Source organism: Lynx rufus, unplaced genomic scaffold (assembly GCF_022079265.1).
Source record: "Lynx rufus isolate CCGP_SWC_20201006 ecotype Redwood Valley unplaced genomic scaffold, mLynRuf1.p SCAF_1, whole genome shotgun sequence".
NCBI classification, from domain to species: Eukaryota; Metazoa; Chordata; class Mammalia; order Carnivora; family Felidae; genus Lynx; species Lynx rufus.
Window position 1 is genome coordinate 92975013 of NW_025814823.1, and position 288358 is coordinate 93263370.

The 288358-nt window shown below is 41.1% G+C and overlaps 1 protein-coding gene across 1 annotated transcript; it reads left to right on the forward strand.

Annotated features, from left to right (window-relative positions):
* Positions 1–46599: 46599 nt before the first annotated feature.
* On the forward strand, positions 46600–204599 carry KCNN2 (potassium calcium-activated channel subfamily N member 2). The gene is made up of 9 exons (XM_047092603.1): positions 46600–46621; positions 47484–48781; positions 49427–49522; positions 92810–93228; positions 167665–167806; positions 180529–180639; positions 195109–195236; positions 201525–201594; positions 204312–204599. Exons 1-9 carry the CDS (start codon positions 46600–46602, stop codon positions 204597–204599), a joined length of 2574 nt encoding a protein of 857 aa, XP_046948559.1.
* Positions 204600–288358: the final 83759 nt, after the last annotated feature.

Here is a 288358-nt window from a genome sequence, read left to right on the forward strand (position 1 = left end):
GAATCCAAACCTCACAATGGATTACTTCCTTGTATTATCTACTCCTATGCAAAGAAAGATCTTTCCACGTTGGAAATAGAAGCAGCATGGCTTTCTCAGCCCCCTGGTGTGTGGGACCATTGAGATGCTAATTTATAGGACCGGGAGCTGCCCCAGCTCTTTCTCTCTGCTTCTTGGCATGAATTTCTGGCATGATCCCTTCTCTTCCTGCTGCTGGCTCTTTGAACAGGCTGTCCAGGCATTTTAAATTTGGCAACCAGTGCCGTGAATTGCTTCTTCTTAAAATAATTCAAATCATTTGATTTGGCTTGCCACTAAGCCTTTCCCCCCTCGATCCATTCTGTAGAAATAGAAGAGGGAAATGTGAATGTCCTCATGGACCCAGCCTAGTTCCATCTTCTGTTCAAGTACAAACCCCCATATGGTCAAGAACACAAGTGTTGCCCTTTCCCAGAACAGCTGACCCTGCCCAAAATTCTTAGCACTAATGCCTGAGGCCTTCTAAGGATCGAATGGAACCCCTGGAGAATTTATATTGGCGGAGGTATGTAAGCTGTCCTCCTGTAAATTCCTGTAGGGGTTAAGCCCTAATGATTGAGGAAGATCTAAAATGGAAAAATCAGCTCTAACTGGAGAGGGTTGCACTTGACAGAATTTCCTAGCAACCTCCCAGTTTTCAAGGCAATGTTTATGTGGTGCTTTTTGCAGTGATGCCTTTGTTATTGCTATGTAACATGGCTCATTTTCTCAGTAACCTATGTAGCTCAAGGAAGATCTATGGTAAAGACTGAAAAACCCAATTGTCAGTAATTGCAAAGTACCTGGTTAATTACATTTTGAGCTGGAAACATGCTTTTTTGGATCTGCTGTACTGCTATTGTATTTATAAGCTCCCCTGCCTCTCGGAAATTTTATTTTGATCTCTGTAACAAAGAAGATATTAGTATGAGTTGCTATTACACATTTTCTTGGTTTTTGTTCAGTTGGCTTCCACTTACATTGCTCCTGAACCTGTTAGCTTCGTTATTTGAACATTTATTCTGAAATAGAAGGGAATTTTCAATTTCCTTCTGCTGGGACACTGACTGTTGTCGATGCCTTCAAATTCAAGTGGACCTTTGCATTCACAAGGGGATCTTCCCAAGGTCTTCAAGAACCCTCAATTGATTGATTTCAAGGTACATTTGGTTTCCCCTCTCCATGGAACAACAGAAGAATTTTTTAAAATGTTTATTTATTTGTTGTTGAGAGAGAGTGTGCTCGAGAGTCGGGGAGGGGCAGAAAGCTAGGGAAAGAGAGAATCCCAAGCAGCCTGTGTGTCTGTGCTGTCAGCACAGAACCTGACATGGGGCTCGATCTCACAAACTGTTGACATCATGATCTGAGCCAAAATCAAGAGTTGAACACTTATCCAACTGTACCATCCTGGCGCCCCAGAAGTAGAAGATTGTTTTTAAAAAAAATTTTTTAATGTTTATTTATCTTTGAGAGAGAGAGAGAGAGACAGAGCACTAGTAGGGTAGGAGCAGAGAGGGAGGGAGACAGAATCTGAAGCAGGCTCCAGGCTCTGAGCTGTCAGCACAGAGCCCGATGTGGGGCTCAAACCCACAGACCTTGAGATCATGACCCAAGCTGAAGTCAGATGTTAACTGACTGAGCCACCCAGGCGCCCCACTAGAAGATCCTTAATGTTACTTTTCAGACCCTTAACAGTTCTAGATATATAAGCTTACGTCTTTTGTCTGCCTGTAGCTATTAACGACAGCTACTAAAATAAGCCCAACCCTTTACTACCCGATCATCTTTTGCTAGGAACCTAAATTAGCAAAAACTGTTACTGTGATAAGATATTCAGATGTGTGGACAAAGATGAAAGTGAAGAAGAAATATATTGCATGGCAGTTTAAAGCATATCACGGCAGCTCGTGAAGGTGACCCAAAGTTCTAGGGTGTAGCTGTCAGGTATCAGAGGAGATGACCTACCCTCAGATTTGTTTAGACTCACAGCTTCTTCCCTTTGGATATGCACATTTGCAAAAGGCATCTTCCTTTAATATATGTGCATTTCCTGTCTTCAACTCTGGAGATAGGTTTTTGCAGTTAAGTGGCCCTTCCCCTGTTAATTTCACACCATGGAACATTTACAAAAACGCTTCCTAAAATTTACACATGGAAATGGTCATTCCAGGCATTTTACTCGTTGCTTCATAGAAATATTTGTTTGGGCCATCTGCCAGTATGGCTGTTCAGTGAAAGGGTTTGTTTATTTATTTTTTCATAACTACGTGTTTAATTTTGATGAACATTTTATTTCTAATTTGATAAACTGCTTTTGCACAGGGTGTAAGCACTTGCTAAAATGGTTTCCTGGATCATTTTTCTGTTTCTACAGTATTTATGTAGTTGGCCCTGGTGTGTAGATCAGAGCCACCTTCTGATGCAATTTTTTTTTTTTTTTTAAATTTTTTTTTTTCAACGTTTATTTATTTTTGGGACAGAGAGAGACAGAGCATGAACGGGGGAGGGGCAGAGAAAGAGGGAGACACAGAATCGGAAACAGGCTCCAGGCTCCGAGCCATCAGCCCAGAGCCTGACGCGGGGCTCGAACTCACGGACCGCGAGATCGTGACCTGGCTGAAGTCGGACGCTTAACCGACTGCGCCACCCAGGCGCCCCTTCTGATGCAATTTTTAAAATGAATATTCTTTAGGGGCACCTGGGTGGCTCAATCGGTTGAGCCTCTACCTCTGTATTTCGGCTCAGGTCATGATCTCCTGGTTTGTGGGATCGAGCCCCATGTCCAGCTCTGCGCTGACAGCTCGGAGCCTGCTTGGGATTGTCTCTCTCTCCTTCTCTCTCTGCCCCTCCCCCACAATGTTCACGCTGTAAGTAAGTAAGTAAGTAAATAAATAAATAAACTAACTTTAAAAAATATGAATATTCTTTATTGTTGGGGTAGTTTTACATTCATAGGAAAATTGAGCCGAAAGCGCAGAGTTCCTATGTTTGCCCCTCCCCCTGCACATAGCTTTCCTATTAATTCCGTGCTTTGGAGTGGTATATTTGTGACCATTGATGAGCCAGTATTGATACATTATTATTATTAACTGCAGCCCATAGTTTACATTAGGGTCAACTTTTGGGTTGTCCAGTTCTATGGCTTTTGCCAAATACTTACTGGCATATACTCTCCATTACAGTATCATAGAGACTATGTTCACTGTTGGAAAAATGCCTTGGGCTCCCCCTACTCATTCCTCTCCCTTCTGCCTCCCTCTCTCCTGGCAGCTCCTGGCAACCCCTGAATTTCTTACCACCTCTATACACCGGGTTGCCTTTTCTAATATAGCTGTTCCCTCTTCAAAACTTGTTTTAAAAAAAATTCTGGCCAAGAACTATGCTTTGGACTTGGATTATTTTCTGTTCATTTCCTCGCTGAACCAGCAGAAGATTTTCTTTTCAACAAGAATATGAATGGTACCACCCAAACGTTACTGCCAAGGTAGCAGAAGTGTAGGACAAAAATTGCCAGCCAGCGGTATAGGTAGGAAAAGGCCCGCTCCCTTGCTAAATGACTCCCTCTTGCATATGGAGCTTTGGAGCCTAAGAGTTAAATGTAGCAAAATGGTAAGTTGCTACGTGGCTTGGGTCTTTGGGTACTCTAGAGAGCCCTCCAAACCATGAGGGTTAGGTCCCCAAGTGCCAAAGATCCATTCCTCTAGGGGTTAAGCCCTAATGATCCAGGAAGATCTAAAATGGAAAAATCTGCTCTAACTAGAGAGGATTGCACTTGACAGAATTTCCTAGCAGGATTGAGCACGTCCCTGAGGTTCTCTAGCAAGACCCCATGGGTTTGATTGCTGCCCTGCGTACCCACAGCCTAGCTTGATTCATAGACCATGAAATCACTGGAATTAGAAGGTATAAGTGACCCCAGTGTAGGAATCATAGAATGGGAGCCAACAGGAATCAGAGTCCTCTTATCCATGCTTCATGGCTTCCAAATGTCTCTACCCCATGAAGACATGAACACCTGAACACCTGGTCTCCTCTCTTTGTTGTGGGTCACATTCCCATAAATGGTTTGTTATAACTGGTGATGCCAATTAATTCAAACAACACTCACTGGTTGCAGGCACCTAATAAAATAATTCCAGCGCTTTGGGTATCTGGTCAAATGGGGTGCCAACACTTATTTTACAAAGCTATTAAAAGGCAAGTTTACCGGGGAGCCTGGGTGGCTCCGCGGGTTAAACATCTTACTTCAGCTTAGGTCATGATCTCATGGTTCGTGGGTTTGAACCCCCGTACTGGGTTTTGGGCTGTCAGTGCAGAGCCTGCTTTGGATCCTCTGTCTCCTCCTCTCTCTGCCCCTCCCCTGCTTGCACTCCTGCTCTCTCTCTCAAAAATATATAAACATTGAAAAAAAATGGCAAGTTTACTGTGTGCCATGGAACATAATTAAACAGTTTAAGGGGCGCCTGGGTGTCTCAGTTGGTTAAGCATTTGATTTTAGCTCAGGTCATGATCTCACGGTTGCTGAGTTCGAGCCCCGTGTCAGGCTCTGTGCTGACTGCTTGGAGTCTGCTTGGGATTCTGTGTCTCCCTCTCTCTGCCCCTCCCCCACTCAAGCTCTGTCTCTCTCAAAAATAAACAGCTTTATGCTATACAACCCAGCTGAGGCAGACTCTCTTTCTTTCTTTCTTTCACATCTCTCACTTCTATTTTACATCTCTCACTCTGTCTTAAAAAAAAGGGACTGTTTTCAGTATTTAGGATTCATACTATTTCATTGCTCTTTTCAGTGCTTAGATGGTTTAAAAATGAAATACTTTACTATATTTTCATCTTTCATGAAATAAGCAGCGTTGATTAAAAACAGACTGCAACGGTTGTCAGCTCCCATTACTGCAAATTCAGACTATTCATATTTCTTTATTTTATTGGATTTGGGCTAATTAAATATTTTGATTGTCGAAAGGATGTTTCTCGAAATAAAGCAACCCTGTTAACGCCCTTTGTAAGGTTATATCTAGAAAGATGTAACAGAAACATGTAAAGAACCCTTAAGAGGTCTCTGGGTCCTTGAACAGAGGAGCTTTTCTGTGGAATGATTGTACTGGAATATTCCATTCGTGGAAGCAAAGGTTATCCATGATGCATAGATACATAGAGTAGGGAAGCTGGCAGAGACCAGGTATTATCCTGAGGGTGAGATTTGAAGGGAGACCAGAAAACTATCCAGCCTAGGTCTTATATTAACCAGGGATCTCCAATTGAGAGACTGTCTCCCATAAGTTTATGCATGCAACATTGAGAAACATTGATAGCACTAAGGGATATTCACACATCTTCTATAATTTATCATTTTTGTAACCGATTTTAGCATTTCTTCATCTATCAGGAGCCCCCCAGATGGAAGCAGCCAGGGGGGTTTTTGATTTATAGGAGGTACGGTTATGGTACCTTACAGAACTTTCAGATCTGTATTATTATAAATCCTTTTTTAGCAATAAGCTTCTTTTTAGCCTGTGACATCTGTGCAGAGTCCCAACCTAGAAGACAGAACCAGAACTGCTTTTTGGAGTGAGAGGTCACCTCAGCCCTGTTCTGGCATCTAAGACACCTCTGGGGGCAGGGGGCAGGGGTGGGGGGAAGCACCTGGGTGGCTCAGTCGGTTAAGCTGCTGACTCTTGATTTCGGCTTGGGTCATGGTCTGGTAGTTCATGAGTTTAAGCCCCATATCTGTCTCTATGCTGCCAACTAGGAGCCTGCTTGGGATTCTCTCTCCCCCCCCTCTCTCTGCCCCTTCCCTGTTCATGCGTGCTCTAAATAAACAAATAAATAAAATGGGGCACCTGGATGGCTCAGTCGGTTAAGCGTCTGACTTCTGCTTGGGTCACGATCTTGCGGTTCGTGAGTTCGGGTCCTGTATTTAGGCCCAGAGCCTGCCTGTATTCTGTGTCTCCCTCGCTCTCTGCCCCTCCCCCACTCACACTCTGTCTCTCTCTCTCTCTCTCAAAAATAAACATTAAAAAAATTAAAAAAAATAAACTAACTTAAATTAAAAACAAAAACATGTGTATAAATATTTAATACATCTGGCTTTCTAGCCCAGCCACTTAAAACATGCTCCCATAAAGTTGTTACAGTATTAAGGCTCATGTATGCAATTTACAAATATGTATATATTCACACGTGAGGATCATGGTCGTATCTGAGATGCGATACACACATGCACGAAAGGAAGGTGAGGAAAGGAATGGTTTGGGGTGCTCTTTGAATCACTGCAGTTACTTTGTAAATGTTTATGGAATAAATTCCAGATTCTGGGCTTAGGCTAAAGCCCTCTGAGAGCAGCAAATGCCTTCCAGAAGGGGCTTTTCAGAAGGGCTGCATCCCTGCAACGTCTTCCCAGACGGTTTTGGGTTTTGTTTTGTTTTCTTTCTGGCCCTTGGTTCATGCCTTCATCTGTCTTCCTAGTGAACCCTAGCTGACCCTTTGCTGCCACCATAACTTTCTGCCTTTGAGACATAGCCCATTCATTGAGATCTTGTAGACATAGAAAGAAAATAGAGGCTTGTCTGGACTGCAGACATTTAGAAGGTTATCGATCTCATTTTTTTTTTCTGGGAAGCCAGCTGTGTAATGTCTCAAACCCAGCTCAGAGGAATACACTTTTTGCAAAGCTTACATCACCTGGCCTTCAGACTCCCTCTGGGAATCATTTCTCCATTGACTCTCCATTAAGCAACCCTCTTCCAAGGTGATTTTGACTTTGGAAACCCCAGCTCTTTAATCAAAAGACCCCCAAATGGCTCAGGACAGTTCTATTGAGTGTGGTTTAACCTGAGTTTGCAACAATAGCAAAACACATCCATCTTCCCTTAGATGGTGATTGTTGGACTCGAACCTGTGTTGGCCTGAGATTAACCTGCTTCTGACTTTGCTTCTTTTTCAGATCTTACTTTCATGTCTGACACCATCCCCTCCCCAGTTTTGGCTTTAGGGGTACTGTGGTAGTGTTGCTGGCTCTGAAGAGTCCTGCCCCTCTGTGAGATAGGTGCTACAGCTAGTCTTAGAGGGAGCAGGAATTTTGGAGATCGATCTAATGGTTAATTCCCGGCTGCAGAAACGAACTAGTGACTCTGGGAGATAAAGCGCCATACAGAGTCAGGAGGCTATTGGTGGTATCAGTCAGTACAGGGTTAAAGGGAAGCAGCAGGAAGCAGATTCTATGTCGGGGAGTCAGGGAATGCCAATAGAAATGAAAGTGGCTTACACATTCGCTGTTACTTGCAATTCCATAATAATGCCATATTGAGCAAGATGGACTTGATGGGTTGCCAGGGAACTGCCCATGATGGGTGGTGTGCCTACTGGTCTGCGCAGTGGCTCAAATGTGACCATGAAATGGGTTGAGAGGCACTGAGGGGACAAGAGGAAAGGCACCAGAAGGAGCAGAGCTAATGGGCAGAGGAAGCCGCTGACCAACAGTACACCTGGCTCTTGGCTGTAGTGTATCAGTACTCTAAACAGGTGTGTACCCCCTATGCTTTTAGTTCCACCACTGCATGGCTGCCTCAGGCAACCAAACAACGCAACCCCGAGGTCTACTGTGCACCTGACAATGTCCTGCTTGTTACCTGTCTGCCCTTAGTTGGACTACATTTCTGCTTTCTGGCAGTGCTTATTAGTTTAGTTTCTTTCTTGACTAGGCAGGATAAAGCTGTGTTTTGAGGAAAAGTCAATGGAGTTTAAAGACAGGCACTTGAAGTGCCCGATCTATGGTCTATAACTCATTCTGGAATATTTGAAGTCTCTTGCCAAATTCTTATTAGCACCCATTATTTTTTTCTTTGATGGTATCTTCTAGTATCTTTCTTTGCTAGTAAAATCTGAAGGATGGCTGCTCACGTAGGTAGTATAAGAGTATTTTGTTTAATGTATGGATTTATAATTCCAGATCTAAAAGAATTGAGACTTCAAATAATATATAAACTGTAGCTGTAGTATGTATCCTATATTATCATGCCATTATATGTAATTATATACTTATAACAATTATAATGCTCTATTGTATGAGAACATATAATTATATATGATAATTCATATGCATAAGTTATTATATATAAATTGCTATTCCACATTACTGTTCACTAGTTGACAGGCACTTGAATTACATTATTTCTGTAATCTTAAATTTGCTCAGGATTCACTGACTGAATTTCTATGCTGTGGGTATAAATTATAACTGCATTGAAATTCTCTTCTTTCCTAACCCCTCCTCCATACTCCCTGCTGTCTGCTGCTTGGGAAGGTTCATTTCCTGTGAATGTGTGTTATTTCATTGTTTTGGTTGTGTTCCTTTCCACCATTTTCACTCAACAATTTAAGTGGTGGAGCTGAAAGAGACCTTGGAGAACCATGATTTCACTGTGGGTAAACTGAGGCTCAAAGATACTAAGTGAGGCATCAGGGATGCCATACTACACTTTGATCACTCTAGGGTTCTTTCTGATGTCCCCCACCATATCCAGACCTCAGTGCAAAATACTGAAACTCTGGGGACGTATTCAGAAATGCTTAATGCGTCGCAATGGGCAACTTGCCAAGAATGGGGAAAATAAAGTCTCTCAAGGGTGCCCTTCATAAGCAAGGCTATGTTCTAGGTGGGAATGGAGAGAAGTCTGCTGGCCTCTTCTGTGGTCAGTCTCCTACCATGTTATCCTCAGTAGGATGGGGCTTCCAGCCCATCTCCATTGGGGCATCCACCCTGAGCTCCCTTGCAGGCAGGTTTCCTACAGGGGCAAGGCATTTCCCTGAAGAGCCCTGCAAAGGGAAAGAAAGCAGACGCTATTCAAATGCACCTACTAGAAGTTCAAACCCAGCCTTTCTATCATCATTTGGCTATTTGTATGAACATAGTGGAAATTCATAGTGGAAATGAATGCTCTCATATATAGCAACGTAGAATACAGCGTGAAGTTCAGAGAGATAAAAAGGGGTCCTTTAATACCCATAAATATATTTAAAGCTGAGGTGAGTGGCTGGGTAGGAAGTCATTGTTTTATATGAAAATATCCACTCTTTTGCCATGATTTTGTTATATTCCTTGTTCATGATAAATAAATCTTTATGCATTGAGGAAAAAGTCTGACTTACATTGCATCCAGGTTAAGCAAAATGTAGTAGAACACAATTATTTATTGCTCCTACATCAAACTGTATAAAATATTTTTATAGTGTTTTTACTAGTGTTCCATTATCATACTAAAATACCGCCATTTTTTTTCATTTTTTTTTTAAAGAAGTTTAAACCAAAGAGACTTTGCGCCATCCCGTCTTCTGTCTCATTCTGTGTTTTTTATGTGCTAACCATGGCACATATAATGAGCTTGTAGAAATTCTCTGTCTTTGTCCTGGTTATTAGTCCAAGGAAAGAATCAAATGTAGCCTTTGACACAGAGCTCCAGGAAAGACTTCACTCATTTTCCATCTAGCTCGGGTCTCTCCTTAAAGCAGCTGTGGAGAAAATATTCAATAGTGATACCTCCTTGTCTTCTTAAATGGAAGTTTTAACAAAAGTAAAAGCTGATCCCCATTTTCTCCACCCCTCCCCTAATATGAATGAATAATCATTAAAGAGGAAAAGATTCAAGGGTAATCAACTAATGTATTGAATGGGCGGACTCCCTCGGGTGAGATCAGGTACAAGCTTTATGTTCAGATCACTTCTTTTAAATACTCTCTGTCCTTCTTTAATCTGAGTAATTATCTCAGGCAGCCCTCAGATCTTTTCTGGGTACTTGAGAGTATTAGATCAGTGAAGGTTAAAACAAAACAAAACACCTCAGTCCAATTTAAGTAGGAACTTATAAAGCATTCATCCAATTCCTAACTTCTTCCTCACCAGATCTGTCCCAGCTGGTGATGCCATAGCCAGGGCAGGGAGTGGGATGGGGGAGGGGATGATCTGTTCCTCTCAATGCTTGATGCATCTCTTTCCTTAATCATTCAAGAAAAAGCATAAGGTGGGGGATAGTGACAGGTAAAGGAGTAGAGGTTGTCTTGTCTTTCTTCTGCTTCTCTCTTTTCCTTCCTCCCTTCCTTCCTTCTTCCCTTCCTCCCTTCTTTCCTTCCTTCCTTCTTCTCTCCCTTCCTTCCTTCCTCCCTCCCTTCCTCCCTCCTTCCCTCCCTCCCTCCTTCCCTTCCTTCCTCCCTCCTCCCTCCCTCCCTTCTTTCCTTCCTTCCTTCTTCTCTTCCTTCCTCCCTCCCTCCCTCCCTCTCTTCCTTCCTTCCTCCCTCCCTCCCTCCCTCCCCACTTCCTTCCTTCCTTCCTTCCTTCCTTCCTTCCTTCCTTCCTTCCTTCCTTCCTTCCTTCCTTCCCTGATGCTCTTTCACTTATATTACCTGTCAAATATTCTGTATCATGGCGAGCATTGAAATGCTAGCTTTTTCATGAGGTTCACTAGAGTAGAAACCCTCTTCACAAGGTCCCCCACATTGTACAACACATCCCTGATGGGGTGAGATAATCTCTAGTTGGACATTTTAGGATCCTTCCCCAGCTCCTGCCCCAGTTAGTGTGTCTCTGTGTTCCCCACATCTGTGCAGAGAGGTCCTTTCAAAAGGCTTTGAGCCCAGTTGCCTTCTTGAGCATTGAGTTGATTTATGGGAAACTCTGCTTTTCCAAACTCTAGAAGTACAATTTGCCCCAATTGTTGTCCTCTCTCCTCATTTTATATTGAGGGTAGTTCCAAACATGTTCCCACCTTCGTCTTCTACAGAAGAGGAGTCTTGTGTCCATATATGCTTTCAAACTCCAAGACCCCTGAGCTCTGCCAAGAACTATGTTATGCTCTTTCTTCTCTGGTAGCAGCATGGGGTAGGCCTACCTGTTTCTACAGCTCAGGAATTATGGGGCAGGGTGCTGATGATGAGCTAGAAGTCTCCTCTTCTGGAAGACAACCCTGTTTTGTTTGTTTGTTTGTTTTTTAACCAGTAGCTTTCTTGGCCTTCCTCATTTGATCTGGTGGCAGAGAATTGGAAACCCAGGGAAGAAAGGTAAATGCCACAATGTTCTTGTCAACTATGAAAGATCCTTCAGGAAGTTTTCTCTCTGTCATGGATCTCTTGCCTTCTCTTGCATCAGCTTGTAGGTGTGAGGGGCACTGGACATTTTACAGGGGTTTGTAGACCTGTATCTATTTTTTTTTCAGAATATGGTAGAAATGATTTTCCAGTTTCCTCAGTTAGAAGCTTTAAATGAAATTCTAAGAGAACTCAAAATCCCATTCTGTATCCTGTTGCAATAAAACTTACAATTAAGTTGCAAATAACATGAAAACTTAATAGTTAGAATTTCCCATTTCTTGGCTGTATTTCAAAATGAATTTGTAGAACCCACTGTAGTAAGAGTTATTTAACCAAAAAATGGAAGAATGTTCATGTGTGAAGGGACCTTAAGATTTTTCTGGTCCAATCCTTTCACTCCTCAGTCCACATAACTGAAATCCAGAGGTGTTCATTAGCTTAATTGGAGACAGATAATGTGTTAATAGGTTAATAATTTGTTTAAGTCTTAGAAGAGTTTTTTTTTAATTTTCACATTTATTTATTTTTTGAGAGACAGAGAGAGACAGAGCATGAGTAGGGGATGAGCAGAGAGACGGGGAGACACAGAATCTGAAGAAGGATCCAGGCTCTGAGCTGTCAGTGCAGAGCCCGACATGGGATTGAACTCATGAACCATGAGATCATGACCTGAGCCCAACTCCAGATGCTTAAGTGACTGAGCCACTGAGGTGCCCCAAATCTTAGAAGAGTTTTTAATGATCTTTCAACTAAAACCTGAGATTTTTTTCTTAATGTAATCTCTAAATTCTACTTGGAATCTGAATTTTCAGAACTTGATGGAGACTTAACTCCCATGTAGACATAATCCATTTATTTTAAAAGTAAAAATGCTAATTACAGCTCAAGGGTTATGAACCAAGCATTTTGATTCTCTTTGCTTTCTTCATTGAACTTGGGGATTTATTGCATGTGTGTGTTTGTACACACACACACACATACACACACACACACACACACACAAATTTGGTTACAGAGCAGGAAAGGAGCAGAATATTTTTATAGATGTTGGAGGCCTCAGTTAAGCATGTAAGAGAGTTTGAGAGATTGGTTTTAAGAGAACCTTTGTGATGTCTTGCAAGCCTTCCTTTGTTATGTCTTTGATATATTAACTACACTTGACATTTTGATGGCAGTGTGTTTGGACACAACAAAATTACTATGCTTTTTTTAAAAGTGAGCTTCTGCTCAGTCTGGACAATGAGGAGCCCAGCTTACATTAGGGTTACCTAATTATACAGCTACAGTCAACAGTATATCATCTCATTAGGAATCTGCAAAGCATCATGGTCAAGAGCATAGACTCTGGAGTCACACTTTCTGGGTTTGTTTGTTTTTAATGTTTATTCATTTTTGAGAGAGAGAGAAAAAAATGCAAGCAGGAGAGGGACAGAGAGAAAGGGAGACACAGAATCAGAAGCAGGCTCCAGGCTCTGAGCTGTCAGTACAGAGTCTGACGCAGGGCTTAAACTCACAAACCGTGAGATCATGACCTGAGCCAAAGTCCGACGCTTAACCGACTGAGCCAACCAGTCACCCCCACTTTCTGAGTTTAAACCTGGATTTGTTACTAACCAGTTGCAAAACTTTGACAGAGTTACCTGAAGTCTATGTGGCAGAGTTTTTCTTACCTTTAAATTAAAAATAATAGAAATAGTCATCTCATTTTGCTGCCATCATAAGTTACAAATAGTGCATCTGCATTGAGTTGGTATTTAAAGGTCAAGCGCTTCAAGGTTAAATCCTTAATAACAGTAACCGAAGTTAACTTGTAAACAAAATATTTTTTTTTTACTTACAGCATAAATTGGATTAATTTAGTAAACAATTTCACATTCACTGTATGCCGTATTCTTCTTGTCTAGATAGCAGGACAGAAAACACGTTGAACATAGGAAATACATATCACAATGTAAACATATCAAAAGATGTAATTATGTCATCATTGAGATCTGAAAGCACAGTGGATTCTATAAAGCCCTATAAAATCTAAAGTATTGACATCATTGTCCTATGCCTAATCTTGCTAGAATCCATATTAACACGTTAAAAAGTAGACACGGAGTAGAAATAAAAACACAGTGCGTGAAAATGATCATTAACTTGACCATATTTTTGTCATCTACACTAAAAAATAACTTTTGTTATGACCCATTCTTCACACGCTGTGTACCAAATCCTATAAAATTCAAAGTAAGTGATAATGCAGTAGGCATTAATGTACCCCAAAATAATGTCCCCCAGTTGTCTATGCCCTAATCCTTGGAACATGGGACTATGTTACATGATGTGGAAAAAGGGTCTTTGTAAATCTGAGTAAGGTCAAGAACCTTGAGATGTAGAGGTTTTCTGGGATTGCCCAGGTGGACCTAACCTCATCAAGTAAGTACTTAACAAAGTAAAGAGCCTTGTCAGAATCGGGTTCAAAGCAGACGTTACCATGTAAGAAAGGTAGAAAGATGTAGTGCCGATGAATGAAGAAAACTGGAGGAAGAGGGCCAGAGTCGAGGAATATTGGTGGCCCCTAGGAGCTGGAAAAGGCAAGGAAATTGCTTTTCTCCTGAAGCTTCTAGAAAGGAACATAGCCTTAGTTTTTAGCTTGTTTAAATCCATGTTGGACTTCTCACCTGTGGAACAAAACTATAAGATAATAGCTTTGTTTTAAACTGCTAAATCGGTCTCCATATGTTATAGCTGCAATAAGAGCTAATACAGATTTTGGTACCAGAACATGGGATGCAGCTGTGGGACACGTGAAATGTGGAGGTGGCTTTGGAATTGGGCAGTGGGCAGAAGCTGGAAGAATTTGGAGGAGCATGATAAAAAAAAAATACGAGATTGTCTGGAACAGGCTGTTTGTAGAAAAATGGGTATTGATGACTCACCTAGTGGAGGCTCTGAAATAAGTCAGAAACATGGTAGAAAAACCATGAATTGTCTTAAAGAATACCTAAATCTTTGTGAAGACTGTTCTATAGAAATATAGGTGTCAGAGGCATCACAGGTGAGAGCTTAGAAGGAAATGAGAGCTGTGACTGGAAACTGAAGAACAGGGGCACCTGGGTGGCTCAATTGGTTGAGCATCCAGCTCTTGGATTCACCTCAGGTCATGATCTCACAGTCATGAGAGCATGGACTTTATTCTGTACCAATGGGAGCTTCTCAACAGGGCATTTCATGGCCAGTTCCACCTGTGGCCATGTTAAAGGGTGGGTGCGTCTAGAAAACTGTGCTTCTCCACAATTTCTCTAAAAGCCAAGCCTTGCCACAACATGGTTAGAATTCCCTTTCTAACCTCTGGTCACTGTTCAGTTTACTCCCTATGTCTGGTTGCTTTCACAGCCTTGTGGCCATGCTAGGCATCCCAAGAAAGGATTTTATGAAGGAGGTCCTATTTTAAAATTCTGGGTTTTCAATCTATTGTATATTCCAAGTTATGGGTCCTGTTCTTGCATTTCTGTTTGGCAAGTTGCCCCATGGCAGCCATTTCTTTCTGGGACATACCAGATTCTGTTTTGTTAGCAGCAATGGACTCTGACTTGGAAGATGAGAAAAGATGCTGTTTATAAACTAAAGAACATTCTGCAGAAGGGAAGTGTTCTCCCTCCTCCACCTAGTGTCTCCTACTGACTATTGTTCAAGAAGCAGCCAGATTAAAGGGGCCAAGAGCAAATCACAGCGCCCATGTGTACATACACACACACACACACACAGACACACACACACACACACGGACAGGAGATGGAGTGGGATCAAAGCAGGAAAGAATTGAAAACAATGTGTTTCCTGTCAATAACAAGTCACATATTCCTGGAGCCCAAATGAAAATAAATACTGGTTCTGATACTATGCAAAGTAGATATGCAATGCCAGCACTCTGCCCTCTAAGACAAATTGTGAATTGTCAATTGAAACAAAGTCTTAGTGGGTATTAAAGTGTCATTGGTTAAGTTTCTCATCTGCCTCCCTTGAAATAGATATTTGCAAGGTGGTCTTATTTCAGACTGGTATATTTGGGAGCAGAATCCCACAGCACCCAGAACCAAGCTGTCCTTCTGGAATGTCCTTCGCTACACAGTGGGATTCCAGTAAACATTTTGGTGCAGTGCTTTTTGATCTGTTAACACAGTTGCCATAATTATATCACTTCAAAGCACAGACCGAAATCACAAGGCTTTCCTGAAAAAAGCAATTAATTCTCTCTGAGTTGATTTCAACTACATTGTAAGAGCTGAAGCAGAACTTGCGAAAATAAATAAGTGAACAAACAAAATAGTGGAGGGTAGAGAAGCTTAGAATTATGTAAATGACTGAAAACTGTATCAAACTAAATTTGTGGAATCAAAGGGGCAATCTTCTGATAGTGGCAGTGGGTTGGCCATCATTATCATTGAAAACATCTTGGGCGCCTGGGTGGCTCAGTCAGTTGAGCACCTGACTCTTAATTTCAGCTCACAGTTCATGAGTTGGAGCCTTGCATCAGGCTCTGTGCTGACAGTGCGGAGCCTGCTTGGGATTCTTTCTCTCTCTCCCTCTCTCTCTGTTCCTCTCCTGCTTGTGCTCACGCTCTCTCAAAATAATCAAGTAAACTTTAGAAAGTGTCTCAATCTGTGCTCTTTCTGTGCTATGCCTTCTTTTGGACCAAAGATGAGGCAGAGCTTGGCAGTCACAAAGTCATGTTTATTATTCAGTCCCAAAAGAAGTGTTCAGCTTGTCTAATTTTATAAATCAAAGAGGTATATGAAAATACAATAAGTGGTAAGTTGTTGGTACCCCTCTAATTTTAATTTCCTTCTAAAACTACTACTACCTCAACCAGCCAATCCTTTTTTTTTTAATTTTTTAATGTTTATTTGAGAGAGAGAGAGAGAGAGAGAGAGAGAGAGAGAGAGACAGCCAGCATGAGTAGGGAAGAGAGAGAGACACACACAGAATCCGAAGCAGGCTCCAGGCTCTGAGCTGTCAGCCCAGAGCCCTATGCGAGGCTCGAGCTCACCAACTCTGGGATCATGACCTCAGCCGAAGTCAGATGCTTAACCGACTGAGCCACCCAGGCACCCCTGAATCAGCCAGTCCTTTAAAATGACATCTGATTTTACTTCTACCAGAAAACCTATGGATATCACTAACTAAAGAGGCAAACAAATAGCCTTTTATGTAGATGTGGGTCTGAAGACTGGGCGCATACATGAGTGTCATGTACTTCGAGGCTTATCCTGGTTGCTGGCAGAGCACTTAGATCACTTTATTCTATGTCACCATCAATGTAATATCAGTCAACTTGTGAATAGCTTCTGTTTTTCTTTGTCTTGGTTTGTTTTGGGGGCGTCTCTAACCACAGTTTCAATCATGTGGTATGCTCTTATTATAGTGTATAACTGCAGGATGTGCCAGCTCTGGTTGAATCATTCATAAGACCCTATCCTGGGTCACGCTAGGTGGATCCCTTAACAGACATGTTATCACTTGGCATATTCCAGAGTCTGACACTAATTCTCCAGCAGCCACAATACCATGGGTTAAGAAATAGACTTGACTGAGGATAAGAGAACCTGACGGAGCCATGAAGTAGCAAGAGAAAAAGAACCTTCACCCTTTCCCTACCCTCCAACCCCTGCCAGTTCTCTGCCATCTTCCCATCTTCCCAGGATGCTTTGCTGAGATCGTTCATGTTCCTGGCCTTCCCAGTGTTTATTCTCTCATTTTGGTGCATGTGAATGTGACTTTGGCAGTGGGTGATGCCAAGTGGTCTGTGTGAATGACAGCAGTTTACAGGTGTGGTCTAGGGAGCCAGCTGCCTGGTGCCTGCAGAAGGGAAGGGTTCTCCCTTTCCAAGGAAGGCCCAAAGGGGGGCCCAAAGGAAGCTCTATTCCCCCTTTTCAGTAAAGAAGTCACAGTTCCTCTAAGAAATGGAACTTTGGAAGAGCACTTCCTATAGGGAGGACCCTCCTACCCCCAACTCATCCTAGCTAAGTCACCATAAGCAAAGTCACATGGGGACCAGGGCTCCCTTTTAGACACTTCTGATCATTGCTTCTCTCACTGCCAGCCTTGGATGGCAAATACCACAAGACATTCATCATTAGTTTCTTTAGGTGGCCGAAAAGGTAACTTTCTGCCTCATACCATCCTTGATTATATTCCCTTAGCCCTACCCCGAATTCATGCCTGTCCTCCTCATTCCTTACTTAGAACCTTCTGGTAGCCTCACAACCAATCTTTGTGCCTGTGTTTCCTTTCCTGTATTACCAGCTAAATGTTCTTTCTGTAGCCTACACTTCTCTTAGGATCCTCCTCTCTGGATGCTAATAATATCCAGCCCCGAATGTCTTAGGCACACCATAGCCATCTCCTAATGCAGAATGCCCAGCCCCCTGCCCAGTCTAGCTCCCCAAGGACTCTTGAATCTTCTGAAGGTCTGTTCCCTTGGCACCTGCCTGCTGCCACTTCTCTGCTGGGCATGGTGGCGCCCTGATGCTGCTCTGTCCTCTTTTCTCCTCCCCCTCTGCTGGGCATAGTCTCTCTCTGCATGCAGCACCCCTGAGCCCCCTTGTGAGCACCACCATCTGCAGTGGTTTGTAACAGAAAAGGGAAGACTGGCTCTGTCTCCCGTAGACCTTGTTCTCTCACAGGGAGCCCAATGTGTTACCAAGTATGTCGGAACAGCCCGTTCAGTTACTATGTACAGCTCATTCTCCTATTTGGAACTTGACCTTTATCTAGCTGCCTGCGATAGAAGGGAGTTCTAGTATGAGCTACGGTGCTGAGGCTGAGTTTCAGATTCTTCCATTTTCTCACCTAAGGAGCGGCCATGTGTCAGTCTTACTGTGCCCAGAGAAGGCACTTCATGGGATGAGCTCTGTCCCAACGTGCTCTTTACTAACCCTGCACCCCACTCCCCATTGTAAACATGCACACATGCATACACGCTTCTAATGGAAACACTCCACACACTTTCCATGTATGTCCCCAGACTAGTTTTGAACTCCCAGCAATGCCCATGCTTAACTTAGGTATTTACCACATTTCAGAAAGTTGGCTTGCACGACCTTCATTCTTCAAAGACTCTCAATTATATACAACATGACAGAGTTCTCAGAGTGGCCCCAGTGATCCTGTGCAAAGCTCTTTCTCTCTCTCTCTCTTTTTTTTTTTGCCTCATTTCCTCCCACCCTGAAGCACCTGCCCTCTAGATAACAATCTCATGGGTAACTTTCTCAGCAGAATATGATTCTTAACAACGCCCAGCCTCTACAAAGTCAGTCCCCTTTCTTGGAGCAGACTGTCCTCAATCTGTCTGTTTGACAAATGCTCACTCAGTCATAGAGGTGCAGTTCAAAACTCACTTCTCCGTGAAGTGTTCTTTGATGACTGTGGTTGCTTTTTCCGGTGCCTCTTGTGGGCGCTCGCCCACACTGGAGGACTTGCTATTTGTGCTGTTCATTACCTGTGAGCAGGATCGTTCTCCCACACCGGACCGTCCTTCCATGCCTGATGGGATGATCTTGACTTACTGAATTTTATATCTCAGTGGAGGGCAGAGAAAAGTAGCAGGTACCCAGTGTTTATTAAATGAGGGCAGAGCGTGAAAGAACAACACGATACCCACATCTGCATTTACAAAGCAGACCCACCTTATCCTTGTGAATTAACTTTGCATGGAGTATTCTCCTTCTCTAGTGGATTGTTGGCTCTCTTTCTATTACTGCTTAAAGAGCTGCAAAGTCAACAGGTGGGAGGAGCTTGGGAGGAAGACAATGGAAATGAAAAACGAACAAAGGAGCATTAGGGAGGGGAAAAAAGATCTAGAAGAGCTCACAGTTTGGAGACACAGAAAGAGAATAGTGAATGGGCTGGAAATGGAAAATGGGGCTGAGGGGCACAGGATGATTGTTGGGTGATGGAAGCTGAACTGGTCTACAAAATTCTGTTCTGCCCTCTCAGCCCGAACCAGGTAGTATGACATGGGGAGAGGCTCTCTAGCAGTGAATCAGCCACTTGAAGGCCATGAAGACTTTTTGGTATTTTATTAATATTAACAAGACATTAGGAAACAAAGAAGCTTCATTAATCTGAATCCCACTAATGTAGAATTTGTGGCATTTTAAGGGGCTGTGATAAAATGTAGCTTTATGCTCTATACAGAATTGACTATGCAAATTTATGGTATAAATAATTAATCTACTTAAGAAAATCAACTGCTCTTGAGTACCCTCAAGGACTTTAGAGGCACTGATTACATAAAAACAATGATTAATTCTCTTCTTCAACAGTGAGCAAGTATGTTCTCTATAAACATCTATCAGACTACAGTTGGTTCATGTATTTTAAATGACAAATGTGTCTGTAACAGGACTGCATTCCTTGAAAGGTATTCAAAATTTTCTATAAACGTAGAATGGTCTTCTACTCAGAGAACACGTATTGGTGGGTTTGGCCTATTCACTGTTGAACCCTTGTTGGATTCAAAGTCTCGTTCTGTCAGCTGGGGCGGTAAGAGAACCAAATTCAGATCTATACACAGGTTGCTGAGAATATAGTTGGGAGTTTTAATGTATGCAAAAATATCTACATGACAAAAGCTGAAAACCTAAAAAGTTCCACCAGGGAGAGGTATGTATGAGCTCTTTGGGAGTTTACAGGGGGCAAAGATTTCTTTTTTATTTCATTTCATTTCATTTGCTTATTCTTGTAATTCTAGGGTTTTGAATTTCAGAGACCATGCTGATTGAAAGTATAGGCTATTCTGGGGGGCACCTGGATGGCTCAGTCCGTTGTGCCTCTGACTCTTGATTTAGGCTCAGGTTATCCCAGGGTCATGGGATCAAGCCCTACATTGGGCTCTGTGCTGAGTGTGAAGCCTGCTTAGGATTCTCTGTCTTCTCTCTCTCTCTCTCTCTCTCCCTCCCTCCCTCTCTCCCTCCCTCCCTCTCTCCCTGTCTCTCTCCCCCTGCCTTCCTCTGCCCTTCTCCTCCACTTGTGCATGCACTTTCTCTCTCTAAAATAAAAAAAGTATAAGCTATTCTGGATCCTCAAGAAGCTATTCTGGATCCTGGAGCAGGGTTGAGTAGAAGATACAGAATATGTGACAGAGATATACTAATTATACTTAGTGCAGAAGAGGATGACCTGTCTTAACTAGGTGTCCCCATCTCCTCAGCAGTGAGATAGATAGATAGGAGTTTAATTGACAGAGGCGAGGGGCACCTGGGGGCTCAGTCAGTTGAGTGTCCGACTTCAGCTCAGGTCATGATCCCTCAGCTGGTGAGTTCAAGCCCCACATCGGGCCCTGTGCTGACAACTCAGAGTGTTGAGCCTGCTTTGGATTCTCTCTCTCTCTCTCTCTCTCTCTCTCTCTCTCTCTATCTGCCCACCCCCGCTCTGTCTCTGTCTCTGTCTCTCTCTCAAACTAAATAAACATTAAAAAAAAAAGGAGAAAAAAAGCCTCCTCTACTCTCCCCAGCCCCTCCAAGGACCAAGAGCCAAGTGAAAGGAAATACCATAGAAGATTTCAGAAAAAAATAGTCCTTGGTAAGGCTAAATGGTAGGGAAACGAGTAGAACTGTGTGTGATTCGACAAAACTGGAGAGAGATCCTGACATGGCTTAATTGTCATGATGAGGAGTGTGCCCTTGGTTTTGGCTTGTCACTCCACCAGATCTGAGGAGGATAAGATCTGAGGTGGACCTAGGCTCCTGCCCAGCTGCCCCATAGTAACAGAACTGTCTGTACCCAGCAAGCTGTGAGCACATTTATTACCACACTTGCTGAAGTAACCACCCACACACCTACCGTTGGCTTTAGGGGTAGGGGCATTTGTTGAAAACCACGGAGGGGAACCTCTTAGCTTCTCACCTGCTTTCACAGATTGAAGTAAACATTCACAGAATCCCAAGAACCATTGTTTTCTGTGTGTCCCTCAGCTTGTCCAGATATTCCTCCTTTTGGCCTGCTTTCACGGGTATATAAATGTGGACTGGGAGGGGAGCACTCTTTTTTTTTAATTTTTTAAAAATGTTTTCATTTTTCAGAGAGAGCGAGAGAGGGAGAGAGAGAGCATGAGCTGGGGAGAGGCAGAGAGAGAGTGAGACACAGAATCTGAAGCAGACTCCAGGCTCTGAGTTGTCAGCACAGAGCTTGAGGCGGGGCTCAAACCTGTGAATCGCGAGATCATGACCTGAGCCAAAGTCGGATGCTTAACTGACTGAGCCACCCAGGCACCCCATGAGAGGGGAGCACTCTTAATGTCAGAGTCACTGAATGCCTCTGGTGGGGGGGGGAAATCCATTTCTCCTTGCCCACATTTATATGCCCCCTGACCTCACCTAATGATAGTACTCGCCTTGTTAACCTTAGTGGGTGCTCTTACCCGTAAACACTCGTGTTTATTTGGCAACGCATGGCGATCGTGCCCTGTCAGAAAGAAGAAATGCTTCTTTCCATGCATGAGGATACAGAGAGAAACCCTGATAAAGAAGGGGAACAACCATCTATTTTAAATAGAGTGAAGAGAAGGAAGGGGGGATGGGATGTGAGGAAAAAGCATGGTGGGGACACTTAGCAAACCATTCACCAAATGCAAATTGGAAGATGGATGGAACAAGTGACAAAGCTAAAAGGGGTGAAAAAATGGATGCGTGGAACACCGCAGAAGTTTCTTTACCCTTCTACCTGCTTACGCCCTATGTTCTGCATTTTATTCCTGCCTGCTTTCTCTCATTATTTATCCTGAGGGTTGTCAACCAATCCTTCTTTTTCAGAATGTCTCTTCTCGAAGTTGACAACACAGAGGTTCTTTGCTCTCTTGGGCAGTCCATTCTGTTTGAGCAAAGTCTATTGGATTTGTGCTGGGTGTCATGGGGGCTGAGTGTCATAGGTGCTGGCTTCCTACATTTTCCAGGCAAGTGACTTGGTAAACAGAGTCATCAACTGTATTTCTGTAGATGACATTTATTATTTTTGTTGGGAGATTTCAGTAACAGAAAGCCTTTTGGAGAGATTGTCAGCTGCCTTTGAAACACCTCCATTTTACAGATGTGCTATAGTTTTGTGGATTTATTGTGCCTAGGAATTGTGGAGCCATACAGCCATGTATTAGATGTATTTATTGTTATAGTCCTTTAGTGCCCACCAGATGCTGGGTAATGTGGGTATGTATAAAGGCAAGTCCTTCCTTTATACACTGTCCTGAAGCTTGGAGTCTAGAGCATTTTTTGTGCCATTTTTTAAAATTTTATTTCATTTTTTAAGATTTTATTTTACCTTTTATTTTCTTAATTAAGTTTTTATTTTGAGAAAGAGAGAGAGAGTGCATGCACAATAGTGGGGGAGGGGCAGAGAGAAGGACAGACAGAATCCCAAGCAGGCTCCGTGGTGTCAGTGGAGACCCCAGTGAGGGGCTTGAACCCACAAACCGTGAGATCGTGACCTGAGACAAGATCAAGATTTGGAGGCTTAATCGACTGTGCCACTCAGGTGCCCCTATTTTTTTTTAAGTTTATGTATTTATTTTGAGAGAGAGAGAGAGTGAGTGCAAGTGAGGGGAAGAGAGAGAAGGAGAGAGAATCCCAGGCAGGCTCCGTGCTGTCAGCGCAGAGCCTGATGCAGGACTCAATCCCATGAATCTTGAGATCATGACCTGAGCTGAATCAAGAGTGGGACACTTAACCGACTGAGCCACCCAAGCTCCCCTAAGATTTTATTTTTAAGTAATCCCTACACCCAATATGGGGCTTGAGCTCACAACCCTGAGATCAAGAATCATGTGCCCTACCAACTGAGACAGCCAGGAGACCCTGTTGTGCCATTTTAATTTTATGAGGTGGTTGACTATGATGGAGCTAGTTAAGTTTGGGACAAAAGCCAGCAGGATAATTTATTTATCTACTCATCTGAGTTTTGTTCTTTCTGCTGTAGCAATGATGAGAGTTATTTTTCTTTTCACCATGCTAAGAAGCTCTCACTTACCAGTCTCGTGCCTGCCCTTCCATAAGCCATGTGGATGTGAATGTTCATCACATTGGGGTGCCATAAGCATTGTGTTGCATCAACTAATCTCAGTTGCAAACATAAAAGTGAGAAACTCGTCTCTATTTGTAGAATGCATCCATCAGACCCCACCCAGCACCACTGCTTCCCCAGGCTCAGGGAAACAGAATCTCTTCTCCAAATGTGGGAACAGTTTTTCTTTTGAATTCCCTTTAGTACAAGCTGCCTTCAATTTTCTTGTACTCTCCAAAGAGCCTGTAGGAGGAATAATCCCCTGGGTGTTTTGCAGCCTCTGGTTTTGGCTCTGTTAATTGAAACCATTCGTAAACACCTTAAACTTTGGAAACTAGACTTAGAACACAGGCTTCTTAATTTCTGTAGTAGAAACAACAAAATATAAATATCTCATTACAGTATCTTGACACAAAAACAAAGAGGAAAGTGGTACAAAAGAAGAAGAAAGGTTTTATATAAATTATATAAGGAACTATATGCAAAAACTATAAAGCTATATCAATAAGCAACTGTATATAAATACTGAACAGTGAATATTAATAGGCTACACCTCCATGCAATTACATGGATAAATCTTAAAACTGTAATAAAGGCAGGGGCACCTGGATGGCACAGTTGGTTAAGCATCCAGCTCTTGATTTCAGGTTGGGTCATGATCTCATAGTTGGTGGGGTCAAGCCCGGCGTCAGGCTCTGTGCTCTCTCTCTCTCCTGCCTCTACCCAGGATATGGTCAAACCCACCCAGATATGGTCAATTCATTTAGAACAAAGGAGCCAAGAGTATACAGTGAGGATAGGACAGGGTCTTTAATAAATGGTGTTGGGAAAATTGGGCAGCCACATGTAACACAATGAAACTGGATCAGTGTCTTACACCATACTCAAAAATTAACTCAAAACAGATTAAACACTTGAATATAAAACCTGAAACCATAAAAAACTCCTAGAAGAAAACCTAGGCATCACGTTAGCTTAGGTCTCCTTGACATAGTTCTTGGTGATGAATTTTTGAATCTGATACCAAAGGTGAAAGTAAAAAAGCAAAAATAAATATGTAGGACTACATTGAACTAAAAAGCTTCTGCAAAGCAGAGGAAACCACCAACAAATTGAAAAGGCAACCTCCTGAATGAGAGAAAGTAATTGCAAATCATATATCTGATAAGAGACCAATATCCCAAATAGACAACTCATACAACACAATAGCAAAAGAGTCAAAGAATCCACTTTAAAAATGGGCAGATTAGAATAGATATTTTTTCTAGAGATGGGCAACAGACACATGACAGTTGCTCAACATCACACATCATCTGGGAAATGCAAATCAAAACCATGATGAGATACCACCTCACACCTGGCAGAATGGCTAGTATCAAAAAGACAATACATAACAAATGCTGGTGAGGATGTGGAGGATAGGGAACTCTCGTGCACTGTCGGTGGCAGTGTAAATTGGTGCAGCCACTACGAGAAACATATGGAGGTTCAAATATTAAAAATAGAACTACCCTATGATCCAGCAATTCCACTTTAGGGTATTTATCCAAAGGAAACAAAAACACGAATTTGAAGAGATATCTGCACCTGCATGTTCATTATAGCATTATTTACAATAGCCAAGATGTGAAAACAACCTAAGTGTCCATCAGTGGATGAATGGATGAAGAAAGCGTGGTGTGTGTGTGTGTGTGTGTGTGCGTGTGCGTACATTGTTGCCATTTGCAACAACATGAATGGATCTAGAGAGTATAATGCTAAGTGAAATACAAAAGACAAATACCATATGATTTCATTCATATGTGGAATTTGAGAAACAAAACAAATGAGCAAAGAAAAAGAGACAAACTGGAAAAAAAAAACCAGATTCTTAACTCTAGAGAACACACTGAACGTTACCAGAGGGGGGAAGGATGGGGGGGGATGGGTTAAATAGGTGATGGAGATTAAGGAGGGTACTTGTTGTGATGAGCACTGTGTGATGTATGGCAGTGTTGAGTCGTTACATTGTACACCTGAAACTAATATAACACTGTTGTTAACTATACTTGAATTTAAAAAAAAAAACATAAAAATTAAAAACCCTCAAATGATGAAAATGATTAAGAGTTGGCCTTCGAAAACATTCTAAAGTAACTGTTTGATATTGTTTAAGGCTGAAGGGTGGTGATAATTGCCTTTAAGAATAAGAATGATCCATTCACCAAACTTTGCAAATGCTTAGTGAAAGCAAATGTGTTTAAAGCACTCACATATAAGAAATAGCCATGAAACAGGGAAGAACATCTTGGGAGCTGTTAGAATATCTGACTGTAGTTATCTGTGAGAAGAGCATAGGTAATCATTATAAATGTATGTATGTATATGTATGTATGATCTGTTCAGGAAAGCAGAAAAGTGAAATGATATCTAGGTTCTTTTAAGAGCCATATTATGAATTCTTACTCTATAAAGGAATTGAATAATGGATCTGAAATGCCAACACCAATTCCTGTAACATAAAGAGTACTCAAATAATACTAGTCATCTTGTCACCAGCTCTAGATATTAATTCATTCATCCCAAAATTTATGTGTATCCGCTATCCTAGGTACTAGGGATGAATCACTGAACAAGACATTATACCATCACTCCTTACATCCTGTTGAAGGGGACATCTTGAAAAAAGTAAACATGGGAATAAAATACTTATAATTTGTTAGTTGTGGAGAAACCAAATAAGGGACAGAAGCACAAAGTGTGTGAGAAGGGAGTGCAGATAACTGCTTCAGAAAGATCTTTGATTCATTTAAAAATGATATGAACTGGGAGTGCCTGAGTGGCTCAGTAGGTTAAGTGTCTGACTTTGGCTCAGGTCACTATCTCGTGGTTAATGAGTTCGAGTCCCATGTCAGGCTCTCTGCTATCAACGCTGAGCCTGCTTTGGATCCTTCTCTTTTTCTACCCTTCCCCCACTCTCTCTGTCTCAAAAATAAATAAAACATTTTTTTAAAATGATATGAACTGATTTTTTGGAGTTTTGTAAAAACCCCTTGCCTTCTGTATAATGAAGAGGTCTGAGAAGGGTAGGAGTGGAAGTGAGAAGGCTAATGAATGAGATGTTCTAAATGACCACCAGAACCACGATGGAGAGATCAGAGATATGTTCTGGAGGCAGTATTTCCAGGACCTGCTGAAATTTGGACATGAAGGAGAGAGTTGAGGGAAAGAGATTTACACCATGGGCAACTGGGTGCCACAAACAGAACCAGGAAATTAAGAGGTGGATAAAATCTATAAGGGATGTGAGATGAGTAACTGAGTCTTAGAAGCTGCTGGGTTTGAGGTGCCTAGAACACTTGCTAGTTGTGATATCACAGTAGATACGTGATTTAGAGAAGAGACCACTTGCGGGTAGTAATAACGGAACTTGGAGTTACTTATGGAAAAACATGTTGACACCTGAAAAACTGAATATAGTCTATTTAAGGACCAAGACTACACAGAGTTAATCTTTCCTGGAAATGATCAGGAAACATTTCTTATCTTGCATGCTCTTTGGCTGTATAGCTGGTGTCTCCTTTGTAGGAATATAAAAAGTTTGGAACGATAGCCAGAACTCACCTTACCACCATAACAAGGCTAGCTGAGTTGCTCTTGGAGAATGACCATAGTCAGTAGGGTTTTCATCCTGGAAAAAGAAAAAAAACTGCTTTTGGCTTGTGTTGAATTTTAACATGCAGAGCCCAGCATGAATTCATAACTTGAGTCCAATTTGATTTCTTTATGGGACAAATAAGCTTACATATTAAAAGTTTCCTTTGACATTTGGCTTGCCTTGAGTCATTAGAAAAATTAACGACATCTCCAAGTCTGAATTGTACCTTGGATAAAGCCAGTCACTGGGAAATAAAAGATTAGATGTGTTGAGTTTGTACCAGCTAACGAGACTAGATATGTTTTCCTCTGTCTCAGAGGCTTTCAAGTCATTTCCTTGAGCAAAATCAACCAGATATGCACTTTGAGTATCTTTTGCAGCACTTTTTATGAGTGGGGTTTTTTTTAAGGTCCATTAAGCCAACATAGTCATTTCACATCTGTATTTTAATTTTTTTCTTTACTTTTTATTTTTCATGCACAATTTGATAGGTGAACACAAATTATCCAAATGCTATTTCCACCTGAAACCATAATACCAACAACTGGTTGGAGTGAAAAGGACTTCCATGAATTAGTAATAAGCCCAGGGAGGTGATGATAAAGTGAATCCAAGCTGCCACTGATCCCTTCTAAATATGAATATTTATCTAGGGACAAGGAAACACAGTATTCTTGTTGTACATGTAAAAGAGTTTGAATATTTCAGGTCATGTCTAATTGGTGTTCTCAAGGTCCTTTGACACCTTAAGTACTAAATATGGGCCATTCTCATGACATTCCCAAATGGTAGGTACTGCTCTCACTTTACAGATTAAAATATTGAAATTTGGGAAGGATTAAGTAATCTGCCAAGAAAATGGATGGAGCAGGATTTTAAATCCACGTCTTCCTTCCTCTAAAGCTCTTTTTTTTTTTTTTTTTTTTTTTTTACTTCTCCACATCACCGTAATAATGAGGTTAGGTGCCTGAACCAGCCCATAGAATTTGATATAACCATGGGGAGAATGAAGAATGGGGCTACAGTTAGAGTTTTGGAAAAACCCAGTAGTTGTTGTGGGTTTTGGATTTCCTGGAAGTTTCCTGGCCCCAGCCCCTATTGGGGGTCCCAGCAGCCTGAGACAGCACCCCCTCTGGGTATGAAGGTAAGGGGGGGAGGTGTCTAGTATGATGAGAGGCACCTGTTGATTTCTGTTGTACCCTTTCATAGAAGTCACTGAAGAATTTATTCCAGGGGTGCCTGGGTGGCTCAGTCGGTTAAGCATCTGACTTCAGCTCAGGTCATGATCTCGCGGTTTGTGAGTTCGAGCCCTGCGTCGGGCTCTGTGCTGACAGCTCAGAGCCTGGGGCCTGCTTTGGATTCTGTGTCTCCCTCTCTCTTTGCCTCTCCCATGCTCATGCTCTGTCTCTCTCTGTCTCTCAATAACAAATAAATGTTAAAATAAAAAAAAGGGGGTGCCTGGGTGGCTCAGTCAGTTAAGCGGCCGACTTCGGCTCAGGTCATGATCTCGCGGTCAGTGAGTTCAAGCCCCACGTCAGGCTCTGTGCTGACAGCTCAGAGACTGGAGCCTGTTTCAGATTCTGTGTCTCCCTCTCTCTGACCCTCCCCCGTTCATGCTCTGTCTCTCTCTGTCTCAAAAATAAATAAACGTTAAAAAAAATTAAATCTAGTATTTAAAAAAAAGAAAGAATTTATTCCAGAAAAATGGGGGAGAAAACCCCAAAAGAAGAAAACATGAGTTCCAGGACCCATGAAGGATCTTGTTGGCCTTGGGCCATTCGGGAACTCGAGGACTTAGGGGTCAGTCCTTGGTGGGAGCCCCTGGTGTTGCTTGACCTATTCAGAGGGGGACAACCCCAGTGGTGTTTCTTTTTTTCTGCCAAACTCAGGGAAGGAGAATCATCACAAAGTTTCCCTAAGCGACAAGACTTAGTGTGGGTTTCTCATGGCCACCAAGACAGTGAACTTGCAGAGGTCTTGCCACCCCCAGAAGTCTTGCTGAGGTCTTGCCCTCTCAGAAAACCTGTGACTTGGGCTCCCTTCCCAGGTGTCATTTCTGGTTGGCCCCCGGTCACATCATGCAGTTTCAGCTCCTCATGGTCCTGGCCCCAAGTTGCAAATTGGTGGTGTCAGATGAACTCTGAGCAGTAGACATGCCTCACCCAGGACTTTGTATTTAAAAAAAAATTTTTTAAGCTTCAAATATTTAAAAATTGGGAGGGTTAACATAAAATGTTGGATTCATACTTATCTTAAAAAAGCAGGGGGATGCCTGGGTGGCTTGGTCGGTTGAGCGTCTGACTCTTGACTTCGGCTCAGGTCATGATCCCAGGGTTGTGGGATGGAGCCCTGCATCGGGCTCTGTGCTGAGCATGGAACTTGCTTGAGATTCTGTCTCTCTCTCCCTCTGTCCCTCTCCCTGTCTCATGCACGCCATCTCTCTCAAATAAAAATAAATAAAAACAAAAACAAAAAAAGACAGTAAATCTGGGAATATTGGTCCTGTAGACCTTGATGGCAATAGCTAGCTTGAAGCGAATTGGGTCAGCTTCCTTCGTGTGGGGCAGATGTGCTTCCCAGTGACCACACCTACCTATTGCCTGCCAATGACAGCCCTATTGTCCCGCCCAAAGGGATTTACCCCTGTATTTAAGGCTGGGCTCCTGTAAGTATCTGAGGTTACAGCCTCTACCCATACCTTCAAACCACAAAGCCCAGTTTACTAGCCTCCCCCTGCTGGGTAAGGAAAGTCTCAGTTTGGGATCCAAAGTCCTAGATTCCTCTTGAAAAGGTTGAGGGAGGAGGGAGAACAGCACACAAGTTAATTTTTCACTAATCCTGCCACGTACAATGGAAAACGCTTTGCTTAGAGAAGATGGCGTGTGTGTCTCTGGATACATGACTCAGTCAGGATTTGAATTCAGGACTTGCTACCGCCACATCCAAATATTTTCCATGACACAGTGAACGTGAGCATTATGAAATAAAGCAGAAGTTAACATTTTTCCCCCAAAAGAGATTTTCTTGGTTCTGTCTCTACTTCACCTAAGAGAAATTCAAATGATCGCTTGCCCAAAGATTGAGCAGATTGTCATTGCTTAATTGTGTTCTATTTAGGTTTTTCTAACTTCCCACTTGCAAACCAAATTATAATGTATTGTACAAATATTTTCATTATTTGTAGCCAATTGATTATATGCCAGATGATTGGATTCTGAAGACTGCTGATTTATATATATATACATATATATATATACATATATATGTATACTTATTGTACACACGTATATATGTATGTATATATATATGCCGATATGTTTATATAATATCTAGTTAATATATATTATCTACATCATACATACACATGCACATTTCCCTTGGTTGATGTTTCTTTCCCAAGCAAGTGTCTCCCGTTAAAATGATCAATAGCCTGAGTATGATAAAATGTCTATAAAAAATATAGCATTAGCCAGAGATTTTACTCATAAAAAACTAATGACCAAGGTTTATAGACTTTTCTGCTGTTAGGTTTGGTTTTACTGCCAAATTGTAGAAGTTTTAAAGAACTTTTAGTATATTCAATTTTATTTGATAATGACACAAATCTGCTATTTGTTAAAATAAGGCACAAACAACAACTGAAAAGTTCATACTGTTAAGAAATATATATCCCCAGAATTGTACTTTTCCAGTCCTTTTCATCATGTCATGAAACAGCATATTGAAATGTCTCCTTAGGCAAGGTGCTGTGAGGACGGTCATAAAAAGCAAGTTAAATAGATAGATTCCCTCAGAGCTTACATTTTAAAGGCATTCGTAAATTGATAGAGATGTACAGAATATTAAGAATTGTATTGTCAGGGTGCCTGGTTGGATCAGTTGGTTAAGCATCCGACTTCAGCACAGGTCATGATCTCACGGTTTGTGAGTTTGAGACCCATGTCGGCTTCTGTGCTGACAGCTCAGGGCCTGCTTCGGATCATCTGTCTCCCTCTCTCTCTCTGTCCCCTCCCCTGCTCTCTCTTCTCTCAAAAATAAATAAATAAACAAAAAGAATAAAAAAGAATTAGAGAAGTGTCTAATATCATGTAAGTCATGCTGTATATGTAAGGAGGTGGGTGTGGCAATCATCATATTCATGTACAACATGAAAGATTCCTTCCAGAAAGATTCCTTCTCAGCTAGTATTCACACAACCTATGGGACCTAAACCTTGGTTCTCTATGGTAGAGCCTTAACAAACTCTCAACTACAGTGAGTTCTTGGAAAGCTAGAATTATTTGTGGAAAACCGACATTCTAAGATAAGGTTACAGCGGTAAGATTTTTACACTAGTAATTTTGGAGGTAATTCTTGTAAAATGAATTACATGCTTTCTTGTTTCATTACCTAGATTATAATGTACATAATTTAAAGGTTTCTTGATTACTCAGGCTTATCATCTGTGACAATTGATTTTGTGTGTCAGTTTTCAGGATGGTTGGCCAAACATAATTCTGCCAGAGTGTTTGTGGATGAAATTAACATTTGAATTGGTGGTCTGAATAAAGCAGACTGTCCTCCCTAATGTGTGTGGGCCTCATCCAATCAGGTGAAGGCCTGACTATAACAAAAAGGCTGAGTTAGAGTGAACTTCTGCCAGACTTCCTTGCACTGGTACATCAGTTTCTTCCTGCCTCTGGATGCAAACTGAAATACTAACTCATCTTGGGTCTCAAACCTCCTGGCTCTACAAGTCACACCATCAGCCCTCCTGCGTCTCCAGCTTGCTGACTAATGACCTTGGGACTTCTCAGCCTCCATTTATGGAGGAACTGAGCCAGTTCCTTATAATGAAGTGTTGTATGTGTGTGTGTGTGCACACGTGTGTGCGTGTATAGTCTCATTTATTTTATTTCTCAGGAGAACCCCAACTAATACACCATCCAGACACATGTTAGCATCATTTTGAATTCAGGGGTGACACTAGGGATTATTCAAGTATGAAAGACCACTTACCACATACTGTGTTCTTTAAGTTCTCATGTTGCACAAGTCTTAATGTATGTTGCTTTGTTTATAAATTCACCATTAGTTAGTTTTTCAAGCAATCAGTTGTCATTTCCTCCTTGCTGTTTTCAACTGATCAGACTCCATAAATCTTTTGTTATTCTTATTTTGAGATTTTGACATGTGGGGGGGGAGGGGTGGTCAGGAAATCAAACAATCAGGATTCCTGGAAGTCTGAAGGCTTGCTTATGAATAACCAGCCCAGGCTTTTTGACATTGAGTTTTGGCCCTTGAGGGCTGTAGTTTGTTCTTAGTCTTTAGCTAAATTCTGGAAAGATGGATTGCTTGGTTAAGAGGGTGCTATATAGCTGAGTTCTGCTATGTATTTGGTTTTTGGGATATAATAATTAATATTGCCCCAGTTCTAAAAATACTAAAGCATAAATGTGCATAAGGAGAAATGAATAAAAAAGAAGCTTGAGGTGTGAATACATCTTTCAACTGGGACTCAAATCCATAAGACAGGTAGAATTTGGAGGAAATGTCAGGTGCATCTGAGACCCTTGAATTTTCCATAGAAGCGATAGGGCTTCATGGTCTTTTATACTGGGGTCAGTTGGTGCTATGGGCTGAATGTTTGCATCCTCTCAAAATTCATATGTTGAAGACCTAATCCCCAATGGGATGGTATTTGGAGAGGTGGGGGCTATTTGGAGAAAAAAGAGAAAATGAGAGTGGAGCCCTCATGATTCATGCACTCATTGGAAAACAATGAGAGGATTTCTCTCTTTGCCATGTGAATATATCACACGATAGTGTGTGCAAACCAGGTAGCTATCTCTCACCAGGAACCATTTCAGCCAGCACCTTGACTTCAGCCTTCCCAAGTCTCCAGAAGTGTGAGAGATAAATGCTGTCTTTGTTGCAGAAGCCAGTCAGTCTATGGCACTGGTTATAGAAGCCTGAGCTGACTAAGACAAGTGGGGAAGGGGAAAAGGAACATAGCAAGGAAATCAGAGTGGGAAGGAGAATGCTCATCTCTCCACAGTGGAGGGACGTAAGACAAAGACTACACTATCTTGGCTACTTGGGGGCAAAGATGCGTGGTATGTATAGGGAGCGGGGAGAGGTGGGGAGTGGCTCCCTCACGGAGATACCAGTGAATCACTATGGTACGTAGAGTATCTGTACCCACCTGCTTCCTATATAAGGTACGTTGAGAAGCTGTCCAATCCCTCTGATATCCCTCCCGAGTTATTCATTTAATACATTGACAAGTAAAAAAAAAAACAAAAAACAAAAAACACACACACACTGTGAATCTTGGATGTTTATGTAGCCTCTAGGTGTTTCTCTTTTCCTAAAGCAGCAACTTTTCATTTATGAATTTAATTCAACATTAATTCAACAAACACCGATGGGACACTTCCCATGTGCCAGATGCTGTGGCCACAGAGAAGCGTTTGTCTAGTGGGGTTGGGGAATCACCGGTTACAGTGCTGGAAAGTACAGAAGTGGTGTCCGCTCTCTGTGAGAGATCAGGAGAGGGCTCAAGTACACTCACATGCCTAGGTGTTTTGTTTCTTCCTCTTTACTCTATTTTCGAAAATGTGTTTACTGTGTAAGCCTCACCCACCAGGCAACTGAACCTAAAAGCCGCCCTTTCTTCTTACAGCCACATCACTTCACAGCACTGACCACAACCATCCTGATGATCGCCTTCCTGTGAATTTATATAAACAGGAGCATATGACTTTTTATATGTGAGATCATACTTACCAATTGTTTTGTTACTTGGTTTTGTTTAATAGTTAAGTGTTGGTGATCGCTCCAGTTTTCTAGACAGAAGTCTTTTTCGTTCTTTTAAAAAACATGGGAGGGTACTTTTGGGGGGGGCATTTTCCCCAATATATCACACTACAAGGAGCATCATTGTAAATATATCTTTGTACATATGTGCAATGTTTTTATTCACTTATTTTTATTTACTTATTTATTTTTTAAAGTCTATCCATTATTTTGAGAGAGAGAGCATGAGTGGGGGAGGGACAGAGAGAGGGAGAGAGAGAATCCCAAATGGGCTTTGCACTGACAGCACAGAGCCCAAGGTGGGGTTCGATGCAGGGCTCAATCTCATGAACCGTGAGACCATGACCTGAGCTGAAACCAAGAATTGGACGCTTAACCAACTGAGCCACCCAGACGCCCCAATGCTAATGTTTTTCGAGTAGATACCTGTTGGTGGACAGTTGTGTATTTGACATTTTGGTCGGTATTAGCAAACAGGTTTTCAAATAGGCTTTACCAATTTGTACTCCTGTCTGTTGGTGTATGAGCAAACTGGTTTCTTGCATTTCTTTGATTATTTAGGAGGTTTTCTTTCTTTCTTTGAAAATTGTATTTCATCTTCTCAGAGTTGCTTGTTCATACCCTTTTATTATTTCTCCATCGGTTTGTTTTTTTCATTTTCTGTTACCAATTTCTTAGACCTTAAAAAAAAATTTTTTTTATTCTTTATTTTTGAGAGAGAGAGCATGAGGCAGAGTGTGAGTGGGGGAGGAACAAAGAGAGAAGGAGACACAGAATCTGAACCAGGCTCCAGGCTCCGAGCTGACAGCACAGAGCCCGACATGGGGCTCAAACTCAGAAACCGCGAGATCATAACCTGAGCCAAAGTCGGACGCTTAACCGACTGAACTACCAAAGGCACCCCGTCCCTCTTAGACCTTTTTTAAAACAAAAACATATTCTTGATTTTAATCCTCCGTGTGTTAAATATGATACTTGTCTTTTTGGTTTTGGCCCCTTTGGATGTTTGCTAATGCTGTAACGTCAAATCAGTTGTCTTTTCCTTTATGGCTGCTGGGTTTAGTCAATTGCTTAGGGAAACTTTACCTTGAGATTATAAAACCATATCTCCTTTATATTTTTCTCTATTTCTGTAGTTTTGTTTCTTACATTTAGTGAGTTGTGTTTTTTAAGGATTAGTCAGTCCAGCTACATGAAGAAGGCTTAGAAAGTCTTCCTAAACATTCCTTTGAAGCAATTCTCCTAGTTTTAAAAAAGTTGAATGAGAAAGAAACAAGTTCCTTGTCCTTTGAGTTTCTCGGGGACATAATCTGTGTTGCATGTGTTGCTATCTTCGTTGTGAACTAGGCCTTCCTCTTCTTGCCCATTTCATGTTTTAGTCTGTTGATAATTGGGGTCTGCCCAGTCATCAGAAAGTCTCCATCCTTCCCTTTTTCCCTTGAACTCTCCTGTGGACTGTGATACCAAGGTCTTCCTTCAACCCGGGACGGGAGGATGAAGGTTGCTTCCTAGGAAAATCCAGAGACTCCTCTTAGGAACAAAAATGGAGAAAGAGAATGGAATAAGAAAAGAAAAGCAGAGAAGAGATCATAGGGCCTCCTAAGGACCATAATCCTAAGACCTATAAATATACGATACTTTCTCTGGTGCTTGTTAAAGAAAGTGACAAAAATGAAATGAAAGGGGGGTACCTGGCTGGCTCAGTGGGAAGAGCATGCAACTCTAAATCTCGGGGTCGTGAGTTTGAGCCCCACATTGGGTGTAGCGATTACTAAAAAAATAAATAAATAAACTTAAAAAATATTTTAGAAACAGAGGTGAAAAGCCCTTCCTTACCCCGTCTTACATAACTGCCCTGCCCTCTGATGAAGTAGCACTCCATCAATTATTCTAACACCTGTAAGTAAGCCTAATTTTAAGACTCCTTTTTCTCTCTTGTCCTCCAGAGCCCTGATCTTGGGATAAGCAACATACTAAAATCTAGAACAGGAAATGTAAGCCTCCTTTATCTTGGAACTCTGCTTATTAATAACCTCGAAAAACCTTTTTGATTAATCGCATTTCAACAGTTTGGCCCATTTCACGTAATTTATCTTCGAGAACAAAGTGTTCTGTTTCCTACATCTCTTTCCCATTGTCTCTGGGACCACTAAAAAAGTTTTTTCCTCCTAGCAAAGTATTGAATCAATGGAAGCAACACCCTGGCTTTCATTTTGGCCAAAAAGACACGAACAAGAAGCTCCATGAACAAATTAGTTTTTCCCGGAGACAGGGAAGCGGTGGGGAATTTTAATTCCTGTGATGTAATACCCACCCCCGAGAGCCTCCGCAGACAGCCCTGCACGAGGCAGCTTTGCACTGTTGTCTCGGCTTTCATAAGAAAGCCCCTGGTCTGTCTTTTGAAGTGAGCGCTGAAGTGAGTCTCGTCCCCGGTGCTCCAGTCACTTGTCAATATCAAATGAGACCCCTGCCACTCCGCGGTGCCTGCCTCGTGCCATGTCTTCTTGACTGCTGAGTCCTTTAAGATGTATGCTTCAAACAGCCGAACCCCATGCTGCAGGCTGCGTGTGGCTTGCACTTTGGCTGCCAGCCCTCAAGACTTCCACAACTGTCGCTGACAGCCTCTTAAAAAAGGCTTCCGTCTCACCGTATTTTAAACGTGTGTTGGAGCTGCTGGAGGGTGAGACAGGGAAGACATCACACGGGGGATGTTAATTAATGGCCCCAAGTAACCACTCAGTGCCGTCTTCAGAGAATGCTTTCATTCTCTTGCCTTCATTGGTTACGGTCATTGGAGGACAGTGATTTTTTTTTTTTAATTGTAGCTTTCATACAAAATATACCTGTTCTGTTACTTATGTCAATACGAGAAATTTACATTTCCATAATTAAAAGTGCAACAGCTCCTGCTTCTGTTGAAATTCTTAGGATATTCATTGGACCACGAGTCTCTTAGGATTTATAACTATCCAGGTAGAGTCTCCCAAGAAAAGAGCCTTGAATCCTCAAATGCCTTAAAATGCATAGGTTAATAGTCACTTGTGCTGCCTAGGAAAACTGACTCCTGCCCTTCTTTGATCTGAGAGGTCAATTGTTGGTTCACTAGTAGTCATTTTAAGTTGATTTTTTCATTTCAGTGATATATTTCCTTTTACTTGCATATTCAGTATTGTTTGGGGATTTCATGTGTCATATTTTTTATGAGAGAGCATGAATGGGCAAGGGGCAGAGGGAGGGGGGGGAAGAGAGAGAGAGAGAGAGAGAGAGAGAGAGAGAGAGAGAGAGTCTTAAGCAGGCTCTTGGCCCAGCACAGAGCCCAAGGTGGGGTGAGTCTCAAGATTTGTGATTCAAGATCATGACCTGAGCTGAAATCGAGAGTTAGATGCTTAAACCAACTGAGCCACCCAGGTGCCCCTTTTCTCATCATCTCAACTTTCTTGAGATACAATTCATATACCGTATAATTCACCCCCTTAAAGTGTACAAATCAATGATATCTCGTGTATTCATGGAGTTAAGTGACCATCATCATAATCAAATGTTTAAATATTTTTGTCACACCAAAAATAAACACTGTGCACACTCTCCATTTACTGCCCAAGATAATCACTGTATAACTTTTTGTTGATAGCTTGATCCTATTCTGGACATTTCCTATAGATGGAGTCATACAAGTGGTCTTTTGTGACTGGCTTTCCTTCACATGTCTTCAAGGTTCCTTCACGTTGTAGCATGCGTCAAAACTTCATTTCTTTTTACCAATAAATAATATTCCATTGTAAGAGTATACCACATTTTATTTACACACGTGGGGGTTGATGGGCATTTGAATTCTTTCTAGTCCTAGGCTATTATTATGAACAATGCTTCTATAAACATTCATGGGCAAGTTTTTTTCTTAATTTTTTTTGGCATTTATTTATTTTTGAGAGAGAATGAGACAGAGGATGAAGAGGAGAGGGAGACACAGAATCTGAAGCAGGCTCCAGGCTCCGAGCTGTCAGCACAGAGTCCGGCGCGGGTCTCGAACTCATGCTTAACCACTCAGGCACCCCTACAAGTGATTTTTTTATGTTAATCTAGTATCCAAAAATCTCCTGAGCTTGTTTGTTAGTTCTGATAATATTTTAGTGGATTCCTTAAGATTTCCTATGTAAAAAATCATGTCATCTGTGAATATAATTTTACTTCTTCCTTTCCATCTGGATGCCTTTTATTTCTTCTTCTTGCCTAATTGCACTGGCCAGAACTTCCAGTACAATATTAATAGAAGCAGAAAGAACAGATATTGTCTCATTTCTGATTTTAGGAAGCACTTAGCCTTTCAACAGTAAATATGATATTAGCAGTGAATTTTTCATTGATGTCTTTTGTTGCATTGAGAAAATATCCTTCTATTTCTAGTTTGCTGCCTGTGTTCATTATGAAAGTGTTTTGAATTTTGTCAAATGTTTTTCTGTGTCTGTCAAGGTGATTATATAGTTTTTGCCCTTTATTCTATTGACATGTTGTATTACACTAATTGATTCTTTTTAAAGTTTTTATTTAAATTCCAGTTAGTTAACATACATCGTAATATTAGATTCAAGTGTACAATACAGTGATTTGACACCTACAACACCCAGTGCTCATTACAACATGTACAGCCAGTGCACATGTTGTTTTGTTAACTGTTGGTTTGTTAACTGACCTTATCTTTAGGGGAAACCCCACTTGGTCATAGTATATAATAATTTTTATATGTTGCCATATGCGATTTGATTATATTTTGTTGAGGATTTTTGCATCTATAATCATAAATAATATCAGTCTGTCATTTTCTTGTGATGTCCTCAAATTCAGTGATTTTTGGTTTCTGCCCACTCAGGTGTACTCCTGAGCTTCTATAGTGAATTCTTTATTTTGGTTATCACACTTTTCAACTCCAGAATTTCCATTTGTTTTTTTTTAGTAATTTCTGTCTCTATATCAGTATTCTCTGTTTGATGAGTCATTCCCATCATACTTCTCTTTAAACTTTCTCTAGGTGTGGTTTAGAGCTGGGTACATGAACCAAACCAGGTCAACAGATGTGTCAGGAGATGTGTCAATGGATGTGTTTGGCAGGTGGGGGACAGAAGATGATCTGCTTTCTTCTGAATGATGGGGGTGTGGGTATGAAGTCTAGAACTGCCACAGCTATTTTCCCCACCTCAAGGTAAAACATTCTGGGGATTAAGCCAGTGTCTATGAAGGAGGTCAATGATAGGAAATAGCTGAGGAAAGTTGCTGGAACCCTGATGAAGTCTTTTTTTTTTTTTAAAGATTTTATTTACTTATTTATTTTGAGAGAGAGATGGGGAGAGAGAAAGAATCCCAAGTGGGGGCTCTGCACTGTTGGCACAGAGCCTGATGTGGGTCTCTATCCCATGGACTGTGAGATCATGACCTAAACCAAAGTCCAATGCCTAACCAGCTGAGCCACCCAGGTGTCCCAACCCTGACAATGTCTTACTCTCTGAATCAAAAGCATTAAAGTCTTCCCTAGTTAAGACATGTTCAGTTATGTAAGGCTAGAAATACCCCTTGTTAAGAGGACTGGTGAATGAAAGTATCCAGTAGTTTTAAGTAATTAAAATACTTTTTTAATGTTTGTTTATTTTTGAGAGAGGGAGAGAGATAGTGCAAGCTGGGGAGGGGCAGAGACAGAGGGAGACAGAGGATCTGAAGCAGGCTCTGTGTTGACAGCAGAGAGCCCGATGTGGGGCTCGAACTCATGAACTGTGAGATCATGACCTGAGCCAAAGTTGGGTGCTTAACCGACTGAGCCATCTAGGCACCCCACTAATTAAAACGTTTTTGAGAAGGAGTCCTCCTAAGCAGTGAGAGAGAAACACTGTCCCATAGTGAGTTTTGTCATTGTATTTGTCTAACTAATGTCTGTTGTGGCTTTTCCTGATACATTGCTTCATGTGTATCATTTTGGATCATATGGATAATTTTCATGCACTAATAATTGAAACAGGAGAGAAAAAGTGCTACTGAATCTACAGCCATAAAATACAACAGCAACATGGAATGCAACTCATTTTTAAGAAAAACATGGTATATTAGTTGATGAATATGCAAATCTTGAAGATTTGGCATGTACAGTATTCGGTTGCCAATGACCTTGTTATGCTTAATTCAACTTAGAACAACTGTTCTTTCCCTTCCTGTGAGTGGGCACCAACTCTCTCCTTGCCCTAAGACAATTTCTTGGGGGAATGGGCATTTACAAACAGTTCCAGAGGGGGAGACAACAGTATAAAGACCAGCAAAGGGAGATACATAGATTTCCTGAGCCTGTTTAGCAAAAGGCAGAAAAGCAAAAGGAAAACATCGAGCGTTTGATGAGTACATGGGAATGGCATTAACAGGAAAAGAGAAAAAAAGAACTAATGCATTGTATGCACTAATCCGGTAAAGAGGAGAATATAATGATGGGGAAATACATTGGATTTCAGAGAGAAAATAAACCTTCCAGAATTTTTGTAGCCTCATTATGGTTTTTTTTTAATGTTTATTTGTTTTGAGAGAGAGAGGGAGGGAGGGAGGGGCAAGAGAGAGAGGGAGAAAGAGAATCCCAAGCGGACATTATGCTGTCAGCACTGAGCCTGATGCGGGGCTTGATCCCAGAACCCAGCCGTGAGATCATGACCTGAGTGGAAATCAAGAGTTGGATGCTTGACTGAGCCACCCAGGTGCCCTGAGCCTCATTATTTTTTTAGCACTAAGCAACCGTAGAATTTTTGGGATTACCAAGTGGGAGCTTTGACCTCGGTACTTAGGGATGGTTTTCCATGTCTTCGATCCATTTTTGCTGACTCTTTACCCCAACTGTGAGACACGTTGGTTTCTCTCTTCTTGTGGCACACAGCTTGGTTTCCTTTTTCTGGTTGTTACCAAACTGGTAGGTTCTTTCCCTACTCAGTACCTTTGGCCAAATAGTCAAAGAAGCAAACAGTATCAAAGGCAAGCAGGTAATTTACCCAGTGGGAGAAGGGAGAAGGGGAGCTCATGCTCCAAGGGCACAGAGAGGCAGAGGGGGCATAAGTTGGGCTGGTGGGGGGCCAGGATGTTTGATGGCAGCCAGATTCCCAGAAAGGGGTGGAGATTTCCAGGAACTTAGGCCATGGCCCTTTCTCTTTCTTATTCAGTCAGGGGTTTCCTCTCATGGTGCCCCTAAGGAGGAGACCTTAGTTTGTTAATGTAGTGTAGTGAAGGAATAATGTGAATTTGGTCCGCATTGTCTGCCATATTGGGTCTGTCTGGTTTGATCTGGTTTCTGGTGGTCTGTTGTGATCTGGCATCAAGCTCATCTGGGTAGGAGCACCTGTAGAGAAGGTACTAGAAAAAAATAGCCTTTAAATTTTATTTTATTTATTTTTAATTTTTGAGAGACAGAGAGAGAGCATGAGCAGGGGAGGGGCAGAGAGAGAGGATGACACAGAATCTGAAGCAGGCTCCAGGCTCTCAGCTGTCAGCACACAGCCTGGTGTGGGGCTTGAACTCATGAACCGTGATATCATGACCTGATATGTCAGGCACTTAAACGACAGAGCCACCCAGGCACACCAAAATACAGCTTTTAGACAAATTCTCTGCTAGGCTCTTTGAGACTCTTCTGGTGACATGGCTCTCCCCACTCTTTGGCATAAAGGAAGAAGCAGTGAGAAGACAAATGGCTACAGACAAGTTCCTCCAAGCCAGGGAGGGAGTCTGAGTCTCCCTTATTACAGAAAAAGGCAAAATGGGCTTGGTGTGCTTTTCATTGCCCTACAGCTTCTACTATGGGTCAGGAATGGTGGACCTGCCATCAAACTAGGCAGAAAACTGTGTGTGATTGGACCAGAATCTCTATATTTTTTAAAGTTTTTCATGAGGCACCTTGGACCTGCTTGCGTACAGCACTGCCATCTTATCCACACGTGTGTTAGATCCACAGAAATTATCCTGTTGAGCAGATGAAGTCGACAGGAGGACAATAGTCAAAAATCGCAGAATCCCAATCACACCAGTGAGGAAATGTCCATGAGGCCATCCAAAGGCGGTGAATGGTAGTGATAAGCCACTACTGTCCATTCCTGGACAACTAGTAGTGGAGTACAAGCCCGTATAAGTAGGTAGAGTCAGCAGGCCATCCCCAGCTGTGGACGAAATGCTAGAAGAATGTGAAACAGACTCAGCAGACAGACTCACAAGGCTGTGTTTGAGGTCTGGACACTCCTCGGCTACTCATTAGCTGTGTGACTTGAGGTAGCCCAGGCACCGCATCACCTGAATTACCCTTTTCTATAAAATGGAAATGATAATGAAACCTTTCCCCTTTCCTACCTTCCCTAAGGGTTCTCATGATACAGAAGTAAGATAACATAGAAGCAACTGCTTTCTGCACTAGAATGTGCTGGGACACCTGGCTGGTTCAGTCTGTTGAGCATCTGACTCTTGGTTTTGGCTTGGGTCAGGGTCTTGTGGTTAGTGGGTTTGAGCCCCACGTCGGGCTCTGTGCTGGCAGTGCATTGGCGCTTCCTTACTCTCTCTCTCTCTTTCTGTAAATAAATAAATAAATGAATAAATAAATAAATAAATAAATAAATATTTTAATACATATATACGTATATACGTATATATGTATATATATACGTATATATGTATATACATATATGTGTGTGTGTGTGTGTGTGTGTATATATATATATATATATATATATATATATATATATAAATTAGAATGATTTAAACTGGATTTAAACTAGGATTGCTGCCCTTGAAGGGTTTGTTTGGTTTGTTTTTAATGACTTTCTAGATTTGGATGTGTGTTTCTAGCTGCCAAGGGATATTTGTTTATGAAATTGCAAGCTATCTTAAAAAGACTTATCCTAGTCAATAATTTTAGCCTGGTGTTCACCTATTTAATTATGTAACAGGGTTCACTTCTAGCAAAACTAGTATATGTTCTTCTTCTTTTTTTTTTTTGACTGGCACTCCTGAGACTTTGGCAGATTGGCCAATTAGCAAGACAGAGATGATAGTAGAAAAAATTTGGAAAGTTAATGAAGTTAATGAATAGTCCCCAACATGGTAATCAGCCCCTGAATAATGGCACTATGGCTAAAAATTAACAAGACTGTCACCAATAAGCTCATTCAGGTCTAGACACTTTCTGATCATGATGCAGAAGTATAAAGAATGCTTATAATGATTATTCTAATGTTTTCTTCAAATGTGGTTTATTTCTTAGGAGGTAGGATAATCTGTGGTTTAAAAATGACTGCTCTTGGGGTGCCTGGATGGCTCAGTCGGTTAAAGCATTGACTTCGGCGCAGGTCGTGATCACACAGTTTGTGGGTTCGAGCACTGCATCAGGCTCTGTGCTGACAGCTCAGAGCCTGGAACCTGCTTCGGATTCTGTGTCTTCCTCTCTCTCTCTCTCTGCCCCTCTCCGGCTTGTGCTCTGTCTCTCTCTCTCTCAAAAATACATAAATGTTAAAAAAATTTTTTTAATATAAAAATAAAAATAACTGTCCTTATGGCCTCTTAATTGTTCTGTTTTGGCAAATGTGGACTTGTTATTGTGCTAAGAAAATAACTCTGGTATTACCGTGATTCCCCACTTAGATTTACCACTAAGCAGACTAAGTTCAGACAGGCTGTGTCTTTTTGCAACCTCTTTGTTTGGCACCAACCAAATGATTTTCTCATGTGGGCAAAGGAAAAAGAAAATCTCAGAAAAACATTTATTTTGTAGGTCAAAGTTTCCCTCAGACTGTGGGTACCAGATGCCCTGGGTGCCTGCCTCAACTGCTCTGATGGCCTTTGGAAATAGACCAGAAGTATCCAAATTCAGGGAGTCTTGCTTTTGAAGGCACAATGAAGGGGGAGGGCACAAATAATTCCTGTGAAAAAGAGAATTATCAGCAATGGCATATGCAAACCTGCCACTTTTTCCAAGCCCCCCCCCTCCCCGCAACGTGGTCTGGGAAAACCCTTCTTCTAAGACACCTAGTAAGTGTATGTGGGCGGGTGTGGGGGGTGTTATGTGTCTGTGCATGTTCACAAGCTTGGGAACATGTTCACAAATACGGGAACAAGCATGTTCACAAATACGGGAACACAGTTCTAGTCTATTCCAAAAAAACAGGTAATTTTCAAAAAATGGTACTGGAAATCAAGGAAGGCATCTAATTGGTTAGATTTGAAATGCATTTTGTGGATGAGTATGACCTCTGGTGTTAAACTAGAGAAATTCCAGCACTTCTATATCTTCATGGCAGAAAGAGAAGCAAATGTAATTTTCCAAAAGCTTATCCTTCAGGAGTTATGGGGCTTGTTTTGCGACCTTTATTTCCAACTTTCTTCATTGCTTCCCTCTCTTTCCCTCCTGGGTCTTAGAAATATAAATGAGCATCTATTACATGCACAGCACCATCCCTGTGGAAGGACATTGTCTTTGTTGCTCTGTTTGACTTTGTTTCATGTTTCTCTATAATCCTTTATAGGAAAAAAAGGCAAAATTATGATAGACAGTTTTTAAAGGTGTACATCTATATTTAAGACTCATTTGTTAATTTTATAAAGAAGAGAACAATGATGGAAACAGGAACTTCTTAAATGTGTCACAAACCAATAAAGATGCCCCAAACCAGCAGGTTATGAGGACACCGACAAAAAAAATGAAACAAGAGGCTGTTGGGGGCATCTTGAGGTTTTTCATCATCGTACTGAGAGAGGATTGTTGTACTCTCCACACACAGTAATTTATTAGCAAGGTGACTTTTTTTGGGTGTGTGTGAGCAGGTGATTCCTTAAAACAGAAAGATGATATACCTCTGATTGACTTCTCTCTCCCCAGTCACGGCGAGTTCCATGTTATGATTTCATGAGCTTTAAAAAAAAAACAAAACAAAAAACAAAACAAAACAAAACAAAAAACCAGCTGGGTGGAAGCACTATCAATCTGAGTTTTGGTATTCCGGCAATTCCTTACACTGTGGGTCAGATCTCCATTTCTTTCTTACTGTATGCATTCTGTCCTCCCCCTGAGCATCCTTTGTGAACGATGGGAATTCCGTACGTCATTGCCATAAATCTTAGTCAATGCTCTTTGTTTCTCTATGATTCATGGTACTGCACCTAATCTCTAACCAAGGCATAGAGATATACATGGCAAACGACATGATATTTTGTCCCTGTTGTTTTGTGTATGGAACCTCGCTTCGAAGCCTTGAACTTGCTATTTGAGAAAGTCAGTGTGATACATAGAACACAGCCATTCCTTATGGTGTTTTACACCATATACCTTACAACCTTATACCTAATTTGCAGCTGGCAACAATTGTGATATTTGGGGAGGCAACTATGTCCTCTTTTTTCTAAATTTATGAAAGGTTAAGCAAAGTAGTGATTTACCGTGGTAACCCTTCCTTGAAGAATTTAATTTGTAAAGAAGAATCAAACTTTTCTCTTTTTTAAAATGTTTATTTTGAAAGAGAGCATGCACATGGGGGAGGGTCAGAGAGAATCCCAAGCAGGCTCTGTGCTGTCAGTGCAGGGCCCAATGAGGCACTCCATCTCACCAACCCTGAGATCATGACCTGAGCTGAAATGGAGTCTGCTGCTTAACTGACTGAGCCACCCAGGCATCCCCTGCATTCGATTCAGCTACACAGAGCAACTGGAAGAAGCCTATAGAATGGGTTATAAAGTGAAAAGGAATGTATGATTGATTTTGTGCTTGAGTTGAATTTTGTTTCACCCCAGCAGGTGAATCACTTTTGATTTGGAAGGCTTCATTGTCATTTGAAATTCAGGTCATTAGAACTGTTTGCAATGGTCATGCTCACCATGAAATTCATGCACTATCTACTCAGCCACCCCAGCGATTCGATGACTTTCAGAATTCTAAACATGTTTTATTGAATTGCCAAAAATCATGGGAGATGATAAAAACAAAATGCTGTCTCCACTTTTTAGCTATTCAAATTCTACGCTTGACCAAGGCTATTGAAAACTGTCCATTGTGACAGTACTCAGTGTCTGAAGTTGAGGTCTATGGGCCTAAAAGCAACCCTGTCCTTTTCTTCTTGTGGATCTGTTTACTTGCACGTACAAAACATTAAAATTGTTTAACCCGTGTCCAAAGGATATCCTAAAATGAATTATTCACTCCATGGCATTGAAAACGCGCACACACACTGTGAGGACAAGGTACCTGGTAAGCAACTTCAGGGCAGATGCCGAGTAGAATATCAAGAAATTGGATCCAGCTGAAAATTCCAATTACCTAATGAGGGTTATCTGCTTACACTCCAATTTCTTGGACTAATTCATTATAATATTGATCATAAAAATCACGCTTTAAAATTACGATTTAAAACGGAAACAAATATTCAGCTGGCTAGTGTCTGCCATTTCCTTCCTCGGGGAGAAGGGGATTTCAATTTACAAAGAAAAACGAACTAGAAGGGCTTAAGACGGAACAGTCACAGCCCTCGAAAAGGGTCCCCTACTGCTTTGTGTTGGTATATCCCCTAAGAGAAGAGCACATTGCAGGAAATTGGTGAGACACAAAATGCCATTTTCATGGATTTATTAGAAAGTAAATAATTATACCCGACTCCGGCCAAACTCCAGCACTGTCCCCGGAGTGGACATTCAGCCGGAGTTGTCGTTATTAATAATTTCCCAGCCAGGCTGTAACTACCGGTGCGAATCAGCCCGCTCCAGGCCCCTCTCCCACCCGCCGCCGCAGTCAGGGCTCCGCCAAGGAGATGCTCGGTGTGTGCGCATCAGTGACACCCGCCTTTGCTTTGTCTGTGCTTTGCAGGTGGGGAGGAGGAAGAGGAACAGAAGAGGCGCTGGCGGCCGGCGGCCGCTGAGCAGCCCCCGTACCCTCGAGCAAGCCGCCTCTCCACCGCCGCAGAAGCCAACGGACCTACCCATTGGGGAAGCCAGAGCGCCAGAGCGCCAGAGCACGGGGACCCGGCGGCCGGGGGCGCCAGCCCCTCATGTTCCGCGGAAGGCGCAAATGTGAGCGGGCGGTAGCTGGGAAAGCCCTCCGCCCCCGCCAGGGGGACCCGGGAAGCCCGCGCGGGCTCCTCCCGCGGACGGTGGGGATCCCCTCCTCCGGCCCCGCCCCCATCCTCCCCCGGCCCCGAGTGCCAAGGCGGTTAACCCTCCCAGCGCCGCAGCGCACTCGGGCCGGAGCGCCGCTCAGCCAATCCCGACTCCTGGGCCCCGGAGCCGAGCGGCGGGGGAATGATCGCGGCGCGGGGCTCGCTCGGAACTCGCAGCGGCCAAACCTGGGCTCAGGCTCCGGGGTTCTCCCTAAGCCCTGCTGCACTGGCGTAGCCAGTCGCCTAACTTTTTCTCTCCTAAGCGGGTGCCCCCGCAGTTATTTGGCGGGCAGCCCGCTGCCCACTCTCCGCGGGACGACTGGGGAGAGGTGGGCGTGAGGCGAGGGGGCTGCTGTTCTGCAGCCCAGCGAGGCGTGCACGCGGGCGGACGAGTGGCAGGGGTTCCGCACTGTCCCCGCGCCTGACCCTCTGCTGGGGTGGCCCAACGTGCTGCAGTGCCCGGCGCAGGTGATCTAGACTGCGCGTCCGGCACCAGCTGGGGGGGGGGGGGCGGCGGCGAGGGAGGGAAGGAAGGAGGGAGGCAGGGACACCCCTTTCTTCTCTCTTTTCCCTGCAGCCTGGCCGCACTGCCTGGGGCTCCCCAGCCGGGTCCTGTTCCCAGGCGCTCCCAAACGGCAGGTGCCCCCCCCCCTCACTCTGCCCTGGCCTGCGCACCCCAGGGTTCTCATCCTGCAGATTCCCTCCTCCCCATCTCTCTTTCACACACGCGCTCCCCTAAGCCGCGCGCGCCGCAAACTCAGTCTCGGTCCCTGCAGGTGATGTCATGCCCATTGTTTTGGTGCGCCCGACCAATCGGACTCTCCGCCTGGATTCTACCGGAGCCGGCATGGGCCCTTCCTCGCACCAGCAGCAGGAGTCCCCGCTCCCGACCATAACGCATTGCGCAGGGTGCACCACCGCCTGGTCTCCCTGCAGCTTTAACAGCCCTGACATGGAAACCCCATTGCAGTTCCAGCGCGGCTTCTTCTCAGAGCAGCCGCCGCCGCCGCGCTCCTCACACCTGCATTGCCAGCAGCAGCAACAGAGCCAGGACAAGCCGTGCCCGCCCTTCGCGTCCCTCCCGCACCCTCAGCACCACCCGCACCTCGCGCACCAGCAGCCGGGCAGCGGCGGCAGCAGCCCATGCCTCCGGTGCAACAGCTGCGCCTCCTCCGGTGCCCCGGCGGCGGGGGCGGGGGCGGGGGATAACCTGTCCCTGCTGCTCCGCACCTCCTCGCCCGGCGGCGCCTTCCGGACCCGCACCTCCTCGCCGCTGTCGGGCTCGTCGTGCTGCTGCTGCTGCTCGTCGCGCCGGGGCAGCCAGCTCAATGTGAGCGAGCTGACGCCGTCCAGCCATGCCAGTGCGCTCCGGCAGCAGTACACGCAGCAGCCGGCATCCGCCTCCCAGTACCACCAGTGCCACAGCCTGCAGCCCGCCGCCAGCCCCACGGGCAGCCTCGGCAGCCTGGGCTCCGGGCCCCCGCTCTCGCACCACCACCACCACCCGCACCCGGCGCACCACCAGCACCACCAGCCCCAGGCGCGCCGTGAGAGCAACCCCTTCACCGAAATAGCCATGAGCAGCTGCAGGTACAACGGGGGCGTCATGCGGCCGCTCAGCAACTTGAGCGCGTCCCGCCGGAACCTGCACGAAATGGACTCGGAGGCGCAGCCCTTACAGCCCCCCGCGCCCGTCGGAGGAGGTGGCTGCGCGTCCTCCCCGTCTGCAGCCGCCGCCGCCGCCGCCGCCGCTTCGTCCTCAGCCCCGGAGATCGTGGTGTCTAAGCCGGAGCACAACAACTCCAATAACCTGGCGCTCTACGGAGCCGGTGGCGGTGGCAGCGGCAGCGCTGGAGGCGGCGGTGGCGGTGGCGGCGGCGGCAGCGGGCATGGCAGCAGCAGTGGCACCAAATCCAGCAAAAAGAAGAACCAGAATATCGGCTACAAGCTGGGCCACCGGCGCGCCCTGTTCGAGAAGCGCAAGCGGCTCAGCGACTACGCGCTCATCTTCGGCATGTTCGGCATCGTGGTCATGGTCATCGAGACCGAGCTGTCGTGGGGCGCCTACGACAAGGTAGGCTCTGGAATCCACCTCCCCACCCCCCCCCCGCCCCAGCCTTCCGGGGCCGCGGGCCGGACGCTGGGTGGTTGGGGTAAGCACTGGTGGGAACTCTCTGCCGGCGGGTCCCGAGCCTCCTCTGGACGGTCGGAGGTGCCCGCCGGGACGGTGAGCACGGCTCGGACGCACCCCTGATCCTCCAGGCAACTCTAGGAGAGGAAGCCTTTCTGTGCGCAGCCAAAGTTCTAGAGGCAGCGAGTGCCCAGCTCATTTGGGCACATTAAATAAGTAGCTCCAGGAGTCAGTGGGGGAAAGCCTGCTCTATTCTTTTACGTGTGCTCGGGATTTCAGAGGCCCCTTTCAACCCAAAGCGCTTAAACTCAGCAATAACTCGCTCTCGGTTTCCAGAGCCGGGATCTGCGCTTGAGTCTGGGATGGCGCGGATGCGCTGCCTGGCCATCCGCCTGCCCTGTTCTCCTCTCCCTTCCCTTTGAGGCCAAGTGATCTGACAGATCACAGAGCCAAAACAGGTACTCCCCTCATCCCCATCCTCCTCCTGGGAGTTCGATTCCACTTGCTGGGGACTGACTGACCCCCACCCCCGGAAGGTGGTCAAAAGTACTTGTGTCTTAAAAGTGCTTCTGTCTGACTGTGTTGCAGGCGTCACTGTATTCCTTAGCTCTGAAATGCCTTATCAGTCTCTCCACAATCATCCTGCTCGGGCTGATCATCGTGTACCACGCCAGGGAAATACAGGTAACTTGGGCTCTGCTATTTATGAATGACCCAGAGCGCTGCCGCCTGCTTGGACAAGCAAGGCAGCTTTTTCCAAGCCCTTGTGTCCTTGCTTGAGGTTACAGAAGACACACGCTGTAGTCTTGCGTTAGCACCTGACCTGTTCTTTCAAGAAGTTCAAAACAAAACAACACAGCATGTTAACATGCAGTCGCTTCTGGGTTCTACCCTTTAAACCTTTAAGATTTCCCCTTCTATTCTTCAGGTAGATACAGTTCTGTAAATCAGTCACTGCATTTGCTTTCCTTAAGGCCAGTTAGGCGCTAGCCTTAATCGGTAGGGTAAATAAATGTGTATTCTTGATTGGTACACCCACTCCCAGTGGGTGCGTCATTACAGAACACAGGGTCCATCTCTGTACAGTATTTTTTATAACGTAGACATTAGAGAAGAAATGTCTCTTAGAAGAAAATAAGCGCATGTTATTCCTAGCTAATATATGTAAATAAGACACGAGAAAAACTCAAACTCTTTCCATATCCCCAAACATTAAAGAAAAAAAAAATCTGTTCTAAGGTTAGCATACAAATTCTGTATATGTGGTAGTTGGGTCGATTTTTAGCTACAATCATTACATTGCCTACTTTTTTTTTAAAATATCATTTAAGGGCAAAGGCCACTGCCCTTGTGAGCAGCCTTGTTAGGAAATGTTCTGTTTAAATGCAGCCAGGAACTCTATTGTTAGATTTGGCCATTACTAACAATTTCACAATCCTCATAAAAAATTCGTGGGTCATCTTTGAGTTGTTTACTTGGCTGTAGCCTTCTGTCAGAGGAATGGGAAGGTTTGTGAAGTAAAATAACTAGAGTTTTCAAAAATTAAGCAGGATTTTCTAGTTTGGAATTTACACTGATACGTATTTTCTGATTTTTTTTTTTTTTTTTTGTGGGGGGAGCAGTTGTTGAGTATTTTTTGGAACTATTAAACCCTCACATTTAGGATACTTTCCTTTGTAGTTGCCTTTAAATTTAAAACATCATATGGAACTTGCCATTTGAATGATTGAGCGTTAATTATAAGTTAAATCAGTTTTAGGTTAGTAATTAGCAAGCACATACCAAACATGGAAGAAACCAATTTTAACTATCATGCAAACAAAATAAAGACACCCCTGGCCCTAAAGGGGCCTGGAGAATTCCTTCATCCTACTTTAACATTTGCAGAAACTTGGGACAGTGCCACTTTGAAGGGATAAAGTTAGTGAATCAAGAGTGAGAATATTCAAAGGTAAGTCATAAAACTGTACTGGCCGAACAAGGCGAACGCACATTGGAACACTTTAATAATATGCAGAGGGTCGTTTTAATTCAGTGCTTGTAATCGGGGGCTTCTGAGATTCTTTCGGACATTTTTCTTTTTGAAGAAAAGTGAGATCATGACCTGAGCTGAAATCGAGAAGTCAGACGCTTCACGGACAGAGCCACCCAGGCGCCCCTCTTTCGAGAACATTTTTTAGCGATACTAAAATATGACTTGACACATAATGAGCATAGCTTCTTGTTTTGACTTTAAGAATAGACACTTGGAGCTGGGAGGAACAAAATAGGACTGAATGGTCCTTTGACTCAGTTTACTGATGAGGAATCTGAAATCGTAAGGGGTGAGTAGATTGCCAGATTGCCCAGCAACACAGGGCAGAGTGTGACCAGACCTCCAGCGTCTAGTCCAGATAGCTTCTTTGTCCATGTTTTCTCTCTAAAAGTTTGGAATATGGGTAGGTTCAATGTATTAAAATCTTCTCAGGTATTTTTTAAAAAATCAAGTAACTGAAAACAAAACTTGGGGACTAGAGTGGTTTTACTTCATTCGTCCTGGAAAGAGAGCTTGCTGGTGTGTTTAGTAAGCATTGGCTTTCTCACCATTGGGCTTTCCTTCTGAAAAGCACACAGCTACATGAGCATTCTCTAGGGAGACATTGGATGATATCAAGAGCAAAGTGTCTTCTGCCTGAAAACACTGACTTTTTCAGAATCATCGGGAGGCTTTTGTAAATAACTTAAAGGATTTTGCGAGGAGTGGCCACATGTTAATTATGTGTTGTTAACAATTTTTTTTGATACCATATTAGCACTCTTGAGCCTTCTAGAAACTAATAAAAATACAAGGAATCATATTTTTAAAGATTTTTCACGCTTGGAATTCCATTCACTGGCTCACTTTGAGGACTATTTCCGTTTCATAAATGCACAGATCTATTGATTAGAAGATGTATGGCATGGGTGACAAAATTGAGGACATGAGTTGTTCCTCTAAAACTTGTAAGCACAGTGAACTTCTCTACTGTTCAGGCGATGTAAATATCACAGGAGTTAGATTTTTTAAATTGGGTTTATTTTATATGATATATAGTTTCTGTTAAAGCAGCCACACTGAAGAGAATTTAAAGATAGATGCTCGGGTAATATCATTTGGTTGTTTTGGGTGTCGCTTTTACACTCAGCATTTTATCTGAGGGCGTTTCTTCCTCATGCTGAAGCTGCAAATTCTTATCTGAGTTGCTTTTAAAAATGTATAAATTGGGGAAAGGACTAAATAGACTAAATACACTTGAGGACCCTGAGGTGGAAGTCAAGAGCCAAAAAAACACGTACTAATTTATTGAGATAATAGAGTCAGTGGTATCACCAAAGTAGTTCACTCTGAAGCCCAGTGGAACTAAGTAAGTGCACAGGTTTGTGCATATATGTATGGAAAATGAAGAATTGTTCTTTCTTTCTCTTTCTTTCTTTCTTTCTTTCTTTCTACTTATTGATGTCACTGCTATAGGTGTATTTCTTTCATAAGTTTTTTTTTAATCTTTTTTTCAACGTTTTTTATTTATTTTGGGGACAGAGAGAGACAGAGCGTGAACGGGGGAGGGGCAGAGAGAGAGGGAGACACAGAATCGGAAACAGGCTCCAGGCTCTGAGCCATCAGCCCAGAGCCCGACGCGGGGCTCGAACTCACTGACCGCGAGATCGTGACCTGGCTGAAGTCGGACGCTTAACCGACTGCGCCACCCAGGCGCCCCACATAAGTTTTAAGCAAGTAGGAGTTTTTCAGTTTACTGTTAACAGTTCCAAACATACTGAGTTGCTCTGAGTGAAAGAATTCAGCACAGGGGTTATGTTGCTGATCAGAGCATGTCTTTGGATGTAGCATGTGGTCTTAAAAGACAGGTTTTTCCTTTTCCCATTTAGCATACCAGCATGATGATTGGATGGTGAGAGCTAGCTAGTGTGGGTTTCTGGTACATGGTATGATTTCTCACTGCATTCAGGCAAAGCGTGATAGCCAGAGTTCTGGCTCTCTGTCCACCGGAATTGCTTAACGAAGCTTGGGGAGGCCCTGACATTTCCATGGAGAACCTTGGAAAGTAAGTCAGTGTGACCTTTTATAAAATGTTTATACACACTCTGGCAAAATAAGATGGTTCAGGTGAGTCATGGTCGGAAGTGCCTGAATTAAAATAGTGTGATGAGGAGGCTTTGAAAGAACAGAGCTCAGTGCATTGCAGCTATGGTGTCGTTTTCAGTACCACAGACAGCTCAGTGCACCCAGCCTTAGTTTGTCCTTGCCACTAATTACTTGAATACCCCTCCCCAACCAAAAACGAAATCACTGTGTGTATGTATGTGTGTGTCAGAATGCTTCCATAAAATCAAATTTAGTGGGAGCAGTTTTGCAGCTGAGTAGATATTAGACTTTTTTTTTTCCAGTAGACATTTGGCTTTACTTTCTATATATCCATTGGTAAAGCCAAGGCAGCAACAACAAAAATAAACCCTGACCCCGAGAATGAATGATGAATAAATAAACAAACTTCAGTAAATGCCTATGTATCACAGTCTTCTTTTTTTTTTTCCAATGTGAATTTATTTATTTTGAGATGGGGCTCTGTGCTGTCAGCACAGAGTCCAGTGTGGGGCTCGATCTCATGACCATGAGATCATGACCTGAGCTAAAATCAAGAGTCGGATGCTTAACCAACTGAGCCACCCAGGAGCCCCCACAGTCTTCTGAAAAAGGAAAAACACTGTAGGGACTGCTTTTATATGATTCGGAAAGGTTACTCTTCTTAAGTCTCAGGTCATATAATAGGAAGAACAGAGGTATGATGTCTTGTGACTTTCCTTTTTGCCTCCTCTCCTTCTCCATGGGATTGGGGGCATGTCTTTGATGGAATAAATACCCAGTCAAGTTCAAATACCCTTTAAGATCTTCAACATCGGAAAATTGGAATGTAGATTCCACTTCATCTTTGCAACTTCAGTATCCTTGAATTTCTTGTGTGGAAGCAATTCTAGATGAAATAGTTGCTTGGTATTTTTGAGAGAGACAAACACAAGATTCTAAATTGGGAAAGAAAGCCCCGTGGACCTCCATCTTTCTGGGTCTCATGGAATTTGGAAGCACCGCAGGTACATACTTGAAAGTTGAAAACATTTTTGTTTGATTCTTGTCTCAGTAACAGTATAATTACATAAGTAGCATTAGAGGAAACACTCATAGTTCTTTTGGTATCTTTTGCAGTGGGATAACTAACTCTTTCTCTTTCAAGTTCACTTTTCAGTGATGGATGACTTAGACCTAAAACTGGAAGAACAGAAATTAAACATTCTTTCTACTTATGCATCTAGGCCACCCAAAGGAAGAAGGAGTGAGTGAGGGCAGGAGCCTTGATCATGTCTGAAGGCTGTGGCTGGAGAGGCATGGCCAAACACCCATTTAGCAGACTCTGCCTTGCCTTGGGGAGCCTGGGGAGAATGCTCCCTTACCCCTTCCTACAAAGAGAAGGTAGATGCTTCTAGACCATGCAGAAAATATGGCATAGAGTTACCATTCTTACTCATAAAATAATAATACATGTAGTAATAAAACAGTACAGGAGAATTTAAAATAAATGAGATAGTCACATTTCATATACTCTCAGACCTATTCTTGAGGGGTGACCACTTTTAAGTTTCTCATATACTCTTCCAGAATTCTTACAAATGACTCTTTACATGTGTTGAGGTACAGACAACCCTTGCTTTTATTCCTTAATATCTGTTGGAGGTTTTTCCTCATAGAGGCCTGTCTCGTTCTCTTTTAGCACCGGAATATTATCCCATTTTATGGCTGTACCATGGTTCACTAATAGGCATTTTGAGTTTTCTAGGTTCTTGCTATTATAAGCAATACCACAAATGAATGTTCTTTTGCATACTGACTTTAATCTACTAATTAGAGTATGTGCATGTGGTAAATATCCAGGAGTCCGATTGCTGAATCAAAGGGAGTTTGTGTTGTAAATTTTTTTTAAGTTTATTTATTTTGAGAGAAACAGGGACAGCATGAGACGGGGGAGGGACAGAACGAGAGGGCAAATCCTAAGCAGGCTCCACACTGTCAGTGCAGATCCCAACGCGGGGCTTCAACTCACGAAACTGTGAGATCATGGGCTGAGTGGAAACTCTGTTCAAGTGTCGGTTGGGTCGCTTAGCTTAGCCCACTGAGCCACCCAGGTGCCCCAAGGGCATTTGTGTTTTAAATGGAAAGGCATTACCCACCAGCCCTTCCAAAAGAGTTTATACATTCACTTCTTCCCCACACATTATTCCTCCACAGCGTCATTAACCCTGGAGATTACAAAAAGGAATTTTAAATATCTTTGGCTGTTTGAAGTTCAAAAAGTTCATTTGCCTGAGAACAGATTTTTTTTTTTTTTGAGAAAAATTTAAGGGCAAAGCTTATGGCCTCCAAAGCTTATTTGCAACATTGTGTGATATCTGGTGGTACCTTATCTGATCTGCTGACAAATAATCACGGGTAAAGATGCTGCCACCAGGGGCGACTGACTATTTGTCACACGTTTTAATGTTTTTACTTAAAACATTTAGAGATGAAGGAAGCTGAAAAAGTAGAAGAAGGAGGGCTTGTGCGTGGGTCCTGAGGTCTCTGCTCTTGTCAACAAGGTAGATGAGGATTGCGGTAGGACTCCAGAAGATAGAGAGGTGGGGAACTCGCCTGAATTGCTTTGTCCTGTGGCGGACAGCTCTGTGGCTGATACCTGCATTGCCAGTAGCTTCTACATCAGTTGTAATGGGACTCTCCGACCCTTTGACTTCGTGTATACGCTGTAGTAACGAAATCACTCAGGACTAATTTTCTCTGCCTGCCTCTGTAAAGATCTCTGCATTATTAATGGGTGTGACGCTAAATAAAGCGATCCTGGTGTGTTTACAGAGCAGCGTCACAAATGAATGGAGAGTGCAGCTTTAGGTTTACCGCAAGAGGGTTTCCTTGATCTGCCAGCTTGTTTCTGGGCCACGTGTTTGTAGAGCTTGGAAAGAAGGGCACCGTGGGTTGTCCTCGTCCCCAACCACATCTGGCAGGCTGCGCAGAGGGAGGCCGCACTGATTTCACTTCAGGAAGTCACTGCTGGGCAGGATATCAAGTGGTTTTGCGGGGCCACTTTAGGAAAAATTTCTGCTCCAGAAAAAATAATAGGCTGTCTGCTACTTTGGGAGTGTATTTTTAACCTGAAACTCCTTACAAATTCTGTTTGTAAAACCAGAATCTGCATGGAAGGGATTATCTGGCCCAGTATCCCACCCTGCATGGGAAATCCCTTTCTGTCATCATAGATGAGAGTGGTAACCCACCTTTCTGCTTGAACCCTTTTCCTGTGAACCGCAGTTTGTGCCTACAAGGCTGGCTGTTCCAGATGGCTGTTAGTTTTAGGAAGATTTTCTTTACATCGAGGTCAAGTCTGGTTTTATTCCTTTCTTGCTTCACATTGTAAAAGTTTTTGAGCCTTGCACATAGGATGGAGAATAAGGACATTCCAAGGACACAGGGTTCGGGAAAGAGGGAAATATTAAGAAACAAAATCCTTGGAAGTCATGATCAGTGCCAGGAAGGGGATAGAAAGGGCCGAGGTAGAACATAATAGGAGGTGTGGGGGGGTGGTACACAGCAGACAGGGTAATCAGGGGAGCATTCTCTAAGGATTTGACTTTGAAACTGAGGCATGAAAGAAAAGAAGTCGTCAGCAGTTGGCAGAGTGTGTGGGAACAGTTTGTGCTAAGGCCTCGTGACCAGAAGGAGTTTCCTGCACTTAAAAAATGAGAGCAAACCAGTGTGGCCCAAGAGGGTGGAGAATGGTACTGGGTGTGGAGTGACAGGGATGTAGGATTGTGATATTGAAAGGTCATGAGGCCTTGATAATGATTTGGAGATTCTTTTTTCTTTCCTTTTTTTTTGCAAAGTGCATGGCCTCGAAGTCATTAAAGAGTTGGGGCACCTGGGTGGCTCAGTCGGTTACGCATCTGACCCTAGACCTTAGCTCAGTTCATGATCTCACGGTTTGTGAGTTTGAACCCCATGTGGGGCTCTGCACTGACAGTGCAGAGCCCGCTTGAGATTCTCTCCCTCTCTCTGTCCCTTCCCCGCTCATGCACATAAATAAATAAATAAATAAACTTAAAAATATTTGAAGAGGAGGTGGCAGACTAAGCTTTAAGGAAAAAAAAAAAAAAACAAAACAGAACATTTAAAGCACGGGAGAGTCATGACCCAACATGTTTAAACAGACCTTTTGCTGATGTTCTGAGCAGACTGGTCTGGAGATGATCAGGAGGTTCTTGGGAAGCCATGTCATAATGAGAGATGTTGAGGAGTAGTCTGACTTGAGACCCATGTTGAAGGTGGAGTGGACTTCCTAGCACCGTATTGGATGTGACAGGTTAGGGCAAGGGATGTCGCAGGGACAGATCCAAGGTTTCTGGTCGGAGCAACTGAGCCTATGGTGCTAGGAGGGGAAGACACACATTTAAAAAAAATTTTTTTTAGGGGCGCCTGGGTGGCGCAGTAGGTTAAGCGTCCGACTTCAGCCAGGTCACGATCTCGCGGTGCGTGAGTTCGAGCCCCGCGTCAGGCTCTGGGCTGATGGCTCAGAACCTGGAGCCTGTTTCCGATTCTGTGTCTCCCTCTCTCTCTGCCCCTCCCCCGTTCATGCTCTGTCTCTCTCTGTCCCAAAAATAAATAAAAACGTTGAAAAAAAAAATTAAAAAAAAAATTTTTTTTTAAATGCTTATTTATTTTTGAGAGAGAGATAGAGTCAAGCAGGGGAGGGGTAGAGAGAGGGAGGCACAGAATCCGAAGCAGGCTCCGGGCTCTGAGCCATCAGCACAGAGCCCTATGCAGAGCTCGAACTCACGAACCACGAGATCGTGACCTGGCCCCAAGTCGGACGCTTAACCGACTGAGCCACCCAGGTGCCCTGGGGAAGACACACATTGAAGGGTAAAGATGCAGAGGCAGGAGTTTGTATTAGCAGAGAACATTTGAAATGCTTCTGATTATACAGGGTTCTGAGGAAAAGTCTGTAGTGGAACTTTAAATGGGTGTGGTCAGCGTAGAGACTTTTTTTTTTTAGAGAAAGAGGGAGAGAAAGAGCGTGAGCTGGGGAAAGGGACAGAGAGACAGGGAGAGAGAGAATTCTACGCTGAGAGCATGGAGCCCAACACGGGGCTCGATCCCAAAACCTGAGGTAATGACCTGAGCTGAAATCCAGAGTCAGACGCTCAACCGACTGAGCCCCCTTGACACCCCAGTGTAGAGACTTTTTAAAGCCACGGGGATTGGTGAAGTCATTGAGCAAGAATAAAGATGAGGAAGTCAAGAGTTGATCAGCATCTGACATCTATAGGTTGTGTGAAGGAGGAACAGAAAAAAAGAGGTGAGGTGAAGTGTCCCAGACGAGCAGATGGCAGTCTTGTAAGGAGGGGCGCGGTGCTATGTATCGGATGCTGTGGAGTCTGTTACAGTGGGGTAGAGAAGTACCTTTTGGATGTGGCAAATTTGAAGGTCATTGCTGACCTTGACGCTCAGTTTCAGCGGAGTGGTAGAGACAAAAGACGACAGACTGCAGTTTCCAGTTTAGCAGAATAAATGGATGCCCCCCCCCCACCTTCGTAGAATCACAGAGCAAACATTGGTTAGTTCCCCTTAAATGCCCTCCTCATTAAATAGTCCCAGTTTCTTTGAATGTTCCTGATCAGACTTACAATGTCCCTGATCATATTCTTCTGTACTTGCCCTCTGTTGCTGAATTCCCTTTCCAAATAAGAAAGTTAGAAATGTACTCAGCACTTTCAGATGGGATTGTTAACATCCTTTGTCAAAGATGCCACATGGTACCGACTGTTGTTGGTCTAAAATGGTCATTGCTCACACAAACCTTGCCAAGTAACACTTGTAAAATTGTTCTTGAACTGAATGTATGGCTCTATATTTATTGACACTCTTCTGTAGCATCTTGGTTTCAGACCTGTGTTTCAGCCTGTCAGAATCATGTGAATCATAATTCCAGTGTTTACTTATTTAGGTTCAGAAAATGCTGGCTATAGAGTTGCTCTGTTGGTGAGACCCAAATGTGTGCTCAATTCTGTTCTAGAAACATGGTCAGTATTAGTGGTTCTCCCCCGACACCCGCCCCCGATTTGCACGCCTGCCATTGACACATTTAACTCTTCCTCGGGGCTTCTCGCTAGCCGGGAGTTTGAAAAAATGTACCCTGGGAACCTGGGCTCAAGGCATGAGTTCATCAGCCACAGCCAGAGCTCGGACATAGGACCTTTTGTGTTGTTAGACATCTGCTCATTCGTGATATTTGGTACAGCCTTAAAAGTAATAGCAACTCTGTGAACCCTGACTATCAGCCAGCCCACATTTCTCTACAAGAATGTCACCAGGGCTAGCAGATCCCTCACTGAATCCACGTATTCCTTGGGGACTGCAGTCTCATGATCTCCAAGTCTAGTGACAGTTAAGTTGACGCACTTACTATTTTAAACTTTGTAATAATGTAGGCTTCATGACCAAATGCCTTTCCTCTTAAAAGTTTCTTTTTCCTTTCCAGATTATAAAATTAATAACTCTTCGTATTAGAAAATTGGCAAACAGAAGCCATAAGAAACAATGTTTGTGTAGTCTCACCACCTAGAGATAATGATTATTTGTGTTATAATGTATTTATGCAAAGTGGATGGATACGGTATTTGCTTTGTATCTGTATAAAGAAACTTGGATTTCTTTTCATGTAATTTTCTATTGATTTCCCCATGCCATTAAACATTCTTAATAGATCCAATTTTTTCCCCCATCATATGGCTGTAATCAGTTTAATCCTTTTCCTTATTTTGGATACTGAAAAAATAGAAAGAACCTATATAAGATCATTTTTTTAAAGGTTTTATTTTTAAGTCCTCTCTAAACCCAACGTGGGGCTCGAACTCACAACCCTGAGATCAAGAGTCGACTACACCGGCTGGGCACCCCTGAAATCATTTTTATAATGGTGAACATCCCTGATGATTTCTTGGGGAAAAATTGCCAAGAGAGAAGTTCCTGAGGTCAAGGATATCATTTAAGACAATTGACAGTTTTTCAGATTGTCCTCCCCCAAATTTATATCCTTCCTTTCATTTTTGAAGCGCTTACAAACCACTGTGTTAAGTAACCAATGAAGTTGTTTTCTGGAGTGTCTCTGTCACATTTAGCGGTTAGTATCTTCAGTACTGTGCTACTTCGTGAGTCTGGAAATTTGCTTCTCTGTAGTTGGCTGTGTCTTCCTATTTGCCCATGGCTTCTAAATATCAGCTAACCAGGTTTGTAAAAGGGTATCCCTGTGTAACAATTAAAGTTGATATAGAAATAGTGTGTGAGCCGGCATTGGAAGATAACTTTGTCCCCAAATGTTCCCAGTCTTTTTTATTGTAGGAAGCTATAGAAATCCTAATTTCTGAAATTTTTCTCTGCAAACTTTCCTGCTGAGCGGAGCAATCAGACTCTCCTTTGGGTTGTTTACTGTTTTCCTGCAGCATGCCTCGTGGCTTTGTGTATTGCCTCTGGAGCCATTCTGTCTGGGCTCATACCCAGCTCTGCCACTAATTGGCTGTGTGACCTTGGACAAGTTACTTACTCTCTCTGTACTTGAGTTTCCCTGTCTGTAAAAAGAGAAATACAGAGTATGTCTCTCATCGGGTGGTTATGAAGATTACGTGAGTTTATATATACATTATGGCACTTAGTTAATATAAAATATATATATACATATACACACACACATATATATATACACACATACATATATATATATGTATATATATGAAGGAATTGGAAGCCCAGCTTCTCTGGGCTTTGGGAAACAGTGATGAATTTTTCTTTCTTTCTTTCTTTCTTTCTTTCTTTCTTTCTTTCTTTCTTTCTCTCTCTCTCTCTCTCTCTCTCTCTCTCTCTCCCTCTCTCTCTCTCTCTCTCTCTCTTTCTCTCTTTTTCTTTCTTTCGCAAGTCTTATGAGTGGGGAGCAGAAAAAAAAAGGTGGGCATTTGGACAGTGTTCATTGGTTTAACAATCTAGAGTGTGTGTGTGTGTCTGTTCTTTTTTTTTTTTTTTTTTTTTTTTTTTTTTAATAAAAGCTTTGATATCTACTGAGGACAGCCAGTATTTTTTTTTTTTTTTTTTTTTTGAACCGAGATACTTCACATTCTCCCTTTGGGCATGTTGGCTACCTGAGAAGGTAAGTGCTCATTTTCACTGTTAGGTTTCAGGTCTGTAAACGAGTGTGAAAGTACTCTAATGTTATGGCCAACAGTTTTTACCAAAATAGCCATCCCCACCCCTCCCTGCCCCCAAAACCTGCCATACATGTGGCTTCATGCTGGAAGTAAGGCTTTGTGAGCTAAGTGTATGCAGGTCATAGCTGATGGCATCTCCTCATCATTAATGAGGACCCTGGTGACTTAAAAGAGTTAAATGAGGTGCTTTGAAAAGTAAGCAAAGGGAATAATTTGGATAATGGAAAATTCTGGTGTTAAATCCCTACTGAAAGGATAGGGGTAGTAAACAGCCAAAGGCATACGTGTAAAAGACATAATTGACAGCATTTCTGTGGGCATTCATCGTAGGGCTACGGGATATGTAAATCAAAAGCACTTTTTCTTTCCTGCCCTGGATTTGTCTCTGGCAAGAGTTTTGTTTAGTACGTCACAGTGCTTGGAGAACAGTGGTCTGAAGGAATGGAGAATTTTTGTGCGTAAATATGACAAGTAACATCTCTCAAAGTATTCTTGGTACACTGATTGGATTGACTTTTTCTCAGGGAGCTTGTGTCTTCTCTTCTGTTTCATGTCAAATAATCATTAGTTGAGTCTGTTTGATGCCAGTCTCTCTTTTTGAATGATGTGTTGTTGATGGGTGAGTTTTTGGACTTTGCTTTTTGAATCTGTAAAACACGTTAGGATTCAGACATCATAAACATTGAACCGAACTATTGTAGACAGGTTTTAACAGTCGGTATCTACAGGACTAATTTGTCCTTTGCTTTCTTGAGTATTTGGAGCATATTGGCCCAATAATGCATTTAGCCATAGTGGTTTTTATTTTTAATTTTTTTATGTTTCTTTATCTGTTTTGAGAGAGACAGAGACAGCGTGAGCGGGGAAGGGACAGACAGAGAGGGAGAGAGAGAATCCCAAGCAGGTTCTGTGCTGCCAGCGCAGAGCCAGATGTGGGTCTAGAACTCATGGAACTGTGGGATCATGACCCTAGCTGAAACCAAGAGTCGGGTGCTCAGCCGACTGAGCCTCCCAGGTACCCTATCCATAGTAGTTTTACTCAGTAGGTGTTAAGAAGGAGTTGTTTCCAAGTCATCTGACTACTGAGATTTGGTTATGTAGCTTTTATTGTATTGTCACTGAGGTAGTCTTCTTTCTTTCTGGAAGCTTCCAAGGAAATTCTATGTAATAGTTGTATATTAGTTTTGACACAAACATACTGAATTTTGCAGAGGAAGTGAAAGACACTTACCATGGTTTTGACCTTGGATCATGGTTTTCTGAGAATAGAGTCTACTGTCATGAGTGTTTAAAAAAACACATGGGTACTAATTCTTACAGTGCTGAACTTTTTGCTAGGTGGCTAAAGGAAATTGTGTCTTAGTATTGGATTTATTCTTAAGATTATGTGTTATTTAAAATATTGAAAAATAATAATTAGGCTGAATGTTTATTGAGGCTGCATGCATATAATGTGACATAGAAGTGATGGCCATGGGGTTTATAATAGTCACCTCATGCTTTTCAAAGGCACATCTTGTACTTCTAGGCATATACCCAAGCAAAGCTTTTGACTGAAAACTTTGTGTGGATTTAGCTATGAAATTTTAAGGCTATAAGTTTTGGCTTTTAGAAACTCGCCATTGGTCAATTTTCATATTGGTAAATCTTCCCATACTCGGGAAAAAAGTTGTTATATCAAAGAGCATGGATTGCTGTCTGTCTTGAAGTGAGAATGGCTTAAGATGTATTTATGTAGTTAAGTATGCTGTTAGTTGAAAGCTTTAGCTCACTGCTTAAACCTGTGGCTGATGTTGCAAACTTTGATGCTGTTGAAAAATACTTTGAATAGAATCTCTACTGCTTTCTCATTAGAATTTCAGTCCAGAACCTTACTGTTTGTTCACATTTACCAATATCAAAAAGGATACTTCATGAAAGTGCCCTTGGCCAGACTTCCAAAAATTAAGCAGTAGTGATACAAAGCGAAATCTCTAATATGCTTTTTTGGGGGGTTGGGGGGAAGCCATAACATTTGCATTTAGGGATGAAAACTATTTTTAAAAAATTTTCTTGGGGCATGTAGGTGGCTCAGTCAGTTGAGCATCCAGCTGTTGGTTTCGGCCCACTTTATCATCTCAGGGTTCGTGGGTTCAAGCCCCACATCTGGCTTTGGGCTGGTAATGCAGAGCCTGCTTGGGATTCTCTCTCTCCCTCTCCCTCTCCCTCTGTCCCTCCCTAGCTTGTGCTATCTCTGTCTCTCTCAAAATAAATAAATAAAACTTAAAAAAAATTTTCTTGATTTGGAACTCACTGATTGGCTCTAGTAGGTTTCTTATATCACTTCAGAAAGATTCTACCTCCTGTATTTTTTGTTTTCTTCAGCATATCTATTTTACACAATCTCTTTCATCTCCTGTGACAACCACACCTATTTTTTCAGTTGTTGCGCTCTGGCCGTGTTCTGCTTCGCATCTCGGATGTGTCCCCTGGGTGTCCCTTGCATTGGGGGGTGAGGATCCAGCCCGCTCACTGTCATGTTCACGGGCTTGCTTAGTCTGGTACCTTGTACACACAGATTGCTTCCCTGGCAGCTATTTTAAACTGATGTATCCAAGTCCTTTTCATGGCAGCATTATGTACCTGGCCACAGGGGGAAAGCAGATGTGCGTGTAGGATTTAGTCCCTCAAGCCTGTGTCAGAACATCCCAGGTGGGGACCGCACAGCACTGTCAGTGGCAAACATTTATCCTGCTGCAAAAAGGTCTTCTCGGCACCATCGGACGGGAGCACACATGGCCACAGGGAGATGCTCCCTGTGATGGAGGGTGGGTTGAAGGCTCATTTTCAAGACCTGAATTAGGACGCATTGCCACATGGGAACACATTCCACAATTGCAAAGGAAGAGAGTCATCGGGGAGGCTGGTGGGGTGGAGGTGCTGAGCTCAGGCACCCCTGTGATGCTTGCTTTCGCTGCATTCCCAGGCTGCATGTGAACTTTGGTTCATTTGCTCTCAGATCCTTTCTCCTCTCTCGGTGTAGTGGTGACGTGTACATTGTCAGTGGGGTCAGAGCAGTTCATGCTCTTTTTACCCGTTTTTATTCTTCTTAACCACACTGGAGGGCATTCCACAGAAGGGCTACAGTCTCTTCCTCCTTCCCAAGAAGAAGAGCAGGGTGTTAAAATCATCTCATTGACTTTGTTTCAGTTTTTCCTGTTGGATCTTTTCTGCTGAGAAGCAGCCTTCCCTCCCCAGCAGTCTCCGAGGCCCCAGCTGGATGTGTTTACATTATCCATTCCTCTCAGCTCCCCTAGCCTTGTTACCATGTGGGAATATTCTGGGGGAACACACGCTGCGTTTTGAGATTTCCAGGCACGGCAGGATTCCCTAACCAACTCTGATCCTAAGGGACAGAGTTGCGGATACAGGCTGATCTCTGATACCCTTGGGGGCTTGACTGCCGTGGGAGGCATGACATAGAGACATCCTTAATATATAGGCTTACAAACATGAACATTTTCTAGTCATAGTGGGATGGGACCTTCTCTGGCAGTTGTATTTGCGTTGCCTGTGAAAACGTTGTGAAAAGTAGAAGAGCTGTTGCCTGTAGGGGAAGATGCTATTTGGTGGGGCCTATTGCTGTCCAGTGGGGTTCGGTTATGACGCAAAGATGCGCCCCCCCCAGAGGATAGGAGAGGAAGAGCTGTTGGCGGACACCTGTCTAAGCAGCCACAGGTGCTGCTGGGAAGCAGCCCACTGAGCCTTTAAGAACCCTGCCTCTGCATCCAAACAGATTGGAATCAGAACTTGGCCTCACCCTGCATGGCCATGAAAAGAAAAAGGGACCCCTCTCAGCCTTAGTTTCTGTGTCTGTAAAATGGACATATAATTACACCCCTCTCATTAGGTTGTTTTGAGAATTTAGTAAGACAGTGTTTATGAAGAACCTAAGCGTGACACCAACACATTGTAAACGGCCATTCGGTGAACGTTCCTGGGCGATGGCTCAGTCAGTCGAGCCATCTGACTCTAGATTTCAGCTCAGGGCATGAACCCAGAGTTGTGGGATTGAGCCCTGTTTCAGGCTCCAGCATGGAGCCTACTTGGGATTCATTCTCTCTCTCTCTCTCTCTCTCTCTCTCTCTCTCTCTCTCCCCCCCCGCCCCTCTGCCCCTCTCCCCTGCTTTTGCAATCTTTCTCAAATAAAAGAAAGAATGAAAGAAAGAAAGAAGGAAAATACAAAGCCATAGCAGGGGAACAGGACCTAGAGTCTAGGTGGATCTCACAGTGGAGATGGAGAAAGGCAATAATATATTTCAAGGCAGCTGAACCTAGTTCTGGTAAGGGAGAATGTGGGCAGAGAAGGCAAATACTTGATTCATTAGGACAAGGGCTTGACAAACAATAGCCCATGGGCCAAAGATGGCCTCCTGGGCAATTCCAGCCTGGCTGCTTTTATCAACAAAGTTTTATTGGAACACAGCCATGCCCATTTGTTTACAAATTGGATACGGCGGTTTTTGGGAAACCAGCAGAGTTGAGTAGTTGCACCAGAGACCGTATGACCTGCAAAGTCAAAAAATGGTTACTCTGGTCTTTTACAGAAAGTTTGCCAACCCTTGAGTTGGAGAATGGGATGGTCCACAAAGCAGGAGGCTGTATGCGCCGAAGCGTTTCTTCTGCCTTTACATCACAAGCTTTTTTAGCTTTTAGCAAAGCTTTTAGCAAAGTTTGGCTCCGATTTTAGGCTTATTATTCAGGTAGACCTGCTCACCACCAGGGAAGGTCTTCTGCTGTGACTCAAGACATCAGGCTCCCTGTAGGATTGTGCACTAGTGGGATCGAGGTGAAATGGTGTGTTGGAATTAGAATTCCGTCCTCCATGTGAGGACAGTGTCTGCAGTAGGAACGAATGACGTCTGCTGGGAGTCTAAGCAGGGCCCTCAGGATCTTTCCTGGACAAGGCCAGTAAGGAGGGGATGCTCCCGTCTGCACCCTGGTGCCCCATAACAGAGTCTCCGGACAGCTGGGCTGGGGGTGGTTTCAGGCTCCTGACTCCTCGGGTGTGGCTGGCCTCCGTCAAGGAAGGGAAGCTCATTGGTTTGCTCTTTTGAAGCAAGTGTTTTGTGGCTGACTGTTCTCCAACTCCCTATTTTACCATAAAAAATCACCCAGCAAGTTGGGATGCAGTACATACAGAGTGTTGGTTTTTCTCTTTAGGTCTGTCTTTCTGGGAATTTTCTTGAGGCCTGGAGTGTGGAATCGATTGATTTGCTTATTTCCCTTCCCCCATGCTTAAAGTTCTATTTCCTGTAGATAATCTCCCCCCTCAGCTGCATGCTGGACCCCTCCCCTGGGAATCCTACAGGCCTTTCCCATTCCCTCAGGCCTCCTCCTCCTTGTCTCCCTCCCTGTGCTTTCCCAGCAAAGGACTCCCCTGGCCTCCTAGGGCTCCAGGGACGGGCCTGGCTCTTTACTCCCCACCCCTTCCCACACCCCCCACACCTCCTCGCTATCCATTGGAATCCCAGGATCCTAAAGATGTTTCCTGCTTAGTGCCTTTTGTATTACCACCTCTGCTGTCTGATAACTTTCTTAAATGCCTTAGTTCTGTGTTTCCTGAAATTCAACTTTTCCCCAGTTCTCCTACAATCTCTACTATATCTACATTTAATTACGATTTTATATTTTATTATTTATATTATATACTATGTTTTATATTATGTTGTGGTACTATAACATGCATTGTGTTAACATATAATATATAATTACATATATGTATATAACATGTATTTGCTTATAAAATATATATTTATATATTACACTGCAATGATATATATATAATAGCACAATACAGTACAATATACAATGTATATAGTACAATGTATATTATTAACCTTCTAATTAAAATATAATACAATAATTATAAATTATGCATTATAATATACAATGTATTTGAACATTTATATAAATATGATTTCTGTAAAATATATTAAAATAATAAATAGTATTAAGTTAGATCATATATTATATCATGTTACATTATTCCTGTTTTAATGTTTATAGTATTTTATTCATCTACTATATTCAGTTTTTTTCTTTAAATCAATTCCCTTCTTGGGGCACCTGGGTGGCTCAGTCCGTGGAGCGTCCAGCTTTGGCTCAGGTCATGATCTCACAGTTCATGAGTTTGAGCCCCACCTTGGGCTCTATGCTGTCATTGTAGAGCCTGCTTCATATCTTCTGTTCCACTTTCTTTCTGCCCTGCCCCTGCTCATTCTCTCTCTCTGTCTCTCTTTCAAAAATAAACAAACATTAAAAAAGTTTAAATCAGTTCCTTTCTTTTACCTTCATCTTAATAATATCCATGAAATTACGGATTGTAGTATAATATTGCATATGTGCTCTAATATACAATACATTAAAACTGTAGACTGACAATATAAGCCTAGAATCATCTCAGAGGAACACATAATGCCCCTTTTGGGAATTTCTACCTTGGTTTTCATCCTTATTATTATTATTTTTTAAATGTTTATTTTTGAGAGAGAAACAGAGAGAATGGGGGAGGGGCAGAGAAAGAGGGAGAGAGAATCCCAAGCAGGTGCTGTCAGCACAGAGCCTGGTGGAGGGCTGGATCTCAGGAACTCATGACCTAAGTGAGCCACCCAGGTGCCCCCCAAATGGAAGGTTTTTTAAAGGTAGGAGGTGGAAGGAAGGAGGAAGGAAGGACAAAGGAAAGAAGGAAGGAAAGAAGGAAGGAAGAAGGAAGGAAGGAAGGAAGGAAGGAAGGAAGGAAGGAAAGAAGGAAGGAAGGAACTAATTAGACAGGAATGCATTGCTTTAGGCAAGGTCTCCCTCCTAAGGGGATTGGAAGGGGTCTGTCAAGGGGTTATCTCTTAATGTTAACCAGGAAATTCCAGTTTGGCTGGTTGAAGCATGGGGGAGGGGGGTGTTGAAACTGCAGTTAGGTTAGGTAGGAAGTCTTGGTTTGCTGACATGGGCCTTAACATAGGTGATACCATTTATAAAAAAAATGTTTTTAATGTTTATTTTTGAAGGAGAGAGAGACTGAGCGCAAGCGGGGGGAGGGGCAAAGAGAGAGGGAGACACAGAATCCGAAGCAAGCTCCAGGCTCTGAGCTGTCAGCACAGATCCCAATGTGGGGCTCGAACTCATGAACCATGAGATCCTGACCTGAGCCGAAGTCGGATGCTTAACCAACTGAGCCACCCAGGTGCCCCTAAGTGATACCATTTTGGGCCCAAGTTTTCTTTGTAACTGTTCATACACCTTACTGTGTTCTCCATGACAGTAAACCGGAGTAGTCACCTAACCAGTCCCTGTGTCTTCATCTTTGAAGTGGGGACAGCCATAGCTACTTCTGCTTCTGAGTCCCCTGAAGGATAATTGACCATGTGTGCAAAATAAACCGTCTTGGAGGACAGTAGGACCATTGAATCCTAACAGTAGTTTAATAAACACGCCTTATCTTAGCATAAGCTGTTTCTACTCAGTTGTATTTTTCTGTCAACATTTCTATACCACTAAAATAATTTAGCTTTCACTGTTTGTAATTGAGCTTGACTGTGACTTAAAAACTAGATGTTAAAGTGAGTAAAAGTATCGTTAGATCTGTTGAGCCAGTCAGGGACCTTGGGGACAAGCCCCTGTGTGCCTGGGGACAACTCCCTGCTGGCTGGTGTCACTTTCCTTGCAGAGGGGAGGGCAGACCCAAGGAAGAGTCTGCAAACTTAGACCCATTCAAACTGGTCTAGGAGGATCTGACCTTCCACTGGCTTTCCCCCCTCATTTTCATGCTAAAAAACATGTCCAGAGGTGAGACTTAACATGGTCCTGAAACCTAGGAGGGAGGAAGGCCCTTGGGCTGCCCACTTTCCTGCAATTCCCCATGCCCATACACTTAGCCATCATTCAGTTTCCGCCTCAGCCCCTTTGGAATGTTCCCTGGCCATCATTGGGGAGCCGGTCTAACACCCTGATCTGGACTATGTCTCCCTTCAGCTGCACCCGTTGCCTTAATCACGCTTTGCCTGTGTCTTTAAATTTTGGGTGCCGCCTCATTTCTACAGTTGTTGGGTCCAAGGACCCAGTGCAGTTACAGCACCCTTGGTTGAAGATGTAGCTGTGCATTTGTTTCTATTCTTTGTACCTCTATCAAAAGAGGCACATTTTGTAGATATGGCTGAAAGAATGTGAAAATGAATCTATCGATTTACGGCAGTGCTCTGCTTATGAAGCCCTGAGCATTTTAGGAGCGGGTTGGGAGTCAGGAGGCTCTAATAGGTGATAGGGTAGTTTCCAGTACTTGTGTTTGACAGCAGAGCCCCTCTCTTCGAGTCTCTCTGCTCTCACTATGATGGTCCTTCCTGATCCTCACAAAATACCCTGGGACTTTTTCAGGTCATCTCAAACACCCTCTTCTCTGGGAAGCCTCCTCTGATTATTTCAGACACTCTAGTCTCTTCCTTTCCTGAGTCACGTTTGCATTTACGGTCATTTTGTCTGTATAATTGAGTGTCGAAGCCTCCTTGAGTTGTTTTCTCTGCCTGTGCCGGGCCTCTCAAGGGTATTTCTGTATTGTTTTGCCCCCAGGCTGCATCACAGTCTGTGCTGTTGTATGCATGCTACGTTCTATTGTTCTTCTGGAATGGAACCAAGGTATGAGCCAGGCAGGACCTAGTCCTGTCCGTGTTTTCTTCATGACGGTGCCAGGACAGTGCTGGGCAAAGGGAGGAAGTAGGGATAATGCCAACACAAAATGAACACACCTTTTCGGAGCCCAAGTTAAGACAGGTGCTCTGGATACACAACCTTCATAAAGAAAGAGAGCGTTGGGGCAAAGGAACATTTGGTGTAGGCTTGTATACATTTTTTTACATAAAAAGTTACACATCATTAGACAAAGGACATTTCAGAAAGTTGCAGACCTCCTAAGTCCCTAGTGTATGCAGGGCTGTGTATGACTTTAATCTTAAGGAAACAAGGGCAGTTTCTTCCTTTTTCTTATCTTTTGTGTTCAGATCGTTCCTTTTTGGCTATTATTTTAATGAAGCAGATGTACAGTGAGTGTGTGCTCGGGACAGAAACAGAGCCCATGCTTTGAGGTATTGCTGAGTCATTTTTGACCTTGGTAAATGTTTAAGTACAGCTTTCCCTGGGAGCCCAGGAGCAGGCCCCACAGATGTGAAAAGCTGAAAATCTCTTTTATCGATAGCGATCTGTTGATTGCACAGATGCTTCTTTAACCTGGGATAATACGAGAATGTTCATGGGTCTGGAGCATTGTCCTTGCAAGAGAATACAGACTATCGTCCTGTTACTAGGTGAGCCCTGAAGTTGATGTTCTCTTGTGTATATAACTTTTCCCATGTTTTAGTCATGATTTGGAACGAGGCTTTGGAAATGGTTTGGACAGTGGAATGGCATGGAAGGCCATGGAATATGTTTTCCCTTATTAAAAACCTGCTCTAGGGGCACCTGGGTGGCTCAGTCGGTTGAGCATCGGACTTCAGCTCAGGTCATGATCTCATGGTTCCTGAGCTCAAGCCCCGAACTAGGCTCTGTGCTGACAGCTCTGAGCCTGCTTCAGATTCTGTGTCTCCCTTTCTCCCAGCTCATTCTCTCTGTCTCTGTCTCTGTCTCTCTCTCAAAAATAAATAAACGCTAAAAAAAATTTAAAAAAACCAAAAACCCTGCAGTAAAGTCCTTGTTTCCCATGGCTTTTATAAATGGGTTTTCCCAGCTTTTCAGTCACTAGGTGACTGTCTCTGGCATCCATAGTATTTCCAAGTTGGCTGTCCCCTCTGGTCCTTTCTGTGAGAGAGCCATTTGGGAGGGTTAGTAAATGAGGTCGATTGTCTGTGGCGCATATTTGCCAGCCTGAACTCCAGTTCTAATTGTCCGACGCATAGGTGTCCACATAAGACTATTGCCACCTGTGGGGAAACTAATAGATCTAAGGTCTCGCATTCATTCTCGAGTTGGTGTTTGCATTCGGTGGGTTCATATGAGCACACTGGCAGGACCCACATAACTGCTTTCAGGCACGTGACATGGATGCCTCTTTTTCTGCATGTGAGAGACAGAAAGCCAACAGCGAGAAGGCTCCTGGGAGACCATTCCTCTCCCTTTCTCTCAGGAGTTCGGAGTTCTCTTGCCTAACTAACAAGCTGTCCGCTTTTTCAGCCTTCTGCCATAAAACAAGTGGATGGATGGCACTTGCTGTCAGGACAATGGTCACACGTGCATCTCTGGAAATCAGCTGCTCGTGTTCAGACCTTCTGCCTGGGCTGTTTGTGTTTAGGGTCACGCCCTTGGCTTATGAGTTGTTTGAGTGAGTTTTCTGTGCACGCGTGAGCCTTCTTAGGTATCGTAGCTGAGGTTCACAGGAATGAATCAGTGTCTCAGCGGAGTGTTTTCCAGTTTTCCCTGGTGTGAAACTACAGTAGCCAATCTGTGACAGCCAGTGGAAGACTGGTGTCTTTGGGTTTTGCACAATTATCGGAAGGGCCTGGGTAGATTTTCTCAGTAGAGTGTCCTGTTCTTGAATTAGAGCCTCTGGGCTACAGTGAAGTCTGTATGTGTCTGTCAACCCTCAGTTTGGTGATTATCTCATATAGTGTTTGGGGATTATCTCAAAAATTAGATGTGGCAACAAAGGAAATGATGAGATGAAGTGATATTCCCGAGGGAATGTGCTGAAGCTTGACTGCCTGAGGATAAATGTGGCCTTGGAAGGGAAGGTGAGGCAAAGGGAGGATAACAGAAGACTTAATAAGGACCATTAGTGCTTTTGGGTGGGTGGGGATAGGGACCGAAGACCACTGCCATGAGTAATTGTTCAGCAGTGTAAAAGAGAAGTCAGGGTTTGTTAGCTACGTGCTTTATGGCTATTCTTTGGAAAGATAAAATAACTAATATGTATCAAAATAAGCAATGTGTGTCATGTACTCCCTGTGAACACTGGTGCTGAGTATACCTCTATGCATTGTCTCATTTCATCTAGATTGTAATTCTTTTTTTTTTAAATGTCTTTTTATTTTTGAGAGAGAGAGAGAGAGAGAGAGACAGAATGTGAGTGGGGGAGGGGCATAGAAGGAGACAGAATCCGAAGCAGGCTCCAGGCTCTGAGCTGTCAGCACAGAGCCCGACACGGGGCTCGAACCCTCAAAGTGGTGAGATCATGACCTGAGCCGAAGTCAGACACTTAACCGACCGAGCCACCCAGGTGCCCCAAGATCGTAACTCTTACTTGGTTAGTGAGTAGCAAAACTGAGACTCGCATTCAGATCTATAACTTCAAATTTTCTTTTCTTTTGCAACACAGCCTTTACTGCCAGATATGGTTTCATCTGGAATATACGGGTAAAGTACCATCTCCCATGTCAGTTATCACCATAACAGAAAGTAAGCGCTTGCAAACTTAGGATGTCCAAACCTGTGGCTTCCCTTAATATAAGTGAGGGAGGTCATTTCTTCTGAATTTTACATTATCAGTTCGCCAGAGTCGATTCAAGGAGACTGTGGTAGAGTAATTTTGATGCATAATTAATTGTTCCATAAAATAGGTCTTATTTAGTCTTTTTCATCTGTCTCTCAATGGTTGTTTAGAAAGATCCACAGAGATGGGATTGAAGCCAATACTCAATTATCCATGAAGGTGAGGTAGAGAATCGCTGATGACTGTAACAAAATCCGGATGGTATCTGAGCCTGTGCTGCTCTCTGGGATTCCCATCTTAACCCCCTAATTCAGGCTGGACAACTTCTTCACATATTTCCCTAGTGGAGCCACATCTCAACCAAACCTCATGGCGTAGTGGAAAGTCCCGGGAAACATTCTTGGGAAGGAGCCCTGTGTTATTCTAGTTGGATGTGGTAAATAGGTTTCTTCTCACACACCAACTCCCATCAGTTGGTGGTCACCATCTGTAGCATGGCACTGAGAATGGTTCTTTAGCCCGCAGAAGGGCTGGACTGGTCGGGACCTTGACTGATTATTCCTATCTGCCATGAGTATAGGACAGGGAAGTGAGCGGCTGCCGGGGTGACCCAAATTTCTGTCATCTTAAGTATATCATTTATGTTTCCTTCTCTGTGCAAGTAGAGTCTGAAACCTTGCATGAAGCATTTTCTCCGTTTCAAAAATAATCATTAAGGAAACTGTCTTAATTATGTTGTTTCGTTTTAGGAAGTTTGCTTGGATGAGTGTGGAATGAATGTGATGTGGTGAAATGCTCTACCTCCTAACAGGTTTGCAGATCAGTTGACCATTTGCTGTTGTTAAAATCAAGGAGTCTGAAGGTGTAAGAGACTGTGAAGCCACTGGTCTTCCTTATCTCTTCTGCCTGGTTGGCTGTGTGTCTGTATGTGCCTCCTTCCTTCTTTTCCTTCTTCCCCTTCTTTTTTCCTTCCTTTCCTTTCTGCCCTCCCTTTTTCCCCCTCTCTCTGCCTTTCTCTCTTCCCATACAACATGAAATACATGTGAGACCCTGGTCACTAAAACTTTAATTTTTTCTTTTACTGTTCCAGATTTTTTATTTTTTAAAATTAAAAAAAATCTTTATTTGTTTTTGAGAGACAGAGTGTGAACAGGGGAGGAACAGAGAGAAAGGGAGTCAGTGCGTGAGCCAGGGAGGGGCAGAGAGAGAGGGAGACACAAAATCCAAAGTGGGCTTCAGGCTCTGAGCCGTCAGTTCAGAGCCCGACGTGGGGCTTGAACTCATGAACTGTGAGATCATGACCCGAGCCGAAGCTGGACGCTGAACCGACTGAGCCACCAGGCGCCCCTACTGTTTCATATTTGAAACTTACAAAAATGTATTTATCTTGATTTAACTGTCCGTTAAATCACGAGGATCACGTTCAGTGCCTATAGTGAGTGCTAGGGGAACAGAGCCAAGTTGCTTCTTGGGGCCTAGAAGGTTCTTTGTGATCTCTTTTTTCCCACACCTTGAGCCTCATTATTTACTAGCAGCACCCCCTCCTCGCCCTGTACACTCACATACACACACACTCAGACACACAACACTCACTTCCACACACACCCAACACACACACACACACACACACACACACACACACACACACCATTGGTACCACCCTAAACTGTCGGGAGAGCCAAAACCTGGCCATTCTTTCAGTGTTCTGTGTCTCTGTATGTGCTGCACCTGTTATCTGAAATATATTACTTCCATCTGCCTTTGGACCCCATTCAGGTTTCCCTCTCTGGGAAGCTTTTCCTGACTTAGTTGTCCTTCTCCTTTGTAATTAGCATCTGGTAATATACTAGTACTAATCCAATCCTGTTACAAGTCATGATGATGATGCCCTGGGTAATATTCACTCAGCCCTTTCTGTGTGCCAAGGACGGTGCTAGGGGCCATCCTTGGATATCTCGTAATCGTGTAATAACGTAGTGAAGTATTATCTTAGTGAGGAGACTGAAGCAGGCAGAAGTGACTGGCCTAAGAGAACAATTGCTTGAGTGTTGTGGAGGCTTTTCAACACAGTTTAAACTGTGGATTTGCAGAGTTTGCTCTCCTGCATTGTGAGCTCCTGGACATTGTGGACTTATTTCGTTGATTTTGTGTATCCACTGCAGGAGAGGGGGTAGAGGCTCAATGTTTGTCCCATTGAATTTGAAATCTTATTTCTTTTTTAATGTTTATTTCTTTTTGGGAGAAAGACACAGTATGAAGAGGGGTGGGGCAGAGTGAGAGAGAGACAGAGAGAGAGAGAGAGAGAGAGAGAGAGAGAGAGAAAGGAAGACACAGAATCTGAAGCAGGCTCCAGGCTCCGAGCTGTCAGCACAGAGCCTGATGTGGGACTTGAACCCAAAAACTGAGATCATGACCTGAGCTGATGTTGGACACCCAACCCACTGAGCCACCCAGGTGCCCCTGCAGTCTTATTTCTAATAGGCTAAGCAGTCTTTCTATTTACCTCTCCAAGTTTTTTGTTTTGGTTTTATTTTTTTGAAAATTTTGTAATGTTTATTTATTTTTGAGACAGAAACAGAGCATCAATGGGGGAGGGGCAGAAAGAGGGAGACACAGAATCTGAAGCAGACTCTAGGATCTCTGAGCTGTCAGCACAGAGCCCCACATGGGGCTTGAACCCATGAACTGTGAGATCATGACCTGTACCGAAGTCGGATGCTTAACTGAGCCATCCAGGTGCCCCTACCTCTCCAAATTTTAGAATGTAGGAACATACAGTAAACTGGTTTTCTCTTTCTTTGTTTTTCCTCAGATTTTTGTGTATCCTCTGCCAGTGTAATTAATGATCACGTATCATCAGTATCACTTTCTGGCAGTAGCCTCCGTTTTGAATTTAACATGTTCGAAAGACACAGGGAACTTTAAAATTCATGCCATCTGAAAGATGAGTGAAATTTCTTTCTCTCATTCTTTTTTTTTAAAGTTTATTCTGAGGGAGAGAGAGAGAGAGAGAGAGAGAGAGAGAGCAAGTGAGGAAGGGGCAGAGAGAGAGAGAAAGAGAGAGAGGGAGAGAAAGAGAGAGAGGGAGAGAAAGAGAGAATCCCAAGCAGGCTCTGCACCACGAGTGCAGAGCCTGATGTGGGGCTTGAACTCATGAGCAGTGAGATCATGACCTGAGCAGAAGTTGGACACTTAACCAACTGAGCCACCCAGGGTGCCCCTCTTTCTCTCATTCTTAATCTCTGTGTCCTTAGTATAAAAACCTAAGGAATTTAAGAGACAGGTGGTGTCATATGTAAGATAAAGAGCAAATAAATCCCTTCTGCCTCTCAGAACTTTTTTTCTTTATTTTAGAGAAAGCGAGCAAGTGGGTGGGGTAGAAGGGCAGAGAGAGAAGGAGAGAGAAAATCTAAGCAGGCTCCACGCTCAGCACGGAGCCTGACATGGGGCTCAATTTTATGGCCCTGGGATCATGACCTGAGCTGAACTCAAGAGTCGGATGCTTAACCGACTGAGCCACCCAGGCACCCCTCTCAGAATGATTTTGCCGCAGGTAGCTTCCACTGTCAGATTACAACCACTCATTTATCAGCAAGGTTGGTGGTTCTTCTTTCTGATGGAGAACCTTCCTTGAGAAGTAGTCTGTGGAGTTTTCCTTTATACCTTCCTTATTTTCTCCATCCTATCTTTAGGATGTAGCACATCTCTGTCAGGCCAGTTGGTGATCCTGGAATCCAAGCATGACTACATATATGTCATTTCCCATCGTGTTAGGGCAGAAAAATGGACCACCCACGGGCGCTGGAGAAAACCAGACTTCATCGTGGCCGGGAGATTGCTTCTGTAACGAAGCAGTTAAGAAAGATGATTTGTCGGGTTTAAATTCAGAGAATACAAATTGATACACTGTATTAAAAATCACCAGTATCAGCCCTGCCTGATTGGTCTTAACTGTGCAGGTGTTCCGAGCTGGGAGTCACAATTTGGACTTAATTACAGTTAATTACAGGCATGGCTAGTTGTAACAGACTTGCCACTTAATGTTTATTTTGTCCCTTGTTCTTAAAACCAGGAAAGTAACTATTAATATAACACCACATGGCAGCCACTGAATAGTAAAGTAGAATGTTTTAAAAAAAAGGAAGTTTTAGGGAATTAAACACTAAGCTACAGTGTAGTGCACTTGTGCTTAACCTTGACTGTCATCAGGCCGGGTTTAACGTGCTTTGTAACGCTCCATTGGAACTAACTTTGAGGGCTTGGCTTAGAAACACTTAAAAACAAACAAAAAAAAGCACAACACTAAAAAAATTGTTCCCTGGGGTTTGTACTTAGACTTTGGGCTCTTGTTTCATGAGTTTCTGGGATTTTTTTTTTTTTTTTAGTTTATTTTTGAGAGAGAGAGAGAAACAGAGCGTGAGTGGGGGAGGGGCAGAGAGAGAGGGAGACACAGAATCCGAAGCAGGCTCTGGGCTCTGAACTGTCAGCACAGAGCCTGAGGTGGGGCTCGAACTTACTGGACGGCAAGATTATGACCTGAGCCAGCTTAACCCACTGGGCCACCCAGGTGCCCCTTTGGGATGTTTGTTCTCAGTTGCCCAGACTGCGAGCTCTTGAGCTTGAAGAATCTTTCTGGAGACTTTCCTCCTTCACATCTCCCCTGGCTTCAGTTCCAGCACAACCTTTTGTTGTACCAGAGAAGGGAAAGAAGAAAAGCCAGAGCCCCCCTTCTCCCCTTACCCACCCACCCCCCGCCCCCCACTGCCAGGAAGGAGTCTCAGATGAGCTTCCCTGACATTTCAGAACCTTTCCTTTCCAGAGGGCTCCCTCGCTCTTTACCTCTCAGCCATAGGGTTTTTTGTTGTTGTTGTTTGTTTGTTTGTTTGTTTCCCCCTCCAGATTATATTTCTCGTAGGTGAAAACTCACATCACAGCCAAAGGTGAACTTTTGTTCCAAGTCACATTTTCCTCCTCCTGGCCTGGCCGTAGCGGCACCTGCCATTCAGAATGGTACATGCAGCCTTCCAGCTCATGGTTTTCTATGTTTGCTAAATGTTAACGTCTTTATAATCCATGTATAGTATTTGTAATTCCGTACATTTCACAGAGATGCTGTGCTGTGCCTATCATTTCGCAGCTGGCTTTCCTCTTTCACTCAACATTATACTTTGGGTGTATAGGCTAGTTTACTTACATTAATTATAGCAATGGATATTTTGGTACCTGTTTCTGACATTTATTTTGACTTCATAATGTTTTCTCACTGCTTCTATCTTTCTTCTTTCTTTATGTTGGGTGATGTGAGGATTTTTTAAAAATTCTTTTTTTTCCCCTCTAACAGCTTAGATGTTACACAATTTGTTTTCTCTCTTTTAGTGGTTATTTTATAATTTTTAGCAAATATGTATATTTAATGATGTCTGAAGTTAGTGAGAATTCCTTTCTTCTTGCACTCAATGTAACAACCCTTAGAAACCTTCCTTCTAATCCCCCTACCCTGTCTATCTATGTTATTAATATTTTTTTAATTTAATGTTTATTTTTTTTAATGTTTATTTTTGAGAGAGAGTGAAAGAGACCGTGAGTGGGGTAGGGACAGAGAGAGAGAGGGAGGAGAGGGATCTGAAGCGGGCTCTGTGCTGACAACAGAGCGCTGTTTGTGGGGCTCAGACTCAAAGTGTGTGATCATGACCTGAGCCGAAGTCAGATGCTCAACTGACTAAGCCACCCAGGTGCCCCCTTAAAATTGTTTTATGACTGGCTAAGTGATGAGCCACAGTGTCCTTACTGTGGGCACAGGTTCTAACATGGATTGCTTGGGCCCATCTCTTGGCCCCATACTTTAAAACCATACAGCGCTGGCTCATTCTCTAACTCCTGAGCCTCACTTAACCCATTCTTAAAATGGGGATGATGATAATAGCATCTACCTTCTTGGGTGGTTATGTGTTTTATTATTTTTTTTTAATTTTTAAATGTTTGTTTATTTTTGAGAAAGAGAGACAGAGACAGAGATAGAGACAGAGCGTGAGCAGGGGAGGGGCAGAGAGGGAGACACAGAATCCGAAGCAGCCTGCAGGCTCTGAGCTATTAGCACAGAGCCTGACACAGGTCTGGAACCCACGGACAGTGAGATCATGACCTGAGCTGAAGTGAGATGCTCAACTAACAGCCACCCAGGTACCCCATTGGGTGGTCATGTGTTTTAAATGAATGAATACACATAACAGGTTAGAGCAGTGCCTGGCCCTATTACATATGGTGAGTTGACCATACTTTCACACAGCTTTCATGTTTTCATCTCAAGTACTGTGGACAGTTTGAGGCTGGGTACTACCAAAGTTAGAAGAAAGTGTCCTGGCTGAAGACTGTTAAGTTGGAGAAAGCCTAAACTTGGAAGCGGTCGATTTCTGTTACCACAGGGCACTGAATGTAACATGAAGGTTTATTTAAGTGTTTGCTTCTGCCAGAGAAGCGGGAGGTTCAAACAGCTGCTGTCGTCCAGGATCGTCAGAGAGTGAAGATGTGACATTTTAGAAATCATAATGTCAATTAGTGGGTAGGCGCTTATTTGGTTTATAAATATTTGATTTGCACCCAACCTTTCAGTTCAGCCGGCAGCCCCCATCAAATGATGTGAGTGCTGGGAGACATGAACTTGAGCTAACAGGTTTTCTTGGTAATTCATGATGTGACTGTGGCCAAGTTCTTTCAATTGTCTCTGCTTTAATTGGACTGTTATAACGGCAAATGATATAATAAAAGCAACTGGCTTTTAGCTAGCGTTTTAAGTGCTTAAAATAACTAAGGAGATGATAACACATTATAGCCAGTAGCAATAATTACTATAATGCTTCATATAAAAATATGCGGTTTTTATCAGTTCAGGTTAAATTTTTTGAATTAACTGGGTTGACTCGTATTGAGTTATTTCACAGCTTTAGGACTTGCCATGTTTATTTTATTTGCTTAGGATTTATTCCCTATCAACCTCCCAAATGATTTGAGGATGCTTTTCAGCATGTATAGACAGTTCATGTAAGCGTGTTGAGAAGTTAGTAGAGAAGTGACCAATGAAGAATTTTATTTCAGTTTCTCATTTCCTCTCATCTGGATTTTTATCCTTTCCAGTAGCTACGACCAGTGATGTCAGTGTGTCTGTCCATCTCTTCTCATTTCACCTTTCGTGCACTCATTCAGGGGAGTCTGGGTGGCTCAGTCGGTTGAACCTCTGATTCTTGATTTCAGCTCAGGTCATGATCTCACAGTTCGTGGGTTGGAGTCCTGCATGGGGCTCTGTGCACAGTGCGGAACCTGTTAGGGATTTTCTCTCTTTCTCTCTGTCTGTCTGTCTCTGTCTCTGCCCCTCCAGCACCCCCCCCAAATAAATAAATAAATGTAAAAAAATAAAAGAGGACATTCATTCATTGGAGGCCAACTGTGGACACAGAAACTGAAATTAATCGTCATCTAAGAAACTAACATCTGTTGAGCACTGTCTTACACTGAGAGAGAGATACACTCTGATTAGACCCTCCTTAAATGATAAAACTGAGGCTTAGAAAGTTTGAATAATTTTCCCGAGGTCACAGAACTAGTCACAGGTGGAAAGTCCAGCAGAACTTAAATCTGTCAGAATCTAGATCCTAGAGCCCAGGCTCCTCAGCCATTCGCCTCAGTGCTTTCTGTGACATCACTGTGCAGAGAACCTAGGTGGGAAAAAAATAATTCTCCTCTCTTTCTGGAGAAGTTCACAAGTAATTTTGAGAGTCAACTGACATAAATTGCAAGGCCATGTGAGAACAGTTTCCTGGCAATACATCAACATACGTAAAATGCCTAAGTGGGTCCGCAGAGGGTGTGAGCCTGGTTGAGAGAAGGCAGGTGAAAGGGGGTTAAGATTTTAAAGAAGTTTTAAAAGCAGCAGGGTATAGATGTCGGATAACCATCCCTGGACCTCAGTGTTCAGTTCTAGAATTTTAGTCTGTAGATAGCTATTGTCTAAGAAGTGGAGAATGTCCGAAACACCTAATTTGAGCAAATGGTAAGAATTCTTTCAAAAATAGGTATGATTGGAAGTTTTTGGAACTCTTTTTCAACACTGACTTTGCTTTAATATCCTTCCTTACAAAGTCCCTTCCTCCTCCTCCTTGATTAATTTTCCCATTTTTATATCACAAGTTGACATTGAATTCATGTGCTTTTGCCCTCTTGAGGGCTCATGCAATACTATTACTTATTCACGGGGTCACTTTTACTAGGGTGAGCCGAGTGGCTCTTGCCTCATTAATAACCATACAAGGTAGATGTTATTTTAAATTTCTGTAGTTGAACAGACCTAGGCTGGGAGAGATTAAGTATCTTGTGCAGGACCATTTAGCTAGTAAGTGGTCAAGCCAGAAATGAAATCCAAGCTTCTCTGACTCCAAATTGTGTGTGCATTTCCTATGAGTCACACTACGCGATATTCTGAGCAGTTGGTTGATATTTAAAAGGCATGAACCAAAGCCACCCACCCGAAAGTAACTGCACCACTCAAGAGTTACTGTGCCTTAAATTCCAATACTTGAGATGCATCCCCTTTGAATTGTTTAGCTGCGCTCTCCCCGAAGTGTTTCAGTTAATGATCATTCTTTATCTTTTATAGACCTTCACACAGCACTTTAATGTGGATTAAATTAAACGTGGGCATACTTTTGCCTGTTCAAATGGGAGAAAACCCAGCTAACACAAACCGGGTGAGCGATGGCTGGCTCAGTGGCATAAGATGTCGGGGCTGGTATTACTGTGATTCTTTTTTTTTTTTTTTTTTAATGTTTATTTTTGAGAGAGAGCATGAGCAGGGGAGGGGCAGAGAGACAGGGAGACACAGGATCCTAGGCAGGCTCCAGGCCCCATGCTGGCAGCACAGAGCCCAGCACGGGGCTCAAACTCATGAACCGTGAGATCATGACCTGACCCGAAGTCAGATGCTCAACCGACTGAGCCACCCAGGTGCTCCAGTATTACTTTGATTCTTTTGGCCTTTTTCCTCAAGGTCACAAGATAGCTGCTGCAGACCTAGGGCATCCGTTCTTATTTAGGCTTAGAGGGAGGGAAGGAAGAGAGCAACGCCAGCCAGGTGTTATTTCTATCCAGAAAAGCAAAGCCTACCCAATGAGTCTTCCAGCAAACTTTGGCTTCTGACTTCCGGTGAGAGCTGCCTCACATGGCTGTACATACCTGCAAAAGAGTCTGGGGACGTGGGTATTTCTGTAATGGAGATGGGCAGGGTAGAAGAGGGATGAGAATGACACCGGGTCAGCCAGTCGACAGTGTTGCCCGCAACATACAATCTACGTTCATTTTATCCTCCAAACTATTTTCAGAGGCAGCAAAGAACATTATCTCCGTGTGACACATGATGGAAATAAGGTCCGTGAGGTTTGAATGACTTGCCAAGGTCAAAGGACAAGTTAGAGTATCTGGAATCTGAGCCTGGGTTTCCTGCATTCCAGGCAAGTTCTTTCTCTTCTACGCTCTTCGCCCAGGGAGGAGTGAGCAGTTCAGTGATTAAGACTTTGCTGCGTTGGTTCTGAAATCCTCCTCCCCGGAGGCAGAAATCTCTCTGTGCAGGAGGTTCCAAAAGCCAGGGAAAGGCTACGGGCTTGGGGTGAGGGAATGACAAGTACCAGTGCTGCTTGTTTCTTCCCAGTTTTGCTCGGGACTGGACATTGGACATGAATGCTGAACATAGCTTTTCTGTGTCTGCCTCCCACCGGTTCTGGGCTGAGGGTCTTGTAGGAAATTTCAGTGAGGCCATTGAAAAGACTGGTCTCTTTTCCCCTGTTTGTCCTTTGACCTAGTCTGGGACAGGAGGTTGCGGTCTAACTTCTGTGTTGATGGAGTCTCTCTTGGCCACGCTTTGATGAAGAAAAAGCCTCATTATTTGGCTTGCGTCTCTGGTGGCTTTTTCACCCGCCTTTATACAAAAGCTGGTTTCTAAGGAAGGGGCCTCTTTTTTGGATGAAGACATTTCCGTGTATTTTCTTCAGGGCCATTATCCTGCAAATATCCGAGTGCTGAACTTGGAAGGTCACAGTCCTGAGTTTTACGAAGGGTCCAGGCGACCCCAGCGGAAGGGAGGGGTGGGTACCACGTCCTGTTCCATGATGTAGCCTCTCCTGACCCCTCCTCTTCTGTGGCCCTTTCCACAGGCACTGTAACCATTCAGTTGCATTTCTCTTCCTCAGCTAACGCCGAGAGGGTTTTTAATCTTTGTATCCACAGAGTTTGACAAATAGAAGCATTCAATAACTGAATGAGGAAAAAAAAAATCTTGGCTTTCTTGAATATTTGGTTTAAAGGTTAACCAAGAAAGCTGACTTATTTTTGTTCACACTGCTGAAAACAGTTATGTAATGTAATGGTTCAAGGTTTCACCTTAGCAAGCAGAGCATTTTGTTTATTTTTATTTATTTTATTTTATTATTTTGTGTGTGTGTGTGAGAATAGATATAAATTGGATTCAGTGTGCTTGGTTCTGTAGGTCGTGGTGGTGACTGTCAGTTGCTACCTTCTAGTTTTGCACTTTTTCACATGTAGACTATTAGGATGTTTTCGAATGTCTGATGACCTCCTTTGTTCTCATTTTTCCTTCCTCTCATGTGCCACTCATTATCCTTTATTTTTATCAATTAACTTACATTTATTTATTCACATGGTTTTGAAATAGCTAAGTAAATGATGGTGCCATTAGAAGTCTCCTTTACATTTCTAATCCCCAGCTACTCAGTTTACCTCCCCTAAGCCATACTTAGCATTCTTTCTAGAATATTCTTTCAGAGATATTGTGTGCACATACAAAACTACACAAGTAGTAGCATGTAGTTGTGTAATTTTTTAAACTCAGTTACTTCCAGGGGCGCCTGGGTGGCTCAGTCGGGTGAGTGTCCGACTTCAACTCAGGTCATGATCGCACATTCATGGGTTCAAGCCCCACATCAGGCTCTGTGCTGACAGCTCAGAGCCTGGAGCCTGCTTCGGATTCTGTGTCTCCCTCTCTCTCTGCCCCTCCCCTACTGGCCTACAGTGTCTCTCTCTCTGTCTCTCTCTCTCAGAATAAATAAACATAATAATAAAAAAAATTTAACTCAGTTACTGCCTCCATCATTTTCTTCAATTGTATATAAAAATTTTCCTCATCTTGTTTTTTTTAATGTTTATTTTTGAGAGAGGACACACACAAGTCGGGGAGGGGCAGAGAGAAAAAGAGGCAGAGAATCCAAAGCAGGCTCTGTGCTGACAGCAGAGGGCCCGATGTGGGACTCAAACCCACGAACTATGAGATCATGAGCTGAGCAGAAGCCAGATGCTTACCCGACTAAGCCACTCAGGCTCCCCCTCATCTTGTTTTAATGTCATACTGTTCCATCTTGTGGAAGTCCCTAATGTGGTTACCTCCTCCCTTATTAGTGGATATTTAGATCAGTTCTAGTCTTTTGCTAATATGCTGGCAATGCCGTATTAAATGATCCTATATCTTCACCGATCACATGTGCAAATATATCAGTAGGACAAATTTCAAATGGAATGGTCTGGTCAAAGAATACGTGTGTTTCCAACCCGGTAATTCGCCTTCTCAAGGGTCATGTGGATGTGCAGTTCCACCTACAATGTATGACCGTAACTGTATCCCTATCCTGCCACTCTTCTAGTGTGTTACAAAGCTGTTTGATCTTTTTGCAACAGGACAGGTCAAAAAAAAAAGGTATCTCATTTTCTTCCTATGATTAAAGTTGAGCATCTTTTTAAGAAAAAAACAATAGGTTGATGAGACATTTTTAGTTGCTTTTCCATGACCTGCTCTTTATGTCCTTTCCCCATTTTTCTGTGGATTGCTTGTCTCTTTCTTTCTTTTTTTTTTTTTTTAGAATTTTTTTTTTTTTTAACATTTATTTATTTTTGGGACAGAGAGAGACAGAGCATGAACGGGGGAGGGGCAGAGAGAGAGGGAGACACAGAATCGGAAACAGGCTCCAGGCTCTGAGCCATCAGCCCAGAGCCTGACGTGGGGCTCGAACTCACGGACCACGAGATCGTGACCTGGCTGAAGTCGGACGCTTAACCGACTGCGCCACCCAGGCGCCCCTGCTTGTCTCTTTCTTAAGGATTTGTAGGAACCTATATACCAGGGAAACAAGTCCTTTGTTGTGAACGTTTTCAGTTCCAATAACAGTTGTGAACATTTTCCCCACGTGGTATTTGTTTTGTTTTGTTTTACATTTATTCATTTTTGAGGGGCAGAGAGAGAGAGCACAAGTGGGGGAGGGGCAGAGAGAGAGGGACACACAGAATCCAAAGCAGGCTCCAGGCTCTGAGCTGTCAGCACAGAGCCCGATGCGGGGTTCGAACCCACTGTGAGATCATGACCTGAGCCGAAGTCGAATGCTTAACCAACTGAGCCACCTAGGTGATCCGTTAAGCATCTGACTCTTGATTTTGGCTCAGGTCATGATTTCGCTCATTGTTTGTGGATTCAAGCCCCACATCAGGCTCTGCGCTGACGATGTGGAGCCTGCTTGGGATTCTCTCTCTTTCTCTCTCTCTCTCTCTCTCTCTCTGTCTTCCCCCACTCCCCTGTGCCCCTCCTGTGCTCTCTCTCGAGATCAGTAAAATAAGCTTTAAAAAAATTATTACTTTGATAATATGTCGGGGCTGCTTCTCCCTTATTATTCTTCCTTTTCGGAGTTTCCTTTGTTATTTTACCTCTATTTGCTTTCTTAACAAATCCACGACTGTAGGTATTTTATTCAGTATCTACTTTTTAAGCACCATGTTTGTGCTGAGCACTGCCCTGGATTCTTTACTAGAAAGGAAATGCGGGATATGTAAGATGCTGTCCCAGATCAGACTGCAGAACTCAGAACCTCATTGAGGAGGAAAAGCACACACAGAAGGCAGCTGGGGCTTCTGCATGTGAGCCCCTCGCTCTGGAGGGCTGGGTGAGCAGAGGTCCCCACGCCAGCAGGTGACTTGATTGTGAGGAAGGTCTCTGTCACTAAGCTCCAGACCCTCTTCCTCCGAATGACCTCCACTGCAAGTTCATCTTGGAGAGTGGACTTCAAGGATAGGATATTTTGGGTATCAGAGCAGAAAGAAAACAGTTACATTGGGAAGCTCAAGCTTGTGGTGGGGGAGGATATTTTCTGGGGACAGATTCTGTGTTATGCCTGCACGTAACGTTACTTGAAACCTCTGGCAAAGACCATTAACCGTAGCTCTAGAATGCAAGCAGATTGAACCGTCGTCATGCATTGCCCCTAAAATCTTTCTCATTAGCATCAATGTGAAAAATGAGTATAAAGATGTCTTGGCATCCGTCATTCTGATTACTCTAACTCCCCCACAAGCGAGCTTGAAACCCATCATATATTTTGATCATATGCGATATAATGGGAATATTTTTACAGGTGGATTTTAATACACGACATGGAATCCGGTGTTGAATGGCTACGATGTTAAGAATGTTTTCCATTTTCTCTATGGAAATATTATTTTGCAGTTTGGAATGACAGCCCTCACCCTTGACTCCTTACCGCACTTTCCTGTCTTCCTACTTGACAGATTGGCTTGACCTTCCATCTGCCCTCTGCACTGAGGGGTCCTTCAGGACTTGGCCTTGTGTCCTGTCCTTTTCTCTCCACTTCCTCCAATTTTCCCACTCATCTCAGAAAACGACCTAACTAGTGATACCTTCCAAGTTCATTCCCCCGGTCTGGATTTCTCTCAGTGACTTGCATATACTGCTACCTGCGTGGCGTCTATGCTCAGATGACAGTGGCCAACGTAGAATCTTTGCTTCCCTCCTCCCCCCACCAGCCCACTGTACTCAGGAAATGGCATGGCCAGCCACTGTGTTTTCCAGAGTAGAAACTCAGCCACCTAGGATTCTTTTCTTTCTTTTATCACTCCCACATTCAGCCCCTCTGCAAGTTCTAGCAAGATCTGCAAACTATATCTCTAGCGCGCCCACTATCTCCATTTCCATGGCAACCCCACCCCCCCAGTCCAGGTCATGGGGATACTAACTGCAGCCAATCAGATGCAGTAGTCCTTCCTCCCCTGTGTCCTTGGTATCCCTTAAAGTGAGGATGAACCCTTCAAGCTGTAAACCAGATCATGCCATTCCTCTGCCTAATACCCTTCAGTGGATTCCTGCAGAGCCTGAAATGAAATCCAGTCTGGATACCGCAGCCAACAACGTCCTGCACGTCTGATCCCTATTTGTCTCTTTCAGTTCATCTCCTTCCACTCAGCCCCATGATCATTTAGTTTCAAACACCCTGGTATTCTTTTATTTCCTTAAGCACACTAAGCTTTACATTTTTTTTCTTTATGTTTATTTGTGAGAGAGGGAGAGACAGAGCATGAGCAGGGGAGGGGCAGAGAGAGAGGGAGACACAGAATCCGAAGCAGGCTCCAGGCTCTGAGCTGTCAGCACAGAGCCCGAGGCGGGGCTCAAACTCACGAACCATGAGATCATGACCTGAGCTGAAGTTGGACGCTCAGCTGACTAAGCCACCCAGGCGCCCCAAGCACGCTAAGCTTTATAAAGCTCATGCCCTTTCCCTGTCCATTTCCCCTGCCTAGAAGGTTCTTCTCCTGGCTGTTGATGGGACTGGCCCCCCTTCTCAGGAATTTAGGCACACGTTTTCCCCGGTGCCCACATCTGCTGTCAACTCCAGTTTATTCTTCCCTGTTTCATCACTTGTTGGTTTTTCAGAGCAGTGTCCACAGACATAATTACTTTATCAAATTGCTTCAAGTCTGCTCTCTTGACTTTGTCTTTCTTTCCTGGTGAAAGTTAGCTTCTCAGAGCAGACCCTCTGTCTGCTGTAAATGCTGTTGTATGGCTAGCACGTAGCACAGTGCTTGGTGCACACTGAGTGTTGAGCACCCTGGATATTTAGCAAATGGATGAATAAGCAGCAGGTTACGCTGGGGATTATCTGCAGAGTAGAATAAATTATGTTTGTTTGTTTGTTTGTTTCCTTAACCTTGGCTTTGAAATATGTAGCGTGATCAAATGAAGCCAAAATAAAACTTATTTGAGGTGTGGATGAAACCACTTGTAGTAAAAAGCAACTACGTGATAGAAAATTTTTCTGGGGAAGTTACTGAAGAAGAATGTTCTCTGGACTTCCTAGGGAGTTGCAAAATGATGTTGCTGTAATGCCTTGGCATTTAGTAGGATGTGTTCTGTACACATTTGAAACATGGCATAGATTCACTTCACTTGTATTACGCTTTTGTATGCCCAACTTCCATGAACATATTTAATTAACATTAGGACCTATGCAGTGATTAGGATAGTCAGTATTAAATGAACGTAATAAGGCACTTCATTAGAAAGTACTTATTGTTCTCTGCTAGGTAGACATGGCTCCTGTCCTCAAGGAGCCTCACAGACAAGTGGGGGTGATAATCTTGCAAGGAAATCCTTACTGTTCCTCTGTGGTATCAATAAGAGGCATATACAGAAATCATGGAATAAAGGAGGGAGTTTTTAGATTTGGCTAGGGCACGCACAATGTCCTAGAAAGAAGTGAGCGTGGAGTCTTGGTGTTAAAGGAGTAAGAATCTGCTAGGTGGGAAGACTTTGCAGTCCATGGAGCAGAATGTACAAACACACGGAAGCACTGTTAAGGTACTGTGTTCTGGAATTTCTGCACCCAGAGGGAGATAAAGGTAAGGGGAATAGGTGCTGAAGTTGAAGAGATAGGCAAAACCAGATTGCAGAATGGGGGCCTTTGAATGGCTTCCATCTTGACAGCAGGGGGCTGATATAATTGATATTTTTACCAAGGTTATTAAAAGATGGAGGATAGTTTTTGGTAGAAGGCTCTGGTAGTGGAGATAGAAGGCATAGAGGAGATCGTCCAGGAAGGTACAGAGTGAGAGAAGCGTCAGAGATGGTCCTCAGGAGAGTAATGGCACTTAGCTGGGGAGGGAGGAGAAAGGTGGATTTTTTTTAAGTTTATTTATTTATTTTGAGAGAGAGAGAGAGAGAGAGAGAGAGCGAGCGTGAGCATGAGTGGGGGAGGAGCAGAGAAAGAGGGAGAAAGAAAATCCCAAGCAGGCTCTCTGCTCAGCACTGAGCCCAACGCGGGGCTCAATCTCACAACCATGAGAGCGTGACCTGAGCTAATATCAAGAGTTGGACACTTAAAGGAAGGTGGATATTTAAGGAAAGAGAGATGGATCCTTTGGAGTGGCAGCAGATGGGGGTTGGGGGGAAGCCATATGTCACACAAGCCAAGAGATCTTTTTAAAAAAATTTTTTTTAATGTTTATTTATTTTTGAGAGAAAGGGAGACAGAGCACAAGTAGGGGAGAGGCAGAGAGAGAGGGAGACACAGAATCTGAAGCAGGCTCCGAGCCATCAGCACAGAGCCCTATGCGGAGCTCGAACTCATGAACCGCGAGATCATGACCTGAGCCGTAGTTGGACGCTCAACCGACCGAGCTACCCAAGCGCCCCAAGAGATCTTTTTTAGGAAGGAAGGAATGATTAATGTCAGGTCAAGTAAGAATTAAGATGGAAGGACTGGATTTCATAATTAAGATGTGTTTACTGACCTTCCCAAGAGTCCTGTTAGCGGGCTGATGGTGGCAAAAGCCATGTGGGCACGCTGGGGGATGAAGTAGAACAGAAAATATCACCTGTGGCACACAGAGCTGGGAGTGGGGGTGGTAGGAGGGATTGGGGGAGGGGTTCTTCTTTGTTTCTTTTCCTCTGTTTATAGTGAACCATCGAGATTTGCACTAACTGAGAGAGGAAGCACAAAAACCAGATTTTCCATGCAGAACTGGTTTGGGATATAGCATTGCTTTGGATTTTTCCTTATCGGAAAATAAGGGGAGAAGGGTGAGGTGTGGTGTGATGATGGCTGAAGTAGAAAGTCGAGGGCATTTCTGATATTGGGGGGGAAAGCATGGCCTTCAAGGGGAAAGGTGATTATTCAGAGTAGGCGCTAGGGAGGATGGGGGAATAGTCCTGTGTGAGGCTGCGGGTTCAGCTGAGCCCGAAGGCACAGGTGGCCCCAGTCCATCTGCAACACCCTGGACAGCAGGTCGCCGCTTGGAGGTTACCGGGGTGGGCCCACCTGCATGTAACAGCAGGGAGGGCAGCTGTGAATGTGGTGAGGTCACAGTTGAAGTGATGGGCACGAATGGCAGGAACCAGCCTGGTTCAGGAGGGGAGTAGCTGGGAGGTCTGAGGAACAGGTGCACTGTGAGTGATGGAGGGAGGGCCAGTCCTGGAAAGATAGGAGGCTCTTTGGGAGCAATGTCAGAATTCTCCCATCTAGCTTGGCATTTCTTCACCAGTTACCTGGGAAGGTACCTGTGCCGCATTTATGCCGCTGTTGCCCAGAACAGAGCGTGGAAAGCCTGTCTTGGAATTACTCTCTGAATCTGTGGCACAGCTTAGGACTACCTGGAGGCTTGGTGACCCTGAGCCCTTTTGGGGATGGATTTGACATTTTGCCAAGTCATCTGGAGCTAAGTTGGGTGAAGAAAATAGACAATCAAGCTGGGTAATATCATTTTCAGTAGAAATGGAAATGTGGATTTAAATAATAGGATTATTTTTCTTATGTGACTTGTGCCACGCCCTGACAGCAGTTTCTAAAGAGGACAGTGACAGCATCTTTGGAATGTATATAGCCTCTCAGAGTGACTAGTTTGAGGGTGCATTCTTTTGGATGTAAACATCTCAAGAGATTTGGGGATCCCAACACTCGCTGATACAAAGTTGAGCAGGCTTCTACCATTATATCCATATAATCTTTTTGTATCTGTTAGATCGAAATCCTTTATGTTAATATGGTATTGGAAGGGGTGAGACTCAACAAAAATATTTCTTTTTTTAAAAAAATTATTTATTTATTTTGAGAGAGAGAGAGAGAGAACGCAAACACGTTCACCAGCGGGGCAGGGGCAGAGAGAGAGAATCCCAAGCAGGCTCAGTGCTGTCAGCACAGAGCCTGATGTAGGGCTTGATCGCATAACTGTGAGATCGTGACCTGAGCTGAAACCAAGAGTTAGACGCTTAACCGACTGAACCACTGAGGCATCCCTGAGCAAGAACATTTCTGTAGTTAACTTGTCCTGCTCTGTATTTGCGACCTGTTTCTTTCCTGGAAACTGGAAAGTCTTCATTGTCTATTAGCATTTGTTCAAACTTTGAAAGTCCCCAGCTGAAAACTTAGGATAAAGGCAACACTCAAGCCGTTATGTTGCCAAATGTAACTTAATTTGTTAAAATTCGGTATGTGTATGAGAGATTCTGCTGGCTGTCCATCTCCTCGAGGTCCCAGAAAGAAGTGTGGTACATTTTGCTGTCAGATTCCGGTCCTTGCAGAGTAACACTGATAGCATTATTGGGATAATAACATGGGGAAAAGCTATTACTACAGAATAATTAAACTAGAAGGGGGGTTTGTAGCCAACATGGGAAAATCGCTTTCCTGACTCTACAAGAGCAGAGTAGCTGGGCTCCAACTGTAGAGCAGACGAGCCCTGCCCGCCTCCGTCGCGAGTCAATTACCTGAGAATGCACTGTTCTCATTTTGGGTGGCATTCCTCTCATGCTTTCTGCTTAAGTTGGCTACTTACCAAAAGGCAAAGAATATGTCATCTCTTAGTGGGGGAGCTCCGCTGGCATTCTGGCAGACGGGTCTTTCTTGCGCGTGGGACTCCCAGAATTACAGCATGTGTGGCACCCCTGGCTTCCTGGCTCTAAATGCCAGGAGCCCCCACAAGTCGCTGTGCAGTCAGAAATGTCCCTGCACATTTCCAGATGATGCCTCTGATTTACAGACTCCTAGAGCCTGGTGGAGTCGTTTACCAAGAAGCCAGGGAAGATGCAGGAAACATTCTTTTCTGTCTCTTCCACTGTCTGCCTGAATGTGTGTCTATCTACTTACAATATCTATCTCTCTCCTTTTTCTTTGTTATTTTTTTTCATTGTGGCATGAGGAATGACAGAAGTTGTTTTTTAATTTTTTTTCTTTGAGTTTATTTATTTTGAGAGATAGTACGAGCAGAGGAGGAGGAGGAGAGAGAGAGGGAGAGAGAGAATCCCAAGCAAGCTCTGTACCATTGGTGCAGAGCCAGATGCAGGGCTTAGTCCCATAAACCACAAGATCATGACCTGTGCTAAAATCAAGAGTCTGATGCCTAACCTATTGAGCCACCCAGGCGCCCCAGAAATGACAGACATTTTTTTAAAAGAACTTTTATTAAAGAAAGATTGGAAGGGCGCCTGGGTGGTTCAGTCAGTTAAGTGTCCGACTTCAGCTCAGATCATGATCTCATGATTCGTAAGTTCGAGTCCCACATCGGGCTCTGTGCTGACAGTGTGGAGCCTGGAGCCTGGAGCCTGCTTCGGATTCTGTGTCTCCCTCTCTCTGCTTCTTCCCCACTCACACTGTCTCTTTCTCTCAAAAATAAATAAACATTAAAAAAAAAGAATCCTTACAATATTGAAAAAAAAGAAGAAGAAGGAAAGATTGGAAACAAATTAATAATCCAAGCAAAGGCTAAGGGAGAACAGAAGAAAAGAGAAGGTAGATCAGTAGGTGGAGAAGCCAGAAGGAATGTTTCTGCCACACTTGTCTGTGGTCCCTTGTGGTTTTCTCCCCAAAGCCAATTAAGATTTCCTATAAGGACGCTCATGTACAGTTGCGTTATAGGCCATAAGCGACCGCAGAGGCACCGTAAATAGATTTCACTGAGAACGTGGTTAGAATTGAGGAAGGGATTAGATCCAGACCCTTGATGAGGAGAACAGACTGTTCCTAAGGCAAGTCCATTCCGGCTTCATCAAGGATGGGGTGGGGTGCCTTGCTGATAGGCGCAACCCTTTCTTTTAAAATGATGTGACTTACACGATCGTCCAGGAGCATCGACCCCGGAATAACTTCAGCTCCTGTGTAGCAAGTTTCACATTTTAATTTTTGCAAAACCAAGTTCTCCTTTTGTGCCAATACCATTTTCTAAAAATAGCGTACCTGGCTAGCATTTAAAAGTTAGAATCTTTACCTTGCCATGATTGCTAAAAAGTCACCTGTTATGTATTTTTAAAATCTGCACTAACACGTTGTAGACCGTTCATGCCATACTGAAGCTGATTTTCTACTTTATTTTTTCAGTTGTTCATGGTGGACAATGGAGCAGATGACTGGAGAATAGCCATGACTTATGAGCGTATTTTCTTCATCTGCTTGGAAATACTGGTGTGTGCTATTCATCCCATACCTGGGAATTATACGTTCACATGGACGGCCCGGCTTGCCTTCTCCTATGCCCCATCCACAACCACCGCTGATGTGGACATTATTTTATCTATACCAATGTTCTTAAGACTCTATCTGATTGCCAGAGTCATGCTTTTACATAGCAAACTTTTCACTGATGCCTCCTCTAGAAGCATTGGAGCACTTAATAAGATAAACTTCAATACACGTTTTGTTATGAAGACTTTAATGACTATATGTCCAGGAACTGTACTCTTGGTTTTTAGTATCTCCTTATGGATAATTGCCGCATGGACTGTCCGAGCTTGTGAAAGGTAAGTTTGTTTCTTTTCCTGAGAACGTAATTTGCTATATGGTGTCCTTGGAAGTGGGAGAAAGAACACGTTTTATTTAGACTAGAGGCACACACAGAGACTCACTCTTGAAAACTTTGGATTCTCCACTGGGCTTCTTTTAAATGAGCCTGACAAAACGTTGCTTAACAGTTTTGCTTACAGTGATGCCTTGATGATTATGTATTTTTCTTTCTGATTTGATCAGTTTTCAGTAGAGGGCTGTCTTTATAACCTGTGGCAAAATTTAGAAACTTACAAATCTTATAGGAGATTTCTGCCTGAAATGTGTGTTCAATGGTAATACCGAATCATGTTGGTGCCATGTTGGTTATAGCATGGATTATTGTTGAGACAGAAATCCAGTGGAAACATTGGATTCAAGCTGTCTGAACTTCAAGGAATATCTCAGTGTGGTTTGTCAGTTGTAGTCCTTATTTATAATGGTGTTCATGGGATTGTTGATAAGGAGCTTATAGATATAATATTTGGTTTTTATTGAACTCAACAGTTAGTGAGACGGGGAAGTATTTGTTTTACTATATGAGGTGCTCTGGTGGTTTAAAGCTAGACACACATTCTCAGAATTCAGGAGTTTCCCAGTGAGGCTGACTGAATTCATTAGTAAATAGTGTCAGTGATATTAACCTTGTCATGTAACAAACAAACAAAAATAGATTTGTTACATAAATAGAAGGAACTCTATCATAATGACGGGAGAGATCTCATGTGATCTTGGTTGGGAAAATCCAACTTGAAATTAGCAATAGATAGGAGCAATTTCATGGTTTATAGAACTGTTACATATTTGGATGTTCTTTGTAGTAACCAGATTTTTTTTAAATTTAGCTTTTGAAAGTCAAAGGTGTATTATATATATATTATATATTATAATATTATATATTACATATATTATTATAGATAGATAGATAAAGAAGAAAAATATCTGTGTGAGAATTGTTGCCAAAATAGCAAATCTATAATGCCCTTTCCCCATTTCAGTTTTACAGAAGCAATCACTTAAAGTTTATTGAGCCAGGTTTTTGATAACTGCTTTTCATATTTCTAAATGATATTGCTTATTTTGCTACCACTAGATTTTTTTATCTAGATTTTTATGAAAGTTGGGGTTTGAGGGGTTTTTTCACACATGCACACCCCTTTCATGACTCTACCCCCAAAAGGGTAATTGCCATCTTCCCTATACATGCTATAAATGCCAATGATCTACATTCCACACTAACATTATTGAGTATATGATCTGCATTTGTAGTTGAACAGTATAGTATGTTGTTAGCATTTTGATTTTTATTTTCCAGAAATCACCTCCGTTATATAAATGCTCTTCTGCTAGATTCGTGTATATTGAGCAATCTATCAATTTCAGCTTGAAAAACAATTCTTGCTTCTAACTTCCTTGTCCATCATGTTAGGGATGTCCTTTGGCTTTTTTATATGCGGCATATGCTTTATATGCTGTATATGTAAGTCACAAAATAAACTTTTTCTTAAAGTTTATTTTACTTATTTTAAGAGAAAGCATGGGAGGGGCAGAAAGAGGTGGGGAAGGGAGGGAGGGAGGGAGAGAGAGAGAGAGAGAGAGAGAGAGAGAGAGAGAGAATCCCAAGTAGGCTCCATGCTCCAGCTCATGAACCATGAGATCATGACCTGAGCCGAAGTCAAGAGTCAGACGTTTAACCAACTGAGCCACCCAGGCGCCCCTACTCTTTTTCTGGAACCTCATTTCTCCCTTTGTCTTTACTTATTCCTTCATTTTGGTGGAATTCTTCCTCCAGTAGCTTTTAAGAAAATGTGGGGGAGAGGGAGATTTTTTCCAGAGCCTACATGTGTATATATGGCCTATCTTGTCTAGTGCTTCTTTGATAACTGGGCTGGGTATGAAACTCTAGATTGGAAATCACTTTCCCTCAGAATATTGAAGTCTTTATTTTCTTGTAGCATCCAGGATCCAACAGTCTGATAGTATTCTCACTTTTTCATGCCCCCCCCCCTTTTTTTTCTGGAAGCTTTTAGGATCATTGTTCTACAGTTGCATCAGAGTATATCTTGGAGTGAATCTATTTTGGTCTAGAGTACTGAGAATTTAATTCCTGTTCACTCTTGGAATTAGTGTCCTTCAGTTCCTGTAAATTTTCTTGAGTTATTTCATGATTTTTGTCCCTGTGTTTTGTTTTGTGGATAATCATTTTTATCTTCCAAACTTTCTATTGGAAATTAATTTCTTTTTAACATATATTGATTTCCAGTGTCTCATTTTTGATCCCTAAATGCCCATTAAAAAAAATTAGCATCATTCTTTTATTGTTAGAGGCATTGTTTTATTTGCCCAGAGATGTTAATGATAGCTTTTGAAATTTTTTCTCTTTGTATATGCATTGTTTCCCCAAAGATTCACTTTTGTGTTGATTTTGGCTTCCGTTTTTTTTTTTTAATGTTTATTTATTTTTGAGTGAGAGACAGAGCATGAGTGGGGAAGGGACAGAGAGAGAGGGAGACACAGAATCTGAAGAAGGCTCCAGTCTCTGAGCTGTCAGCACAGAGCCCAATGTGGGGCTTGAACTCATGAGTTGTGAGATCATAACCTGAGCTGAAGCCGACTCTTAGCCGACTGAGCCACCCAGGCACCCCTTGGCTTCTTTTTAGGAGGTTTCCTTAAGTAGTTAGGTAGCCTCAGCTGTTGCTTGTACTTGCCAGTGAGGCACTCAGGATCTGAGTGATGGAAGTGTTTGTGCAAATCCAGAACTCTTGACTGTGGGCTTCACTGCAGGGACGTTTGGGTGGGGGTGGGGTGGGGCACAGAACACCATTTTCAGTATCTTTATGTATTTTTTCTTTCCTGAGCAATCTGACAGGTTCATGGGAAGTTAGTTCTCCTGTCCTACCATGAAGGTGCCAGCCTAGGTGATAGCATCGTGGGAACTGAAAGACAGGGCAGAGAAGAGGGCTCACCTGTTCATCTGTGAACCTTCTCCCTATGGTGCTTGATGCTCTGCAGTCAGCCCACAGATCTTGTGCTTTACCTCTCCTGACAGTAAACCTCCCGGCTTCCGCCAGGGTGGTGAAAAGGCACTATCAGTTGCACAGACTGGAGAAGGGAATGTAGGTGTCTACCCGTGTTTACACAGAATTTGAACCTGTCCTTGCATTTAAAACTCCGTCCTGATCTCCACTTGCAGAGGTACTGGTGCCAAGGATTCCTGAGTATTTGGGGTGGGGGTGAGTGGTTGATTCTCAGAGCCAATATGGCTGCTGCTTCATGTTTCACCACTCCTGGTCTAGTGTTCTCCTTCCTCAAGTCAGGCAGGTCAGTTCTCATGTGGCAGTTGGCTTTTCAGCTCCCTTAATATTGTCTTGTCACTCCTTGCTGTCCTTCTGAGTTTAAGCTTTTTTGTTTGTTTGTTTCTCTTGAAATTATCTACAGTCGTGTTAATGGGATCCAGGGAAAGAGCCTAGGCCAGCACGTTTGTTGACTCCACCCGCTTTTACGAGAAATTCTGTAGTGACTAGGCTTTAACATCAAGTATCTGAATCTGTTTTAGAACTTGTCTTCCTAAGGATGGCATTTGAAGGATTGAAGTTATTTATTTATTTATTCGTTTATTTTTAATGTTTATTTTTCAAAGAGACAGAGACAGAGTGTAAGTGGGGGAGGGGCAGAGAGAGAGGGACAGAATCCAAATCAGACTCCAGGCTCTGAGCTGTCAATATGGAGCCTGACGCCAGGCTTGAACTCACAAGTGGTGAGATCGTGACCTGAGCCAAAGTCAGACACTTAACCGACTGAGCCACCCAGGTGCCCCTAAAGTTTTCTTTTTAAAGAAAAGTAGACTCTTTTATGGTAATGCTTTGTTAGCTAAGAATCAAGGTATTTAGAGGCTTGTGATATTTTCTGGAGCAGATGGGCCTGTAAAGTTTGAAGAATAAGTATGGAAAACATTGGCTGATAAACCCATTTAGTTTATGAAGATTGCCCTTAGTTAGAAATGACACATAACAGCATGATAATGTGGGTAAAAGCATAATTTAAAGCTTTTTTAAAGTTTTATTTATTTTGAGAGAGAGAGAGAAGGTGGGAGGGGCAGAGAGAGAGGGAGAGAGAACACCAAGCAAGCTCCATGCTGTCAGCACAGAGCCTGATGTGGGGCTCGAACTGACAAATTGTGAGATCATGACCTGAGCTGAAACTTAACTGACTGAGCCACCCAGGCACCCCCTTTTTTTAAAGCTTTTTTTTTTCATAGTTTAACAGGATATACATCTGTACAAGTGGTTCCCTAGTGCATCTACTCTGCAAAGGGCCAGTGAAATAAAATAGCCTCAAAATTGTGCATGTGCCATACATGTTCTTTTCAAAAGTGGTCCATCTTAACTGTTGTTAGCTGTTCCTTTACTAAATTCAGAAGGCCTGAGGCAAACTGAGTCACATCTTCTTCGCAGTGTGCGTGGTTTTTAACATGCTGAGGTCACTCGGTGACAGACCAGTCCTATGGTCATATCACTAGAAAGTGAAAGTTGCCCATTTCCTATCAAGAATGAGAGTCTGTTGGGACACCTGGGTGGTGCAGTCAATTAAGCATCTGACTTCAGCTCAGGTCATGATCTCACAGCTCGTGAGTTCGAGCCCCGCATTGGCCTCTGTGCTGACAGCTCAGAGCCTGGAGCCTGAGTCAGATTCTCTGTCTCCCTCTCTCTCTGCCCCTCCCCACTCAATCTCTGTCTCTCTCTGTCTCTCAAAAATAAATAAACATTAAAAAAAAAAATGAGAGCCTGTGGCCTGCAGTTACATAAAGGACACAAAAGTAGTATGTCAGGGAAGGGAGAGAGACCAGACTCGGCCTGGGATGCTGGGATATCATTCCAGTTGTGCCACGGAGGGGCAGTGCGGCCTCAGACCAATCAGCTCACTTCTTCCTGTCTTCATTTCTTTTCTGTAAACAAAATGGATTGGTAAGCTTTCCTCTTCCTTTAAAAAAATTTTTTTTAAGATATATTTATTTTTGAGAGAGAGAGAGAGAAAGAGAGACAGAGTATGAGTGGGGGAGGGCCAGAGAGAGAGGGAGACAGAGAATCCAAAGCAGGCTCCAGGCTCCAAGCTGTCAGCACAGAGCCCGATGTGGGGCTCAAACTCACAAACTGTGAGATCATGACCTGAGCCCATGTCGGACGCTTCACCACACATGCTTTACCAACCAAGCCACCCAGGAGTCCTGATAAGCTTTCCTCCTCCCAAGGTAACATTTCCTAATTGTGTGAATATGCAAAGGAGAAGAAAATCATTAACCAGCTTTGTGATGGTAGATTTTCCCCACTTTTTTTTTTCATTTGATTTCCCATTCTGCTGTACAAAAATCTCCAGATTGTGACTGGTAAGATACAGAGGGAAAAAAAAAAGAAATTTGCCTTATTTTTTACAAAGTTGATTTTGATACAATGTCACCCACATCTTACACTTCTTAAATGTTTCCTTCCTTCCTTCCTCCCTCTCTCCTTCCCTCCCTCCTTTTGTGAAGTTTGCAATACCTCATACAACACACAGCTCTCCAGTATCCTTGGTTTGAAATTTGGATTTGAATGAACCCCACCAGGCCTGAGTATTCTCTCCATATTAAAGAAGGATTCACACCTAATAGAAATTCTCTTCTTAGTTAATTTGAACCAGTCCAGGAATATTAAAAAAAATTTTTTTTTAATTTTTTTAAATTTATTTTTGAGACCGAGAGAGACAGCTCATGAGCAGGGGAGGGGCAGAGTGAGAGGGAGACACAGAAGCCGAAGCAGGCTCCAGCCTCTGAGCTGTCAGCACAGAGCCTGATGCAGGGCTTGAACTCATGGACTGTGAGATCATGACCTAAGCTGAAGTCAGACGCTCAACCGACTAAGCCACCCAGGCACCCCAAGAATATTTTTTTAAAAGGAGAGAGCTTTTGAGAGAGAGAGAGAGGGAGAGAGAGAGAGAGAGAGAGAGAGAAGAAAATGGCTCTCTAGAGAAGTTTGCTTTGCAGATCTATCCCTCTCCTGCCACTGAGCACAGCACATCTAGAGATTTCTGGAAAATGTTCTGTACTAATGAGGGCATCCTGTAGGAGGCGTCTCTTCCTGGTGATATTACTTATCCTGGCAGATCATGTACCTCTGATTTACCTGTAAGGAATAAAAACTCCTTTTTTCTTTGACTTATCTCCCACCCTTCCTCCCTCCCTCTCACTCTTCTCCCTATCCCCGTCTTTTCAGAAAGGTAGGAAGAAACCGAGTGACAACCATCTGGCATCATTTCTGTAGTCTACATTTGTTAGGAGGAGGCTTCCCTAGACCAGTATCTTTTCTCCCTCTCGTTTTTGCTTTGCCCTTATGTTGGGGCAGGTATCAAGCCTGGAAAGAACACTTTTCTAATGACCAACCACGAAGTCACCACTCGAGCTAAAACCAACCCCAGAACACTTTCTGCTAAAACAACCTGGAAAGTGTGGCCTCGTGCTGTTAAGTGATTTCTTGTTCGTGCAGACTTAGGCTGAGGCATTTATTCAAATATTTCAAGAGAACCTTCAGGAACATTTATGTCTTACAGGAAGTCTAAACCCCATCGCTTGGGGCCCCCGAAACTGGGAATTATCCCGTCATGTACTTTTTAAGGGTTCACTGTTTTTATGAAGAGCATAGGTGAGTGTTCAATCCAAAGCGTGCTTCACTGGACACTGTTTTTGAGGAGTGAGACCAGATACTGTGGACCGGGGCTATATTACACAAAGGAAAGTGTCTTGCTGTGTTTCTTGTTTGTTTTGTTTTTAATTTTTTTGTTTATTATTTATTTTTGAGAGAGAGAGAACGAGTAGGGGAGGGGCAGAGAGAGAGGGAGATGCAGAATCTAAAGCAGGCTCCAGGCTCTGAGCTGTCAGCACAGAGCCTGACACGGGGCTTGAACTCACAAAGCGGTAAAATCAGGTAAGATGAAGTCAGACACTTAATTGACTGAGCCACCCAGGCGCCCCTGTTTTGTGTTTTCTTTTTTCCTGCAAGAGTTCTCAGAGTGCGTAAGATGTACAGGTGCACCAGGACAGTCCAGGGGGAAAAGGGGGCATTTGCTTGGCCACATCTTCTGGGAACCCGCGTTGACATGTCAATAACTGAAGTGTCAGAGAATGAAAGGGGTTTTTACTTTCCGCACAATATTCTTGTCCTTTTTTTTTTTTTTTATACAGGTTTTATAAATGTGGGGGAGGGGGTCGAGTTTGGGACAGAGAGAAAGGAAGGGTAAAGAATGCGGAGCTAAGAACTCTGGTGGCAGTGTTACCAGGCAGAGAAGCAGACACGAACAATCCGTAATAACGTAGAGATGGTAGGTGCTGTTTGTCACTGGAAACGCTTTGTTCGGTTAAGAAAGACACCAGTGACCCAATAAATACACTGTTCCTATTGATCTGATTGCTCTGTCTCCAGGAGTGTTCAAGAATGCATTAACTAGTATGCATTACTTAAGAGGGAAAGTTTTCTAAAAATGACTTGAGAATGCCTTGCTCTTTTTCAAAGTGGGAAAATTGGACGGGCAAACAAGGGAACTTGTTTTGTATAGCTTCTTGTGAGCTAAAGTGCATTTTAGATGGATTAAGACATTCCTTTCACCACTAAAAACTGTTAAGTGAAAACAGGTTGGGCATTTAATTTTCAAATGATCAAAGACAGCCTGAGGAGCGGAGTTTCAGTTGTGTTGAGAATCGATTATTCGGGATCTTAAAAGCTTGTTTTATTTCTTTTATTAATCAAGTTAGACTTGTCTCTTTTAAAAAAAAAAAAAGCTGTCACTAATAGTCTGCTACATTGCATTTTTTCTAATTGCCTGGAAGATGATTTCTGAAATGCAGCTGAAACCTCTTTTTATTATGACAGTATATTGGGGAATATTACAGACAAGTTGTGTCCCATGGTAAAACTTGATCCAACATAAAACTTCATATAAAATAGCTGCTTTGAACACAAGGATTGGTTATGTCTTCTGATATCAGCATCAATGAAGGAGTCGATAAGAAAAGTCCTTTGCACGATGAGAATATCCTATTTTGTAACTACACAGGTTTCCAGACTTTTAGCAGCAATTCATAGAGGATCTATGATCTGGGGTTCCCCTTTCATTGAATGTTTGCCTGAATTCCGTGTCATTTTTGTACATAGGGAGGTAAAACGGATACAGCCTTATTCCCACATGGTAGCTGTTTACATCTAGGAAATTAATCAGCCTTGTGGTGGTTACTTTTTTGTGACCAGGTGTGAATCTATTATTCTAAGATCATACATTGCCAACTTCCTCCCTCTAGAGCATGCTTTTTAAATAAAACAGCTTCAGGTTTCAATAGATAATGAACTATTCAGAATGCTTAAATGGTCTGGATTCTAATTTTCAAGTTTCTCATTTCAAAAGAGTTTTTAGTTTGCTTTGTTTTTTATATGCTATAAGCCAGATTTTCAAGAAGGAAGAGATTGATGGCATCTGAGAGTCTCATTTGTTCTATTTATTATTACTATTTTTAATTATTTACCTAGGATCCAGTGCAAGAGAATGTGACATGAGGAGCTACATCTTTGAACACTTGCTCGCTTGCTCAATGGGCCATCCGTGATTTTATTTCATATTCTTTAGGAGATTCTCAGAAAGGTCTACTCTTTTCTAAGCCCTGACCATCAGCGATGGCTCATTTCCTGTTGATTTCCTTAACTTTGAAGCATGTTACTTGTGATCAGGTTTCTTCAGTAGTTGTCAAAGTGATCATAAAAGATCCATTGCAGTGCTGCGGAAGCATCCAACGGGCATCTTGATTGATCACAGTGTATTAGATAATTAGATTATTTCTTACCACTTAAAGCTTCGGCCGCTGCTAAGTAAACTCTAAGCATTTCATCAATGGATTTGTAATTTGTGGTTGATGGTAATGTAATACTTTGTAAACTTAGCCTTCCAGAGTCTGATTCATACATACGGATATAGCCTTTTCAGACTCATAAATGAGTCACAACTTTAAAACGGGCCTTTTCAAGTTATAAAAGTCAGCGGTTTGAAAGCATTCATCATCCATCTGTGACTTGCAAAGCATCAGTGCTTGGTATAATGTTTGCCAAATAAATTGGTCATTAAAGTCTTATGGAAAGAAAAGCCAATACTTTGTCAAGCTCAATTTTTTTCATTCCTCCATAGATAGGGTTTTTGTTTTTTGGGTTTCTTTTGTTTTGTTTTGTTTTTTGTCATCTTTTTGTCTGTGTTTGTTTTTGTTTTTGACCTTCTGAGAGAACAATGAGAAATTAATATTTATTGACAAGATGCTTGGAGATCTTGGTTTGAACAGTATGGTTTGAAAATACCAGCAGTGGTTATATTCAAGCAAGAAAAACAAAAGAAACAAGCAAAAAACAAGAAGCCAAAAACAGCTCAGGAATCCAAACTCACTGATCTTATAATGATTTTATTATAGTCCCTCCCCCCACCATCCTGACATTCATGCTGATGTACACATTTAATGGTCTATGGGTCCTGAGTGTCATCTGACTTTGGAAAATCCATACGGTGTATTAGGGTGTGTGTATGCAGTCCTGTGCAGCTTTCTCATGCCCTTGAGCTTCAGAACCACTGTGCCAGATAAAAAGAAAGACCATAAAGTCTAAATGTAGATGCCCTAACATTCAAGCTATTTTGTCTTTAAGAAAATTAATATATTTCTTAGATATTACAGTGAGGCTCTATTGGAGAAAACTCAACTTTTCCCCAGTTGCCTGAAGGAATATGTATGTTATTTTTTCTTTTAATATCCTCTGGGGTGCCCAGGTGGCTCATTTGGTTAAACATCCAGCTCTTGATTTCGGCTCAGGTCATAATCTCACAGTCGTGAGATCGAGTCCTGTGTTGGGCTCCGAGCCTGCTTGAGATTCTCTTTCTCCCTCCCTCTCTGCTCCTTCCCTACTCATGCTCTCTCTCTTTCTCTCTTTAAATAATAAATAAGGGGCGCCTGGGTGGCGCAGTCGGTTAAGCGTCCGACTTCAGCCAGGTCACGATCTCGCGGTCCGTGAGTTCGAGCCCCGCGTCGGGCTCTGGGCTGATGGCTCAGAGCCTGGAGCCTGTTTCCCATTCTGTGTCTCCCTCTCTCTCTGGCCCTCCCCCGTTCATGCTCTGTCTCTCTCTCTGTCCCAAAAATAAATAAACGTTGAAATAAATAAATAAATAAATAAATAATAAATAAATTTATAATTTTTATTTTTAATGTTACCTTATTACAAAATAACTTTAAAATAGCAAAAGAAATTGGAGAAAAGAAAAGCACCTTTGCATGTAATAAAATATACAAATTTTGCGAATTTCCAGAGCTTGGACAAATCTGCCTTCTATCCTAACAAACTTTCATAGCCTTAGTACATATTAAAGGGCTTGCTTAATGTTATGGTTATTCATTTAAGGAATGAGATGAGTTTTAGAAGTGTATCCCAGAGTTGGTCTTGGGGGTGTAGAGCCCCCAAGAAGACTGCTTGGCTGGACACCCCAGGAAGTCCTGGATGTGCTGTTTCTCTGGTGCTTACCGGCTGGGTAGAGCAGTATCCAATCTTAGCAGTGCTTCCTGAGGTCCCACGAAGGGGAATGCCAGTTCTCGAACTCTCCCACTATGCCACATCCAGCCCTGTCCTGTCCCTGATTCAAAAGCCCATGGATTCATAAATAGTCTGATCACTGCCAAATTCCTAGGGATATTGGAAAAGGCCCAATCTTCAGAAGCCTTAATGTGGCCTGGTGGTGAAGTCAAAGCCGTTTTGAGAACATGGCCATCGTTTAGTACATGCTTGGTGAATACGTGAAGGAATAAAACAAAACAAAACAAAACAAAACAAAACACCCTCATGCTGAGTTTCACCATAATTTTTGGCTAACGTGTAAGAAGAAAAGAGGATTTTGGTCATTCTTCCGGTTTTTGTTTGTTTTACAACGTTATTGAGGTATAACTTCTCTACCTATTTTAACTGTATATTTCAGTCATCTTTTAGTAAATGTTGAGAGCTATGCAATCATCACCTCTGTTGAGTTTTAAAAGTTTCCTCACCCCAGGGGCACCTGGGTGGCTCGGTCAGTTAAACTCCCTGCTTCAGCTCAGTTCACGATCTCACACTCTGTGAGTTCGAGCCCCACATCAGGCTCTGTGCTGACAGCTCAGAGCCTGGAGCCTGCTTCAGATTCTGTTCTCTCTCTTTCTGCCCCTCCCCCGCTGGCACTCTATCACTCTCCCAGAATAAGAAATAAAGACATAAAAACAATTTAAAAATGAAAAGTTGCCTCACCCCCAAAAGACCCCTTGTTCCCATTTGCTTGAAGTTTCTGCCCTGTTCAGACCCAGACCATCACCAGTACATTGTCTCCATAGATTGGCTTTGCTGAGCCTCTCACCGAGACGGAGTCACATAATGCACAGTTTTTTCTTTTGCCTCACTTAAAGGTTTTTTGATGTTGCTTCCTGCTGTAGCATGTATTACAGTTTGTTCCTTTTTATTGACCTATAGTGTTCTGGTGGTAAGGACATGTCACACTGCATTCACCCACTCACCAGTTGGTACACATTAGAAGGCTTCCTGTTTGGGGGCTGTTGCAAATAGAATCGCTGTGAACTCTTTGCCCAGAGGTCTCTGTGCAAAATGGGTTTTGTTTTTCTTGGGTAGGCATCTAGCAGTGGCTTGTACCATCTTACCTTCCCACCAAAAATCAACCATCTGTGAGGGGTTAATGGGGGAGGGGCAGAGAGAGAGGGAGACACAGAATCCACAGCAGGCTCCAGGCTCTGAGCTGTCAGTACAGAGCCCGACGTGGGGCTCAAACTCTTGAACCGCGAGATCGTGACCTGAGGCGAAGACTGACGCTCAACCAACTGAGCCACCCAGGCACCCCTATTTATATAATCTTATAACCATTCTAGCAAGTGCAAAGTAGTGTTTTACTGTGGTAATTGGCAGTTCTCCACTGACCAATGATGACGAACACCTTTCGTATAATCATCAGACATGTATGTATCTTCTTGGGGAAATGTCTTTTTAAATTGTTTGCCCATTTTCACATTGGATCGTTTATCTTACTATGGCATAAGAGTTTTTGCTATATTCCAGGGCACCTAGGTGACTCAGTCAGTTAAGCGTTTGATTCTTGATTTCGGCTCATGTCATATTCTCGTGGTTTGTGAGATCGAGCCCCACGTCAGCACAGAGCCTGCTTGGGATTCTCTCTATCCCTCTCTCTGCCCCTCCCCTACTCATGCTCTTTCTCTCTCTCTCAAAAATAAATTAAAAAAAAATTAAAAGATCTTTAAAGATTGTTTTCTCTATATTCTGATTACCGGTCCTTTCTCAGATATGTGATTTGCACATATTTTCTTCGGCTTGTCTTCTTGTGTTCATTCGTGTGTTTTTTGAACACCATATTTTCTGCAGCGACCGTCTTTTCTTGCTCTAAGCCACTCTCACATGGCCTCCCAAAGACTGCAAAAAAAGCCAGCTACGCGTACCCAGGGGGCTGTGATGAACTCTTTGAAGAGACTTGACTCCCTTGTTAAGTTTTTCTGCTTTGTATGCTGCTTCTTGCTGCTTTTTGCTACCCTGAAGTCTTGCATTTCTAGTAACCACTATTTTCTAGTAACAGAAAGCCAGGAAGGAGCAAGGGAGATTGTTTATTTAACCCAAGTTAAAAAAATATCTTTCCTGTTGTTGCATTGCTTTGATGATTGTAATAACTAGGAAAGGGGAAGTCTAGAGAGTGTCTGTCCCTTTATAATTTTTTTTTTCAACGTTTATTTATTTTTTGGGACAGAGAGAGACAGAGCATGAACGGGGGAGGGGCAGAGAGAGAGGGAGACACAGAATCGGAAACAGGCTCCAGGCTCCGAGCCATCAGCCCAGAGCCCGACGCGGGGCTCGAACTCACGGACTGCGAGATCGTGACCTGGCTGAAGTCGGACGCTTAACCGACTGCGCCACCCAGGCGCCCCGAGTGTCTGTCCCTTTAATATTTAGGGGGAAGATGTTCCTGACTTGCATCTATTGGGGATATTTAAAATTCCTTTTTTTTTGTCCCAGTTAAGGCAATAATTTGCTTTAAACGATCCATAGGTATCTTTGGGACTAAGGGTAAATGGTTGTAACAGGCGGGACCCTGTTTTAGGGATGTAGCTAAAGATTGTTAGAAACCAAGCCCCCCTCCCCTAGTTTGTGTGACCTCACTGGACTTTATGACAGTCCAGTGTCATGGCTTTGGAAGAGTGACGCTCTAGCCATGGGCTGCCTGGCCAGATCCCATTGCTTGATTATCCTTCATAGTATGCTTGGTATCACAGTGACAGGGTATCGTAGTACGACTCACAGGAAAGTGCACCTGGTATCTGACATTCAGTATTACACAATGGCTCAGAGGCAAGGGATTTTTGAGTAGCCACTCCTAATATCTATTGCTTGTCATAGATTTAATATTCTAAAAGCTTTCTGTGTTACATAAGGAAGACTGTTTTAGTTTACTGAATTGCATTGAATAGTCTAACAGAAGAAGATGCCAATTTAAAATAAATTCTTTGCAGGGGCACCTGGGTGGCTCAGTTGGTTGAGCATCTGAGTCTTGATCTCGGCTCAGGTTCGCGAGTTCAAGCCTTCATTGGGCTCTGCACTGACGGCATAGACCCTGCTTGGGATTCTGTCTCTCCTTCTCTCCTCTGCCCCTCCCCCATTTGCTCTCTCAAAATAAATAAAAAATACTTACATAAATAAAATTTTGCAGGCATTGTGATATCTAGTGTGGGGCTTTAGAACTACTTATGCAACGTCCATGTAAGGATCCTGGTCTGTAAATGTGAAAGCCACAAAGTGAGGCAAAAAGTATTCAGATCGGGCTGCCTGGACTTCCAACTTTGGCTCAGGTCATAATCCCACGGTTCGTGAGTTTATGCTCTGTATCAGGCTCATGCTGTCAGCGAGGAGCCTGCCTTGGATCCTCTGTCCCCCTCTCTCTTCCCCTCTCCTGCTCGCACTCTCCCTTTCAAAAACAAACATTAGAAAAAAAAAACACCTTATATTAAAGACATATTCAGATCAACCTGGATTGAAGAAAATATCTTTTGCCAGTGGTCAGAGTGAAAAGTTAAATATAATAACTTTCCGGATTTAAGTAAATGGTTCCCAATATTTCATGTGAGTGGGCACTTTAGTGGTTATAAGCTCTCTGTTTTGAACAAAACCAAACCTGTGTTAGACATCTATGGAGAAGCATCCTGGATCTCCACTTATTATTACTTTGGGGTAATTGTATGCTTTTTTCCCAGAAGTCATTATAAAATTTTTTTTATTATGTTTCTTTATTTTTGAGAGCAGAGAGAGACAGAGCATGAGTGGGGGAGGGGCAGAGAGAGAGGGATACACAGAATTTGAAGCAGGCTCCAGGCCCTGAGCCCCTGGACACAGGGCTGTAACCCACGAACCGTGAGATCATGACCTGAGCTGAAGACTGACACTCAACCAACTGAGCCACCCAGGCGCCCCTGCCCCACCCAGAAGGCATTATAAAATGAAGCATCTAATACAGAAAGATCAGCTTTGGTCAGTAATTTTAATCTGGCTTAGTGGTGGCCAGCTCTTAGAATTTCTGGCTCACTGTGTGTCTGAAAAGGAGTGAGTATTCTTAGATTTCCTACTGTTATTTTTCTCATCTGCCTACTGTGCTTTCTAGTGGTTACTAAGGTGTTTTTGTTTTGTATCTTTATATAGGTTCTACGAAGCTCAGGGGTGTCACTTTAAAGTGAGAGGCCACTCTGTCGGGTTTTGCATTCCTGATTAAGGATTCTTCATTTTTTATAATACCAATAGCTTTTGTTTCTCTTCTCATCCACCATTCACCCACTGTATCTTCCTGATTCCTGTTCTTTGAGCCCTACCAAGGCCATTGGCACTTAGAGTGATGTGACAGGTGTTTTGTGTAGGGGTGTGATGATGGATATAGTAAGGGGGATGAAGGTCCATCATAGGCAGGTTTGATGTGGTCTTTGAGAAGAACCAGAAAGACTATTGAAGTCTTTAGTCACTAATATAATATAATATGCTCAAAACCTTCATCTGATGCTGGTTAGGTAAGGAGATGCGTTCTCTCTCCAGTGTCAAGGTATTCATTGAGCATCTATGGTATTTTCCACCCTGTGTAAATGAAGGTATAAAAGTCCCACTTGAACCAAACTCTTCAAGGATAAAAACCATATCTAGTAACATCTTGATCCCCAGAGCACAGAGCCCTTTAGCACCTTGGTCTTGTAAGACCTTATGAGTTTTCTAGTTCTCTCAGATCAAGACCAACAACTTGATAGATGGACAACTATCATCACTCCATGAGGACTTGTGAGGGAAATGTTTCTGCACAAATGTGTGCCCATCAGTCAGAACGATAGAGGGCTGATGAGTAACGCTCCATGAGTGACTTCACGTAGTAAGTTTAAACCTCCAAGAAACATAGAGAATACTTCTAATAGGAATAAGGTATGTTAAATATAGAAAAAAAATCTTATGTCTTTATTTTATTATCTTCTAGAAACTGGTTCATTTGTAAGCAGTTAGAGTTTTACTATTTAGTAAGTTAACAAAAGTTAATGAGGAGCTCTGTGTTAATTGAGAAAATATTTTTTTTTCTAGAGAGAGAGCATGAGCAGGGGAGAGGGGCAGAGGGAGACAGAGAGAATCTTAAGCAGGCTCCATGCTCAGTGTGGAGCCCAACACAGGGCTCCATTCATTCCATGACCCTGGGATAAGGACCGGAGCGGAAATCAAGAGTTGGATGCTCAATTGACTGAGCCACCCGGGTCAGTCTGAAGCAGGGGCAAAAATAGCATTTGTTGAGTTTTTTTGTTTTTTTTTTTTAACATTGGTATGTAACATTATATAAGTTTCAGGTATGCAACATTAAAATTAGACAATTGTATCTACTACAAAATGATCACTGTGAAAAGTCTAGTTACCATTCATTACCATACAATTGACCCCCTTCACCCATTTCATACACCCCACATCCCCCTTCCCCTCTGGTAACCGTCAACCTGTTCTCTGTATTTATGAGTTGGTTTCTATATTGTTTTGTCTGTTCATTTTTTTGGGTCCTTTTTAGATTCCACATATTAGTGAAGTTATATGGTATTTGTCTTTATGCATCTGTTTTATTTTACTTAGCATAGTATCCTTAAGGCCCCTCCATGTTGTTACAAATGTCAATATTTCCTTCTTGTTTATGGCTGTGGACTACTCCATATACCACCTCCTTTATCCTTTCATCTGTTGATGGACGCTTCCATCTGTTGATGGACACTTACTTTCCGTATCATGGACACTTTGTAAATAATGCTGCAGTGAATATAGGGGTACATACATCTTTTCAAATTAGTGTTTTAATATTCTTCAAATAACTACCCTGAAGTGGGATAGCTGCAGCATATGGTAGATCTGTTCTTAATTTTTTGAAGATCCTCCATATTGTTTTCCAGAATGGCTGCACCTGTTGACATTCCCACACACAGTGTATGAGGGTTCCCTTTTCTCCATATGCTCTCAATACTTATTTCTTGTCTTTTTGATCCTAGCCATTCTAACAGGTGGGAAGTGACATCTCATTGTGGTTTTGATTTGCATTCCCCTAATAGTGAGGTTGAACATCTTTTCATGTCCCTGTTGGGCATCTCTATGTCTTATTTGGAAAAATGTCTATTCAGATCCTCTTCCCACTTTTGTTTTTTAAAGTTTCTTTAATTTGAGAGAGAGAGAGAGAGAGAGAGAGAGAGAGAGAGAGTGAGTAGAGGAAGGGCGGAGCAAGAGGGAGAGAGAGAATCCCAAGCAGGCATCACTTTATCAGTGCAGAGCTCAATCTCACAAACCATGAAATCATCACCTGAAGCCAAAATCAAGAGTTGGAGGCTTAACCGACTAAGCCAGATGGGCACCCCTGTGCCCACCTTTTTAATCTCTTTTTAAAATCATTGGGTTTTATGAGTTCTTTATACATTTTATATATTAATCTTTTCTTGGATATATGATTTGCAAGTATCTTCTCTCATTCAGTAGGTTCACTTTTCATTTTGATAATGGTTTCCTTCACTGTACACACACTTTTTTAGTTTGAAGTAGTCCCATTTGATGATTATCACTTTTGTCTCCTTCGTTTTGGAGTTAGATCCACAAACATATCACAAAGACAGATGTCAAGCGGCTTACTGCCTATGTTTTCTTCTAGGAATTTATTGTTATTGGGTCTTACCTTTAAGTCTTTAACCATTTTGAGTTAATTTTTGTGTATGGTGTAAGGTAGTGGTCCAGTTTCATTCTTTTCCATGTGGCTGTAAGGTTTTCCCAGAACCATTTGTTGAAGGGATTGTCCCTTCTGTATTTTATGTTCTTGGCTCCTTTGTCATAAATTACTTGTTAATACCTCTGGCTTTATTCTTCTTTCTCAAGATTGCTTTGGCTATTTGGGATCTTTTGAGGTTTCATTAAATTTTAGAATTGTTTTAGTTCTGTGAAAAATGTCATTGGATTTTAATATGGATTGCATTGGCTCTGTAGATTGCTTTGGGTAGTATGAACATTTAACAATATTGATTCTTGTAGTTCATGAGCATGGTATAGCTTTCCAATTATTTGTGTCTTCAATTTCTTTCATCAGTGTCTTACAGTTTTCAGTGTACAAATCTTTCACCTCTGTGCTTAAATTCATTCTTCATTCCTGGTATTTTATTCTCTTTGATTCAGTTATAAATAGAATTGCTGTCTTAACTTTTACTTTCTGATAGTTCATATATAAACTATAAACATATAAATACATATAAACATATATATATTAGTGTACAGAAATGCCACAGATTTCTGTTTAATGATTTTATGCCCTGCAACTTTACTGAATTCATTTCTTCCAACATTTTTTTCTGATGGAGACTTCAGGGTTTCTATATATAATATCCTGTCATCTGCACGTAGTGGCAGTTTCACTTCTTCCTTTCCAATTTTGATGCCTTTTATCTCCTTTTCTTGCCTTACTGCTTTGACTACTTGCTCAATTTTTGAAGACTGCAGGCACATTGGTCTTGGGAATTTGAAACCTTCATAATGTGGTAGACGGACAGGCAGAAGGCCTCACAGAAATTGACAGACATGGTATAGCATTGCTTCAAATGCTTTTCAGTGTTCAGCCTGGTAATGTTTTCATTTACTCCATCGGAGCACACAGACTTCTGATGGAGTATCTGTCTTTCATCTCATGTATTGCTTTATGGGCTTTCAGCATCTGTGTGGTTACAGCCACTGACTGGGATTTGCAAAGGGAAGGCAGAGGGAACCCCATCCTGAGGCAACACTCGGATAGAGCTCCACAGTACAGAGAAACATGCAGATGATATGAGTGCCCCAAAAGCATCATTCCATCTTTTCTTTCTCAAAATCTACTGTTCGAAGATCACTGCTGTTGTCCCCCCTGGCACTCAGCTTGGGTCCCACAGTGTGTTTAATGTCATGGGTACTTCCCGAAAGTCTCATTAACAGTAATGTGCAACTTAACATCACTCCTTCTGGAAATGCACACAGCAAGTGTGCTAAACTTGAACTAATGCTAAACAGGAACTACTTCCTCTGTCCACCTAAAGTGAATGCAGCAAGAGAGGAAAGAAAGGCTCTGATCTATTGGACGATCCTGGGCTCTGACCTCACTGACTTTGGGTAACATCATGGTCCAAAGAACTTCTGAGAATTCTGAACATGGCCTTCCGAAAAAGAACAACATGGGTTTCACACCATACAGTCATATCTTCAAGTAACCACAGCACTGTAGTGATCCAAGCAGGCTCTTTGAAAGATAACATAAGAAGTTTTTCATGGCATTTTCTCCAGTTTTACTTTTTATTAAACAAGTTATCTGGCTTGGTCTTTGTCTTACTATGTGTTTTTTCTTGATCATTTTTTTTGTAGGGACACATATCAGGAAGCACTGAGGAAACAAAATTATTCTTTCCAGTGTACTAAGCTATTTAAAGCAAGGATTCACAAACTATGGATGGCCCATGAGCCAAATTTGGCCCACTTCTTGTTTTTGGACATCCCATGTGCTAAGAACAGTTTTTACCTTTTTAAATAATTTCACAGAAGGGTAGAATATGTGACAAGACCATATGCAGTCTGCAAAGCCTAAAATATTTACTATCCAGCCTTTTCTGGAACAAGTTTGTTGACCCCAATCTTAAAAGTGTCATTATTGTCAGATTTGTTTTAAGCAAAATGTGATACTATAAATTACAAAGAATTCTAATTTTACTTTGAAGTTCAGACAGTAAATGTATATTTGTTGCAGCTTAAATGAGTTTTTTTAATAGCCATTGTGATATATTTAAAGGCTAAATATATAAAGGACTTGGGTGACCAAGGAGGAAACATTGACATTGGCTCAAGTGATAGGTATGAGTGTCATAGGGATGTTACTCACTACCCTAAGCCATACTGAGTAGTTCTAGCTAGAACCCAGTAGAATTCATTTTTTTTTTATACATGCTAAACAAGAACTACTTCCTCTGCCCACCTAAAGTGAATGCAGCAAGATATGAAAGAAGGGCTCTGATCTATTGCACGATCCTGGGCTCTGACCTCACTGACTTTGGGCAACATCAGTAGGAACACCAAGTCATTAAGAAATCTAATATAGAGGTTGTGGGGGAGCAGATCTTGGGATGGATTTAAAATGGAAGCTCCCAAAATGTTGTCATCGAATATTGGCAGAATGACTTTCCTTTGACTAGGAAAACAATCTAAAGTCCTCTTGCAGTGTTATTGTCCCCAACATGGAGGCTGAACTGCGGGTAAAGCAATGGCTCCATGCTGCTTATGGTTGGCATTTTCAAGGTGAAACAGCCTTTATATCTGTTACATAATGGAGTATCATCATAAAATACCACGAATGTCTTGGTCCTGTGGTCACTGCTTCCAAATTCGGTACTGTTTCTATCAAGTCAGTTTATGTTGCTTAACATGGGAGGAATTGGCCAGCGAGACATTAAAATAATTCCCATTTGATTTTCTTATATGAATCTCTGCTCGGCCCTTTCATGAGCTTTGCTTTATATGTCTCTTAAGCATTACTGCCTTTTCCATCGACAAATGCTCATTCTTCACAAGAGCGGAAGCTATAATTTGGCAAAGATACCAGGTATCTGGGACAATATCGTGGTTGTGGTAACATTTTATATTAAGAAAGCATCCCACACAGCATGGTTCATAGGCTATCCAGAACTTCAGTGGCATTTTTGCCTGATAAGAATTTCATATTGTCACATAACCACACACCCCTCCTCCCTTCCTCATTCCATTATCCTTCAGACTGGCTATAGATTCATCTCCTTTCTGCTGAGCCTGTTCTGGCCCCAGAGGACTGTCATTTCATTGCGCTTCTCAAGCTAGGTAAAAATGATGTTCCCCTTTCCTTCCCCACTGTTTTAGATGGACACATTTTTCATATTTAAGACAGGTGGGATGTGACTAAAAATTGCAATGCGCTTCTTTCCCAAAACAAGTTTATTTTTTGAATGCCAAAGATTTCTGTACCTTTCCAGGACAGCCTTAACCATCTTCCCATCTATTTTGCACATGGCCTTGGATGGTCTTGATTTAAGCATATATTACATTTCCTTTTTATAGACTGTCTTTGCTGGAAAGGAAGAAATTCTGACTTATGGTTAAACTAGTGATCTAACATATATAGGTGAAACTGTAAAAAAGAAGACAAAGAAAGCCAACATGTGGGTTAAGCCTTGTTAAGTTACACTAGATTTTAAAAGGATGTGTTTGCAATTTGCCCACTTTCATTCAAATGAAAATGCATTTTTGGGCACCTGGGTGGCTCAGTGTATTGAACTTCCAACTTCAGTTCAGGTCATGCTCTCACGGTCATGAGTTTGAGCCCTGCATGGAGCTCTCTGCTGTCAGCACAGAGCCCACTTTGGATCCTGTCCCCTCTCTCTCTGCCCCTCCCCGCTCAGGCGTGCACGCGCACACTCTCTCTTTCAAAAATAAATAAAACATTAAAAAAAGGTTTAAAATGCATTTTTTTGGTATATTTTGCAAGGAAGCACAGCCTTAGAATCACCCTTATGTTTTCCCAGTTTTTCATTGTCAGTTTTTAGTTACTGACACTGTGCTAAACCTCTTGCGTTCATCAGTCTTTTCTAAAATGACAGCCAGGCAAGGAGAAAATCTGACTTCATCAGAAAGAGAGCTTGAGCTGCTGTAGCTGGCATCTCCATCTTGAGGAGATGGTTGAGCCTGACTTAGGCTTCCAAAAAACAGAAAAAGGCTGTGTGTGTGTGTGTGTGTGTGTGCGCACGCGCGCAGGTCTCTTCAGGACTAGAAATGGCTGGGTAATCAAAAATGTATATACATTTATGTATTATAAAATTAAATATACATATAGCATATAAAATATGCATAAAGTTATGTTTATATATCATAATAATTATGTATACATTTATATATATTTATATAAATATAGTTGTATAAATTTCTGTTATAATATATAATACATATTTGTATAAATATAAATTAGTATTTCTATACATATACTTATATGTGTTTAATAAATTAAACATTAGATTGCATATACTACATTAGTACATATATTTTAAATATAAATAATATACATAATATGTAATATATAATTAATATATATTATATAATTTATAACATAATATATTATAACTATATATATACGTACATTTATGTATACATATGTATATATATATGTGTGTGTATATGTGTATATATATATATATATAAAATTTGATTGCCACTTTGTGAATACCCTTTGAATGAGGGCAAGGTCAGTCATCATGGCCACTTTGGAGACGAGACCAAGCCGGGGAGTCTAACCTGTTTGAATCTTCACTGACTGTGGGGACAGCCATAAACTGTTCTCTGTGAGCAGATAGGGGCCTGTAGGGCAGACCATCATCAGAGACTCCAAGGTCACTGGCACGAACTGACTGGAATTGCTCAGAAAAGCAAGTTCTAGTAAAGTCAGTTGGGATTTCGCCAGGCAGACGCTTGGTGCTTTTATAATCATTAGCGTCCACAGGTTTTTGAGCCTCGGGACTGGTCATTATGGGTTGGACAGATACTGTCTTAGGAGGTGAAAGTCACCAATCATCAATACTGTGGCAAATGAAGTTAAAACAGAGAAGTCTGCAAGTTTCCAGAACCCAGCACATGAGCTGGCAAAAAAAAAAAAAAAACAACAAACCCTGGAGTGCCATAAGTTTATTAACCGCCAGTTGGGAGTTCCGTGGAGCAGAACGGGGGACATAACCCTGTTTTCACGTAGCCCTATGTAACCAATTCACAGCCTCACCCCTGCTGAGTAGGCTGGTGGCTTCGGTTTTCTCTGTGTATAACACCAAGCATAAAACCTGGAGCAAAGTCAGCAATCAATCTGTAGTTGTTGGATAAGAGAATGAGTGGTGCATTCTGGATGTTTTGGTAATTTTTAAGGTCCGTTCCTCCCATCCTCAGAGCTAATTACATGAGAACACAGTTCCCCACTCACTCATCCCCCCCCCCCAACAGGCAAAAAAGCGAAATGAAACAAAACAAAACACACAACAACAACCTGAATCATATGAGTTTAAATACGGAGACTAATAAAAATCTCCCCTCTCCAGGGACTTAGGAAGTGTGTTGTAAGTTGTTTTTCACTCAGTAACTTACAGTTGTCCTTATTTATATTAAGGTCTACTTCTAAAGATGCTCATGTAGTAAGAGAAAAAAATGCTACAAATGGCTTCTAGGTCAGGCAACAAGATGAGACACAAAATTTCCACCCATTATCTCATTTATAAATATATATATTATATATAAATAATATATATAAATAATATATATCTGTGTGTGTGTGTGTGTATATATATGTGTGTGTGTGTATATATATATATATATATATATATATATATAGGCATTCCTACTTTGTTGTAGGGAGCATAAATATAAAAATGGTATAGTCTTTGCTGTCCAAGAATTTATAATGTACACTTGACACTTGAACAACACAGTTTGAACTGCACAGGTTTACTTATACATGGATTTGTTTCAGTAAATACTACTATAGATGCATTTTCTCTTATTATTTTTCCTTCGTTCCTTCGTTCCTTCCTTCCTTCCTTCCTTCCTTCTTTCATTCCTTTTAGAGAGACAGAGTGCACAATCAGGGGGGAGAGAGAGAGAGAGAGAGAGAGAGAGAGAGAGAGAGAGAGAGAGAGAATCCCAAGCAAGCACCATACTCAGCACAGAGCCCAATGTGGGGCTCAATCCCACAACCCTGGTATCATGACCTGAGCGGAAACCAAGAGTCAGACGCTCAAGCAACTGAGCCACCAAGGCGTGCCTATAGTTTTCTTAATAGTATATTCCTTTCCCTAGCTTTATTTTAAGAATATAGTATAAAATACACATAGAAAATATGTGTCCATCAACTGTTAGCAATAAAGCTTCTGGTCAACAGTGACTCTTAGTAGTTAAATTTGGGGGCAGTCAAAAGTCAGGCGTGGAGTTTTGACTCTGGAGGGGGAGGAGGGTCAGCACCCCTAAACCCTGAGTTGCTCAAGAGTCAGCTGTAGTAGGGTAAAGTTGTAAACAAACTCTAATATGAGAGAAAATAAGCTGAGGGACAAACACAGGGGTGATTAAATCATAATTTCAAGACTTAGTGGAAGGCTTCCTAGGGAAGGAAACATTTGATTTGTTGCTTCAAATAAATAGAATTTCAAAAGGCCCAAAGTGAGGCAGGCTAGTACCATAGGAATGACCCAAATAAGTCTTCCCAAATACAGTAGAACCTTGGTTTGCGAGCATAATTTGTTCCGGAAACCATGCTTGTAATCCAGAGCACTTGCGTATCAAAGCGAATTTCAAGAACCACTGACTCAGTGGTGATCATGCGATGTTCAGCATCACATACTACTCGTCTTGCAGGACATCACTCGTTTATCAGGTTAAAATTTATTACAAATGTTTGCTCTACTTGCAGAACAAGTTACTTGCAATCCAAGGTTTTACTGTACTTCCTTCATGGAGTTTACATCACCTATAATATTAACAAAATTTTTTTTAATGTTTACTTATTTTGAGACAGAGAGAGACAGGGCGTGAGTGGGGGAGGGGCAGAGAGAGAGGGAGACACAGAATCTGAAGCAGGTTCCAGGCTCTGAACTGTCAGCACAGAGCCTGATGCAGGGCTGGAACCCACCAGCCATGAGATCATGACCTGAGCCGAAGTCGGATGCTTAACTGACTGAGCCACCCAGGTGCCTCATCACATGTATTATTTATTTTTTATTAGAATTTTCATTAAATTGATACTTATTTTTCTGGAATACTTTCATTGAAAAGGAACTTCGTAAATAATAAACCTAGATTACTTGCTGTAAATAATTCCAACCAATCCAACACCATTACTAAATTCTAATTTGACACTGTTCCTTCGCTGCTGCTCAAAGCTGAGTCTAGCAGCTTGTTATAAAGGGAGATCAGCAGGTGTCTAAGGCTCGAACATGACCTACTAGCACTAAACAGATGCTTGTTCTTAGACATCTCAGAAGGACCCAAAGAGGATCGAAATGAGAACAAATGACTGACCGAAATGTATAGTATTTTTTAATCCGGTGTCTCTGTGCTAGTGACATTCATCTCAAATACCCCCTAAAACCTTAGCCTGGACCACTGCCTGCGTCTTGCACTTTTGGAAATTCTCCTAGAGATGGCAGTGAGGGTCTGAAGGGCTTTAGGTATCTGAGTAACACAAAGATTGCCCTTGGTTTAGAAGGAGAACCCTGTTGCAAAGAGCAGCTGGGAACAGGCAAATCAGCTGAGCCGCTTGGAACTTGAACCCATGAACCATGAGATCATGACCCGAGCTGAAGCAGAGGTTTAACTGACCAAGCCACCCAGGTGCCCCAAGAAGAGAGACTTGAAGAGAGGGGCAGTGGAGGGATTGATATTGGAGATGCCAGAAAGATGTGGAAAGAAGACAATCAGGTCATTAAGGGAAGCTCAGGTACCATCTTCATCTAAAGAGATGGGAAGAGGGGAAATGGGTGAAGGCCCAAAGAGAGGGAAATTCTTTAAAAAATATTTTTAAGTAATCTCCACCCATCGTGGGGCTTGAACTCTCAACCCCGAGAGTTGCATGGTCTACCATGAGTGAGTCAGCCAGGCACCTGGAAGAAAGTGAAATTAAGGGAATTCCCATCACATGACCTTTGGTCTCCATGGGAGACCAAATGGGAGATAAAGCTATGTATGGAAAGGAAACCTGGTGAAGAAATGACAGTGAATTCAGTAACGTAAGATACTATAATCTGTTTTACCCAAGGCATGAGTAAGCAGCTTAACTGTCATGATTTTAAATATGAACTCTGCAAAAATCTTAAGATGTCGCAACCTCAGATACACACAGCTACCACGGAGATTCAGCTAGGAGCTAATGTGCTCTGGTTCTCGCCTGTCTTAAGGGCCCCACATTCCTAATTCTACATTACCTACACCAGCCATCCTAAAATACACATATCTCTGTGTCAGAGTCACGGGATTTTGGAAGATGGTAGGGACTCTTAAGGTTACTTTGTCCAACTAGTAATTTAATTCTTGGATCCTGTCAACCACACCAAGGGTCATTCACCAAGGACCATACTTGGAACCTCAAAGGATGCCCTTACCAACTCCTGAAAAAGACTAGTCTGTCCTTGGACCAATTCGTTCTATTTTTAAATACACTAAAATTCTTCCAGAGCCTAATAAAAATGTTAGCGTCTTTACGGGCTGACTAAACCTGAGTTTCTTGGTGACGCCCTCCCTTGTACTAAACTTCACTAGAACAAGAAGTTGAGAATCATGCTTACATCTCAGTTAATGGCACCAGAGTTTACCTGATACAAATATGGGGTTGCCTCTGTTCGGTGATGCTTAGAATCATTTAATTAAATATTTATAGTGAAAGACCATTTGAATACAGATTTTGAGACACCCTGTGTCTCTTTCTTTGGTGCTTCTAAAGGATTTTGATCTCAGACCTACCTGAGTACCTCTCCTCACCATCCACCATGGTGGATGTTATACTATGATGGCCGTGTGTTAGACCACAGACCGCAAGCTCTCCAAGAGAGTCATTTCTCTCTCATGCATCCCATCCGTCAACCACATGCCGACTGCCTGTACCATGCTGTACCCTCCGGGTCCTCGCTGAGGACGATGACAGGTTCCATTCTACAGACTCCTCTGTGGATGAGTCAGCGCGCCTCGCCCAGGGCTGAGCACATGCAACCGCTCCATAAATAGCTGACAAACCAGTGGAATGTGCCGGAGAATGTGTCGGAGTAGGATACACTATTTCGCCCCTGGTTGGACAGATGAGATGAGATGCCACAGCCCTAGCTCAGGTCTCAAACCTCATAGGGTTGATGGTTTTGACAGGCATTCAGACAAACAACAAACAGAACTATGTGCCTGTACCCGGCCCCGGGGACATCCGAGGGCCACAGGGATGAGAAGGTGGGTAGAAGGCGTGGGGTGAAAGCAGCACATGCGACTGCCTCACTCCCTGCTTCCTCCTTCTGAGACTCAGCAGCCCTTCTAGCGTGAGCTCTTTCTCTGCCCAATGAGCACACAATTTCTGCCGGAGGTGGCCTCGACTCCCAGCATGGCTGATGTCACACTCTTTTCAAAAATGTTTGAGGGGACGGCAGAGGTGTGAATACGTGCAGGGTTGAACTTGCCCCGCTTTAGTGCTGTGGGAAGTTGGGGACAACTGGTACCACTAGGTGACCAGTCACAGTCCAAGAGCACCTGTCATGGTCTTTCTGCCCCTTACTCTCCATGGGCAGCTCAGAGAAACACATTCCAGGGCTGGATTGCATCTGCTTCAACCCTGTCCTAGGGGTCACTTTCCTACTGTGTGTTACCTTTGCTCTTTGCTGTCCTAGTAGTGATAAATTCTCTCTGTTGGCTCCTTGGGGCATAGTTTTGCTTTATTTCAGATGGGAAGGAAAAGACTTGCAGTGCTTTGAGATTGAGTCTTTGGGTTCTTTGTCTAGCCTGTGCAGAAATGAGCAAATAGGGTTTTTTTTTTTCCCCTAAAAATAACTGGAGAACAAGGATGTTAATATTCTCCTCAGTCAAGAAGACCAAACCCAGAATTTTGGATGGCAGGGAAAAAAAGAGAGGGTAACATTCCCTTTGGTTACATTCATGAAATAATTGTATCTGACTGTATGTGAGCTATGGTCTTCTTGGGTTTTGTGATTCCAAAACTTTATCGAAAAGCTCAGAAATTAGGAGAAACAGAAGTGAATAAAGTGTGTTTCACAGACCCTTCCAAATATCCAGCAGTCTTTTTTGTATTAAATAAACAGCATAAAGGAGTTTTTTTAAAAAAATACCTTCAATTATGTTCTCAAGTTAGAGCACCATTGAATCTTATGTTTTTGCCTTTCCTTTATTAAAATTTCACAAATTAAAAAGAGGGAAAACATTAAAAAAATAAATAAATAAATAAATAAATAAATGGAACTTTAAATGCAAAAAAAAAAAAAAAAAGAGGGCAAACATTTCCATGAGAATTTTGCCAAGACATACTGCCTATCCATACCTAAATATGCTTGTAGCTCTGGGAGGGACTCCTTCTTGGGAACTTAGGTGAAAAAGAAACTACGCATCTTAAATGGATCTGCTTTACTCATTTGTAAAATGGAGGAGTTGGACTTACCAGTTCATTGCCTTCCACCTCAGATCCCGGGCTTTGCCTCTGTGATGATTTGGAGGCTGTTGGCACATGCCCTAGAGATGTATCTTTAGTCCCGTGACCAAGTTTTGCTGATCCATTTATATTGTTGAGCCCAGTCTAGCACTGTGCAGTATAGTGATACATTGTGATAAAGAATAATCATTCCCAGGTTCTCAGGGAGGCTTGATATCCTTAGTGAAACCACTAAAATATCAGCCCCATGAGAGAAGAATATGCACCATGCCTGGTGCATAATCATGTTCATTGTCTCTCTGCTGAAATACCCTGGGAACAGAAATCATTATCCCATCCATTCTCAGTAGGGAAGATGTCACTTTAAGGGAGCAAACATTGGCTCTTCAGAGGTGAACAAATTGTACTCTTTATGCATCACAGTTAAATATACATAAAGGACAAAGTCCTGTGGTATCCTATGATATTAAAATATAGTGGGGGTGATTAGGCTAAAGAAAAAAAAAAGGCTTCTTAGGGGCATGATATGGAAAAACAAAAGTCGAGAAATGGAAGTTATCCCTAAAGTTATAGCTGGGGAGTCTGAGAAAGTCATGGTAACCTGACTTTGGTTACCTGGTGGGCGAGTGGCCTGTCTGGCCCTTGGCCCCGCCCTGACTGACCTTGAAGACCACTATACATTGCAAACTTGTTAGCTGGTTTATAGGGTGCAGCAATGCAGGATATATTATGTTCGTAATACTTAGCCAAATGTTGATGGAGGCACTGAGGAAGCAGGGAGGGGTAAGCCCCAAATGTTTCTTTCTTTCTTTTTTTAATGTTTATTTATTTTTGAGACAGAGAGAGACAGAGCATGAGCAGAGGAGGGGCAGAGAGAGAGGGAGACACAGAATCCGAAGCAGGCTCCAGGCTCTGAGCTGTCAGCACAGAGCCCAACGCAGGGCTCGAACTCACGAGCTGTGAGATCATGACCTGAGCTGAAGTCAGACGCCCAACCGACTGAGCCACCTAGGTGCCCCAAGCCCTAAATGTTTCTAAGCAGACCATTGAGTTGTACAGATGAATGTCTTGTAGTTGTGCATGTTCTAAATTCATTTTACTTATTTTTATGACAGCAAGGGTGGATCTTTTCAAAGTATATTTTAAAAGGAATTCCTGGGATTCTAAAGATATGACATTGCCAATTGAAGATCCCTGTACTTACTTCTGACTTACGTTATTAGCATAGGTGAAATCCACATAGACAGATCGTTGCACATATCTGCTGCTTCCCGGTGATTCATTATTTCTCGGCACTCAAGGAGCTCAGTGCCCTGAAACACTGAATTCTTAGCGTTGAATTCCTGTGATCACTGCAGATAGTGTTGCTAGCTAATGACACAGGTGGGGGAGATGGAGATTTGTAAGAAGAGCATCGCAGGTTCAGCAGCACCACCGCCCCCCGCCCTGTATATTTAGCCAGAATCTCTGGGTCGTGTTTACTGAGAGTGAGAGTCAAGAACAGAACATCTCCTTGGTGACACATGGTTGTCCCCAGAGCCTCAGCACTGAAGTATTTTCCACTCGAGTCACATAAGGACATGCCGCCACAACCCCTTTGATGTTCCTGACTTCTAATGCTCCAAGTTGAGCAAAGATTAGCAAGGGAATCACAGTTGGACTTAGTCTAATGATGTAATGATTCAGCACAGGAAGTTTCTAGGATGTGAAAGGAAAACAAGGAGGGTGGGAGGTGTCCCCAAAATGGAATAGATCTGAAATTTCAGAGCCCGGCAGGCTGGTCTTCAGAAAAGTTGCAGAGGGAAAGCGTGCTTAAATTGCAATTGGAATGCTTGAGGTTAAGTTAGCATACGTTAGTAAGTCAAGCGTAAGGAAGAACACCTTGGCAGTTGGAGGCATCTGACATTGGAATCAGTTATCAAGGGAAGTGATGCCCTGGCCTTCTCTAAGGCTCTTTCAATGGAAGATTGATTTCTTATCTGTCTGGAATGGACTTAGGATAAGTCTACCTGTAGAGTAAAGTAGTCCCCTCTTATCCGTGGTTTCATTTTCCATGGTTTCAGTAACCCGCGGTCAGCCGAGGTCCAGAAGCAGATGATCCTCCCTCTGACACATTGAAAGTCCGCAGTTAGTAGCCTCACGGCTGGCATGGCACGCCTGTGTCATTGACTTCACTTCACTTCATTGACTTCACTTCATCCCATCACGCAGGCATTTTATCATCTCACAGCTTCCCAAGAAGAGTGAGCACAGCAAAGCAAGATTTTTTTTTTAAGGTTTTATTTATTTATTTTGAGAGAGACAGAAACAGCATGAGTGGGGGAGGGGCAGAGAGAGCAAGAAGGAGAGAGAATCCCAAGCAGTCCCCACGCTGTCAGCGCAGAGCCCGACGTGGGGCTCAAACTGATGAACCCTGTGAGATCATGACCTGAGCTGAAACCAAGAGTCAGACACTCAACCAACTGAGCCACCCAGGTGCCCCGCAAAGCAAGGTATTTTGAGAAAGAGAGGAGACCACATTCACATAACTTTTATTACAGTATATTATCGTAATTGTTCTATGTTATTAGTTTTTGTTGTTGATCTCTTACTGTGCCTGATTTATAAATTACACTTTATCACAGGTATGTATGTATAGGAAAACGTGTAGTTCATGTAGGGCTCAGTACTATCTCAGATTTCAGGCATCCCCTGGGGGTCCTGGAACAAAACCCCTAGTGTAAACATAGTCTTAGCTCCATGAGTCTCTGATTTTTTTTTTTTTTTCAAAGCAACTTTTATATACTAAGTTGAAGAGAAGCAGCACAGTGGTTTCGGCACAGACCCTGAATCTTGATTCTGCTCTCTACCCACTGCGAGATCTTGTGGAACTTACCTGAACTTTTGTGTGCCTCTGTTTTACTCATCTGTGAAACAGTACCTATCTGTAGGTCTATAGGTGTTAGGAGGCTTCAGTAAGTTAATACTTAAAATAGTTTTTAATGTTTATTTTTGAGAGAGACAGAGGATGAGTGGGGGAGGGGCAGAGAGGGAGGGAGACAGAGTCCGAAGCAGGCTCCAGGGTCTGAGCCATCAGCACAGATCCCGATGCTGGGCTCGAACTCACCTGAGCCGAAGTCAAACACTTAACCCAATAAGTTAATATTTAATATGCCGCCCAAAGGTTTATTAAAATAAAATCTTTTAAAGGCTTAATACATGAAGGCTTTATGTCATCTTTATTTAACAGCTGAAAAAGATTCTTACCAGTGCCTTTGAAGTTGTGTGTGTACCTTGCTATCTCACATCCCCAAGCACATTATTTAAATGAACTTTTGCTTGCTTTTCAAGGATTTCGTGTTGAGAGATTCAGGTGTTTGCAGAGTATGCTTGAATTGTCAGGAGAACCCAAAGAAACAAAACCTGCCCCCTTTTGATGCGTCTGGCATCTTGACAGCTGTGGGTCGGATGGTGTGTTAGTGTTACATTCGGTAACCTAGACGGGCTGCCTCTGAGGACGCTGCTTTTCTGGAAGCTTTCTCAGGTGCTGGCTGTTTTCACTTGCACACCTGATAGAAACCGGAGATGTTGCCGGGGTCCTTGCTCCCGGTTTCTGCTCTCAGACCAGTGTTCCTCTCTCCCTACTCCTTAACACACCGCAGCACTTCTGGGGGCACCTGGGTGGCTCAGTCAGTTAAGCGTCTGACTCTTGGTTTTGGCTCAGGTCATGATCTCTCGTTTCATGAGTTTGAGCCCCACATGGGGCTCTGCGCTGACAGCACAGAGCCTGTTTGGGATTCTCTCTCTCCCTTTCTCTCTCTCTCTCTGCCCCTCCCCTGCTCATGCTCTCTGTCTCTCTCTCAAAATAAATACATAAACATTAGGAAAAAAACACCCCAACATTTCTGCAACACATCATTCCTGATGATGCACCCACACAGGTAGCACATCTGTCACCCTCTCCTTGAGCTCCTTGACCTTGTCCTCTCTCCCCCTCCATCCCCCACCTATGGCATCACCCTAATCTAGTGCTTCTCAACCTTCACCATTCAGAGAAGTTGCCTAGAGATATTATTAAACTGCCGCCTAGATTCAGTAGGTCTGGCAGGGGGTCTGAGAGTCTGCTGGTCTTACAGGCTCCCAGGTGATACTGAGGCTGCTGGTCCAAGGACCATGTTTGAAGTAATAAGGCTCTTGGCTGTCAGAAGCACCGCCTGCAAATCCTGCTGGCTGTCCCTTCAAAACTGCATCCTGTGGCCATCTGTTTCCAGCACCTCCTCAGCCACCACCCTAGTGCACATCACCCCTATTTCTCGCTCTCAAGGGAAAACAGGTTGTAAAGAATTACTCCTTTGGTTGCCTTGGACATGACATGGGTTCCTCGTGGCACCCACCCTTCTCCCTTTGGTCAGACCCCCACACAACAGCCAGAGACCCTTGAGGAATATAAACAGGATCATAGAACTTTCCTGATTAGAACCATCCAGTGGCTTCCGTTACACTTTGAACAAATCCGAAGGCCTTTCTGGGATTTGCCTTCTGGGTATTTCTCTGCAGGGACCTCCTTCTCTTCCCTGGGGCCTTTGCACACCCCTCTGCCCAGAATGTCCTTCCCGGTTTCGAACAGGCTCTTCTCTGCCGCACTCAGCCCTTGGATCAGATAGCCCCTCTTTAGGGCACCGGGTCCTGCCTGACAACATAATTTAAAATTGCTCCCTATCCTTTCCCAGGTCCGTCACTGTCTGTTCCCTTACTCTGCGCTATTTTCTTTTCTTTTTTCTTTTCTTTTCTTTTTTTTTCTTTTTTTTCTTTTTCTTTTTCTTTTTCTTTTTTTTTTTTTTAAAGTTTATTTGTTTATTTTGAGAAAGACAGCATGTGAGCAGGGGAAGAGAGGGGGTGGGGTGGGGAAGAATCCCAGGCAGGCCTCCACGCTGTCAGCTCAGAGGCCGATGCGGGGCTGAAACTAATGAAACGGTGAGCTCATGATCTGAGCTGAAATCAAGAGCTGGACACTTAAGCGACTAAGCCGCCCAGGCACCCCTGCCCTACTTCTTTCTTGGCGCTTACTACCTGACATTTTCTGTAACAAAAAATGCATAGTACTTTCTGTGTTCTGGGCGATGTTCTAAGTGCTTTACAAATACTGATTGACTCATCTTCTCAGGAGCCCTATGGGGTAGCTCTGTTATTATCCCCATTCTACAAAGGAAGAAACTGAGTCACCACAAGGGTAAGTCACTTTTTGAGATCACCTAGCTTATGTATTAGGGCCGGAATTTGAGCTCAGCTGTCTGGCTTCAGAATCTGTGCCCTAGGCCACTAGACTATTCTGCCCTCCACTCTTTGTGTGACTTAAATGTATTTTTAGGAATATTCCCGACTATATATGTGTTTGTTACTGCCTGTCTCTCCCTTCTAGAATGTAAATTATGTGCGGGCAGAAACTTGATTTTTTCTAGTTACTGCTGCATTCTCAGCACCTCGTACCCTTGTGTGGCTCTCCAGAACATTTATGGGACAAATGAATTCTTTCTTTAAATCTCTTGTTTAAAGAGATTTATGCAAAGATGAGTATTTTCATGAGTCTGAATGGGGCCTTTTTCACATTAGAAGAGTATATGTTACTTTGGTTGTAAATTTTTAATCTATTTAACATTACATATTTAAAACCTAGTTTCCCTTAAGAATTTAAGCTCAACTTTACAAATCTTAATATACTATTGATAAATACAGTAAAATAAAAAAAAAGCAGCTTTACTGTTTCTCTTATTACTGGTTGATTAATTCAAGTTGATCAGACTAAATTCTTAAACAGTAGCTCTCATTTACAAACGTGGCTAATGAAATTCCCTTCCCTCTTTTAAGTTCTGTAATAATTTAATGTATTCATTTTTCTCTTTAAGCATTTCAAATGCCTGACAAGAAGCATTTACAACACAAACAAGCCAAACTCCTCCAACAGTTAAATTATTCTTATTAATCTAATCCACTAAACTTACAGCAAATCAAATTCCCTTAAACATTCTAATACTGCTTTATAAACGTAGTCAAATTATTTTATATCTCTTTAGCATGAAGTCACAATTCTAGTAGAAATGATAGATTATTCTTAAATTTTAATATTTTATTTATTTATTTTTTTGAGAGAGAGAGAGGGCACGAGCTGAGGAGGGGCAGAGAGAGAGGGAGACACAGAATGAGAAGCAGGCTTCAGGCTCCGAGCTGTCAGTACAGAGCCCAACTTGGGGCTTGAACCCACAAACTGAGATCATGACCTGAGCCGAAGTTGGACGCTTAACTGACTGAGTCACCCAGGTGCCCCATTATTCTTAAACTTAACCTAAAAAATAACTCATATGAAAGGGTTGACATATAGCATTGTTTGTATTAATAATAATAAAAGCCTATGGGCGCCTGGGCGGCTCAGTCAGTTTAGTGTCTGATTCTTGGTTTCAGCTCAGGTCATGATCTCACGGTTCGTGAATTCAAGCCTCACATTGGGCTCTGTGCTGACAGTGTGGAGCTTGCTTGGGATTCTCTCTCTTTCCCACTCTCTCTCTCTGCCCCTCCCCACTCGTTCTCTATGTCTTTCTCTCTCTCTCAAAATAAATAAATAAATATTTTTAAAAATAGTAATAAAAGCCTAGGTAGTGTTCAAACATTCGGCCAGCCTTTAAGAGAGTTTTTGTGAAGGACTGACCCAGCTGATCATCAAGGTTGGACACAAGACAGAGCAGGTGCTAATGTGAACAGCAGTTCTATTCAAGCTACAGATGGATATGCCAGGACTTTTCTTCCAGCTGCTCTGGAAAGGGGTTCTCAGGCTACCTTTCTTGGATGGAGTTGATTCTCAATACCCAGCCCCCACCCCCAGCCTCACCTTCACATTCCTCCCTCACCTAATGCTTTAGCAACTTCTTTTGCCCACATTGAGACTTGGTTGTAACCCTTTCCCTGAATATGCAATTGAATTCTGCATCCTTTCCCATTGTTTTGGCTCATTCCCATGCCAGTGAATGACAGTCTATATTTGTTGTACTGTGTGTGCATTTCAGCTTTATTTATTTAAAAAAAAATTTTAATATTTACTTTTGAGAGAGAGACAGAGCACAAGTGGGAGAGGGGCAGAGAGAGAGAGGGATACATGGAATCAGAAGTAGGCTCCAGGCTCTGAGCTGTCAGCACAGAGTCCGACATGGGGCTCGAACCCAGGAACTGTGAGATGGTGACCTGAGCCGAAGTCGGACGCTTAACTGAGTCACCCAGGTGCCCCATGTCACTGATTTTTTAAATATCTTTATTAGATGTAGTTCACATGTATCAGTACTTCATTCCTTTTTATGGCCCAGTAATATTCCATTGTATGAATATATCACATTTTGAATATCCATTAGTTGATGGGCATATGGGATGTTTCCCCCTTTTGTCTATTATGAATAATGCTGCTGTGAACATTCATGTCCCGGTTTTTGTGTGGACATATATTTTCATTCTTTTGGGTATATTTCTAGCAGTGGAATTGCTAGATCATGTCGTAACACTATGTTTAATCATTTGAGGAGCTTTCAGATAGTTTTCCAATCTGGTTGTACCATTTTACTACAGGAATGTGTAAGTGTTCAAATTTCTTCACATCATCACCAACATTTACTACTGTCTGACTTTTTGAGTCTAGCCAGTATATTGAATGTGATATGATATCTCATTGTGGTTCTTATTTGCCTTTCTCTAGAGACCAATGACTATGTACATGTTTTTCATGTGCTTAATGGCCTTTGTATATATTCTTTGGAGAAATGTCTATTCAGATTCCCTCCCCCCCCATATTTTAGTGGGGTTGTTTTTCAATTGTTGAGTTACCAGAGTTCTTTATATATTCTAGATACCGTTCTCTTATCAGGTGTATGATTTGCAAATATTTTCTCTCATTATGTGTTTTGTCTCTTCATTTTCTTGATAGTGTACTTGGAAGCACAGAAGTTTTCAATAAAGCCCAATTTATGTATTTTTTTCTTTTGTCACTCATGCTTTTGATGTCACATCTAAGAACCCATTGCTAAACTCAATGTAATGTAGATCTACCCGTAAGTTTTCTTCTGAGAGTTGTATTATTATATCTTTCATGTACTTTGAGTAATTTTTATATGTAGTGTGAGATAAGAATCCAAATGTATTCTATGTGGCCATCAAATTGTCCCAGCATCATTTGTTGAAAGACTATTCTTTCCACCATTGGATGTTTTTGGTATGCTTGTTGAAAGTAAGTTGACCACAGATCTGTAGGTTGATTTCTGGACTCCCAGTTTCTATTCCATGTATCTCTGTGTCTGTTCTTACTCCAGTACTATTTTTTCTTGACTACTATTGCATTGTAGCAAGTTTCACAATTGGTATATATGAATCCACAGCTTTGTTCCTCTTATTCAAGATTGTTTTGGCTATTTCTGCTATTCCTTTCCAATCCCATATGAGTTTTAGGATCAGCTTGTCAATGTCTACAAAGACAACATCTGGGATTCTGATAGGGATTGCACTGAATCTGTAACCAGTCTGGGAGTCTGTCTTAACAATATGCACTTTTCTGATCCATGAACATGGTATGTCTTTCCATTTATTTGAGTCTTCCTTGATTTATTTCAAGAATGTTTTATACTTTTCAGAGTATGTGTTTTGCACTTCTTTTCTTGAATTCCTAAGTATTCCTTTTTATACTATTTTAAATGAGGAATTGGTTTTTAATTTTATTTTTGGACTGTTTGCTACAAATATACAATAGATTTGTGTGTATTTATTTGTACATAATCCTGACACCTTGCTGAATTTATTAGTTCTATTTGCATTGAATTTCTTAGTGAATTTATATATATACAAGATCATGTTGTCTGTGAATAGGGGTAGTTTCACTTCTTCCTTTTGAAAATGAATGCCTTTTAGTTCTTGTTTTGGCTAATTGCCATGCTACGATATCTCCTACACTGTTGAATAGAAATAGTGAGAGTGGACACCCATGTTTTGTTCCAAATCTTAGAAGGAGAGTGTCCAGTCTTTTATCATTAAGCATGATGTTAGCTTGGCCTTCTTCAGGCTGAAGAAGTTTTCTTACTTTCTTAGATTATGGAATATTTTTATCATGAAAACGTGTTGGATTTTGGCAAATACTTTCTCTACGTTAATTGAGATGATCATGTGATTTTGTTTTTTATTCTGTCAATGGGGTGTATTACGTTAATTGATTTTTTGATGTTAAACCAACGTTGTGTTCCTGCGATAAATCCCACTTGATCATGTTGTATAATTCTTATTATGTATTATTGGATTGGGGTTGCTAGTGTATTTTTTTCTTTAGAATTTTTACATCCATGTTTATAATATATATTGGTCCATAACTTTATGATGTCTTTGGTTGGGGTATCAGGTAAACACTAGATAATAGAATGAGTTAGGAAGTATTCCCCCTAATTGTTTTGGGACGTATTTATGAAGAGTTAGTTATTAATTCCCCTTTAAATGTTTAGTAGAACCCATTGATGTCTTTTTAGACCTCTCTTCTGGCTTTCTGTTCCATCTTGCTCTTTTTTAAACTATATGCTGAATGTGAGTATCTGAAATATTTGTACTCATTTGAACTAAGTTTTTAAAATATGGTAGCATTTTTTTTATTGCCATTGTGGGATGAAGCAAAGCACCCAGATGGAAACATTTTTAGACTTGTGTATCGAATGATTTCATATGGCAGAGAGAGGAAAATAACCTGGCTGTTCACATCACATCATGTCTAGTAGGGTGTGTTTGGAGGTTATAGGTTTACCTTTCCAATCTTTTCCGTCAGGTTTTAGGCAGGTTATCTAATGGAAATGCAGCATCTTTCCATTGGTCAAAGCACTAGAGAACTCTCAGAGGAGAGAAAAGTTTCACATTTCCTGCACTACAAGATACATTTGCTTAGTGTGGAACAGGAAACCTGTCAATGATTGCTTCTAGATGAACCACGTGGGGACATACCCATTGCCTGTCACCCTACAGATCCTGAAGCCATTTCTGCCCTGTCCCTGCACACACCATCTTTTCCTGACTTGTTCCCTTCTCATTCTGTACCTTTTCCCAGAGCACACTTAGCCAGGAATGTCCCCTGAATTCGAGCCTACCAAGCCTTCTTTTGTCTCACCGTGTACTTTAGGAATCTTGCCATTTCTTTGAATATTTTCCAATTAACAAAAACCATCAAAATTGACATGTAGGTGCAATGGAAATGCTCAGACTGCAGGGGAGAAAGAAGAGAAGGAGGTAATATGAAATAGGGCCAGGTGGAGGGGAAGTGGTATTGGCCAATGTGAGGACTGTCCAATGGGTGAGGTAATGGATTGCAGATGACAACATAGCCTATGTGGCTATTCAGGTACTTTTCTGGATTCTAAATTACCATCAGACCCACCCTAGTCTTGTCTGAATAATGTTCATGTTGGTCTCAGTGTTTATAGGATCTATCCTCTGAATCTTTCACTCCGGTTGGTAATAAAAAGTACTGTAGAAGAATAATCCACTGTGTGTTGATTTCTACTGGAATGTTTCCTTCCAGTTTTCAGTAAATGGAGTCTTCCCAGATAAAGGAAGTCTCTGCCTTGAAAATTCTTTGAAGGTTGGTTTGGAATGCCAAGGGATAGCCTTATTAATCAGGTGGGGAATAAACTAAATGACCTACAGGCCATTGGACACTTACATGTTTTATTCCATTTAATCTTTTAATGATGGCTTAGGGCCTCTTTAGCCTTACATCACAACAGAGTGGATCCATCGTAGACATGCATAGATAAATTAGTAGCATTAATTTAACAGTGCTATTTCAGACTGAAATTTTATGTGCCTCTATTACTTGTGAAATTGCAATGCATGCTAATGGGAGTATGGCCATATTTGAAAGCACAAAATGTGCATTAGAAGATAAAGCAGGGCTAATGTCATACCACAGGCCTAATTCTGTCACAGGTTAGGAGTAAACAATATACATTTCAGTTCATTTAGGGGCTGGTCAATGATGATTGTCTCTTCCTCTCTTTCTTTATATCTTTCATATTTATCCAATGAAAATATGGTAGCTCTTTTATCTGTATTCAATCTCCGTTTTACAAAGTAATTTTGTTAGACTGTGGTTTTTCATTTTACTCTCTCGGTTTTATGGGGATTTTCTCATTCAAATAATGAAAGTATGTGTTTTAATAACACATACAAAGAGTAATAAATGCTGTATAGGCATTTACATATAAGCATTAAATGAATCCGCTTCATCCATTAAGAGGAAATATGTTCTTTCAGACGTATTTGCAATATGTTGTTATACTCACAGAATAGTTGATACCTTTTAAAGTATAATTCCCATCGCATTCCTTGAACCTATTAAATACTAGTTTTGAACACTTTAAAAAGACATGTTTTGATGTAAGTTCATTTTTCATCTATAGAAGTAGCACATGTTTATTATAAAAGTATTTTTTAAACACAAGTGAAAGTTTTACAAGATCACCTAAAATAATTTAACCCAGTTGTACTCAATGTCAATACTACTGTCTTTCCTAATTTTTTAAATGTTTATTTATTTGTATTTGAGAGACAGAGAGGAAGGTGGCAGGGGGTAGGCACAGAGAGAGGGAGAGAGAGAGAATCCCAATTCCAGGCAGGCTCCACACCCGACACGGGGCTCCATCCCACGAATTGCGAGATCATGACCTGAGCAGAAGTCAACAGTTGGAATGCTCAACTGACTGAGCCACCCAGGCTGTCCCTTAATTTTTGAAAAAAAAAAATTATTTCTGGGAGTGCCTGGGTGGCTCAGTCAGTTGAGTGTCCCGACTTCAGCTCAGGTCATTATCTCGAGGTTTGTGAGCTCAAGCCCCGCATCAGGTTCCGTGCTGACAGCTTGGACCCTGGAGCCTGCTTCAGATTCTGTGTCTCCCTCTCACTCTGCACCTCCCTCTCTCTGCCCCTCCCCTGCTCACGCTCTGTCTCTGTCTCAAAAAGAAACAGGCATTAGAAAGTAAATTATTTCTGTTCCTTGGCTTTTCATTTCTCAAGACTCTGTGGCTAGGATAGACTCTGAGCCCTCAGCGAGGTCCTAGGGATGCACTGGCCTGGCCTACGCCTTCCCCCACCTATTTCATATTTAGCCACACTCTCCTCTCCCCTCCAACTTCCGCTGCTCCGGATACCACGCAAGTGCTAGTTTGGGCTCTTCAGAAAGCCAGGCCTTTTCTTGCCTCACTGCCTCAGAGTATCATGTTTCCTCTTACCAGAATATTCCCCTTCCAGTGTCTTCTTTCTTTCTTTTTCTGTGCCTCACTTGCAGAGTTTAGTTTGTCACACTCTGTGATGCTTATCATCTTGATTAGTCTTTCATTAGTTTTATTATCCCCCCCTTCACTTTTATTAAGTATATGTTTTAAGATATGTCCGTCTTTGAAAGAGTGTGTTTTCTGTGAGTGCATGTGTGTTTGAGTTTGTTGAATGGCATTGTACAACAAACCTCATTCCATTTCTCGTTCCATTTCTCTTTCCAGCTCAACACTGTTTTGGACCTATCTGGGTTGCTGTTGGCAACCTAAGCTTGGCCCTTCTGATGTCATGCAGCCTATTGTGTGCACTTACCGTACTTAATCTTTTCCCCCGGTGATGGACACCCAAGCACTGCTGGGACCAACATCCTCAGCCATGTCTATCTTCCAGCTCTTCACAAGTTCCTCCCTACTCCTCATTTAAATCCCACCCTTAGTGTCACTTCCTCAAAGTCACATTGTTTGACCCTTAGTACCACTCTACTCACACTTCGTGTCTCAATTAGGCCCTGTGGTGGGCTCCTGGGACATTTCTGGACAACACTCCTTGTAGGTGGGAACTGCATGTTTATTTGTGTGACCTTCTGTTTTGATGATTGTCTCTCTCACTGGACTGCAAGCTTTCACTATGGGGACTGCATCTCCATAGCTCAGAGCATCCTTGTTAAATTGCTGCTGAACATAATGCCTTCTCCTCAGTTAGGGTCATATGATATGTAATTGTGTCTTTTTCACAGTATAATATTATAATCGATTGTATATGGAAGCATTTTTATATTTAATGGACTATATTTTTTTAAGTTTATTTACTTATTTTGAGAGAGAGGGAGAGAAGGAGAGACGGAGAGAGAGCACAAGCGAGGGAGAGGCAGAGAAAGAAGGAGAGAGAGAATCCCAAGCAGACTCGGCACTGTCAGCGCAGAGCCTGACACAGGGCTCGAACTTGTGAGACCATGAGAGATCATGACTGACCTGAAATCAAGAGTCAGACGCTTAAATGACTGAGCCACCCAAAAACCCTTGTTTATTAATTTTTTTAATGTTTATTTTTGAGAGAGAGAGAATGAGCATGGAAGGGGCAGAGAGAGCAGGGGACAGAGGATCCAAAGTGGGTTCTGCACTGACAGCAGTGAACCCAATGATGGGCTTGAACTCCCAAACCATGAGATCATGACCTGAGCCGAAGTTGGGCACTCAACTGACTGAGCCATTCAGGTGCCCCTGGAGTATTTTCTAGACCAGCTTGAGGCTCACAGCAAAATGGAGCAGGAAGTAGAGAGAATTCCCACAACCTCCCACAACCCTTTCCCCACGCACAACCTCCTTCACCATCAACATTCAGAATCAGTTCACTTGTTATGGGTGATGCACCATCACTGATATATCATTATTGAGCAAAGCCCATAGTTTACATTAGGGTTCAGTCTTGGTGCTGTACATTCTGTGGGTTTTCACAGATGTGTAATGAGCTGTATCTATCATTACAGTATCATATAAAGTAGTTTCACTGCCCCAAAAATCCCATTTTTCACCAATTTATCCATTCCCTTCTTCTCACCGAACTCTTTGGCAACCATTGATCTTTTAACAGCCTACCTAGTTTTTGCCTCTTCTAGAATGTCGTGTAGCTGGAATCATACATTATGTAGCCTTTTAAGACTGGCTTCTTTCACTTAGCAGTATGTATTTAAGCTCCCTGCATGCCTTTCTATGGCTCAATAGCTCACTACTTTTTAGCAGTGCATAATATTCTACTGTTCCACAGTATGCTTTTTCCTTTATCTATTAAGGGATGTCTGGTTGCTTCCCAGTTTTGACAATTACAAGTAAAGGTTCTAGCACCATTTTGTGCACAGGTGTTTGTGTGGACATTAAATTTTCAATTCATTTGGGTAAATACCTAGCAGTATGATTGAGCCATTGTATGAGAGAAGGGTATGTTTGGATTTTGTAAGACTACCATACTACCTTCCAAAGTGGTTGTACCATTTTGCCTTCCCACCTCCCCCACATCAGACTCCTTGGGGGCTGGAGTTGGGTATTTCCCTGGTTGGTTAGGCTCTGATGAAATAATTTCCTATGAAGGCAGCTTTTGTTGAGGGGAACCCAATGCCCTGGGCTTGCTATAAAATGGTTATTTTTCCCTTGTCCCTTTTGGAAGCAGGAGGGGGTTTTTCTATGGTCTGTCCCCCAACATCCTAGAGGGGCCCCTGGAGGCAAAATTCACAGGAGTGTGATGCCACCCCCACTGTGGAGTCTTTCTCTCTGGGGCTAGTTCAAGCTCAGCCTCCACCAGTTATCAGTCACTCTTCATTGAAGTATCCTTATGTGATACTTACTGGCTTCAGAGGTGGTTTCTCACAAGTTTCTGTAGCAGGTAAGCTCTAGTTTTCTGTCTGCTGGTGCCTGTAGTTTTCAGGTAAGTGGTTTGTCCTTTGACCTCAAATCTCTGCTGGATAAGAAGAGTTGCTGGTTTTCACTTGTTCACCTTTTTCTTGTGAATATGAAAGTGACAACTTCTCAAGTTTCTTACGTGTCAGTCTAGAGCCCGGAGGTCTATGTTTTTTATTTATTTTGAGAGACAGAGAAAGAACGTGAGTTGGGGGTGGGGCAGAAAGAGGGAGAGGGAGAATCCCAAGCAGGCTCCACGCTGTCAGCAGAGCCTGGTGTGGGGCTCTGTCTCACAAATTGAGAGACCGTCACCTGACCTGAAGTCAGACGCTTAACCGACTGAGCCACCCAGGCACCCCTAGAAGCCTTGCTTTTAATTCTTGCCTTGTACTCCAGTGTGTGGATGTACACCTGACCCTTGACAACATTTTCTTTTGAAAGAAGCAAAAATATTTCAGCTTTATCAAAGACCCAAGTGTAAACATCCCATAATTTTTTTATTCCAAGAATCCACTTAATTAATTTTTATTTTTAAAATATTTTTTAATGTTTATTTATTTTGGAGAGAGGGACAGAGTGCAAGTGAGGGAGGGGCAGAGAGAGGGAGACACAGAGTCCAAAGCAGGCTCCAGGGTCTGAGCTGTGAGCACAGAGCCCGATATGGGGCTCGAACTCCTGAACTGTGAGATCATGACCTGAACCAACATCAGATGCTCAACCGACTGAGCCACCCGGGCACCCCAAGAATCCACTTAACTTAGATATCTGTTATTTTATTTATTAACTTCGGCTTTTTAGATTCTTCCCATGCAAGCCTGCCCTTCCACACTGTCAGGAATAAATACGAAGCATTGGATGAGAATTCTTTTTAAATCTTTTTATTTTGAATTTGTACACAAATATAAAGGCAAAGTTTAGTCATTCCTTATATAAGGAAACTCTCCGTATTGTGGCGTATTTTCAGGAAGGCACGGTTCATTAACTAGATAAATTAATGAGAATTTGAACTTTCATTTTTTTTAGTTCTTAAGCTTCTTAGTAAGGATTGCCGTTAAGTTTTGCCTGTCCCCGTTTTCCCCCAGGTGTGGGTTCATATCACCGCAGACCTGGAACTGGTTAGCTCTGGAGCTTGTTTGTTTTAATCTGCTTGCATGTACCCTGGAAAGCTGCCTTCCACATTTTCTGCTCAAATGGAGTAATCAAGGTCATCTCATTGTAGGTGAAATATGAAATCATACCCTGCATCATCCACAAATTTAAAAATAAGGAATCTCCCTTAAGAAAAGGCTCTCCCAGCCATGGGTTATAAATATCAAAGTGGTTTTAATACTTAGAGCGGTTTTTCTGGTATTTCTTAGGCTTAGGTGTTTTATCCATGCAATAGATTTAAGAGTGGTTTTCTATCAAGGTAGACCATAACATACTGTTTTGGACTCCAGTGTATAGATGTGATAATAAACAGTTCAGGTGATTCTCCTGTTAACCCTTAGGAACCATTAAGCTATTGTAGAGTTGGAGCAGAGAATGTCTGAAATTGAACCATCTTGGTTTTTCACTTGAATATGATGTTAATGATTAGGTGGCTATGGCTTTGGAAAATCAACCCTATGAAGTCAGCAGTGGAAGTCCTGACTTATGACCTTGATGTTTCTTCTAAAACTCTCCCTGGACACACACCTGAGGGTTGTTTGTTTTGTATCCTTATGAAACTGCGTTTCTCCATCTTTTGGACTATATCTAATGGTGACATTTAGCGAAAGACGTGTTTACAGATTGTGTCTTTGTTAAATGAAGGCATAAAAGGGGGAAAAACCCAGTGAATCATGTATTTCTGCTTTCCAGTGTTATTTCCAAATTCTGTAGATATTTGTAAAACAATACTGTCCAGTTGAACTTTCTACAGTGATGATCCTGTTCTTTTACACCAATTCAGTATGATACCTACTGGCTATATGTGGGTATTGAAATGTGCGCATTATTTGGGAACAGATTTTAATGTTTTTAATTTTAATTTGTCATTTATTTTTTATTATTTTTAATATGAAATTTATTGTCAAATTGGTTTCCATACAACACCCATTTTATTATTTTTTTTTAATGTTTATTTATTTTCAAGAGAGAGAGCACAACAGGGGAGGGGCAGAGAGAGAGAGACACAGAATCCAAAGCAGGCTCCAGGCTCTGAGCCGTCAGCACAGAGCCCAACACGAGGCTTGAACTCAAAAATCGCGAGATCATGACCTGAGCTGAAGTTGGACGCTTAACTGACTTAGCCACCCCAGGTGCCCCCCCACCCCAAATTTAAATTTAATTAGACACTTTGGCTACTGGCTCCTAAATTGGACTGAGGAGATTTAGGTTTTTGTGTGTTGACTGTTTGGTTTTTTAGCGTGTATGAAGTTGGGTGTGTGTGTGTATATGTGTATGTGTTGTAAGAAGAAGTTGGGCTCTAAGTACAACTCTTTCATCCAAAGAAAGCTATCAAGAAGAAAAATTGGCACAAAAACTATAGAACCGGTTATATATAGCATCTGTAAGAATTGCCCGAGAGATAATTTAAAGCATAATAAATTTGGTACACAGAATTAAATGGACCTCTTCCCAGAACAATGGAAGAGCAGTCTAGGAATTGAAAACAGTGTCTGCTAGAAAGAGGGAGAAGGGGGGGGCGGGGAGGAAAGGAAGATATAGATGAAGGTAGGAGTTATGTAAATTTCGGAAATTGTAACTGAGGGGATGGCCCCGCACTGGATCTCTAATACAGCTGGCGGGAAAACACTCATTGGACCTAGCTGCTTTTCGTTGCAGAGACTTGAGGTACAGTTAAATAAACATTCTTCCTTCACAACAGTGAACTTCAATTTCAGATGCAAGCTGGAAAAAGCTAAAAGTAGCAAATAAAAAAGTGTTAAACTTACCAATTTGGGGACTGACTACTCAAAGTGTTACATAATTCAAATCCTTTTTGATGAACTCAAGGGTTTTTCCAGCTATTTGTTGTCTTAGAACAGTAGGAAAAAAGAACCAACTCTCTGGTGTAAGAGAGTCCCTGCCCTCCGGGGACAGTGGCAGATTGTGAGTCTGAGGGACAGGGGGTTCAGACAGTGCTGCCAGAGGGACAAAGGTTGGGTCTGGGTAGGCAGTAATTTTTTTTCTTTTTCATTCCTAAGCATTGTTTCTCTCTCTCTCTCTCTTTTTTTTTTTTTCCTTAAACATGTCTTTTTCTCTAGTTCCAGTAAAACCTTGGTTTGTGAGCATAATTCGTTCTGGAAACATGCTTGTAATAGAAAGCACTTGTATATCAGAGCAAATCTCCCCATAAGAAATAATGGAAACTCAGATGATTCATTCCACAACCCAAGAATATTCCTATAAAAATGATTACACTATGGTAATATAATACAAAATAATAAAGAAAATACAAAATATAAAGAAAAATAAATTAACCTACACTTGCCTTTGAAAACCTTCATGGTTGGTGAGGGAGACAAGAGAGAGGAGGGTTATTATGTAGGATGTCGTTCACTATCACTAACAGAACCATTGCTCTCTCCTGGGTTCAGTGGAATCTTTTTCTTTTCATGAAACTTTAACAAGGAACCTGTCCAATGACCTAGAATGAAGCAAAGCATTCCTAAGCTTACTCTTGTATGGAAAAGCAAAGGACTGTCTGTCCATAGGTGCTTTGAAGTGACAAAAAATACACTAGTGCCAGTTTGGGCACCTTCCAACGTTCTGAAAAATCACTGATTTCTGCCAAACACTGCGGCCTGAGATGGAGCATGGGAGATGACCACCCACAATCCTGCAGTGAGAGAGAGAGAGAGAAGAACCATTGGCTCGGTTGTGATCATGTGACGTTCGGCATCACATAAGACTCATATTGCAAGACATCATTCGTTTATCAAGTTAAAATTTACTAGAAATGTTTGCTTGTCTTGCAGAACACTCACAGAACAGGTTACTCACAGTCCAAGGTTTTACCCTCCATTTCTCTTGCTTTTTCTTTTTCCCTAGCTCAGAGGATTATCATCCAGTTCTGTGCGCCTAGTAACAGATTTAAATGTTTTGATCAGTTAAATGGAATCAAAATAAAACCAAAGCCGCACCTTACCTCAGTCAATCTGTTAGTATATTTCATTTCACCTTGATCGCCTTAGTATTTCTGGGAGCAATTGTGCAGCTGTTTACTTCCTTGGAGAGAGAAAACAGATTGCCAGCAATCTGCCAGATTTCAGCGTGTGATCTGGGTGTGACAGTTCTGAACGGCTGATTCCAGAACATGCTATATTCACCATCGAAAATGTCGGAACTCCCGCAACAGTAACATAAAGGTGGGGGAATCAACAGTTTTAGATAATGGGACGCTTAGCACTGGCCTGGTTTGGCCAAAATGCGCTCTGAACCAATTCCCATCACTCCATGTGGTTGGATGGAATTTTGGCTGGGTCAGTGGCATTCAGGAGGATTAAGTTTCAAGAGAAAGTGTTGAATTCCAGCGATGGTACGTGGCAATACTAGAAAAATATTTCTGTTGCCTCTTTTGATGTGTTGGGGACAGGATAGACAAAGGGTTTAACGGCTAGAATCCCTAATCTCACATCTCATTTGAAAAAAAAAAAAAATGGATCCAGAAGAGCTTTAGGAATATCCCAAATGTTCCCAGTAGCTAGGTCAGCCTTGCCACGAGAGCAACAACAAACGCAGTCTCGATGATGCCTTCTCCTGCCCCAGTGTATGGGGAGGAGTGGTAACGTCTCCATCCTTAAGTCTTTGTAGAATAGATTAACATCAACAGAGCATAATCACAGCATGTGGTTTACACAGCAAGTGTAAAATCAACTTAGATATTATAGTACATACTTGTGACATGAAGTTCCAAGAAAACAGAATTGAATAAAGAAATCAGGAATCCCATGTTCATAAATATGGTAGACTGGATTTCCTGGTAGCCTTGTACAAAACACCCAGAGGAGCTGGGAAAAAATGAAATGTATAACCGAACATCCAAAAAAGCTCAGGAAACCTACACACACACACACACACACACACACACACACACACACACACACACACACATTTGCAGTAGAAATGCAGGGAATAAACTGCTTCCCAAATGTCAGCTACTCTGAGGACAACATCTAATCTTGGTAACCAAGAGGCTTAACTTTTTTAGACCTTTTTAAAAGGGACAACCACAGGAAAGAATATAATTTATATTAGGACATGATACATAATCACACACATACCACTGAGCAGATTTTGCACGAATATGCCCAGTTCTTACTGAGGATCAATGTTAATGTACCTTCTGTTGTATTCCATTCTATTTTATTCTATTTTATTATCAAATGTTGGTTATGATGGCGGTTCTCAATCTTTTGGCTCATTATTTGGGTCACCTGGGAGCAATAAAAATATACATTGCTGGTCCTATCCTCTCTGATTCTGATTTAATTGGTATTGGGTTGTGGCCTGGGATCCAGGGTTTTAAAGCTCCCTGGGTGATTCTAATGCATAGCCAAGGTGGAGAACCACCACACTAAATTGATTTTACTGTCTACTAATGGCACTTGACAGCAGTTTGAAAACCACCTACTTTAAGGAGGTATATACCTTAAATGAAAGAGTAGATTAAATATAAAATCTCCACAGAAGGAAACCATCCAAGCAAAATCATACCCATAGCTCAGACTGGGTGGTGGGATTGAGAACGGGGAGTGGTTTCCCCCGAAGAATATGAAACCACATGCCTGCTTACACTTGCTTTTGAATCTACACTACTACATGTTAAGAATGCATCGTTTCAATCCCTGGTAAGAAGCACCCTCCATCACCTGGCAGAAGCAAACACCAGTCTCTGCAGAAAGACATACCTCAACTCAGGTCTGGATGTCTTTCCTGACATAAGGCATAAGCCGTCCCCCATCCCCACCAACCAACCAGGGCTGCAACATGCATGAGGATACACAAGCAGAAATAACCAACAGAACAATTGAACACCATGCTCCACCCCAGAACTTTAAATACGGGGAATGGGGAAAGAAAAAAAATAAAACATGTCTGAATGGATGGAAGAAAGGTGAAATAAGCAGGAATGCAGAAGTATGCTCTGAACAAGGCCAGGAAAAACGTTAAAAGACCCAAACAGAAATCTCAGCGGTTAAGCTAAGTAGCAGACCAAACACAGTTAATTCATAGAGAATTTGTAAACTGGAGATCGAGCTGAAGAAAAAAAAAATTAATGTTTATTTTTGAGAGAGAGAGAGAGGCAGAGTGTGAGAGGCAGAGGGCAGAGAGAGAGGGAGACACAGAATCTGAAGCAGGCTCCAGGCTCTGAGCTGTCAGCACAGAGCCCAACGTGGGGCTCGAACCCACGAACTGTGAGATCATGACCTGAGCTGAAGTTAGATGCTTAACCGACTGAGCCAGGCGCCCCTGAAGAAACAATTTTTGAATGTTACATATTCTTTATCTCTGGAAGTACATGGAAGATACGAATGAAATGGAGAGACACATGGGTATTTGAGGTGTAAGTACTTCAAATTAGACTTCTAGAAGAAGAAAGTTGTGCCAATGAAGATGTGGTTTGTAAGTTTTTTTAAATTGCTGAGATGTGAATCCTCAGATTCAGGAAGCCCAGCAAATCCCAAGCAGGGTCAAGAAGAAGAAATCCACATGTAGTAAAATTACAGGACATCAAGTAAAAGATTTTAAAAGGAATCAGAAGGAGAAAAGAAACACGTCACACTGATGGTCTTCCTATCTAGGTACACGTCCCAACTTAAAAAAACAGAAGCTGGAATACAGCAGTATATCTTCAAAGAGCTGGAAGAAGGTAACTGTAGATCTAGAATTCTATACCTACCTGAATTTCATTAAAAAACAAGGTCAGGGGCGCCTGGATGGCTCAGTCAGTTAAGCGTCAGATTCTTGATTTTGGCTCAGGTCATGATTTCACGGTTTGTGGGTTCGAGACCTGGGTGGGGCTCTGTGCTGACACCACAGAGCCTGCTTGGGAGTCTCTCTCTCTCTGCTCCTCCCCTGCTCTCTCTCAAAAATAAATAACCATAAAAAAAAAAAACAAGGTCAGAATAAAGGTATTCATAGATATTCAAAAAGTGAGGGTGTTTGCCACTGACACATCCTCCCTAAAGGGCCTTCTAGAGGATGTCCCCAAGAAAAGAAGCCTTCCAAGGGCCATGTGCAGCTCAGGCAGAAGGTGGGCTATTGACCTGAAATCTAGTCACATAAGTCTCATTGAACGTTTCAAGGATAGTCAGTAAAATAATAAAGGTAGAACGTATAATACCTAAGCAAATGGAGAACAGAACAAGAGTGTGTTATGGAGGAAGCATTTCACAAATAGGGCAATTAGAAATTTCAAAATAGTGTGAGAGAAACCCACAGATACCATAGTAGTCACTATAAATGAGATTATTAATTGTGTTTTAAATTCTACCTATCTAAAGTCTAAAATAAAAGTGCTATATCTAACAGAAAAGTACATGAATGTGTTGAAAATTTAAAAATGGGAAAATACACAGCAGGCAAATAATAAGGAGGTTGGTGTGGCTTGGTTAAGATCAGATCAAAGTCGTCTTTATTTATTTTTTTTTTAATTTTTTTTTTCAACGTTTATTTATTTTCGGGACAGAGAGAGACAGAGCATGAACAGGGGAGGGGCAGAGAGAGAGGGAGACACAGAATCGGAAACAGGCTCCAGGCTCTGAGCCATCAGCCCAGAGCCCGACGCGGGGCTCGAACTCGCGGACCGCGAGATCGTGACCTGGCTGAAGTCGGACGCTTAACCGACTGCGCCACCCAGGCGCCCCTCAAAGTCGTCTTTAAAGAGAAACTTTGTTAAGACTAAAAAAGGCCATTACATAATATAAAGGTACAATTCACCAGAAAGGTATAATAATTCTAAACCGGTTTTATGTATCAAATTATATAGCTTCAAAAATAAGTAAGATGAGACAATTAGCAAATTAGGACCAGAAATTTACAATGAACCATCGTAGTGGGAAATTAATACAACTCGCCATTGAATGGGTCATACAAACAAAAGGTTAGTATGTATATATGACTCACAGTATTTAAATAACCCAATTAACAAGCTTGATCGAATATACACACATTGAACCCTGTAGCCAGCAATTAGTGAATATATGTCCCTTTCTAGCATTTGTGGACTTTTTCAATAATTGACTACGTATGATCCATGAAATATGTCTCCGAGAGATTTGACAGAATTAGCATCCATGTATATTACAGTGTGTGTTCTTAGGCAACAATTCAGAGGAGTTCGAAATCAAAACTAAAGGTACCTAAATCTAACCCCAAATCATTCTCGTTTAGACCTCCTCCTCACTGGTAATAATAACTGTTTTCCCTAGCAAAAATTCCATGTTAATATAGGGTTTGGATCCTTCCAAACTGTCCATCGACATACAATTTTTTTCCAAGGCAAAAACAGGATCATTCTTAGGATTATATCATTCTGTATTTCCATTTAACTCAGGTTATCACATTTATGTTTTCATGGTAGCACATATGGGTGCCCTTCTGTGATAGATTACTGATAATACCATCTATCTAAACCAAAAGATTCATACAAGAGGCACATGACCTTCGGTCGCCCCACTTTGCTCCCAGTGAGTCTAGTATCCAACATCCTGTCCTTCCAGAATTCAGCTAAGAAAGAATCAGGACTGTCAGTGAATAGCCAAAAATACAGGTCTTAACAGCTGTGATGGGCTTTATTCATAGAAAAAAATAATTGGCGGTATTGAGGAGAGCTTCTTGCCTTTCATTAGACATGATTTTAGTGCATCTCAGAATTCCATTTCTTCAACAACTACAATTTGGAAAGAGAAGGAAGCCACTGGAGTGGGGATAACAAGTTAGTGGCCACCCAGCTGTGTGGGGATGGGATAAACAAAACTGTGCAAAGGGTACTATATCAGAAACCATAGTCTAGCATGATTTTGTATGAGGACAAATGTCCCTTCCCTAGCACAGTGTCACTATTTCAGCAGAACACATATCTAGAGTCTGAGAGAGAGAGAGAGAGAGAGAGAGAAGAGGCCATTTTGGTCTTGAAATAAAAACTAATGTAGTCGAATTAGGAGGACAGGGACGGTTATGTAGCGAATTTTGGAAAAAAAAAAAAAAACCTAAGCAATAAAGTTGGTTTGATGCAGAAAGTTACCTGGTTGTTCAGGATTCAATGATTGGAAATTTACCCAATATTGTCTAAACTTTGGCAAGACCCCTTCACCACTGTGGACCTCCCTGGGTGTCACAGCTACACCTGTGTTTCTCTGCCGGATTACAGTCGTCTTTTTCCTGCCCTCACTCACCAAACACTCCTTGAGTACCTGCTGTCTCTAACAGGCCATGCCAGATGTTGTCAGAGCTGGTTGGGGGTATTTAAAGAAGGCTTGGGCCATGGACCTGTCTCTGGGGTTTACAGTCCAGGATAGCTGGAAGATATGCCTCAGTAAGCACTAATTGGAAAAGGAGCAGATGTCCAAGACTGGGACAGAGGATCTATAGGTAGTATGAAACAAGTTTCCTTTGAATAAGATCTTGAGAATATCAAACAGTTGTGGACCTAGTTAAAGAGAGAACACTCTGAGAATATGGCATGTAAAGATAAGATCGAAAGGGTGGATTTCATCCTCATTTAGAAAACACTAAATGACAACTGTTGTTGGGAATGCAAACTGGTGCAGCCATTCTGGAAAACAGTATGCAGTTTCCTCAGAATATTAAAAATAGAACTACCCTATGACCCAGCAATTGCGCTACTAGGTATTTATCCAAGGGATAGAGGTGTGCCGTTTCGAAGGGGCACATGCACCCCCATGTTTATAGCAGCGCTATCGACAATAGCCAAAGTATGGAAAGTGCGCAAATGTCCATTGATGAATGGATAAAGAAGATATTGTGTGTGTGTGTGTGTGTGTGCGCACGTGCACACTCGTGTGTGCTCGTGTGTGCATATATACTCAGCAACCAAAATATTACTCAGTGATCAAAAAGAATGAAATCTTGCCATTTGCAACAACATGGATGCAACTAGAGTGTCTTATGCTAAGCAAAATAAGTCAGTCAGAGAAAGACAAATATAAACAGTTGAACATAGGGGAAAGGAAGGAAGAAGAAAATAAAATACAAACAGAGAGGGAGGCAAACCATAAGAGACTCTTAAATACAGAGAGCAAACTGAGGGTTGCTGGAGGGAGGTGAGTGAGGGATGGGCTAAATGGGTGATGGGCATTCAGGAGGCCACTTGTTGGGATGACCACCGGGTGTTATGTGTAAGAGATGAATCACTAAATCCTACTCCTGAAACCAATGCTACACTATATGTTAACTAACTTGAATTTCAATATAAATAAATAAATAGGGGAAAAAAAGAAGAAACTGCTAAATGCCAGCCTAAGAGATGTTGAAAGTGTTTTCTACAAGGAATGACTATTTAAATGCTGGAGCACATGGGGGTCTTTAATACAGTACTAACAGTTGATTGAAATTTTTTCTGCTTCAGTGAAAGTCTTGTCGGTTATTTTCAGCATGTGGTCCCATAATGTTCTTTGTTCTCCTGTAGAAAGAACTTGAGAATCATTAGGAGCTGTTTCATTGGGATTATGTAAGGAATGTCTTGCTTCCTGAGTCTAAATCGGATTGAAGAGTTAAAAAAGAACAAGAACACAAGGATCTCAAATTATCCATTGCATGAAATATTTAATTTCTTATGAATAAGTGGATTTTACTAAAATTATTTTTCTGCCCTCAAGGGCTCTCAGGAAAGCAGCTTAATGAAGGGTACCGATTTTAGAAGCTTTTAAAACTTTTATAGTAGAAATCAGCTGTGAAGGCACATGAAACAAATCCCTGGGTAGCAAGTTTTGAAACCTGGATGCCCATTGGCGACCCTCAGATGTACTAAGGCGGGGAAGCCTCAGTGTGTGGCTGCAAGCCAAGAGACCTGGGTTCTGGCTTTTGTCTGCTAATGATTAGTTCAGTCACCTTGGACAGCCCATGCACATTTCTGGGCTTCAGTTTCTTTAGCTGCTAAATGAGAAGGTTGAACTGGATGGTTTCAAAGAGCCATTTATCAGTTCCTAAATGCAGGGAAATTAGTGAATACACAGGGGGGAAAAACTTCAGGGAGAAGAAATGTAAGTTTTAGTCACTAGTGTATTCAGTTTTCTTTCTCTAAACTGTAAGTGACAAGAGAAGGGTTGTTGTTGTTGTTTCTAATCCAAGCTATTTCTCCATCTTATGGGTACATCTTGTATTTAGTAAGTTGCTTTGTTGATTGCCATTAGAATCAGGCAACTGTGTGTGTGTAGGGGGGGTCAGCGCCTGGGTGGCTCGGTTAAGTGTCCGATTTTGGCTCAGGTCATGATCTCACCGTTCTTGCATTCAAGCTCCACCATCGAGCTCTGTGCTGATAGCTCAGAGCCTGGAGCCTGCTTTGGATTCTATGTCTCCCTCCCTCTCTGCCCTTCCCCTGCTTGCACTCTGTCTCTCTCTCTCTCAAAAAAAAAAAAAAAATTAAAAAAAATTTTTAGACCAGGCGACTGTGTTACTTCATTTTCTGCAGAGCCGTGTGTTACCCTTTGTCTTATGGATTTCGTAATCATTAGACCCTCTGGAACTGAGGCATGTTCCTGTTTCTCTGTGACACACATAATATGGCAATAACTTGGGGCATTTAATACACTAATAACACTTATTTTAAAATTTGTTTTCTCTTTCAGTGTGTAAATCTCATAGGCTATTTCTAGCATTTTGGCACAGAATCTTCGCTGTTCACATATGGAAAGAATTTTAGAATGATTAGGTGCTGTTTCATTAGGATTATATAAGGAATATCTTTCTTCTAGACTCAAAATCAAGCAGAAGAATTAAAAAAGGAAGAAGAACACAAGAATCACAAATTGGCCAATGTCTAAAGTACGTAGTATCCTACACATTGAAGAATTTGTCCTTTTATTTTGGGGAGAGGGGTTTTAATACTTTTAATTAATTTGATAGGGTTCAAATCATGAAAGGAAAACTGATATAAAATCCAGGTTTTCTTTGAATTCACTGAATTTTGTGAAATTTGTCAGAAGTTGAAACTCATGAGCAATCAACAAATTACAACACATCACAACACGAAGCAATAAAAACCTATAAGTAAGAGCATAGGCATTAATATTCTAGGTAATGCACTGATTTTACTCTCTGGCCATATAACAAAATTACCACTGTGTTACGTTTTATATATCTGGCCTCTACGTTCCTATTTAAGGCAAGTAGCTTCCCAAATCAAAACCCTAGTGATTAGGCATGTACGATTTGGACTTTCTGTAATTTGTTATACAAACATTTATTGGGCTCCTGCTGAGAACCAAGTATTGAGCCAGTCCGTGGGATTTCTGAGACAGTCCCCCCTTGGGTTGTCAGTGACCAGTGGAAGAGACAAATAAATAACAAAATAAAATTACATTTTAACATAAATGTTGTGATGTCCATTTGGACTTGTGCCTAAGGGGCGTAGGAAATACTTCTCAGATGGGATGGGCATTGAAGATGGAGAACTTGTGGGGCACCTGGGTGCCTCAGCCACTTGAGTGTCCGACTTTGGCTCAGGTCATGATCTCGTGGTTCACAAGTTTGAGCCCCGCATTGGGCTCTGTGCTGACAGCTCAGAGCCCAGAGCCTGCTTCGGATTCTGTGTCTCCCTCCCTCTCTGCCCCTCCCCTGCTAGTGCTCTGTGTCTCTCTGTCTCCAGAAATGAATAAACACACACACACACAAAGAAGAAGATGATGGAGAACTTAGATGAGGACAGTTAGAAGCAAAGGGGCAAAAGCGGCAGTGTTTGGCTGGTAGCCAGCGATAGGAAAAAAATGGCAGGAATGGTGGGCAGGGAGCAAATTGCAAATGGCCTTGGATATCATGCTAAAGAGATGGGACTTTGCTTCCTAACAGAGGGAAGCCATCCAAGGTTTGAGGCAAAATGGCACCATTAGATTTACATTTAAGAAACACAGTTGAAGGAACATTGAGGAGGAGGGTGCTGAGGGACAGGCTGGAGACAAGTCAAGTTGGCATTGACTATACCTCTGTCATCCCAGTCCTAGAAGAAGATGCTGGAAAGGGAGATTTTCTCTTATTCATTTATTAAAAATCAGGTTTTTTTAGGGTTGCCTGGGCAGCTCAGTTGGTTAAGTGTCCAACTCTTGATTTCGGCTCAGGTCATGATCTCATGGTTTGTGAGTTCTAGCCCCGTGTTGGGCTCTGTGCTGGCGGTGTGGAACGTGCTTGGGATTCTCCTGCTCTCCTGTCTGTCTGCCCCTTCCCTGCTCATGCTTTATCCCTTTCTCAAAATAAATAAACTTAAAAAAAATCTTTTTTTTTTTTTAAGTATCTACCATGTAATAGTCAATGGTACTAAGTGGCACTGGCCTCATGCTTTGAACAGGGCACAGGGTGCACCCCCCAAGGAGCACTCATGGGAAAAGTGTGGCAGGACTGGCTACAGGTGCCATGGGCCCAGACAGAAGGGGGACACATGACCCACCCTTAGGAGGAGGGAGGATGAAGGTGTTAAGAAATGTTTGGAGGCGGGATGTGAAGGACTGAAGCCAGGCTACTTATAAGGGGGCTGAAGGTCATAGAAGAAGGGACAGCACGTGCACAGAGGCCCCAAGGAGTTGGGATGGGCACAACATATGCCCCATATATTGAAGGTACTTCCACTGGAGTACAGAGGGAACATTTGAGACCAGCAAGAATTAAGACTGGAGAGGCCGGCAGAGACCAGGCCCCAAAGAAATGGCTCTGTTTAGGATTGTTTGAAGGTGGACGCTCCGGAGTATCATAGCTCTTTGATTATAGGGATGAGGCCCAGCTAAGTTAGGTGATCCCAGTTTGTCTGAAGCAGCACAGCCTGCTGTCTGGAGGGACCCTTCACAGAGATGAGGAATATGGCAGGAGGTGAGCTGTGTGCCGCATAAAGGACACTGATTGGAAACAGTATCATCCGTACATAGGGGTGCAGCACTGACCTGAGCCTCCCCAGAGGCCCATGTGCAGCCCAGCTGTGGGGGTAAGCAATGCACTTGTCTGCCATCAAGTCAGAGAATTAGGACACCGAGCTGCGGAAGCCCTCTGCTCTGCTCTGCTCAGCCACCCCCACATTGCCCCCCAAATAGTTTGCCTTCTAGCATCCCAGATTGCATTGAGGACATTGGCTTGCGTGGCGTGTGCCTTCATTCTCTACGCGCTGTGTTCCGTTCCTATGCCACCATAACAAGGCCACCGGGGGTCCTTTTAGTCATTCTCAGAAAACAAAGCTCAGATGGTTCCTGAGTTGTATAGGATGGAGGAGATGGTAGTTGTGAATGCAGTAGTCACAGACCATACATAGTTATATATGATGCATTGTGGGTTTGAAAGGTATGCATTCTCTGGACTGCGTATAAAATGACACATGCCAAGTGAAAGACAGATAAGCATGATGTGTATTAATTACATATGTGTGTGCATATCAACTGAGGATCAAATCCTGTATAGAATAGAAATAAAAATGCCCTATAACCCACCTTACCTCCATTTGCTAAGAAGAAATGTCTGGCAGCTATTACCAAACTCCTTTAAAATTTTTTTTAAGTTGATTTATTTATTTGGAGAGAGAGAGAGAGTGAGCAGGGAAGGGGCAGAGAGAGAGGGAGAGAGAGAGAGAGAGAGACAGAATCCCAAGCAAGCTCTACACTTTCAGCGCAGAGCCCAACCCGGGGCTCGAACTCACGAACCATGTGTGAGATTACAACCTGAGGCAAAATCGAGTCACATACTTAACTGACTGAGCCACTCAGGTGCCCCCATACTGAACTCCTTTCATTTTAAAAGTCCACACTTTCCTGAAGTGTTCAGCTGCTTTTACATCAGCGATAGACTCTATGAAAAGGTTATTTTTAAGTAAAATATACAAGGAACAAACATACCAGTTAAATCAAATGGAGCAAAAGAAAGCCATTGTGGGCTATGTTCCCCTTCACACTGCTTTGTAACTCTTTCTCTGCGAGCTAAGCAGCTGCATAAGAAAAATAGTCACACTACAGAAGCATTGGTTTTCAAATAATTTTGACGTATCAAAAGGCGCAGAGTGAAAAAAGGTCACCACCTATGCACACATCCCCATGACTTTTTTTCCTTGTAGTTTGCTATCAACGTCCATATCACTAAACAGTATACAAAATGATCTGGTAAGTACATGAGTTGGAGCCCTGCTTCTGTCATTGTTTCAAGAAGATGCCAGGTGAGCAGAGCTTAAATAGAGGGACAGACTCCGGTGTTCAGGTTGTTTGATTTGGAAAGCTGTTGACCCAAAAGGCACCTGGCCTATGCTAACTTTTTTTTTGGGTCCCTTCTGGGCATCAGCTGTATTCCACAATACGCATGGAATCATGGAAAGTGACAAAAGTAAGGATGACCCAGGAGTGCCTGGATGGCTCAGTCGGTTAAGCGTCCGACTTCGGCTCAGGTCATGATCTCACAGTTTGTGAGTTCTAGCCCCACATTAGGCTCTGTGCTAACAGCTTGGAGTCTGGAGCCTGCTTCGGATTCTGTGTCTCCCTCTCTCTCTGCCCTTCCCCTGCTCGCTTGTTCTCTCCCTCTCTCTCCCTCTCTTTCTCTTTCTCTCTCTCTCTCTCAAAAATAAACATTTAAAAAAATTTTGTAAAAAAAGTAAGGATGACCCAAAGAACAGAGGTGCTTTGCCAGCCTGTGGAGATAAAGGTAATTCTTCACTCACCGTGGATGTCAGAACCGTTGGGTGGGGCTGCTTCACCTCCCAGCTTCAGATACAGTCTGTCCATGAACTAGGAGAGCATTGCATGTTGGAATGAATTAATACACAGATTAATCAAAATTCAATTTATTTGTTTTTTTTTAGGGGAGGAGGGGCAGAGAGAGGGGGAGAGAGAGAATCTTAAGCAGGCTCTGCATTCAGTGTGGAGCCCGATATGGGGCTCGATCCCATGACTCTGGGATCATGACCTGAGCCCAAATCAGAAGAGTCAGATACTTAACTGACCGAGCCACCTAGGTGCTCCTCAATTTATTTCTTTAAAATACTCCTTTTCTTTAGCTAAGAAGCATAACCACAAAAAATACACAAGCAAATGACAACGGAGCATAGAAGATTGTGTCAAACGTATATATGGTTTCAGGTCCTGAAAGTCAGGGAATGTATTATAATACTTCTTTTCCCCATTGCACTTTGGCAGGAAGAAAGTTCAGAGGGAACACTATGGCCGAATTAAAAGTAGCTGTGCTATTAAGGCATAATTATGTGTGTTCTCTGGTTCTCCTGTCTCCAACTTGACCTTCTGGTACTCGCTATCTGATATGGCAGCCATTCACCCCCTATGACTAATTTTAATTTAAAATTGGTTAAAATGATGGAGTGCCTGGGGAGCTCAGTCAATTAAGCATCCAACTCTTGATTTCGGCTCAGATCATGATCTCATGGTTTGAGAGTTCGAGCTCTGCATCAGCCTCTACACTTGACAGCATGGAGCCTGCTTAGGATTCTCTCTCTCCCTCTCTCTCTCTGCCCCTCCCCTACTTTCTCTCTCTCTTTCAAATAAACTTTAAAAAAAAATAAATTGGTTACAATGAAATAAAACTAAAAACTCAGTTCCTCATTTGTACCAGTCACCGTTCCAGGGCTCAGGAGGCATGTGGGGTGGCCAGTGGCTATTGAAGTGGATAGCACAGATACGGGAAATTTTTCATAATTTTTGCAGATCAGATATTTCCTATAGGCTGTCTCAAAGCCTATGTAGAACACATGCAAACACTTTATCCCGTGGGGCACGACCCGGTGGTTGCCAAGCTGCGCATGTAGCAATTTGTAACCTGATTTGGTAGGAGGGAGAAGAAAATGAGTATTGATTGATCGACATTTATCTGCATAGCTAGGTCTTCACCATCTAAGTGCACCACACGGAAGGCTCTGGGCTTTTAGATGTCAGCTATTGCATTTGGGCAAAGGGTTTGGCTGCCAGAAGCCTGATGTTGTCCTTTTGAATGGCAGGAAATGTTAATGGCTTGGTAGGTTCACATTTGGTTAGCACAGGGGAACAGGCACAGAATTGAAGAAGATCACGTCATTGCCATGTGGCTGTACTGACGAGGTGATGGATGTACATTACGCAGCCCAGCCTAAGCCCCCAGGTCTGTTCAGTTGTCATTCTGCTCCTTGATGCAGCTTTTGGTTACCAGCAAACAGCCCCCATGCAGAGATCATTTCCCACCCAAGCTTCCTCGTGCAATACTCGTTTTTATTGGTTCCTGAATTCTCTAGGTTAAAAAAAAAAAAAAGGATCTCACCGATTTGGCAAACTAAAATTTTGATTCTTTGTGGGGGGAAATGTCTGCCTCACTTGGCGTCAGCCCCCATTTTTCCAGTGTACTTTGCTAAGAATGTAGCCTGCTTTACTGAGTGTGCCCTCTCCTCACTTGGCTTCTCCCCCCCCCCCCACAATGTTTATTTGTTTTTTAAAGGGAGAGAGAGAATGCATGCATGCAAGTGGGGGAGGGGAGGGGAAGAGAGAGGGAGAGAGGGAGGATCCCAAGCAGGCGTCACACTGTCAGCACAGAGCCTGATGTGGGGTTCGAACTCACAAACTGTGAAATCATGACTTGCGCTGAAATCCAGGGACACCTAACCCACTGAGCCACCCAGGCTCCCATCCCTGCTTGGCATCTAAAGTTGATGTACCCTCAGCCAGTAGCTGTTTCGGATTGCCATCTTAAAGACTTCAAACACTAAAAATTGAAAAATACTGGAAGAATGCTGGATTGGCCTTTTTCTCGTTCTTCTTTCTTTGGAGTAGTTGGAAGCCTTTGTAGGAACTAGTAAAAGCTATGTGATCTATTTAATGCTTGAAGAAATGAGATTGATTTTTAAATTCTTTTTTTTTAAGGTTATTTATTTATATTGAGAGAAAGGGAGCTCTCTGAAGTCAAGAGCTGGGCGCTTAACCTAGTGAGCCACCCAGGTGCCTCGATTTTTTAATTTTTGTCAGTGGGTAAGTAGGCCGCCCAGAGTCCCAAGACTGTGCAGTGATTGTGGTTTATGCAGTGATGTTTTCCTCCACTCACCTGTGTACATGTTGCCAGAATTTTATTGACAGTCATTTCCGCAGTCTTTCTCACTGTTGTTACTTTTGGCCTCTTTCTTCCTTGCCTTCCTCTCCTTCTCTTCTTTCACTTTCCGCTTGTGTAAAAAATATTTCTGTGCGTTTCACGAAACATACTGTCCCAACGGCAGACCTCTGAGGACTTGACCCAGGAGAGGATCGATCGGCCCTTGGTGGCCAGTGGGTTGGGTTTGAGGAAGCCCTGTGCTCCTCACAAATGCTCCTCTGGCACAAACCAAGACCTGTGTTTTTAATTCAGTTCACGATTTTTGGGCACTGCAGTCTCTATTTTAGCTGCCCAGGCTGAAGCAAGCAAGGTGCAAGAAAGTACGCCCGTCAGGAAAAGCAGCACATGACCTTCTGAAAAAATCTGCGGTTCCTTCTCCCCTTCTTCTTGGCCATGCCTGAGTCACCGTCAGCTCAGCTGTCTCTGCCCTCTCCGGTTGGTGGCTCAGTGTTCTGCCTCCCCCCCCTCTCTCTCTCTGAGGACAAAGATGACATCGAGGAATATTTGCTTCTAAGCATAGCCCAGAACTATGCCAGGCTGAAAGCTCCTGCTTCTAGTCATCACCTGTTCTAAGTAGGAATTTTCACTTGCTTGTATTTGGAAAATGAGAGATTTCGAATCAGTGCATGATCATCGCCTCCTGTCGATGGGGCAGCTTGGCTGTGGATTGATGTGGATCATGGGGGCCTCTTCTTTTGCAGTTGACTGAAAGCCCTAAACAGAAACCCTGTCCAAAATTTCTCAGGAGTCCCTAAGAGATGGTAGGTCCACAAATGGACCTTCCTCCTCCCCTGGCCCCTGACGGTGGAAATGCTAGTATTGGAGAGAGGGAGGGTGGCTGGCTGAGGACTCAGGAGAACAGAATGGCATGGAAAGATTGTCAGCTTTTGCTGTTTCTGCTTTGTTTCTTGCTTGGACCTCCGGTTGCAGAACATACCTCCTTCTCCCTACTCTCCTTATTTTGTGGACCAATGTCCTCTCCCGCCACGGTGTCCAGACAGCTCCTCACTTGCGCTTCCTCTCTCCCCTCCTTCCACCAGTCCTCTTCCTGCTCTGTTCCGTCTCAGTGGTACTAGTCACTGTGCCACAGGGAGCAAAATCAGAGCTGCCCGTGCGCGGGAAAGCCCTCATGTCCACCGTGTCACCTGTGTGCGGGCAGGTGCACTTGCAAATGTAGACACTTTCCTTTGTGTCCCCTCGTACACAAATGGAGAATCTTCTCAGTGTAGAACACCCAGCCGGTCTTTCTGGACAGATCAGGCGGCATTTGGATAGCACTTCTTCGTCCTCGAAGCCACTCGGGAGGTAGATGGTGTGATCCTTGTGTTAGAGCAAAAGGAAGCTGGGCCTGGAGACTCACTGCTGTGGGCCACACGGAGCTGACAGGAGGGTACAGAGCAGCTCTGAACACAGGCGGGTCCCGGGGTAAGTCAACAAGCCCCTGACCGCCATAGCCTCAAATGCATGTTCAGTTCCAACATGGACAAGTTAGAAAAAAATCCACATTTTTTTTTTCTTACAGATTTAGGAGATAAGGTCTGGCCTTTGATATAGAGAATGTCAGGTCGGAGGGTGAAGATGGGCTGTTGGCTTAGATCTATATTATATTGGATCTAGGATGGAGTCTGTGTCCAGACAATCAATCTCTTTCTCTTTCTCTTTCTCTTTCTCTCTCTCTCTCTCTCTCTCTCTCTCTCTCTCTCTCTTTCCCCCCTCCCCACTCAATCACTCTCTCACTTCAGGAGATGCCCCTAAGATTCTTTTTTTTAAGTTCATTTATTTTTGAGAGAGAGAGAGAGCACAAGCAGGAGAGGAGCAGAGAGAGAGAGAGAGAGAAGGAGAAAGAGAATCCCAAGCAGGCTTTGCGCTGTCAGCCTGGAGTCCAATGCAGGGCTCAAACCCACGAATCATGAGATCATGAGCTGAGCAGAAATCAAGAGTAGCACACTTAACTGACTGAGCCACCCAGGCGCCGGTCCCTGAGATTCTTGGTAACACCTGAGGCTCTCCAGGCGTAGGAGTGGCCTGGGACTGTCTGTATCACCCATCACTGCTGTTTCTCACATGGAACAGCCCCTGCTTGCAGGATGCCCAGTTCAGAGGCTTTCACGGAAAGGCATTCCCAGCTAAGACCCCTCACAACCCTGACTCCAGCATGGCCTGGCCAGCCTCAGCTGGAACAGCCTTGGAGATAAACTGGTGTGGCAGTGCCACCTAGTGACTGACCTCCCCGCCACTCTTCTCGGCCTCCCAGAAGGAAGGTGAATCTGTCTGCAGGCTGCTGCACGTGCGTGTGGAAGATCACGGTGGGGACTTCTGAAACTACGGCCTGATGGGCTGTGTAGACTAGCTGTGCCTGCCATTGGCGAGCCTGGCATGTGTCAGACACGAGCTATGTGAAGCGTTTTCTAGCGCTGACTTTCTGGTAAGGGAATCTTTGGGCCTGACCCCACATGACTCCAACTCTGTCTGCTGGGGCTCCACCTGCCCCTTGGGGGAGCCTACAGTGTGTGCGAGGTGCCTGGCACAGAGCGGGAGCTGGAGGAATGCAGGGTGCCCCAGAAAATTCAAATAACTATGGGTTGGGAAGTTAAAGAATCGAGGAGAAACTCGGTCAGAAATGCAGGCCTGGGTTATGACGTAGTTCGGGAACTTGATCTATCTTTGATTGCCTGGGGAGTAGCAGGGGCTCGAGGATAGAATTTTGTGCCAAATTCTAAGCTTTTCCAGTTTGTCTCCTCTCCAGATGTGTTGAAATACAGCCAGCCCCAGATTTTCTGATGGCTGTTACAGAATCCCAGCTGAAGTGATAGACCAGTGTTTCTCACGGGGCATGGTGGGGGGTGGGTAGTTCTGCCCCCAGGGGCCCTTTTGGAGAAAGTTTTCTTTGTTCGTCCCCGGGCCCGGGGGGGGGGGGGGGGGGGGAGGGGAGGGGGGAGGGTTTGGGGGGGGTGGGTAGGACCAGGGATGCTCTGTGTTCTGTTGTGCTTGGGACAGTCCCATCCAACAGAAGATCTGTGTCCCACTTGACCTTGAACTGACCTGCTGGACATTCTGTGTACTAAAAACCTGTTCATAATTTTCATAGTTTAGACCTAAATCCATTTTAAATATCCACATGAAATATTTTTGCTCAATTGTAATATATACACTTTTAAATAAGGCTGTTATTTATAACGTGATTTATAATCATATAATTTGTAACACATTTATAATGTAGAAATTGAGGGAATATCGTCATTTGTTGTATTTGGGATTTGGCCAAAAGTTTTTCACTTTTCAGAAAATCACATCAGCTATGGCCGTGCCCCTGTGGCTCTTAAATTACCAGAACAGTTCACTTTGGCTGGACTAAATTGCATCCAAGTGCTTTTACATAAAAGGTGCAAACTAACTGCTCTTTATGTCTTCTAGGTTAGTCCTTTTTTAAATTTTTATTTATTTATATTTTTTGAGAGAGAGAGCAGGGGAGGGGCAAAAAGAGAAGGGGAGAGAGAGAATCCAAGCAGGCTTCCGGCTATCAGCACAAATCCAGACTCAGGGCTCGATCTCAGATCAAGAGTCAGATGCTTAACCCACTGAGCCACCTGGGCACCCCCTAGGTTAGTATTGCCCAAGGGTTTAGATACTGAAATACATGCTGTATTTTAAATTGTTACTCCAATTTAATTCTCTGTATTTCAGTTAAGGTGTTATATTATTTTTGTTTTATAAATCATGTATACAGGAGCTCCGGGGTGGCTCAGTCAATTGAGTGTCAGACTCTTGATTTCAGCTCAGGTCTCTGATCTCACCATTCATGAGATTGAGTCCCACATTGGGCTCCGAGCTGAAGGCATGGAGCTGCTTGGGATTCTCTCTCTCCCTGTCTCTCTCTGCCCCTCACATGGCTTGTGCTCGCTCTCTCTCTCTCTCTCTCACCTTCCCTCTCTCTCTCAAAAATAATGTAGCTTTAAAAAAATCATGTATTTAGATAAGGTATACTATTTGAGTTCCATTTCAAGATCTTAAAAAGGGGGATTGGGTCCTCTAGGATTGAGAACTATTGCTTAAATGCAGGTCTCTGTTCAGGGAAATCTTTCCTGATGGGCACACACACCCTCGGGCTTTCTCCATCTTTACTTTTAGGAACCAACTTGGTACCATGGCTCTCAGACCTGAAAGTTCTCTCCAGAGAGGGTCATATTTCACTAAACTCTTTATCAAAGAGACCCCGAATGCTGCTAAGTCTTCGAAGTATGTCGAGGGTATGTTAATGTGATACCATTGTCTTCCTGTAGGTTTTTAACCTAGATCATTGTAAAATAATTATGGAGAACTAAGACTGGTAACGTATTGACAGGCAAGTCATTTCTGAACTCCCTCATTCTCACAGAAATGAAAATGCATAAATGAATAATAGACAACGTCTTCTCAGGGAAACATAATGTCATTCTTCAAGTTTAAAAATCCATTCTATTATCCCCATTATTTCCTATAGAGACTTTTAGCTTTATTTCACAGGAAGCCTATGCTCTTACAACATATCCACTGATGGCAGTTACCCAAAGATCAATCTTCTGTATCCACACAGTGGATGAAATTCTCATTAGCCACAGTTAAACACATGAAAAGAAATCGGTCAATTTATAGAACTACTCTCCCTCCAACACACACACACACACACACACACACACACACACACACAGGCACAGAACAGGTGAGGAGGAAGCAAAAGGCAGAGAGAAATGGGGGAAGGAGAGAGGAAGAGAGAGAAGCATTTAGCTTTGCGATTTTCCAAATTACCAGAAGAGAGGAAAACATTCCAAATGTGCAAGCGTACAAGAGCAGGATGAAATCAAAATAGAAAACTCACTTTGGTGGGGTATCCCGGTGACTCAGTCAGTTAAGCATCCAACTCTTGATTTAGGCATGGGTCGTGATCTCACAGTTGATGAGTTCAAGCCCTGCATCAGACTCTGTACTGACAGCATGGAGCCTGCTTGGGATTCGCTCTCTGCCTCTCCCCTACTCACACTGTCATCTCTGTCTCTCCAAATAAATAAACAAACTTAAAAAAGAAAAGAAAAATGACTTTGGTGTGTTTTAGAGTTAATAAAGAATTATGCATTTAATGAAAATCAGAACTGGCTCTGGCCTAAATTACAATGGGGCTTTACAAGTAGCCTTTTACTACCTATCTCTGCTGCTTTTCTTGGGATCTACTTATCAGTAGCGAAGGAAGTCAATATGTTGGGACCCCCAAGGTCGTAAAGACATGTTTATGTTTTCACAACTCACTGATAAAAAGAAAAGCAGGGAAACAGGAAGGGATAAGAAGAAAGTCACATTGATTGGGGCTGTTCACATTCTCTGGCCTGAAGGAACTTTGTGTAAATTATTTATGGAGTAACGTTATACATAAAATTACTAACATCTTCACTTTAGAGGGCCTTCACTTAGAAAGGTATTTAGTATAATGCTAAGTGAAATAAGCCATACAGAGAAAGACAGATACCATATGGTTTCACTCTTATGTGGATCCTGAGAAACTTAACAGGAACCCATGGGGGAGGGGAAGGAAAAAAAAAAAAAAGAGGTTAGAGTGGGAGAGAGCCAAAGCATAAGAGACTATTAAAAACTGAGAACAAACTGAGGGTTGATGGGGGGTGGGAGGGAGGGGAGGGTGGGTGATGGGTATTGAGGAGGGCACCTTTTGGGATGAGCACTGGGTGTTGTATGGAAACCAATTTGTCAATAAATTTCATATATATATAAAAAAAATTAAAAAAAAAGAAAGGTATTTAGTAAAATCTTTGCACCTACTGGATTTTACATTTTATTTGAATTTAAAAGGATAATTTTAGGTGTCAGTGTTAACATTATTACATACTCATATCATTACTTTCAATCTGTTATATATTTTTTCCTCGATCTGTCTTTACCTTTCATATTCACACTTAGTACAACTTACATGTCACCTTAGTATTCTTTGCCATCAGTTTTTCTCCGTTACCATATTTTGAACTCCTCATAAACACTTAACTATTTTTTGCTCATATACACGTTTCTGTGTAGATGTTCCACATGTTATTGAATGAAGAACTTCTGAAATAAAGCTAATAGATGGTTCTCAGCCTTGACAACACATTAAAATCACCTGGAAGCTTAAAAAAATATATCTGTGTCATGGGATACCAGGCTTTTGCATAGTTATTTTTTTTAAATGTTTATTATTGAGAAAGCACAAGTGGGTGAGGGGCAGAGAGACAGGGAGACACAGAATCCAAAGCAGGATCCAGGCTCTGAGCTGTCAGCACAGAGCCTGATGTGGGACTCGAACCCACGAACTGTGATATCATGACCTGAGCTGAAGTAGGACGCTCAACAGACTGAGCCACCCAGGCGCCCCTTGCATATTTAGTTTTTAATGCTCCCCAGGTGATTCTAATATGCAGGTACAGGTGGCCACCTTTGATTTGGACCAGTGGCAAATAAGAGATACATGTCCCCCCTCCTTTCTAAGAGGTTGACACTCAGTACTTTTCTCCTTTGGCCCTAGGTGTAAGCCTTCATTGGAGCTCTTTTTATGGTTGTATGTCTTAATTGAATCGCTTATTTTATTTGCTTTTACTTAAAATCAAAATTACAAGTACGTAGTTGGGGTTTGGAGCAAGATCATGTAGATCTTTCACTTCTCTGGGTCTTCAACTGGTAGACATCAAAGTATCAGCTTCATTATGGACATAAAATGGATCTGGACACCATCCCTTTGACTACAGCCCATTGGGCTGCCCAGTGTTCTGATGATTCACCACCAAAGTAGATGGAGTTGTAGGTACACCTCATAACCCAGGGGGAGTCATCTCTCCTTGGGGGAAGCTTATTGCACAGAAAACCAGATAGGTCTGCTCTGTGGGTAAGTAGAGCAGGGAGAGGGGCTGAGCTATGCCTGTTTGGTTCCTTTGCCCAGATTCTCCATCCCTCACCTCTTCAAATCCAGGAGTAATAGATTGCCTCCACCTTTCCCACCACAATACACAATACACAGGTTAAATGATTAAATAATGTTAGAGACAACCATTTTTCATCTTTAGCTGTGATCTTTTTCCCCCTCTTTGAAACTTTTTAAGATCTCCTTATTCCTAGTACTTTGAAATTGACTGTGGGGGCTTCTAGCTGGCTCAGTCGGTAGAGCATGTGACTCTTGATCTCGGGGTCATGAGTTCAAGTTCCATGTTGGGTGTGGAGCCTACTTTAAAAAAAAGACTTAAAAATTAATAAAATAAAAACCGAAGCTCAGAATAATTAGAAAAATAATAAAAATGAAAAAAATAAATAAAATTTACTGTGACCACCCCCCACTCCCATTGACTTAGGTCTTTTCTTATTCCCAATGCAGATACCAACTAGAATCTTTGAGATCCCTGCCTTCCAGTTTTCCTGGAAAAACCAAAGAAATAAAAGAATGTTTTCATTTCTTTCCTCCCACTTTCTGTGTTCTAGAAATTCAGTTATTAGGCCATCTATGTTGATTCTCTGAGAACCAACCTTTATCTTCTCCTTTACCCTTGTCTTTTTGTCTTTTCTACTTTCTGGGAGGTTTCTTCCAATTTATATTCTTATCATGTTATGTTATTTTTTTCACTATAATATTTTTTTAAGTTCCCCTCTTTTATTCTTTGCACATTTTTGTTAGTATCCTGTTCCTGTTTTATGGATGCCATCATTTCCCTTAGGTCTTTCCTGACAGAAATTAGAGAGTTCAGGACTCCTGTCCCCATCACCCTGCATTGTGTCCAGGTTCTCCTGTTTCTTCCCTCCTCCCATTCTTTCTTTGCTTTCTTCCTTTTTTGTCTGTATCTTTTCTATAGAGAATATACTTCAAATGTGTGCTGACCATCTATGGTTCTTTCATGTCAGGAGTGGGAATTGGGAGCTCTGTATGGGGAGAGGAGCTTGTTGTCTGGTGAAACTTCCTGTAGGGTGGGTAAGTGGACAGCTGCATTTTTCGTGAGGGAATCCTTGATGTTGGTACATGAATGCCTTTTCACTGAAACTGTTCTGTTTCTCCAAAGGAAAATATTCTTTGTCTATAATAGTGAATTCTATTATAGGGTCTGGGATGGGGAGTGAAGAAAGGAAACTGGAGAAGCTGTTATTCAGTTTGGAAACTTGAATTTCATCCCCATGTTTTCGGCCCCAAACAACTTTCCTGACCTTAGCTGGGCCCTGGGTCAGAATCTCCAGTCTGTCCCCAGAGAATGAACTCTGTCTCCTGTTAGTTGTCTGGTAGTACCAACCAGGGACAGGCACCTGACCCTCTGCATGATACCTGGTTTCTTGAAGTTGTGAACCTTCCATGGGTTCTATGACACTTTGTGCCTTTTAATTGGAGGTATTTAGGCCATTTATATTTAATATGGTTACCAATATGCTTGGATAAATCTGTCCTCTGGCTGTTTGTTTTCTATTTGTCCCATCTTTTCTTTGTCCCTTTTATCTATTTCTGCTTTCTTTTTGGATTACTTATTTTTTATTTTTCCATCTTGTATCCTTTAATGTGTTATTAGTTAGTACACTTTGGTGTATTATTTTAGTGGGTCTTTTAGGGTTACAGCATACCTAGACACTTAGGTATACTGTAACTAAATTATCACAGTCTTATCTTCATTTAAAATGATACCACTTACTACAACCTGTCTTTAAGTGATATTGAACTACTTTACATATAGTACTTGCACTTCTCCAGCCTTGGGGTTTTATATCCATGTACTGATCACTACTCAGCTGAATAATCAGGAAGACTCCTGTGCAGATCTCTGGGTCTCCCTCAGTGCAGACTTCTGTCTGGATTTTGACGCTTTGAACTCCAGATCTCTCTGGATTTCCAACTCTGTCCCTGAACTTGGGGAGAATTTTGGACAGTGCCTGGTTTCTCTCCCTCAGCTACATCCTGCAGATTCTCTTCAGATATTAAGCTGAGGCGATTGTATGACCACTTTGGTTGTTTACCATCTCTCAGGGATCACTGTCCTTTATTAGTAGATGATCTATGTCTTGTTAACCATTGTTTCAAATATTTGGTCTGGTTTTGTAGTTGTTTCAGGAGGCAGTGTAAATCCAGTCCCTTGTTTCTTCTTGGCTGGAAATAGAATTCCTTGTGTACTTTTGTTTGTATAAAAATGTGTTATTTTTCATGCTCTGATTTCTCCTTTCTTTTTGTTCTTGTGGGTTTAGACATTTTTTTCAACTGCCTTACTATCCTTTAGTGGTATCTTTGGAGAGAAAGGTGGATTCACAAGAGGCAACGGGTGGTGGATCAATCACATGCATTTAAATCTCCATAATACTTTTTACTCTACAACCAAGGCTAGTATGTGAGATCAGAGCTGACAATTGAGATGAAGTCTTTTTGCCATTTGTAGTATTAACAGTATGTTTAACAGAAGAAGACTAATGAATGTAGTTTGTCAGCTGTTAACCTCCAGTGTCGAATTATTTTTTGTCAGTGTAAAAATACCTAGAAGTTGCCCACAGATCTTGGAACAGAACATGACAGATCTGATTCGCGTTAGTTGATGAGCAAGACTCATTCCTGTCCCCTTTTTGTATCTCTGTATATGTGATCCTGAAGGCCTAGAATGTGGCTAGGGGCACATCAGTTTGAGAACAAATGTTTCACATTGTCATGCTACTTAATTCAATAAAGACATAGTCTTTGTCCTTAAATTCTTTATAGTTAAGATTCTAGGGGCACGTTAGATGAGCAAATTACACATTACATGTCTTATGACCCAAGTTAACGTTGGCTGATGGTGCTAGACATCTCTACAGAGGACCACCTGAAGTACCCTGTTGACCAAAAGCTATGTGGAGTCTGGAAAAGGGGACCAATGAGTAGATTCTCAAAATACAAATCAGGGCTAGGGGAGTGGAGGAGGAATTGCACCTGTAAACAAAGCCATGAAAGAGGATGGCACAGTGCCAGCCACTCGTGTGGCCAAAGCTCCTGTTGCTTCTGGAAAGATGCTGAGAGAGAATCCGGGGTGCAGGGCAGATGCTACCTCATTCAGGGAAGAATTCAGTAATGCCCTGGGAAAGATAACCTGGCAAATTTAAACAAGTATCACAGAAAGCTGTCATATTTGTGATATAAGAACAAGTGGGAGACCCACTTGAGAAAATGGCAACAGTGAAAAAATGAATGGAAACCAAGAAAAGGAATATTTTGCCTTTTTTCCAAACCTTAAAGCCGATCTCACAACCATTATGTCTATGAAACGTGCACTGCTCTAAAACAGTGCAGTAAGTCTTCTCTCCAAACTCCAGAGTTCTTATTTTAAAAGCTTGAGATCATCAGGCCTCCCTTGCTCTAATTTTAATCTTATTTGATGTATTTTTAATTAAATAGGGATTCATACTGATCAGAATTTGAAATTTGCCACTTTGAGTCATTTCTTCACGTCTTTCATAGAATAGTTCTTGTGAAGAAGGTTGGAATTGTCTAAGTTTGTGAAATAAACATCTGTAAACAGTGTCTTGAAATTTTTTTCTTTACCCTTTACATTGTGCAGATTAATCACTCACAGTGGTGTGAATCTGGCATAGTTCCAAACCTGGCAGTGTTCTAAGGGACAATATCATCCTGCTGATAAGTTTGATATTTTAGTTGCCAGGAAAGAAATCTTGATTATTCAAATAGTGCCTAATGCGATTCCCTAATTGCTTCTCTCTTGACTATTCACAAGTAAGGATGTCTGAATGTAATATAAACATTAGTCCAAGATGTTATTTTTCCATATTGGTGAGCTACGTTTCAGGCAGATTTATTATTTCATAAGCAGAAAAAAAAATAATTTACCATTGAATCCCAAGCCCTAAAATACCAATTCCTAGAAAGTTTATTTCTAATTAGGCCCTTCACTACAGGATTACAGTGTCTGACCCAAAATAATGTGCGTAGTATATAATGAATATTGACAGAACGATAGAATGGTGTAATGCTTGAGAGTCTTTGCAAAGAGTCAAATTTGTGTATTTAAAACCTGGGCATTTATTAAGGTAAGCAACTAAAGAGGAATCGGGTTGCCTAAACGTTCCACTGAATGCTTTTTATGGTAATTTTCAAAACTGTTTACTTCTCCGAGCTTTGGAAACCAAATTGGAAAGAACAGATGGGCAAGCTCTCCATACCCATGACGAAGTTGAGATATCTTTGTGGACACCAGCCATGAAGGTTTCCCTTAGAGACCTTTGTTCATAGTCTGAAATCTCACACGCCTCTTTGTAGGTGCACATGTGTCCTGGCCATTCATGGTGTGGAAATAACTTGAGGATTTCACTGGCACACGATCGCATTTTCTAAGTGATTGAGGACACCTGGTTGATAGAGGGTGGGGACTATCACTGTTTTGGCCAAAAGGTTGCCTTGGTCTTAAAGTAATGATGTAACATGAGAAAATCCAACCCAAGGGCTGAACACATAGCGGGTGCTCCACAAATACTACAGATGCATCAGGGAATTAGAGTCTTCACCTCTTCAGTGTCTCAGATCTTTATGTCGATCGTGCTTTGTTAAGAGGCCTTGTCTCACAACTAAAGACTGTATGGGACATGAGTGCCCCTGCCACCCCTCTCTTGTGCAGCACACACCCACACCAGGGGAATGTGTTCCCTATTTTAGGCAGGTGCTTGATGAAAAATACAGAGAGCCCCAATATCATGAAAGAGTTATCATCTAAAGCTTATTTCAAAGGGTCTTGTTTTAAAAAATTGTTTTAATGCTTATTTTTGAAAGAGAGAGAGAGCATGAGTGAGGAAGGGGCAGAGAGTGAGAGAGAGAGAGAGAGAGAGAGAGAGAGAGAGAGACAGAATCCAAAGCAGTCTCCAGGCTCTGAACTATCAGCACAGAGCCTGATGCGGGGCTCAAACCTACCAACCATGAGATTGTGACCTGAGCTGAAGTCGGACGCTTAACCGACTGAGCCACCCAGGCGCCCCTAAGCGTCTTGTTTAAAATAAAAACCACATTCGCCCATGGAGGTCTTATTACACAGGCCCAGCATGCCCCCAGAGTAGGTCACAGAGCCCATTAGCTCATGTTGCAGCTGAAGTATAGCACCGATTGCATCACAGATGAGGGTGAATGCACTCATCTGTCTTCCTGGAAAGCTAGGAATGCACTTGACCTCTATTTTGGCAATGACAGCCTCTCGACCTGGCCATTCTGGGAAGAGGAGATTCTACAGCTGGGTCCTGGTGGCAGTTCACTAGGGTGGAATGGTGGAGATTTCTAGCCTCCTACCACCCAAGACTCACGGTGTGCTCTTCGGCAAGGATTGAGCATGGGCAAGCTAGGAGATTATGAGCATGCTTTGGAGAGCAAGAAATGAGGCCAGGAAAACCCTCCCCAGTGGTATCTGAGAGCTGTGAAGGAAAGTGGTCCTTAGGAGACGTTGGGTGAAGAGCCAAGAATACCCGTGGTGACCAGAGTCTGGGGTCTGACTGCCGCGGAGACTAGAGGAGGGGCACTCTGCTCCATGACTACATAGCACACGCATCCAGGGCAAGTTCTTCTGGGGTAACAACTCACTTGGCCTCACTGTCGTGTGCATGGCGGATAGCAGTGTCTCCATGATGGGCCAGCATTACTGTTCAGTGCTGCTAATTCAAATAAACACTATAGGATATCTTTTTTTAAGGTTTGTTTATTTTTGAGAGAGAGTGCGAACGTGCAAGCAGGGGAGGGGCAGAGAGAGAAGGGGACAGAGGATCTGAAGCAGGCTGACAGCAGCGAGCCTCACTCAGGGCTCAAACTCAGAAACCGAGAGATCATGACCTGAGCCAAAGTTGGATGCTCAACCGACTGAGCCACCCAGGTGCCCCCATAGGATATATATTTCTGATATAAAAACGCTCCTCCTCCCCCACACCACAAAAATCTTGATACCTCAAAGACTAATTAGGATAAACTATATCCCTCCCTCTCTTTTTGATTGCAAGCTTTTCGTGTGTAACTAGTGAGGCAGTGATTTCTATCAAGCTCCGGTTCTGGGCAGGGACTGTGCAATCAGTGGCACATTTGTGTCTTCAAGGAAGCCAGCTAGAGCAGGACCTTCAGGTAGACAGTCTCAGTAATGTCCTGTGGGGGAGGAATACAGAGGATGCTGAGGGCATGCAGGGGAGGGGCTGGGAGAAGAGCAGACAGAAAAGGCTCCACCTGCATTTAATTTGAAGGATGACTAGGAGTTGGCTCATCACAGAAATAAAGGTAGCAAAGGGAACAGCATGGCTCCTCCTACTGGAAGGGTGCGGGGAGAGATTACAGACTGCATGCAGTAGTACCACATACGGTCCCATTAAGTTGGGCACGTCAGCAGGCGTCAAGGAATGAGGAACCACGAGAAAGGCATGGGCAGAGTTCAGAAAGAAATGTGCATTTGTCAGTTTCTACCAGTGAAAAAAGCGCTTGTCCTGTTTTATAGCTTCCCTTTCAGACTGTTTTTCAAGTTGAGGAACGTCCTGATGTCTGTCAGATTGCTCAGGGACACCTCAATTTTATTGACACATAATAGTGAGATTTGAAAACCTTCCGGTAGATCAGTTTATGGAAGCTACTTAGTGAATTCGCTGGATTGGATCAAATTGCCCTTGGCAGCCATACTGCAGATTAATTATAAAGGACCGGCTCTGTTTGCTGTTTTGCAGGTACCATGATCAACAGGATGTTACTAGCAACTTCCTCGGAGCGATGTGGTTGATATCAATAACTTTTCTCTCCATTGGTTATGGTGACATGGTACCTAACACATACTGTGGGAAAGGAGTCTGTTTGCTTACTGGAATTATGGTAAGTGTCTTTTTACTTTGTTTCTTTTGCTTATCCTCTTAGACCATGAAGGCATGAAGGTGCACAGTGTGATTTGATTGCAAGCTACTAGGTTTCCCAACAACCAGCAGCCAGTATAAATAATCAGTTCTAGGTTGGGAGAGAACATGGCTGGTTTTGATCTTCATTCTTAGCGTGATACAGCTCCATGAAGCATCAGTGGCTGTTGGATTGCTTTTTGTGGGGAGAGGCACTCGTTTTGATGAGCAAATCTGGTCTCCAAGCTGCAGCCAGGAAGTTCTTCATTTCAGTCTGGGTCCTCTCATTGTCATAAGAGCGAGGTACACTTTCTCTTCTCTGAAACACGCTTTCCTTATCTGCAAAATGCGGACCACAACAACCTATCCTGAAGTGTGCTGAAGGGCTGAAAAATTGCGTTTTCTCAATCACAGAATTAGATTACAGTTGACCCTCAAGCAACATGGGTTTTGACTGCACGGTCTAAGGATATGCAGATTTTTTTTTTCCAATAAATACAGTGTAGTACTGTAAATGTATTTTCTCTTCCTTATGAGTTTCTTTCTTTCTTTCTTTCTTTCTTTCTTTCTTTCTTTCTTTCTTTCTTTCTTTCTTGGTTTATTTATTTATTTTGCGAGAGGGAGAGAGAGCATGAGCAGGGGAGAGGCAGAGAGAGAAAGAGAGAGAGAATCCTAGCACAGAGCCTGACGCAAGGCTCGAACTCATGAATAATGATGTCATGACCTAAGCTGAGACCAAGAGTGGGACACTTAACCGACTGAGCCACCCAGATGCCCCTTCCTTATGGTTTTCTTAATAATGTTTTCTTTCCTCCATCCCGGGAAAGTTGACTTCTGAGCTCAGGTGTGAAGGGTGAATAGCCAGGCAGTGTGGCAAGAAGGAAGGGGATCCAGGAGGAGGAAATGGTTTATTTGAAGGTAGTGAGTCAAGGGGGAGCTTGGTACCTTCGAGCAAGGTCATTGGGCCAGGGGTGAAAAGTGGGACAGTGCCATGGCATGAGGCTGGGACGGGTGGCCAGGTCTTGCGGAACCCTTGAGAAAAGTCTGCTGCCCGTAGCGACATGTCACTGTTCTTCTGTGACGCAGCACAAGTTCCTACGTGATCACTACCCCGTACCCACCCCGATTTGACCAGGACTAATTGGTTCCATGTATTTTAGGTGTATACACATTGGAGGCCAGCAGGTTATCTCAAATTGATGACAATGTTTAAGCCAGACGTGGCTTCTAATCGATGCACTGTGTTCAGTGACCTGGGTTCTGTCCATTTCTCATCTGCTTTGTGTAGTTTGGCGACAGCAAAAAGTATCATCTTGATGCTTCTTTGATCTTCTGCTTACATGTTGGGCTATGAGAACGAGTACCAGGAGCTCCTAAGCCAGGAAATTCCCAGCATTTCTGATGTTAGGCATCCCTCCCAATGCCCCCACTGTGTCCACCCCCATGCTGGCAGCAGAGGGACAGGATCTCCATGTGAGGGCCTCTGAACGGTGGCCAGGGCAACACGCACCCTGCTAGCAGCTGCCTCAGAAGATTGTTCCAAGAGTTCTAACTGGCTGGAAGGACTGAGCTGCCCAGGGCATAGATGGAGTGGGAACATTCTTCTCCCACTTGGTAGTAAGGCAGCTAGATGTGAAAATAAAATCTGGGCCAATTTTAAGGTCATCAGTGGTAATGAGAGGCCCATTTCAAGTCCCAATTGTACAGAATACGATCTGGGGTTATAATTTAACATGGTTTGCTTGTACAAGAAAAATAGTTTTGTGCATTTTATTTTATTTTTTTAATTTTTTTTTTCAACGTTTATTTATTTTTGGGACAGAGAGAGACAGAGCATGAACGGGGGAGGGGCAGAGAGAGAGGGAGACACAGAATCGGAAACAGGCTCCAGGCTCCGAGCCATCAGCCCAGAGCCTGACGCGGGGCTCGAACTCACGGACCGCGAGATCGTGACCTGGCTGAAGTCGGACGCTTAACCGACTGCGCCACCCAGGCGCCCCGAGTTTTGTGCATTTTAATGAACTTTTTTGTTTTTTTGTTTTTTGTTTTTTTCATTACAACGGGTAGCGCCCATTCTGCTCACTGTTGGATCATTTCCTCCTTTTTCCTCAGAAGAGATAGCATTTTATCATATAGCATAATGCTTTGGGAAATGAAATGTGCATGGGTGTATTTTTGGAGGGCCATAACAAGCCCACGAGGGACATGAATGATGCTATTTATATACACAGAACTGGTAATTACAGAGACTTTCCCCTTAAGCTTCTTAGAAACAATTTCCTTGGTGTTCCTTTCTGGCAAGATGTCCCCCCCCCCCCCCACTCCTTTATTGTTGAATCAGGTATGACTCAGGGCTTGTGCAAATAGCCTAATATGCAGTGGATCATAGCCAGATTGGAGATTAACCTTGCCTGGATCCTGTGGTACTTGTAGCTTTCCTTGCTTTGTTCTTTGCCCTTCCTGTCTTTCTAGCCTCATCAGACAGCACAAATCTTCTATTTAGTTGTTTGAACCACTCCTTTGCTTAGATGTCACTGGTGATCCTACTTCACAAAAGAAATGAAGTTATAATCCACTTATAATCTATATGGACACAAATGTGTTATGTGCACTGAAATTTATAGCGACCTCATTGCCACTGTCGAGATTCATGGTGAAACAGGCCCTCTGTTCTCAGCCTGAAAAGCTCCTCTATTTCCCTTCTAAGGGACAGATCCCTTCCCTTCCCTTCCCTTTTTCCTTCCCTTCCCTTTCCTTTTTCCTTCCCTTTCCTTTCCTTTTTCCTTCCCTTCCCTTTCTTTCAACATTTATTTGTTTTTGAGAGACTGAGGGAGACAGAGCCTGAGCAGGGGAGGGGCAAATAGAGAGGGAGACACAGAATCCGAAACAGACTTCAGGCTCTGAGCTGTCAGCACAGAGCCCGGCATGGGGCTCGAACCCACGAACTATGAGATCATGACCTGAGCTGAGGTTGGACGCTCAACCAACTGAGCCACCCAGGCACCCCGGGACAGATTTCTTTCTTAACTGGCCCCACCCAAAATGGTTTACTTGCATGTAGAGAAATTCAGTAATCTCGGACGAGCCTATATGAAATGCTAGGAGGAATAGGATTGTGTCTGTCCCTAGCCCAGGCAGCCTCCCGTTGAGTTGGGCCCCAGAGCAGTCTCCTGGGGGTGAGCTTGGGGAGTTAATTCTATCCCTTGTAAATTTCCCAGGGATCGGCAGTGTATGGCTGGAGGTTTCCTACAAACTTGTACAGTGTTTGCCTGTACAGTGTTTGGCTGGCAGTATAGATACCTAGAAAAAGATCACTTGTTTTCACAGTTCATATAAAAGGTTAGTTTCCTTAAGCTGAAATATGTTTTGTCAGATACTACCCCCTCCAAGAGACTTAAATACTAGTTTGTCACCTGGGGATTATCTAAGCCAGATATGGCTTCCTTTTGGGGGGGGGATTTATTTGCCTGTTGCCCCTTGGGCTTTCTGCAATGCATGTTTAGATAAACTGTACAATGTCAGATTTCCCCTGGGCCATCTCTCTCTCTCCCTCTCTCCATCTGGCCCCTACTAAATTGTGAAAAAGAAATACGACTTACAATACTTCTGAGAGAGGACAGGGCCATCCCTGAATCATCTTGTATATTTTCTCCAAAGTACTGTATTTCTTTGTTTTCTCTTATATTTGAATTTTCTGGTTCTTGTGTTTTGAAATTGAAAGAATTTATACCTTTATGTGTTTTTTTTTTTACTTTGACATAAGATACAGTCGATCCATATGCTAACATCTAAAACACTTACCCATTTCAAAAATGTACAAATAAAGAAATGAGCACTGCATTTCTTGATAAAGCTAATGAAACGAATGAATTATTTTGTGGCATCGTCTTAGATGTTCACATTTCATTGGTTACAAACCCAAAATTAAACCGTGATTTAAAATTTTTAAATAGCTTAATCTGTGTCATGAGTGATATTTTTGGGAGCCAAGGACATTAAGATTAATCTGCAGTGCTCTGGGCAGAAATATATTGTTAGACAATGAGGAGAGAGAGTTTTCCAGAATATTTCTAAGAGAGTAACAAGTGAACATTTCAAAAAATAACCTCGCCTCACTTGAAATATCAATTGTGAATACAATCCAATCAGGCAAAGCTTTTCTCATAGTTTTTACAACTTCGTTTACAATGTTCTACATAAATGATGATGGAAATGCTAGAATAACGGGATCTCAGATACTGAAATGTGTGAAGAGGTATTACACTGTGATAGGTCAGACAAATCACGCAGAAAGTTCCTTTTTACCAAGACCTACCTGATAGTAAAGCTGAGGAGACAAAGATCTCATTCTCTCTCCTGGATAGTATTTTAAAACCATAAAATCCTAGGATCGTATAATAAGTCACTCATCACCCTTCCAGAGAAAAGCCATGAAGGTTGTAATTCCTTTTTTTTCCTTATTCATCTGTCTTTCCTCTGTGGGGTTGTACCAAGGACCTGAGGATTCATTAGTGTGGATGTCACCATAACCAATGGCATGAACTCTCTCAATGGCTTTATTCTTTTGGTTGAAGGTGGCAGGCAGACAACCTTGTGAGATTGTTGTGTCTTCGCTATTGTCGGCTCGAGCTGGTTTCTCATGATCTCCAACTGGATGCAGAGAAGGGAATTGTTTTGCTTAGCATTTGAAAGGTTATCCTGTCTGCCCTTTCATATCTGTACATCTAGACAAAACACATTCTGGAAGCTCTCATCTCCCCTTGCTTATGAATACAGATGATTGTTTCAAGAGGAGAATACAACCTCATTGGTGACAGAGTATCTCCTGTCTTATAGGAGAATGAAGGTCCTTCGTTCATTTGCAATTTTCGCTTCTCCATTTCTGTGGAATTATGATGTCTCTTGTGGGCCCTTTGTGTAGAATATGGATGACCAGATTTGGGGGCAAAATTACCTTTAAACATGAAGTATCATCTGCCCCATCCTAGGGACACAGGTTGGTGTGTGATAAATGGTCCCCTTGGACTTCCACAGGGTCCCCCCATGGATTCCTCAACTCAAGTGAGTCCCTTTCAGAAGTGTGATTTAGGTTTTGCTCAAACACTTCTGCATTTCATAACAATTGAAAAATCATGGCACCAGTGAATCTTTCAAGTTTTACTTAGGGAACAACAACAATAATATAGTCATTAATTTTTATACCATCTTAGGATGAGAACTTCGGATAATAATCCTGTCAGCATCAATTTACCCCAGTGTTGAGGAGCCTTAATTGAAGGTCCCATGGTGGTTCAGTCAACTGTCAGAGGTCAGCAGTTTTAATCCTGAAGGGTAGGATTACACACTACACTGTCCACTCAGTCTGAGAGTATTCCAAAACATAGCCATAAATTAGCAAGAGCTTATAAGGAAAATGACTGGTATTCAAGAGGGCTAAACCTAAGGTCTGGTTATATTCCTGCTACTTTCTGTCTTTCCATTAAGCGATTTTTCTTTCCCCTGCCAATGGATATGGAAATCCCAAGAAACTTGGTACTGCATGTATGAATAAGCAAAATAATAATAATAAAATAAAAACCTAGGATCCTTTATATGTGTCTTACACAATTTGGCATCAGGTGTTTACTATCAAATACTAACTTTGAAGAAGTTTTTAATTTACTTTTCATTTATTTTGGGGGGTCTTTCTGGTGTATTCACCGAATCTCATCAAATAAAGGCTCAGTGTGGAAAGCCTATCTTTAAATTCTTAGGATAGTTCCTATTTTGTGCAGGGTAGCAGGAGGGGTACCACGGGCCTATTCAGCCCTAAGGCTAAATTCCCCACTAATGCCCCCAAGCCGACCTTCATTTCTGCACAAGAAACTTCCTTAAGAAATATGACCGCTGGTTTCTCTCAAGCACAGGCAAATAGAGGCGGCAGTTGTTGTGACCTTCTAGCTTTTGACTTGTAGATGCCACGGTTCCACCTAAGTTTTCTAAACTATCAGCATTTTTAGTTGGCAAGGCTGGCCTTCCTGTCTCTAAAGTACATGCACTCACACTAGCGCCGTTGCTAATAAGGAGATTTAAACCCGGGGATGAGTCATTGTTGATGACCAGAGTTCTGTGCCACTTTCCAACCATCCAAGTACAAGAATGACCTGAACAAGTAATTCACTCTGAGGGAGACCTGGGTTTTTCAGGCACCAGTTTTATCCCTGAACTCAAAAAACCACACACACCTCCCCTCTTCCATTGGATGAGGACATCGTACCTGACCTCTGCCCTCCTATCCGCAAGTACCACCCCGTCTTTGATAAACTCGGGGCATTTCTCATCAAAATTACCTTGTCATTGATTTTCACGACCCAAGGAGATCTTGCAGAATTCCAGTAAGATGTAACAACAAAGCTGAGTCTTTTAGAGAATTCTATTTGCCAGAACTTTCATGAAATAATATTTATATCAGACAAGGGCACTAAAATCTATTTATTGTTCTATATACTGAGTCACTCAAGCCCAGGGACAGAAACATGGGCAGTATTTTCAAACACTCATTTTACCTTCCTCTTGGAGGATAAGCTGATATTTTTAAATGAAAAATATTAATCAGGCTTAAAGCTGCTTTATTAATTTGGATGTATCTTAAGGAAAAAGCATGACTTTTTTTTTCAAATTAACTATGTTTTGATAAATTTTAATTACTGTTAGTCAAAGAAATTGGCTATCACACTGAAGTTTGAGCTTTTAGGAGTGATTATTAGAACTGCAGGAAGATAATTAATTTAACGCTGGAGTATTTTGAACACTAGCATTTTTTTCATTAGTCCTTCTTGGTGAGGGTGGGGATTCTGGGACTTCTAAAAGAAAATTACACATTTCAGTATTTGCGTTAAATCTTTGGCAGCTGCCTTTTTAAAATCAGAATCAAAACCTTTACCCAAACGTCCTAATAAAGGAATTTCCCTTCTGTACAGGCTTGCATCCTTAAATGGTTAAAAGCTTGCTCCCAGAATGGTTTATCGAAAAGCTTCTCGAAAGTATTTGCAGGATGAGAACAACCAGGTGACCTGAAGTAAAATTATGGGAGTACTTTGAACTTTTCCAACATTGTGTGATAAAATTACCTGGGGGAAGATGAACGTCTCTTTCGGGCATCCTGGGGACCAACATGGCTTACGATTTCTGTGCTCTGATGAGGAAATATAGAGTGAAGAAAAGTACCATATTTTAAATTTTTTAAAGTTTATTTATTTTGAGAGACAGAGTCAGCAGGGGAGGGGCAGAGAGAGAAAGGGAGAGAGAATCCCAAGCAGGCTCCATGCCATCAGCACAGTCTAATGTGGGGCTTGAACTCACAAAATGTGAAATCATGACCTGAGCTGAAACCAAGAGTCCCACTCTTAAATGACCAAGCCACTGAGGTGCCCTGAAAAGTATTGTATTTTATTTTTAAAGTGTATTTATTTATTTTGAGGGGGTAGGGCAGAGAGACAGAATCCCAAGCAGGCTCCACACTGCAACACAGAGCCTGATGTGGGGCTCAAACCCATGAACCGTGAGCTCATGACCTGAGCCAAAACCAAGAGTGGGACGCCCAACTGACTGAGCCACCCAGGTGCCCCAGAAAGTCCTGTATTTTAATTTGGCAGCAGCTAAGACTCTTCAGGTGTTGGTATTCAACTACTACTTAGGCACTCTGGTCGTCATTTGTGTGCTTCACACTGAGCTGACATAGGGAGATGAACATTCGTAATTACCTCTTCTATGGACAAGGCCTTTCTCCCTCCTCTTCCTCTCTCTCCCTTGCAACATCTAATTTGTTAGAAGGAAAGAAGATACACCAGCTAAGGAGAGCCTCAAGATTTGCTTTTAATATATTGGCTTCATAAACACTGTGTTCTCTTCATTTAGTTTTTAGGTGCCTGAGCATCTTGAAGGGACAGGCCAATGATCTGTTTAGTTTTTCCATCGTAACATAAACGAAATGGGAGAAAAGTAACCAGGATACACTTTCTGACTCTGGTGAAAGGAATATGACTCATCTTGTTAAAGACATACAGGGATCTTCATTTCAGAGAGTAACATATGTTCATCCCAACTGTTTCCACATCCATTGTGATGACGACAACTTTGGAGAAAATGTTGTAAAAGCATGTTTACTCTCATTTGTATTCATTTGATGAAACAGAACACTCCTGGAAATAGATACTGAGTGGACAGCAGCGTCACACCGTGACTTAAATGACTTAAATGACATTCATGTTGGCAGGGATTTACTTCGGACCTAGAAAGCTTTCGGAGGTGAACCAGCAATTTTGCATATCTCCACATTTATTTTATTTTTGTAAAGTTACTGTTTTGAAACCCAATTCTATACACATGGCATCCTCGTCTGGTTTATTCAGGACCTGGGGACATAGAAGTGTATGGCTTCCCTAATTAAAATGAAAGTAAAGGAGGGGCACATGGGTGGCTCAGTTGGTTAAGCGTCCAACTCTTGATTTCAGCCCAGGTCATGTCTCATGGTTTGTGAGTTCAGGGCCCTCATCAGCGAAGAGCCTGCTTAGGATTCTCTCTGTCCTCTCTCTCTATGCCCCTCCCTCAATCATGCTCGTTGTCTCTCTCTCAAAATAAATAAACTAAAACTAAAAATAAATAAAGGAGTGACTGTATATGAAAAGAAAGAGGTTTCTTAAGTGGCTCTTGAGGTACCATCAAAGGGTACAGCTAGGATAATGGAGTGACATACACAGGTAATAGTTGCAGTAATTCCCAAATTGTCACACTCCCTTGCTTTTGCAGTTTGCAACAGCGATACTCATTTTCGTGCACAAGACTTAGGGGGATCTAGAGAACACTCAGCAAGGAATGGGCCAGTAGCAGGAAAAAAGAGAGCCCAAGAATAAACACAAATAAAAATCGACTTTCAAAGGCTCTTGATACCAGTGATTTTCCACTCCTGTTAGGATGTTGATTTCTTTCCAGAAGGATCTCAGCAGTGGCCACCTGCCAGGGGAAAACAATACTCAACTTTGAGTGCCAACTGCCGCTCTCAGATATCTAACAGTGGAAGCCCCTCAGATTTTTACATTTTCTGCTTATTCAGAAAGCATCCCTGCTCTTGAATCTCTTGTAACTCACTGACTGACAAGCACCTGGGAACAGCCTGCAGGTGATCCTATATTTCTCGAGCAAGTGTTGCCCTCCAGTGGGTAGGTATAGACAGCCATCTTGAGTGGCCACAGATTCCATCCACTGATTGTGATTAGCCCCTTATCAGTACACCAAAACTGTGTACATTTTGTGGCAAACATCTGAAAGTGAACAGAATAGATGGGTATGCTTCCAAAGGCCATTTTTTTTAATTTCAAGTATAGCTGATATACAATATAAGTTTCAGTGTATAACGCAGTGACCTGACATTTCTATACATTAGAAAATGATCCCCGTAGGTCTAGCTACCCTCTGTCACCCATATAAAGTTACCACAATATTATTTACTATATTCCCTGGAATGTATTTTCTATCCCTATGATTTATTTTATAATTGCAAGTTTGTTTTCTATATTTATTAGTCTCTTTCTGTGATGTCCGTTTTTTTTTTAAAACTCCACATACAAGAGAAACCATATAGTACGTGTCTTTCTCCGACTTCTTTCACTTAGCATAAAACCTTCTAGTTCCATTCATGCTGTTTCCAGTGGCAAGATCACATTCTTTATGGCTGAGTAATATTCCATTGTGTAGACATACACAACATTTTTATCAGTTCATCTATTGATAGACACTTAGGTTGCTTCTGTGCCTTGGCTATCTTAAATAATACTGCAATAAACATAGGGATGCATATATCTTTCCAAATTATGGCTTTCATTTCCTTCAGGTAAACACCCAGAAGTGGAATTACTGGATCATATGGCAGTTCTATTTTGAACATTTTTTGAGGAACTGCCATGGTGTTTTCCTCAGTGGTTGTACCAGTTTGCATTCCCACCAACAGTGCACGACGAGGGGTCCTTTTTCTCCACATCTTTGCCAACACTTGTTATTTCCTTTTGGTATCCGCCATTACGACAGGTGTGAGGTGGTATGGATTGGATTTGTATTTCCCTGATGATTAGTGACGTTGAACATCTTTTCATGTGTCTATTGGCCATCTGGATGTCTTCCTAGGAGAAATGTCTGTTTGGGTTCTCTGCCCATTTTTGATCAAGTTATTTGATTTTTCTGGCTATTGAGTGAGTTGTAGGAGTTCTTTATATATTTTGGATATTAACCCCTTATCTGAATACCTATCATTTGCAGATATCTTCTCTGTTAGGTAGGTATGTTGCCTTTTTGTTTTGTTGATGATTTCCTTCACTGTGCAAAAGCTTTTTAGTTTGATATTATCCTTTTATTTTTTGCTTTTGTTGCCCATGCCTGAAGAAACAAATCTAAAATTTACTCCTCAGAGTGATGGCCAAGAGTTTACTGCCTATGTTTTCTCCTAAGACTTTTATGGTTTCAGGTCTAACAGGTAGATCTTTAATTCATTTGCAGTTTATTTCTGTGTATGGTATAAGAAAGTGGTCCAGTTTTCCCAGCACCATTTATTGAAAAGACTGTCTTTTCCCCAGTTTTTTATTCTTGTCCCCTTTGATGTAAATTGACCATATAAGCATGGGCTTATTTCTGGGCTGTCTATCCCGTTCCATTGATGTATGTGTCTGTTTTTGTGCTAGTACCGTACTGTTTTGATTACCATAGCTTTCCAGTGTAGATTGAGATCAGGGAGCATGCTACCCAGCCGTGTTCTCTGTGGTTCTGTACAAATTTGGGGCTCATTTGTTCTAGTTCTGTGACAAATACCATTGGAATTTTAATAGGGATTGCAATAAATCTGTAGATTGTTAATTCTTCCCATTCATGAGCCTGTTATATCTTTCCATGGATTTGTGTCCTTTTCAGTGTCTTTCATCAGTGTCTTACAGTTTTCAGAGTACAGGTTGCTCGCCTCCTTAAATTTGTTCCCAACTGTGGGTCCTTTCTAAAAAATAAAATTAGGAGCAAATTAGGCATATAATTTTCTGACTTGCTTATTTAAATATTACGTTGTCTTTAAGCATCGCAGAAATAAAATTTTAATACAGCCATAACATATTACGGACACGGGCATGCTAGGAGCAACTACCACTCCTCAATATTAGATCCTGAAGATGAAGACTACCTTATATGGAAGATGCAGAGTTACTTTCATAATGAGTGATTTTCAGACCTATTTGTCATAAGGAAAGCCAGGTTACCTTATGGGAACTTGAGACTCTCCTGGCTAACTAGCCAGTGAGCACATTACCATTTTTGCGAACATAAAGGTGATGCTATTAAAAACTAGTTCAGGGGTGACTCAGTTGGTTAGGCATCTGATGCTTGATCTCAGCTCAGTTCATGATTTCACGGTGAGATGGAACCCCATATCGGGCTCTGCGCTGGCAGTGCGGAACCTGCTTGAGATTCTCTCTCCCACTCAAAATAAATAAATACACTTAAAAAAACTAGTTTAAGAGGATTCAAGTCTGTTGAAAGATCCACAGTTGTAACATCATGCTGTTGGGTGTCCCTCTTCACTGGGCTCCTGCGTGGACCCTGCCTTCATTGCTCTGTGTCCACTGAGACAGTTGGGCAATATCTACTGCCCTGTGGCCCTCTCAGGGGAGTGATTCCTTCTGGAGGGCTGGACTTCCCTTTCACAGGCCTGTCAGGAGCTCTTCAGGCTGTGACAGCTCCTCAGTAGTTTCCCCCTTCTCTCCTGGTAAGTCAGTTGTGCCCAGGACCCATGAGGTGGCAGCAACAGCATGACTTTGCCTAGACCGCCTCCTGCCCCCCACCCCCCAAGAGGTGCCCCAGCCCTGCCACCTGGCCCTGTATGTAATCCCTGCTCTTACAACCAAGAAGTCCTCACACCTCATGCCCGTGATCATGGAGAAGGAAACTCTAATCCCTGGGGTACCACACAGTGTCTCACATCTCTTCCCAAGAGACCTGCACAGGGGCCTATCATTCAAAACACAGCGCTGCTGATCTTTTGCAAAATAAAGGTAACCCATGCCTTTCTTAGTATTGGTAAGCATCTGAACAGGACGACTATGCCTTATGTTCAACACTTTCTATGTCTCCATTGTCCAGGTTCAAATCACAGAGATCCTCCCATGATCTTGAAGTTGTGCATACACCGAGATAATGCAGCTCTCTCTTTTCATTCCTGGTACATCACAGTCAATTGGGTGGAAGACCTCTGGTCTTATCTTGATAGAAGATTATGCAGTGTTATTTTTTTAGAGAATAATTGTTATTTCTACTCCATGCATTTATGCTAATTTACTCATCTATTACTTGTTCCTGTTATATTTCCAGACAGACTTGCTCTGTTTTTTAACAAATGTCTGCAATTTCAGCAAGTTGCCCCTTTACCATTTATTTCTTAGTATTAAAATATGTTTGATTCACATATTATGCTTCAGATCTTAAAATACGTGAACTAAGGTTTTGAATCCCAATCTCCGGGCATGCTACTTGTGTTTGTTGACCATGCATTTTTGGTCATAATTATTAAAGCCACTGAATGCTACTTTTTTTTTTTTTAATCTCCAGCTTCTTATGTACTTGGTGAAAAACATTTTTTACTGTGGCTGAGACCAAAAATCATAACTTGTTGGGGTTCTCTTCTCTTCTGATTTTCAGGGTGCTGGTTGCACAGCCCTGGTGGTAGCTGTCGTGGCAAGGAAGCTAGAACTTACCAAAGCAGAAAAACACGTGCACAACTTCATGATGGATACTCAGCTGACTAAAAGGGTGAGTTACCACCCCATGGATCTTCAGAGGGAAGATTTTCGTGTGCTTTCCATTGCAGGGGTGGGCAATCGATTTCTGTTTTGACCTCTCAAGCTGAAACAACCTGGTTTAAAGTTAAGGCCTTCTTGGAATCTGTTCCATTTTTTTCCCCCCACATTTTGAGAATAGGCCAGTCCTAACTTTACGTCAGCTAGGAAATAATTGGACAACCTTGGTATTTACTCAAGGATAAACCTAGACCACGTCAGTATAAACAAAGAGGCACACTTAACATTTCAGTTTGCAGGATACAAGAAGGGAGTGCTATTAGATTGAATAGGAAGGGGCAGGCTGTCAATGTTATCTAGAAATTTAGAGTGTCATCTAGAGTGATGTAACAATGTTTTACTGAGCTTCTGTGAGCCAGTCTGTGGTCTAAAGACTGGGTGTGCAGGGACAATAAGAAACCACCAGTGACTTGTAGGACTCCAAGGAGCACAGACAGGCCCTTTCTGTGATTTAAAGGCTATGCAAGAGATGAAGGGCAGCAGAGCCCACTGGGAAAATATGGCAGAAAACAGGAATCCCGGTGTTGACACTCTCTCTGTACGAGGCTTGGCTCCCAGTATGTCACCTGTGTAAACTGGTGTCATACGCAGACAACTTTCTGAGAGAGGCACTAGCATTCTGCCCATTTTACAAATGTGGAAGCCAAGACACAGAGAGGTTAGGTAGCTTGCTCAACGTCACTATATCCAAGAGGAAAAAGCTTCTTCTCCCACTCCTGCCAAATGTTTAGCCTCTCTTCCTAGTCACTTGAGAGACCAAAATACAAGGTCAAAAATAAAGCTAAAAATCCTTTTTTAGCAGTGTCATGTTGCTAACATAACTCAAAGGAGAATCCAATCGGGCTGTCATCCAAATAACAAAACACATTGTCATTTGGTAACTTTACCCATAAAAGAATCCATGGCTGGTTCAAGGAGGGTTCCAATTTTCAGTGGTTTTACGCACTTAAAAAAATTTTTTTTAATGTTTATTTATTTTTGAGATGGGGGGGAGGGGCAGAGAGAAAGGGAGACACAGAATCTGAAGCAGGCTCCAGGTTCTGAGTTGTCAACACAGAGCCTGATGTGGGACTCGAACCCACAAGCAGCAAGATCATGACCTGAGCTGAGGTCGGATGCTCAACCGACTGAGCCACCCAGGCACCCCTGTTTTTACTCACTTTTGATTTTGGTTGCATATATAAAAGTAATCATGGTTCAGTTGGTAAATACTTCCTAATAGCTCTGTCATTTCAATGTGCCTATTTATGTATAAGGACAGTATTTACAAAATGTAAGCATGGATTCCAGTTGCCTTGCTATTTTCTAAGTCTTACCACCAGACACTATTGTGAGACTTTATTGCATTTGGAAGGTCCACATATAGTCTAGGTGATCTCAGCCACTCAATTGCAGATATCATGCTTTTGGCCTGGAGGTGCCCCTTTAGAATGTCTTCTACTCTGCACAGCTTTCTCTCAACTCCGGAATTCGCTCTCCAAACTCATGAACATTGGTGAATGTTACAGAAAAGCACAAGGAGAGCCATAAATTCAGAGCTGTTAGTCCACATATAATCCAAAATCGTAACAGATGTTTTGTGGATTTTGGATGCATTTCATACTGTACGGTTCGTATTGAGAGTCAAAAGAACTTTACTTTATCAAAAGAACTCTTCCCAAAAAGTCCCCTGTGTAATCCAAACAATTTTATCATGAAGATCATACCTTATAAATTTCATAAGAATTAACTGAATGCCACACTGAGGTAGAAAATTCCATTAAAACACCATATAGCCCATACATCTGCATGTAAATCTTTTCAGCAACAACACCAAAAGCTGGGACAGGATCACAAATTAGAAGAACCAAGTTAGCACATTGAGGCAGATTTCCCCGCATTTCCTAAGCAGGTACTTAGTTTTATCTTAAGAAGGTAAGATGCCATTTCTTTAGATTTACTTTGGGACATCAATATTCCATATCCTACTTACTGAACAGACTATGATGTTAAAATCCGTGAGATTTGTACAGGTCTCCCAGGTTCAGTTGGGAGCCATTCCAGGTTGGTTTTATAATTTAATTAGTTTAGCTCAAGATCACTCAGCCTCAGCACCATTGACCTTTGGGACTGGATAGTTCTCTGTTGTGCAGATGTCCTTGTACATTGTTGACTGGTTAGTGGCATCCTTGGTAGATGCCAGTAGCATTTTCTCTGATTTGTGACAACCAAAAAAATGTCTCTAGACATGGCTGGGACAAAATTGCCCACAGTGAGAACTGCTGCTTTGGTTTGTTATTCCCCAAGGATTTGGAGCCTGGGACAGTCCTCATAGTGGATATTCTTCATATATACTGAATTTATCATAATCTTCCTGGGAATAAAATGTAATTATTTAACAAAATATATAGCATACCTATTAGAGTTGCAGTTCGCCTAATATTGTTGGAGTTCTGTGTTAACTGCTGAGGATATAGAACTGAAATACCAAACTCCAGGACTCAGGAAATTGTAAGCTTTTCTGGTACTCTTCCTTCAGCAAATCAGATATAAGAACTGTTTTTTTGTTTCCTGTACTTGGGGCAGAAAAATTGGCTTGTGTTCTTGCTTATGTTGCTTATGACCCCACCCCCCCAAGCCCATTCTCGGCCCCTTTTGGAGGGCTGTGGATCTAGATGACTTCCATTCGTTTTTATGAATGGGACTCATTTCCCCAAGTGGATCATGTTTTCTGATCTTACAGCTCTTCTGTTACAAGTTCTTGTATACTTTAGCTTGACTCATTATCTATAGGGAATCTGTTTATAGAACGCTTTTTCATAAGAAGTATTATTGTAAATTCAAAATTCACATTCTCCATGATGCTTTATTAATTCTCTTATTTTATTACGCCTCCTTAAAAGTTTAGCTACTTTGCAGTATTACTTCGGACCAAGGGACTCCAAGAAGTCTTGCTGACAGCTTGATTTTTATAGGCAAAATGTCATTTAGTGCAGATACAAATGTTAAAATGTCATTAGAACCAAATATCAATTTCTCATTTATGATACCCATTTCATTATTATAGTCAATACAATATATGAAAATAATAGCCCTTTTATAGTCCTCTTCAACTTAATGAGTACCATTTACTTGGAACTTGATTCCATTTGGTCATTTATGGAATTTCTAAATGACCCTACTTTTAATTTTAAGTTTTTAAATAAAAATTCTAAAATACCAGAATAGTAAGGTCCTGGGCTCACCTCTTCCTATGGATATACCAAGGCTACAACTACAGATAATGCAACTGACTCTGAAAACGACCTGAACACTAACAGAACAGATCTTCCACAACTGAAGACTTAAAAGAAAAAGGTACATGGAGAAGCAGCGAACATGGACCTGAGAACCAAATTGCCTGTATGGCGACCCATAGGATGGACGGAGATCACAGGTACAGGGATTCTACCTAAGGCACAAAAGCAGCAAACATCACATAATGGGCATCCCCTGTTACTGGGGACCTTCAACAGAAAGGTGAGTCCCCATACGTTCAGAATTCAAAAGTTGACAGGGCTTACCTCTGAAAGACATGGGGGCCTACAGGCCTCTGAGACTCTGCTCTTAAAGGGCCAGTGCACTGTATCTCTCAGTCCCTCTCAATCCAAGATCCAGCACAGACAACAGACTGGAAAGCACCTAGATTATACATGAAGGAAATTTATTGAATAATTTTAGGGTATGTGCTGGAGAGGCAAGAATGGGTAGGAACTTGTCCAGGAATGGAAGTGCTGGTGGATACAATTTTTTTTTTTTTTTTTTTTTTTTTTTGCTCTCCTGCAGCCTGGGTTGGCAAGACTTTGTCGGAGCCAATTTTGGTACTCTCCATCCTCCTTGCTAGCACTGTTCACCCCACCGCACCTGGCGATCATTCCCCTGAACCAACTACTGCCCCAGGGAGGGGGACCAGCCTCACCTGCCAGTAGGCCCAGAGCAGTCCAGCCCAGGCACAACAGGAGGGCACATGCAACCCACACAGCAGACACCCCTGAAGTACCTGGTTCTGCTGACCAGGGTGGACTGCACAAGTGGGCCCCACAGGATACCTGACTTCTAAGACCAGGAGACTTAGCTGATCTACCTAATACATTGTAACAAACATGGAGAGTGAGACAAAATGAAGGCACAGAGGAATATGTTTCAAAAGAAAGAGGTCCAGGAAGCACAGAAAACCCCACACAAGATGAATCCAAAGACATCCATACTGCAACACAAAATAATTAAAATAGCAAAAGTTAAACAGAGAATCTTAAAGGTAATGGGAGAAAAGCAATTAGTTATGTACAAGGGAAACTCCATAAAGCTATCAGCTGAGTTTTTAGCAGACTCTGCAGGTGAGAAGGGAGTGGCATGTGATCTATTAAAATTGCTGAAGGGAAAAAACCTACAATCAAGAATATTGTACACAGGTAGTTTATTATTCAGAATTGAAGGAGACATAAAGAGTTTCCCAGACAAACAAAAGCTAAAGGAGTTCATTACCACTCAATCATCCTTAAAAGAAATGTTAAAGGGACTTCTTTAAGTGGGAAAGAAGGGTCTTAACAAAATTATGAAACAAAAAAAATTTCACTGGTAAAAGCATATATGTAGTACTGTTAAAGGGACTTCTTTAAGTGGGAAAGAAGGGTCTTAACAAAATTATGAAAGGAAAAAATTTCACTGGCAAAAGCATATATGAAGTAAAGGTAGTGCATCAGTCACTTACAAAGCTAGTATTAAGGGGAAAAGGCAAAAGTAGTAAAATCAGTTACATTATACAAAAATTAGTTAAGGGATACACTAAAGATGTAAAATATGATGTCATACACATAGAACATGAGTGGCAAATAGAAAGATAGTGTTTTTAGAATGTCTGCGAACTTCAGCAACCCTCAACTTAATATAGACTGTTATACACATTGGATATTATATGTGCACTTTGTTGTAACCACAGGCCAAACACCAGTAAGTAATAAGTTTACACAAAAGAAACAGAATCCTAACACAAAACTACAGAAAGTTATCAAACCAGGAGAGATCAAGAGAAGAAAGAAGCAGAAAAACTACAGAAACAACCAGAAAACAACAAAATGGCAATAAGTACATACCTGTCAACAATTACTTCAAATGAAAGTGGACTAAATGATCCAGTCAAAAGACACAAGGTGACTAAATAGATAGGAAAATAGGACCCATCTCTGTGCTGCCTACAAGAGACTCACTTCAGACACAGGGACACATACAAACTGAGAGTGAAGGAATAGAAAAAGATATTCTACGCCAATGGAAGGTGAAAAAAATCTGGAGTAGCAATACTTATCTCAGGCAAAATAGACTTTAAACCAAGATTGTAACCAGAGACCAAGAAAGGTGCTACATAATGATAAAGGGATCAGGCCAACAGTCAGGATATAACAATTGTAAATATCTATATACCCAACCTAAATACATAAGCAAATATTAACAGACAAAAAAAGAAAAATTGACTGTAATACAATAATAGTAGGAGACTTTAACACTTCACCTACATCAATGGATAGATCATTCCAAACAGAATCAACCAGGAAACAGTGGCTTTGAACACACATTAGACCAGATGGACTTAACAGGTATATACAGAACATTCCATCCCAAAACAGCAAGAATACATGTTCTTCTCAAGTGTGTATGGAACATTCTCCAGGAAAGATCACATATTAGGCCACAAAACAAGGCTCAATAAATTTAAGAAGATTGAAATCATATCAAGCACCTTTTCCAGCCACAACACTATGAAACTAGAGATCCGTTACAAGAAAAAAGCTGGAAAAAATACATGGAGGCTATACAACATGCTGCTAAATAACCAGTGGATCTATGAAGAAATAAAAGGGGAAATTAAAAAAAAAATACCTTTAGACAAATGACAATGGAAATACAACAGTCCAAAGCATTAGGGATGCAGCAAAAGCATTTCTTAGAGGGCAGTTCATAACAATACAGGCCTACTTCAAGAAACAAGAAAAATAATAAATACATAATTGAAACTTACATTTAAATAAACTAGAAAAAAGAATAAATTATGCCCAAAGTTAGTAGAGGGAAAGAAATAATAAAAATCAGAGCCAAAATAAATAGAGACTAAAACAGAATAGAAAGGATCAATGAAACTAAGAGCTGATTCACTGAAAAGGTAAAGAAAATTGATAAGCTTTTAGCCAGAGTCTTCATGAAAAAAAAAAAAAAAAGAGCAAGGACTCAAGTATATAAAATCAGAAATAAAAGAGGAGAAATAATGAACACCACAGAAATGAAAAGGATTATGAGAGACTACTACAAAAAATTATATGTCAACAAATTGGACAATCTAGAAGAAATGGATAAATTCTTAGAAACATACCATCTTCCAAGACTGAATCAGAAAGTAGAAAATCTGAACACACCAATTCCTAGTAATAAAACTCATCCCATACCAAACCCATGCCAACTACTACTACTAATAAACTGCCAACAAATGTCCAAGACCAAATGGCTTCACAGGTGAATTCTACCAAACATTTAAAGAAGAGCTAACAGGGGTGCCTGGGTGGCGCAGTCGGTTAAGCGTCCGACTTCAGCCAGGTCACGATCTCGCGGTCCGTGAGTTCGAGCCCCGCGTCAGGCTCTGGGCTGATGGCTCGGAGCCTGGAGCCTGTTTCCGATTCTGTGTCTCCCTCTCTCTCTGCCCCTCCCCCGTTCATGCTCTGTCTCTCTCTGTCCCAAAAAATAAATAAACGTTGAAAAAAAAAATTAAAAAAAAAATAAATAAAGAAGAGCTAACACTTCTCCTTCTCACACTATCCCAAAAGGTTAGAAGATGAAAGAATGCTTCCACATTCATTCTATGAGGCCATCACTACCCTGATTCCAAAACTAAAGACACTACAAAAAATAGAAAACTACAGACCAATATTCCTGATGAACACAGATATAAAAATCCTCAGCAAAATATGAGCAAAGCACATTCAACAATACATTAAAAGGATCATCCACCAACAAAATAAAAAGGCAATCTACTTACTGAATGGGAGAATACATTTGCAAATGATAGATATATCAATACGGGGTTAATATTCAAGATATTTAAATAACTCCTACAACTCAACATCAAAAAGAATAACCCAATTAAAAAATGGATAGAGAGGGGTGTCTGGGTGGCTCAGTCAGTTAAGCTTCCGACTCTTAATTTTGGCTTAGGTCATGATCTCACAGTTTGTGAGTTCAAGTCCCACATCGGCCTCTGCACTGATAGTGCAGAGTCTGCTTGGGAATCTCTCCCCCATCCTGCCCCCCCCCCTTACTCATGCGCATGCAGTCTTTCTGCTCTCTCTCTCTCTCAAAATAAATAAGCATTTTAAAAAAAATGGATAGAGAACCTGAACAGAAATTTCCAAAGAAGACATACAGATAACCAACAGGCACTTGAAAAGATGTTCAACATTCCACATCATTAGGGAAATCCAAATCAAAACAGTATCAGAAAGACAATATATAACAAGTGTTGGCAAAGATGTGGAGAAAAGGGAACCCTTGTGCACTGTTGGTGGGAATGTAAACTGGTGCAGCCACTATGAAAAACAATATAGTCATTCCTAAAAAAAAAATTAAAAATAGAAATACTATACAACCCAGCTCTGGGTATTGAAGAGTAAAACACTAATTAGAAAGGGTATATAAATCCCTATATTTATTGCATTATTTAAAATAGTTAAGATATGGAAGCAATGTAAGTTTCAATCAATGGATGAATGGATAAAGAAGATGCGATACAGATACACACAATGGAATATTACTCAACCATAAAAAGAGTGAAATGTTGCCGTTTGCAACGATATGGATGAAGCCAGAGAGTATAATGCTAAGTGAAATAAGTCAGACAAATACATATTCCATATGATTTTACTCATATGTATAAGTTAAGAAACGAATAAACAAGGTAAAAAAAAAAAGACACAGACTAAAAAAACCAAGCTTTTAAATACCCAGAACCAACTGATGGTTGCCAGAGAGGTTGGGGTATGGGATGGGCAAAACAGTTGAAGGGGATTAAGACACACCAACTTCCAGTTATAAAATAATCAAGTCACAGGGAGGAACAGTACAGCATCAGGAGTAGATTCCGTATTCTTGGAACAACTTCGTACAGTGATTTAAAGATGTAACTGTACTTAGGCTGAGCATGTCGTAACATGTAGAACTGTCAAGTCACTATGTTGTACACATGCAACTAACGTCATGTTGTATGTCAACTACAATTTCAAAAGAGTTCTAAAATCTGAATGATCATTCATGAATGATTCTGGGACATAATAGAGAATAAACAAGCACCTAAACACCATACATAGTTACCAAGACGAAGCTTAAAAATACAAGGTCAAGGGTGCTCCTTACCGCTGGAGAAAACTACCACTATCCCCTGAAGCAGTGCGGCAGAAGAAATCCTTTTTTTCTCATGGTCAACAGAGGTAATGATGATAGACATTCTGAAATCTGAACATGACTGTAAAAAAAAAAAAAAAAAAGCAGTGTGAGTGTTAAACGATTGATTATGCTTCTGAGAAGAAATGTAACTTTCCAAGCCTCCCATTGTGTTTCGTAACTGAACTGAACAGTTTCCATGAAAAATTATTCACTGTGCACAAGTTTTCAGAGGAACAATTTCACATAGAAATCGTTTCTCTGTTGGACAACATCAGCCACATGAAATACCATGTGTGAAAGTACAGCACATTATGCCTTGCACAGTCTATTAAGGGAGATTGTTCTATGCAATTCCAAAAGTTTAACATGCCACTCTACAATTCAGAAGTGGCCACGTACCCAGAATAATCTAATGATTTCAAAATGAAATCATTAGCCTAAGGACAATAACCTGTCACTGGGCTTTTAGTAAGATGGGACCAGCAACTTAATAGATTTGCAATTTATCACCCTTCCAGAGATACTATAGCATAGATACTGTGCTATATCTTTTGGAAATGTTATTACTCCTCAGTTGCATCTGAACCAAGAAGAAATCCTGGAGTTTGGCCCTCTGCACACTTTCATTTTGGAAGGAAACTTGAAAACAAGCAATTCTGAGAGCCCAGACGTAATTTTTAAAGTAGCTAGATGTACCACAAAGGATAATTATACATATTAATGTCCACTGTGGGTGTTTCCAATCCTGTTAAGAATTCTCAATAAGATCCATAATAAGAACACCATTATGCAGTTATATAATTTTTTGTCCTACGTATCTCTTAACAAGCGAACAGAAATTCTGGAGGATTGAGGCTCTGGAGCTTTTACATGGTGCTTGGAGACACAGCCCCGTGGGTGAGAAAGCAAAGTGACTGGATCGCTTGACCTTGCCCTGTTCCAAAGCTATAGCACTCACCCAGCCCCAGGTATCTGCTCTCAAGAGGGCCTGGGCGGCATGTGGTCCTAGTGTCCAGGTTTAGAAGTGTGGTCTGTGTTTGTCCCCGGCAGCCTGGAGGCATCGCCCACAGCCTGTGAAGCAACATTTTACCCATTTTACCACAGTTACAAGAACGAGAGGTGGAAAACTCTTGCTTCTTAAGTCAGAGGTTATGTCCCTTCTCTTAAATCTGATAAGAATGGAAGCATTGCACCAAAAATAAGTCTCTGAAGGGAGAGGCAAGGGGAAACTGGACCAAACAAACAAACAAAAAAATCAATTAAATAACAATCAGAAGAGTCAAAAGCAAAGGAAAACTATAAACAAAGTACTCTTTGAAACAGTGCTTTAATGTGTATCTGTATAGGTTTGAGCAAGGCAAAGTTTCAGTGAAAAGTCAGTCAGCTTTTAAGCGCTTTTGTGGTTTATCAAGTATTATTACACTTAAAAATATATTTTACCTTACGACCTCTGGCTTTAATATTTCATCACTACCTGTAAACGTCAGCGATAGAACATTTCATGACTTTTTTAACTGCAAAGGTGGTTTTAAGGCATCTGGGTAAGTACTGTTATCTTTAATAGTATTATTGCTTTTAGGGCTTTTGTTTTCTCAACATAACTGATTATTATTATGCCTTTCAAAATGTTTCTGGTGAAAGATTTTAATTGCAATGGAGCATGAGTCAGGCAGAGCAAATGTTCATGTTTTCCTTTTCTCCCTGGCTGTAGGAAGGGATGATGGGAGGGGAGAAGTTTCCTGCTAAGAAAGAACCTTCCCCTCACTCTCCTTGTTTCTTGACATTAGGAAAGTATTGCACAGAGTTGTTGGCTCATTAATTGGCACAAGAATCACCACAGCTACTAATTTTTGAGGGCTAGATCTGTGATCCCGCATAACAACCATCATGGGCTCTAGCATATGGTAGACACTTCATAAATTTGAATTAGTAAATGGAAATTAGGGAAGACGTAGTTAGATCTTACGTCTCTTCTGTAACCTGTATACCCTTCTTATCAAGAGGGTCCTTTGGTCGGGGCACCTGGGTAGCTCAGTCGATTGGGCGTCTGACTTTGGCTCAGGTCATAATCTCACGATCTGTGAGTTCAAGCCCTGCATCAGGCTCTGTGCTGACAGCTCAGAGCCTGGAGGCTGTTTCAGATTCTGTGTCTCCCCCTCTCTCTCTGCCCCTCTCCTGCTCATAATGTCTCTCAAAAATAAATAAACATTCATTTTTTTTTTAAAAGAAGGTCCTGTGGTCAATAAATATGTATCTGTGGCTCATGATTAGAATTTATGATGCAGGGCACCTGGGTGGCTCAGTCGGTTGAGTGATTGCCTTCAACTCAGGTTATGATCTCACGGTACATGGGTTCAAACCCTGCATCAGGCTCTGTGCTGACAGCTCAGAGCCTGGGGCCTGCTTCAGATTCTGTGTCTCCCTCTCTCTCTGCCCTCCCCTGCTCATGCACTCTCTCTCTCTCTCTCAAAAATAAATAATAAAAACACTAAAAAAAAAAAAAAAGGAGTTCTTATGATACAATGTATACACTATGGTACCAAATACTTAGCGCAACCTATGTCCGAAGCCCTGAGCTAGGGAGACACAAAGGTTAGTGACAATACCCCTGTCCTCTGAGAGTCTATAAATGCCCTCGAAGGGCAGGGCAGAGCTCTAGGTTTACACTGTTAGACGTCACGGCAGCATTCTTAAGTACATAAGCAGAGGAAACTTTCCCTCCAAGTCAACTTTTCTTCTCCAGTTTCCCCTATAAGTTTTCTGTCATGGTCATGTAACAGATAGTTCCCCATTGTTTGAGCTTGTGAAACACTGAGGTGCTTTCCACCCTGTCCCTTCCAACCCAAAGACAGACCAGAAAAACATATTCCAGACACATGTGACCAGTAAGCAGAGAGCACATATTTCTACTTTTGGACACATGTCTTGTGACCACTACTTTGAAAAAGCAGCAGATGGGATGCTTCCAGAGTTTTCTTCCTGGGTTTCACCACCTATTAGAGAGTCAGAAAGGGAAATGTTTCAACATAAATGCCTGTGTTTCAGTTTTTAAAAGCAGCTGTAGGGATTTCATTTTCAGACGAGGAATCATGTTCATTTTTAGCCTGTCAACTACAATGAGCATTTTGTGCATGTGAACCCTGCAACAAAGAACTTGGGGGTTTCACTCACCCCCATGAATTCAGAAATTGAGGTTCCCTACTCCCCCTCAGCCATTCCCCTGCCATCCCAAAGAGGAAAAACAATCATATAAAATACACCGATGACAAGCAATGAATCGCCTTGTTCAAGATTTAAGGACTTGGGTCATTTGGCGTTTGCTGTGTGCGGATGGGAATCCAAAGTGAAATCAATTGTTTTGTTCTCTTGCAAACGTTACTATGTTCAACTGCTGTGTTATGGTCCCACCTGTTTTTACCAAGTTTTCTAGCTTCCTCCTCTGTGTCTTGAGCTGATAAAATCAGGGAGGGGGCGGCCACCCAGCCCCCTTGCCTTCTTCCAGGTGGTAAAGCTGTTCAGAGAGCTGAGACCTCGCTTAACTGGCCCTTCTGCTTCCTAGTGTGGAAGGACCCTATTCCAACCCCAGTCAGTGTTGGCCAGTAACTTCCCACCCCTCTCCCTTTAAAAGCAAGGTCCTCAAGGGTGCCTGGGGGGGCTCAAGTCAGTTGAGTGCTCCAATCTTGATTTCAGCTCAGGTCATGATCTCACGGTTTGTGAGTATGAGCCCCATGTTGGGCTCTGTACTGGCAGTATAGAACCTGCTTGGGATTCTCTCTCTCTCTCTCTCTCTCTCTCTCTAAACAAACAAACAAACTTTCATTTAAAAAATGAATAAAAAATAAAAGCAATGTCCTCAACCGTTAGCCACTTATATAGTATCCTTACCTCTGAAAAGAACATGAGGACCAAATGGAAAAGCATTCCCTACCCCTGTAAAGAAGAGAAATGTGTTTCCATGAGAATGAAGAGCAAAGAATTTAACTGGAACACCTTTGAACTTCACTGCGGATAGTGGTGCTGTTTCTCAGATGCTCTGCTGGTGCTCAGCACCTGACGTTTCATTTTTCCACTGGTCTCAGAATGCATGCTCTCTGTGCAGGCTCTGATGAATATCCAGAGAAAGTGCATTATAGACCAAAGTCAGTGCTAAAAGCAGTTTTAGGAGAGCGTCGTTTTCTTCAAATGGGTTCTAGCAATTTCCCTCAAAAAGAAACCTTTTCAGCAGCGTGAAAAAGATTCACCGTCAGCTACCAAACCTGATGCTTTCGGTGCTCAAAGTCAAAAAATACAGATACCTCCTTGGGATCATAGTTGTCATGTAATTTTAAGACTCTTCCTTATTGAAAGTCTAAGGCCTGAAACAGACTTGAGTGATAATTCTCTGTACTCTTCTCATGTAGGGAAGAGAAAACTAAAGTCCTGCAAGGGTTAGCTCATCCCCTTGACTTCACTTGGTTAGTCCAAAGTCAAGAACTTAGAACCCTTTCTCAAGTCCAGTTCGTGGCTCTCTCTTCCCTACCACAGTGCCTTTCTTAAAAAGTGGTCTTCCTCCACCCAACCCCCCAGCAGCCTGCTCTTTGTGAAACAGCCTTTATCCATCACTCAAAAGAATTCAATGGATCAATTTCTTAGAGTAAGTCATTAACAACAAGCTTAAGGGGAAGCTCTGGGTCATCAGAACCTGTAGCGTGAGCAAGGAAGGACGAACTTGTCCGTGGCTGGGCCTTTATCAATGTCCAGAAATTGATGAAGAGCTAATCACAAAAGTAAGTGCTTGAATATTACTAGGAAGTAGTCATACCTTCCATCAACCACAGTAGGTCTCAGCCGTGTCATTAAAACACTTGTATCGGGGCGCCTGGGTGGCGCAGTCGGTTAAGCGTCCGACTTCAGCCAGGTCACGATCTCGCGGTCCGTGAGTTCGAGCCCCGTGTCGGGCTCTGGGCTGATGGCTCAGAGCCTGGAGCCTGTTTCCGATTCTGTGTCTCCCTCTCTCTCTGCCCCTCGCCCGTTCATGCTCTGTCTCTCTCTGTCCCAAAAATAAATAAACGTTGAAAAAAAAAAAAAAAACCACTTGTATCGTTTAGGTTTGTCCCATCCGTTTGAAATGCAGTGTACTCAAATTAACCCACAAAATCATGACAACATAGACTGTCAGCTCATTAAAGCATGCTAACAGTTTGCTGAGTCACTCAGAAAGGGCAGAAGAATAGGTCTGCTTGGACACTGAGCAGTGGAAACATGCCCTTCCTGTAGTTAACAGCCAAAAATGCCAAGCAAGCTTGCAAAAGACAAGATTCACCTTGGCCTTCTGGCATTTTGCCTCTCTCCAGGGAAATGGAGAACATGGGGAAAACAAATGGAATACAAGGTGCAGAATTCAGCACCTCTTCCAACCTCCCCCTGACCCCCCCTGCAATGTTGCCAGACAGGTTACAACCACCTCTTGCTTTTTAAAAGAACTGGTTGGATGAAAATGTTCCTGATGGGTAGAAGTTAGCCCAGAAAGAGATCAGTACCTCCCTAATATTTCAACCTAAATGTTGTGCCAGACAGATAGAGGTACCTTTTAAAATGCACAGATTCAAGAAAAATACTCTTTTGAGAAATAGTTACTAAACAGAGCTAGAACTTACCGTGATCTTTGGGATTAAGAATAGGACCCCTGGGGGGCGCCTGGGGGGCTCAGTCAGTTAAGCATCCAACTTCAGCTCCGGTCATGATCTCATAGTCTGTGAGTTCAAGCCCCGCATCAGGCTCTGTGCTGACAGCTCAGAGCCTGGAGCTTGCTTCAGATTCTGTGTCTCCCTCTTTCTCTGCCCCTCCCCTGCTCATGCTCTGTCTCTCTCTGTCTCAAAAATAAATAAAAGCTTAAAAAATATATATTAAAAAAAAAAAAGAATAGGACCCCTGGCCATGTTTGCCAAGGATTCTGCTCTGGGAATTTATCAACTGCTTTGTTTGTTTGTTTTCTTAACAGGTGAAAAACGCAGCTGCCAATGTACTCAGGGAAACATGGCTAATTTACAAAAATACAAAGCTAGTAAAAAAGATAGATCATGCAAAAGTAAGAAAACATCAACGAAAATTCTTGCAAGCTATTCATCAGTAAGTACCATTTTTCATTCATTGTCATCCTGCTTTTTGTAACTCTGGGTCTTAATTTCCCATACTTGGTTATTCTTCTTTTGTGAGAGGGGGAAAAAAGAAAACACTGTCATGTGTGTTCCCAGAAGACATTATTTGGCAATTTAATAATTCCATAAATGAAATGCTGAGAAAATTGTCAGTTCTTTTTTGGACTCAAAATCATCCCTTATTGGGAGCAGAGTCATTTAATATATTAATTAAAATGTCTTCTCAGTTTCTCTCTTTAGAAACCTTATTTTCAGTTGCAATTGTATATCTTAATATAACTTATTTATTCATATGGCTTGCCCTCGGATGTTTCGTTTGTATTGACTGCAAAATCTTGAAAAACATTTAATATTTTATGATCGCTCTGGGTTTTTTTTTTAAACAGGCTGCCGACATCTTTCTATGAAGGCAGTACCTACACTTGATTTAATACTTGCATTTTTAAACTAGTCTTTACTCAGGACATAGGGGATTTTCTATTTGCTGTATGTTCATTATAGATTTTATAGTGCCTTTTACAATGATTCTGACCTTACGGAGGCCACCATTATTCCATATGCTTAAGTTCTTTCATGTTATCTTGTTTCTATGCTATATATAACTATCATAGACTTTGAAAAGACAAATGTCTATGTAGTAAGTATCAATAATGACTTGAAAGCCACCAGCTCTTTCTCCCCCAGGCTGGCAGCATCCTTACCGTAAGTACATTCATGTGGGCATCAGTCTCGAGGCCGTGCAGCCTTGCTCTTAACTAAGTGGCATTTCTGTATGGGGAAGAGCAGCTCAGTCACATGCGTGGGTCAGAAACGTGGCTTTTCTCATGCAGCCTACCAGGGCAATCACAGAAAGGTGGGTAAACGCTAGGTGTCTGGATTACACAGTAAGGTGGGTCTTCTTGGAGCTGCCTAGCACAGCAGACCGGAAAAGCTCTGAAGCTGGAGTTTTTATTTTGTATATTTAGGTAGTTCATAGGTACTGTGTCACACTTCACATTCTATGGGAAATCACTAAGCATTCAAATGCTACCCTTTGACCTCTCCCTCTGACTATGTTTTTTGAATAACTATCGCTGGAAATGTGGACTGCGTCTAGAAATTGCTGCCTGCCTTAATGAGAATCAAATCCAGGCACCCTGAGATCTACAAGAGAGGGAGATTCTGCATGGATGGTAGAGTGGCCAGCCCTCCTGATCTTGCCACTACCAGCACCAAAGCGACATCATTTCACCTTTAGTTCTGTGACTTCACACCGGGCCCACAACTGTGCTTTCTGTCCCTTGTAAGGAAAGGCTAGAATCTTAAGGTAACACTCTTTCAAAGTGTGGGAAATTATAAAAGCGAAACACAGAGGAACACGTAGGAGATCTGGCTCACACAGGGAGCTGCTTTGCTGAAGCTCATGGCCACCTTTATAACCAAATACCCACCCTGTGGAGCCTCCACATCTTTATTCCTTCAAGTTTAGATCTCAGAGAGCGAGTCCCCTAAGGGATGCTGGGCCTTCACTTCTGAGGACAGGCCTCTCCCTCCAGGGTCACCAGACATAGCCCTCCTGGCACAGAGGGCATTCCTACACACCCACAACCATATAGGAACCTAACATTCGTAGAAGAAGTATACACGGTATATGTGTATATACTGGGAAAGCATTCTTTGTACTTTTAATGGTTTGCCACTAACCTATACCGCTCAAGTATATTAAAAAGAAAACTTACCTTTGTTGGTGTGGGCAGGTGCGGTCAGTCTATGGGTCAAGCAGCCACATATCCCATGTCCTCCGGGATCGTATTTATAACCCTTTCTATCAGAATGATGTACCTATTAAATAGATAATGAAATGAAATTGGCCTTTGATGCCATTGGTGAGTTTTTATATCTAACAAAAACACTGGGAAAAAATGCTTTGGTAGTTTCTGTAGTAATTTTGTAGCCACATGTGAATGGTGGGTATTTATACATTTATATTTTTATTATGAAATGCATTCATGCTGAAACCTCAGGGGACAGACAGCTTAGGGATGGTCGCTGTAAGTTTTTTTTCAACTTTGTTCTAGGTTTGAAAATTTTTATAGTATGCTAGGAAAAAATATTTGGGGAAGCAAAGTTGACACATTGTCCCTAAGCCATTGTTAGATTGCTGGAAGGTGGCCTGACCCGATTTTAAGAGTTTCAAGGTACAGCTTATGTGGGTCTTCCCAATGCTGCTTCAGGATAGAGTAACAGAGGAAACCCCCCATGAATTCTTCTGCTTCTTTGGCATTTCTCAGTCTGTTTCTTCGGTAGCAACATGAACTTCTAAAGTAGATGAGCTTCGAGCAGCTCAAATGTTCTGAATTGTTTTTATGATATAGTCTTGGGGTTAGATTTCCTTTGAGGTGGGAGGGGTACTTTGTAAAAAAAAATACAATTAGAAATTTATATGGGCTGGGTTTGGCTAGATGATTCTAATCGTGCATAATCTCTCATTTTAAGTTAGTGATACAGGAAAGCACACAGGGCTCGATTCTTAAGGGCAAGACTCCCATTGCCTCCCATTCAGATACAGTGAGACCATCAGCCTTGGTGAAATGGCATCGGGTGAAATCAGACCTTGCTGCTTGAGGGAGAAGTTACAAACTCATTTGATAGAGCTCTCTCCCTGGCCTCTCCCATCCTCCCGTTTGACCTGAGAGCTTTTCCAGAGCTCTGTCTGGACTCCCCTCTTTTCCAAACTTCACAGCCTCTCTCCCTGACACGTGGCCTCCCTCGTCTCTGGTGGATGCCTGCTTCTCTAGGCTTGTGTCCTCTGTTTCACTAACGGATCTGTCTTTTTAGATCATCACTCAATGCCTTGAAGCATTCTGTTCCTAAATACCTTTGAATACTTTTTCTGGTATCAACTTTAACCTTAAAGCTCATCACTCTTCTATCTCAACTGTAGACTCAGCAGTCGACATGAACTTGTCTCAGAGCCGAGAAATTCAATACACATAATTTCTCTAACACTGAGTTTCATATGACCCACCTGTCAGAAAACCAGGCTTCTAAGAAGCCCCAACTCGGAAGAGATGGACGCCGTCCAAAAAACACCACCAACATTATAATCATCCTACTATGTAGAACACTGTCCTTTTAACCCCATGACATTCATATTAGGTCAAAACGGTTCCTACAGTTTACTTGGACATCGTGTATCAAAGAGGCCGTGATGACTTCCTAGAGGGTCTTCCTTCTGAACCTCGTTCTGGAGGAAGCGCTGTATTTCAGGGGCGGGACGGAGGGGGGAGTCTCAGCAATGAAGGATGATACCATAAGCGAACCGTGTTTTTCTTTGATCACCATGCCAAGATCCTACAGAGCCTTAACAGGATCTCTCAGCTAATGAATCGAGCCCCCTGTGCACAACTGAACACCACACTGTGTTACTCTGTTCTGGAATATTTTACAGTTTTCTTTTCTTTTGTTTTGTCTTTTTATTTCAACAAAATGAAAATAGAGCTCGGAAGTAAGTTGTGTGAGCCGCTCCTCTCGACATTTGCAGAATTTTCTACCGGCTGCATGCATCCAAGCGGGTCCTTTATTTGTGAATTTCAGTAGTCTGATTGCTGCTATGGAAATGTGATCCAAAATCATGATACTTTCCTGTGATAAGTGAAGTTCACAAGGAAGAAGTCAACATACGTTCCTTATTCTTCTTTTTTTTGCGGGGGGCGGTGGGGGGAAGTAAAATACACATGCATGTTACCTTTTATTCTGGCAGCTGCAGCTTTAAGTAGGCTTTTTCTACCAGTTCTAGGGTACAGTCTCAGGAACAGCAAGGCAAGATGATTTAAGTTCAAGGAGCTTAAAGGGATTCTGATTCAATAGGGGGCTACCCTATGTCAGCTTTCCAGATTAGTGGAAAAAAAAACAACAACTGGGCAAAATTCTACTGTCAGAAACATAATATATGGTAATTCAAGAGCAGAGTACCCACCTCAGCTAAGGGACACGCACTGGCCCTTTCACTGGGCTTGCCAACCTCAGGGCCTTGCCTGCACTCCCAAGTGGTTGGAGGCTTCTGATCTGGTTCCCCAGACTTGAGTCATTCATGTGCTAAGGGTCCCATTCCTTGAATTTGAAAATAAAGCTTGGTGTAAATCATTATCACAAAATGGCTAACCCAACAAAAACAAAAATGAAACAAAAACAAAAAGCCGCTCCTGCTCCCAGCAAAGAGAAGGAGAGGTCGCATCCACCAACATTTGAAACACTGGGGTTGAATTCTAGCCACGGAACTGCTGCATGCAGGAAGCACTCAGCTGAAATCCTGCTCTCTTTTCAAAAAGGAGAGAAGAGCAGGTGTTGGGAGATAAAAACAGGAGAGGACCAGCCTGAGACATTTTTCTTGTAATAATCAAGAATTGGAAGAGGATAAAAGGGAGTAACTGTCTCTCCATCTGGTTTAGTATTTAATGTCTTCTGGTTTGAGTATCACATAGCCACCTCGAACACCTCTGTCGGTACAAATACAGCACTTTAGAAATACCATCCTATCCTAACCCACTTCATTTCATACATTAAGAAACTGAAGGTCAAATAGGGCCAGGGAGAAGGGAGTCCACATCTGACACTGTTGCTCTCTCTAGTACCTTTCTGTAGAATGACCTCACACATGTTTAAAGGGTTGTTTTTTGTTTTTCGTTTTTTGCAGGGGGGAGAGGGGTGGAAGGGGACTTGTTTTTAAAAGGTGTACATCAAGAATTGTAATCCTGTGAGTACTTAGAGAAGCCTATCTCAACAACATGTTAGATTCGAATACCTGTTTGTAAATTCCTTTTACACTTACACCCAGTCCATCTCTATAATAGTGTAGAAAAAAGCCAATTAACTTACTTCCAAGCATTCTAATAGGGAAACACAGACTCGCAACAGCAAGTGATAACCTTAAGCTGTTTTACATTGTTAAATATCATGTTATAGGCAGGTGTCAGTTAAACCCATACTGGCAGAAGGAAGTCTGTCTTCACTGTCAAGCAGACTTGGTGACATATTGCATAGCGTAGTTTCAAAACAAAATCACTGCGCACTACTGAACATTTGTTGTAAAAATCTCCCTGGCAGTAAAATCTTGCCCTGTGAATTTTTCATCCTTTTTTTTTGTAACTACCTTTCGTTGAAATTGGGAAATTATAAAGATTACTCTCTCCAACATCGACACTATACTCTGTAAATGACATGTCATTTACAGGTAATAAGGTTAGCATGGATTTTGTTTTTTGTTTTTTGTTTTTAAACTAAGTACCCAAGAGAAATGTGCTTCTCATTTGGAGCATGGCTCGGATTGTTGGCTTAAAGAACAAACAACCCCTTTTCTCCTGTTGGAAAATCTTAATTTCTTGGTAGGGAGTAAGCACCCAATAAATATGTTTTCAAAAATATTATAGTAAATAAAGTAAGGACTAGTAAAAGTCATCCTTAAGAAAGATTTTTTTTTAACAGCAGTGTTTTGACTGTCAATCAGATATATGCACTGATATTTAAAAGCATCTAAAAGTAAGTTTACAACCAGAAACCCCATCTGTCAGACATTTTAATTGTCCGCTGACTTTTATCTACAAGAAAAAAATTAAGGGAAATTCTCCCAAGGAAATGGCCTGGCTTCCCTTCAAATTTGATGGCAGTTTAAGATAAAAGTCGAGCAAAACACAATGAAGAATAAGAGACTTATGTGTTTTGGGTTCTCTTGCTGCTGGTTGAATAAAAGTCTTATTTTTGCTACTAAGAATCTCACTTATCACTGTGTTTTCATCAGGTTCAAATACCTAACCCAATCCATCTCAAACTGAACAGGGCTATCCTGTGTATCTAGTCATGTAGGCATAGGAAGGTGCTCACTGCTCCAACATTGATGAAAGTCTAGTCGCTTTGCCTATTTCTTCCTATGTCTATTTGAAATGATACTGGGATTTTAAGGAATGTTTTGGCTTTTCTCATATGGTTAAGTCCTTATGAGCCTCTCTCCCGATTCAACTTTTAACTCCCTGGTAAATAGTTGTCCTAAGGACACCTCATCTCTTACTCTCCTCTCTCTCTCTCTCCTTTCCTTTTTGCGGTGTTGGGGAAGCATGCTTCTCATTGTTCCAGATACATAACCAGTTTGAACTTGACCCCCAAATGTTCAAGGCATTATCCATGCAGTTATTTGCTCTTGTCGATTTTATGCATGCTCTTTGGAAGGCGTTATGACAGCAGTAGACAGGAAGGAACCCTTCTGACTTGAGATTCTGTCTTTTAGATTAAGAAGTGTAAAAATGGAGCAGAGGAAACTGAATGACCAAGCCAACACCTTGGTGGACCTAGCAAAGGTAAGCATGGGTGAGGTCTCAGCCTTCATGGTGAGGTGTGTTGGAATGAAGCCCTGCACGGTGACTGATAATGCACTGGGAGGAGGATACCCCAACTTTGTGTTGCACATCAAACCAACAATTAGCCCTAACATGATGGTCCACCTTAAAAGATTTTTCTTCACATGCTCTTTCCCTATATAAATTATTCAAACCCCATTCTAAAAGCCTTCCTACTTACAGTGACTTGAAAGTACCATGGAAAATGTACATGGAATATGAGACAATACCATTGGGTTTCATATTTGTCCTTCAGTCTCCTCCCTCTGAGAGGAGAACTGCATTCTGGGTTTGACCATGACCTTCAGGGCTCCATAGGACTCATTGATAAAATTATTGCTTTTTATTTACTTTTAAGCCAACTCAGAAGACTGTGAAATAGTTTTTTAAGAACATGGACATCATCTTTTAAAAAAAAAGGGAATCAGTTTTCATAATTTATGATTCTTTTTTCATTATTTAAAAAAATCATACTACTTTTTAAAAGGACATTAATAGTTCCCAGATTCCTCTTTCACACTTATAAGATTTATCTGGTTGATTTTTGGTTGTCCCTTTCAAGTAAATTCCACTTTAAAAATATGAATATTTAGGGCTGTCTGGGTGGCTCAGTCAGTTAAGCATCCGACCCTTGATTTCAGCTCAGGTCATGATCCCAAGGTTCATGGGATCAAGTCCTGCGTTGGGCTCCACACTAAGCACGGAGCCTGCTTAAGATGTTCTCTCACGTGTGTTCTCTTTCTCCCTCTGCCCCTCCCCCGCTCACACTCTGTCTTTCTCAAAATAAACATTTAAACAAATATTTTTAATTTGTTTTAATGTTTTATTTATTTTTCAGAAAGGGAGAGACAGCAAGTGAGCAGGGGAGGGGCAGAGAGAGGGAGACACAGAATCTGAAGCAGGCTCCAGGCTCTCAGCTGTCAGCACAGAGCCCGATGCGGGGCTCAAACCCACAAACCATGAGATCATGCCCTGAGATGAAGTCAGACACTTAACCGACTGAGCCACTCAGGCTCCCCTAAACAGATATATTGTTTTTAAATATGAGTATTTGTCATCAGTGACCTTCCATTTTCCTGAGCTAGGTCCAAAAGAGGTATTATAGCATATATGGAAGTTTTTAGCCTTTTAACACAAATGCTTTTAAAACTTTTTTTTTTAACATTTATTTCTGAGAAACAGAGAGAGACAGAGCATGAGCAGGGGAGGGGCAGAGAGAGAGGGAGACACAGAATCTGAAGCAGGCTCCAGGCTCTGAGCTGTCAGCACAGAGCCCGATGAGGGGCTCGAACTCACAAACCGTGAGATCATGACCTGAGCCGAAGTCGGACGCTTAACTGACCAAGCCACCCAGGTGCCCCTTAACAACAAATGCTTTTAAAGGGGCCTCTCTCAATACATTTTGTTGTTTGTTCGATAAATCAGCTATGTTCTTTATAAAGCTTCCAATATCATCTATGAAAATCACACCTCTTTGTCCTAGTCTCATAAAATAACACAAGTAAATCATATTCATTTTCATGTATATCAATAACATACTATATAAGCATGTAAATGTTGAATATTTGATGCTTTTTAAAAAAATGTTTCTTTACTTTTGAGAGCGAGAGACACACACAGAGCATGAGAAGGAGAGGGGCAGAGAGAGGAAACACAGAACTCAAAGCAGGCTCTAGGCTCTGAGCTGTCAGCACAGAGCCCGACACGGGGCTCAAACTCATGAACTGTGAGATCATGGCTTGAGCCAAAGTCAGATGTTTAACCGAATAAGCCACCCAGGTGCACCTGAATATTTGATGTCTTATGAATAGAAGATAGTGACATCCTCAACAACTTACCTGTAGGACAGCATACATATATCATACATATGAGGTGGGTAGCACATGTGAGACTGAAAGATGTTCTCGATTAATATTTACAAACGTGGCTCTCCCATAGACACACCTTGAACAAAGATAGGGCAGACTCTTACATCACTGTAAGGTCAAATGATAAAACAGACCACTTGGAAATAATATAACATTTTACTAGATATACTGCATAATGTCATCTCAGGAATATATCTATGAGGCAAGACACTATTCCTTTCAAAGTATTTCTTTAGTGCTGTGCTTACTAATACGGCTCTAGCGCTGCCATGCCATAGGGGTTCAGTATTTTCTGAATGAATGGATGTTGTTCACATAGCCTCCAGACTATGTAGTAAAAAATAAAGCTAATGCACTCTGTCTCCGTGGCCAAACTCAAATGAGGTGCCTGTATCATGAACAGTAACTCCCTTATTCAGTTGGTTCATTTATCACCATTAAGAGGTTGTGAAGCAGCTAAGAGCACATTTTGTTATTTTTTTTTAAATTTATTTTGAGAGCGAGAGAGAGAAAGCAAGCACAAACAGGGGGGGAGGGGGGAGAGAATGAGAGAGAGAGAGGATCCTAAGCAGGCTCCTCGCTGGCAGCATGGAGCCCAACCTCGGGCTCCATTCCATGAACCGTGAGATCGTGACCAGACCCAAAATCAAGAGTGGGTCGCTTAACCGGATGAGCTACCCAGGCGGCCCTCTAGAGGGAAACAAGACAGCTTCAACAAAGGGTTGAAGAGAGCGGACAGCTCGCTTCCTGGGCAAGTGTCGTGAAACCTTGAGTTCCTGTTGCTCTACCCGTGTCCGCCCTGTTTTGCAGACCCAGAACATCATGTATGACATGATTTCCGACCTAAATGAGCGGAGCGAAGACTTTGAGAAGAGGATTGTTACCGTGGAAACGAAACTGGAGACTTTGATTGGCAGCATCCACGCCCTCCCTGGGCTCATCAGCCAGACCATCAGGCAGCAGCAGAGAGATGTCCTGGAGGCTCAGATGGAGAACTACGACAAGCATGTCACCTACAACGCCGAGCGGTCCCGATCCTCGTCCAGGAGACGGCGGTCCTCCTCCACAGCGCCACCAACTTCATCAGAGAGTAGCTAGAAGAGAATCAGTTAACCACAAACTAAGACTTTTTGCCATCATATGGTCAATATTTTAGCTTTTATTGTAAAGCCCCTATGGTTCTAATCAGCGTTATCCGGGTTCTGATGTCAGAATCCTGGGAACCTGACACTAAGTTTTAGGCCAAAATGAGTGAAAACTCTTTTTTCTTTTCCTTTCAGATGCACAAGGAATGCACCTATTATCGCTCTATAGATTGTTCCTCCTGTAATTTCACTAACTTTTTATTCATGCACTTCAAACTTTACTACTACATTATATGATATATAATAAAAAAAAAAGTTAATTTCTGCACATACCTGTTTGGTCACTTGACATTTCTAAAGGTTCACTTCCCACATTATTTGCAAGCTAAAATGACTGGTTATTGTCTGATATGTGTTGATACCTTTGATCACCCAATGTCTGGCCGGTCAGAAGACGATTTGCCATCACTCTGTAACCTATTCGCTAACATTTTCCCCATTATGAAACATTATAGTCACATTTCATTTGATACAGCCAGCTTATTATTCTTTTTGAGTTTACAGTGTCTCATTTTTTTTAAGTTTATGTATTTTGAGAGAAACAGAGAGGATGCAAGTGGGGGAGGGGCAGAGAGAGGGGGAGACTCTCAAACAGGTTCCACGCTGTCAGCACAGAGCCCAATCCCAGGCTGAGACTCATGAACCATGAGATCATGACCTGAGCCGAAATCAAGAGTCGGATGCTTAATTGAGCCACCCAGGCGCCCCTACAGTTCCATTTGTCCCTTACTAATTCTATTTGTTTCCAAATTATGTGGAAGGTGGAGCGGTTATATCAAAGCATATATAGATAGATAATCGATCGATCTGGGGTGCAAAAATACTTTCAAGAATTATTTTTATTCCTGGGGTGCCTGGCTGGCTCAGTTGGTTAAGTGTCCGACTTCGGCTCAGGTCATGATCTCATGGTTCATGGGTCTGAGCCCCACATCGGGCTCTGTGCTAAAAGCTCAAAGCCTGGAGCCTGCTCTGGATTCCGTCTTCTTCTCTCTCTGCCCCTCCCCCACTCATGCTCTGTTTCTGTCTCAAAAATAAATAAACGTTAAAAAAAAAGAATTATTTTTATTCCCAATTTACCAGGAAATTCATTCAAAGAAAGGGGCAGAGTATACCACTGTGAACTCATACCAAAGAATTTTTGCTGTCAACTAGTTATTTCATCTTTTCCCTTGTGTTTGTTTATGATGGGAGGCCCTTGATATGCTCAGTTTGGATTATACACCTGCATATCCATATATGCATCCGTTTGCATAGTTCCTAACAGTATAATGTATATTAACGAGCCTAACTCTTAACATGTCACTTATCACCTTACAAATGGCCCTCTCTGGGTCTGTAACTCACATATTTGGTACAAAGTAAATAGCACCTAGTAAATTTCATGAATTTCATCACATCTGTTTCACGGGTGGTTTAAAGTCAGATGCAGTGAAAGGGGACGGGATAGTTAGCTGTGGCCAGCACATCTCTTCCCAGATTTACTATAAGAATCGACTGGGTTGAAGAGAACCATTGTAGAGGTGATAGCAGTGTGGAATCCCCTCATCTGGCGGTGTTCTTCAGAGCCTACAGGGAGAGCTGATAGCAGTGATAGGGGTAACACGTCACAAAAATAAGGCACAAATTTGAAAGTTCTTCAACTAATCTGCTTGGATTGATCCAAACCTAAAATTTACTCCTTCATTTTCAGAGAAATCTGCTCTTGCCCTCTCCCCCCTTTATTTTACACCATACACCATGCCTGGTGTACCATAACCATACCAGGCTGCGAGATGCTAGCATGCCAAGTATTTTTCTTCTATAACACAAAACACTAGAGTAATTGATTTCATCACTTTTCACAGTTCAATAATTCAATCACTTTCACATTTATTCTCCATAACTGATGCAAAAATCAAACATTTCCATTCAAGATCAAGGACATAAAGGTATGATTCCTTTAGATTGCATGAGAATTGCTTACAGTTTACTACCCGTCTGAAGTGGCTGAAAAGGAAACTCATTTGCACATCTTGTATATGTCCATGTAGGATGAGGACAAGACCTCATCAAGGATGAGGAAAGTCTTTTAATAGTAAGTGAGAAAGAAAAACTTCTAGAGCAGATTAAAGGAACATACTTCTGAGTTCAGTGAACTCCCAAATCCCACTTCACAGGGATGTCGATTCCAAGGACAAAATTAAAATTTTCTTTTAGGTATTCGGGGTTGTATACAAGAGTAGATCATATATTTGTGGTAGACACTGGATGTAATAGAGAGAAATTTTGAAAAGATGATTGATTTGTTCTGAAAACTGATGCAGTTAATTCTTGTCTATTCTACCTCTATTGTGACTAAAAGGCAGAAGAGCAGATGTTTATTATCTTATTGACCAACTGGCACCACCATCCCAGAATATGTGACAAGAGTAGGGAAAGAATAACATATAGTTCCTCTTGTTGAAGAAGAGAGAAATTAGATTTTAGAGTTCATTACCTTGTGTTTGTTCTCCTCTTCCTGATTAACTGCAGCTCCTATACATTGGCATTCTTCAGTTCCCCAATTTGATCAAGTTTTTCCCGTACAACAAAGTACAACAAAACCTTGGATTGTGAGTCACTTGTTCTGTGAGTATTCTGCAAGGCAAGCAAACATTTCTAATACATTTTAACTTGATAAATGAGCGATGTCTTGCAATATGAGTAGTACATGACACCAAACGTCACATGATCACAACTGAGCCAATGGTTCTTGAAATGTGCTTTGGCATACAAGTGCTTTGGATTATAAGCATGTTTCTGGAAGGAATTATGCTTACAAAGCAAGGTTTTACTGTGTATGAAGACTGGTAATGATTCAACAAAAGCATATGATCTTCTGTTTGTGTATTTAAAAAAATACCAAATAACCACAATTTGGAAGAGGCAGAGAAGACCCATCCATTACATAGGTATTGTGGTCGATTGCTGAATGAACCCTACTTCATGCAACATCACCAAGGTCTCTTCCCACATGGCTTCAACGTGAGGCAGAATCCTCTCAGGGCTCCTCAGAGGGCTTCTCTTTTATGGGGATCTATGCCTTGCTCTAATTTGCACATTGTTTTTCAAAATTTCTACCAATAATTGAGTATGTTGTTACACCTACCAGCCTACCACCAGGTCTCCCTGTTTCTCTACAGCCAGTGCAAGAACACATGGCTACCACAAATCATTTTGAATTACCACAGCACCACCTTCCTCAGTAATTTTCTTAATTTCTCCTACTTATACACAGTGTCACAATCTGGCCATTACAGAGAAGATCCCATGCTTATCAAGAAATGCAGATGAACCAAGTTTATAGCAGGTAATAGATCTAGGAATTTTTTTATTTTTCTAAACATTTGTTCATTTTTGAGAGAGAGTGAGCACAAATAGGGAGGGGGAGAGAGACACACACACACACACACAGAATCCGAAGCAGGCTCCAGGCTCTCAGCTGTCAGCATAGAGCCCGACGCGGGGCTCAAACCCACAAACTGTGAGATCCTGGCCTGAGCCAAAGTTGGACGCTCCACTGACAAAGCCACCCAGTTTCCTCATCTAGGACATTTTATAAGCTTTCTCCCTCATGGTTCCTCCCTTGGTAATTGTTTTTCCAAGAACCCCTTCACACCAAAGCATCTGCAATAATCAAATAATTATGTTCCAAAAGGAGGGTATTATATTCGAAAAGAGAGTATGGTTATTGGGGGGGAAACCTGTTGGTTAGGTTTAATACAAATCTCAAGGGGTGGATTAAAATTCTATAGACTTACTGTTTTTCAACTTTGCCTGGTCTTGAGAGGTGGAATAACGAAGTGGAAAGAGCATGAGGTTCAAAGAATGGGGTTTAGAACTGAGTCCTGACATTTGCTAGCTCTATGCACTTGAATAGCCTCAATCCTGCTGAGCCTCTTTCTTCTCAGCCACAAAACTAATGTACAAAGAGATATCAGAAGGGCTTTAGGAAGCCTAGCATCTATTTTTCCAAATGATGGTAGACATTTTTTATTACCATTTCCAGTAAAAGGCAACAAATGCTCATCAACCCCAGTACCTGCCTGTCTTACAACTTTGAACACCTGGCAGTGTAGTTTATAAATTCTCCCATTTGTCTCATTAATCCTTAAAGGAAGTTACTGGACTCTGGATTTGTTTATTCATTTCCTGATCCTATGGCTATTTTTTGTGTCATGTGATGTAGACTATCAACAGGCACATATTCTTTGTCTTTGTTAGTCTGACCTACTCTTTCCTCTTCTTGCCATATCCACTGTTGGTAAATAAGACCCAGAAGTGCGGAGGGTCCTTGGGCCCTGTGCTGAGGACTTGGGATACTTGATTAGGGCTCTACTGGTATGTCCACCCAAGAGTTGTACCAAAGGGCTCAATTCCTTTTCCAAACCCAACCCTATGGCTGGTGAGCATGCTCGTACTTCTTCCCATCTGTAACGCACACGGATACAGTTTGTGTTCTAACTGAACTGTCCAGCCAATCCACTAAGAAAATACTATCAAACCTACTGTTTGACAAATGAATCCTGGTAGATGTTGCAAGGCTGGGAATTAATACACACACACACACACACACACACACACACACACACACAGGGCCAGGAGGACACCAGCAACTTCTCCATCTCACTGACACTATTGCTAGAGCCCCTGATGGGCATGCTCTTTTTCAATTTCTTAGGCCAGGGAAGGACCCACCCCCAAAAAACAGCCCACAAATGCTGCTTTCTAGTACTTGTATGAAATATGTCTCAAGTCAGTGAATGCAGAAATGGAAAATACAGATTTTAACTTTGCAGATACCTCCCATTTCAAAGGTTTAGAAATAATTTTAAAAATTTCCCCTGGACATGCCTTTACTCTAGTTATGGGTTTTCTTCTGCCCCAGCATTCATGGTCCCCACGTGGCAGGGTTGGGGAAGGGTTTACCAAAGTAATTAGAAATTCCTGAGGCAATTTATCCTGGCAGTGTTAGGGGTTCTGGATTAGAGCTGGCTCAACTTTAGGTCCTGCTCTAAGTTGAGTGTGAGGGAGACAGGGGTCAGCAGATTGTGGCCAAGCAGAAAGCTGAAGAGGGATCCTTTCTCTCCAGGCTTCCTACTTTGCTAATAACTTGACTCCTTGACTCCAGGTTAGGAAAGTAGTTCTTATCTCTCTCCATAGCCCAACCACTTAATCATCATCTTCCCTGAGGTCTCCTATGTACCCGACATTCCCAAAAATCTGTAGACAAGATATTTCTTGTAGTCAATCCTGTTCCTTAACATATTTTGTGACAGAGAAAACCTAGTGCCCTCAGCTAAGGTAAAAGAATGGAAATATTTTAGGGGTGCCTGGCTGGCTCAGTTGGTAGCGCATGTGACTCTTGATCTCAGGGTTGAGCTTGAGCCCCACATTGGGTGTAGAGATTTAAAAGAGAAAAAATATTTAAAATAGTGGAAATAGGGGTGCCTGGGTAGCTCATTTGGTTAAGTGACCAACTCTTGGTTTTGGCTCTGGTCATGATCTCACAGTTCATGAATTTGAGACCTGCATCAGGCTCCATGCTAACAGTGCAGAGCCTGCTTGGGATTCTCTCTCTCCCTCTCTCTCTCTGCCCCTCCCCTGCTTGTGCGCTCTCTCTCTCTCTCTCTCTCTCTTTCTCTCTCTCTCTCTCCCCCTCCCTCTCTAAATAAAGTTAAAAATATATATAATAAAAATAAAAAATGGAAATACTTGAATTCGTTTACATTAAATTAGTTGAGCTCAAAGGGAAAATGCACACGCGCTGTGGGATATTTTGTGGGTATGAGTGACAGGGAATCAAACAGGTGACAGAAGAAACTCTGTGTTGCCACCTGTTACCTCCGCTGAAGCTGGACCAGTTAATGAAGGCCAGCACCTCAGATGCTGCAGAGATTGTGGCCATCAGCCCTACTCAGATGGTGCATGAAGGATGATTTGAGACACTAAAATAAAGATATCTCTATCTTCACTGTACAGGAAGAATCAAAATTGCTTTAGTAAGAAGACATTTGGTATAATGTACAACAAAAATCTAACACCTTCTGGTCATAACATTCTAAATCTACATTATTCTAAAAGACCAGAATTTTCACTGTGCCCACCTACCATCCCTTCAGGGGGGCTAGAATAGAGACATGCCTCTCTCTCTCCAGTTTTTACACATGTAATGTGATTATGCATAATTCTGCATCACAGATGAACCTATTGTCTATCTCGTTTCTTCCCACTTTTGTTTTACTGCTTATAAAAGGAATCGTTAGGTTGGACATTCTTATTTTTATAGGCTTTGGGAATATAAATCCAAAATAACCATTCTGTTGGGTAAAATCACAGTGCCTCAGAAAGGAAACTAACAGTGAATAGATCAAAGGCGTTAAGTAAGCCAATATTTTTATTTTTGAGTTTGTAAGGGGAAAGAACATAATATGACTTCAAAAGGGCACTTTTCACTTATTTCTTTAAAAACTTAATTTTGTACCATTTGTATGCTTTTTAAAACATGTTCAGGGAATTTGAGGATTATACTTCACTTCAAAGAGAGCAATGGTGACAAAGGAGTTATTGCTCTTAAAACAGGACACAGTGGGGGGAATAAAGGTGTACAAACATTTTCTAGTGATGATGAAACAGCTCCAGTATGGAATCTCTTGTATCTTCATGATATCCCTGCTCCTTATGTCATCTAGAATTAGTCACATTAAGGGACACCTGGGTGGCTCAATTGGTTGAGTGTCCAACTCTTGATTTCCACTCAGGTCACAATCTCAGGGTCATGAGATCTAGCCCCACATCAGGCTCAATGCTCAGTGTTGAGCCTACTTAAGATTCTCTCTCTCCTTTTCTCTCTGCACCTGCCCCACTAACACACTCTTTCTGAAATAAAATAAAAAAAGGAAATAGTCACATTAAGAGGACATTTCTTCTATATCCTTAATAAAGAAGACCTGAAAAATTAGTAAAACAAAACAAATAATGCTTTTTTAAAAGCAGTCCTTTCATTAAAAAAAAAATAGAAGACTGCATTTTAAAGGAATAACCCTTTATAAAGGTATTTGATGAAAACACACTTCTAAAAAGGAAGGGATAAAAGTAATAACATGTGTTTTCATTCTTGACTTTGATAATTAAGAAGCTAGAATTTTTTTTAAATGTTTATTGATTTTTGAGAGAGAGAGAGAGAGAGAGAGAGAGAGAGCAGGGAAGGGGCAGAGAAAGGAGACACAGAATCCAAAGCAGGCTCCAGGCTCCAAGCTGTCAGCACAGAGCCCAACACGGGGCTCAAACTCACGAGCTGTGAGATCATGACCTGAGCTGAAGTTGGACACTCAACTGAGCCACCAGGTGCCCCTAAAAACCTAGAAATTAAAATGATTTCAGAGCAACAAACAAAAAAAACCCCTGCAAGAAAGCATAAAAAGTGAGAAAGCATGAAGCAAGGAATCCAAAGTAAGATGAAAGCTAGCAGACTGGCTATAAGTAACCATGGATGAATTTCTACTCTTAATGAACGGAGAATTTAAAGATTGGGTTAAAAAGAAAACATGTCTATGTGCTTTTTACAAAAAGCATGTGAAATACAATGATAGGAGAAGGTAAAACCCAAATTCCAGGGAAGGTTTAGGCCAGTGTGAACAAACAAATAAACAGGGTGGTGGCAATATTCATGTCAGACTAATGGAACTCAAGGGAAAGCAATATGAACTCACAAAAGAATGGCCCATGTTAGATTGATAAAAGTTCATTTCACAGTGAAAAGAAAGTGGACACGAATTGTAGGCACTAAATATCAAAGCATATAAAGCAAAACTATCAGAAATAACATTGTGGGAAATTTTAAGATGTCTTTGCAGCCTCAGGGTGCCTTGGTGGCTCAGTTGGTTAAGTGCCCAACTTCGGCTCAAGTCATGATCTCATGGTTCACGGGTTTGAGCCCTGCATTGGGCTCTGTGCTGCCAGCTCGGAGTCTGGGTCCTGCTTTGGATTCTATGTTCCCTCTCTCTCTGCCCCTCCCCTGCTCATGCTCTGTCTCTCTCTCTCTCTCAAAAATAAATAAACATTTAAAAAAAAAAAAGGTGTCTCTGCAGCCTGGAGAGTTCAAATAAACCAAACATTAATAATCATGGTTTTGGCAAACTGGCGCAGTCACTTTCGAAGACAGTACGGAGATTCCTCAAAAAGTTAGAAATAGAACTACCCTGTGATCCAGCAATTATACTACTAGGTATTTACTCAAAGGATACAAGAACATTAGTTCAAAGGGATACATGCACCCCTGTGATTATAGCAGCACTATCAACAATAGCCAAATTATGGAGACAGCCCAAATGTCCACTGACTGCTGAGTGGATAAAGAAGTTGTGGTGTGTGGCATGCGTGCGTGCACACACACACACACACACACACACAATGGAATATTAGCCATGAAAAAGAATGAAATCTTGCAATTTGCAACAAAGTGGATGCAGCTAGAGAGTATGTGATAAGCAAAATAAGTCAGAAAAAGACAGATATCATATGATTTCACTCCTATACGGAATTTGAGAAACAAAACAAATGAACATGGCGGGGAAAGAGAAGAAAACCAAGAAGCCGACTCTTAACTCTAGAGAACAAACTGATGGTCACTAGAGGGGAGGTGGGCAGAGGGATGGATGAAATAGGTGATGGAGATTAAGGAGTGCACCTGTCATGATGAGCGCTGGGTGTTGTATGGAACAGTCATGGTTTTAAAAGAAAAATAAATATCAGAATAGACTCAAGACCTAGTAGAAACATGAAAGACGTACTTTTTAATAAGTGACCTGTGAGAACTGGATAGGTGTTTTCAAAAGGATAATATTAGATCCATACTTTACATCATACAAAAGATTTCACTCCAAATGGATCACAGAGCTAAATGTAAAACTGAAACTTTACAAGTATTGGAATATAAGATGGATGAATTTCTCTAATGTATAATGAAAGGCTTATTGGAATCCAGAGGTAATAAAAGACACACACATTTGCTTTTGTAAAAATAAAAGAAGTTTTCCATAGCAATAAAGATTGTAAGCAAAGTTAAAAGTAGGTGATAAACTACAAGAAACTATTTGCAATATTAATTGCAGAGAAAGGACTAAAATAATTAATATAGAAAAAGAATCCTTTTTTTAAAGTTTTTATTTATTTAATCTCTATACCTTACCTGGGACTTGAACTCATGACCCTGAGATCAAGAGTTGCATGTTCTTCCGAGTAAGCCAGACAGGCACCCCTAGAAAAAGAATTCTTAAAATTGAGAGGGAAAGATCTAAAACCCTAATAGAAAAAAATTTTAATGGGTAAAAGACAGATGATTTTCAAAAAAAAAAAAAAACAAAACAAAAACAAAAGACAAAAAAACACCCAGATATAAAATGATTCTTAAACAGATGAAAAGATATTTTATTAATAATAAGAGAGGTGCAAATTGAAACAACACTGATAGGCCATTTCTCTCTCACCCATTCAACTGGCAAAAATGGAATGTATGACAGCCCAGTTCACTGGTGGGAATGTGGAAGGACACAACCCTCTCAAAGGGAAATTGGCCATATCTAAGAAAACTACATTTATTTTTTTAATGTTTTATTTGTGAGAGAGAGTGTGAATGGGGGAGGGGCAGAAAGAGAGGGAGAGAGAAAATCCCAGGCAGGCTCCACGCCACCAGTGCAGAGCCCCACAGGGGGCTCCAACCCACGAACCAAGAGATCATGACCTGAGCCAAAGTCAGATGCTCAACCAACTGAGCCACCCTGGTGCCTGGATTTATTTCTGAGCCAGAAATCTCTCTTCTAGGTTTTGACTCTGAAGATACAACTTCAAACACTACAGGAGTATCTACAAATGAGGTTGTGAATTACAGCATTACCGATAATTACAAAACATTGCATACAACATAGATGCTCACATTTTAAAATGTTTTTCTTCAAAATGGAATAACAAGTGGCTGCATAAAAGAATAAGGAAGATCCCCATGAACAGACAGGGAATGACATCAAGGATTTATTGACAGATGTCAAGTAAGCAAAGTGTAAAGATGTACCTGTAGTGTATTTGTGTAAAAAAGAGAAATAAGAAAAGCACGTTTATTTTTACAACAGGAAATACCAGTATAAGTCAGAAACTAAAAAAATTATATACTACAGGAGACAGGGTGGGAAGGAATAGGGAGGGATGATACTTGTCTAGGTATATTATTAATAATTATTAGTTTTTGAACCACATCAATAGTTTACATGCTCAAAAAATTCTGAGTGAAAAAAAAATTGTATCCATGAGAATATGGGAAAAACCCTAAAACAGAACAAAATTAAATGAACCCCATGGTAACCTCAAATGAAAAATATAATCAGGGGCTCCTGGGTGGCTCAGTTGGCAAAGCGTCTGACATCAGCTCAGGTCATGATCTCACGGTTTGTGAGTTCGAGTCCCATGTCGGGCTCTGTGCTGACGCTGGGAGCCTGCTTCAGATTCTGTCTGTCTGTCTCTCACTCTCGCTCTCTGCCTCTCTCCTGCTCACACTCGCTCTGTCTCTCAAAAATAAGTTAAAATGTTCAAAAAATTTTAAAAAAGAAAAATATAATCATATTCAAAGTGTGTGTGTTGCAGGGGAGGAAACAACCTTAGTAATTTTTTATGACTTTTTATTTTGCATAATAATAGACTTGCAGAAAAGTTGCAAAAAAAAGTACAAGGGTTTCCTTATATCCCTACCCATTTACTCAATGGTAACATCTTACAAAACCCTCATATAATTATAAAAACAAGAAATTAACATTGGTACGATATTAATCAGTCCACAGACCTCACTTGGACGAAATTACCTCAATCTAAAGACATTTATTATGCTTGTTTTTCCATAGCAGTGTGGGTAAGCAGTTGTAAAACTACTTTCTGTATACTAGAAGGTTGAGAAACTAAATATACACTGAGGACCGCAGAAGCAGATTTCTCAGTGTTGGAGAAGGGAGTTGCAAATGCAGAGTGGGGTCAGACTGGGAGGAACCTTGTGGTATTAGACAGGAATTGGAAGCATCAGTATGAACTTACGGATCTAGAAACAGATACAGATACGTATTTAAATAAACATGTTTGTGTATTCATTTCCGAATTGTGTTTTGCGAAAGAGACCTAGCAGCAAAAGAATCCCACACCTTGTGCTTGACCTTGAATTCTTAATACTAGTCTCCACTAAATACTGAATACCGTTCTCCTGGTAGAAATGGCAGATTACAGAAGTAGGACAGGAAAGTTCAAGTTGAGCCAGAAACATCTCATGCCAGAAAAGAAGAAACATTCAAATGTGGATATGAAGGACATAAGGGACACACAGGGCAGCCTGAAGGGGCACAAATCATAAAATCACAAATCTGGGAGAGTCCGTGCATCCAAAGAATACTGATATTAAGAGTTTATGAGTAAAAATATAAAATAAATATATGTTATATAAAATATGTGAAATAAATGAATAAAAATATGAAATAAAAAACTGAAGTAAATGAAATCCTTAGGTACTTGCTTAATAAATAAAAGGAAAAAACTGTTCCTTATGGTGAGGGAAAGTATGTGAAGATCAGAATGGTTATTTCCATGGTATCAAAATACCTTACAAAACATTGTTTTACTACTTACAAAAGGTTAATAGTAATTTTGCTGTTTAAAAAAATAAGAAGAAGGGCACCTGGATGGCTCAGTTGGCTATGGGTCTGACTCCGGCTCAAGTCATGTCCTCACAGTTTGTGACTTTGAGTCCTGCAATGAGCTCACTGCTGTCAGCACAGAGCCTGGTTCAGATTCTCTGTCTCCCTCTCTCTCTCTGCCTCTCTCTCTCTCTCTCTCTCTCTCTCTCAAAATAAATAAACATTTAAAAAACCAAAACAAAACAAAACGAGGAAAGGCAAACGTAGCAACTACTTCCTCAACCAAGGAAACAAAGTAACACTATCAATAAATGTGAAGACCAATGTCATATGCCTGTTGATATGATGTAAGAAAGGAAGACCAATCGTTTATGTGTTCATCCCACCAAAAATACATAATGTGAATCTAATAGTGAGGAGCTATCAGACAATCTCAAAGACATAAACCAAAATTAAATGTAAACTATTTATTTTTTTAATTAAAAAAAATTTTTAATGTTTCATTTATTTTTTAGACAGAGAGAGACAAAGCATGAGTGGGGATGGGGCAGAGAGAGAGGGAGAGACAGAATATGAAGCAGGCTCCAGGCTCTGAGCTGTCAGCACGGAGCCAAGCGCGGGGCTCAAACTCACAAACTGTGAGATCATGACCTGAGCCAAAGTTGTATGCTTAACCAACTGAGCCACCCGGATGCCCCATAAACTGACTTTTTAAAAAAAACTAACCAGTCTTCATAAATGTTTTTATGAATCTTCATAAATGATTTTAGAAAGGACAAAGAAATCCAATTGTGGGAAACTTAATAGATACAACTAAATGCAAGTCAACTTTCTAGACCAGGAGGATAAAACAAATTATAAAGGACATACAGAGACAACTGGCCAAATTTGAATATCGGTCATAGATTAAGTACTAGTTTTGTATCAATCTTAAATTTTCTTATTTGCTAACTATATTGTGGTTATAAAAGATAAAACTTTATTCTTAACAAATACAGATTCAAAAATATATCATAAGGGCGAGGGGGCGCCTGGGTGGTTCAGTCAGTTGAGCATCCAACTCTTGATTTTGGCTCAGGTCATGATCTCACGGTCATGAGATGGAGTCATGCATCAGGCTCTGTGCTGCCCATGTAGCCTGCTTGGAATTTCCTCTCTCTCTCTCTCTCTCTCTCTCTCTCTCTCTCTCTCTCTCTCTCCCGCCCCCCACTGCCGCTCCCCCACTCATGCTCACTCTTACTCTCTCTCAAAAAATAATAAAACAATTAAAAAAATTTTTAAAAATGTATCGTAAAGGAGTATAATGTCCTCAACTCATTCTCAAAGGGTTCAGGGTTCAGAAAAATGTGACTTGTACAGGAGGCAGAAGGGGGGATTGGAGAGAGAACTACCGACAAAGCAATTTGGAAAAATGTTAACGACTAGTGAATTTAGTTAAATAGTATACATAGGATCTTTGTATTATTCCTAAAACTTTTTTGTAAGTTTGAAATTATATCAAAATAAAACATCCCATGAAAGTAAAGAACCATCAATAGGGGGCGGGTAGAAGTTTGGGGCACCTGGGTGGCTTAGTCAGTTGAGCAACCGACCAGATTTCAGCTCAGGTTGTGATCTCACCATCACGAGTTTGAGCCCTGTGTCGGTCTCCAACTGAGCACGGAGCTTGCTTGGGATTCTCTCTCTCCCTCTCTGTCTGCCCCTCCCCTGCTCATGCACACAGGCACGCGCTCTCTCTCTTTCTCAAAATAAATAAATAAACATTTAAAAAAAAGAAGAGTTTTTTTTTACAGAAAGTAAAAAAACAGAAAGAGAGGTCTATATATAGTCATGGAAAGCTCTCCAGGGCACATAGTATTGTAGGTTTTTAAAGCTTGGATAATAAATTATTGTCTCACGTAACACACACAAGTGTACATGTTTCCACATTCATATAAATATGTGCACATACATAGAGAAAAATATGATGGAAAGTACTAAAAGTACAAAGTTGGTTACCTCTGGGCAGAAGTAAAAATGTGGTTGGAGCGATCAAGGAAGACTCCCATGTCAACTGTATTGGTTAATTTTTTTTTCTTTAAGGAAAATGTCTTCTTGTATTAATGGAGACAAACTAAAAGGGAAAGTGTTTAAAACATTCCAGAAAGTGAGTAAGCAATGAAACAGGAGAAAATGGGAGAAGATGGACTCAACAGTACTAGGAAACGTCACCCTTGAATAGGGGAATCATTTGTTCTGATATACAGAAAGGGAGGTCGTGAAACTTGAGGCAGGTAGCCACACATTTGGAGGCTGGGTTAGGGAAGCTAGTTCAAATCCAAAGGCCTCTGTTTTTGTGTGAAGTAGGATGTGAGATCAACTATAAATAAGTTAAAGAGGGGGCTTTCAGAGTAAATTTAGTCTAGAAGACTACACCCATGGAAGACAGAAAAGTTGTCTTCAGATACTTGGAGGGAGAGAGAATGGAACCATTCTACATGGGCAAAGACCATCAAGACATTGAAAGGCTGATTTTTGGCTTAAAACCATGGCTGTCCAACAATGGAACAGGCTCTCTTAATAGAAAGTGAGTCCCCTGCTGTTTGAGTTGTTTAAGCAGAGGTTGGAGGATGCTGACAACTACATTCTATTTGTATCAAGACATCTCAAGTCCCTGCTTCTTGTTTATCCCACAACCACACCCCACAATGTTCTATCATAAGTGATGGAACTCTGCAGTAGGACCTTCCTGTTAGCAAATTATTGCTCTGGAACTTATCTCTCAAAAAATTATAAACTGTATTTTAAGTTTAATTATTTAGTTTGAGAGAGAGGAGCACAAGGAGGGGAAGGGCAGATGGAGAGGGACAGAGAGAAAGAATCCCAAGCAGGCTCTGCACTGTCAATGTGGAGCCCGACATGGGGGTCAAACTCACAAACCTTGAGATCGTGACCGGAGCAGAAATCAAGAATTGGTCGCTTAACTGATTGAGCCACCCAGGCACCCCTATAAACTATTTTTAAAGATACTGTAATATATAAAAACAACCTAGCTTAAGAAAATAAAATATGACAAGTACATTTGAAATCCACTGTACTTCTATTATATTCCATTTCCTTCTCAGTGCACCTCCCTCTCTTTCCCACCAGGGGTATCCATTATCCTAAGCTTAATATTTGTCTTCCTGTTGCTTTTCTTATATTTTCATAGGGTGTATTCTCTGTTTTTATGTATTTATTTAATATAATTTTAAACTACTAAAACATTATTTAGTATATTTTACTATATGTACTTTATTGATTCCCTTTTTTTAGTCAACATTAGAAAATTCATAAGTGTGTGTGTGTGTGTGTGTGTGTGTGCATGTGATGGACATTTAAGTCAATTTCAGTATTATCATCATGATACATGATGCTGATATGAAAATCCTTGTACATATCTTCTTGCATATCTCCTATGTATGTATGACGGTTGCTGGAACAGAGCTCACCAACCAGCGTGACACAGGTCCTCTGTTGGCCATGACTGCTTTAGTTAGTGAGCAGAGATGATGGCCCGTGTTTGGCTTGAAGTTGGCCAGGTAGGGCCTGGGGTAAAGGAAGTACACAGTTACCCATGGGCACAAAGAGTACTGTGCATTTACTCTAGTGTGCCATGAACTATTATCATTGCCTATATCCCCCAAGTCACATATGAATGTTATACAGAGCGGTGTGCTTTTTTTAATGTTTATTTATTTATTTTTGAGAGAGAGAGAGAGAGAGAGAGCAAGCATGAGTGGGGAAGGGGCAGAGAGAGAAAGAGAGAGAGAATCAGAAGCAGGCTCCACATTCAGTATGGAGCCTGATACAGAGCTCAATCCCATGACTCTAGGATCATGACCTGAGCCAACCAAGAGTCAGATGCTCAAATGACTGAGCCACCCAGGTGCCTCCAGACCTGTGCTTCTAAAACTATCTACAAGGAAGGATTTGTAAGTTTTCCAATTGGCTACAGATACTTTCATAAAACACAAAATAGATGACATTGCAATGTCAAATTACTATCAAAGCTTCTAAATGCTTACTCTAAAATTTTTGTTTTTATTTCTGCATGGACTGGTCAGGACAACTTGCAGAGTCATATCTACCTGAGGACCCTGCTTTGAGTAGCACTCTTCTTGATGATACATCTCAGAGTTGAACTGCCATGCAATGGAATGTGCGTGTGTTCAAATTTACCAATTTGGTCAAATTGTTCTCCAAAGTAATGAAACCAATTTATACCCTACCAATGGAAGAAAACTGTTCATGTTGTATCACACAGTTTTAGTGTTGACACAATTTTTAAATTTGGCAATCTTATATGTGTGAAGCTCGGTTTCCTTGTGGTTTGGAGTTGGAAGATCTTCTCACTTTTATTGGCCATTTGAGGTTCTCTTCTGTTCAGGTGCTCATTCATTCCTTTGCTCTTTATTTTCCCCCCTCTGGAGAGTATTTTATTTACTGATCTGTCAAGTCTTCTTAGGTTTTGAAATATTCTTTGTATTACTTTGGTTATAGTTTTGAACATATATGCTTATTGCAAACTTTAATTTGCTAATGTTTTGCTTTGTGTTCTTACATGATATCAGTCTATAATTCTATTTTCTTATACTGTACAGGCATGGGAGAAGTGACTGTTGGGGGCTGGAGTAATGCCTTTTGTTTTATTTTAGGCTTCTTTTTAGATTTATAAAATTGGACTTAGGTGCTACTTGAGGGTTTGCATGAACTTGTCTAGAAAATCATTTGGCCTCTGGTTTTCCATGAGAAGATATTTTATCGCTCATTGATTCATGTTTTTAAAAGTTAGTTCTGAGTCTATTGAAGAATTTTTTTTTCTGAGTCAGTTAAAATACTTTCTTTTCAAAGAACAATTCCATTATGTTTTCAGTTTCATTTGAATGAAGTTACTCGTGTATTCTCTCACTTAAAAAAATCTACATATCCATTGCTATAACATCTATTTAAATTCCTAGAATTGCTTGTTTGTACCTTTACTTTTTTTTACTATAAGAATATTTCCCTAAAGGCTTATCTGTTTTATTACCCTCTTCAAGGACCCAAATTTTGGCCTTGCTTCAGTTTCTTCTATTTAAATTTTACTAAATACTACTCTTAACAGTTTCACTTTTATTCCTTAAACTTTGTCTGGCTTCATCGTTTTTGTAACATCTATTTCTTTCTCTATCCATATTTCCTTCCCTCTTCATTTTATTTTCGTAGTGGTTTTTTCTTCATACTTCATAAGGCACACACTTAGCTCACCCTAAAATTTCTTCCTTTAGGAATCTGTTAGTATCTTTCAGTTTAAAAAAAATAAACCTTTTTGAAATATCAACATACAGAAAGGTACACAAATCATAAGATTACAACCCAGCACATTTTGCCAGGAGCCCAGATGCCCCCACTGCAACCTCTTTAGAAACTATTCACTTTCCTCTTCCAAGGTAACCATTATTCCAACCATTATTCTTTAGCTTATTTTGAACTTGATGTAAATAAAATCATATAGTATGCGTGCCTTTGTATATTGCTTTTCGCATACAACATTCGATCTGTGATGTCCATCTGCGTGGTACTAGCTGCTGGAGTTTGTTCATTCCTATTGCTAAATTTCCACTCTATGCTCCTATCACAATTTACTTCTCTTTTCTACTGTTAACATTCATTTGGTTTGTGTTTAGTTTTGTTTTTTTTTTTAATATGTATTTACTTTGAGAGAGAGAGAGACAGAAAGAGAGGGAGAGGGAGCATTCCAAGCAGGCTTTTTGCTGTCAGCACAGAGCCCAACACAGGGCTTGATCCCACGTACCCAGAGATCATGACCTGAGCCAAGATCAAAAGTCTGACGCCTAACCAACTGAGCCACCCAGATGTCCTGGTGGTTATGTTTCATTTTGATTACTAAGAATAATGCTACTGTAAACATTCCTATACATGTATTTTAGGAAACATATCCTTGCATTTCTGTCAAATGTAAATGTAGGAGTGGAATTACTGAAGCACAGATCATGCAAATACACTCAACTTTAGGAGTTGAAAGAGTTATTGCTAAATAATTTTCCAAACTGGTTGTATTTATTTGCATCCCCAGAAATAATATAGGAGAGTTCCAATCCTACATTCTCAGAAATAATAGATATCGTTGGTCTTTTTAATATTGGCTGTGCAGCAATCACTCAGTATAGTTAAAATTTACATTTTTACAATCATTAGTGATAGCTAACACCTTTTTATATAGATATCACTCATTTTCCTACTGATTTGTAGGAATTCACGCCACATAAAATCAGGTGCTTTTTGGCCTATATTGTCATAATTAGAAAGCACCTTTTCGTCAGTTTTTTAAAAAGACAATTTAGGAGCGCCTGGGTTCCTCAGTCGGTTAAGCATCTGACTTTGGCTGAGATCATTATCTTGCAGTTTGTGAGTTCAAGCCCCGTGTTGGACTCTGTGCTGACAGCTCAAAACCTGAAACCTGCTTTGGATTCTATGTCTCCTTCTCTCTCTGCCCCTCCCCCACTTGCTCTCTTTCTCGAAAATAAACATTAAAAAAATTTTTTAAGACAATTTAACTTTTTTCTCTTGCTAACTTTTGGATCTAAGTCTGTGATATAGTTTCATTAGGATTTGTCTAGATGTTAATTTCTATTATTTATTTTGCTTGAGACTTGATATACTTCCTTAATTTATGAAGTCATATATTTCAGCAATTCTGAAAAAGATCTTATTTTTAAATTTTTAAATGTTTATTTATTTTTGAGAGAGACAGAGACAGAATGTGAGTGGGTTAGAGGCAGAAAGAGAGGAAGACACAGAATTCGAAGCAGGCTCCAGGCTCCGAGCTGTCAGCACAGAGCCCCACGTGGGGCTCGAACTCACAAGCCATGAGATCATGACCTGAGCCGAAGTTGGACACTCAACTGACTGAGCCACCCAGGCACCCCAGATCTTCCTTGTTTTTAAATGTTTTCACTTCTCTCTCTATTCTTCTTTACTAGAATTCCAACTAGGTTAATATTAGATATCCTCATTCCAGAATCCCTGTACCCTAACCTCACTTTGTTATTCTAGAGGGCATTCTGGATATTATCTCCAGATCTACTGTCTGGTTCAGTGATTGTCTCAGTGTTTGGTCTGTGCTTTATTTCTTTTTGTTTTTGTTGTTGTTGTTGTTGTTGTTGTTGTTTTTGTTTTTAATTTTTTTTTCTACGTTATTTATTTTTGGGACAGAGAGAGACAGAGCATGAACGGGGGAGGAGCAGAGAGAGAGAGGGAGACACAGAATCGGAAATAGGCTCCAGGCTCCGAGCCATCAGCCCAGAGCCTGATGCGGGGCTCGAACTCACAGACCGCGGGATCGTGACCTGGCTGAAGTCGAACGCCCAACCGACTGCGCCACCCAGGCGCCCCTATTTCTTTTTGTTTTTGTTTTTTTTAATTACTAAATTTATTCTCAAATTGGTTTCCATACAACACCCAGTGCTCATCCCAACAGATGACCTCCTCAATGCCCATCACCCACTTTCCCCTCCCTCCCACCCTCCCATCAACCATTAGTTAATTCTCAGTTTTTAAGAATCTCTTATGGTTTGTCTCCCTCCCTCTCTAATTTTCCCCCCTTCCCCTCCCCTATGGTCCTCCGCCAAGTTTCTCAGGATCCACATAAGAGTGAAAACATATGGTACCTGTCTTTCTCTGTATAACTTATTTCACTTAGCATCACACTCTCCAGTTCCATCCACGTTGCTACAAAAGGCCATATTTCATTCTTTCTCATTGCCACGTAGTATTCCATTGTGTATATAAACCACAATTTCTTTATCCATTCATCAGTTGATGGACATTTAGGCTCTTTCCATAATTTAGCTATTGTTGAAAGTGCTGCTATAAACATTGGGGTACAAGTGCCCTTATGTATCAGCATTCCTGTATCCGTTGGGTAAATTCCTAGCAGTGCTACTGCTGGGTCATAGGGTAGGTCTATTTTTAATTTTTTGAGGAACCTCCACACTGTTTTCCAGGGCGGCTGCACCAGTTTGCGTTCCCACCAACAGTGCAAGAGGGTTCCCATTTCTCCACATCCTCTCCAGCATCTAGAGCCTCCTGATATGTCCACTTTAGCCACTCTGACTGGCATGAGGTGATATCTGAGTGTGGTTTTGATTTGTATTTCCCTGATGAGGAGTGACATGGAGCATCTTTTCATGTGCCTGTTGGCCATCTGGATGTCTTATTTAGAGAAGTGTCTATTCGTGTCTTCTGCCCATTTCTTCATTGGATTGTTTGTTTTTCAGGTGTGGAGTTTGGTGAGCTCTTTATAGATTTTGGATACAAGCCCTTTGTCTGATACGTCATTTGAAAATATCTTTTCCTATTCTGTCAATTGTCTTTTAGTTTTGTTGATTGTTTCCTTTGCAGTGCAGAAGCTTTTTATCTTCATGAGGTCCCAATAGTTCATTTTTGCTTTTAATTCCCTTGCCTTTGGAGATGTGTCAAGTAAGAAATTGCTGCTGCTGAGGTCAGAGAGGTTTTTTTCCTGCTTTCTCCTCTAGGGTTTTGATGGTTTCCTGTTTCACATTCAGGTTCTTGATCCATTTTGAGTTTATTTTTGCGAATGGTGTAATAAAATGGTTTAGTTTCATTCTGCATGTTGCTGTTTAGTTCTACTAGCACCATTTGTTAAAGAGACTGTCTTTTTTTCCATTGGATATTCTTTCCTGCTTTGTCAAAGATTAGTTGGCCATACTTTTGTGGGTCCAATTCTGGAATCTCTATTCAATTCCATTGGTCTATGTGTCTGTTTTTGTGCCAATACCATGCTGTCTTGATGATTATAGCTTTGTAGTAGAGGTTAAAGTCCGGGATTGTGATGCCTCCCACATTGGTCTTCCTCTTCAATATTACTTTGGCTATTCAGGGTCTTTTGTGGTTCCATACAAATTTTAGGATTGCTTGTTCTAGCTTCGAGAAGAATGCTGGTGCAATTTTGATTGGGATTGCATTGAATGTGTAGATAGCTTTGGGTAGTATTGACATTTAACAATATTTATTCTTCCAATCCATGAGCACAGAATGTTTTTCCATTTCTTTGTATCTTCTTCAATTTCCTTTATAAGCTTTCTATAGTTTTCAGCATACAGATCTTTTACATCTTTGGTTAGGTTTATTCCTAGGTATTTTATGATTCTTGGTGCAATTGTGAAAAGATAAGAACCATATTATCCTGTCAATTGATGCAGAAAAAGCATTTGACAATATTCAGCATTGTTTCTTAGTAAAAACTGTCAGAAAGTTGGGATAGAAGGATCACACTTAAACATCATAAAAGCCATTTATGAAAATCCCACAGCTATTATCATCCTCAATGGGGGGAAACTGAGATCTTTCCCCCTGAGATCAGGAACATGATAGGGATGTCTACTCTCACCATTGTTGTTTAACATAGTATTGGAAGTGCTAGCATCAGTGATCAGACAACAAAATGAAATAAAAGACATCAATATTGGCAAAGATGAAGTCAAGCTTTCACTTTTTGCAGATGACAAGTTATTATACATGGATAACCCAGTAGACTCCACCAAAAGTCTGCTAGAACTGATACATGAATTCAGCAAAGTCGCAGGATACAAAATTAATGTATAGAAATCAGTTGCCCTCTGGTATGTGCTTTAGATAGCATTCGTTTCCTTTCTTCATTAACACTGGCCTTCTTTCACTCACTGAGTTCTTTTCTGCCTCAGAGTCTGTATATAGGCCATTGCTTTTGGCCTCAAAGCTCTGTATCCCAGACAGAGCACAGTTTTCTGGATACAGTTAATTCTTCATCATCAGGCTTCCATATCAGGGAGATATGGAAGTCACTCCTCGAAAGTGACTAATAATGAAACTGCATCATCAAACTTGTATTATGCGATTAAACTCATGCTTAGAAGGAGATACATAGCTTTGAGTTGGAGTTATTACAAAGATGGTCAGAGTATCATGAATGAATGAAGTAGAAACCATATTAAAATATAGAGGATTCTAACAGCCAGAATTTGGTTCCTTGAACAGATTTGGAAGATCAATAAGCCTTTGGCAAGTGTGATTAAGACCAACACAAAGCCAAACAAAACAACTAGTCAATGTAACCAATGATAAAGGAGACTTGGTGAAGGATATCACAGATATTAAAATTGTCTAAGAGGACATTATGAACAATTTATTAGCAATAAGTTTGAAAATGTAGAAAAGAAAAACTAGACTATTTCCTAGAAAAATGTAGCATACCAAGACTGACAAAAATAGAAATAGAAAATATAAAGAGTCCTATATTATAAAGTAATTAAATTTGTAATTAGAACCTCACAACAGAAAATTCCAGGATTCAATAAACATCAGTGAATTCTACCAAACACTTAAACAAGCAATAATAAAAATAGAAAATTTAAAAGACTTTTTAGTTCATTTTTTGAGGGCAGAAAAAACTTTACACCAAAACCTGAAAAGCATATGACAAGAAAAAATATTACCAGTCCATCTGCCTCATGGATACCACTTCAAAAATTATAAAACAATATACGGACACACTAAATACATTAATTGTATATCTATGTATCCATATGTTTCTCCATCTATCTGAATTTTATTTAATAATTTCAAGGTGGACTAATATTCAAGATTTAGAGTGACCTGGGTGGCTCAGTTGGTTAAGTGGCTGACTTCAGCTCTGGTCATGATCTCACAGTTCATGAGTTTGAGTCCTGAGTCAGGCTATCTGTTGTCAACATGAAACCTGCTTCAAATCCTCTATCCCCCTCTGTCTCTGCCCCTTGTCCACTGGCTCATTCTCTCTGTCTCTCCCTCTCTCTCTCTCTCTCTGTGTCTCTCTCTCTCAAAATAAAACACTTAAAAAAAAGATTTAGAGTGATTTGAAATTCAGTGCATTAACAGAAGAAAGGGAAAATAAAGATCTTTTCAAATATCCCTAAAAATAATTTCACAAAATTAAACATCCATTCCTTAAAATAACTGGCAAATTACGAAGAGAAAGTCTTTCTTCAATCTAATAGAAGGTACCTACACAAGACCTACAATAGACATCTTATTTAGTGGTAAAATGTTGAAAGATCACCCTCTGAGATCATGTGGAGGACAAGATAACTACTATCATCACTTCACACTTATCTAGAAGTTCTAGACAATGCAATGAAGCAAAATAAAATAACTATGGGACTACAAAGGAAGAAATAATACTATCCACACAGTATTACTACAATAACATAGTAATGTGGACAATATGATTATGTACATAGACATTGCAAAACAGCTCATAGCTTAATTATAAAATTGATAACAGAGGTCAGCCAAGTTGATGGGTAAAGGCCAATATAGAAAAGCCAATTATCAACAAATAATTGTAAATTAATAATCTTTAAAAGAGACAATTTGAAATAGGATAAATTACACCAAATACCTAGGAGTAAATTTAATGGAAGACACAAACGATCCCTACAGAGGAAAATATTCATCAAGATAATTAAAAGATCTATAGAGGTATTATTATTATTTAAAATGAATTCATCACATTTCTCCACAAACTGTTTCCTCTTCATGGCAAATATCTTTTTAAGTATGTTACATAAAATATATCATTTAATCCAAGAGCTAAGCCTCAGATATAGACATTATTCTCTCTGTTTTGCAGCTTACAAAACACACAAGAGCTAAGTGATGCCCTTAAGGTCTCTTACTGGTAGGTGGCCCAGGCAGGATCAAATCCAGGTGATTCTAAATCCCATTCACTCAACACTATGCTACATTTTCTTGACTCTTAAACATTCACAATAAATTTTTCCCTCATTCTTGCTTCTTCTCTCATTCATGTCCAATCAACCAACTAAACAAGTAACTGGTCTTTACCTTTGTTGGATGCTTTTCCAGTGAAATGATTCCTATTAGTCTCTCCTTCCTTCTCCCATCCAACCTTCCCAGCCCAGATCCTCACATTTTCCCTGGTCTCCTACAAAGATCTCCTCACTATTCTGTACACCCTAGTCTCTTCCCATCCCAAGACACTCTGCTCAGTATGAGCCTGCTGAGGATGAGTGTTCTGAAGAATGTACTTTGAAAATTTGTCCATGAAATCAACCAAAAATTCTTTACATAGACCCAAATATTCCTTGTATGTCATCAGGTCATATGTTCAAGTATTAAACCTATCATTCTCGAGTATTACAGGATTTTTTGATTGGATGAATACCAGTGCAGAGCCATTATCTTTCAGGGATCCTTCTCTGGATTCCTAGTCCTCTCAGAACTCAAATACATGCAGTCTCTCTGGCTGCTGTTTGCACTGGTGCCACCATGGCATTGCTTTCCTCCCCAAACATGGCCATCATGGTATCATGGATCTCCTTCTTAAATTCTTGCTGGTTGTTCTGTAATGGTTCCCTGCCATGACTACTCACAGAGGTGATTTCCTGTGAAGTGAAGAGGAAATAAAAACCTCTCTTTTCCAATATTCTCTTTTAGAAGAGTTATATAGAATTTCTTGGTTCTCATGATGTAAAATTTGACAATCTCCTTTGTTCTTTTTAGGTTTCCTCTCTGACCTCCAGAACATTATGCAGAGTCTAACTCACCATGCTTACCTTCCTGGGGTTTCTTTTCTAAAAGCTCTGCAGTTCCTTTCTAAAATCTAGTTTCCTGATGGTCTCTCCCATCTCTTTGCTATGCATATCTATATAGGTCAACTTTAAGCAGAAACAAGATTCAAGTTCCTTTCTCAAGAAGCTTCTATATCTCTAAGAAAATCAGTGGATTCTAGGGTGTGGATATTGGCTAACCACACATACCCTAGATGTATCTAAGCCATTGCAGTCCAGATATGACTGTGCATATCGGTTATTCAAGACCTTCCATTATTTCACCCCATATCTTACCCTTTCACTTTCTTGACCTTGCTTTCATTTAATGTGTTTCTTGGAATTCTCTTCTCTTCCCCTAATCCTGCTATTCTAATCTTAACTCTCCCTCTGGGACTCAATTCAAAGGCTGCTTCCTCTGTAGCATCCCCCACTAATCCCAGCTGAAAATTGAGGCTCCTTCTTCTAGGCTCCCAGCTTCTGCAACACTGTCCTTGTGTGCTTAACACAACCTGCCTCCTGCTGTAGCTGAGACATGGAAGATCTCTCACCCTTGAACAGAGAACGATATCGTGTTTATCTGGGGATCCCTCAAAGAATCAAAGCACTATGCATTGTCCATACTATGTGGTGATGAATGTTTGTTAGCTGAGCAGAAATGCATTGGCTTTGCAAGCCAGTATCCTAGCAAGAATCCCTGGTCCCAATTAGGAGAAAAATACTCATTGTCTCATGTCAGCCTGTTTTGAGTTCTCAGTGTTCTATGGATGGCATCTTGAGCAGTCAGTTTATCTTCACACAGAGAGCTTGATCTGGGGCTCCTGCTGCTTGGAGCCTACCAGAAGGCTGAACACGGCTGAACCCCACCGAGGCCACGCTCCAGAGATATTTGCTTTCAAACACTTAACATTTGCTTTCTGTTACCCTTTTATTAGGAAGATTAAAATTGAAAAGGAATCAAGTGAGGCCGGGCTTTCTTCTTTTCTTTCTGCGAGAACAGCTTGTTTCCATGACATTTATATGGGGAGCTTTTTCTAAATGACAAGCAGATTGTTAGAAGATGTTATTTTCTGTCTCTTTGCTTTGGATCTTCACTTAGTGGGTGTAATGTAAGAGAGACAGTCTCACCGGGAGGGTGACTGTCAGGTATACGGATTCAGGAGGGGATCGGGTGGGGGTTTGTTGAATCCTTTCTGTTGGGGTTGCTATAGCAGCAACCTAACAGATCCTGGCTAGAAGTTGTAAGATGTATTAGTGTTGTTATCTTTTTTTTTTTTTATGTATACGGAGTAACATTCCTGCAGATTTAAGTGTCTGCTCTCTGTAGCTTTTTCTCTTCGTGAAGAAAATGGAATGCTCATAGAAAAAGCCATCCATGCGGGCAGCAGGAAGACCTGAGCATTCAGACCCAGGAGAAATGGCTAAGCTTAGGCTGGGCAGGACCCGTCTTCTGCAGAATAGAGGTCAGTCTCAGAGGCATCGTCCCATACCTCCTCCTCACCCCAACCCCTGAGTGACCAAGAGGCCATGACAATGAGAGCAGGGAACTGTCCAACAAGGCTGTCCAACACTGATACCAGCTACACTCCAGGGGGGCTAATATCACCTCCCACCTGCACCACACTGTGCTGGCTACAAACGGCTTTCATTCACGTTATCCCTTTGAAAGAGCCCCTGGGAGACTGGCTTCATTCTGCATCAGAAGTCTATCCTTTTCCTAAGCCCCCTCTTCCAATGTCACTGTCACTGCCCTGGTTCAGGCCTCATCACTGCTCACATGGATTTGTGCAAAGTGTCTGAGCTCTCAACATCCAGTCCACTCTCCTTACTCTTTATTTTTTTAATTTTTAACGTTTATTTATTTTTAAGAGATAAAGACAGAGTGTGAGTGGGGCAGGGGCAGGGAGAGAGACACACACAGAATCCAAAGCAGACTCCAGGCTCTGAGCTGTCAGCACAGCTCATGGGGCTCGAACCTACCAACTGTGAGATTATGACCTGAGCCGGAGTCAGACGCTTAACCAACTGAGCCACCCAGGTGCCCCTCCTTCCTCTTTTTTAAAAAAATATTTATTTTGAGACACAGAAAAGTGGGGGAGGGGCAAAGAAAGAGGGAGAGAATCCCAAGCAGGTTCCATGCTGTCAGCACAGAGCCCGACATGGGGCTTGACCCCATGAACTGTGAGATCATGGCCTGAGCTGAAACCAAGAGTCAGACACTTGACCAACAGAGCCATCCAGATGCCCCTCTCCTTATTCTCTTAAGGATGATACCTTATAAAACAAACTTAATTATGTCACTCTACCTAATTGAAGAACTCAATTGCCTCCCTGCTATATACAAGATAAAATCCAGACTCCTTAGGCTAACACAGAAGGCCCTTCACATCTACTTCCAGATGTATGTTCTCCTTTGCACTTTCCCCCAACTGTGCTAACTGCCCCTATGCCCCACCCCCAAGCATCCTACAATGTGTTCCTCGAACACATTATGCATAGAATCACCACTCTCTGCCTACAGATTTCTGTTTGTTTGGTCCGATGAGTTTTTAAAAAATTGTTTTGAGCTTGAACAGCTTTGAACAGGCACACACTCTCCAGTTTGCCACAGGCTCCTTTAGTATCCCGCCTACCCCGCTCCTCTTTGCTTATTTATATCACTTGCCTGGCCCCCAAAGGCATCTGAATGTATGCCTGGTGAACAGGAACAGTGTTTCCTCTTGGTAATTAAATCCCCACCTTTCACAATGGGACAAATATCAGAACCAATTCAAAACATGTCATGGCTTCCCCAGGAATGGGGGCTGCCGCATTTGCTGGTCTCTCTCTTCCACCCTTAACTCCTTTACAATGGCACCAATGAAATCATTATGATTATAGTTTATGCCCTTCAATTCAACAATATCGTCCCCTCCATGGAAGAAGTCAATCTTAAAAATTTCTGTATATGTACTGACTAGTGGAATTTGTTAGATAAATGATCACCATTTTTCAGGTGACAAAACCAGGTCTCAAGTTGGTTATGCATATTCAATGGCACAGACCTTTATATCTGGCAAGAGCTCAGGTTGGGGGCTGGATGTCTAACTATAAGACCAGGTCTCCCATAGATCCCCACATTTTCAGAGGCTGAGAAACAAAAGGATTTAGGAGTACCTAGGAAAAGAAAGATGAGACATGGCTTTCTGGACACCAGAGAAGTCATTTTAGGCTTTGGCCATTTTCATGATCTATGCCTGACCAGCATTACTTACCCAAGCACACTACATGCAGAACTTTCTAGGAGGTGCCAGAGTTACAAATAAATGTGAAACCATCAGTAGTTAATGATTTTAAGGGAACAAGGGGATGCAAATACAGTCTTTATCAGGCCAGGAGATAGCCTGACTATATCAGAGATGGTAAATCAGTGATAGAACCCCCAGTGCTATCTCAAAAGCAAAGATTTACCAAACGTACATTCTTGAGCCTTTTTGGCAGAATTCAACTCACTTTGAGCACCCAAACTCCAGACTAACTGAAGCCAGAGAATTGACGGTGCTGATCCCTGCTGGCCCTTGCGACTCTGATCAACTAAGACCTGGACTCTGTCATTAGAAGATGACTTTTGCCCCAATTTCATGCTGAATCTCTCACTGCACAAGTCTCTTTGTCAATATGCATGCAGACTTTGCTGAAAACTTTCCAAGTTTTGTTATCTGAGGAGACACTGCTTTGGGAAATATCCCCAATGTCCTCTGTTACTTGTTGCAAGTAAAAACCTTTCTTTTCCTGTAATTTGGCTTGGTTGTATCTTTTGGCTGGACACCCAACAAGAGGTGAACTCAGTTTCTGGTAATAACCCCTTTGTTCTAGGCAACTTAGTCACAGAGTACAGCTGGATTCTTCCATCAGGGAGGTATCAAAGTTAAAATATCCATAAACTTCCCAAACTTTTTCTCTTTCTCAGTTTCTAAGAAGGAGCTTGAATGTGTGGGTCCACTGTTGTGCCTCCAAGGGCAATGAAAAGAAGCAGAAATGAGGAAACAAGCCCTGAGAAGGGGGTAGATGGTTCTAAGAGTAGACGTGGAGGCATGCAGAGAAGTAAAGATTCAGGAGTAAGACAAGAAAAGATGGGAAGGGAAGAAAACACAACTGGGTCATGTCGGACTTGGTGAGCAACATGGTTCAAGAGAGGTTTTAGGAAATTTTGTTCTCTGTGGAGTAAATGCTTTGCCTCACTCCTCCATTGAAGAAGACCTTCTGGTAGAGGGCTCTGTGGCTCCATTAAGCCTGGGGAGCCATTTTTGTGTCTTCTCGGAATATGTCACATGCTATGTTACATAGAACAACAGCATGAAGGCTCAGGGCCACTTGGTGGCATGTTTCATGTTCAATCACACTGAAGATTCAGCTGTAGGAGGGGCGCCTGGGTGGCTCAGTTGGTTAAGCATCTGACTCTTGATTTTGGCTCAGGTCATGATATCACCTGAGTTCATGATTTCATGAGTTCATGAGTTCATGAAGTTCGAGCCCACATCGGTCTCTGCACTGACAGCACAGAGTCTACTTAAGATTCTTTCTCTCTCTCTCTTTCTCTCTCTCTCTCTCTCTCTGTCTCTCTCTCTCACTCTTAAAATAAATAAATAAACTTAAAAAAATCAACTGTAGGAATTCTAACAATACTGACTCCATGATTGGCACTCCAACTTGTCCATGTCTGCCCAGTGACCTCCCTCAGGGCTACATGTTCCAGGCCTGTGGAGGTTAATGTTTGCTGTGACCATAATGTGGGAAGGCTCCTTCTGATCTCCCATGTGGTGCAAAACTGACACTGCTTTAGATAACTACCCTTTGACCTCACTCACAATGACCTCTGTACATCCCCTTGCATTATAAAATCCACAGAGTAAGGTCTGCACTTGGCCGAGAATAGCTTCACAGTGCCTGGCTCGTGGCCTGGCCAATTGCCCCTATAAATTACCCTGAATACAACTGTGTAAAACCATAAAACAGACTCTTAACTCTAAAGAACAATCATGGCTACCAGAGGGGAGTTGGGTGGGGGATGGTGAAATAGGTGATGGGCATCACCTATTGTGATGAGCACTGGGTATTGTATGTAAGTGATCAATTTCTAAATTCTACTTCTACTTTGAAACCTCAAAGTGCCTTCCCAGTGTGGAGGATAGCTTCCTATCCCCCTGCCACCTTCTAACAATCATTGTATAAGGTATTAAAGCAGAAACCGAGAGAAACTACCTGATTTGTTGAGTTTCTTCCAAAATCAGAAGAGAGATTACAAAAAAAAAAAAAAAAAATCAGGTGCTGAAGTAAGCCCACCTAAAGAAAAAAGGGAAGAGCCAGGATTCTCTGGGATGTTAAGAAATAAATTTTAATCAGATGAATTAAATAAAGTATATATTTTTAAAAAATATCTTTGGACTGTTAAAAACTGAGAACAAACTGAGGGTTGATGGGGGGTGGGAGGGAGGGGAGGGTGGGTGATGGGTATTGAGGAGGGCACCTTTTGGGATGAGCACTGGGTGTTGTATGGAAACCAATTTGTCAATAAATTTCATATATAAAAAAAAATATCTTTGGGTGAAAACTGAAACTTTCAGCCATGAAGAAGAAAGCAGGTTGCTCTTCTGTACAATGGCATTGATAATTCGTGTTTTCTCATCCCCCTGCATCCCTGCCCCTAGATCTAAAGAAGGGGTGCCTGGGTGGCTCAGTCAGTTAAGTGTCCAAATTTGGCTCAGGTCATGATTTCCTGGTTCATGGGTTCAAGCCCTGCATTGGGTTCTGTGTGGACAGCTCGAAGCCTGGATCCTGCTTCCGATTCTGTGTCTCCCTCTCTCTCTGCCCCTTCCCCACTCACATTCTGTCTCTCTCTGTCTCTCTCTCTCTCTTTCTCAGAAATAAATAAATATTGATTAAATAAATAAATAAATAAATAAATAAATAAATAAGGGGCAGGTGAAGCAATGCTGAAAACTTTGTGTGGACAATTCAGCTCTTCACTAACGCACACGTCAGTTCACTATCATTACACTAGTTGTCTCCAGTCCATCCATTTTGGGATCAAGTTAAGACCATGGGAGACACATTCTGATAACAGTGTGTCTTGAAACCCTTCCAACAGCACTATATTTTCATTTCACCTTAGTGCAGCTGCATAAAGAGAAATCACTTTTTCACTGTAACTAAAATAATGTTTCGAAAGTGACTCCAAGAGGTAAGGAGAAATACTCTGCCCAGGACAAGTGCCCTGTAAGAGGCAAGAGAGGAACAAATACCCAAATCAGATATGAAACCGCTGAAGGCATATTACTGTCTATACTACAGTATATATACACTAAGGATGTTGGGCTGAATGACCCAGCAGTGTACTACTGACTGTCTGGTGTGTTCATCACCCTCCATTTCTGCCATCAACTGACTGTATGACTGTCCAAAGCACTCAACTTTCTGGTTCTCTAGTCTTTCAAGTATAGTATACTCATGCATGGAGTACTCAGTATGGTGTTAAGTCATTAACTCTCCCTGAATTCATCTACAGACTCAATGCTAATCCATTAAAAGCCCAGCCAGGTATTTCTGATGAGTTGATTAAAAAATGTATAAGGGCAATACAATGCAAACTGCCAAAATAATATTGACAAAGAAGAACAGGTTTATGTGAAGTCAGTGTTCTAATAGCATTGTGATATAACATATAAAACAAGGGAACAAATCAGGATCCATAAATAAATTTATAAATATTCAGAGACAATATCTGTAATATATAGATGTAAACGCACACACACGTGTACATGTGCTATACATGTATGTGCACAAAGATAATTAAATGAAGAAAGGATAAATTCTCAACAAATGAAGGTGAACAACTGGATATCCACATTCAAAAAGTAACACTGAGGGGCACCTGGGTGGCTCAGTCAGTTCAGCGTCCGACTTCAGCTTGGGTCATGATCTCACGGTTCATGAATTCGAGCCCTGCATCGGGCTCTGTGCTGACAGCTCAGAGCCTGGAACCTGCTTCGGATTCTATGTCTCCTTCTCTCTGCCCCTCCCCCACTCGTGCTCTGTCTCTTCCTTTCTCTCAGAAATAAACATTAAAAACAAAAATTAAAAAAAAGTAATACTGGCCTTTCCACTTCAGACCACGTATGAGAATTAACTAGAAATTGATCAGGTCCTCAAACACAAGAAATAAAACTGTGAAATGGCTCAAATACAATAGAGTAGAAAGTGTTTTGGACCTTAGGATAGGTGAGGATTTCACAGACAGGACATGAAGAGCAGGAACCATAAAATAAAACAGTGATGAACTCAACTTTGTATGTACAATTACCTTGGAAAACGTCTGGACATTTTCCTCTCAAGTTAAACATATATGTTATGAAATAATCCAGAAGTTCCACTGCTAATTATATACCTTCAAAAATGAAAACTATATGTCCACAAAACACCTTTATATAAATGTTCATAGAAGCCAAAAACTGGGAGGGAAAATCAACCAACAGACAGATTTATAAACAAGTTGTGGTATATTCATAAATTAAATACTACTTGGCAAAAGGAAGAAATGAACTATATGCACAGAATCATGGACGAATCTTAAATATATTAGGCTGAGCAGCAAGAGCCAGACACAAAAGAGTCCATATTATGGTTCCATTCATGAGAGGCAAAGTTAATCCATAGTGATAAAATTAGATCAGTGGTTGCCTAAGGCAGGGAAGGACAAGAAATGATTCCAAAGGGGTATGACAGAACCTTCTTGGGCGGGTGGACATGTCCTATATCTTGATTTGGACGGTGCTTACACGAGTGCATGCGTCAAGTCTTAGACTGGCCTTTTCTGTGTCTTCTTTGGAGAGAAGTCTGTTTAGGTCTTTTTCCACTTCTGAATTGGGTTGTGTTTTCTTGTTAACTTTTAGGAGTTCTCTATACATTCCACATATATGTAATTATATATATGTGTGTGTGTGTGTGTGTGTGTGTGTGTATATATATATATATATATGTTTTAGGAGTTATCTATAACTTCCATATAATATATATGTATATATTAGAAAGTGAGCATAAGTGAGCAGGGGAAAGGGGCAGAGGGAGGGAGGGAGGGAGGGAGGGAGAGGGAGAGGGAGAGGGAGAGAGAGAGAGAGAGAGAGAGAGAGAGAGAATCTCAAGCAGGCTCCACACTCAGTGCAGAGCCTGATGTGGGGCTCAATTGCACGACCGTGGGATCATGACCTGAGTGGAAATCAAGAGTCAGACACTCAACCAATTGAGCAACCCAGACACTTCATATTCCAGATATGATTTCCTATCAAATATAGGATTTGCAAATATTTTCCCCCACTCTGTGGGTTGTCTTTTCACACTGCTGATAGTGTCTTCTGATGCACAAAATGTTTAAATTTTCACTAAGTCCATTTGTCCATTTTTTGTTACCTGTGCTCTTTCATGTCATATCCAAGAAATCACTGCCAAATCCAATATTGTAAAGGATCCGTCCTGTTTTCTACCAAGAGTTTTATTGCTCTAAGTCTTACATTTATATTACTTAACACGGGTGCATTTTACTGTATACAAATTACACTCTACTCAATTTTTTTAAAGTGTAATTGCACTGCAGCTCAATCTAATGATGAAGCTGAGGAAATCGCTTTATTGCCACTGGATTTTTGGTCTTAAAATAGGTGGAATATGGGTTTGTTTGTTTTTTTTAATCCTTGACTTCACAGCTAGCACTACTCAATGGGTGCTTGTTTCAGGAGCCAGACTCATGCTGAACTCAGAATAAAGGTAAATCAGAACAGCTGTTCTTTACTTCCATGATGTTAAATGATAGCAAGAAAACTAGGGCACTGTTTTTTTAGTTTTCCAAAATGGGATGGGGTTTGGAAGTCCAAAGAAGATTTTTGTCCTCATAAGTTTACACAAGTTCTCTACCAGGTGTACCATGAATCCAGCACCATTCTTGGAAAAAATTTTCTCTGAAAGCATTCATTGGTATTCTCCTTATTTACTCCATACTTTTTACCCTTAAGGGTATAGGAAAATGTCACTTTTATTCAGGGGAAATTCTCTGCAATTTCACGGACTCTGATTATTAAACGCACATTTGTTATGTATTCCTTCACTGTATTTTTCAGCAACAGAGAAAAGCATGAAAAGTATTTGGGTTTTAGTGTTATTTTTATTATCTTCATAAAACTAGCAATTTGGGATACTTTGGCACCCAAACAAGCTGAAGCTACTGGCATTGTGGATTTTAAGAAATGTTGTGTTGGATGTAGTTAAAAACTGCCCAAGCATGTTCACTGGGCTGAATGACCATTCTGATGTTGCAATTCACCATTGAAGCCATTAGCTTCTTGACTGCCATAGCCCATCCATAGCAAAATAAAAATTATTCAATTATCCCTAAGGAAAAAATCAACTAACTTGCTAACTTCTCTGTAAGGCAGTAAGGTGGAGTCCATGGGTCAATGATTTAAGAAAATATGGGCAAGAGTTTCAACCCATTATTAGGAACCTCCAGTATGCCCTACAGTGTACCAGATAGGAGATCCAGAAATGGAGAAGACATGGGTCTGTTATGTAGGAATTCAGAACCGTGGCTCTGCAGAGTTTGGGTGAAATGTATCTGGATAATGTCAGATATATCCACATGACTCAAGGTAGAAATCTCAGAATTACATTAATTCTATGATTGCTCCAGTTTTCTATACAGTCTCTCACAGTGATCTTGGTCTGATAAAGAAATGAACTGGGAAACAAATCATCTAACCAGTATTTTTTTTACATTTATTTATTTTTGAGAGACAGAGAGACAGAGCACAATTGGGGGAGGGGCAGAGAGAGAGAAGGAGACACAGAATCCAAAGCAGGCTCCAGGCTCCGGCTGTCAGCACAGAGCCCGACACGGGGCTAGAACTCACAAACCATGATATCATGACCTGAGCCAAAGTCGGATGCTCAAACAACTGAGCCACCCAGGCACCCCTCTAACCAGCAATTTGTATCACTTATTTGCTACACGACAATTTATCTCCCCAGAAGAATGTACAGTTCTTCTTACATTTACCTTTGAATCCTGAGTCTCTCCCAAAGTATCTGGCACAGAGTCGAACGAATGGATGCTACATGTTAACTCCAATCATCTAAGAAGTTTTAAGTTGTGATTCTTCATCTTTTCTGACTCATGAACTCCTTTGGGAATTGGGAAGACAACCTTCCCTTGACCAGAGACAAATGCACACATTACAATATAATGTAGATTATTTGGGGCGTACCCTAAAGCCCTTAGCTGGTCCATGTATTCCTTTTGTACAAAAATGTAAAACATTAGTAAGTATTCTCCTATCTGTGAACTATATATCTGCTATTTAGCCTTGTGATTTATATATTTATAGTTGCATGTAACCTGTTAGATCTTTTAAAATCTGTTTTGGAATGAAAAGTACTCTAGAGGGCTTGGATCCAAATGATTCTGGTTGTATTTCCAGCTCTTCCATTAACCAGCTGTGCGACTTTGGATAAGTTCCACTGACAATCTGGGCTTCGGTTCCAGATCTGTAAACTAAGGCGGGTGAACAAAGATGAGTTTTAATGTTCCTTATAGCTCTGAAATTCTCAGTTCCAAAGCAATGGAGTCTTCCTGATGAAGGAAGGGAGATGTGCAATGTAAATAGGATTTACAATCTGCCATGAGCGGGAGGCACAAAGCATCACAAAGGCTCAATGATTTTCTTTTAATTACTTAAGTCAGTGCTGTGAAGGCAGCTGCAGGTGTCCAAGGATCCAATCTATAGGTTAGACACATCCGTTTTTAGGACCTTTGAGATTTCCACTGTGTAAGGAAGCACATAACCTCTCTCCCCAGTGGCTATTTGACTTTTAACATGATATAAATATTGAGAACAGCCCATCGACCAAAATTACTTCTGGTGCCCAAGTCTAAAATAAGGGATGCCTCTAGAAAATAAGTTTTGGGTAAGAATAGCTACAAGAACTGATGGTGGTATTCAAAATATAGTTCTTCCTGTGAGACTAAGGTCTTTTCTTGGCATCAGATTCAATATTCTGTGATATCAGTGCATGCAAGACAGTAATCTGTAAGATTCATCCTTCTAAAATGCCACTTAAATCATTTCTCTCCCCCACTCCTAAATCCTGAGCATCTCACCACTCACCAGCAGGATAAAGTCCAAGCTTCTAACTATGCACCTGAAACCCACCCATCATGTAGCTCCAGTGGACAGTGGCTCTCCTTTTCTCTTCAAACAGCATTCTATTCTAGACCAGTTAGTCGAGTTCTGCCAATATTACCAAATTTGACTCCTTTCATGTCATGCTCAGGCCATTATTCTTTCTCACAATCAAAATCTCACTAAACACCAAGTTCTGTTTCCAGTAATGGGGGACAATTAAATTTGACCAACCTTGTTCATGAAACTATAGCTAGAAAAAAATTATAAGATGACATCCATTTATAGATATCAAGGATTAAAAAAAGCAAAGAATTATAGGTTAATGTCTGGGAGACAAAGGAAAAGTAGATAATTGAGCAGAGCATTGTGAGCTGATTTTGTCCAAGCTGTCTGCTAATTCTTCAAGAGTCTGTTGAGACACGAAGAGCTGAGCGGAACTTTTGATAATCGCAGGGAAGGAATGACATGAATTTGACTTCAGGGTATATAAAGGAGGAAAGGGAGAGTGACACCTTAGCAAGAGAGGTGAACTAGAAATTGACCCTGTTTCAGAACCGAAGTCCCAGATTGATATCATTTCTAATTCTAATTGGATTAAGATGATCCAGATGTGGTTGAGTTTATAACTTTCTGTGAGAATGAAAAATAAATCTTGAGCAAAGGATGATAAAACAGAAAATAAGTTTTAGGTTGTACATTATCTCTAAATCATTTCATATACCAAATTTCACATAAATTGAACACAATTTTAAAAACCACCAGCTGCTGGAGCACCTGAGTGGCTCAGTTTGTTGAGTGTCTGAATCTTGAGTTCGGCTTAGGTCATGATCTCACAGTTTGTGGGATTGAGCCCTGCATTGGACTCTGTGTTGACATCACAGAGCCTGCTTGGGATTCTTTCTCTCCCATGACTCCCCTCTCCCTCCTCTTGTATACACTGTCTCTCTAAAATAAAAAAAAAAATTAAATCACCAGCTATAGAGGAGAAAAAACATATTATAAAGTGAAGAAAAACAACAGGTGATAGAAATGAACCCACAAAGGGGTTATCAGACAGATTATAAATTAACTATATATGTTTGAAAAACTGAAGGCAAGATTAAGATTTGTTCTTTTTTTTTTTTTTTTAGTTTTATTTTTTTTTTATTTATTTTTTTTTTTATGAAGTTTATTGACAAATTGGTTTCCATACAACACCCAGTGCTCATCCCAAAAGGTGCCCTCCTCAATACCCATCAAGGATTTGTTCTTAAAGAAGAAAAGAATCGATTGAAAATCCTGAAAAAAGGAAAACCAAATAACTGATATTAACAAATAAAAAGATAGAATTAAAAGCAGATTAGATATCATGACAGGGAGAATTAGTGAATTGGAATAAATGTCAGGAAAATATCCATAATGGAGGATCAATTTTTTTTAAGAGAAAAAACATGGAAAAAAGTATATGACAGTATATTCAAAAAAGGAATGTAAGAGTACTGCAGTGAAAAAAAATCGGGGGTGCCTGGGTGGCTCAGTCGGTTGAGCAGCCAACTTCGGCTCAGGTCACGATTTCACAGTCTGTGAGTTCGAGCCCCACGTCAGGCTCTGGGCTGACAGCTCAGAGCCTTGAGCCTGTTTCAGATTCTGTGTCTCCCTCTCTCTGACTCTCCCCTGTTCATGCTCTGTCTCTCCCTGTCTCAAAAAAAAAAACAAAAAAAAAAACCAAAAAAACAAAAAAACAAAAAAACCGCAAAAACGTTAAATTGTTTAAAAAAATCTAACATACATATAATTAGAACCCCAAATAAGGAGATAAAAGAAAATGGAAGAGAAGCAATATTTTAAAATATAATAACTAAGAAAACCTATTCAGTCACAAATCTAAGAAGCCTCTGAATGTCAAGCATGATGAATGCGAATTTAAAAGAAAACAACACTAAAATGCATCACATAAAGCTATACAATTTTTGAAAAGATTATTTTTAAAAGCTGGGGTTATAAAAGATAAATTATCTTCAAAGAAGTAAAAAGATAACTGATAGCTAACTTCGAAGGAAGCAAAGAAACTATAACTGCCAATATAATATTTCAAAATAAGCAAATGTTTCCTTCAAAGATAAATGTAAAAGAAAACATTTTTATAGAAAGAATAAAAGAAATACTACTGAAAAAAAGTTCAATGCTAGGGAGAAACTCAAAGATAAAAAGAATGAAGAGTAATGTAAAAGAATAATGCATGGGAACTTGAATTACCATTAACAGGAGAAACTATTAATAATGATTCATTGTGGGATTTAAACATATATTTAACGAATACACACCCAAAACAATAGTAACACAGAAAGGGAATAAAGAGAATTAAAGAATTTTAAAATCCTTACATTCTCAGGAAAGAGAGAAAATACAAATTTGTAATAAGGACTGAGAAGTGAGTGACACACACTGTAATCACTGGGTTAACTCTTAAAAGAAAAATAAAACCATGGATAAATAACAAATTCATAGAGGATAAAAGGAGATAATAATAATTAATCCAGAAGAAGTCAAGAGAAAAGAAAGTGAACCTTATCAAATATGAAGGATGAGAAGGAAGATTTAAAATCACACATAAAAATAATCATATTAAATTTAAGTGTGCTAAATATCCAAAATTTTTTTTAATATTTTAATTTTAAGCAATCTTTATACCCAAAGTGGGTGCTCAAACTCACAACCCCAAGATCAAGAGTCGCACGCTCTACTGACTGAGTCAGCCAGGTGCCCCTAAACATCCAAATTTTAAAAAGATCATCAACATATTTCAAAATATTAAACCCAACTATATGCTGCTTTTAGATACAACTGAAAAGTGAAAGAATATCAGATATTTAAACTAAAAATATTTTTAAAATCTGCCATAAAGAATACTTAACAAAGCTAGTGTACCTATACTAACCAAAGAGAGTTTGCTGTAAGGGAAAAAGCATTAGTTGAGATAAAGAGGAACATTTTATAATGATAAAACCATCAAGTCACCAGGAAGAGTTAATAATTACAAATACATGTGCCTTTAATAAGAGAGCATCTAAACCTATAACATATAAAATAAAAATAGGAAGAAAAGAAAAATCTGTGATTGTAGTTAGAGACTTTAACACACTTAGTAGTCACTGAGATCAAGCAGATTGAAAAAAATAATTCAAAAATCCTATGAAAGATTTGACCAACACAGTGAGTAAGCCAGACAGAAGTGAATGCCTAGTACAGAAAGTAGAAATTATTGGGGCACCTGGGTGGCTCAGGTGGTTAAGCATCTGGCTCTTGATTTTGGCTCAGGTCATGATCTCACAGTTTGTGAGTTTGAGCCCTACAGAGCCTGCTTGGGATTCTCTCTCTCCCTCTCTCTCTGCCCCTCCTCTGCTCTCTCTCTCTCTCTCAAAAAATAAATAAACTAAAAAATTTTTAGAAAAAAAAAAAAGAAGTAGGCATTATTTGCAAAGATTGGAGAACACTTATCTTACGTTGCCTGCAAAAAGTCTCCAGAACTGTCAAATGATTGGTATCATACAGGGTATCCTCTCTGATCACAGTGGAATTAAGCTAGAAATAACTTTAAAAATGTTAACTGAAAGATCTCCATTCATTGGAGGGTAACCAAAACATGGATAAATAAACCATGAAACAAAAAAGAAATCATGAGGCACCTGGGTGGCTCAGTCCTATGAGCATCTGACTCTTGATTTTCTTTCAGGTCATGATCCCAGGATCATGGTATCAAGCCCGTCACTGAGTTCTGTGCTGAGTGTGGAGCCTGCTTAAGATTCTCTCTCTCCCTCTGCTCCTCTCTCCCACTTGAACTCTCTTTCTCTGTTTCTAAAATAAAATAAAAAAATCGCAATGGAAATGAAGCCTATTTAAAATAAATTAATATAAAAAAGAACAACATTTATAGAATACAGGCAAAGGGATCTTAGAAGAAAAAGAATTGATATAGCTTCTCATGTATATAGGCTTACATTTTTTTCATATATTTATAGCTCTCATTAGAAAAGAAACATGCTTTAAAAAATCTGCATTATAGTCCTCTATGTTCAGAAGTTAGAAAAGTCATGCATGCATATCAAACTTAAGAGAAATCAGGTCACAAAAAAGAGCAGAAAGAAATAAAATAGGAACTAAAATTGTAATTAAGATTATCAGGGGCGTCTGGGTGGCTCAGTCAGTTGAGCATCCAACTCTTGATTGTGGCTCAGGTCAAGATCCCAGGGTTGTGGGATCAAGCCTTCCATTGGTCTCCACGCTGAGCATGGAGCATGCTTGAAAATCTCTCTCTCTCTCTCTCTCTCTCTCTCTCTCTCTCTCTCTCTCTCTGTCTACCTCCTGCCTCTCTCCCCTGCTTGTGTGCTCTCTCTCTCAAAAAATTAAATAAAAAAATATAATGAAGATAATCAAAGTTAAAAAATAGTGTCTTAAAAACATGAATCAAAGTGATTATGCTTAGTGAAAGTGAATTAATAAATAGGAGAGAAAGAAAAAAAGCAATACAGAGGATGAGAAGAGGTTATGGGTCAGATACTGCAAATATTAAAAAGATAAGAAGAGGATATTACCAAGATTTTGATACCAATGCTTATCAAATTTCAGATAAGTAAAAATTCCTGGAAAAATCTTTTAACAAAAAGAAAAAAATGACTACCCTGTAACTATAAGGTAATTGAATCTATAATTAAAAACATAGCCATGAGGAAAAATCTGGGTCCAGATGGCTTTATCAATGAATTCAACAACTATTTAAGGAAAAACTACCACCCATCTTACTCAAACTTTTCCAAACAGAAAAAAGAGGAAAAACTTTCTGGATCATTTTAAAAGCCTGGCATAATCTTATCAAAACTAGTTATGCATATTAAAAGGAAGCAAAGTTAAGATACATATTTAATAATGATTGGTTGAAAAATATTTGTGAAAGATCAAAATCAGCAATATATAAAAAGGCTAATATGTCATAAAGAGATCAGACTTACTCTGGAAAAGAAAAGTTGGTTCAACATTTGAAAATAATCAATTTAATTCACTTCATTAAGAGAATAGACAAGGGGGGGAAGTCATCTCAACTGATACATACAGAAAGAGCATTTGAAAAAATTTAACACCCATTCATACTAATGAAAAACAAAACAATGAGCAAACTAAGAACCAAAGAGAAATTTCTTGATTTGAGCAAGGAGGAAGCATATACATGCAAACAACCTACGGTAAAATCACCTCAGTAGAAAAATGTTTAAAATTTTGCCTCATAAAATCAGAAATGATACCAGAATGTTGATTAACACCACCATTGTATTGAACACAGCATTGAAGTTCCTTCTCAGTGTAATAAGTCAAGAAAAGAAGAAAAAAGGGAACAGAACCAGAAGGGAGGAAATAATACTGTTATTTATAAGTGACAGATTACTATATAAAAATTCAAAAGAAAACAAATGATCAAGTTAATAAATGTACTGGTGATATCCAAAAATGTACTGGTGATATCCAAAAATTAATTTGTATTTCTATAGCAGCAACAATTGGAAAATAAAATTTTAAAACAGATGTAATTTACTGCAGCATCAAAAATTATCAAATACCTAGGAAAATCTATAAAAACATATGTAAGATCCCTAATCATAAAGCCAAAAATCATCACTAAGATTAATTTTTAAAAAGTGACATAGAGATATTTATGTTCATGAATCAATTAACTGAGTTCTGTGAGAATAAGTGTCAGTCATTTGTCCTTAGAATGATCTATAGATTCAAAGCAAACTCAGTAAAAATCCAAGCAACCATCGTTTGGGGAAACTGACAAGCTAATCCTAAAGTTCACAAGAAAACTACAAAATGTGAAAACATTCAAGCCACTCCTGAAAAATAACAAGAAGGGATTATTATCCTATCAGGGTTTAACTTTTTTTTTAAGTAATAAAACGATGAAGCACTTGGCTTATACTGGAGAATAGTTTCATAATCTGAATTACAAAAAAAATCCATAAACATAATAAAAGTGCTACCCATAAAGGAAAATTTTGCTAAAATGAATGATATTAAAATGAAGAAATTCTGTTCATTATAAGATGCCACTGAGACAGTGAAAAAGCAAACCAGAGAGAGGAGAGAGAATGTCTGTTGTACTTATTATAACCAGCAAAGGATTCCCCTTCTGAATCTAGAAAGACATCATACCAATGAAAAAGAGGAAGACTGATATTCCAATAGAAATAAAGAAAACATGCGAACAGGTGCTTCGCCAAAGAGGATATTCAAATGGCAATATGTATTTGAAAAGGTCTTAGACCTCAGGGCTTCACAGAGAACTGGAGATGAGAAATGTAATATTACCACCACACACCCACAGGAGTAGCAGTAATAAAAATTATGAATAATATCAAATGTTCTATGCAGGGGAGCAGCATATGCAGATGATTGTGATATTGGTTATTCTGAATTCAAGTTACTTGAGAAACAGTGCAAGAAGGACACTGGTCCTGGTCTCCCTGGAAGCAGGAAATGTGTCTCCCATGTGAAAGGTGCCCCCCTTGCACAAAGAGAGTACAGGCCATCATTATCATCAGAGATAGGAATTAAGGACTGAGAAGGCTGTATAAACAAACCTATTCCTTCCTCACTAATTTACTACTGCAAGCCCCAAGCCCCTTAGTCTTGTCAATTCTTCACAAATTTATTATTTCCTCATCTAAAAGTTATAAAAGCCTCCTGCTTTGATAACTTTGGAGTCTTGTATTTTTTAAGGGGCTCCCATAAGTATGCAATTAAATTTGTTTTTCCCTTGTTAATTTGTCTTAAGTCAATTAATTAGGCCAACCAAAGAACCTGGAAAGGTAGAAGGAAAATTTTTCTGCCCCCTACATGTAGAACATATGGATCAAGATGAACTCTCATCCGCTACTTCCTAGGATCAATAGAACTACAAATTGGTGTAGCTACTTGGGAAAAGTTTGTCAATAGCTACTTACACATGGGGTTGCCCTAGGACCAAACAATGCCGTTCCTAGGCAGATATCCAACAGAATCACATGTACATATGTACCAAAAGATATTTTCAAGAACATGCATGGAAACGTGATTTATTCAAGCTATATAAATTAGAAACAATCCAAATGTCAATCAGCAATAGGATGAATATATTATAATATATGCATACAATAAGACACTAACCATAAATATGATAAAAAATATATGATAGATCTGAAAAGTATGATGATAAGCAAAAGATGCCAGCCACAAAGGTATGCAGTGTAGTTTTCTTTTATGTAAACTTAGAAAATAACCTGCAGGAATAAAGTCATGATGGTGATCACCAGGAGGAGCAGTCTATTAATAAGAAGCATAAAAAGGTTCCTGGGTGGCTCAGTTGGTTCAGTATCCAACTCTTGATTTCAGCTCAGGTCATGATCTCACGGTTGGTGAGCTCAAGCCCTGAGTTGGGCTCTGTGCTGACAGCGTGGCATCCTTGGGATTCTCTCTCTGTCTCTCTCTGACTCTCTCTCTCTCTGCCTGCCCCCCATTCATATGTGTGCTCTCTCTCAAAATAAACTTTTAAAAAAAGCATTAGGAGGACTTTTGGGAGACAGGGATGAATCTTTTATTTTCTATAATATCAACCCTGATGTTATATTAATATTATATATTGGATATTGATACATGAATATCTTTACCCCAATGTGCATGACTGTCAGGACTGTTCATTGTGTAACTTAAAATTTAAGGACAAAAGAATATAGAGCTACGTGGCTAGCAAAGTAGTTCAGCTGAAAGTCCCCAAGCTTGGGTGTCTCCCTATGTGGCTGTGATCCATACTTGTGTTAGTCTTTGTCAAACTGGTGACCTACATGGATCCTCATGCAATGATTTGGGGCACCAGAAGCTGCATCGGAGTGTCTGAGGTCTCTGTAATGAAGTTGCAGATTGGCTTAAATTTTTTTTAAAGCTAAGTAAAGCTGGTGCTGCATACATCTAATTGCACATCTTATATCTGGGAATTCAAACCTATAACCCGCTCAAGTGGTCTTATTAATTGTAAGTCGCGTACATGCGTTTGCTTTGTGATGATTCATTTATTTGTGTACTTTGGGGGATGTGTTTTTACTTCGATGAAAAAGCTTAATACCATGAACCAACCTGTATGTCCCGTCTTTAGTCTTCTCATTTCCATGTAGGGCTCTCTGCCTACCATGATGGAACACAGATATGTATGTATATGTACATATGTATATGTTTGTGTGTATATGAGTGTGCATGGACGTATCACTACTGGTTAGAATTATAATTCTTCTTTGCTCCTGAGTGATTAACTCCTACATTTGTAAAGAAAGAGTTCTATAGTTTCTGGCTTTCTCCAAAATTCTATTTCGGGGGGTGGGGGAGAGTTTTCTGTTTCCTACCTCTACATGCCTACTTCAAGTGAGCCACCTCTTCAGTTTTTCCATTACAGTTTTTGTCACTTGGTGATCACAGTTTTCCACAATGAAGCCTTTTACCTATTTTACAGGAGTTACAAGGAATTGAAAAGATCATGTAGGCCAAGTTGTATACAAAGTGCAAAGTAGCTGGTGAGGCCCACTTACTAAGTCATTAACTACTTCTGCACACCAGTAGCAAGGTATAAGCACTTGTGAGCCATGCCCCTGGATGATTTCAAATTTCTACACGTTGTGGACATGGCTGCCTGACCAAGTTGTAACTCCGACTGCAAAATCCACACATGCCAAGAGATGAGACAATTATATTTTTTTCATTTCTCCCCTCCCCTAATCAAGTGCAAGCCATTTGCGATCAGCTCTGTTCCTGCCAAATACATTTTGAGTACATTTTAACAAAATAAGTAAAATGAATGAAAATGGAGTATGTTTCTTTATTCTTCACTTATTTACTATGACACATCAAGAATCCTTCTAGGGCTAGCAAAAGCGAAGAAATTCTTGGGTTTTGAGCGGTCACGTGTGATGGTTTACCCAGGACAGTCCTTGTATATATGTGTTATCCTACGTCACTATTAATAGTCACTCTTCTGCTTAAAATCCCAATTAGGACAGAAATTCAAACAGTTACTTTACTTCCCTGTATTTGTACCAGTTATAGTCACAATAACGTTGTGTAACAACCACAAAATGTCAGGATCATACAGTAAGTATTTGTTTATCTCATGAGAACGTGCACAGCCTGTAGTTAGCTAATTTAAGCCAAGGTGACTACTTCACATGTCTCTCTTCATCCTCCTCAGACTCAATGGCAAACATGGGCATCTTCTCCCATCATGGCAAAGAGCTAGACCAAATGCATAATACTCCCCATGCTTTTCATGACATCATGCCCACTAACATCCCACTGACTCAAGCAAACCACACAGAAATTCCAAGTTAAGGGGCATAAAAATATACTCTATGTCTTTAGTGGAAGGAGCTACAAAGTCATATGGCAAAGAATCTGAAAACAGGGAGGATGCTCTCTACTATAGCTCTTCATGAGTGCCAATAATGGCCACCATGTTTGAGAAGTCTATGAAGGAGATCTTCAACATTGCAAGCTGGAAAGATGATTTTACCAGTCACATTACCCTGTGGTATCTTTTGTAGGACCATGTGAGATGACTGTTATCACAAGCTGAAGCTATCTGGCTTCAGCATCTAAGCCCAGTAGATAAGACTGACACTGGTAGAGCTGTGATGCTTTTCTCTCAGAACACTGCCTCTAATTCTGTACATTGACTGCACGTGAGTGAGGCTGAGAGTCCCCAAAGTGTGTGCAAGCCCAACTTTTCTTCTGCTGCCTGTTACAGAACACTCACTTTCTGCTCAGCCTTTTCATGGACAGACAACAGAAACAGAGGCAGGAACAATCAAGCACAGCTTGAGGTACAGAAACACTTTTCCTTAAAGACAAAAGCAGAATTGGACAGAGCTAATGGACTTCTCCCAAACTGTGTAAACCATATTCCATTAATAATGAGGGAAATCTCACATGTACTTCAGTGAAATGTTCCAGAAGCCATCAAAGTTGCATCATTGTACTCTCCGTGCTGGGTTTAAGGAGACAGATTTATATAGTCTCCCTATTTCCACTTGCTCTAAGGTTCTTACCCGGTCATTCAAGTGGGGGACTGTCCAATAGGAAAGAAACTCTCTAGCAATACCTACCATCTCTTGCTCTCTTCGTATTTCCTATCCATAGAGAAAGTGAAATTATGTGTATACATCTAAGAAGGTGTCAATTTTCAAGGCTCTGAAAAATTAGACAAGTACATACTGGCTGTCACAGCTGACCATTCTAGCTCAATAGACAGAAGCAATTATCTAAAAACTATCCTGGTCAAATTAGATGGGATGGCTGGAACACAGCCCTGGCGCTGGGAGATGAGTAACCAAATTAAGCTGTACCATTAAGGTGATGTGAGATATTAGGTCATAGAGCCTCCATTTCCTTATCTAAACCAAATTATACTGAACAGTTTCCATGAGTCCTGCTAATTATCTCCAAATTTATGGAGTCAACGATGAACTCATGATGCAGTGCCCACTGTGGGTGCTCAAATTTCACTGGGAAGAAAAGACCCAGCCATTATGGTATCCTGGACAAGGACAGAGGTACTAATACTTCTCAGAGAGAACCTGTTCTTTCTTCTCATCCTCTTTTCATTTATTAATTTCCTAAACGAATCCTCCAACTCTCCAGTTAGGAACCTAATGCTTCCCATTACTCAGTCCATCTTAACCTGCACAATTCCTTTTGTGGGTTGGAGACTATAAAACAATAAATGGATAAATGGTCAATGACAGAAATAATGATGTACCATAAATCCTTTGTCCTCTACTTTAATATCATTCACTCATTCATTCATTCATTCATTCAAACATTTCTAGAACCAGGCAGCAAATGAATGCAAAGATTATTTCTTTGAAAGGGTACAGAATCCAGTAGGCATATGAGTTCACACATAATGACCCCTCAGCTCTAGCAATGCCACACATGTTGTTATTAAGATTCATACAAAGGTTGTGGATGTCCAAGGAAATGAAGACCTAAGTGTAAATAACTTTTCAAGCAATGATTCACACTCTTAAACTGAGCTGTGCTTTACAAAGTCTTTGATGCTGATGATTTTATTCCCCAATGTCCTATGCTGGAGATCTAAGGCTTTCCTTACCAATATCCTCTTTTTGCAGAAAAAGCTAAGGCTGAGAGAGGTTTAATATCTTGCTTTTAGATATTATTGGAATTATACAGATATTACACACACATATACATAAACATATAAAGATACTCCTAACCTTTATATTTTAACATTTTTTTTTTAATTTTAGAGAGGGAGAGAGTATGAGAGCAGGGGAGAAGGGCAGAGAGACACAGAGAGAGAATCCCAAGCAGGCTCCACACCTAGTGTGGAGCCCAACACGGGGTTCTTTCCCATGACCCTGGGATCATGACCTGAGCCAAAATCGAGTCAGATGCCCTACTGAGTCACCCAGGTATCCCAAGACACTCTTTGTAATTTAAACTAGTAATCACACACCTAAGAATTTAGCTAGTTTGACTTTCTTGAATATACAATATATCCTGTGGGAAGTTTATTGTTAGTCCAGATTCCTGTACAATAGATAGATGATAAGGCTGATGATCCCTAAGTGTGGAAATACTCTTGACCAAAAAAACCTTAAATATCTCAATTATATTAATTATCATATTTCCCTGAGATCAAAAAATACATTATGCATATTGAAAAGATTTTCCAACAAAGATAAATATAGATGATTCCCTGTCATTAATAAAATGATTAGTGTGTTAATAAAAATAACTAAATGAAAATGTATTAACCAAAAATCTATATTCCCTAAGTAGCTAGTTCAATATATTATTATGTTCAATTTAGAGCAAAAAATAAAGAATAATTTAGATAAAACTGTTTCCCAATCTGTATTTTTTCCCAACTTTTAAAATGTATTTTATTTTTCAAATCTCTAGAAACCTGTCTTCTTGATACTTCATATATACTTCATAAATGAAATCAGATTTCTTTTTCCCATTAAAAATATGCTTAAATTTTTCCAATGTACAGTCTCTACCTCCCAAGTCCAGATTTGGATAGTTTGTAAAATCTCTGAAAGAAAAATCACAACATCTTAGAGAAGAAAGCAAAACTTTTTATTCCTCAAATAAATGATACCATGTTAAAAAAATCTCTAAGAAATATATTAAATATACTCATGTTCAATGCCACAGTTTTAAATTCTTTTAAATTGTTTATTTTATTTTGTTTTTGTTTTTATTTCAGAGAGAGAGAGATAGTGAGAGCAGGGGAGGGGCGGCGGGGGGGGGGAGAGAGAGAGAGACAGACAGACAGACAGACAGAATCCTAAGTAGGCTCTACTCTCAGCGCAGAGCCTGATGCAGGGATTGAACCCATGACCCTGGGACCATGACCTGAGCCAAAATCAAAAGTCAGATGCTCAGGTTCCCCTCAATGCCACAGTTTTAAGTATAACTCACAGTGAAGGAAAAATTACTTTACAAAATACAATGGTGTGCCTTACTTTAAGCAAATCTGTGGAAATAAAATGATGGTTTGCATTACATTAAAATTCTCCACTCTAGTGAAAACCTCGTGACCAGAATCAACTGTTGTTATACAGTAGGTAACTAGGCAGGGGGAAGAATGGGGTAGGTCAAAAATTAGGGTGAGGTAAGATAAAAGCCACAAATAATCAGTAAAGAAGATAAATATTCTTAAAATCACAGTGTAAATCAACAAAAAAAGTATTATTGAATTTACAAACGTACACACATGCAAAGAGATAGAACTTGCTTTACCCCCAATTTCAGACCTTTATCTGTTACATGAAATGAATCACAACTTTGTAAACAGTCAATATTATTGAGCATTTCTCAGTAACTTCCCAGTCTCATTAATAATTTCAACTTACTGAGGGTTTATTTTTGCCATCAATGGGACTAGGCACTTTATGTAGCATTGGATTTCAATTTTAATTGTCACATTTCTCCCTATAACAGAAAACAATCACAGGTTAATTGATGTGTCCAAGATGACATAACTAATAAGACACAGAGTTAGGATTTGAATCCAGCTTTAATTAATTCCAAGTAGTTGGTCAATTCCACCACACTATACAACTTTTAGTGTGTGTGTCTGTGTTTGTGTATGTGTGTATGCGGGCATGTGTGTATTTATGCGTATATGTGTACACATTTGTGTATGTGTTTGTGCGTGGATGTGTGCGGACACATGGATAAGTGTGGATGTGTGCATATGTGTAAAGATGTGTGTGTGGATGTGGATGTATAGGTGTGTGTGCATTTGTGTGTATGTATGTATATATTTGGGTATGTGTATATCTATGGGTACATATGCGTGGATGTATATGTGTGCATGTATGTATATGTGTGGTGTGTATGTATATGTGTATGTGCATTTGTATAAATGTGTGTGCATTCATGTAAATGTGTGTGTGGGTGTGGATGTATGTGTACATGTGTGTATGTACGTGTACATGTGTATACATGTGTAGGTGTGGGTGTGCATGTATATGAATATGTGTGCATATATGTGTATTTCCTTTATTTCCTTCATCACAGACTCTAGTTTTGAAGGTCCACAGATTCAAGGATATTTTACTTACCATTATGCTTCTACCATCTAACTACCTCATGGCGTGGGGTAAACACTCAGTAAATATTCTTTCGCTGATTGGCCCATAAGACCCAGGCCAGTATTCTACCAACTATATCGTGATCCTGCTGTTGAAATACTAAGCATTCAGGATCTCAGAGGAATGCTACCTCTACTCTCCAGAAGAGCTCAAAATATACATGACAAAACATAATGATGAATTAAGTCACCACCATCACAGATTAGCAGGAGAACTATACCAATTTCAGGGGAACAGCATGGAGAAAACACGGTTCCAATCCTTGTTCAGTTTTAAGAAATAACACATTTACTTCTGAGTGAGCAAATCATTTCCCCATTTCCAAACTGGGGAATCACATTCACAAAACAGTTATTAAAAGCTTAAAAATCAGAGTTTAAAAGTTCAACGTGTCAGTTTCCCGGATTCATGTCCCCTGATGGCATAACATAGTATTAACTATGTGCTTTTCTCTTTTCCAGTCAGATTGGAAGGAAAAAATGATCTTTTATTTAGCCATTCAATATAATGCCCATGATCAGAGTGAGGCCACACCATCAAATGGGCACATGACTGAGTGCCAGTCACCCAATTAACACTGACAGCCCCTTCCTAGGGGCTAATGTGGCCATGACTCCCCTAGTCTGGAGCCACTTTGGCAGTGATGATTTTAGAGAGTTATTAAAACCTTGCTCGACTCTGGGTAGTATACCTCCTTACAAAAGCCATATATGCACTTACTGGCCCTGACATAATGGATAGCGCTTTGGAAACTCTCTGGTAATGAATTCTGGCAAACAAAGAGAAACATCTCAAGGAAAGTGATTTACATTCTGCTTACAAAGAGATAGTAGGTGCCTGGATATAATTCAGCTCAAAACTTATTGGTCCTAATATATGACCATACATACAGAGAGCATTTCCACCTTACTCTACCCATGATCTAAAACGCTTTGACATCGATTACTTTTTGGGAAATAGAGCAAAAAGGCAAGAAAAATAGACTATGTCAGTGAATATCTTTGTATATACCAATATTCTATTAGGTCTTAAATTCCTCCAATAATCCTGTGGGGCAAGCACTACTGTCCCACTTTACAGGTGAGGAAATTGAGATTCAGAGAAGCGAAGCAAATTTTCCAGATCACCAATTTACTCAGAGACGAAACCCATTTTCAGTGCACAAGGTCCGGTTCTTTCCATGATTCTACCTACTCTTTTCTTCTGGACTGTGTTTGCAAATGGTATGACGTCCCATCACACCTTGCCCGGTGCTGTGGTCGCTTCCGTAAGAAGTTCTACTTCCTTAGGCTCTACATTACAGATCCAATAAATCAATTTCTGATGATTTTGGAAACTCAAATATGAAGAAATGAAGCATGAAAAGGAGAATAGAAACAGTGAGGGTCATGGCTGCACTGTTCATAATTATAAAAACAGATAAATAAAAATAAGGAAACAATCACAAGTGCGTTGATAGCAGATTGAATAAAGTACAATGATTTTTTAAAGATTTTTTTAACGTTTATTTATTTTTGAGAGAAAGAGAAAGAGTGCAGACTGGGGAGGGGCTGAGAGAGAAGGAGACACAGAATCCGAAGCAGACCAGGCTCTGAGCTGTCAGCACAGAGCCTGATGCGGGGCTCGAACTCACGGACCGCGGGATCATGACCTGAGCCAAAGGCAGCCGCTTAACCAAGTCACCCAAGCACCCCTAGAGTACACTGATTAAAAATGACATATAATACAGTAATAAATATGAATCCAAACCAGCTTATCACATTAAAATAAAATGAAGGCCTTTCAGGCTATTATCATATATAATCCTAGTATTATCATATGTGTAACCATGATGGCTAATTTTATGTGTCAACTTGACTGGGCTACAAGGTGCCTATATATTTAGTTAAATGTTATTCTGGGTGTGTCTGTGAGGGTGCTTTGGGATGAGATTAACATATGAATTGGTAGACAAGTAAAACAGACTGCTCTCCCCAGTGTGGGTGGGCTTTTTCCAATCTGCTAAATGCCTGAATCGGACAAAAAGGCTTAGTAATATAGACTGTATTCTCTCTTTCTCCCAGTCTTCCAGCTGGGATACTGGTCTCCTCCTGTCTTTGGACTTGGACTCACATTACAATTACAACATTGACTCTCCTGCTTTTAAGACCTTTATACTCAGACTGTAACTATACCTATGGCTCTCTTGGGTCTCCGGTTTGCCGACTATAGATCTTGGGACTTCTTAGTCTCCATAATCATATGAATCAATTCCCTATAATAAACCTCTCTCTACACACACACACATGCTCTATTGGTTCTGTGGTGCAAGCTGACTAATACACTCCAGAAATTTTCTGGACATTTGTTGGAATCAGCATCTAGAGGAAGATGTGGCCCAGAGTCTTGGGGTGAGGAAACCAGAGACCTCTGAGGCACCTGATCTCTAATCCCACAGAAGCAACCAAAAGGAGAGCTTTTGAAAACAAGTAAACCAATCTTCAACAAATAAACAAAATTCAATGAGCAAATAAATTAGATGACCAATGAGAAATTGGTAAGATAGAAATTGTCAGCTTCAGGAAATCAAACAAGAAAAAGGGGACTAACTGAAAAATCTTTTTTCCTTCCATTATAATAACCAGCTTGAATGGTGAGAGAGAAGGGGATGATAACAAAGTCGTCAGAATAGCAGAAAAATAGAAGACTTCAATAAGGCTTCAATAAGTCTTCAATAAGTGTTTGTTCATCCTTTCAACAAATATCAAGTACATATTAACTACAAGGTCATACTCATCTTGGAAGTGTACCCATGAACAACAACAACCTGGAACTTTCCGTTAGGTTTTGAAACAAGATGGGAGGTTTTGTTTGAGACAGATCTAATTTAAGGTGAAGCAGAGTATTTAGATGAAGGTGTCTAGTACATAGATAGGGATTGGGATTAGAGTCTGGGAGAAAAATAAAGAATAGAGATTTAGATTTTAGAATCAGAAAGACATGAGTGGTGAAGCCATAAAGAGGAGGTAAAAGACTATGTGAAAGAGGAGTGCAGGTTAAGAGAGGTATGTGATTTAGAGACAGCAAGAAGAAAAGAAGTCAAGGAGAAATGACACAACCTGCCAGAGACACAGAAGACCAGGGTATGGAGGGTAGGATGGAAAAGAAGGCAAAAGAGGAAAACCTTTCAAAGGTCAGAGGAGGGAGAAGAGAGCTTCCCAAAAAAGGCAGATGAGGGGAGAAGGAAGGACAGAGGGTTAGAACCATGGGATTGGGGAGGCAGAGTTGCCTCCTGCCATGACCTGAGTCCTAGGGAAGAGCACATACCACCAGTTATGTTCATCAATTTCAGGGCACAGAGAACCTGTGTAGGGGTCTGGAAGGCAGTTGGTTTTCCAGGGTTTCCAACATCTGCATAGTACCCTGAAAAGGAGGTGCATCAAGAAAGGTAGGTCTGAGAAAGCAGAGAATTGGAGAAAACACAGAGGCCTCTGAGTCTCAAGCAGTGTATTCTTTTGCTGGGGTGTGGAAAAGAGCCACAGGGTGATAGAATGCAGTGTAGACTGCAGTGCAGAAGAATAGTTCAGGCTACTGAACTGCATACATTCAGGTTACTGTCTAATGCCAGCATGAGCTGGTGAATAACGGGCACCAGATGCTCCCCACTCCCTTTATGCCCTGACTTTACATAAAATTCCACGGAAACTACCCGAAGTCCAGAGGACAAGAAGAAGATGGGAGCTCTAATTTGAGAAAAATCTGAATTAAACGAATTTGCCATAAATTCGCTCTGATTAACTTTCCATGATTTGGCAGAATTTGACTTATTATAGAAACAAAGTGAAGATTCAGCATATCTTATAGGATGAGAGCACAGATTCTGAAGAATGGCTGCTTGAGTTCAAACCTCAGTCCCATCACTGATGAGCCGTGTGACCTTGAGCAAGTCACTTAACTTCCCTATGCCTCAGGGTCTTCATTTATAAGCACAGTTAATAATAGATGTGCCCCATAATATTGTTATGAAGATTGAGTGAGTTAATATTTGAATACTACACAGAGTAGTTTTTAGCAGGTAGTAAGAGCTTTATATGGTGTTTGATGCTACTGGTACCACCCAAACATCCATAGAATTTCCTAGAAACCTAACAAGAGGAGTCACTAATGGAAAAAGGAAAACGAGAATGACCAATAAGAAGAATCCACTGGATTTGATAATGAGAAGGTCCTCACGGACTTTGAGGTCAAGCTACAACCAGGTGGCAGAGATTGAAAACAGTTCATACAGGAGAATGGGGTGGGGGATTCAGGGGATGAGAATGTAGGGGAAGAAGAGTTTCATCACTAGAGATGTCTGGCTGTAGAAAAATGGGCTAATAGTTCTAAGACATCTTGGACTATAGATTTTATGTTTATCATAAAAAAAAACGCTCCCCTAGCACTCTGGACCAAATGGTAATAATATATGTGTATTATGTTACTTCTTATATGCATAACCCAAATGTACCTATATAATTATTCCAGGATTAGGTGGTCAAAGACCAATTCTGAAGACTGCCTTAACATTCAAGACAGTACAGTGGCAGAAATTGCTGGCTGCTCCCTCTCTTCTCATGTCCATAGCTGGCCTACTTGTTATAATCTTTCTTGAAGTTAGCAGTGGCCTCCCAAGTGAGTTTGATCAGAAGGATGAGGAGTAGAAGAGTTGCGTGTCAGATTCAGGCTTCGATGGCAAAAGCCTCCCATGCTCAGGCACCATGCTGTTTTCCCAGCAGCCAGAATGAAGACAACCCTCGGGGTTCTCTTGAAACCACGTGGAGAAGATGGAAGAGCCTCTATGAGCTACCACCCTGATTCTGCATGGAGTAGGGTGGCATGCCCACCTACCACCTGCTGGTTCTGGTAAGAACAGTGAAAAAGAAACTACTGTGTTTGGACAACACAAACCTGTGCACAGTTATATCAGTTATTGCATTCTGTAAGGCAAAAGTTAGATTGCTACCTCTGCAGAGTGGATGTGTAATAAAATGTTGATACAAATGAGAGTTAAGCATTCAAGTTGCAAATGAAACTATGGCCATGTGTGTTTTCAGAGTTTCCCCCCAAACTTGTTATTTTTATTCCAGATTCACAATTTTTACTGGACTGAAGGTATCATTTTATCCCTAGCACTTGACACAACATCTGGCCCATGGAAAGTACTCAAAAGACATTTTGTTAAAATACATATATGGGCGCCTGGATGACTCAGCCGGTTGAACCTTGGGCTCTTGAATTTGGCTTCTGTGATGATCTCACGGTTGTAGGATGCAACCCTGCATCAGGCTCTGCAATCTCCCTGACTGAGATTCTCCCTCTCTCTGTTCCTCCCCCGCTCTTTCTCATATGCACACACACTCTGTCTCTAAAAGAAAATATATATATATATACACACATTATCATCTGTACTTAATATTTTTCTTTCAATAATTTTTAAACTTAAACACCCACTTTAATATTATGTTAAGTAAATTGCACATTATGCATATATACATATACGTATACATGAGAGTACATGGATACATACACATATGTATATATAAAAACAAATACATGTGAAATCAGTGGTTTGATATTCTAGTTATGTTTCTTCTAGTTTGTGTTAAAAGAGCTAAAATTCCAGCACAATAAACACTTAGAATATATTCTCACAACTAATTAATTTTGTGTACCACCAGAGGTAGTACGCATTCAGAAACACCAATTTAATGTTTTTAGCTTGCTTATGATGCAACCCACCAGTACTTTGTTCCCCTTGAGGTCATGAAATAAATCCACCCCAGTGAGATAACAAAGTTCACTTCCACTTAACCATCAGAGTGAGGCCCAATGAATTCCTTACTATAATACCATTACTTGCTAATAATGAATGTGGAAGTAATACATAACAATGTTTGGAACCCGGTAGAGTATTTATTACTTTGTATTTAGTTTGCTTGATTTTGTGGATCTTAAACCTTATTTTTGTTAACATTTTGAGGTAAAATTATGTATCTCAAATCAGAATTACAGAACTTACATTTATTTCTACATTTCTAGATAATTCAGTCTCATAGGAAAAACAACAACAAATATAGATTTGTAGAGAAAAATATCAGAGTGCTTCATTTTACATTTTGTGTTGTTTTGAAAAAAAAACAGCTCTTTTTAAAATGGCAATTTCTTCAAGTGATCAAGACTTATCTGGAAAATTTAAGAAAAGAATTAGTCTAAAACTGTCTGCTGGTATAGCTTTTGCAGAAATTATTTCAGCAGAGTACTTAAAAATTTTTAAACATATATTTTTTGACCCAGACATTCCATTTTAGAGCTTCTTAGAGGGGAAAAATAGTACCAATACATAATGATAATGGATATTTATTGAATCACTATTTATAGTGGCAAATAATCTGAATACCCAATAGTAAGAAAATAGTTCCATAAATTATGGTACATCCATTCTAAAGAATGTAAGCAGAGAAAAAAACAACTTAGATCTCTACCCACTCCCCTGATGGCTATCTATTATACACGGATACATAAAAAATGCAAGCAGTAGAGAAACATGTACAGTAGGATCTCATTTTTACAAACAATCTTTTTATAAAAGTTTTATTTATTTCTTTTGAGAGAGAGTAGGGGAGGGGCAGAGAGAAAGGGAGAGAGAGAGAATTCCAAGCAGGCTCCATATTGTCAGCATGGAGCCCTATGCAGGGCTTGAACTCACTAATCGTGAGATCATGACCTGAACTGAAATCAAGAGTCAGATCCTTAACCAACTCAGCCATCCAGGCACCCCTCATTTTTATAAACAATCTTATACCCAGATTTACATTCTTTACTCATTTACATGAGTAAGAATAATGGCAAAAGTATACACCAGGTTATTTCAGGGATGTCAAAGGGGAGATGGTTATGTAATTCTTTATATTATTTTACTTATAATAACCCTGTATTTCTTCTTTAACTAAGAGAACATGACATTAAAAATGATTTTTTTTTCAATAGCAAGAAAGAGCATAGTTATTTTAAGGGTATGCCATATTACCTCCTTCATTTGCTATTAAAAAAATGATGTTTTAGTAATTAGGAAAGTTTTTTTTTCTGGGAAGCATATATTCATGCCTATTTAATATTTAGTATGTACTTTTTATACACGTGTTGCTTTAATTAAATGCTACATTTGCAGGTTGACAGTGAAGGGTGACAAAAATTTTGAACAAATGTAGGCTTATATTCATTAAACTCACAACACCATTTGGAAACAGCCCAATATACTAACCATGGGTTCTCCTCACCAAAGCTGCTCTTGTTGACTTTTAATCAATCCTGTTGACTGAACCTAATTAAAACACACTAGCTTTAATGGGTCTAAGGGGATCTTAATTGATGTTCTACTAACAAACCAACATTTTAAGAGGAAAATTCAAGGCCGAGCTGGATCAGTTTTTAGCAATGCCAGAAGTCAGTTCAATTTATAGCCTTTTGTTGTGGATGGATGATTGGTAGGGGCATGGGGTATATAAATATGGTAAAAAGAACCAAAGCTTGAGAAGACGTGACTCTTTTTAGACACACCTAACCCACAGGAAATGACATAAGTATACATACTCACATAGACACTTGGAGAAATATTTGGAAGCGGAACATAGGTTTGGAAAAAAACAGACACCTTAATATGGTTTGAAAAGTTCTTACTGAGATCACATATGTTCATTTATCTATTTATCCTGTAAATCTTTTGTTTAAATTTCACAGTACACTACCGAGTTCACTACCATAAGGATAAAGCAAAGAAAAAGACCAACCCTGTCACCAGTCCAAATGCCACCATGTGAAGATCTAGAAGTTGCCACCCCTTTCACAAGATGTTTTGCTGCCATCTAACTGAAAAGCGTTGTGAGAAATATACACGTCTAAGATGACTATAGTATGAACGGTTAGTCTGGAGTAATACGGCGCCCAATGTACATCTTACCCTAGGAATTGGTAACACACATCAGACCCTTTCAGTACAATGGTGACTGTCTAAGTCAGAGATATATACCAGGGGCTAGGAGGCTCCAGTCTAAAAGTTCAGAAAATGCTTTCTTTTTTTAAAATTAATGTTATTCATATTTTAGTTAACATACCATGCAATATTGGTTCCAGGAGTAGGACTCAATGATTCATCACTTCCATACAACACTCAGTGCTCATCACAAGTGCCCTCCTTAATACCCAACACCCATCTAGCTCATCCCCCACCCACCTCCCTCCATCAACCCTCAATTTGTTCTCCATTGTTAACAGTTTGTGTTTCTTTTCCATTTTTTTTCTTTTTTATCTGACCCTTTCCCATATGTTCATATGTTTTGTTTCTTAAATTCTACATATGAGTGAAATCATGTGGTATTTGTCTTTCTCTGACTGACTTACTTTGCTTACGATAATACATTCTAGCTCCATCCACGTCATTGCAAATGGCAAGATTTCATTCTGTTTGATGGCTGAATAGTATTCCATTGCATGCATATATATATATATATATATATATATATATATATATATACACATACATACATATACACACACACCATATCTTCCTTATCCATTCATCAGTTGATGGACATTTGGGCTCACTCCATAGTTTGGCTATTGTTGATAATGCTGATATAAACATTAGGTGCATGTACCCCTTCACATTTGTATTTTTGTATCCTTTGGGTAAACACCTAGTAGTGTAATTGCCAGATCATAGGGCAGTTCTATTTTTAATGTCTTGAGGAACCTCCGTACTGTTCTCCAGAGCAGCTACACCAGTTTGCATTCCCACCAACAGTGCAAGAGGATTTCCCTTTCTCTGTACCCTTGCAACTGCTGTGTCTTGTGTTCTTAATTTTAGCCATCTGACAGGTGTGAGGCAATATCAGCATGGTTTTGATTTGTATTTCCCTGATAATGAGTGATGGAGAGCATCATTTCATGTGTCTGTTAGCCATCTTGATTTCTTCTTTGGAAAACTGTCTATTCATGTCTTCTGCCCATTTCTTAACTGGGTTATTTGGTTTTTGGTTGTTGCTTTCTTGAAGATATGAAAAATGATTTGTATTTGAGCCAACTTTTCCAATTTTAATATACTTCTATCTAAATATAAAGAAAAAGTGACTCTCTAATAGAACTAGACCAGAGAAGTGAAGGATTCTTTAGGTAGAGAAGTGAGTAAATGTGGCAGGGAGGACCATCCCATCACTCGAAAGTGATTTTCTTCAGAATAAAGAAAGCCCCAGACACTCTATTCCTCTCTTCTCTTCTGTAAGAAGTCTCAACATTTTGGAAGCTACCCCATGAACATCCCCTGGATCTAAAATATTAAGATCATTCTTTTTAGGAAGGGCTGGACAGCTGGGAAGACAGGGAAGGAAGAAGTTCACAGATGAGCATTCTTGGGGCCTCTCCAGAGAAGAAATTGCAACCATGCCTCAGTATTATGCAAATGACCTCTACTCTTAAAATTCAGCTGACAATGAGGAAATCCACCATAGACAGATCCACCATAAGATAAAGCAAGAATGGGGAGAACAAAAGTATTACTTAAAAAGAAATATACCATATAATTCTCCCCTTGCATTATCCAAATCAAACATTTTTAAAGCACCAGGCCTCTGTCCACAGCTTAGAAACTGGAAAAGGAAAGAAAAAAAAAAAAGGTTTTCACATTTTTCTTAGGCTTTCTTTCCCACTTAAGAACATTTTAGAAAACATGGTTCCAAGCCTAATATATAATTCATGTGTTTCTTTTATTCAACAGCACATATATCATGAAAAAGAAGAAAGGGGAGCGATTGCCTTGGGTGGTACCATATATAAAATGATCAATGGCAAATACATTTGAACAGAACATGTGTAGGTGTTTCTCTGGATTTAATCACTGGGCAAGAGTCTTACCAGGAACCAAGAAAAAAGTAACAAAGATTGGGGAAGGAGACAGGGTTGTTTGCAATCACTTTTCTTCAGGGTACTCAAAGTGTTGGATTCAAAATGCAGAATGATTGGGGCGCCTGGGTGGCGCAGTCGGTTAAGCGTCCGACTTCAGCCAGGTCACGATCTCGCGGTCCGTGAGTTCGAGCCCGGCGTCAGGCTCTGGGCTGATGGCTCAGAGCCTGGATCCTGTTTCTGATTCTGTGTCTCCTTCTCTCTCTGCCCCTCCCCCGTTCATGCTCTGTCTCTCTCTGTCCCAAAAATAAATAAACGTTGAAAAAAAATTTTTTTAAAAAAACAAAAAACAAAATACAGAATGATTTTGTCAAGTAAGTAGAAGATAGGATTATTTGTATCCATTTTTCAAGTACTGGAAATAAAATACCAAAAGAATAGAGAGTTTATGCACAAAGTGAGGCAGTAATAGGAACTCTGCTTCCTCCACATAAAACCCCTCAAACCCCATCTCCCCCTGCCTCGTCACTGGATGATACTATTTTAACATTTTTAGTCTTTCATTAAAATATTCACTTTTATTACTTTAACAAGTTTTAAATGGTTGTGCAGGATTGAGATGACAGGAAAATGTGTGGCCTAATGCACTTTATAGCCAGTAAACATTTGGCCACCTTTTCCTTATGTGAGCTAGGTAAACATTTCTATATATTTTACTAAGCTCTCATCCATTATATGAGTGATCATGAACAATTACATGTACTGAGTCATAAAAGTACAGAGACACTCAACGTAGTAAGAAAACCACAGCCCCAAGATTTTCTGTGAGGTTATTTTGATAAGCAGATTCTGGCCACAATTTTTTGAAGTGTAAAGTCTAGTATTAGTCCAGAGATTAGGTTCCACAAGTCTTGTGAGTATCTGAATGGTGACCATTGTGCACTTGTGCTCTTACATCTTCCCTAGGAAGTGAACAGAACTGCCCCACTGTGATTGAACAAGAAGACTTACCTAAATACAAAGCAAATCTGTATTCAGAGTTTCAGTTTTATAAGGCAGTCTTTAAGGGCGCCTAGGTGGCTCAGTTGGTTAGGCATCCAACTCTTGATTTTGACTCAGGTCATGATCTCAGGGTTGTGGGATTGAGCCCCACATCAGGCTCCAAGCTCAGCGTGGAGCCTACTTAAGATTTTCTCTCCCTATCCCTTTACCCTCCCCCTGCTTGCTCATGCTCTCCCTCTAAAAAAAATATTATAGTCTTTAAATATCTTTTGTCATTGTTGTTAAAGGTCAGTAGACTTTTTTCTTTTGTGTTCACTTTTTTTTTTTTAGTATTATTGACACACAATGTTACATTAGTTTTAGGTGTACAACTTAGCATTCTCCTGACAAGTTTAGATGTTGCGCCATGTGCACCACAAGTATACCTACCATCTGTCCCTATACACTATTACAGTATTATTGACTATATTCCTTATGTCATGTCTTTTATTCCCGTAATGTACTCATTTCATAACTGGAAACTTGTATGTCCCACTCCCCTTCACCCATTTTGCCCAATCTCCCACTCCTTTTCCCTCCGGCAACCATTAGTTTGTTCTCTGTATTTATAGGTCTGATTCTACTTTTGGGTTTTCTTTTTTTTTTTTTTTAGATTCCACTTATAAGAGGGATGATATGGTATTTGTCTTTCTCAGTCTGGCTTATTTCACTTAGCATAATACCCTCTAGATCCAACCATGCTGTCTTAAATGGCATGATCTCATCCTTTTTTATGGCTATATAACATTCCATTATGTGTATGTATGTGTATTTGTGTGTGTGTGTGTATTCACACATTTTTCTTATCTTTCATCTCTTGATGAACACTTAGGTTGCTTCCTTATCTTGGCTCCTGTAAATAATGGTGCAATAAACATAGGGGTGCATATATGTTTTCAAATTAGTGTTTTCATTTTCTTTTGATAAATACTCAATAGTGGAATTCTTTGATCATATGGTATTTCTATTTTAATTTTTTGAGTACCTTGCGTACTGTTTTCCACAGTGGCTGCACCAATTTACCTCCCTACCAACAGTGCACAAGGGTTCCTTTTTCTCCACATCCTTGCCAACACTTCTTATTTCTTCTCTTTTTGATTTGAATCATCCAAGAGTGATCAGGTCTAGCGCCATCATGAAAAGAATGCTCCCTTTCCAGTCTGATTACAGTCTGTAAGTCCCCAGTGGCTAGAACTTTCCTACACCTATTTTACCCCCTCTATGCTAGAGAGTAAAATACATCAAAGAATCTAAGTTCTTTCCTAGGTGTCTCAATGTCAGAATGGACCCAATCTTTTGTGAAAGTTTGGCTAACTCTCAGTGTACTGGGAACATACCTTGTAGATCTCAAGCCTCAAGTTTAACTAGAGTGGCAGATAAAGTCTGAGATGAGTGGCAAATGAAATCATCATGGGGTAAAAAAAGACCCCAGTGAGATGAATCTAACTTCAGACACAACCAATTCAAGGGCTTTCAGAACGTCATGTAATACTGCTGCCTCTAAGTTATACAAAAAGATTTACTCACAGTCTTCTGATCAACTAAAGGAGGACAAGGAGGCATTCACAGAGGAGGCTTATATGTCCTCATCTGAAACTGTTATTTCCAAATGTAATAATGTCAAATTATAACCAGAAGCTAGACCTTTTTCTCTTCTGAAATGGGCAGATTCAAGCCTTGGAAACACTAGTGAAATAAAGAGCTCATCACAGAGGGTGGGGTTTTGAGAAATTGATCCTAACTTAAAAGCTTTAATTAAATGCCCCCACATCAGTTACCAATAGATTAATGCTTTTGTTCTTGGCTCCACTACCTTTATAAAAAATACATGGGTGAAAATGTGAAGAAATAAAAGGGATGATGAATGTACTCACATTTCAAGATGGAAAAGAGAGAAGAGAAACCTTTTCAAATACCCCGTGGGAGAAGAGCTTGGTATTTCCTACTTGGAAGATGTTTAGCAGATTTCCTGCCCGTTTGTTCAACTTATATTCACTATTCTAGTTTTTACTGAAACTTAAACCTACTTGGGATGGAGACACAAGCAAGATTTTGGGTGATTATGGAATGCTAATAATTGCTTCCCCATTTTTTGAACCTAACAATATGCCTTTGTGGAACACTTTTTTTATTAATAGACTTAATTTTTAAAACAGTTTTCTTTTCACGGCAAAACTAAGTGGCAAGTACAGAGACCTCCCTCATACTTCTTCCCTCACACATGCACAATTTCCCCCATTAACAACATACCCCACCAGAATGCTACTTTCGTTATAAGTGATGAACCTACATTGACAAGTCATTGTCACCTAAAGAATTATAGCTTCCATTAGGATTCTTTCTTGGTATTGTACATTCTGTGGGTTTGGATGAATGTATAATGACGTGTATCCACAATAATATCATACAGAAGAGTTTCACTGCCCTAAAAATCCTCTGATCTGCCTATTCACCTCTCCCCTCCCCTAACTCCCCTGACAATCACTGATCTTCTCACTGTCTCCATAGTTTTGCCTTTTCCAGAATGTCATATAGTTGGAATCATACAGTGTGTAGCCTTTTCAGATTGGCTTCTTTCACTTAGTAATGTGCATTTAAGTTTCCTCCACATCTTTTCATAGCTTGACAGCTCATTTCCTTTTAGCACTGAATAATATTGTCTGGATGTACCACAGTTTATTTATCCATTCACCTACTGAAGGACATCTAGGTTGCTTCCAAGTTTTGGCGGTTACTAACAAAGCTGCTATAAACATCCATGTGCACGTTTGTGTGAACATAAGTTTTCAACTCCACTGGGTAAATATCAAAGAGTGTGACTCCTAGATTGTATGGTAAGAGTATGTTTAATTCTTTAAGAAACAGCCAAACTGTCTTCCAAAGTAGCTGTACCATTTTGTACTCCCGCCAGTAATGAAAGAGAGTTCCTGATGCTCCATATCCTGGCCAGCATTTGGTGCTGTCAGTGTTCTGGATTTTGGCTAGGCTAAATTAGTATGTGGGGGTATCTCATTGTTTCAATTTGCAATTCCCTGATGAGACAGGTTGTTGGGTATATTTTCACATCCTTATTTGTCAGTTGTGTATGTTCTTTGGTAGTATATCAGTTAGGACTTTTGCCCATTTTTAAATGGGGCTCATTTTCTTACTGCTGAGTTTTAAGAGTTCTTTGTATATTTGGGGTAACTGTCCTTTCTTGGTTATGTCTCCAGCAAATATATTCTCCTCATCTGTGGCCAGCCTTATTTTCTCTTGACACACTCAGTTTTATTTCTCATAGAAAAAGGTGCTTATTTGGGAAAACAGGGTATGTCTTTGGCAGTCTATCTCTGCAAGTTATGCTGTCGATATCCAATTTATAATTCTAGGAAGTAAGAAATAGTTTCTGCCTCCTCCCTCATTCTGAAAAGCAGGTGTTTAATCCAACCTATAATGATCCTGTTCACAAATTTATTTGATTAGACTTGACCCTTCAAACTCCCTTTTATTTCTCAATGATTTCATTCCTCTTATCCTACCCATTTCAAAATAGGTAGGTTTTAATATCCAGCTGATCTTTGCTGGAAATCAGCAACAAATTGATCTCGGCCAGAGAGGGCTAGGAGAGGAAAAGTAAGTTGGAAAGGAAATTTCTGTCCCATTTTTTCAGAAGAAAGAGGCATATCTCCCTCAGATACCCAGCTATGTGTGACTTTATGGACTGACACTTTCTCAGGGTTATTAGTGGGACAGCCACAAAGAAATATTACTTATCATTAATGCTATGCACTCCAAAGAGAAAACCATATATCTCTGGTGGGGAAGAGAATAGAGGACAATTCCTATTTTACAGTGTCCCATTAGAACATTCAAGAAGGTTTGACAAAGAGCAATGGCATTGACCACAGTAAGGAACAACACTATTAATAAAGACTAACTCACAGGGATTCCCTCCCCAGCCTCGGCAAGGTCGGATGGAAAATAACCTCATGTAAGTTTGCCTAGAGTGAAAACCAACTGCTTGTCTTTACTGAATACTTACAAGGCTTGAGAGCAAACTGCCACATCTTTGAGTTAGGTAAACACAAGACAATGTTCATTATTTCCTAGAATAAGTGTGTGAGAGGAGCCCAGAAAACAGATCTGTCAGGTATCAGATGGTTTAAATGAAGCCTTGCTTGAAGACAAAGACACTGATCCTCTGTGCTAAATTCACTTTTCTTTACAAGAGGTGTGGTCCTTGGCACTGGCTGCAGTTGAGCACCGGATATTTCAACAGGGTGAGCTTGGCTGGTAACAGCAAAGAAATATCTTAAGCTTACATCAAAATGATATGAGACTCATAATAAAATGAACTACTTTGTTGAAAAAAACCCCACAAAGTCTCATCCAGGTCTACACATTCAGACCATACTGAGAGACTGGAGGTAGGGAGAATTATCTAGAAGAAATCCATGTGTCCTATCAGAAAATCCCAGAAGGAAAGACCTCTCCTTATCAAACTGAATTAAAAACAAAACCTCTAAGATGGGGTTTATAAAAAAGTTCCCCCACACAACAAAAAAGAACAACTATCATGAAGAAAAGCATGTGGTTTGGTATTACTTTGTGTAAGAAAACAGAAACATGAACACAATCCCTAGTTCATACCATCGCTAATCTTTATTTTTATGTTTTTAATGCTCTTTTAATGTTTATTTTTGAGAGAGAGAGAAAGACAGAGACAGAGACAGAGGATGAGCTGGGGAGGGGCAGAGAGAGAGGGAGACACAGAATCCGAAACAGGCTCCAGGCTCTGAGCTGTCAGCACAGAGCCCGCCACAGGGCTCAAACCCATGAACCATGAGATCATGACTTGAGCTGAAGTCAGACACTCAACTGACTGAGCCACCCAGGCACCCCCGTATCAGCACTAATCTTTAATAAGGGACACAGTTCAGGGTGATCTGGTCCACAGAAGTGTGCTATTTGGCTCCACCAAACAATGTGTATTATATATGTAAATTACAGGCATTTCCTTTTTTAAAATGTGGATTTCTTGCTTCTTTTGTTAAACGAAGAGATCTGGCAGTATTTGGTCCCTGTCTCCATGTACAGACCAATGAGCTGGAACTGAGGAACGGCCATCCCTCAGATGGGCTCATGCACTCACCGCTGGTCGGATCTTTATCACACAACTCGATTCTCATGTATGTCACCCATCTGACCCCTGTAGGAGTTTGGAGTCACAACCCTGATATATACAAAACATGGATTCAATGAAGCCACAGGAGTCTCGGGAAGTCATTTGCAGTTAAGATAAATATGCAAGGGTTGGACATATGGAAGGGTGGAATGAGGGCCTCCATAAATCTGCTCTGCCATAAAATCAATGAAAGTACAAGTAAATTCATCAAAACCAACTTTTTTATAACTCTGGGAATTAACACTAGGCTTGCAACAGCCAGAACAGCAATCTTTTGAAGAAAAACTACAAAACCTCAGTAAGAATGGTAGGGATTGTAGCATTTAACTAGTCCTTTTTCCTTTCCTTTCTTCTCCATTCCACAGAACCTTGAAAACCAGCAGCCCTGCAAACACAGTAGCTGTGAAAAACAGCAGGTCCAGCTGATAACACAGGGGGGTTAAATGGGTGTGGTACTCCCCAACAAGCCCCATTGCCAAGGCATTGTCACTATTTGTCTGTCTCCTGGGTCCCTGGAAAAAAACCCTTTGCACGACACGGTCATCATTTGACCGGACATGGAGCTTACTCTGTGGGAAATGCCCCATCCCAAGGGTTTTTTTTTTTTTTTTTTTTTTTTTTTTTTTAAGGAGCTATTGTTTAATAATGCCTAAGACTGGGATACTAGTTGGGGCAAACAAGAGCCCGTCCAAAAATGTAAAAGGAAAATCTGGAGAACGAGACGCCCGCAGATTGTTCTGAGAGCCCTGACCTGTTCCTGGGGTAATAAAAGATCACACAAATGTTCAAGGCTATGCATATGCCCCAGAAAGACCTGAGAGGGCACTAGCCACTCTCTTCTGGATTACCCTAAAGCCCTGCACAAGCAGGAAGTAAAGACTAAGGTAGACTTGCAAGCTGTCTTAAGATTGAATGCATCCCCTAGCGTGTGAGTGCGCACGTGCGCGCGCGCGCGCGCATGCACACACACACACACACACACACACACACACACGTCTTCCACAAAAGACTTCTTAAATGCTTGAGAGCATTTCAGAGATGCTTTTTCGATCATTAACTGACTACTAAGCTACAGAGTAGAGATTTCTATAGTGACACACTGTAGGGAATCAAGATTTTACAGAATGAATTTTGACCTTGACATCACTTGTTCCCTTCTGATAATGGGGTTTAACCCAGGTCTTGTTACTTAAAATATTTTGTATTAAGACAGAGGTCCTTCTACATGCGTTGTGATTCTTTGTAACCATTTGCTGGGATTCATTCTAATTATGTTGAGATGTTTATGGTAGCATTATTTGTGACATTTGGGATTTGGAAGGCAATTTAGGGATTTGTCACAGGGGAATGGATAGACTATATAGAGGCATTCTGTGAAATAGTGTGCAGCAAAAAAGAAGCAACTAACTAGATGAACATATAGTAAAATGAATGGATTATAAACAGTCAACACTGTAAAAAAAATAAAGCAGTTTGCCCTCACACATACACATGAAAGAATAGTCTGTATTTTCCAATAATGTGTACAAATAAAGGATATGCATAAAATACTGAAAGGTGTTGCCTGTAGGGTAGTGGTGTCAAATGAGAGTGTACAATCAGTGTAAGAAAATTTTCAGGGACTGATGTAGGTGATGAGTACTGATGTCAGATGGCTGACTGAGTCAACCTTCTGCAAGCAAGGAAGGAGGGATAGGAAAGGGAGGAAGGAAGGGAGGGAGGGAAAAAGATGGAGAAAAAGAAAAAAGCATGGAGAAGGGTGAGAGAAAGCAATAGAGAATCATGGGGGAAAATCTGCATTTGAGGTGAAAGAGAATTCACCTTATAAAAAATCAAATCAGAGATAAAATGTTCTAGAGAGATGGCATTTCTGGACATCTGGAAAGCTAGAGGCACAGAGGGGACCCAGGCACACCTGGACAGTGAGGCTACCTTTCCTCTTTGCCTCTTTCCTGCCTCTAATGATGAACGGGTGGCATTTCTGGTGCTCAGCATGACTCAAGAACGGGAAAAACCTGTGTGTTAAACATTCTTTTAAATAAGAGTATTTGATTTTTGCTGTGAGCACTTCTGAGAAGGATGGTATAAGCCTGAGTATAAAAGGGCAATGGTCTCATGAGAATTTTGATTTTTATTAATGCCAACAAGATTCTGACTCCAGGAATACCCCATTGGGAAAATTCATGGCAAGTTAAACTTGGTGTTACTAACATTTACCAACGTTTTTAAATCATGTGTTCTGTCTTAAAAAAAAAAAAAAAACCGAAAGCTTTCTTACCCCAAGATAGTTAAAAATAGATACAATCTGGAAAAGTTTTAATTCCCTATATGTGTGGCTGCACTGGTCCAAAGGTGAGTAAGAAACTTTCGAAAGCCAGAATACACTAAAACAGGGCTTATGTTTGGCTGAGTTTGACTATAAACAAGGTCACTAATTATTATGAGAATGAGGTGTGGCCTTAAAATTACATTTACCCTTCTGAGAATGGGGTTTGATCCAGGCCCTAGCACTTACGGTATTTTATACAAGACAGAGGTACTTCCTGTGTATCATGATTCTTAACAACTATTTGCTGTGATCTAAGCCCACCCTCTGGCAAATAATTCATCCCCTCCACTTATCCACACAAATGAAACTTGTGAAATAGTAAATCTTGTCCCTATCCATTTTAAATGAACTCACGGGCAGTACCTCTGGCTGTCTTCCCAAACTGTGTTGTGAATTCAATGATTATAAACCTATATTTGTCCAAAGTTTTGCACCCTTCCCAGTAAACCTGTAAATTGTGGCACTTAAAAACAACATGTGTATAAAAAGTTCATACTAAATATTAAATATGCATGCATATATGATTAGAAAATAAAATTTCCAATTACATAAAAATTAGTCTGATTTTACCACCAGGAAAGGTGTAAAAATACAGTAACAATGAGCTATGGGGATAAAGAATTAAATGGAACTTTCATTGTACGTTATAGGCAGTTATCACATGCTCAGGCACAGAGGACGAGATGTGTAAGAAAAGTAAAAGTAAACTTTGTGGAGGAAATAGGCTGTAAAGAAACTCACAAATGAAGGAAGAGACAAGGCTTTGTGATCTAGAGGCAATGGTGTTATATATCAGGACACAGCAGAAATGATTTTGGAAGAGTCATATATTCAGTAAATTAAGATGGGGATTAACAGGTAATGCTAGAAATAGCAGACAAACTAAGTTGGTGACTAGGAGGGAGGAAAACGTCAATAAATAGAAAAGCTAGTCTCAGGCTGTCACCAGACCATACACAAAAGAAAAGGAAGAAGATTAGAATACATTCAGAAATGATTGATTGAAGCTTCAGCCCAGACTGTTCAATCTAATTTATAAAGGACCAAACAGTCCACTGTAGAGTAGATTTCGGTCAATAAAAAACAGGAAAAGTACTTACTAAGTGCTTATTAGGTGCTGAGCAACACTGCATCTTATGTTTTACAAAAGTTAGAGCTTGGTTTGCTATTTTCTCACCACTATATATAGATGTTTGTATCCTTGAGAAAGACTTCATTTTTTTGCAGTTGGCAAAATTACCATAATGCCTGCTAACGGTGCCATGCATTCATTATACTCACTTGGTGCGGTATGAGTTCCAGAATGAATTTACTACATTTTACTAAACTAAATTTCTTGAGCTAAATAGTATGTACTTACCCGAGGCTAACCTTTCTTTAAGTATCACGAGAGTGGACCCAGTTAGTCAAAGTATCAGAAACTTTTCAGACCAGGAGAAACAAAACACATTTCTCACACAAAAATATGTATTTCAAGTTTTATGTTTACTTCATTCCTATTCTTTGTCCTGCCTAGATTTTTTACAGCTGCACCAGCAAGCAACAGCATGTGCCTTAATTCAATGTTTTTTGGTGAATGTAAATACATTTCTGAATAACGCTATCATTTTTAGAAAATAGTTGCTCAGTAAATCCAATGTGGGATGAAGCAACTATGCTCTCTGAATCTCTAATTAAAAACATGTATACAGAGGATGGAGTTAAGATGGCAGAGCAGTACGGGGACCCTGAGCTTGTCTTGTCCCTGAAATGCAGCTAGACCAGCACCAAACCGTTTTGAGCACCTAGGAAATTTATCTAAGGATTAACACAACAAACTGCATAATTGGAGCCAGAGAACTTTCAGATGGAGGAATTCACCCTAAAAGAAAGAACAGGAACAAATCATGGCCAGAAATTTAATCAACATAGATACAAGTAAGATGTATTATAAGAATATATAATTATATACTCGTAATTATATAATTATAAGAATTATAAGAATACTAGATGTAGCTGAAAAAAGCATAGAAGGCACCAGAGAATCCCTTTCTGTAGAGATAAAAGGACTAAAAGCTAATCAGGCTGAAATTAAAAATGCTATAACTGCACTGACATGCAGTCTTGAATGGATGCCACGATAGTGAGGATGGACAAAGCTGAGCAGCCAATCAGTGAGATTGAAGATAAAATTATGGAAAATAATGAAGCAGAAAAAAAAGAGGGAAACAAAGGCAAAAGATCACAATACAAGACTTAGATAACTTAGTGACTTATTAAGGAGGAAAAACATTCATATTACAGGAGTCCCAGAAGATGAGAGAGAAAAAGGGACAGAAGGTTTATGTGAGAAAATTATAGTTGAAAACTTTCCTAACCTGGGGAAGGACACATACATCAAAATCCAAGAAGTACACAGAACTCCCATTAGATTCAACAAAAACCAAGGCATATCAGCCAAATTCACAAATTACACAGACAAGGAAAGAATAATAATGCACCAAGGGGGAAAAAGTCCTTAACCTCCAGGGGGAGACAGATCAGGTTCGCAACGGATCTATCCACAGAAACTCGGCAGGCCAGAAAGGAGTGGCAGGATATATTCAACATGCTGAATTGGAAAAATATGCAGCCAAAAAGTCATTATCCAGCAAGGCTGTCATTCAAAATAGAAGGAGAGATGAAGAGTTTCCCAGGCAAACAAAAATGAAAGGAGTTATTGACCACTAAACCAGCCCTGCAAGAAAATTTAAGGAGGGGGGGCGGGCACTCTCTGAGTGGAGAAAAAACAAAACAAAAGATCAAAGCAACAAAGACTAGAAAGGACCAGAGAACATCATGAGAAACACCAACTCTATAGGCAACACAATGGCACTAAATTCCTATCTTTTAATTATCACTGTAAATGTAAATGGATTAAATGTTTCCATCAAAAGACATAGGGTATCAGAATGGATTAAAAAAAAAAAGATCCATCTATATACTTCTTACAAGAGACTGATTCTAGACCTAAAGACACCTGCAGATTGAAAGTAAGGGGATGGAGAACCATCTATTGTGCTCAAGGAGGTCAAAAGAAAGACAGAGTAGCCGTACTTAGATCAATTAAACTAGATTTTAAAACAAAGACTATAATAAGAGTGAAGAAAGACATTATATCATCATTAAGGCATCTATCTACTAAGAAGATCTAATAATTGCAAATATTTATGCTCCCAACATGAAGTACCCAAATATATAAATCAATTAATCACAAGCATAAAGAAACTCATTGATAATAATACTATCATAGTAGGGGGCTTTAACACCCCACTTACAACAATGGACAGGTCACTGAAGCAGAAAAATCAACAAGGAAACAATGACTTTGAATGACACACTGGATCAGATGGACCTAATAGATATATTCAGAGCATTTCATCCTAAAGCAGAATACACATTCTTCTGGAGTGCACATGGACCATTCTCCAGAAAAGATCATAGACTTGGTCACAAATCAGCCTTCAACAAATAGAAAGGGATTGAAATCATACCATGTATATTTTCAGACCACAATTCTATGAAACTTGAAATCAACCACAAGAAAAAATTTGGAAAGACCACAAATACTTGGAGATTAAAGAAAATCCTACTAAAGAATGAATGGGTTAACCAAAAAATTAAAAAGGAAATTAAAAAGTACATGTAAGCCAATGAAAATGAAAACATGACAGTTCAAAACCTTTGGGATGCAGCAAGGGTGGTCATAAGAGGGAAGTATATAGGAATCCAGACCTTCCTAAAGGAGGAAGAAATGTCTCAAACATACAACCTAAACTTACACCTAAAGTAGCTGGAAAAAGAATAGGAAATAAAGCCCAAAACTAGCATAAGAAGGTAAATAATAAAGATTAGAGTAGAAATCAATGATATTGAAATAAAAAACCAGTAGAGTAGATCAACAAAACTAGGAGCTGTTAATTCTTTGAAAGAATTAACAAATTGAGAAGCCCTAAGCCACATTTATCAAAAAGAAAAAGGACTCAAATAAATAAAATTACTAATGAAAAAGATCAGTACCAACACTGTAGAAATATAAACAACAATAAGAGAATATTATGAGCAATTATATGCCAACAAATTGGGCAATCTGGAAGAAATGGATAAATTTATAGAAACCTGTAAACTACCAAAACTGAAATAGGAAGAAGTAGAAAATCTGAACAGACCCATAACCAGTAAAGAAATTGAATCAGTAATCAAAAATCTCCCAACAAACACAAGTCCAGGGCCAGATGGCTTCCCAGGAGAATTCTACAAAACATTTAAAGAAAAGTTAACACCTATTCTCTTGAAGCTATTCCAAAAAATATAAATGGAAGGAAAACTTCCAAATTCATTCTATGAGGCCAGCATTACCTTGATTCCAAAACCAGAAAGACTCAACTAAAAAGAAGAATTACAAACCAATTTCCCTGGTGAACATGGATGCAAAAATTCTGAACAAGATACTAGCAAATCAAATTCAACAATACATTAAAAGAATTATTCACCACGATCAACTGGGATTTATTACTGGGTAGCAGGGTTAGTTCAATATCCACAAATCAATCAATGTGATACACCACATGAATAAAAGAAAGAATAAGAGTCACATGATCCTCTCAATAGATGCTGAAAAAGCATTTGACAAAATACAGCAAACTTTCTTGATAAAACTCTCAAGAAAGTAGGTATAGAAGGAATATACCCAAACATCATAAAAGCCATATACAAAAGACCCACAGCTAATATCATCCTCAATGGGGAAAAACTGAGACCTTTCCCACTAGGGTCAGGAACATGATAGGGATGTCCACTCTTACCACTGTTGTTCAACATAGTACCAGAAGTCCTAGCCTCAGTAATCAGACAACACAAAGAATAAAAGTCATCCGAACTGGCAAGAAAGAAGTCAAACTTTCACTCTCCACAGAGGACATGATACTCTATGTGGAAAACCTGAAGGATTCCACCAAAAAACTGTTAGAACTGATATATGAATTCCGCAAAATTGCAGAATATAAAATCAATATGCAGAAATCAATTGCACTTCTATACACCCATAATGAAGCAGCAGAAAGAGAAATCAAGGAATCGATCCCATTTACAAGTGCACCAAAAACCATAAAATACCTGGGAATAAACCTAACCAAATAGGTAAAAGGTCTCTATGCTGAAAACTATAGAAATCTTATAAAAGAAATTGAAGATGACACAAAGAAATGGAAAAAATACTTCCTGCTCATGGACTGGTACAACAAATATTGCTACAATGTTTATACTACCCAAAGCAATCTAAGCCATTCAATGTAATTCCTGTCAAAATAACACCAGTATTCTTCACAGAGCAAGACCAAACAATTCTAAAATTACAATGGAACCAGAAAAAATCCCGAATAGCCAAAGTCATGTTGAAAAAGAACCAAAGCTGGAGGCATCACAATTGGAGATTTATTTATTACAAAGCTGTAATCATCAAGATAGTATGGTACTGGCACAAAAACAGACACAAAGATCAATGGAACAGAATAGAAAACCAAGAAAGAGACCCACAAATGCATGCCCAACTAATCTTTGACAAAGCAGGAAAGAATAACCACTGGAAAAAAGAGTCTCTTCAGCAAACAGTATTGGCAAAACTGGACAGCAACATGCAGAAGAATGAACCTGGACCACTTTCTTACACCATACACAAAAATTAACTCAAAACGGATGAAAGACCTAAATGTAAGACAGGCCACCATTAAAACGCTAGAGGAAAACACAGGCAACAACCTCTTTGACCTCTGTCACAGCAACTTCTTACTAGACATATCTATAGAGACAAGGGAAACAAAACAAAATGAACTATTGGGACCTCATCAAGATGAAAAGCTTCTGCACAGCAAAGGAAAACAATCAACAAAACTAAAAGGCAACCAATGGAATAGAAGATATTTGCAAATGCCATATCAGATAAAGGGTTAGTATTTAAAAATCTATAAAGAATTTATCAAACTCAACACCCAGAAAACAAAAAAATCCAAAGAATAAGGGGGCAAAAGACATGAACAGACACTTTTCAAAAGAGGACATCCAGATGGCGAACAGACACACGAAAAGAATGTTGATGCGCAACATCACGCATCATCAGGGAAATACAAATAAAAACCACAATGAGATGTCACCTCATCCATCAGAATGGCTAAATTAACAACTCAGGAAACAACAGATGTTGTTGAGGATGCAGAGAAATGGGAACACTTTTGCACTGCTGGTGGGAACTGATCCAGTCACTCTGGAAAACAGTATGAAGTTCCTCAAAAAATTAAAAATAGAGTTAAGTTATACAACTCAGCAATTGCACTACTAGGTTAAATACCTAGTATTCAAAGGATGCCAAAAAATTGCTGATACAAAGGGGTGCATGCACCCCAATGTTTAGAGCAGCACTATCAACAGTAGCTAATTTATGGAAAGAGCCCAATGTCCATTGACAGGTGAATGGATAAAAAAAGATGTGATATATAAAACAATGGAATATTACTTGGGTATATGTAACAATGGAATACCACTCAGTGATCAAAAGGAATGAAATCTTGCCATTTGCAACAATGTGGATGGAAATAGAATGTATTATGCTAAGCCAAATAAATCAGTCAGAGAAAGACAGATACATGATTTCACTCATATGTGAAATTTAAGAAACTTTTGTTTCTTAACAAATGTTTAACAGATGAACATAGGGGAAGGGAAGGAAATATAAGACAAAAACAGAGGGAGACAAACTATAAGAGACTCTAAAATAAAGAGAACAAACTGAGGATTGCTGGAGGAGTGTTGCAGGAGGATGGGCTAGATGGGTGATGGGTATTAAGGAGGGCACTTGTTAAGATGTAACAACTATTATATGTAAGTGATGAATCACTAAGTTCTACTCCTGAAAGTGTAACACATAAACTATAGTGTTAGTTAACACTATATGTTAACTAACTTGGATTTAAATAAAAATAAAAATTAAATTTAAAAAATTAAAAAATTAAAAATTAAAATAAACACAAAGCTACAGAAACAAGGTACATAGAGTTTTAAAAACATACATAATAAAAGCCACAGATCATTATCAATCAGTTCCCAAATTGAGAGATTCTCCTGTAATCTCAGGGCTAAATGGTAGGGACTGAGGGGCTCAGTTGGCATCTCTCATGCTTTGCCTACCAAAAGAGATGAGCACCACCTTCCTGGCAGGTGAGAGGAGGGCAGAAGGGTCCTTACCCACCCGAGCCTTGGAAAAGCTGCCTCCTATCCCACTGCTGTGTGTGCTTCCATCTGAGAAAGCCAGAGTCATGTCTATTTAAATATGAAATGTTATGTCCATCCATGCATTTTATTATGAGTGAATAGGCTAAACAAAACAAAACAAAACAAAACAAAAAAACCTAGTTGGACTAATTAGAATTTTGTGCATTAATATTTGTTGGAGCTTATCCTATGGAAAACAGGGTAAGACACATAGGAGAAACCTGGTTAACTCCAAATTAAGATATTCTGGATTAAAAATAAAAAGAAATGAAAGATTGTTAAAGAAATTAGAAAAGGATGTATACACACATGTATTTGTACAAATCTTTTTCAATTTATGATGTGGTTATATCCCAACAAACTTATCGTAAATTTAAAAAATCATGAGTCAAAAGTGCATTTAATATACCTAACCTACCAAACATTGTAGGGTTAGCATAGCCTATCTTAAACAAGCTCAGAACACTTACATTAGCCCACAGTTGGACGAAATCATCTAAGACAAAGACTGTTTTATAATAAAATATATTGTAAAATGTTTACTTATTTATTTTGAGAGAGTGAGCAAATGTGAGCAGGGAAGGGGTAGAGAGAGGAAGAGAGAGCAAGCGAGAGAGACAGAGAGAGAGACACACAGAGAGAGAATCCCAAGCTGTCAGCACGGAGCCTGACTCGGGGCTTAATCCCACCAACCGTGACATCATGACCTGAATATCTGACGCCCAACTGACTGAGCTTCCCAGCTGCCTGTATTGAATATTTCATGTAATGTATTAAATACTCTACTGAAAGTGAAAAACGGAATGGTTGCATGGGTACAGAACAGTTGTAAATGTATCAGTTCTTTACTCTTGTAATCAAACGGCTGGTGGGTAGCTGTGGCTCACTGCCACTGCCCAGCATCAAAAGAGAGTATTGTAAGGCGTATCACTAGCCTAGAATAAGATAAAAATTCAAACTTTAAAATATGGTTTCTAATGAATGCATATCACTTTTATACCGTTGCAAAGTCAAAAAATATCTTAAGTCAAACCATCATAAGTCAAGGACCATCTGTAGAGATGTACAGATATATATATATATATACACAAACACACACACATTTATAAATGGGAAATGAGGAGATTGATTGTGCCTATTTTGGGTCTAGCTACCATGAGCTTAATTAAATAAAGCATAAAGAGGAGCTTAAGGAAATAAAACATAAATAAGGATTTAATTAAAAATTCACAATTAAGACTTCCGGTTTCTGGTTCCACATGTAAGGAGCTTGGAAGTCAACACTCTAACAATTCAAAGCTGAGCAGGCTGAAAAGTCAACAATTCTTCTTGGATCCATAAAACAGGAGAGGACACAGGGCATATCACTGCCCCAAGATTGGAAAGACAGACAAGCAAATATAGAGAGACATAGCTTACTGGAGCAGAGACTTACAGCAAGCAGAAACCACTGTGGGAACCAGTACTGGCATAGAAAAGTCTGAACTGTAATTGATGAATTGCTGGACGCTCAGCAGAGACAACTCTGAGAGCTAAAATTTCCAGGGAGACCCAGTTTTATGGAGCCCCCCACAATATTGTGAGATTTACCTTTAGCAGCTCAACCAGACTCCTACAGTAAATATTGAGTAAAAAGTCACCTTGTGCTTTGAGCCGGGGGAAGAGGGGAAAGGAACCATTTTCCAATACCTTGGATCACTCTTGTTCTCAACAAAGGGAAACTTGTGAATAAGCCTAATGAGTTGGCTTATTATCAATGCCTTGATGACCAGGGAGTGCAAAACCCAAATTCTTCTAGCCAGTCTGTCCCACCTAAGTGGGGAGGAAAAATCTGAGAAACACTTGTGAAGTTCACAGTCTAGAGGCACCAGCTCACTAGACCACTGAGACCTGACAATAGGGCTGTCAAGGGTTTCTCCTTCCTCCACACTTTACCACAACATTAGTGAAGCCTATTTATAGTACTTCTTTCTACCCAGTATATCACATCCAGCTACCAAGAAAAAATTACAAGGACAATGATCATAAAGCAATATTTTCTAAAAATGTTTGTCTTCCCCCCAACAGAAAAAAAGAAAAGGAAAAAAAATTGTAAGGCATACCAAAAAGCAAAAAACAAACAAACACACAAACAAATCCCCAAAACTTCAAACCATGGTGTGAGGAAACAAAGCAAACATCAGAACCAGACATGAAAGGGATGTTGGGATTATCAAATGGGGAATTTAAAATATCTAAGATTAATTAATATGTAAGAGCTTTAATGGATAAAGTAGATGGTATGCAAGAACAGATGGTGAATGTAAGCAGGGAAATGGAAATCTCTATTTAAAAAAAAACTGAAAAGAGGTACTAGAAATCAAAAACACGAACAGAAATGAAGAATGCCTTTGATCAGGCTTATTAGGAGACTGGACACAGTTGAGGACAGAATCTCTGCACAAGAGGATGATCAGAATTCACAAAATCCAAAAAGCAAAAAGAACAAAGACTGAAGAAAAGCATAGACAGGGGGCCCTCCAAGGATTGCGGGACAATTACACAAGGAATGGGAATGCCAGAAGGAGAAGAAAGAGAGAAAGGAACCAGAAGTGGTATTTGGAACAACAGTGACTGAGAATTTCTCTGTATTAATTTCAGACACCCAACCAAAGATCCAGGAAGCTCAGGGAACACAAAACAGGATAAATGCCAAAAAGGTGACACCGAGGTGTATCACTTTCAAATGAAAGAAAATCAAAGGTAAAGGAGAAACCCTAAAAAAAACCAAAGGCAAGAAAGCAACTTACCCATGGAGAAACAAAGATAAGAGTTACATATGACTTCTCAGAAACCGTGCAAGCAAGAAGAAAGTAGAGTGAAGCATTTACAACGTTAAGCAGGGAGGAAAAATAACCCAGAGTTTTGTACTCAGTGAAATGGTTCCCCCAAACTGAAGGAGAAATAAGGACTTTTCTCAAACAAACAAAAATGGAGGGAATGTGGTGCCAGTAGACCTACCTTATAACAAATGGTAAGAGTTCTTTAGGGAGAAGGAAATTAATACAGGTCGGAAGCCCCAGATCTACATAAAGACCTGAAGAGCAGAGAAGGACCAAGTGAAGGTAAAGCAAAGTCCATGCTGAGACCTTGAGTGAAATGGAAGTGTGATTGTTGGGGGCAGTCTAGGAGACTGAGAAGGTTTATCCAGTTGGGTTTCATTAAAATGGTGGGAGTAGCTCCATTTCCCAGGTTGTGGCAAAAATGTGGAAGGATGGACATAAGCGAAGGAAGGGAGATAAGAAAGGAAGCTACTTCCAAAAACTCTGTCTACACTTTCTGCAGTAAGAGAACTTTTTTTTTTTGAGAGAGAGAGAGAGAGAGAGAGAGGGAGAGAGAGAGAGCACGCACAGGGGGAAGGGGTAGAGGGAGAAGGGGCATGAGAGAGAATCTTAAGCAGTCTCCATGCTCAGCATGGAGCCCAACACGGGACTGGATCCCATCACCCTGTGGTCATGACCTGAGCTGAAGTTAGGAGTCAAATGCTCAACTGACTGAGCCACCCAGGCACCCCAGTTAGAGAAATTCCAAATGATCTCCTCATTGCTACCTTTTCTTCCAATTCTCCCTCATATATTACCCATGCTGACTTGATCCAAATTATATAAGCTTCTAAAAGCCTTAATTCTAATCCATACTCTCCTAACCTGGTCATTTATGAGAGATCCAGATCCCTCTCTGGGCCCCAGTTTCTTCATCTAGAAAATGGGGACAGTTAGTGAGCCTAGGTTAAAATTTCTGAAGATCCCTGTGTTTTTAAGATTCTTTGTTTGAGTTAGGAGAAATTCCAAGGGTTATAAGAAAATTCTTAAGAAGTGTTTCCCTGCTAAAATTTCTGGCATTGATTTCACAGATGTCATGCAAATATCTATGGTAGAGAAGAAGATTGTAAAACCAATTTCCATGTATATAGATTAATTGCCATCAAGGTGGTTTCATGGTAATAATAATAAAAAAAAGTTGGGACACCTGGGTGGCTCAGTCGTTTGAATGTCTGATTTCAGCTCAGGTCACAATTTCATGGTTCATGAGTTCGAGCCCTGCATCAGGCTCTGTGCTGTTAGTACAGAGCCCGCTTCAGATCTACTGTCCCCCTTTCCCTCTGCCCCTACCCCACTCGTTCTCTCTCTCTCTCTCTCTCTGTCTCTCTCTCTCTCTCAAAACTAAATAAGCATTTAAAAATATAAAAGAATAAAAAGTCAAGAATTCCTTTATGCCTTCAGGTAGAAAGAAAAGGACAAGAGTTCTAAGGCCATCAGCATATGGAATGCCAGTCTCTGATTGTGTTTCTCATTCAATCAATTTTCTTTTCTTCTCTGTCTCAACACTTTGAGACTTCTAAGCAAAGCTACAAAGCCCTTCTTGATCCTGTTTACTAGAAGAGGCTTCTCCATACTCTGAGTTCCTGCCGGCCCTCATACCTCTCCCATAGCTCCACTCATTTTCCCCACTGCATTATAATGATATGAATACAGATGTGACCAAGGTGCCTGTGTGGCTCAGTTGGTTAAGTGTCCCATTACGCATCCAACTCTTGGTTTTGGCTCAGGTCATGATCTCACCATTCGTGAGTTCGAGCCCCACGTCTGGCTCTGCACTGACAGCGTGAAGCCTGCTTGGTATTCTCTCTCTCCCTCTGTCTCTCTGCCTCTCTGTCTCTGTCTCTCTCCCCCCGTCCCCCACTTATGCAATCTCTGTCTCTCTCAAAATAAATAAATGAACTTAAAAAAAAAGACATAACCTTCCTTAGTAGACTATGGGCTTGGGTTTCTTATTTATCCCAGATGCCTTGCAAATAGAAGACACTCATTATGAATGAATGAATGAGTGAATGAATGAATGGGAGGGAAGGAAGGAAGGAAGGAAGGAAGGAAGGAAGGAAGGAAAGAAGGAAACAATCAACGCATAGCTCCGTATGTGGCAGCACATGAGATGGCATCTAGATCCCTAAAGGAACCAATGATTCCTAAATATAGGAACAGTGTGCACAGTGAGAACCTTACCCAAAAGGGTACCCAGCAGACTATGAAGACAGGGCTTGACATGTGACTGTGAAGAAGAAATGATCAGGCTCATGATGAAGGAATAACAAAAAACTTGTCAGTTGAGCCCAGTCTGACTCATTTAAGATTCAAGAATGCGTTGGCACGCCCAGCAACTCTTCTTAGGGATAGGAGTTATATTTAACAGTAGTCTGTAGGCACCTTAATCCTCTTCTCCCCTGAGACCTCAGTCACGAATGTCACAGCTAAATAGTTCTCATTCTCTCCTCCAAACTCACAATCATTTTCCTTTATTCATTTTTAAAGATGGTGCTTAACCAGAACAGGACAGAATTTGGACTTGATAGAAGCTGAACACTTCCCACCACTATATCCTTTGATATTCTTTGGTATCAGAATCTGCAGTAGAAAATTCCACCTAATAAATGTCCGAATTCACCTCAGATCATGATCTCATGGTTCGTGATTTTGAACCCTGTGTTGGGCTCTGTGCTGACGACTCAGAGCCTGGAGCCAACTTGGGATTCTGTGTCTCCCTCTTTCTCTGCCACTCCCTGACTCGTGCTCCATTTCTCTCTCAAAAATAAGCAAACATAAGACAAATAATAAGAAAAATCCACCTAGGGGCACTTGGGTGGCTCAGTAGGTTAGGCATCCGACTTTGGCTCAGGTCATGATCTCACAGTTGGTGAGTTCGATCCCCATGTAGGGCTCTATGCTGACAGCTCAGCTTCAGCTGAGCCTGGAGCCTGCTTCGGATTCTGTGCCTCTCTCTCTCTCTCTCTCTCTCTCTCTCTCTCTGCCCCTCCCCCACTCATGCTCTCTCAAAAATAAATGAATGTTAAAAATGTTTTTAATTAAAAAAAAGGAAAAATCCACCTAAACTAAACATAAAGCAAAAAACCTTAAAATTGTATTTTACTTTTCTAGAAACACCTATTAGCATAACTATAATGATTGGCAATAGGTTATTGTGCACAAGAAAGCAAGAAAAGAAAAACCTTCCATTTTTTTTCTACAGATTTTATGCATACTTCACCCATTTTCCCCACTACTGTCCTTTTTTTCATTCCAGGATCCAATTTAGAATACCATATTGTATTTGACTAATTTCTAATACATATGATAAAAGTTTCTAATACAAACTTTGAAAAATTGAAGTATAGTTGACCTAAGATTTAATTCTTGAAGACAAACAACTTATTACTATGTATGACTAGAGAGAAAGGGAAAACAACTTTCTTCTTAGAGAATCAGAAAGAAACACTAATATGTGACACCTTCTCATCTACCTCTGTCCCACAAACATCTTTGCCATGTGCCCAGGAATGAAAAGGAAATGCTATCGCCAATAAAAGTCAAAGGGCACTTTTTACCTTACACCAAAAGAAACTAAAATTATGAAGGTCTGCTTTGTCCCAATAATACACGATGATGTGCTTAGTTACAAACCACTGAATGCTTATTTTGTGGAAGAAAACTACCATTCTAGCCTCTCAACAACACTCCAAATGCAGAACCATCACAGAAAACAGAATGACTACTTTGTACCCCAACCCCTCTCTTTTCCTCTACATGCATTAGTTTTGGTCACCGAGCTGTCACAACAGTTGGCAAGACGGTATTCAACACAGACATCTCTAGACAAGGAAACTAAACCTCCAGTGAGGTTCAAAATACCTCTTGAAACTAAATGAGCATCTCATCCATTTGAACAAATGAAAGCTTACATTAGGTTCTTGTAGGATCTCAATGTTAAATATGTGTACAATTCAATTAAGTCACACCAACACTGTCCCTCTAACATTTTTTTCACCCCACTCCCTTCTCAAAGAATGGAGACATAGGCAGATGAGGTCATGATGGAATTTATGTGGGGTTTTAGAGGGAGTGTTTAGTCGGCAGGGCAGAAGGAGAGCCCAGACAAGGTCAGAAGCAAGACCTCTTGGCTTCCTCAGCACAGCAGCTGCTGATAAGGGTTGGCTGGGACCTCCATGAAATCTGAACCAAAAGAAAATCAGGCTGGCACTGAGTAGCCTCAACTCAAGGGTTGTGCCTGGAGCTCAGGGATCACGCCACGGGACTCTGTTTCCTTTTCCATAAACTCAGCCTATTCTGGCTTCCTATCATTAGATTGCTCTTACTCTATCCATTTAAAGAAAGATTCCAAAAGGTATTTTACAGGGAGATTCACGCCTACCACTAGATCCAGAACTACACTAACACATGATATTAGAAGTAAGAACAAATACACTGAAGCCCAAGGTCTGGAACATCAAAAACCTGAAAGTCAGGTGCATTTTCTTGGCTTAAATTATTTGGGTAATTGCCTGGATTTGCTAATTCACTTACCAGTATAGACTACTCAAAAGTAAATCCAGGAACCTTCTTGAACTCTGAGGTGTCAGGACGTGACCTGCACTCAGTGACTCAGCTGTCACTTTTCAAAAATCCAAAAAGGGTTTTGTGTGGGGTCAAACCCATTTACACATACGCATTCTCAGTGTCAGGGAGACTGACAGTGGCCATCTGCAGGCGTATAAGGAGAAGCAACTTGGGTGACTGAACAAGTAGACCCTTCCTGAGTGAAAGCAGAAATGACCACAGGATGACTCAATATTTAAAAAGATCGATGATGCCAAGTGGACACAAGCGTAGAGAATGAGAATTTTAATCCCAGGGTTGCTACTGTGGTGAGATCATTAGTAAGCCTTTCAAGCTCTTTGGGTCCTGTTTCTTGAAGTATAAAAATAAAGTTGACCTATTCATACTGATTGAACTATGTTTTATGCCTCTCCAGCTCCAAAAAAAAAGAATGGAGTTTGTTAGAAGTTGAACTACAAGATTTCTAAATTTACTTTTAACTCTTTCACGATTCTGATCTTTTTAAACAAATCAAATTAACTGAAAAAAATAGTTCTTCAGACAAGACTTCTATGATGACAAATGAGACCCTTAGTGACCAAGAACATGCCACCAAAACAAAGGGTCTTAGGAAATCAGTTAAGAGTATGACCTCAAGAAATATAAATCTGCTTAGCATTATATTCTCTAGTTCCATCAACATCATCACAAATGGCAAGATTTCATTCTTTTTTATGGCTGAGCAATATTCCATTGTGTATGTATGTATGTGTGTGTATACGTGTGTGTGTGTGTATGTGTATACATACACCACTTCTTCTATACCCATTTATCAGTCAATGGGCACGTGGGCTCTTTCCATAATTTGGTTATTGTAAATAAACACAGGGGTGCATGTATCCCTTTGGATTAGTATTTTTGAATCCTTTGGGTAAATACCTAGTAGTGCAATTGCTGGATCATTAACTTTTTGAGAAACCTCCATACTCTTTTCTAGAGGGGTACACCAATTTACATTCCCACCAACAGTCCAAGAGGGTTCCTTTTTTCTCCACATCCTTGCCAATACCTGTTGTTTCTTGTGTTGTTGGTTGTAACCATTCTGTGAGGTGATATCTCATTACAGTTTTGATTTGTATTTCCCTGATGAATTCCATATGATTTCATTCCTATGTGGAATTTAAGAAACACAACAAACCAGCAAAAGGAAAAGAGAGACAGAGGTAAACTGTGAAACAGACTCTTAACTATAAAGAACAAACTATTGGCTTCCAGAGGGGGAATGGCTGAAATAGATAACGGGGATTAAGGAGTCCACTTGTCATGACGAGCACCGGGTGTTGGATGAAAGTGTTGAGTCAGTATATTGTATACCTG

Excerpts from the sequence above, each read along its gene's own strand:
- KCNN2 (XM_047092603.1), top strand. The coding sequence starts at position 46,600 with ATGTTCCGCGGAAGGCGCAAAT. Across the intron at positions 48,782-49,426 it reads CGTGGGGCGCCTACGACAAG|GCGTCACTGTATTCCTTAGC; the intron begins GTAGGCTCTGGA and ends ACTGTGTTGCAG. Across the intron at positions 93,229-167,664 it reads ACTGTCCGAGCTTGTGAAAG|GTACCATGATCAACAGGATG; the intron begins GTAAGTTTGTTT and ends GCTGTTTTGCAG.